Here is a 233,069-nt window from a genome sequence, read left to right as displayed (position 1 = left end):
GAGGTGGCCAGTTCCTAATAATTTGGCGTAAAAAGTGATTTTCATGAATCAAGGATATGTTTTATATATAATGGATAAGACCAATTTCTACTTAATATAAGTAATTGTATTATGGCTACATTTTGGGAGGTTTTTGAATGTGCAAACAATTTGCAATAGTCATACTTTTATTGCCATGCAATAAGATTTTTTTTTTTTTTTTTTCGTAAAATGCGACATTGACAACTGCAAGTATAAACCCTGCAGACTCCTGTATTTTTCTCAGAAACTAAAACAATATGACTATCAAAAAAGCAAAGGAATTGGATTCTTAGTATGAAGAACACTAGTTTTAAAGCTCTGTTTATGGTACAAGTAAACCATAGATTGGTTGAAAAGTGATCTATAAAATGATTACTGTGGTCCATAATTTTAGTTCATTCAAATTATCAATTCCAAGAATAATTTTGTCAAAATGAATGTAAAAATTCCAAGTCATTATTTTCAATGACCAAGATTCATTTTTGTACATTTTCATTGATTTTTTACGATATTATGAAACAAATACTGGTGAGTGCAGAAATGAGCAAAGAATCATCGGACCAAAGCCTCGGTTAATTTGATTTGGTTTATTTTTGTTTTACATCCTATTAATAGCTAGTGTCATTTAAGGATGTTGCCCTGCAGGTAGGGCGTTAGAATTGTACCTGCTGCCCCTATTGCATGATCGTAAGAGGCGACTAATTTAGGATCTTATCTTTTCTTTCTTCCTAAATTACTTCATTCTTCCTAACGTCTTCCTTGACACCACCTCACTTTTGGCCTTTGGTTGAGCGCTTGCCCCTGTGAGGAAGGTTCTGGGTTCTGTCCCCTGGCCGAGACACACCAAAGTCTGTAAAAGTGGTAGTTTCTGCTCCTGCTTAGCGCTCAGCATAACGGGAGTGGGACGACTGGTTTGCTCGTTGTCAGTATAATGTGACCGGGTGGGGTGTGTTGCTTGGTGTCTTCGGCGGCATGCTTCAGTGATATAGCACTATAAAAAGGGCAACAGTTCCACTATACAAGAAGACACAACATTAATATACCACAGTCTCCCAAAACACTCACCTCGCACTACATACACGCATCACACCGCATACATGGGAGGCCGTCCTTACATGACCATAGCTGTTAATAGGACGTTAATAAATCAAACAAACAAAGCCAGGTTTAGGAGGTGAAGGAAAACCAGAGTAACCGGAGAAAAATCCACCAACCTTAAGGTTCAGTATCTGGCAACTGCCCAACATTGGACAAAGGCCAATGTAAGGGGGTCAAACTAAACAAATATTACATATTTATCGAGGCATCGATTGACTAGCATTGACATTGTCAAAATGTTTTAACTTCAAAAAGTACTTATCTAGAAAAAAGTAAAAGACAAAATGTATTGTTTATGTTTTTGAGATATAACTATTACTTGATATGTGCATATCCAACCTCATTGAAAATAGTACACATATTTATAAATTATGATTATGGGGTCACCAGGCAGTTTCTGATCTACAACAGTCGGAGTTGCAAATGTTGTGTAGATTAAAAATAGGTATACTTTTATATAGGTGTTATTTAAGGTTAAAAAGCTGTGCGTACATAATTAAAGCTTGCATTTTATTTTGCTGAATTTTTTATGTCTACTGTACTCTGCTTCCATAACATGTTATCACTTTCGCTTGTGTTAACTTTCATGACACAAGATTTGTTATATAAATGGTATCTGTGGAAAGATTATTTGCTTTTATTAGAACAAACGGAGCTGGGCGATACACCAAAACGAAGATATTAATTTGGGTCTGTCCGTCTGTCCATCTGTCTGTCTGTAACGCTTGGTTTCCATGCAATAACTCACAAAACTTAACCATTTTTTTTTAAATCAGTCGCATGGTTAAATGTGCCAAGGGCTCAGATGAGCTTGCTCGGCATTTTCATTTGACCCTATTTAGCAGAGTTATGGCCCTTTGATTAACGGAAAACAGCATTTTTGGCTGTTTCAGTAACTCTCGCAAATATTACCGTATTTTCTCGAAAGTTGGTATTGTGGTTAAATGTCTCAGGGCCTTGGCCAAGTATGATCGGGACTTTGATTGAACCCTATTTGGCTGTGTTATGGACCTTTGATGAATGAAAGCAAGGGATATTAAATTCTATGAATTTGCTAGTTTAGTTCTGGTTTTACAGTTCGTGCACTAAATAATGAGGATTTACACATATGACTACAAACACAGATGATAAACATCATCACCACGTCCCTAGACCTTGGAATATCCAATATTGCTAAGCAGGCAGTAATTCATGAGCCTGTCATGTGACATGTTATGAGACTAATAAGAAGATGGACACCCTCAACATCTGTGTGATGTATGTGCTTTGGTGTGATTTAGTGGGAGCGACAGCTTCATTTTTAAATCCTTGCTCTAATCCCGTACAGCTGCAGCTTAGAGGTAATTAATACCTGTCATCTTCATTCTTATAGATTAGACAAGGGACAATGTATTAATTAGTGGTTTTTTTTAAATCATGGGCAACAACAACAAAATGATCATCTGAAATCAATTACAGCTCTGTACTACAGTTGTACATGTATTTTGTTATGAACCTAATTTCAAAGCTATTGTTGAAAAATATCAATATTTCTCATTATGATTATGAATGTTTTCATTAGATATTCATTATTCTTCCTTTGTGGTATGTTTCATTGAATTACAAAACTCACTCACCCCTGAAAATTCATACTGAACTGTTCCAATCTTAGAATTAGAGGAGTTCAAATGTAGAGTGAGGGGGCAATTGGTGAATAAAAACTACATGTGTAAGGAACAAACATAGATAGATAAAGATATTATGATGTACAAGAGTTGGTACATTGCTGTTAATTTTGTTTTTATCAATTTTATATGATTTCACAAAAACTGTAAACCTACAGTAGCATTTATTTTACGATTTATATTCCACATAACGGGTTAGTGAATGAGATAACTTTCGTCATTTGGATTAAAACACCATTCAATATAGACATTGACACACAAAGACTTTCGTGGATTAACCCTGATCGCCAAATTCCGGGAAATAGTTTTGTTTTTAGATAATTCAAGTGTTTATATACTACAGGTGTGTATTGAAATAAGGAAAATTATATCATTCTTTGTGATAAATACAAAACTTATTGATGCACATTGACTTCTTTGCACTTATCTAAGGGGAAAAAACCATGCAAGACAATATAAAAATGAACCAGTAGACTACACTTGGACAGAACTATACTTTCATGTTGTCTATATTTCACCTGTTGTGTCACCATTCCTCTTAAAATGGCAATAAACAATGGGGATTTCATTAGGGAGTCTGAATCTGGCACTGATGTGAAATATTTATTGCGACCCCCAACACCTGACTAAGCTTTGTCCTAAACGAGTGGATGATTCATTCAAACACATGTAATTCTTGAAATAGAATAATGACAAAAGGCAAAGCTTTTTACGAAAGGTTGACGTTTATAAATGATATCAAAGGGGACTAAAACATCTGAGTGACCATGATTGATACTGTTATCCGCTGTTGTCATTTGTTACGAGAGGATGATGCAGACTTTTGATGGATAACCTCCTGTCTGTGTAAGCCTGGATGACAGATTATGAGTGGACACAGGTGTCAAGGTCGCGACCTCCACATTTTAGGCGTTATGACCTCAGCGTTTCAGGTGTCGCAGACATCTATACCTACAGCAATTGGACACAACATTTCATCACTTTCGCTCACATCTTGACAAAACCGAGGACATTGTTCTTACCTGAACTTTTATCACTGTCATTCTGCACTGTTATACAAAACAAAGTGAACATCAGTTTTGCCACTTAGATATGATGGAAATGGTTTTAGTTTTGTTTTTATGTTCCTAATTTGAATTGTTAGTTTGCTCTGAACAACCCTTTGAGAAGAGGTCTCCTACATAATGTGTGTCATTTATTATTTCAATAAATTTTACTTGAAAAGTGCAAAGATATGCAAAAGGGCATCGTTTTCTCTGAAAATAATGATGTTATATGCTTACAAATACATGACATCACAATCAATACCTACTTGCAAGGGCAAATAACTGTAATACGCAAATACAGAATTGCTAGAAAATGCAGCATCACATCCTGCTAAATAATATATCAATGTATACTATTCATCCTCTCTGCAGATATTGTCCACTATGCATGAAGGGACGTAACTCTTTCTCAATAAATGTCAAGCTCATCCCAAATAGGACCAAACCTATGGTCAGTTGGAAGGGGTGAGATTGTTTTAACTAAACACGAACAGTCTCTAGGGTAAAAGACTTTGTAGACAAAGGGAGGAATAGAGTCAAATTGGATTGTCTTCAAAGACGAAGGCTTAATTTAAAGATGCTCCATCGCCGACAGAGCATAAACAATACTTATCATTTGAAGAACAACTTTTAATATTGATTATTGAACAAGAGGCCCAGAAGGCCTGTATCGCTCACATGTTTTTGTTTTTAGTAATTATCACAATAACAACTCTTACAATTAGAAAAAAATAACAAAATTTACCCCACAATTTGTTTAATTAATTTTGAATCTCAAACTATATAATGATGCTATAAATACCATACGACTATGAGTGCTATCCAATACATAGTTTCAAAGAGGAAGTAATTTATATGAAAATAGTAGCCTAATTGACCCTTTTGGCCCGGGGGGGGGGGGGGGGGGTTCACTCAAAAACTGACTCACTCCAGCAGCCCCATCATTTGTACAATTTTGAATCATCCTTACCCTATAAGCATGCTACCATTGCATTATTAGTGCTATCCCATGCTTAGTTTTGGAGAAGAATTTGTTTATGTGGAAATTGCCAAAATGACCACTTTTGACCCGAAACTTCAGGCCCCTGGGGGGGTACAATTTTGAATCCCCTCGAGCTCCCTGTAAGTATGCTACCATTGTATAGTGCTATCACATGCCTAGTTTCAGAGAAGAATTAGTCATTCATATGGAAATAGCCGAATTAACCACTTTTGGCCCCATCATTTGTACAATTTGCAGTCACAACCCCATAAAAATGCTATCAATTAAATTTTTTCAAGTTCCGATCAGTGGTTATGGAGAAGAAGTCGATTGTTGACAGACGGACCAGGTGAGCTAACAATAACCAATAACTTTATTTCATAACTAATTAAACTGTACAGAAGGTGATGATAAGTGTGTTAGGAACAGCAAGTTAATAACTTCATTATTACTACATATTTTTTAATCTCGTTCTACATTCATATTTTAAAGATTAAAAGCTGTTTCATAAAGGTACTGGGCCTTTAATAGTGTAATTATGTGTATAACTTTCACAAAAATAACATAAATATTTTAATTTTGCTTCTGGTGCTTGCACAATTATACTTCATATCAGATAGGGCATAGTGCCACAGAGTTTTTTTGGCATGCAATTTATTATTTTTAATATTTTTGTCTTGAAGTAAAAGAAGAAGCTCAAACTGTTCAATAGTGGTTTAAAGTGAGCAGCTTCACCTGCTCCTGTTTTTGATAGAGAAAAATTACAATTGGTTAGTGATATAGCATCTTTAAAGTGAACAGTCGGGCAAGGATGGCTAAAGTTGGTAAAATGGTGTGAATGTATCCAGTATAATTTCTTATGAAATAGAAAAATAAAATCTTTCATCAAAATCTGTTTGCGTACAAAGAAATTAATTTAAAGTATAGGAATCCTAAAACGTCCTCCCAGCTGACTATGTCGGTGGTTACATTTTCACACAGCCTCGCTTTCAATGCTTTCAACTTTTCTTTATTTCAATGGTCAGAATTGGGAAACGTAAGCAGAACTTGACCGTCGTATTAACATGTGAGAACATTTGAAAGGGCAATGAACGCATTTAGACTGGTTTTCTTTGCCCGAATATTCACTTTAATTGTGGGTGGATAGGGAGAAGAGAACAGATTGTCCAATTATTTTAAAAATTAGTTCTTCCTATAGATCTATTTAAGCTGTTATACTTCCTTTGTTTCTTCATTTTACATCTTATTTTTTTCATTCAGTCTTTATTGAAATCTCTGCAACATACAATGTATGCTATATATTTGTAGCATCTAGGAAATTTTATGTACAAAGGGAAGTAACTCTTTTTTTCTACAGGCTAGGCAGAGCCTGGGGATTTGCATCAACCAAAATAAGATGGCTAACGGTAGTATAGACAGGTATAGAAACGTGACAAACAAGTGTTTTTGATGTGTCGTATAGATGACATAGTGAAACTTGTAATGAGATATTTTCACTAATATCTACCTCTTTTCTTTCATAACAATGTGACATACTAGTACATGTATATCATTATTTGCCTTTCGATTGTCATTAACAGACAAGTACTATAGCTCCAATAACCCACCATTAGGATTCATGGGTTGGGCCTTCAGGCTGTCTAGGACCATCTTGTTGATGAAGAACTGATCAATGAATTGGTTACCTTCAGTTTGAAAATTTGTTGAGTTATTGTCAATTACTGTAAACATACTCATTTTAGCAGTAGCTATCATTGAAGCGCTAATTAAAGTACAGTGCTAAACTTTTTAAAACATATTTGTCCATGGAACCGTGCTAACTTATATCCATGCTAATAAATCATAATTCATAGTTATTTGCATTTTCACTTAAAAAATTCTGTGCTAAAATAAGTACGTTAACATTTAAAAACATTTTGCTGATCAAATGTCAATATTCTTGCAGTTTCCTTGGAGAAATACTAACAGTAAAATACTAAATTACTTTCACTAAATACTTACAGGTTTACTGACACACATACTTTTCTTTACTGTTTGCACCATAGGGGCCATGAGTAGTTTATTCTATTACCAGGTATGATAGATAAAATAATAAACAATAAAGGTCTGTAAATGTTTCAGGTCCCTGTGCTTTGGACAGGTGAACTTCAAAGGAAAACAGAAGAATGTCAGTTGCTTTATACAAGACTTTTACTACATAAGAAATACAGTTCACAGAAGCAAACAAATCACAATTCATTTACACTTCATACAGATCTACACACAGTAACAACTGGGCACGCTTGTGTAACAGGTGCTCAACCATAACGGGCCAAGGTCTATAGCACTCAACCAGAACAGGTCAAGATCAATCTCACTCAACCATCATGGGTCAAGGTCAATCTCACTCAACCATCATGGGTCAAGAGCAATGCTCCACCATTTGATTTCAAGGTAGATCTATAACTGATTTTAATTTTCCAATCTAAATTTCTTAACCTGTGATTTGTGCAGGTTACATATAGAAAGGTACAGTTTAAATTGATACTATCAGCAGATTTATGATTTCTTGTGCCATATTCATTGCAACCTACACACACAACTTCATAAGAATACAGTATAATGTCTTTGTATTTTTGTTTTATATATGTACTTGACATAAAATAATCTTTACTGAGTATATCTTTGTCATTGCCTGGATAACTGTTCTTCCCTTGACAACTGATATTGATTGTTGACATTTGGGTGAGTAAACAATATCATTACTTTGTGAGAAAACAAGTTAATTTTCTGTGGTACAACAGTATGATGCAATACGTGTACCTTTACATTCGTAACCTGTTCCCAAAATTACAAACTGACCCAAATATTTGTCATCAAGCCACCTTTTACACGAGCACTGTAGTGTAATGTATACCTAGACACGATATAGCTATAGGCACATATCAATGGCTGATATCACAATATTGTACTCCATCCACATCCAACGACAATAGAAAATACACAAGTTAACCAGTGGTAGTAACACATATTGTACCACAGGGACTTGGCACAAATTTATAACCCAAAGCTACATTATCTGTATAAACAACAAGTACATATACAGCGACCAAGGATTGGAAATTCTACAAAGCCCCTGTGTATTAATGTAGCTGTGAGTTGTTTTAACAAATGGCCATTTTGCACCACATAAAAGCTGTGAACTTCAAAATTAGAATGAAGAAGAAGAAAAAAGAAAATTGCAAGTAAAGAATTAAGAGCAATACAAAAAAGACTTAAACTCTAAATGATATGTGCATAATGTATCAATTAAATGAGATAAATGAAACAAAAGATACAGATATACCAGAAAGTGAAGTTCTACATTACAAACAAACTTAATAAGAAATGTATATTGGTGCAAGAAAGGATGTGTAAAAAATCCATAAAGCTTCAGTACTGACTTGTTTTTATTAATGTAAATATCTATTGTAGTTCTATCTGTTGTACTGATTTGTTTTTTTTATTGTAAATATCTATTCTAGTTCTATCTGTTGTACTGACTCGTTTTTATTAATGTAAATATCTATTCTAGTTCTATCTGTTGTACTGACTCGTTTTTATTACTGTAAATATCTAATCTAGTTCTATCTGTTGTACTGATTTGTTTTTGTTATAAAGTAAATATCTATTCTAGTTCTATCTGTTGTTTTTAACTACATTACTAGCTTAGATGATAACTGCTTTTTACGACAAATATGTCAACTGTTTAACTTTTTATATTCCTCCTTTAATTGAACTTTTTAGTTGTTGCTTTATAGTTTTAATGCCCTCAAATTGAATAATTGCAAAATAGACAAAATTATCTGCTTCAAATTTACTTGTAATTGATGATAAGTGCAAAGTAAGTGCAAACAGTTGCATAAACAAAAACTTCCATGACATATGTGCAATAATAACTATGCATACTTGCTCTTTTTAACTTGTGCATAAACAATTTTTATATTAACTGACCCTGCAATAAATTCATTTACATGGCACACAAATTACTTGATGACTGAATTACAATACAGCAAAAAAATATTTATTACTTCCATGTAATGTATGTTTAATCTGCATCACATTAGCAATACACAATTGATCTTATGTGTTAAATACAAGTTTGTTTACATGGTGAAAATAACAAACATTGTAGAACATGGAATAATTATAACTCATCAAGTGACTGTTTGTTCAAAATAATGAATCTGCCATATTTGAAAGACAATTGCCACATGCACTTTTGTAACTTGATAAAAAATACATATCGATGAACATAATATATCACAGTTTCAAGGTAAACTCATATTTATTAGTCTGATTGAATAAGCTTTCTTTGATCAAATATCATCTGTTTACTTTTGTATTTAATGTTCAGATTATCTTTCAGCGGAATAGTTTCTCAAAGTACTTGCTTAATTTCATTTCGAGATTTAGATGGGAAAACAACCCAAATTTTCATTAAAAAAAAACTACCCCCTATCCATAGATCACATTGATATAAACAATATATGTACACATATTGGAGATTGGATATCATACAGCAATGACATTTACCAAGTATATAAACATCTATATAAATATCTTTAATACATCAATTATCATTCACAGAAAATATAATGTTTATCCATCATTTTTTTTTTAAACTCTAAACTTCATCAAATTGTCATTTTTACATAATCATCTTGTATTAATTAAATATTAATGTCTAAGCAAATCTTAACATTTCCCTCACTTTTACAATTGGATGGAAAACAAACATTAAAATACAATAATGAAAAATAATATATGAATACATAGACATTATACACATACACAGGCACTTAAAAATTCTGTTATTGACATCTATATATATGTTGGGCATATTACAATCAGCTTATCTCTTATGGCCAGTTTGGTAAACCCAGTCACAGAAACTAGTCGGTCAGTTAGATCAAGGAGAAGGATTCAACAAGCTAGACACAAAATATTGAAAAAAATCTGAAACTAAATATCAATGCAAGGCCAGTCACTATAACACTTACTGAAGACACATTTAGGATCTTCTAAATTTAAAGCTAGACCAATTATCGGGGTAAATTTGTTAATTTGGTTTTTATGCACAGATAATTATCTTCTCCTGTAGCGCAAATTGTGTTTCATTCTGTAAAATAGACTAAGCAACAAACATCCACTCACAAGAGGAAATAACTGTTACTAAAAAGACGTCTTATTTCAACTTTATATATGTACCAAGACATAAACAATCATGGCAGGTTTGCTGATTAAATAAACAAAATTGGTCTATACATTATACACCCTTTGTAGTTTGAATGAAACATCAATAATACTGGTAGATTAATTAGCAGGTACAGGGTAATATCACTGAACTTTTTTTCTTAAGGATTTGATGGGAATTTTAAACTTGTTCAACTCTGAGACTAGAAGGGTCCATTTCGATTTTTAGGGGGGAACAAGATAAAACAGTAATTTGATACATTTTATTCAGAATTTTTTATTGGAAATTACAAATGTACAACTTCAACAAAATGTATAAAACTATGCTTCAGTGGAATTAAACATAATTCCTGTCCATGGGTTTACATAACTGACCTTTTTAGCCTGTGATAGGCTGTTTGACCCACCTGGAGAATGTCATCATAGCAACGGTAATACTCTTTGAACATTCTTTGGTTTGTCTGGCCACCAACTCGACAGATTGTCATTGGCACAATACAGGATTCAGACAATACACTCTGTACCTATAGGTAATACATTTACCTGGTAGGTCAGATATTGGCTTTGTGGTATAAAATTTTACAACAGACTTTGGGGAGAGGAATTCCTGCATCAAAACCAACCATTTTTCGCGTGCGCTTAAATTTCGAGTATTCATTTTGTCGGTGGTTAAAATTTGCAAAAAAAAAATAAAAATAAAAATGCAAAAATGTTTCAGGTAAAAAATAAAAACTTTTTCACTGTTAATCGCAAAATAGCATCTCCATGGAGAAGCCATTAAGCATGAAAATGTAAGTCACTGTGAGAAAGTTGTTAGGCATGAAAATGTGAAATTAAGTCGCTGCGAAAATAGGTTGGTGTACAGCAATCGATAGACATTCCCACAAATTGGTATCAACAGTCGATCAACAGTATACTATAATCACATCGCCACTACGCATAATATTATATGTACACCTGATTCCATCACAATCAGGAAAATTAATCAACATCACACCGAGTAATCAATAACATACAATATCTATATATTTAACACCATCCAAAACAAATACACCAAAACATAAGCAGTTCATCGAGCTGCACTAAAAGCATATTTCTAATGTACAAACAACGATTGTACTTCTCCGATAAAAATTTTTTCTCACTTATCTACAAGGGTGTACTGCAGTCATAAACCCACATGATTGACCCATTGCTTGTGTGGAACAAACCAGCAGGTCTAGAGCTTCAAATTTTTTTTATCACTATTGGTGTTTCAAATACATTCTTTTTCCTTTGCGAGAGAACTTCTATGTAAAATTTTGAACCGTAATTCTTCATAATAAGATCACTAAAGATAACTAATTCTCATTCATTAATATTATATTGTCTTCACCACTTCATTTACACCTTTTTGTTGACAGCAGGTTTAAAAGAATTGTCGTGTATTAGAAGTATAATACCATCCATTATGTATACACAAAAGTCTTGTTCGATGTTTATTCTTTATCACACTGTGTATCAGATTTAATATGGTCCATTCAGATTGCTACTATCAGTATCCACTTAACCTAGATATAAATGTCAGTTTATGAAGTGTTAAAGTACTCTGGACTTTGTATACCACTTATCTCCAGCGTTTATGTAACAAGGTATTTCATCATGTGTTTCACGGTCATCAGTATGATTAGGTCAAGGCCAGAATAACCTGTTCATATTTTGTATTATGTTGTTTTTATGTTCAACAGAATTTTTTTGATATATTTTGAACTTGTATAATTTTGTAATGTAAAATTTTTTTTGAAATTTTATATCATTACGTTTTTTTTCTAAAAACTACAATTGTTTTTATGATTTTTATAAAGTTTTGTGGCTGTTGTAGTGCAAATTTTAATTGCAAAGTTTTTTGTTTGCTTTGATTTTGTTATAAATGACAGTGATATTACCAACATTAGTTTTATTTCAGACCTTGATTTACATGTAACATATGATATTGTAAATCAAATGTAGACATGAACTTTATAGATCTTGTTGTTAGTCTAGTATGTTATAATAGAATTATTCTGGACAAAAACCCAATTTTATCATCATATTAAAATACAAATCATGGCTAAATGTAAGTAAAATGGTCCATAGGATTATTTGAGGTAATAGAACTAAAAACAACGGCAAATAAAAGATGTAAAAATGACATTCAGCAACAGTACAAAATGTACCAATGAGTGATGATTATGCAATCTGATAGCAAAAATAAAATGTTCTATAATTTTTTCTGACCGATATAAGCTCATAAATTTTACATTGATGAAAATAGAATGGTGATGAAAATTGTTCTTCCCAACACCACAGATGTATCCAAAAAAAATGTCAGCATTCGATGGTCATAATATCATGTTTGAGACTAATGATTTCATTAAGAAAACAACGGAGGGATATTTTAATGGATGTATATACAAATCGGTGCGCAGAAAACTTTTTTTGATTCTTTTGTATCAGCTATGGTCAGTGAAAGATACATCAGGTTGTGATGGCAGAGGTGGAAACCTGGATTTCTCCAATTAATACCACCCATCCAACCACCAATACCTGGCATGAAAGCCCCCACATCGACTTCAAATACTTGACTGAAAGTGATAGAATGTCAGACACTTTCACCACTCAACCACCACAATTTGGTCTCTTTTAAATTAGAATGTTCGCAAAAAGTGCTAAAACCATTATTCCTGAACTATCTTTCAGATTTCTGAATGTTTCATGTTTGTTTTCATATTTTTTGAAATCTAAAATTGCAAGGGGACGGATAGATATATACGTTTGATTAATTTCATGTCTGAAATTCATAACAGGTGGTTTAGGTTAGTTCTACTTAATCAATTATTATATAACTAGAGGGTAAACAATACAAAAATTAGATATAGGTAAGAATGTATCAATATTTACAAGTTCATTGTATTTACCATGATAAATTCTGTCTATCTGTGATAAAGAGTTATCTGCCCTTGTGAGCCAATATGGACAATATCGTTAATTTACAAGAAAACAGCGCAACTCTCTCATGCAAACTAATGGAGAAGATACTGAATATCATCTCACATGGGCATATAACTCTGCCAACACTAAATACATTGTTAGTGAATAGGAGCACTGATAAAATACATATAAAGCATACTGTTTGGCTATGTTTATATATATAGGGTGGATCTCGAACTCTTTATGATATACATTTGAAATACACTGTATACACATAAAGTATAATAATCTACACGTACATAAATAGCATTATAATCAGATAAATTATACATTATGATATAAATCGTAACAGTTAAACAAATCAAAAAGTTTTAATTAATGAGAATAATGTAATTTTAATCAACCTTCAGTAATGTACCAAATTTTCTGAAAGAAACAGGTCAACATCTAACTCGGATTTTTTCCCTTAATTATCTCTCCTTCCATTAACAGAGCACTAGTTTAATCTACAAATAATAAAGGGAATTCAATTTTGAAAAATGAAAATACAAATATAGTTTTGTTAATCGATTGTAGTTCTAGAAACAACAATGGATTACCTGGGTAATTCTTATTTCAATTATTTCTAAATGTGCAATTTCTTAAACATATAGCACTTTTATTGACATGAATAAGTATTTCTCTGCACTATTATTAACTTTTAGGTTGAGAAAAGGGAAAAAAATCATCACTCATGAAAACCCAGAATATCAGAGTAAGCACTTGAAAATATACGTTTCAGCTTATAAGCACTGATACACATGCATTATTAAACTTTGTAAAACATCAGTGATATTTTATTGAAATGGGTGGAAAATGGTCTAACATATTCCAAACTAGTGATAAAATCAACATAATGCTGAATTGATTGATTAAACACTTGAGATCACAAAGTAATTAGCACAAACAAAACAATAACAAGCAAGTTCTCATAAACCAAAACAATATGTTGTCTTCCAGCGATCATTTTTCAGTTTAACAGAACTAAAAGTTTTCTATCTGTTTAACAAAAAGCTTAACTTAAATTTACACAATCGGTATCGAAGTCGAACAAATATTCTGATTTCTTTTCAAGATACCTAAAAATAGTTCTGTTACTAGATATGTTTTACTTTATCAGAAATCTGTAGTAAAAAGTGATGCTAGGAAATCAGAGCTACAACCAATATTCTATTCTACAAAATGTACGATTGATTTCCTGTTAGGAGTAAATACTTAGGATGTATTTTTCTGAGGTTTCAGTCCCATTGAAGTTTTGTTTCGACAAAGATCAAAGAAGTTATGAGAGTTTCAAATACAATTTATCAATATCTGTAGTAAGGTGCTAGTTATTGACATATTGATATGCAAAATATTGACAAAAGTTTAATACCAGAACGTTTTCTATAAAGGTTTAAAACTGTCAAAAATGGCTGAATATGGTCATTTTGTACCTAAAAATTAAGGGGTAGGGGTAGCATATGTTGTTATTCTGAGAAAAAAGTCTTATTAATCATAACTGGTGTATTTTTAAAGAAGACTACCGGAAAATAAATTCTACAAACATCCATTTATCAAACACCTCATAAGGAAATTATGGCTTTAATTTAACATGTTTATGGTCAAAACGGCAAAATTTCCATAAAACCCAATATTTCATCAACTAAGTATTTTTGAGTGACAACAGCACACAGACATATGTTTTTTTTCTTCCATTTTCTTCTATTGGTATGAAATCCTTTTTCCAAAAATCTACATGAGAAAAAAGATTCTTACAATAAAATTTTGACTTCTCAGGAGTACATTCTTAGAGAAATAAATATTCTCAAAAAGAAAAAGAAAGAAAAAACGACTCAGAAAGTATTTGGATTCCATTAAATAGCTATTTTCATCATTAATAAGCAATTTAGGAATATGTATAAAACAGAGGTTAAATGAGAAAATCATGATAATGTGGAAGCAGAGCATACTTTTTTTATTAAATACATCAATCAAAGGCAACAGTTATCTTTTGTAGGCATCTCGAAATAAAACCTTAAAACATCAGTACCCATGTTATCACATGCAAAATTGGTCAGAAAATAAGTAACAAACAATGAGAAAAAAACATGAGAGATGACAGTGTAAAATTGTGAAATAAAGAATAAAATTATTCTGTTACATGTAAGCCTAAGATATATAATGTATACGCATTTATTATAGAAATTTCCATCATCTTGTTTTCTTGGCCCAGACAAGGTCATCAGCTCTAGGCTTACAGCCTGTGGTCAGTTCTATAAGGTACTCGAATGTACTCCAGAAGCGGAGCTTCTCCAGAGGATAATTAAGCCAGCCCGTCGTTATACAGAAGTACGTTTCGTGAGGTGCCACATGGTGAATGCGGTGGTGTTTCCGTGGCAACACAATGTGGAGGTCCTGAAGGAGCGTGATCCATCGTGGAAGGCCGAAGTAGGTGTGGGACCACTTGTGGCACTGTGGATAGATAAAATAATGATTTAGTTTAGATGGACTGGTGTCATGTATCCGGGTTTGTAGACAATACTCTGTTGTTGTTATAATATAATAAAGTACAAAACCACCGATGGAGCTTCTCATCTGATTGTGTTGTATTATTGTCCTCTCATGGCTGTACTAGCGTAAATGAAAACTGATATCTGTACCTCATAACATCAGAATTACCTATTGGTTTATACATATCTACATTCTTTAGTGGAGCTTTCATACACATTTTGGATACAAAGTTTAGTGTGCAGTCCATAATGTACAAAACAAGAGCTGTTGGAGGACAGCAAAGCTCGCCTATTCAGAAGAAGTTGATGTTCAAGTATTTACTATTTAAACATGGAAATATGACAAATCAACGGACTCAAAAAAACCTAAAGGGCCCCAAATTGGTTGTATTATCACGTTCAGCATCCATACACATTAGGAAAATAAAATCATAATCATTTATGATGACTTATGCTTAAACGCTTAAACAATTGACAAAATAGAAACTTGCTCAAAAACTTTAACATGGAAATATGACAAATTAACAGACTCAAAAACCCCTAAAGGGCCCCAAATTGGTTGTATATCACGTTCAGCATCCATACACATTAGGAAAATGAAATCATAAACATTTATGATGACTTAAGCATAAACAATAGACAAAATAGAAACTTGCTCAAAAACTTTCACATGGAAATATGACAAATTAACATACTCAAAAACCCCCTAAAGGGCCCCAAATTGGTTGTATTATCACGTTCAGCATTCATACACATTAGAAAAATAAAATCATAAACATTTATGATGACTTAAGCTTAAACAATTGACAAAATAGAAATTTGCTCAAAAACTTTAACATGGAAATATGACAAATTAACCCTTTACCACATGCAAACTAGTAGACTGCATCACCAGGCTTCCATGAGGAAAGTATACAATGTTCAACACAAACATTGTTGCAACATCTGTCAAGTGTCTGCACCATCTCAATGGCACTTTTTGAAGTTTTCAGTCTGGATTGATAATACGTTTTTAAAGTTGGATTTATTTACTTTCATGTTTATTTTTGAGAAATATTTTGGTAATAAAGTTGCTTCAAAATGAATCAAACTACACAGTGATGCTATCATTTCCAAATATTATTCGATATGAGGACTTCAAAAAATATTGAAAACGTTTACAGGTCAGAAAATGGTCGATTTTCTCTGTCGGAAATACTCAAAATATTGCCGATTTTTTATAACTTTTAGAAAAAAATTGCACAAATTACTTGAAATATCGTAAACAAACTAATATTTATCTGAATCATGGCTCAGTCAATATATTTGCTCTGAAAAACACTGTTATTTCTGCTTTGTCCGTGCCGGTTCACGACCCGTTCACTGCTACTTTCACTTTCTATCGTTCCGAGTAGTGTGTTTGTTGTGGGATGTTTGTACGTTATATGCCGTTGAAAAATGCACGAAAATTATCTATCAACTATAAATGAAGTATATTAAAGGTTTATTGAAGTTTTGACAACAAGTTTCTAACAAAATTATCAACACTCACGGCTGTAAACTCGCCAGTCCATTCCAACACGGCGTCAGGTAATGGCGATAGTACGGGACCTCGCCGTTCTTCATGACCGTCAGATTTTCGATCGGTCAAATTGAATAAAACATCGTCTAAATCATTGTCAGATTATATGCTTTTAGGCCTGTGATATTTAAATATCGTGACATTGTACTTATAATTATAAATATCTGCCGTAATATCAACAACAGAAGCCATGATGGCGTCCCCGGTAACATGAGTGAAGCAGTGAACACATGTGTGATTTTCTCGGTTAATTTATTCAGAGTTTTATATAGTAACACTGTGCCGTTTTTCGATTGGTTAGAAATTTGGTCACGTCTATAATTAGATTGTAAAGTCTGAACACAGGTGGCGCTTTTATCACGTGATAAGAAGCTAGCAAAACATTGATAGTCAAAATGGCGTCCAGAGTCGCTTGCATTGAGATCGTGTGAGATGGTGCAGGGGCGTCCAAAGTCGCTTACATGGGGCAAGGGGTAAAGGCGTCCAAAGGCGCTTACAGGTGGTAAAGGGTTCAAAAACTCAAAAACCCCATAAAGGGCCCCATATTGGTTGTATTATCACGTTCAGCATCCGTACACATTCGGAAAATAAAATCACAAACATTTATGATGACTTAAGCTTAAACAATTGATGAAACAGAAACTTGCTCAAAAACTTTAACGTGAAATGGGACGCCGACGCCGATGCCAGGGTGACAACATTAGCTCCCTCTATTCTTCGAATAGGTGAGCTAACAACGATAATTCTATTACATTTTGTATATACATATGTATGATACACCTATGTCCTTGTATTGGTGTTCCATAGCAAGTATTGTGCTTAACACACAATGAAACCTGCCTTAGCACCCTCCTCTGTATAAAGACCATGGCCAGCTATTCATAAAGACCAATTCTCTATCGACGCCACTCTTTCATTGCCTTAGCTGGTCTTTTATAGACAAGTTTGAATGGCTTTTTTTCATAAACAGCCACTATTTCATGAGTTTCATTAAAACCTTCACAGACTTACCTGATTAGTAACACTGATAAATATTGTAAGTAGAAAGAGGTAGCACTCAAACGTGTAATCGTCTCGGATCTGTTCGGGGGTGTATGTGAGGAACTTGTAGGCAGAGTAAGCCATCAACGGGATGGTCACAGAGAAGTTGTCACCGTTCGTTTCAATAAAATCATGTCTTGTGATGGAGGTTGGGTCAATGTGGTGCTCTCTGAACGGGCGGATGAATGCCTGTAAAAGAATAATTATCCAACATATCTCATTTAAGCGGGTAAAAATTTTCACCAATTTTAACTAAAAACAAGAATTCAATTTTTGCAGTAAAATTTTGTGATTTGGCCTTCAGAGTATATAAAATACTTCTCAATATATTGCGTATCAAAAATTTCATGACCAAATATCATTACAGCAAAAATAAGGGCTATATGCATGGTATAAAGTAACCATGATAAGTCATGAGATGTAAAACACTCTTTATATATATATATGAAATAAACTTTCTTTGATACTGGTATTCTAATTTAGTCAGCTACTTATATGACATATACAACTATTAAAAATTCATTTTGATCTCTGGTATGAAGACTATGAAGAATTTGTTAAGACAGGTACAAATTACAGAATGCAGTTGTCGAAGATGACATAAAGTTGGGTTTTGTTGTCTCTGTAATATCTTCAAAGGAAATCTCTGCAGGTCTGTGATTGGTCAGTTTTTTCTCCTGAACTGCCCTCAGTTTTTGCATAAAATATTCAAGGGGTGGATGTATGATGAGAGTGATGGTTACCCCTAAAGTTTCGAGGATGACAAGGGCATATCCCAATGAATCAGCACCCCAATGAGTTTACATGTCCACCTACAGCTCTACCTACCTTTCCTACAATGGGCAGTTCCACAGATCCCCACGTATCAGCACCCCAATGGACTAGTCCACTAAGGAAATCTGCTGTCAGGATCCCTAGGACTAGAACAAAACAAAAAATAATAACACAATATTGTCATTATCTTTAATAGTAAATATAGCATTTTCAATTGATCATACCAATTTTACCTAATGATTGCCAATATTGCTAAAAACAACCAAATTAACCCCTTTTTGGTTCTCTGTAACTATCCAGACACCGTATGCTTCTACTAGCAAAGGTATATGTATAGATTGACTCAGAAAAAGTATACATATTTATGCCGATGTTAGTTTCCAACACTAGAACTGTAAGCCAATAGGTAATCTTAACCCTGCTACCCCACATTTCAGATCATGGCAACCAAATGACATGTCTTTTTTTGAAAATAAGACTAAATATATGTACACAAATCATCCATACACCAAATTTTGTTTACATTCATTTCAAAATATTATTTAGGTAACCATGGCAACTAAATGATATTTGATGTCTTGAAAAATATAACCATTGCATTTGACATTCTTTAAATCGGACAATATCTAAATTTTGACCAATCGAAAGCCACCATTGTTTCCATGTAACCATCATTTAACCATCTCTTGACGGAAGTTTTGCGAAAAAGTATAGTTTCATGTAAAGTACTGAAGGAGGAGTATATATATATATCCTGACAAGATTTGTGGATGACATTCAGACATACAGGAGGAGTATATCCTGACAAGATTTGTGGATGACATACAGACATACAGGAGGAATATAGTCTGACAAGATTTGTGGATGACAGACAGACATACAGGAGGAGTATATCCTGACAAGATCTGTGGATGACAGACAGACATACAGGAGGAGTATATCCTGACAAGATTTGTGGATGACAGACAGACATACAGGAGGCATATATCTTGACAAGATTTGTGGATGACATACAGACATACAGGAGGAGTATATCCTGACAAGATCTGTGGATGACAGACAGACATACAGGAGGAGTATATCCTGACAAGATTTGTGGATGACATACAGACATACAGGAGGAATATATCCTGACAAGATTTGTGGATGACATACAGACATACAGGAGGCGTATATCCTGACAAGATCTGTGGATGACAGACAGACATACAGGAGGAGTATATCCTGACAAGATTTGTGGATGACAGACAGACATACAGGAGGCATATATCTTGACAAGATTTGTGGATGACAGACATACAGGAGGAGTATATCCTGACAAGATTTGTGGATGACAGACAGACATACATGATGAGCATATGCTGACAAGATTTGTGGATGACAGACAGACATACATACAGGAGGCATATATCTTGACAAGATTTGTGGATGACAGACATACAGGAGGAGTATATCCTGACAAGATTTGTGGATGGCAGATATACATACAGGAGGAGTATATCCTGACAAGATTTGTAGATGACAGACAGAGATACAGGAGAGTATATCCTTACAAGATTTGTGGATGACAGACAGACATACATGATGAGCATATCCTGACAAGATTTGTGGATGACATACAGACATACAGGATGAGTATATCCTGACAAGATTTGTGGATGACAGGCAGACATACAGGAGGAGTATATCCTGACAAGATTTGTGGATGACAGACAGACATACATGATGAGCATATCCTGACAAGATTTGTGGATGACAGATATACATACAGGAGGAGTATATCCTGACAAGATTTGTGGATGACAGACAGACATACAGGAGGAGTATATCCTGACAAGATTTGTGGATGACAGATATACATTCAGGAGGAGTATATCCTGAAAAGATTTGTGGATGACAGATATACATACAGGAGGAGTATATCCTGACAAGATTTGTGGATGACAGATATACATACAGGAGGAGTATATCCTGACAAAATTTGTGGATGACAGACAGACATACTGGAGGAGTATATCCTGACAAGATTTGTGGATGACAGACAGACATACTGGAGGAGTATATCCTGACAAGATTTGTGGATGACAGACAGACATACAGGAGGAGTATATCCTGACAAGATTTGTGGATGACAGACAGACATACAGGAGGAGTATATCCTGACAAGATTTGTGGATGACAGACAGACATACAGGAGGAGTATATCCTGACAAGATTTGTGGATGACAGATATACATACAGGAGGAGTATATCCTGACAAGATTTGTGGATGACAGACAGACATACAGGAGGAGTATATCCTGACAAGATTTGTGGATGACAGACAGACATACAGGAGGAGTATATTCTGACAAGATTTGTGGATGACAGATATACATACAGGAGGAGTATATCCTGACAAGATTTGTGGATGACAGACAGACATACAGGAGGAGTATATCCTGACAAGATTTGTGGATGACATACAGACATACAGGAGGAATATAGTCTGACAAGATTTGTGGATGACAGATATACATACAGGAGGAGTATATCCTGACAAGTTTTGTGGATGACAGATATACATACAGGAGGAGTATATCCTGACAAGATTTGTGGATGACAGACAGACATACATGATGAGCATATCCTGACAAGATTTGTGGATGACAGACAGACATACAGGAGGAGTATATCCTGACAAGATTTGTGGATGACAGATATACATACAGGAGGAGTATATCCTGACAAGATTTGTGGATGACAGACAGACATACAGGAGGAGTATATCCTGACAAGATTTGTGGATGACAGACAGACATACAGGAGGAGTATATCCTGACAAGATTTGTGGATGACATACAGACATACAGGAGGAATATATCCTGACAAGATTTGTGGATGACATACAGACATACAGGATGAGTATATCCTGACAAGATTTGTGGATGACATATATACATACAGGAGGAGTATATCCTGACAAGATTTGTGGATGACATACAGACATACAGGAGGAGTATATCCTGACAAGATTTGTGGATGACAGATATACATACAGGAGGAGTATATATATCCTGACAAGATTTGTGGATGACAGACAGCCTCTTCTAAGTGCCTCTTTTTCTTTTAAGGATAATGAACAGGGATTCTTATTTAAGTTATACCTGAGAACTGTCTGTGATCCGTGAGTGTATACTTACATGCATATGCTATGATGTAGTACCAGAGGTCAGGCTGGAAGTTCCAACACAACATGACAAAGTTGTAGGCGATCAAGATGATACTGATCACAATGCATATGGTCTCCTGCATACGTTTGCCTGAAATAACAAAAAAAAAACCATAAATTCACTAAACTAACAAGTTTTTGCTTTTCGGAACTTTTTCTTTTTTTCCCTTTTAGCTGATAATCTTGAAAAGTGACATCTGTAAGAAAGGTGGCGCCCCCCCCCCCCCCATAAAATAAGGGGCCATTGCTACTTTTTGGATTTTTATATCTTTTCAAAACCATAACCAAACAGTAATGTTCAATGTCTCCAAAAACATCTGTATACCAATTTTTAATGAAATCGAGCACTTCTTAAAATTTTTGGCCATCTTGGATTTTTCAGGAAAAGTTAAATTCCCTATTGCATACTATCAACTACTACAACATACACTTTCCAAACAATGAGCCATTTGGTTTTTGAGGATGTCTCCTGAAACCAATTGTGGGCGGAGAGACAGACCCATGCAGTTGGCTCCTGCAGGACCTAAGTAAAGGGGTCTTCACACTGGATGAAGACTTTACTACGCTCTCCATGACCTCCACGACCATTAGGATCATAGCAAGATCTTGAAACGTTTTGGAAACCATCTTCAGTGTGACTGTTTTAATGAAACTGATACGATCCTACCGCGCACAAAAATAGCTTTGTGCCACATTCTTTACGTCAACGGCACGTTCATAGTACAATTATACCATGAAAAACCATGCTGACAGTACGATATTTTAAGACTAGGCCCGGATACTGCTTCGCGCTAGAAGATCGCATCAAGCTAATATCCCTCCTCTTCCACGAGTATCACGTTTGCGCTACGTTATTTCCACGAATTTGTCAAGACCGACTGACGTTTACTATATATACAATGTCTTTGAGCTTCCTTTCTCAGTTTCATTCTTGCTTTTGAGGGGGAAACACCTTAAAATGGAAATCAATCTTTGATGCACCTTGCAAGATCAGCAAGGTATATTTCAAGTCAGGATGGCAATAGCCTTTTTGCTGCGAGGAAAGGGAAGAAGCATGAGAAAACGGACTTTCCGCAGTAGGCGCATAGCTTAGACTTCATGATATCGTAGTTAAGATGTAGCCGTTGTAGTGCAAGTGTCAAGCGATCATAGTTCAAACGCCAGACCAGCGTAGAAGGTGTTGCATCATAGTTTTGATGACCAAGCCATGCGAGTCCTAGGTCTCTACTACGCTGCACCCACTCCCACTACACTCCATCTACGACCTTGATACTATGTTACTACGACCCTTAAACACCATGACCTCGCTACGTAAATTTTGAGCATGTTCAAAATAGTCGTAGCTCTACCATGCTCTATCTCGCACAATGACGACCTACCTGTGTTGCTTATGTGCCCCTAAAGACCCCACAATGACTTTGTAATGACCTGCCATGATCTAAATGATTTTTTAGGTCATAGCGCGATCTTCATCCAGTGTGAAGGGGTATAATTAAGGATCATAAATTGAGGACATGTTAGGAATTAGTGGTGGATGTAAGCTTGAGTTCTAGAGAAAAAGCTCAGAGCTGAAGCTTGTATACCGCAAATTCCCTTTTTGTGTCGACCCTGAGAGGTTGACTTGGTTGTTTAATAGCTCATGATCATAACCCCTTAATTACATTAATAATTTGACTATATAAAATTGACCATGAGACACTCTTTGATTATATGAAATAGGTAGAAAATTTCTTTACATAATTGTCTTTTACTGACATTCTATCATTTAACTTTTAACCCTGAAAACTTATAATGAACTTCTCCAGCTTTAGTTTTGGGACATTTCAAATGAGTCTTCAGGGGTGAATGATTCAAATATTGGGAAGGTAAATGTTACAGCACAATAATAATGTCAGATGAAGTAGCCAGATAACACATCAATTAATATTGCAGTTTCTCTGTAAACCGTCCAACTGCACATGATTATATACACCATACTAGCTATATTATATAGTCATCTCATGATTTGTGAACTGTGCAGTACAGTGTGCATGCATGGGTCAAAGATTTTTAAGGAATTTCATAAGCTGGTAGAAATTAATCAGACATCCATATGTTTATAACTTATTCACCCCTTAACACACATTTAGGCTCTTCTAAACCAAAGACTAGACTAGTCTATTATGTAATTTCAGGGATGAATGATTTAACCAATGTGATAAAATATAGCAAATACAGTTATCTCTGTTTTGTTTGCATTTCTCAGTCATAGATTCTCCTTAAAGATAAAATTCATCATTATACATGCATCATTGCATGTACATGTATCTTGTCATGCCATAATAGTCATAACCAAGTCAAAATTAAACACTTATACAGACAACACAGAGGAAGATATGCATAGAGCTGATATTTTTGTATGCATATTTTTCTTTATACCATAATCCATTTTTGGGAAACAGAAAATGGGCAAACATCTCACATAGCTAAGACCTATAAGCTAGCACAGGCACATCACTTAGCATCAAAATTTATTATGCCATCGCCAATGTATGTCACAGTTACACAGCAAATATATATTGATGATTTTACCTAAGTTAGATGAAGAGTTGTCTTTTCCTAGCAACCAGTGAAACTATCTACTAATGAAGGAAGGCATGAGCAGTACACTTCATAATTTAGTCAAAGACCTACTATAGACTCTTCTGCATAGTATATATTAGTTTAAACGTTATATAGATTATAGAGGGAAAATTAAATTGATTCTTACAGTGTGGACAAAATATTGTCGATTTTCGAAACGATCTGCCCCTTTGTCAAGATACAAAAAGAATTACTTCTTTGCCCTATATTTACTACTTTAAATAATTCGAATCATACAGACTGTTTATAAGGATCTAAATTTATATGGTAATTAACAACCGTTGATTTTACTTCCTTGACCCGTAATCGATATAGATCATTATATTAGTCTATATTGTGGTTCTTTGACTTACCAGTGTATTATACTTATGATTTAACAACAGTATTATGATATACTATGTGGTAATCAATTGCAATGACAAATGAAGATTTTTGTTTTTCACAAGTGATTTCTCTAAGTTTATGACACTGTTTAGTATCATCGATCTCCGTATTCAATCCATGTCCCTCTCCCTTTTGATTCCTCAATTTCAAATGGCCGGGCGTATATAAAGACTAAAACTATCAAAGCTATATAGGTTTGCACTTTGCTTTGCAATACTTTCGTCTTACTAAGCATCTTTTCATTTTTTCAATTTTTTTTAAATGCCCTGGGCGCTTATTGGGTCGAATACGTTGTGTCTAAAATACTATTGTAGTATTGATGAGCAGATATATACTGGCCATAACAAAATAGCATGACTCATCACATGTACAGAATACTATTAAATGTGACCAAGGGAAAGAGAGTGTAAATAACAGTGGTGACACAAAATAAATAGATTATCAGGCTAGGCCAACGTTAACACAAACCTATGCTGCAAAGTGCACGTACCTGGTAGAATGATATTTACAGATCAAATTCTTGGTACTTGTCTCTGATAGCTCAGATAACCTGTACGATACTACCTAGGACTTTAGTCAAGATCTTCTATTATCAATATAAATACTGCAAAAATGTTATTATTTATATTTGAGCAAACAAAAAGATTTACATCTAATATGATTAATTTAATGAAATAAATTAACATCTGTATTTATTTAGTTAAGTGTCCTATTATAAGTATTAAGTACTAAAGATGTGGCAGGTTTAGGAGGTAGAGGAAAGCCAGAGTATCCAGTGAAAAACCACTAACCAAGAGTTAGTGCTGTACCTGGCAGCTGCCCTATAACTACATGGGTTTCAAAATCATGACTTTGAACATCATAAAGTTATCAATATAATGTCAGAACACCTTAACCATTCAGCCACCATACATGTGTTTATGGCTGTGATAAAAATATATTTTTTATTGGTAACAAAATTGTATCGATTAGAGTGCAGCTATATATTGCTATACAAGCAGTCTGTGTCATATATCCCATTTCAACAGATGTAATTATGAATATATACTTGAAACATAACTTCATAAGTCCCATCAGCCCTAACCATATATACTGTATCCTATTTATTTCTCCTGAGAGATTACACAGACAAATCTAGTCTAACAGTTAGAGACTAAGAGTACATGTAGTTGTTCAATATGTTACACTGATACAGAATCAGTCCTGATTGACAGCAACACATTAACAAGTGTTATGTCAGCAGGTGGCTTCAGCAGTACCAGCCCATCAAACAACCAAACTAATGAACTCCTGTGAGAAATAAGAGCTCAGAGCTAACATATAGGCTATCTAGTATCTAGTATCTACCATTCTGTTGGTAGCTGCCCACCACCTTATTGATTCTGTTTTCTTTCATTGTAAAGCTATGATAATAAATCACATCTATATATACAAGTATAATGATATATTATCCCTGACAACTAATAAATTAAACAACAATTGCATAAAATTTTCAATAACTATATTGAACCATTACAACCTGCTTCATTATGTTTTTCTACTTTGATCCTAACCCTTATATCTATAATACATTATCTACTTGTAATTCATTTTATAACCCCTTTTTATCGGTACATGTCCCCCTTTCTAATCCTCCTTCCACATAATTACATGTATATATCTCTTGTCCCCACAACACATGCTGCCCTTTCTAATCCTCTGGAATCATACTGAATCTTACGGCCTTGCCTTACCTCCACAACACATATACACCCTACCCTCTTTTCCCCTCCCCTATCTAATCCTCTGGAACCCTTGCCATACCTTCACAACACATGTACACCCTACCCTCTTTTCCCATCCCCTTTCTTATCCTCTGGGATCCTTGCCTTACCTCCACAACACATGTACACCCTACCCTCCTTTACCCTCCCCTATCTTATCCTCTGGAATCCTTGCCTTACCTCCACAACACATGTACACCCTACCCTCCTTTACCCTCCCTATCTAATCCTCTGGGATCCTTGCCTTACCTCCACAACACATGTACACCCTACCCTCCTTTCCCCTCCCCTACCTTATCCTCTGAAATCCTTGCCTTACGTCCACAACACATGTACACCCTACCCTCCTTTCCCCTCCCCTACCTTATCCTCTGGAAGCCTTGCCATACCTCCACAACACATGTACACCCTACCCTCCTTTCCCCTCCCCTATCTTATCCTCTGGAATCCTTGCCATACCTCCACAACACATGTACACCCTACCCTCCTTTCCCCTCCCCTTTATAATCCTCAGGAATCCTTGCCTTACCTCCACAACACATGTACACCCTACCCTCCTTTCCCCTCCCCTATCTTATCCTCTGAAATCCTTGCCATACCTCCACAACACATGTACACCCTACCCTCCTTTCCCCTCCCCTATCTTATCCTCTGGACGCCTTGCCATACCTCCACAACACATGTACACCCTACCCTCCTTTCCCCTCCCCTTTATAATCCTCTGGAATCCTTGCCTTACCTCCACAACACATGTACACCCTACCCTCCTTTACCCTCCCCTTTATAATCCTCTGGACTCCTTGCCTTACCTCCACAACACATGTACACCCTACCCTCCTTTCCCCTCCCCTATCTTATCCTCTGGAATCCTTGCCTTACCTCCACAACACATATACACCCTACCCTCCTTTTCCCTCCCTTTTATAATCCTCAGGAATCCTTGCCTTACCTCCACAACACATGTACACCCTACCCTCCTTTCCCCTCCCCTATCTAATCCTCTGGAATCCTTGCCTTACCTCCACAACACATGTACAAGCTTCCCTCCTTTCCCCTCCCCTTTATAATCCTCAGGAATCCTTGCCTTACCTCCACAACACATGTACACCCTACCCTCCTTTACCCTCCCCTATCTTATCCTCTGGAAGCCTAGCCATACCACCACAACACATGTACACCCTACCCTCCTTTCTCCTCCCCTATCTTATCCTCTGAAATCCTTGCCTTAGGTCCACAACACATGTACACCCTACCCTTCTTTCTCCTCCCCTATCTTATCCTCTGGAATCCTTGCCATACCTCCACAACACATGTACACCCTACCCTCCTTTCCCCTCCCCTTTATAATCCTCAGGAATCCTTGCCATACCTCCACAATACATGTACACCCTACCCTCCTTTTCCCTCCCCTATCTTATCCTCTGGAAGCCTTGCCATACCTCCACAACACATGTACACCCTACCCTCCTTTCCCCTCCCCTTTATAATCCTCTGGAATCCTTTCCTTACCTCCACAACACATGTACACCCTACCCTCCTTTCCCCACCCCTATCTTATCCTCTGGAATCCTTGCCTTACGTCTACAACACATGTACACCCTACCCTCCTTTCCCCTCCCCTATCTCATCCTCTGGAAGCCTTGCCTTACCTCCACAACACATGTACACCCTACCCTCCTTTCCCCACCCCTATCTTATCCTCTGGAATCCTTGCCTTACGTCTACAACACATGTACACCCTACCCTCCTTTCTCCTCCCCTATCTTATCCTCTGGAATCCTTGCCATACCTCCACAACACATGTACACCCTACCCTCCTTTTCCCTCCCCTTTATAATCCTCTGGAATCCTTGCCTTACCACCACAACACATGTACACCCTACCCTCCTTTACCCTCCCCTTTATAATCCTCTGGACTCCTTGCCTTACCTCCACAACACATGTACACCCTACCCTCCTTTCCCCTCCCCTATCTTATCCTCTGGAATCCTTGCCTTACCTCCACAACACATGTACACCCTACCCTCCTTTCCCCACCCAGACAGATAAATATGATAACCATGTACAGTTCACTAGTCATACAAGTTTATACTGCATTGCAGAGGTATAATGCAGAACACAGTGGGTAACCTCGTGCATAAGTGATAGGTATAGAGCTCGATCTACACAGTGGTAGCCTAAAAATACCCAGAGGGCCTGTAATAGGCTTATTGCATTATATATATAATAGATACCGCAGTATGTGAGTAGGTGATGATGCAGTAAGAGGTCAAACAGTCTGTCATAATGACAAAGTGGCACAGAGAGTTGGCCAAATAATCCTATATAGCTAGCAGATAATAATTGCTTGAATTTTAAAATCAATGTGATGTGAGCATGACAGAATTACCTAATTTGTTTGAAATACAAACTCATTAATTTGACTCATGCATGATTAGATAATCTCCTAACCCACAGTCAGTTACCCAAGACAACATAGATACAGTCATGCAGGCATATATTGTGCATTTATATACATAGGTCACCACTTTCAATTATAGCTCCGATCCATATACATGTAATGGCCAGCTAGCTAGTGTTTGGAAGTCCCAGGTCCAAACCCCAGCAGTCTATTTTTTTCGTCTCGCATATTATAGAACAATTAAATGTAAGTGTCTTATTGTGACTCCATCAGTATCATTTGCAAACTGAACAAAATTGGTTGGTGGTTTTTCTCCAGGTACTTTGGCTTTCGTCCACCAACAAACCTGGCACGTCTTTACATGACCCTGGCTGTAAAAAGGACATTAAACTAATAAAATTGAACCGAAATGAAAATAATTATTATAATGAGAGTGTGATCATACAGGTACCAAGTACAGATCTAAAATCATTTATTATACATGTATTTTTTTTTAAAATGGATATAATTTGTCATATGATGACTATATATATGCGTATCTGGCATGCAATCATACTGATCAAGTATATTGTAATTATTAACCCACACCTGTACTCAAATGAATTGTTGAAATATTGTTTGTAAACATAAACACATGTATATATACCTATATTGGTAAGTTCATTGAGCTACATGCACTTTAACACGTACTACATACCAATGTTTCTAGACAAATACAGTGAAGTTTTAAAATATAAAAGATCAATATACTTTCTAACATATTGCTATATTGTTTAATTTAAAGTCCACCATGTAATAAAAACTATGCATGGCTAGCTCAAAGTAACTGGAATTTAGATGCAAGTATAGATAATGTACTTGTGTATATGTATACGCTATATTCACTGCAGGAACACAATCATATTCAAAATACAACATGGGCTGCAGTGGCTGATCATGAGTGATGAAGATGTCTAGAGACATGGATGGGATGTGACATGCTGTTGATTTTTTCTGCAGCTACTCCGGCATCAGTTCACTTTCAAAACCTATAGCTGGTACATTATCAAAAATCCCCATATATAGTTTTTAACATGCTGAATATAAAGGTATAGGAAAAACACAATCAAATCCAGCAAGTCCAGAAATACAATAATCTAACTTTTTTTTCCTTATAATTATGTGTAATGTATCGTTCCTCTCTCTTCTCCTTTATCATTAACACAATAAACACTATTTTTTCCATTTCTAAATTATATATCCTATGATAGACAGGAAGCATCCCAAATTAAACTGAATAAACTATAACAGAATATAGGGAATGATTCACCAACCATGTCCTAATATATCATATGTCAGCATTGCTGTCATGTTGCCAAATGTCCTTTATCATGAAACATTACTAATAAATTATCAATGTATTTTAATTGCATCTACATATGTATATCTACATGACATTGACCTGACTGAGATGTCTATTGTATAACAAGATTATGATTGTATAAAAGCAGGGGGGTAGAGCCAACACTGGTGGTTTGTAGTAGGTGGGTGGGGTGATGGGTTCCTGGGTCCCTAGGCTGGATATCCGGAGATATGCAGGGTAACTGGAGTAAGAGGTACAGCAAAGAAGGTCGACCAATAAATATGAAACATTGAGGTTTCCTTCACATGTTGTGATTGTAATAACCTTCCAAGATATGATTGATTATATATTATATAAACATATATTTCAGGGCTTTTTTTAGCCCGATTTGGGGCCGAATTTCGGCCCATTCTCCAAGGCAAATCCTTTTAATTTTTTCCCAATTCAAGCCTTAAATTTCCCAAAATCAAAGTTTATTGAATACTATCCAAAAACATTACATGTACTTAGTTGGCTAAGGCTTTAAATATTTGTGAATTGGCTTCAGAAAAGTATATAAACTACACCGGTAATAAAAAGTCTTATTTGTTATGCTTTATTTCATATTTCATAATTTTTTTCAAAATCTTGGATTTGTCACACATTTTCCCAAATTCAAAGCCACGGGCCCAATTCCCAAAGGAGTGAGAAAAAGCTCTGTATATACCAAATAGATTAAATGTTTATCAAGTACAAAAATCTCATGAAAGAGCTTACAGGCAAGGGTATCGGTAGCTGTAATATTGTAGCTCAAAAGACTTTTAGACAAACAAGAGGCCCATGGGCCTTAACGTAACGGTCACCTGAGGTAGAATATATTTATATAAGGAAACAAATTAAAGACATATAAACATTATATGCTGGCCATTATGGGCCTTCAAGTTGGTCATTGATTTATAAATTTGACTTTTTAGACTATGAAGAGTATTTGCTTCCATCAAACCTGTGAACTTAGAGGTATTTTTGGAAATTTTTTTGACCCTGTTTGGTCCTGCCCCTCTGGTCCCCAGGGGGTCATCGAGGACGGATATGGATGTTTAAATGCTATATCTTAGGCTAATAATTCTAATCAAGTTTGACTAATTTCCTATAGCTATGAAAACTGGGCAAATAATTTTCACAAATATGTTTTTCCTATATAAACTAAAGTAAACTTGACCCCTCCCCAGGGGGCAACATGAGACCCCAAGGTCATATAATTCACAATTTTTATAAAACAAATTAAAGCCTTTCCATCTATACCGGTAATTATTTGATTTCTAATGTTTCCAGAATTTTAGAAGATTTTTGAAGTTTTAGCCTATTTGACCCGTTTTAGCCCCGCCCCTCTGCCCCAGGGGGTCGGCCAGGACAATGTGGATATGATATTAAAATGCTATCTCAGGCTAATAATTCTTACCAAGTTTGACTTATTTCCTATGAAAATTGAGCAAAAAATATTATTAATGTGTTTTTCATATATAAACTATAGTAAACTTGACCCCCTTCCCAAGGGGAAACATGAGACCCCAGTGTCATATAATTTATGATTTTTATAAAACAAACTTTAAGACCTTTTCATCTATAAAGTGTCTTTGATTCTACCATTTCCAGAATTTCAGAAGAATATTTTTGAAGTTTTAGCCTATTTGACCTTTTTTGGCCCCGCCCCTCTACCCCCAGGGGGTTGGCCTGGATCAATATGAGACCTGGGGGTGGGGATTACATAATTCATAATTTTTATTGGCCTTATGCCTTAGAAGGTTTGTGCAAAATTTCATTGAACTGCTTCTGCAGTTTTGGAGAAGAAGTCGAAAATGTAAATTGTTTATGGACATACAACGCACGACGACGGACAAAAGGCGATTAGAATAGAACACTTGAGACTTCGTCTCTGGTGACCTAATATGGTGTTGTCTTGCTCAACAATATTGGTGCCTATTACTGCTATTGGAGCAAAGTAATGATTATGCAAACCCTTATTAAAACGGTTGTATGCATTTTATCGTACTTGTTGTATATTGCTTACCTACTAGGCAATAAAACTGAACCGTATAAAATATCAAATTTTCAACAAGACTTTTTTTTTTTTACAAATACGTCGATCTAGATCTTGTGAGTGGCCGGTACGGTAGATATTAAGAATGGTAGTTATGTTTATTTTAGACAAAAATAATATATAATCTATGTTTACTTCGATAAATAATATCAGCAATTAACTTTTGCAGTATATAAAGCATTGTGCGAAAGGCTTTGCATAAATTGGTCTTGTGACCAAACAATCCATTTTAATGAATTATACACAGGTAATATATTTAATCAGTCAGTGGTAGTGTGTGCCAGTTATGCTAATTTATAATCACTCATGCATGCATACTGATGTCTTTTGCAAGTATTTTGAAAAGATTATATATAATATTAGCATACATTGAAGGAAGATTTTAATTATAAATTTATAAAAGTTAAATGTCTTTTATGTTTTCCTATTCAGTGGGATTGTGCTATAAATTGGCATTATAGAGCTGACTTTTGGGGTATCACAACAACCCACATCCTCAAAAATCCCAGTTTTCTACATCATTTGGTAACAAGAGGCAAAAGGGCTTTGCAATATAGTCATATAGGAAATTTATTAAATATGGTGTCATGGTAGCCATCTTTGATTTGGGATCAACCAGTAACAATACTTTGTCAAGATCATATCAGGATCATTTCAGGGAAGTTTCAGCCAAATTGCACCGATATAACTTGAGAAGAAGTTCAAAGTGTGGCGGCTGTGGTGGCCATCTTGGATTTCGGGAGGGATCAACCCGAAAAATACCAACACTTGGTTGGGACCATGTCAGGATCATTTCATGCAAGTTTCAGTTAAATCACACTAATAGAGCTTGAGAAGAAGTTGAAAATGTTTTCAAGATGGCGGATGTGGTGGCCATCTTGGATTTCGGATCAACCCAAAAAATAACAACACTTGGTCGGGGCCATGTCAGGATCATTTCATGCAAGTTTCAACTAAATCGCACGCGTAGAACGTATAATAAATTGTTGATCTCCAGATATATCATAGTTGTACTTGTGATGATGTAATGCATTTGAGTGATATGGGTCTGTAGTTTATTGCATTGTAATTATCCCCTTTTTTTTTAAATAGGTGTGACGTGTGCGCGTTTCCAGTCCAGGGGTAGTGTGCCTCTTGATAGTGAGCATGTGAAGATTTTAGTTAAGATGGGTGCTGTGATATCACTGAGTTCTTTAAGAACCGGCCCTGTTGTGTATGTTGTCAGGTCCTGATGCCTTGTGTGGATTTATGTTTTGTAGTAAATTACTGATGCCTTGTTCTGTGATGTGTATGTCTGGCATTTTTGGGTGAGGTGAGGGACCTTTGTCTGGAATCTGTTGATGTTGTTCTGTGGTGAATGCTGCTTTGAATTGCTCGTTTAGGATGTTTGTTTTGTGGTAGTATCTGTGAAGAGATGTCTGTTATATCTAAGTGCTGTGATGTTGGAGTTTTCTTTCTTTATTGTTGTTTTGATGTAAGAGAATAGTTTTTTGGTGGAGTATTTGTTGTTTTGATGTGTGCCGGGTTCGTTTTTGGGTAAGTCTTTTATCATCTGTTCGATGTACTGAAGGTGACATTTCTTGTATGTTTTTGTAGTTGTAATTTCACTGATTTGTATTGGTGTATGAGTTTGTGGGCTGTTCTGGACTTTTTTTGTGGAGGCATCTGCGTTTGTTCTAGAGATTCTGCGTATTTCTTGAGTTATCCATGAGAGTTTGTGTTTGTGAGTGATGATAAAGTTTTTTAGAAATGTTTTTTGATACTGAAGTATCTAGTGTTTGTTTGAAGGTATCCCAAAGATCGTATGCTGTTTTGTCAAGCATGTTTCTAGTTTGTTATTGAGTGTTTCGAGGTCATTTCTAATGTTGTCCCAGTTTCCTTTGTTGTATAAGAATATATATCGTGGTGTTTTGAGTGGGTTTTTTTAAGTCTTACATCTATTTCAGTGTAGATAATGTCATGGTCTGCTTTCCCTATGGGTGGTGCTGTTTCTAGTTTGTTTATTATAGCTAGTCTGTTTGTAAGAAGTAAGTCTAATGTGTGTTTATACCTCTGTTTGGTGTGTTTGTCATTTGAGTTAGTGTGTAGTGTGCCAAGACATATATATCTAAACGCTTTTATAGAGTTATCTAATAGCCACATAGTTTACTATTAATTTGAAACTTGGTGGGTTATTAATTATTTCATTGTGTTATTCAACTGTTATATTGATCTCACACTGAGCTCTTAAATTAGTCAGGTCACAAACTGTCAGTGTCAGTCATCATGACAGACTGGCAGGCATTTGAAAAATCAACAAATAAATGGACAACTTAAACAGGCGTCTTTACCACACACAAGCATCGTTACATAAGCAGACAACGCTCACTAACGGTGAACCTTAACCACTAACAACAAACTTACACAACACGACATTATCAAGCTTTTAGAATGATGCATGGTAGCAACGCAAACTACACCTTTTGTATACTGGCTCGCCAGTTCCTTTGCTCCTGCATGCTGAGGTCCCCATCTTGGCACAGAAACTTCCTCTTTGTTTACAATTTGGGCATTGGAGTTAGGATCCTCCTCAGTCATAGAATATCTAATAATATCCTCATCTTTTAGCACCATCTTCTCCGGTTAATCCTGACAGCCTACTGTGAACTTTCACCTCTATCATACGTGGTAGGACCGCAGTGAATAAAACTTTAAATGAATGAAATAAAAATCACCAGTCAAATGTTTTCTTTAATTTATATCGTATGAATACATTTTGTTCTAATATTTATTTCATTCTGCTGGTAAATATTTTTAATCAATGTTTATGATTTTTGTTTCTTCATCCGACCTTCACCTTTTGACACCGCATGGAACCACTCACGTGTTATTTCCGTGGACATCTCACTGTAATTGTCAGGTATTTTCGACTTTCGCATATGTATTACATAGGGATTAGAGTGCTTGGCATCATATGCATCTAATATTAATTCGTTTATGATTACTATGAACCCAATAAGTCAATGATAACCCATATCATTTTGCTAATGATAGTGGTCATATATCGATATATTATGCATCAAGCTAACCAGCAATATATCATCACTAGTATTTCCACTTAAGGCCAACAAGATTGTATTTGCATTGTCAGCTTCCACCATCGACATGCGGAATTTTACGAAAGAGTCAACACCTCAACGCGACCCAAAACTATTTTATCAATCATATTATCTATATAAATTATAACTACATATTAACTTATTGTTCTTGTCTATACATGTATACACAGTGTACATTTTTATTGTTGCAACTGCACATGCATATACATTTGTACATGTGTACAGTCTGCCACTGGTCTGTAGGGGTGAAGCACCATAAGTCGGACACTTTCCTGGATAACAGATCGAAAATACCGCACTGCTAATGGTACATATTCAAAACCAGTAACTTGTCTCAAGTGTCTTGTTTAGTTACTATTTTAAGACAAATTGTATCAACGATTTTCATTGGCTGGCTAACAAAGTAGTCTAATATTAAAACCAAAGCCGGAAAACACGGGGCATTAAATCTCGGACGATGGCATATTATGTCGGACACATCAGCATATAATGTTGCACGGTTTTCATGACATGACCTTATTTCAGTACTGACGAGTCCACTAAACCTGCCTATATTTTTACACTTGTTTTTCCATTTTTAATGGGTAATGCAAGCTGACTGAATAGAAAGAATACATAAATTAATTGATTAAAGATGCACCACCGCCAAGGATATGTACGTCCTTGACCACCGCCAACAGAGCATAAATGATATTCATCATTTGAACAATAATTGGTGTTTAATCGTGTATATATATGCCTAATTAACACAAAAAATAACATAAAATAATTTATTTTACCTTTGGTGCATGCGCAATCATTACTTCATTCTATATAAGATATAGTGCCACGGAATTTTTTCGGGATGCAATAAATTATTTTTCATATTTTTAACTTGAAGTAAAATTAGAAGCTCAAACTTTTCAATGGTGGTAATGGTGTAAAGAAAGTAACTTTTTTAACTGAAGAAAAATACAAAATCGTCTGCTTCTGTTTTTGATAGTGAAAAAATACCATTTGTCAGCGGTGGAGCATCTTTAACCTAATAATGAATAGCGGGTTTACATTTTTGAGAAATCTATGATATTATAATTAAAAAAACCCAAGGATATATAATTTATGTATATATATATTATATATATATATATATATTAGAGATTAAGATCGTGTATTGATAAGAAACTACATCTGTTCTCGCGATATCATGTGCATGTACCCGTCTATTATAGCAAACGGTAGAACTGTTATGGCGCACTATAGCTTATCCTAGTGCAAGATCTTCATGTAGCATCCTTTCAACTTGACTTTTTTAAGAACTTTACCACTTGTCTACATATTACACAATATTTGCGATTCTTTCATTTGTTTCAATCGATGTGTTACCGTGCAGAAAGGAAACTAACAACAAAAATATCAAATGTACGATGTTTTATGTAAGAACCATTTCATAGCATATTTCGATTTCAATTTACCAGATGTTGATATTCTTTCAATCTGTAAATCAACTGTTGTCAAAGTAAAAATGTTTTTTTTTGTATTGGCAACAAAACAACAGACAAGAACACAGATGTTTGCTCCTTTTGATAATTAGTGTCCTATAATCATACACTACTCATTTCTTTTGCTTGTTTGCAAGTTTCTCTTTCTTAATTTTCTCTCTTTCAGATTTCTTTTCCTCCTTCAGTTCACGTTTTCTGATAGCTTCTCTTTTCTCTTCAATTATTGCCTGTGACGTAAGCAGACGATGGACAGTTTTAGATTTGGTACTCCTGTGTATAATTTCATTCTTTGTTACTGGCAAAAATATGCTATCGATTTCAGTGTTCCAGATTGAGGTTTCCGTTGTGCTTGTCGAGACCGTATCAGGAATGGCGAAATTTGCAACACCATAACTATCGGCACATGCAACCTGTATATCGTTGCTTGCGATCAATGACAAAATAGTCTCGGGCTCCTCGATGGACAGAGGGTTCACACTTAACATTGAAATACCATTGGATGGAGACGGAATAGGTACTGATGCATCTGGAGATGCGCTTAAATGAGAAGATGGACCTTCAAGACCCGTAAATGATGAGACAGACGAAACAGTGGAGGCGGAGGAGGCAAACGGACCAATAAGACTAACCGGGGCTGAAGGAAACGGCATCGAGGAGGTTGACGCAGTCGTGGTAGAAACTCGAGTGTTTGAATCAGATGAAATCGCAGTAGATGAGACAGACGGAACCACATGGACCGAGGAGGCTAACGAACTAACTGTAACTGGAACTGAAGACATCGGCGAGGTAGACGTAGCTGTGGTAGCTATAGGAATACGATTGTCGGATTTGTGTGGCAGATCAGTCGCTACCGACGGCTGATACGCAGCCGCCGGTACCGCCTGTGGATTCAACGGCACAATACCACAAGCCTTAAAGCCACTAACAATGTTGTTTGGCGAGACTCCAACATCCCATGCTTTTTTGAAAAGTTGAGGAAAACTGCCTTTATTCACTACGTGGTAGGCAGATTCAGCCAAAAACTCCGAACAAGCCTGATTGTATGCCCTGTTAAAGGGGCCGAAGACACTTCTGTCCAATGGCTGAAGCATATGTGTGGTGTGCGGTGGTAGGCAGAAGACGTGGATGTGGTTGGCTACAGCCATTTCCAGGATGCCTAATGTCTCATGTGAGGAGTGGCCGTCTAAAAGCAAGAGTTGGGGGCGTTCGGGACCGCATTGTTTCAAAAATACGTCCCGAAACCAACGTTCCCCTAACTCCTCCGTCATCCAGCCACTCTCCTGGTACCCCCAAATCGTCCCCTCAGGCGCTTCTGTTACATTCATCCCATGAAGAGAAGCCGATGTTTTCCCCTTCACGACAACCATTGGGGACATTTTGTCCCCAACACCATTAACGCACGCCATTATAGTGATGTTTGTCCTATTTTCAGATACCCTGCTTACTACATTTCTGGCACCTTTCTGCGAAATAATTTTTACTGGGGTATGTTGAAATTGTTTCCCCGTCTCGTCACAATTCCAGATATTTTGGGGGCTATTCTGTAAGTTGAGATTAGTGATTATTTCTGTAAGGTCATTGAAATATCTCTCTACCACAACGGGATTGAGCATTCTTGCTCGCGAGTTCCCTAGCTTCTCTGGTTTTCTTATCGTTATTTCAGGGTGACGCCGTTTTACACCTTCCCACCATCCTCTGCTTGGGAGCGCCTTCTTGAACGGTGTTGCTTTCATTTTCCGGCAGAGAATGGCGGTACGGGCAAATAACTGACGGCGGGAAATACCCATTCCCCGTTTTGACGCCTCTAGAACGTTCTCCACAATATTTCCCTCTACAGACTCAGGGAGTGCAGGTGGCCTTCCCATCTTTGACTCTACATCACTTCTCCCGGAAACTTTGTCCCCAAGGGTTGATTTTGGCACATTGAATTCTGCGGCTGCTCTCCGGACTGACATAGACCCATTCTTCACTGCGTTTACAGCATTGACGAGATCATTACGATCATATTTTAACAGCGGACCTCTTTTTTTGTCAGCCATTTTATCTGAGAAGAAAATTTTTATTGTCAATAAATTATTTTAACTGTTATTAAGTATATAATTTATAAAATGAGGTGTTTAAATGCATGAAAATACATAATATAAATGAATTGTGATTATATAATTATGTAATAAACCATTTTTTTCTTAGTTATGTTTATTAATATTATCAAAGATATTTCTATAAGCCTTTTAAAAGAGTTTATGGTTTAACTGTCCGACTTAAAGTGACCTTTATACCAATAGGACTTAAAAGTCGGACACTAAATAAATACAGAATATTATTGATTTAAGCTAAAGATAGTACAAAATCAATGTTATTTATGTAAAATATACATATGAAAATTATGAAAATATCTAATTGAATAATTTTTTATATCATACATACCAACAATTCTCTTGTTTAGTGACCACCTTCTTTCGACCTTTAAATTTACCGCCGTGTCAACTTCCGTTGTCCGTAACAAAGAGCTCGCATTCCGGGTCGTATTTTAGTTTGAACGGAAGTCATAATCTATTAGAGGCAGTACCGAACGCGCCCATCTGATAACCGGAAACTCAAAAGGAAGCAAACAACACAACAACAAGGTTTTTATATTTAGTTTTAATCAAATATAACAAAACTGTCCGACTTTTGATTCCTGTCCGACTTATGGTGCTTCACCCCTATCAGTTTTCTTTAAAAAAAAAACCAAAACACTTTAATTATGCCTACATTTGTACATGTGTACAGTCTGCCACTGGTCTGTATCAGTTTTCTTTAAAAAAACCCAAAACACTTTAATTATAGAACTTAATTGAATTCCTAACTATAGAACTTCCTTTTTTCAAAATCAGTTTTAAAATTTAGATGATAAATATTAAATGATGATTTTGAGTCACATGTGCATGTACAATTTAATTTATTTTTTACCATTTATGTACTTTATGACAAGCTACAATGTATACTAATTATAGACTATAATAATTTTTGAAAAAGGAAAAAAAAATCAACTTCAAGTGATATATATTATGGTATGATACTCAAATTATGATTAATTAAGTTAATAAAATGCAAAAACTAAAAGATTTTTTCATGAGCATCCCTACTATGTAATTTTAATAGGCTATATATATAATTATGTAGTTAATTTCATGGTGCTTCGATGGAAATATTGATAATATATATATGCAATATTATAAGACTCTTTCATATGTGGATATGAAGGATAGGGATATTCTACCCGAGGGTCACAAAATGTTGTAAAACTTGAGGCTTGTCGAGGGTTTTGCAACATTTTGTGATCCCGAGGGTAGAATATCCCTATCCTTCATATCCACTTATGAAAGAGTATTTTTCTTTCATACCTCGACGTTTTATTGCAATTTTACAACTATAATATCCCGCCATTTTGAAATAAACTAGAAGAAAATCACGACTGCAAGTCAATTTTCCATTTATGAAAAATTACGTCTTATTTTCAGCACAAATTTCGTGGTTTGCATCTTTTATAGTAAAACCAGTCAAATTTGTGAAAAAAATGTGTAAATTTTACCGAGGAAATATAAATTTTGTTGACGCCACGTCACAAGGCTTTATTGCATGGGTAGCCATGTAATACAGCCTCAGGCAACATGAGTGTATTACCCTAGACCAGCCAGTATTACACCCGTAGGTATGAAAGAAATCACATTATTATATGGCTGTGTGTTTTGCTTGCTCCTAATAGGCTGAAACTACACTTTCTCGCCATGATACAACACCATATCCACCAGAAAATTCCTAACTATATGCATTGTGACGTCTTCCCAGGTTGATATAAGAATCCAGAACCCCCAGGTCATACCCAAATATAGAAATATTGCATTGTGACGTAATGTAAAATGACGTCACAATCACTTCACTGGTTGATATCAGATTCCAATGGCTCCAGGTCGTACCCAAATATAGGGTAAAGGGAATTTCCGTGAGGTCAAAAATCTATTGTGACGTCATCATTCAGCGAGATGTAACGGAGAGCAGCAGGTTTACTGGAATCAATGTGACTCTGCCAATATCTATGTGTGCATTTTTGTCAGATATTTCCAATAATAAGTATGGTGTTTTCTCTATTTTATTGATATTATCAGCCTTCATTTTTCTCTTCGAAATTATTCAACAAGACTATTGAGTATCGGGGAGAGGGGCTACTCAATATCATGAAGAGGAAATACATGTACATACACATACAGTCAAATGGTTTACATCATGTAAATGCCATATAATAAAACAGATATCGACACGTTTTCAGGTGGATATGGTGATTTATCAACCCTCGAAAGTGATATAACCCTCGGCCTATGGCCTCGGGTAATATCACTTCCTCGAGTTGATAAATCACCATATCCACCTGAAAACAAGTCGATATTTGTATAATATTAATCATGATAATAAAATTATATATATATATCATTTATATATTATTACTTAAAATTAATCATTAAATGTTGTTAAAGTAAGATTAAACCTATAATCATTATATTTATAGCCATTTCAATGATTTCTATAAAAGGAAAGAAAGAAGATGGTGATAACACAACGGATGACTTACTGCATGCAGCGATTGTATGTAAAGCAAGGTCTGCATGTTACAATGAAAATGGTGAGGCGGGCTGCATCTAAAGTACCTCAACCTGTATTAGCCACGAAACCTAAGGGTTTCGACAAGGAAGAGGTATGTACAATATACACATAGTCACATACACAACAGGTATCGCCTGATTTAAAAAGACTTCAGAAGTAGTAGGATCAATGTATATGCATGTACATATACCATGTTTATTGTTAAAATGCAATAATATAGAAAAAAAATGTTTTACAGAATATACTGTCTTTGCATATTATATTGTGGGTAGGAATCCTAAATGGATTGACACATCAAATGACATCATTTTGTTAGCGAAACACATCATTTTCTCTGAAAAATATAATGTTACACTTTCAAACACTTCATGACACAATCAATACCTACTCACAAGGGCAGATAACTCTATGACAGGCAAATATAGAAATAAAAATGACAATCAGCTAATAATGATGTGATCTTGTTGACATGACCATGGCCACTCTACCACTAAAACCATTCTTGCATGCCCTAAAATGACCATATCTGTAACCTATTGATCGGACATCTTCAACTCTTTTCAATCTGCGTTTATCATCAGTAACACACATTTATTCAAAATGAATACCAGGTACTTATATATGTTTAAATCAGATAAAATAATCCAGTATTAAATGATTTAACTTTTGAATATATTATTTGCAGCCGACCCATTTTGTTGACACTAAGGTGTGTGTAGTGAGTGGAGGTAATGGGGGAAATGGTGTGGTGTCCTTCGCCAGTACCCGTCATAAACAGTTTGCCGGACCGGACGGCGGCAACGGAGGCTCGGGAGGTCACATTATATTTCAAGGTAATATTACTTGTAAAGTTACTTCATGTCCTGACATATTTATGTATTTTACCTTGTACATAAACAAATGTAATATAAAAATTTAACAGCTTCATACTCTAAATCTATATATATATATATGTACAGTATATCTAGAACTCATTACCTGTGAGCATTTTCTTGATAAGACATGGGTTTGAATTTTGGATCTCCAAACACTAACAAGATTGGGCAGCGGAGTTCAAATCCGATGTGGTGTAATTGCCAGGTACCGACTGTTGGTTGATGGTTTTACTTTGGGTATATATCTATAATTTCCTCCACCATCTGAATTGGGCTCATCATTAAATTAATCTGGTTGTTAATAGGATGCTAAACGTATTAAACCTAACATATAAATAATGGAAAATATCCAGACCTGCTACAAGTTATAATTAAAGCTCAGTTTGTGATTAATATCTTTGATTCTATCTTGTAGTGAATGAAAACGTAAAGTCACTTTCCAAGGTTCCTGGACAAGTTGCAGCAGTGGAAGGAAAGAGTGGTGCCAAGCGTAACTCTGAAGGCAAATGTGGTCAACATACCTTTGTTCCAGTAAGTATCAAACTAAATTTGCTTTAAGTATCAAATTTAACTCTCTTTTCATTTTATGCTACATTTGCATACAATTGTGCATGCACCAAAAGCAAAATTAATTAATTTATATTATTTATTTGTGTTAATGAAATATATACATGGTTAAACACCAATTATTGTTCAAATGATGAGTATATTGTTTATGCTCTCTCAGCGTAAGACAGAGAAGAGCAATGGTTCATTACCAAGGGAGATTCTATATTTACAGGCAATCCTGGGGTGGAACCTGTTTTTAACTATCTGGTAATCCGTTTTTGCATATTACAGAGTTAGCTCCCTTGTGGGTAGGTATCGATTGTTACGTCATTATTTTGTAAGCACAATTCACGTCATTTTCTCTGAAACCAGCAAGGGCAGATAACTCTGTAATATGCAAATACGGAATATCAATGCAAGAAAACTTTGGTTTGATTAGTTTAACGTCCTATTAACAACTAGGGTACTTTAGGATGTACAAGGTTTAGATGGTGGAGGAAAGCTGGAGTACCCAGAGAGAAAAAACACTGACCAGGCATCAGAACATGGCAACTGCCCCACTTAGGATTCAAACTCGCATCCCAGTGGTGGATGGCTTGTGGTAATATGTTGGGATATTTTCAAAACTTACCCACCATGGCCCATGCACGGAAAAACAGCTGGTGACTCCCGCTACTTGTTTGTTATCCCCCGCCCAACGAAGATGGCGGTGGATATACAAATGGGTTCCGTCCGTCCGTCTGTCCGTCCGTCCGTCCGTCCGTCCGTCCGTCTGTCCTTCCTTCCGTTTGTCCGTCCGTACGAATGGTTTCCGGGGTAACTCTAAAACCAGTAGAGATATTTCCACGAAACTTCATACACACATTGGTCTTATGGTCTAGTAGTGCCTTTTGCTATTTTTAGGTTTTTCATTTTTTGCATTTTTTCCGTAATCATGGAAACATTGCTGAAAATATCATATTTTTTGTATCAGGTTCGTTTCTGGAGCATAACTCTAAAACCAGAAGAGATATTTCCACGAAACTTCATAGACACATTAGTCTTATGGTCTAGTAGTGCCTTTTGCTATTTTAAGGTTTTCACTTTTTGTACTTTTTAGCCCACCATCATCAGATGGTGGGCTATTCAAATCGCCTTTCGTCCGTGGTCCGTGGTCCGTCCGTCCTTCCGTCCGTCCGTCCCTCCGTCCGTCCGTCCGTCCGTCCCTCCGTCCGTTAACAATTCTTGTTACCGCTATTTCTCAGAAAGTACAGAAGGGATCTTTCTCAAATTTCACATGTAGGTTCCCCTAGGGCCCTAGTTGTGCATATTGCATTTTGGGACCAATCGGTCAACAAGATGGCCGACTGGCGGCCATCTTGGATTTTGATAGTTAAAGTTTGTTACCGCTATTTCTCAGAAAGTACTTAAGGGATCTGTCTCAAATTTCACATGTAGGTTCCCCTAGGGCCCTAGTTGTGCATATTGCATTTTGGGACAAATCGGTCAACAAGATGGCCGACTGGCGGCCATCTTGGATTTTGATAGTTAAAGTTTGTTACCGCTATTTCTCAGAAAGTTTTGAAGGGATCTTTCTCAAATTTCATATGTTGGTTCTCCTAGGGCCCTAGTTGTGCATATTGCATTTTGGGACCAATCGGTCAACAAGATGGCCGACTGGCGGCCATCTTGGATTTTGATAGTTAAAGTTTGTTACCGCTATTTCTCAGAAAGTACTGAAGGGATCTTTCTCAAATTTCATATGTTGGTTCTCCTAGGGCCCTAGTTGTGCATATTGCATTTTGGGACCAATCGGTCAACAAGATGGCCGACTGGCGGCCATCTTGGATTTTGATAGTTAAAGTTTGTTACCGCTATTTCTCAGAAAGTACAGAAGGGATCTTTCTCAAATTTCACATGTTGGTTCTCCTAGGGCCCTAGTTGTGCATATTGCATTTTGGGACAGATCGGTCAACAAGATGGCCGACTGGCGGCCATCTTGGATTTTGATAGTTAAAGTTTGTTACCGCTATTTCTCAGAAAGTTTTGAAGGGATCTTTCTCAAATTTCATATGTTGGTTCTCCTAGGGCCCTAGTTGTGCATATTGCATTTTGGGACAGATCGGTCAACAAGATGGCCGACTGGCGGCCATCTTGGATTTTGATAGTTAAAGTTTGTTACCGCTATTTCTCAGAAAGTTTTGAAGGGATCTTTCTCAAATTTCATATGTTGGTTCTCCTAGGGCCCTAGTTGTGCATATTGCATTTTGGGACAGATCGGTCAACAAGATGGCCGACTGGCGGCCATCTTGGATTTTGATAGTTAAAGTTTGTTACCGCTATTTCTCAGAAAGTTTTGAAGGGATCTTTCTCAAATTTCATATGTTGGTTCTCCTAGGGCCCTAGTTGTGCATATTGCATTTTGGACAATCGGTCAACAAGATGGCCGACTGGCGCCATCTTGGATTTGATAGTTAGTTCTTCCAGAAAGTAGGGATCTTTTCAAATTTAAGTAGTTCCCTAGGGCCCTAGTTGTGCATATTGCATTTTGGGACAGATCGGTCAACAAGATGGCCGACTGGCGGCCATCTTGGATTTTGATAGTTAAAGTTTGTTACCGCTATTTCTCAGAAAGTACTTAAGGGATCTTTCTCAAATATCATATGTTGGTTCTCCTAGGGCCCTTGTTGTGCATATTGCATTTTGGGACCAATCGGTCAACAATGATGGCCGACCGGCAGCCATCTTGGATTTTGATAGTTAAAGTTTGTTACCGCTATTTCCCAGAAAGTACTGAAGGGATCTTTCTCAAATTTCATATATAGGTTCCCCTAGGGCCCTAGTTGTGCATATTGCATTTTGGGACCAATCAGTCAACAAGATGGCCGACCGACTGATGGCCATCTTGGATTTTGATAGTTAAAGTTTGTTACCGCTATTTCTCAGAAAGTACTGAAGGGATCTCTCTCAAATTTCATATGCATGTTCCCCTTGAACCCTAGTTGTGCATATTGCATTTTGGGAGTGATCGGTCAACAAGATAGCCGACTGGCGGCCATCTTGGATTTTGATAGTTAAAGTTTGTTAACACTATTTCCCAGAAAGTACTGAAGGAATCTTTCTCAAATTTCATATGTAGGTTCCCCTACGACCCTAGTTGTGCATATTGCATTTTGGGACAGATCGGTCAGCAAGATGATCGACAGGTAGCCATCTTGAATTTTGATAATTGAAGTTTGTTACTGCTACATATCTCAGAAAGTACTGAAAGGATCTTTCTCAAGGTTCATATATAGTATGTAGTAAAAGTTTGAAAAGCAGGGAAAAGATCCCTCTTTCTGTTGTCAGACATAGATCATTCTTTGGTGGGCGCCAAGATCCCTCTGGGATCTCTTGTTTCTGTAACCATGGAAACATTGCTGAAAATGGCAGATTTTTGTGTAAGAATCGTTTCCGGAGCACAACTCTAAAACCAGCAGAGATATTTCCATGAAACTTCATAGACACATTGTTCTTATGGTCTAGTAGTGCCTTTTGCTATTTTTAGGTTTTCATTTTTTGCACTTTTTCCGTAACCATGGAAACATTGCTGAAAATATCATATTTTTGTACCAGGTTCGTTTCCGCAGCATAACTGGAAAACCGGTTGAGATATATGCACAGAACTCCATAGGCACATTAGTCTTATGGTCTAGTAGTGCCTTTTGCTCTTTTAAGGTTTTCACTTTTTGTGCTTTTTTTCTTTAACCATAGAAACATTGCTGAAAATATCATATTTTTGTAGCAGGTTCATTTCCGGAGCATAACTCTAAAACCAGCAGAGATATTTCCACGAAACTTCATAGACACATTCTTTTTATGGTTTAGTAGTACCTTTTGCTAATTTTAGGTTTTCATTTTTTGCACTTTTTCCGTTACCATGGAAACATTGCTGAAAATATCATGGTAAATGTTACTTTGCAAAACTCCACCCATCTTTGTGTATATAGTCTAATATAAATGTCAAGGCTGTATACCTGATTCAACAATTGCAGCCCCGCTCTACTTGAATTATACTCCATCTTTCTTTAGCTCAACTTCCTTTTTCCCGGTTTTTTTCATACACATAAGTCTCCACAATAAAACTTACTTCAGCTTTGATATCTCCATTGGCGGGGGATCTGAATGACTATGTCCTTGTTTGTTTATTTTTCAGGTTCCACAAGGTACAATGTTTTACAGTGCTGAAGGAAAACTACTGACGTGCCTGGATGAACCCAACGATTACTATATAGCTGCTCATGGAGGGAAAGGAGGCAGGGGGAACACAGCATTTGCTACTAGTACACTTGTTGCTCCCAAAATCGCAGAAATGGGGGCCAAGGGTGAAAAACACTCTCTACAGTTGGAAATGAGGATCATGGCAGATGCGGGACTAGTGAGTGTCACACTCATTTTATAAATTTGAGGAATGAGTTGTTGCCTTATTATACAGTCAGTCCTTGCTACTTTAAACTTATATAGCCATAGAGACCCTATACTGTAAACCAATTTGGCTACTTATTTTCGTGATTTCCATTCCAAAACAAGTTTACACCATTACAAGTTTATAAGATAAGCTGATCACCATTTGCAGATTTAGAATTGAATGAAGATATTAATTCACAGAGATAAAACTTTCGCAAATATACTTGGATTGTAAAATTTGTGAAAGTAAATCGCTCACAATAGAAATTAAAGTTGGTTTACAGAATTTGAAAAACACAAATACCTGGTAATTTGTTGATGTTTGCTATATTGTCTATAATGTGATGTGATGTGAGTGTATGAAGCTATAGTTTACTGTTATTGTTTACAGGTTGGATTTCCAAATGCTGGTAAATCATCACTCCTACGTGCAATTTCAAGAGCCCGTCCATTGACTTCTGAGAAAGCTTTCACCACACGCAGTGCACACGTCGGGATGGTGCAGTACGACGATTATGAACAAGTTTCAGGTATGTCATACGTCACATATATACCTAGTTCATGGTTAGGTACCAAGGTAGGTATGTTACAAAGCAAATACATTAAAACTATTGTCATCTTTATAGAGGCCACTTGGCTATATAACAGCCATTTTTCTTTTTCCCATTGTCTATAGACAGGTTTGGCTGAACTAGATCTATTGTGATAATGAGCCGCATTTTTAATTGATTTTTTTTTCTAAATTGAAGTCAAATTTGCAGTTTCCAATATCTTCCCTTCTCAAATAGATAAAATGTTTCTATTTTGGTTCTATAGAAGAAAAAAAACCTGTTTCTTATATATTCTTCAAAATAAAGATATTAATTTGAAGTGAATTAGGTGTCTGCTTGTACGATATATATTATACAGTCGCAACAGTTGTGGTCATGTGATATATATCACGAACAATTTTGTTGAGAATACAATGGTTACATTTATGACTTCTCTAAACACGTGTGATTTAAAGACTATATGTAGTTTTCAGTTTAGATTATTTCTCCCTTTATTGACAGTTGCGGATATCCCTGGTTTAGTTAAAGGTTCCCATGAGTCTGAGGGACTTGGGTTCTCGTTTCTTCGACACATAATGAAGTGCACCTGCCTTTTGTACGTCCTTGACCTTGCTAGTGATGACCCATGGCAACAATATATAGACTTACGATATGAACTCCAGCAGTATAACACTGAGTTAATTACACGACCTCATGCTATTGTCGGAAACAAAATTGATCTGCCGCTATCTGAGACAAATTTTAAGGCTATACAAGCCAAAAGTGATGTTCCTGTGTTTGCAATTTCAGCAACTGAAAAGACTGGTATCAAAACGCTGTTAATTCATGTCCGTAAAATGTATGATGATTTAAAATCACACTCACAGCCATTGGAAGCACACGAGTTTTGAATGGTATGATTGATTGTGATTTTGTATGTTTTTCGTGACTAATTTTATGAATAAACATAAATTGTGATTAATACAAAGTTTTTCTCCTTGATCTATCTTATGTTAAATTTTAGCTCACCTGGCCCAAAGGGCCGGTAAGCTTATGTCATGGTGCGGCGTCCATCCGTCCGTCCGTCTGTCAACATTTCCTTTAAATCGCTACTAGTCAAAACTAGGAAATAAGAGTTCTGCATGGATTTTTTGAGGCCACAATTTCACATGCCTTGATTCAAATGCAGGTAAAACTATGAGAGATGTAGGTTTCTCTATTTGAGTTCTTTTGCAAATTTGTTAATGTGCAATAATTTTGTGAAAGGTTAGTCCAAATCTGGTCCTATTACTAGTAAACGCCTCATGAGTTGTTTTGCAATTTTCAAGCACCCTGGGTGTTTATTGGGTTGAATGCAGAACATCAGATTCACAGTTAGTACCCCAGAACACCCCAGAAAGGCTAATTGATTCCTAATATTAGTACCTATAGTACCTGGACCCAGTTTCACGAACATTACTTAACAGAAATTAAATTCCCCATAGGAAAGCATTACAGATTTCAAGGAAGGCTAAATATGTTATTCCCTTAACTTCTCTAATGCTTTCCTTTGTGGAATTTGAAATCAAAAATAAATTAAGAAAAATATAAAGTTAAAGATGCTCCACCGCTGACAAATTGTATTTTTTCTCTATAAAAAACAGGAGCAGACGATTTAGTATTTTCTTCAGTTACAAAAGTTACTTACTTTACACCATTACCACCATTGAAAAGATTGAGCTTCTAATTTTACTTCAAGTTAAAAATATGAAAAATAATTAATTGCATCCCGAAGAAATTCCATGACACTATATTCTATATGGAATGAAATACTGATGGCGCATGCGCCAAAGGCGAAATAAATTATTTCATATTATTTTTTGTGTTAATTAGGCATATATATACACGATTAAACACCAATTATTGTTCAAATGATTAATATCATTTATTCTCTGTCGGCGGTGGAGCACTTTAAGGAAAATAATATTTGTGAAACTGGGCCCTACTACAGTTTAAAAAGAGCAGATCTAGTACAATGTTAACCTTTCTTGTACATTAATGATAACAAAAGATTTTATCATCCTTTTTATTTTATTTTTCTGTATCTATGCACACATCAAGGTTTGAGATTTCTTGAAAAAGAGTGGACATCTTGAATTTGATTTCTTACATTCTCCATTGATATACTGATGTGTGTCTTCACCTCTCAAAAAAAAAATTCTACATGTCTGTACATATCAACATGTTAAAGAGTGGGAGTATTTCAAATAAGTATACATGAATAAGATTGCATGGTTATACACTTGTGCAATTTTATACATACATTTGTACAAACTCGGCCATTACTGTAAGTTTGTATTTAAAAATATTTGAATTAGCTTCCAAAAGACTATGTGATAGGCATTAATATTGGATATCAATAGTATTTACAATACAACACATAGACCTTAATTTCAGAATTCTAACACAAATCTTCTTACAAAGCAAAACAAAAACCACCTGTCTTGTTTTAACGTGGTTTTGATAAGCAATATAAGACATTTTTTGCCAAAGTGGGAAAAGAATTGACATCAGATATAAGCCTTGTGTTTTCATGAATAACAAATATTGTAAATGCTAATAATGATATACAAACTATTTTATAGGTATCGGATACAAAATTTTGAAAGTGTAAAGATTAATTGATGGTATAAAATTAATTCAAACTTCATCTAAAAATATTTAGGTATACAAGTACTTAGATGGAGTGAAGATTTAATTGACACCATAATATTTATTCTTACTTCGCATGAAAATATATGTACCCTCTCTTTTAATGTTAAAATTTCCTCATATTTTCATAACACTGGGATATTTTATCTTGTCAATGGAATAAAAACATCATTTGTTCTAACCTCTGTACAATTTTTTAATGTATACAAAAAATACATTTTTTCAACTTTTCATGTTATTTCATGGCAATATTTCCATGAACAATGATCACTCACAAGATGAGATAACTCTGTATTTACCAAAAAAGAATCATGCAAACAATTTTTAACACATTCTAAGGTGTTTTATGTCCTGAACATACAGCTCCATGAGAAAGAATATAATGTATCAAACCTTGTCATTTGTAAATCTTTCCCCAGCTTATTTCCAATAGATCAACTTCAACTGCAGTCTTACAAAGGGAAATAATCTACATTATATTTATAATACATTACCAAGGGGAGATAATTAAGTCAAAGAATTTTTTACAAAACAAGAATTTATGTTGCCAATCTGCAAATAACGAAGTGAAATTTATAATACAAGTTTTGTTATCAACAAAGACACTAAATATAATGTATTCCTTTACTTTCAGGCTTTATTAAATCTATGGTTGACATCTTCAAAAGTCAAACTATACATACAATGTACAGTGTATATAGAGAGGTTACACAACAACTAACTATTAGATATGGATTTAATTTGACTCTATTTAATTATTTTAACGAGAGATCCCAGAGGGATCATGGCGCCCACCAAAGAATGATCTATGTTTGACAATGGAAAGAGGGATCTTTTCTCTGCTTAGAGACAGATCTCTTCAGTACTTTCTGAGAAATAGCAGTAACAAATTTCAACTATCCAAATCCAAGATGGCCCCTTGGCAGCCATCTTGTTGATCGATCGGTCCCAAATCGAAATATGCACAAGTAAAGGGCCCTAGGGGAACCTACTTATGCAATTTGAGAATGATCCATTCAATACTTTCTGAGAAAAAGCGATAACAAACTTTAACTATTAAAATCCAAGATGGCTGCCTGGCGGCCATTTTGTTGACCGATTGGTCCAAAAACGCAATATGCACAACTAGAGCCCTAGGGTAATCTACATATGAAATTTAAGAAAGATCCCTTCAGCACTTTGTGAGAAATAGTGATAAAAATTTTTAACTATCAAAATCCAAGATCTTGTTGACCGATTGGTCCCAAAATGCAATATGCACAACTAGGGTCCTTGGGGAACCTACATATGAAATTTGCGAAAAAGATCTCTTCAGTACCTTCTGAGAAATAGCGATAACAAACTTTATCTATCAAAATCCAAGATGGCTGCCTGGCGGCCATCTTATTGACTGATTGTTCCAAAAATGCAATATGCACAACTAGGGCCCTCAGGGAACTTAAATATGAAATTTGAGACAGATCCCTTCAGTACTTTCTGAGAAATAGCGATAACAAACTTTAACTATCAAAATCCAAGATGGCTGCCTGGCAGCCATCTTGTTGACCGATTTGTTTCAAAATGCAATATGCACAAATAGGGCCCTAGGGGAACTTGATATGAAATTTGAGACAGATCCCTTCAGTACTTTCTGAGAAATAGAGATAACAAGAATTGTTAAAGGACGGACCACGGACAGAAAGCGATTTAAATAGCCCACCATCTGATGATGGTGGGCTAAAAAGTTACAAAATGTATGAGCTTTAGGGAGTGTATCTTGTAACTTCTGAAAAATAATTAACGAGAGGGAAATAAATTCCATATCCAATAGTTACGAGTTGTGTGATGTGTTTCTAACACAATATTTTTAGTGATGTTAGAATCATTTATTGAGTAGTTGAATGCAAATCTGCTTGCCTTCGTATGCAAAGTAGGTATACTGATATGACCCAATTGCAAAAAAGCTATTTAATATTAATTTTATTATTATCAAATTTATTTTATAAATAACATCGTTATTTGTTTAAATTAATATAAATTTACATCTATGAATCCATAATGAGCCATTGTTATTAAGTCTGAAACAAAATGAATTGCAGACTTTAATATGTCACAAACAAAGTGAAATAGGTCAAAGTTCAATTTCTCCATCCATCAAAATACCGGAAGGTGTTTTTCCACTAGTGGAATATCAATTTATTTGTCCAACAGCCAGTACATTTATACAATGGCCTGAGAGTGGAATAACACGATGTATTGTGGTAGAAATGTATATATCCACATCAAAGTTAATTCTGTAAATTCATTGTCTAATTAGGTTAAGATGTTACACTATTTCAGTTGGAATTTATTACTTACAAAACTAGCTATTCCTACATTATCAAGTTTTCTCCAGATTTATGATTTCACACAACTTCCATTCATAATAAATTGACAAGATTTTATATTACCTTACAAATGGAGTAATGCAATAATGATTTTAAAAAATGGAGGATAAACAACATAAGAAAATTAAGATTAAGATCTACGTGTATGATAATTATATGAAATAATAAATCAAAATAAATATATTATGATGACATAATGAAACACTAGCTTGATAATTTTCATTATCAGTATTATAACAATCACTGTTGTATGTGGTGTCTTTCACATTTTTGTTAATGTAGTTATAACTATAGATGGTTTGGATTGTTCTGCTGTGATCTTACACAATTCAAAAACCTGTCAAGGTCATCAGAATTGGACACTTCAATCGGCAATGAACGTGGACTCATGAAGCTTATCTGTAAAATACAAATGTAAACATGTTGTTTTTTGTATTTTATGGCAAGTATGTTGAAACACTAAACAATCATTTATAAATCACACATTTTTCACCAAAAAAAATTGCAAGCTGTGGTTAATCGTTTACTTAAGCATCAATGTCACTATTTCCATTTTTTGTCATAGAGGTATGAAAAAAATGAATCGGAAATCAGAAAGCCAGATTTAGTATTTTTTGGTGTCTCTTACCTCTAGCTATCTCTGATGAAATAGTACGTTTGACCTTAATGACCTACCTGTGATATTATATTTTTGACCTCTAGCTATCTCTGATGAAATAGTACATTTGACCTTGATGACCTACCTGTGATATTATATCTTTGACCTCTAGCTATCTCTGATGAAATAGTACATTTGACCTTAATGACCTACCTGTGATATTATATCTTTGACCTCTAGCTATCTCTGATGAAATAGTACATTTGACCTTGATGACCTACCTGTGATATTAAATCTTTGACCTCTAGCTATCTCTGATGAAATAGTACATTTGACCTTAATGACCTACCTGTGATATTATATCTTTGACCTCTACCTATCTCTGATGAAACAGTAAATTTGACCTTGATGACCTACCTGTGGTATTGTATCTGTGACCTCTACCTATGATGAATTAGTACATTTGACCTCCATAATCTTCCTGTGATATATTGTATGCATGAAATGTATCTATTATTGTAATCATATGTTCAACCTATATGTCTGTGATAGTACAGTTGACGTTGACCTACCTATGCTGTATTAAAAAAACTTAACCTGCTTGTGATTTAAATCTCTGACCTTGAACTACCTCTGAAAAATTGGATAATGACAAACAACAAAAACTATCGTATGCCTGACTTTGATCTACCTGTGCTATTGCATGTATGACCTTTACCTAACTGTAATATTACATTTCTAACCTTGACCTTACTGTGATTTTACATGTTTGACCTTGTCCTACTTGTGATATTACATATCTGACCTTGACATAAAACCGTGATATAACATGTCTGACCTTGACCTACCTGTGATATTGTATGCCTGGCTTTAGCAGAACCAACAACAGCTGCTATCAACAAGTTACTCAATGGTTGGTCAGTGGGTCGCCAGTTTTGACCGAACCCAAACAGGATTTCTGGAGATGGTTTGCTGGAGAGGTCGCCAAGATATTTCATTATCATAGGTTCAAAGTACTCCTGGTAGCTGAAGATGCAGGTTTTTATATCACGCTGCAGTTTAGTAGGCTTGCCATCATTAACAGAGGGTGAGGAAAAAAATACGACACACCTGGAAATGATAAGATTGATTTTCATGTTAATTTACCTATAGTCAAAGGATAAGAAAAAATTATTGTAGATTTACAAGTACTGGGTACCATTTATGTTTACATACAAAGAACTAGATTGAAGAAAATATCTTTTTCTGTTTCATAACATACAAATGCACAAATATTTACTTGATAAGCAATTACATTCAAATTTACCAAATTTTGACAATATATGAAATATTTTTTCAGTATGCAAAAGTTGCTAAACATCTGTATTTACATGCAACAATTATGGAGGATTATATTAAAACATACTTGCACATCCTGGTGGCATAAATACTGCCACCAATACATTCCAGAATGACACCACGGTCAAGGGCTTTCAACAATTGGTTGGTCAAGGTCACTTGCTTCTGGTGTTTTAGTATCTGTTCACATGGAGGGAAGCATATGTGTTCAAGTCCATCTGGTCCAAACATCTGCAGGTGTAAAAAGTGAAATTAATGTCAAATGGGTAAAAATTTAAATCAACATCTACAGGTGTAAAAAGTTATATCAACATCACAGGTATGAAAAGTGATATCAACATCAATTGTGTAAAAAGTAAAATGTATGTGACCGGTGTAAATAGATATAATGTATCTACATCACAGGTGTGAGAAATGAAATTAACATCACAGGTGCAAAAAGAGAAATCAATGGCACAGGTGTAAAAGTGAAATCAACATCACAGGTAAAAGTGAAATAAACACCACAGGTGTAAAAAGAGAAATCAATGGCACAGGTGTAAAAGTGAAATGAACATCACAGGTAAAAGTGGAAAACACCACAGGTGTAAAAAGAGAAATCAATGGCACAGGAGTAAAAGTGAAACCAACATCACAGGTAAAAGTGAAATAAACACCACAGGTGTAAAAAGTGAAATCAAAATCACAGGTAAAAGTGAAATAAACACCACAGGTGTAAAAAGTGAAATCAACATCACAGGTAAAAGTGAAATAAACACCAAAGGTGTAAAAAGTGAAATCTGTGTCACAGTTGTAAAAATTAACATCATAGACATCAAAAATGATGTCGACTGTGAGATTTTATTCTAATATTTTAAAAATTTACACCTCTGTGACACTAGAGTAGGTCAAGGTTGTAAGTCATTTTAATAAACTTTGTAACCTTGGTACATTCACAGTCCATTATCGTAACTAAGTTTTATCGGGTACCAGGGACTTTTGTGATATATGTACTTACTGCTTGGAGAAGTCCGTCAAGAACAGTAGGGTCTTGTCCATAGAACAAACGACAGCCTGTGGGATTACTACAGGTAGATTGGTGCACATCAAGGTGGCGATACGTCAATTTGATATCCATTTCATAGTCTGAAACAGATAGGATAGCATTGTCAACACAGCAATATTAATGGAATATTTTTGAAGATGAACAGCATAATTTTACAACTGAATATAAAATAATTGATAGTATTCACATGAAAGCTCTGACTGATTTAGTGACTTGGGTTGTTCGGGTAGGGACATTTCCATACCTTTAGGCGTAGGGAACCTTTCTGATGGGCATGACATGTACCAATTCAATTAGCAAGACAGCAGGTACTAAAGTGGTGGAGGCAGGTGTATATTGGGTAGGGATCAGTTACCAAAAGGTGTATGGGACATGTATCTGCATTGTATGGGGTTGAAGCAAGTACATACACCCGAAAGGTGGGAAATATTCCTTATAGTGGGGACATATGATAGAGCAGGAACTGACCATGTAAGTGGACACCATTACCCTGGGGTGTAAACATTTTTCATTATGGACGGGGACTGAAGTAGCACAGGTATATTATGTTGTATCCTGGATTAAAAAAATATACTAAATAGGGTGGGGATAAGTTAGATTGCCTTGGAACACAGACTTGTACCGAATATTATAAGGATAAGTACGCTAAAGAGGTGGGGCCATGGACGCTGAGGTGGCAACAGGACCTAATTCAGATGAGAATAAGTAAACTAGAAGTGGAAAAATGTACCACTGGGGTAGGAATTAATAACTTTAATAGGAGTGACACAAGTACCATTGACTTGGACTTACCAATTGGGATGTGGACACGTACCTTAGGGTGAGGATATAAACCAATAGGGTTTGGGCAATATGTCACCCAGAGTTGATCAAGGCTATGTTCTCTGCATGTTGTGACCATGGATTAAGGGTAGCTGGAGTGGGGTTGTGTATTTGTATTGTTCAGAGAATCCCTTGGGGTGGGGAAATGTGGGGATGGGCAATAGACACCCATGGGTTAAAATCCTGTACTGACCTGGTGGTTCTGGCTGGGGTCCTAGGTCGGCTTGGCTGGGGATAAAGTGTGCGGCTGATTGGGCTGGTACGAGTTCTCCCATGGCAGGGGAAACAGGCGCATCCTCAATGGTGGTCGTAGGAACAACAACATGAGTATGGAATGGATTGGGATGACCTAGAGTTCAACAAATAGTGAGCAATATACTGTAATGATAGATTTTTAGTGATAATTTCATTTTAAAGGCAAAATTGTGTCATTTTAGAGTGATAATTGTTGATGTTTTACTTGACCAACAAAATGAATTGAAGTTATAGGTTCACGGTAAAAATGTTCAAGTGTTGTTATACTTAAAGAAAGAACAAAGAAATATCATAATATATTATACTATAAATCATAATATATTTAAATTCAGGTAACTGCTAAAATTAGAACCCTTGAATTGTAAAGCACTACGCTTTAATCAATATTTTAACCTCTTTTAATTGAAGATTTATTGCAACTTTCTTAAGTGCATACATGTAATAAAAATTAAGTAAAGCATGTTTTCTAAATTTTGACAAATTTGAGTGCAAGATATCATATAATTGTGAGATTAAAGTAGTGTGGTATCTTATAGATACATACGGGTATGTTATATCTTAACTTATTGCCTTTCAAGCTTGTAGATATTATATGTAAAGTCAGAATTGATTAGTCATAGGAATGGATGTCATGCGATCCAGGTCATTGATTAATATTATATTTATGGTGTACAGTTGACTTGTGCTAATACAAACACTGATAGTCCATCAAACTCATAATCCAAACAGATATGCCAGGAAACAGATTTTATTATTGACCAAGTTGACTGAATTTGATAGACCAGAAAACTCACAGTCTGAATGGTTTTAGCTGAGGACACAGGTGTCCGGATTATCAAGGGTCTGCATATCAGACACATTTCATATATGCTTTGTAAGTTACATGTACTGTTCTGTAATTCTGTCATTTAGTAATACAAGAGTTATCTATCCTAGTGAATAGACAATATATACAGTAGATTGTAATTTGTTTTTGGAGAATTATACCATTGATTTGCATGAAAGATATTTGAATAATATTTCAAGAGTATAAATAGTTTTCCATTACAACGATGTGCAACCTAATTACAATAGATTTATAGGTATTCTGTATTTTCATATTACAGAGTTATCTACTCTTGTGGGTTGGTATTGATTGAGACGTCATATCTTTGCGAGCGTAACAACACACTTTTCAGAGAAAATCATATGAATTTTGCTCACAAAATAATGACGTCACAATGGATACCTGCCTGCAAGGGAGCTAACTCTGTAATATGCAAAGACGGAATACCTTAGTACATTAAAACAGCAGATAACAAATGCCATGCTAATCATCTCACCAATTTGTTGATTTTCAGTGTAATTTTCTGTATCCATATTGGTGACTTCATTGAAGAATTCAAGGTCAATTTCATGCAATAGATTATTGTCTGAAAATTAGGAGAAACAATAGTACAAAACATACACATTTTATCCAGGAAAAGATCGAGGAATAGCTTATGGAATTTTACAAGATATGTATAATGCATAATTGAAAAGATAAAGTTTCTGATGGAAATAAAAAGAACAATGCTTGATATAGCAACAGTAAAAAATAATAATGAAGTACTGAGTAATATAGAAGAGTTTTCTTTGCAAAAAATGAAGGGTTATTCAGTGTGTACAAAAGATTCTCAATGTTGTTCCCTTTTTTTAACTTTGAAAATGAAAGATTCTGTTACATGCTACGTAAACCACAATTGTAACACATCTGATCATATCCTAAATGAAGACTGCAAGAGAATGCATGAGGGTATACTGCAAAGGTACTTATTAATTAGCGGTAGTTTTGTTTTAGCGCCTTTTGCGCTGTTTTGAAGTGTTAATCAATGTGCAGTACTTATTTTGTAAAAGTATATTTTTAATATTGGACCAACGAATTGTGCTAACTTATATCCGTGCTAATAATCATTATTTACAGTTTTTATTGGTAATTTTTAATTGAACAAAATTCAGCAAATAAAAATTTTGTTATAAGGTGTTAATCAGAGATATCAAATTTACCTGTGTACTTTTTGGATACCCACAAAAATAACTGGCTATATTGTTGTAAGAAAGTGAAAAGTTTGATAAGAGAATTTCTTTTTAATACATACCATCATGCTGTACAGGTATCCTTAATGGTCTCTCAACCTCGGTGTGGGGCATGTACTGCAAGAAATAGGTTTTACCATAAAATTTTTACTAAAGGGACATGTCATAAGAGCTTTCTTTATTATTAAACATAGAGTCAAACCTTGCTACTTCTATTAAGCTGGTTGGATTGTTGAAATCAAAGGCACATGTACATGTATAAGCTATATGTATATTGACTGTGTGATATCTTACCAATGATGCACTGAAGTACATATACAGTACAGCTACCATATTCAACCATCTTCCTTTGACAGCTATTTAATTTCGCAATTTGCAGTTTCAAGTCAAGTTCATGAACGTTCATTTTCGCGGATTCAATAACAGAATTAAAATATTTTTCAATATACCATTGTAAATAATTGACAGAGATACACTTCGCAAATCAACCTTGAATATTCTAAACCGTGAAAACCACAGAAGTAAATCACACATAAATAAAATTGGTTTACAGTAGTTCAATTTACTACCACTTATTATTTGCAAGATAACAAATTTTCTATTTCTAGTAACAGCGACCTTGACCTTCCAACTCCCTGCCCTTTTGAATGTTGAATAGGCCCAAGGGAAGATGAGTTATATTTCACAGAAGTTGCCTCTATAGACATCTATGATGCTGATTTTGCTCAATATTTACAAAAATGTCTGTAAACTCAGGATGAGGAAGAGAATTGATTTCCTTTACTCATGGTTATATGACCCTATTCATGTCTATTTGTTGATGATAAATGTTTGATAAACTGTACTTACCTGTGTTATAGGTTCGGAAGGTGGGCTTCTTGACTGTCTAGAATCTGTAACAATACATGACACTTACCATTAGCACCTTAGAACTGTCATTAAATTCATTTGTAATATGTCACCCAGTTCTCTAGGTTACCGTGACCATATACAGTCAAACCTGTCTCTAAAAAGCTCCCATTATGGTAAATGGTTGTTATAGCCTGGTGGATTTATACACAAGCTGACTTATACATGTATTGAAATAAACCGTTTGGGGCCCTACAAAAGTGGTCTTATTAAGCAGGTGGTCTTTATACAGAGGTGGTCGCTAAGGCAAGTTTCACTATAGTGTAGCAGGAGTGGAAAAACACATGGCCAGACCAGAGAGTTCCAAGCCCAACCCTACAAACACTAGACGTATCCAAGCCCGACCCTACAAACACTAAACGTATCCAAGCCCAACCCTACAAACACTAGACGTATCCAAGCCCGACCCTACAAACACTAGTCGTATCCAAGCCCGACCCTACAAACAGAAGACGTATCCAAGCCCGACCCTACAAACACTAGACGTATCCAAGCCCGACCCTACAAACACTAGACGTATCCAAGCCCAACCCTACAAACACTAGACGTATCCAAGCCCGACCCTACAAACACTAGACGTATCCAAGCCCGACCCTACAAACACTAGACGTATCCAAGCCCGACCCTACAAACACTAGACGTATCCAAGCCCGACCCTACAAACACTAGACGTATCCAAGCCCGACCCTACAAACACTAGTCATATCCAAGCCCGACCCTACAAACAGAAGATGTATCCAAGCCCAACCCTACAAACACTAGACGTATCCAAGCCCAACCCTACAAACACTAGACGTATCCAAGCCCAACCCTACAAACACTAGACGTATCCAAGCTGATCCTACAAACACTAGTTGTTTCCAAGCCCGACCCTACAAACACTACATGTATGCACTAGAAATTGAGCTGTCCCTTACTATATGAAGACATCTCCTTCGAAATGATATGTACAGAAATGCATATTATGAACTCTGCTCTGTTTGAATTTCAAGGCCCTTAGTTATGTATACCTTTTCTGAGAATTAGTTTTGAGGCCCTGAATTATGTATTCTAAGGTCTTTTATAAATTATTTCATCGTCTAAGAAAAAAAGTTTTAAGGTCTGAAGTTATGAATATTATTCAAAGATTTTTGAAATGAATTTTAGACACTGAGTTATGACTATGGTAAATGTACAAAGATCTCCTCTGAAGTTTTAGACTCTGTGCAATGCTGAATAACTTCTTCTTAGAATGTGTGGGGTCTTTTTGTCCCAATATATGTATACCTACCTTTCCTAGGAATAAATTTGTAGGCCCTGTAAGGTTCTGCTCCATCCAAGGAACTTTTTTCTTTAACTTCTACAATGTCTGGAAGTTTGTTAAGAGCACACCTGAAGCGTGTTTTCCAGGTGGGCCAGTCAGCATTGTCGACTCCCTCTCGATAACGTCCTGTATGGATGGCCCACTCCTGACAATTACAAATTAAGCATTGGTACATTAATGGCCTTAACTTAGCTAGGTTATATGCAGATGCATTGATCAGTGTTTGTGTTGTGGTAGTGGGTTTACTACTGTATTCACTACTTATTTTGGTGAAATCAAATTTTAGTGCAAAATTGATTTAGCACAAGTTAGTGCAAGGATGAATTTGAACATTCACATCTATAGCATAATGAAAAAAATTTAATTATTGGATCATATTTTAACTAAAAGTTTCTAGTGCGAAATATGCTTATATATGATTACTGCTAAAAAATCTAATTTAAAGTATGTTTCAATAGTTATAGTGCAATCTTACTGAAACATACTGAATAATATGCCAATCAGAACATATCCTTGGAACAGATCATAATGATAATATTGAAAACCTGTTATTGAAAGGTTATACACATAGTGTTTCACAGGAGACGAAACTAAATATAGTTTCCGATAAATCTCAGACAGGGGAGATAATTAAATCAAAGTTTCTCACAGGGGTCAAAGTTCAAAGATCAGGCATGATAAGCTGGAATTTTTTAATGGGACTAATTCACGTACCACATGATACTCGATAATGTTTGTGCAGGACTAGTATCTCCTGTGGTGATGGAGCCTAACTATTTTTAATCTTACGGCTGAAACCCGGGATATCATCTATTGACGTCATTCCATCACCGATAGAAACAATAGTCTCGGGTTGTTGAGTATCATGTGGTACGTGAATGCCTGAATGATTCCCATTATTGATTTCTGTTGCTAATAAATATGGAAATATACACCTTTTTGAAGAGGAATTTTACAATTAGGATTTAAATTAATGGACAATGTTAATAAAAAATACATCACCTTACCTTAAAGATCATGGAGTCCTCTTCATGCCAGTCATGCTTACCGCCATGTTTCCATGGTACCCTGAATATCTGTTGGGAGTTGTCTAACCAGTATAGACCAGGAATTGTTTTGGAATTAATCTTGGCCTCCAGCCAGGGTCGTAATCGTTGACGATTTGGCGTCTCCATAACAGCAAAGTCTTCTCTAAAAAAATGAAAAAAAATACAATTCAAAAAGTGGATGAATGCTTTTTTTCTTACCACGTACACCGCTTTGCGTTTCTTATTAATATGTGTCAGCCATGCAAGCAAGTACAATATAAACTGAATGATTGTCATCGCCAATGTTGTGATGTCAGTGCATTGTTGGTGTGACGTCATGCTACTGTTACCACGACATTATGATGCAGTACGTTGCAACATCAAACCATTGCTGAGAATAAGATATCATGTAGCTTGTCCTTACCCTAGGGTGAGATAGAGAAATCTCACACCAGTCAAAGTGGAGTAATACTGTTTGTGATAAATGCATTTGGATAACTGCTTCATCTAACTTGTATAGATTGGTTAATTTTATTAATGAATTATTTTCAGCCATGGTCCTACTGGGTATGAGGTGTGTTGCTGGTGTGCAGTATGTGCATATTTTGGAAGACTGCAGTATGTTTGTGTTGCTATTATCTTTAATACACAAAGGTGGTGAATGTGTACAACATGTATAACTACAATGGTAGTATGGATTGCTGATTTGTCTATTGTGATGTAGACAAATGAAGACAACATCAAAAATAATAAACAATATCTTTTATCTATTCAGCATTGCTTGTGAAATAAGTTACGAAACTTGTTAAAGTAAATATGCCGTAACTGTGAAAATATAATGAAAACCTTTCAATAGCAACCTGTGAAAATCATTCTAGTTCACAGACACACATGTACGATGCCTTATAAACATTAGTTACAATACAGAATTTATTCACCGTAAGAGTTCTTGTTTTTATACTTTATGTATATCACTTTGTAATTCCTAATAACACTGAAAAAATGTGTAATAAAATGTAAACCACAACTTCATGGTCTCACCGTATGTACTAATTTCACTGCAATGTAGACATAAATATAATGATTTTTGGCAGCACTGCTAAAATTCATTTTTTAATAGAGCTTTTATTTGTCTGTGTAGAATTAAAACCTATGCATTATAAGTATTATCATTCTCAAAATTCTCTTGATTTGTTGGTATGAAAATTACTGCACATATAACTTTAATTCATTTTTGATGGCCATGATGAAAGTAGGGGTGGGAGAAAATGGAGAAACTGGAGTACCTGGAGAAAAAACACAGAGAATCAGGAAGGTGACCCCTGACCTTGTCATGTCTGTAGCAGAAATTTAACCTGGTTAAAGGAAATACACCCCTACATTTATAGAAAATTACCCATACTAATATTTTCATACCTATATTTTTATCAAATCAAAGTTAAAATTGTATAATAAAATCTTTCCTATGGTTTTCAAATTATGGACATTTTAAAGCCTGCATATTAATGTTTTATGTTTAAAAATGTAAACATCACATTTCAATATAGCCCTCTGATTTGTCATATTAATGATCTTCATGAAATAATGGATATTTTGGCTAAAACACAGGAAGAAGTATATGAGATCAACCAGTCAGTATTCGATAACTTCATGTCCTTGTCCACATTAGTACCCATAGACAAAATGACTGAAGTTATTTTCAGACCAACATAACAGGAAGAATTTAACATCAATGTTGAATTTCTCTGTGTCTAACAATTTCCCTTATTTTCGGTATTTGTTTCCCTCAATATCATCATAATCCTAATGCTACATGAATTGTGAAGATGTGTACTGTAGGTACAACTAGAGAGACAAACTTCTAACTTTGTGGTATTTATACTTCATAATTACAGAACATAATTTTTACTTAATAAGCCTACACTCCAACATATACAGATGTACATGTAAAATAATTCATATTAGATTTAAAATTCAAATTGCCATCCCATAATGATAATCAGAAACAACTCACCTTAAGTAAGCAGTTGTCACCAGAGAGTTTTTAGTTTCCATGATTAGAGGTTTAATGTTTAGTTTCATTTAAGAGTTCGGCGTCTCCGTCACAGACGATGTGACCCGAATCTCCAGTGCTCTTTGTAATCTAGCCAGGAAGGAATTGGGTTCTTCAGTCTCATAGCAACATTTTTTTATAATATGAATAGTCAAGATCAGACAAGGAAGTTTTACAGAGTGTGTGTCTGAATACAATCAGATGTAATCATGTGTATATTGTTTTAGTGATATTCTGGAATTTAACTATCAGTGAAATCTCGGGATACTATATATTTTTAGTGATATTTTCTGTAATACTACACGTTTAACATGAAGTGTCAGTTTGTCAGTGTCATACAGTGCTTACACAGGCTCTTAATCAGCACCTTCAGATAATTACTCTGACTATAGTTCATTGAATTCATACTAAGGATTTTTAATTTTTTAATTATGGGCAGATGACAGGGTTCTGCACTAACTTCTTTTATAAACCCATACTGATCAAAGCACATATCCTTCTTACTCTGTTACACAATATGTATGGGTGGGTAGGTGGGGGTAGGTAGGTAGGTGGATAGGTGGGGGTAGGTAGGTAGGTGGGTAGGTGGGGGTAGGTAGGTAGGTAGGTAGGTATGTGGGTAGGTGGGGGTAGGTAGGTAGGTAGGAGTAGGTAGGTAGGTGGGTAGGTGGGGGTAGGTAGGTAGGTAGGTGGGTAGGTAGGGGTAGGTAGGTGGGTAGGTAGGTAGGAAGGTATGTGGGTAGGTGGGGGTAAGTAGGTAGGTGGATAGGTAGGTATGTGGGTAGGTGGGGGTAGGTAGGTGGGTAGGTAGGTACGTGGGTAGGTAGGGGTAAGTAGGTAGGTAGGAGTAGGTAGGTATGTGGGTAGGTGGGGGTAGGTAGGTAGGTAGGAGTAGGTGGATAGGTGGGGGTAGGTAGGTAGGTGGGTAGGTGGGTGGGTAGGTGGGTGGATAGGTAGGTATGTGGGTAGGTGGGGGTAGGTAGGTAGGTGGGTGGGTAGGTAGGTATGTGGGTAGGTAGGAGTAGGTAGGTAGGTGGGTAGGTGGGGGTAGGTAGGTAGGTGACAAGGTGGGGGTAGGTGGGTAGGTGGGGGTAGGTAGGTAGGTGGGTAGGTGGGTGGATAGATAGGTAGGTGGGTAGGTGGGGGTAGGTAGGTAGGTAGGTATGTGGGTAGGTGGGGGTAGGTAGGTAGGTAGGTAGGAGTAGGTAGGTAGGTGGGTAGGTGGGGCCAGGTAGGTAGGTGGGTGGGAAGGTGGGGGTAAGTGGGAAGGTGGGGGTAGGTGGGAAGGTGGGGGTAGGTGGGGGTAGGTGGGTAAGTGGGAAGGTGGGGGTAGGTAGGTAGGTGGGAAGGTGGGGGTAGGTGGGTAAGTGGGAAGGTGGGGGTAGGTGGGTAGGTGGGAAGGTGGGGGTAAGTGGGAAGGTGGGGGTAGGTAGGTAGGTGGGAAGGTGGGGGTAGGTGGGTAGGTGGGAAGGTGGGGGTAGGTGGGTAGGTGGGTAGGTGGGGCCAGGTAGGTAGGTGGGAAGGTGGGGGTAGGTGGGAAGGTGGGGGTAGGTGGGTAGGTGGGAAGGTGGGGGTAGGTGGGAAGGTGGGAAGGTGGGGGTAGGTGGGTAAGTGGGAAGGTGGGGGTAGGTGGGTAGGTGGGTAGGTGGACATAACATCCTACTTTAAAACAGATAAAGCTGTTTAAGGATAGCCTCCCCTGTATGCAATGTGTTGCGTGTGTATGTTAAAAGTTAACTGGAATAAAGTACTGAAATGAGGAAGTATCAGGGAAATTTTAACCCATATACCTCTGAATTGCCTAATTTTGTCATGTAGGGTGAAAAAGTTAAATATGCTCTATCGCCGACAGAGCATAAATGATACTTATCATTTGAACAATAAATGCTGTTTATTAGTGTATATGTATGTCTTATTAACACAAAAAATTACATAAAATTATATATTTTGCTTTTGGTGCATGTGCAATCAGTACTTCAATATATGCAATTAATTATTTTCTATATTTTAGCTAGAAGTATAATTAGAAGCTCCAACTTTTCAATGGTGGTAATGGTGTTAAGTAAGTAACTTTTGTAAATGAAGAAAAATACTAAAACAAGTCTGCTCCTGTTTTTTGATAGTGAAAAAATACCATTTGTCAGTGGTGTAGCATCTTTCAGGAAAAAAAGATACCTAACAAATTTTGTTGCCTTTAACAATCATGCAATGCAGGAAACATTTACTATTAGCAGCAGGGCAGATCTGATTAAACAGGTATCGATAAAAATATCTTCTAATTTTTAATCAAACTATAAAATGTACTATCAATGACTTTAGCATTAAAATGTTACTAATCTTGAATATTGTGAAAAAATAAATACACCTTCAAAAAGTATATCAGTTTGTATAATTTCATACCAAATCAAACCAAGTTATTTAGAAGATAGAAATAAAACAGGAAAATAAAGTATAAATAAATCAATAAATTACGGTAACAGTTAAAACTTCATATTTCAACTCTTCTGAAATGCTTACAATTTATAATAATAACTTCTGTTTGTAAACATTAGTTTTCAGTGCTTGAGTTGAGTCACACAAACTTTTACCTGTTGCCTCTATATTCAAATCACAGTCGATACTCATTTATACAAATGACATAGTTAAGTTTTCCTTGTGATGTTACACGGGTGTTGTTTTGAATTTCATTTCTTCGCTATCCCTAATCACCTTAAGATTAAGATCAAAGTGTACTGCCTTGTTTGTCAATATGATTCACGATGTACTTAATGAACTTTTTATGCTTCAGCTTAAATGACACAAGCAATAATAAAGTAAATAGCTGATTAACAGACAATTTAACAAACTAAAGTAATTGCCTGACACTCAGGGCAATACATCCTTGAGCAATATATCAGTCTGTCCTGCCGTGGTTTTGTCCTTATCAGCATGACTGTAAGCAACATTTAGTTTGTCATTTAAAAATAAGTATAATTGCACCTGATTATATTAAGTATGGAATATGGCATACTTAACAGCCAATTTGAAAAGAAGTTGGATACTTGAGGAGAGGACAGATACAAAAACTAATGGTGTTTCCTGGGCCTTATGGTGGATATTAGAGTGGGGGAGGATGGATACTGGGGATGATAATGGAAACTGGAGTTGAGGGTGGATACTGGGGGTGATAGAGGATACAGGAGGTGAGGGTGGATACTGGGAGTGATAGAGGATACAGGAGGTGAGAGTGGATACTGGGGGTGATAGAGGATACAGGAGGTGAGGGTGGATACTGGAGGTGATGGAGGATACAGGAGGTGAGGGTGGATACTGGGGGTGATAGAGGATACAGGAGGTGAGGGTGGATACTAGGGGTGATAGAGGATACAGGAGCTGAGGGTGGATACTGGGGGTGATAGAGGATACAGGAGGTGAGGGTGGATACTGGGAGTGATAGAGGATACAGGAGGTGAGAGTGGATACTGGGGGTGATAGAGGATACATGAGCTGAGGGTGGATACTGGGGGTGATAGAGGATACAGGAGGTGAGGGTGGATACAGGAGGTGATGGAGGATACAGGAGGTGAGGGTGGATACTGGAGGTGATGGAGGATACAGGAGGTGAGGGTGGATACTGGGGGTGATAGAGGATACATGAGCTGAGGGTGGATACTGGAGATGAAGGTGAAGGTTGATGTTGGAGGTGAGGGCGGATATTAGTAGTGAGTATAATGGTGGTGAGGGTGGATACTGGAGGTGAGGCTGGATACTGAAGGTGAGTTTTATTGAGATGTGTGTGGATACTAGAAGTGAGGGTGGATAGTGGAGGTAAAGATTGGTATTGGAGGTGACGGTGGATACTCAAAGTGAGGGTGGATACTGAAGATGAGTGTACATGTGGATGTTGGATGTCAGGGTGGATAATGGAGATGAGTGTAATGGAAATTAGGGTTGTAAACGGAGGGAAGGGTAAATAATTGAGGCAAGGGTGGATAACAGAGGAAAGGGTCGATAATGGAGGTAAGGGAAATGGGGTTGGCTACTAGAGGTGAGGATGGATAATCAAGAGAAGTCAGATTTTAATGGAGGTGAGGATGGATAGTGGAAGTGAAGATATATAATGGAGGTGAGGGTTGATACTGAAGGTGAGTGTAATGGAGGTGAGGCTGGATACTGAAGGTGAGTGTAATGGAGGTGATGATGGATACTGAAGGTGAGTGTAATGGAGGTGAGGGTGGATACTAAAGGTGAGTGTAATGGAGGTGAGGGTGGATACTGAAGGTGAGTGTAATGGAGATGAGGGTGGATACTGAAGGTGAGTGTAATGGAGGTGCGAGTGGATACTGAAGGTGAGTGTAATGGAGGTGAGGGTGGATACTGAAAGTGAGTGTAATGGAGGTGAGGGTGGATACTCAAGGTGAGTGTAATGGAGGTGCAGGTGGATACTCAAGGTGAGTGTAATGGAGGTGAGGGTGGATACTGAAGGTGAGTGTAATGGAGGTGAGGGTGGATAGTGGAGGTAATTGTAATGGAGGTGATGATGGATACTGAAGGTGAGTGTAATGAAGGTGAGGGTGGATACTGAAGGTGAGTGTAATGGAGGTGCGGGTGGATACTCAAGGTGAGTGTAATGGAGGTGCGGGTGGATACTCAAGGTGAGTGTAATGGAGGTGAGGGTGGATAGTGGAGGTAATTGTAATGGAGGTGATGATGGATACTGAAGGTGAGTGTAATGGAGGTGAGGGTGGATACTGAAGGTGAGTGTAATGGAGGTGAGGGTGGATACTGAAGGTGAGTGTAATGGAGGTGAGGGTGGATACTCAAGGTGAGTGTAATGGAGGTACGGGTGGATACTCAAGGTGAGTGTAATGGAGGTGAGGGTGGATAGTGGAGGTAATTGTAATGGAGGTGATGATGGACACTGAAGGTGAGTGTAATGAAGGTGCGGGTGGATACTGAAGGTGAGTGTAATGGAGGTGAGGGTGGATACTGAAGGTGAGTGTAATGGAGGTGAGGGTGGATACTCAAGGTGAGTGTAATTGAGGTACGGGTGGATACTCAAGGTGAGTGTAATGGAGGTGAGGGTGGATACTCAAGGTGAGTGTAATGGAGGTGATGATGGATACTGAAGGTGAGTGTGATGAAGGTGAGGATGGATACTCAAGGTGAGTGTAATGGAGGTGATGATGGATACTGAATGTGAGTGTAATGGAGGTGAGGGTGGATAGTGGAGGTAATTGTAATGGAGGTGATGATGGATACTGAAGGTGAGTGTGATGAAGGTGAGGATGGATACTCAAGGTGAGTGTAATGGAGGTGAGGGTGGATACTGAAGGTGAGTGTAATGGAGGTGAGGGTGGATAGTGGAGGTAATTGTAATGGAGGTGATGATGGATACTGAAGGTGAGTGTAATGGAGGTGAGGGTGGATACTGAAGGTGAGTGTAATGGAGGTGAGGGTGGATACTGAAGGTGAGTGTAATGGAGGTGCGGGTGGATACTGAAGGTGAGTGTAATGGAGGTGAGGGTGGATACTGAAGGTGAGTGTAATGGAGGTGAGGGTGGATACTCAAGGTGAGTGTAATGGAGGTGAGGGTGGATACTCAAGGTGAGTGTAATGGAGGTGCGGGTGGATATTCAAGGTGAGTGTAATGGAGGTGAGGGTGGATACTGAAGGTGAGTGTAATGGAGGTGAGGGTGGATACTGAAGGTGATTGTAATGGAAGTGAGGGTGGATACTGAAGGCGAGTGTAATGGAGGTGAGGGTGGATACTGAAGGTGAGTGTAATGGAGGTGAGGGTGGATACTGAAGGTGAGTGTAATGGAGGTGAGGGTGGATACTGAAGGTGAGTGTAATGGAGGTGAGGGTGGATACTGAAGGTGAGTGTAATGGAGGTGAGGGTGGATACTGAAGGTGATTGTAATGGAGGTGAGGGTGGATAGTGGAGGTAATTGTTATGGAGGTTATGATGGATACTGAAGGTGTGTGAAATGGAGGTGAGGGTGGATACTGAAGGTGAGTGTAATGGAGGTGAGGATGGATACTGAAGGTGAGTATAATGGAGGTGAGGGTGGATACTGAAGGTGAGTGTAAAGGAAGTGAGGGTGGATACTCAAGGTGAGTGTAATGGAGGTGATGATGGATACTGAAGGTGAGTGTAATGGAGGTGAGGGTGGATACTTCAGGTGAGAATGGATAAAGATTTTAATGGAGGTGAGGGTGGATAGTGGAAGTGAAGAAATATACTGGAGGTGAGGGTTGATACTGAAGGTGAGTGTAATGGAGGTTAGGCTGGATAGTGGATACTGAAGGTGAATGTAATGGAGGTGAGGGTGGATACTGAAAGTGAGTGTAATGGAGGTGAGGGTGGATACTGAAGGTGAGTGTAATGGAGGTGAGGGTGGATACTGAAGGTGAGTGTAATGGAGGTGAGGGTGGATACTGAAGGTGAGTGTAATGGAGGTGAGGGTGGGTAGTGGAAGTGAAGAAATATACTGGAGGTGAGGGTTGATACTGAAGGTGAGTGTAATGGAGGTGAGGGTGGATACTGAAGGTGAGTGAAATGGAGGTGAGGGTGGATACTGAAGGTGAGTGTAATGGAGGTGAGGGTGGATACTGAAGGTGAGTGTAATGGAGGTGAGGGTTGATACTGAAGGTGAGTGTAATGGAGGTGAGGGTGGATACTGAAGGTGAGTGTAATGGAGATGAGGGTGGATACTGAAGGTGAGTGTAATGGAGGTGCGAGTGGATACTGAAGGTGAGTGTAATGGAGGTGAGGGTGGATACTGAAAGTGAGTGTAATGGAGGTGAGGGTGGATACTCAAGGTGAGTGTAATGGAGGTGCAGGTGGATACTCAAGGTGAGTGTAATGGAGGTGAGGGTGGATACTGAAGGTGAGTGTAATGGAGGTGAGGGTGGATAGTGGAGGTAATTGTAATGGAGGTGATGATGGATACTGAAGGTGAGTGTAATGAAGGTGAGGGTGGATACTGAAGGTGAGTGTAATGGAGGTGAGGGTGGATAGTGGAGGTAATTGTAATGGAGGTGATGATGGATACTGAAGGTGAGTGTAATGAAGGTGAGGGTGGATACTGAAGGTTAGTGTAATGGAGGTGCGGGTGGATACTCAAGGTGAGTGTAATGGAGGTGCGGGTGGATACTCAAGGTGAGTGTAATGGAGGTGAGGGTGGATACTCAAGGTGAGTGTAATTGAGGTACGGGTGGATACTGAAGGTGAGTGTAATGGAGGTGAGGGTGGATACTGAAGGTGAGTGAAACGGAGGTGAGGGTGGATACTGAAGGTGAGTGTAATGGAGGTGAGGGTGGATACTGAAGGTGAGTGTAATGGAGGTGAGGGTTGATACTGAAGGTGAGTGTAATAGAGGTGAGGGTGGATACTGAAGGTGAGTGTAATGGAGGTGATGATGGATATTGAAGTTGAGTGAAATGGAGGTGAGGGTGGATACTGAAGGTGAGTGTAATGGAGGTGAGGGTGGATACTGAAGGTGAGTGTAATGGAGGTGAGGGTCAATACTGGAGATGAGTGTAATGGAGGTGAGGGTGGATAATGGATGTGAGGGAGGAAACTGGAGGTGAGAATGTATACTGGAGGGTGGATAATGAGGGTGATGGTCAATACCAGAGATGAGTGTAGTGGAGGTTAGGGTGGATAATTGAGGTGAGGGTAGATAATTGAGGTGGTGATCGATACCAGAGATGAGTGTAGTGGAGGTGAGGGTGGATAATGGAGGTGAAGGTAGATAATGGAGGTGAGGGCGGATACTGGAGGTAACAGTGGATACTGGAGGTGAGGGTTGATACTGGAATTGAGGATTGATACTGGAGGTGAGGGAGGATAAAGAAGGTTATTATTGTAGATATTGAATGTTAAGATAGATAGTTGAGGTTAGGATGATACTGGAGGTGATTGCTAGCTATACTGAATTATGGATATGATGATTCAAGATAATGGATTGTACTTAGTATATTTATTAGCATTATGCTCTATTATCATGATGTCATTTCATATCAATGCCAAATAACAGTGTTACTGGAAATAAACTGGAAAACCCCAACTACATCATATGTACAGTTGTACATACCAAATGAAGTACAATTTGTGTTATAACCTTACGTATGATATCTTCACTTGCATTTGTAGTATATATGTGCTATGCAGTTTTCTTTAAAATATTTTGAAATTTTCATCTTGTAAACGGGGTAGGGATATAAGACACAGGTATATATAGGCTATAACATGTGGATGACGCGCTGTCTTAAAATAGACTGTTGACCTGAAAAGGTTGATAGCGTTAGTGCATACGGTATATATTATGCACCAAGGCCTACAAACGATCTAATTTATACAGACAGCATGAAACAGTCCTTTAGAAATAGACAGTGATGTATATGGAATAAGCAACACTTACCTCTTCAAATGTAAGCACCTGTACCGTGCGTGTCAGCTCACCAATAAACTCCAATGTTATGCGCAGCTGACGCCAAATCAAATGACCTCTACCTATCTCTGTTCCTGGAATTCCCCCAATTCACATGAAGTCGGCAACATGGTTTTCCAACTCTTTACGTTTATGCAATAAAAAAACTATAATTAAGAAGCTCATAAAGGAAACTATAAGTCTCACAATAAGAATTAAGATGTTCTTTTGGTACAGTTTTGTCATTATTTGTATTTATAAAATCTGCTTCATATAGTTTCAATATTGAAAACGAAAGTAGATATTAATTCATGAAATACAAATTCTATATTAGGTTAGCTCGGATCGCCACCGAACGTAACCATTAGTTGTAGCTGTGTACAGTTCGTGTACATTGAAATTTTGAGGAAAGGATCTTTTAGTATATTTGATTAAAATTAGAACATTTACAAGTTGTTGTTTTTTTTAACTTATAAATACATTGTATAACTTTTGATCACAATATACTATATCGTTACTCATATATATATATATTCCTTGAGTAACGATATCGCTATATAACTTGTTTCGATTATTGTCTGATCTTTGTTCGCACCAATTAAAAACTCAGTATTAGATACAGTAGAATTACTTGAATTACTGTAGTACATGTATTTTCATGGAAGTTTCTACGCCAGTTTAATTATACAAAGATAGAACTAGATATTTATTTCATTCTGAATGGCTGATCAGCATTTCATTTGACATTTTATTTAAGGATTAACTTTAATAGATTTTTTCATGTTATGGAGATATAACACAAAAATCTGTGTATACTCTAAATAAAACAATGTTGAGAGTACACTCAGATTTTTGTGTTATATCTTCATAACATAAAAAATCTATTCAAATTAATCCTTATAATTTAATTTACTAAAGATAATCTCTTCAATATTCAAAATTCATTTTAGGACTCTTTTGTCTATGAAATCATCACGCCGTCATCTCAGCCAATCAGAAACAACGTTATAAACGGCGACACCATTTTTTCCTTTATGGGCTAATAAAGAAAATTTTTAAGCCAATGAAAATGCTCGTTACAAGCAAAATTGAATTATTACAGCATAAAAATAGTAATCAAACGCTATTAATTTATAACACCAATTTTAATTGGGACCAAAAAGCCTTTGTACATTATTGTAATACGACTAAATAACAATGAACGGGAAATCCAAATCGTCCGTCCTCTCATCTAGATATCAGATACATATGTATAATAAAACTGACGTACTTAACACTCGTTAATATTAAAGTACATCTATACTTTCAGCAAAGGAAATAAACTCAAGAATTATTGTCAAGTGGATTTATTCAACAATACACAACATGTACCTAAACCTATACTGATTTGAAATACTTGTATAAAAGTGTTCTACCAAACATGAAACTATAAATCCCTGCATGAAAATGAAGACTTTTTAAAAGTTGTAAAACCATATAGTTTTAAAAACTAAGAATCTTCAAAGGAAACGTAGAGTTAATATATATCTGTATTGAAACTGTAATGTTAAGTGCACTATAAAGTATATAATATTGTGTGTAGTTTACAATGTAAGAAATATTTGATACATATATATAAGGCCCCAAAAATGTCTCTTTAGGGTTACACTGGCAAAAAAATAGGGTCGGTCGGTCGGAAGGATTTTTTGAAGGTTTTTTTATTTTTTTAGTGTCTTTTACTCTAAAATGATGGCTGGAACCGGAGTCTAAGATCGAAATCCCGACTTTAAAAAAAAATCGTAGAAAAATGGGGGGAAAAATAGGATCGGGAGTAAACAATTAGCGTCGGTCGGGTAACCCTACACATACATATATATTTTTTGGCCTAAGTTACCCGTGTGGATTATTTTCGCAGGAAGGTATTGTTGCGATTTCGCGAGACATTGTTGTGGTCGCAAAAAGATCCGCAAAATATTGAGAATTTGGTGATATATTATACCTTCCTTGAAGTCATTACCCAAACGCTGAGTTCTTCAGGGTGAAGTTCTGTAGCCATCGTTCTTCCTGTAAAAATTAAGGACCTATGTTTGAGATTAATATTGTGTTGTAACGCCTTATGAACCTCAACAAAGGTCCATAATTGATAAATACTTATATACGTATCCCTACAGCCAAATTTAGGAGTTAAAATTGTTGAAATTAAATTTTACGGTATTTAGTCAAACTCGCCGAAAATTTTGACCGCAAAAAATACGCTTTACGGTATTATGACGTTTAAAAAAATTTCATTTTAGGGACCAACTATGCACTCTTGAATATGGGAAAGTTTTCCTGTATTAATTACACATTATCATTCATAATGTTAACTGATAAATCCGAAATGACTGTGAGTATTCCAGCGGATATTATTAAGTGGATAAGTGCTCTCTCTCAGACAGCAGGTTGACGGAGGAAATGATTAAAACGATAAGATAAACACGACGTCAACAGATTCCGATCATAAATACTTCATCAATGTCGTCATCAAAATGTAATTAATATGCACGTATATACCTGTATATATAATATATATAGGAGTAGAGTTTGATTATGAATATGTTTTAAATATACTCTAGCCATGCTTCGTCACTATAATATTGTCTATAGTTTTCGAATAAGCTCTGGTTGGGGGGGGGGGGGGGGGGTATCTACATTTTTGTTTGAATAAAAATTATGTTTATGTTGTGTGCACCCTCTTGTTACTAGACCAATATCCATTTGGTGATTACGTGATTCGGGCCTTTTTATTTGTTTTTCAAATATCTGGCCAATGGTAAAGCTAACATCGAATCAGTAATTATATTTCAATAGAATGTTTGACCTAAGACTGCTTTGTATCGAATATAAATATAGAATTTTCATTAATATGTAATTCGGAAGAAATACATACGAAACCATACGAAACCGAAAAACGAAATTACGAATTAGATGAATTTAGATCGATGCGAATATAGCGAATGGAATCGTATGTATTAATCACAATATCGTTTGTTACAACGTAGTATGCACACGTATACACAAAGAAAAAAGATTGAATGAACAACCCTTGATTTTCACCTTGTCAAAACACATATATATATACGTACGTAGTAGAATCGCTTTGACAAATGTGAAAGTGAAAGTAAAAGTAGATCGTTCTTAGAATTGCAAGAGGCTTTCTGTAACACACTAAATTCCAACTGCATTATCAAATAGTGCAAACAGGGTTATGATTTTACAAGCCAATGACAACATACAGCTGAACAGCTAGCGAATTTTATTTTCTGAAACCGTACATATAATACACGCATTTTTGAGAAACTCTAAAATATTGCATTTTAAAATTTAATGTGCAAATCCGATTATACAAACAGAATATTATTTAAAGCTAAAATATGAATCAAATTTTTTTTTTTATTCCTTACGCAACCATAATTTGAATAAATTATAGGTTTTAGTAAAGTAACAGTAATTAAGACTATCAATTTTGCACCAATTCCCATTTTCATAGACACACTATTGTATCCATGGAAATGTCGATTTGGTTTAGAGTTTTCTGCATACAGTAGCTTTCAAACATTGACAGTCCGGAATACATATCTACACACACACACACACACAAGAGTTCACAAAAGGATTAAGTATTGTCTATAAATTGTCCTTGGCCATGGTTTTCTGCAGAGTGTGTTACACATACATGACCATATTGAAAAACTGTTTTAACAAATTGTTTAGACTGATTTTGATGACTCAGAAGTTACCGCTGTCTTTCTTTACAGACAATAGAGCCGGGCACGAACGTTTATTTTTAGTCATTGTCGATGTAATACGAGTATGTGCCATCATTCCATTTCGTGGAAAATCTTCAATACTCCGAACATTTAAATTATTTTCTAAACTCATTTTGATAAACTTCATCTATTTCAGAGTTTTGCACGTGAATAAATAATCCACACACATAATGAAATTGTATATTTATCATTAACAAGAGGCCCAGAGGGCCTGTATCGCTCACCTGGTTTCTGAATACAGGTTCATTGTTTCCTATCGGAAAAATTCGAATATTTACCTCTAATTCCCATATTGGGCCCCGCCCCTTCTGCCCCGGGGAGTCAGAGCCAAAATTTATACAAGTTCTGTTCCACTTCCCAAAGGATGTTTGTGGTCAAATTTGGTTACAATCCATGCAGAACTCTAGGACAAGTAGCGATTTATAGGATTTACCTCTCTTTCCCCTGTTGGGCCACGACCTTCCTGCCACCAGGGGGTCAGAGCCAAATTTTATACAAGTCTGTTCCCCTTCCCCAAGGATGTTTGTGGCCAAATTAATTTGGTCACAATCCATGCAGAACTCTAGGACAAGTAGCGATTTATAGGATTAACCTCTCTTTCCCCTATTTGGCCATGCCCCTCCTGCCTCCAGGGGGTCAGAGCTAAAATTCATACAAGTTCTAGCTGTTCCCCTTCTCCAAAGGATGTTTGTGGTAAAATTTGGTTACAATCCATGCAGAACTCTAGGACAAGTAGCGATTTGTAGTATTTACCCTTATTTCCCCTATTGGGCAGGGCCCTCCTGCCCCAAGGGGGTCAGAGCCAAATTTTATACAAGTTCTGTTCCCCTTCCTCAAGGATGTTTGTGGCCAAAGGAGAAGGTACGTTAAGACTCGAATATGGCTGCAAAATTAATTCTCCAGTAAAGAACAACATATTTTGCCATATAACAGTTGAATACATTTGCTAACACATTACATCCCGAAAATATCCCGCATGTGCCAATTATGTTCACTATGACGTCATCAACATGTATTTACGCATATCCATGCAAAATATAAAGTTGCTCCAAGGTGGCGGCCAAATACATTTCAAGCCTTTTCTAACCTAAAGATGATGAAATTCTAGCAAAATCTGGCGAGAAGAGGAAAATCATCAATTTGATGACGTCATAGGTGGAGCACATTGTGCACATGGTTATAAAAAGTTGTTTTGATGAATGGCAAGTATGAGAGTATTTATTGATGTGAAATTGATGTGGATCAGAGTTAATATTTTTCGGCCTGAAAAATTAAGGCCAAATACTGGTCCTATCATATCTACTCCTTTGGTCACAATCCATGCAGAACTCTAGGAGAAGTAGCGATTTATAGGATTAACCTCTCTTTCCCCTATTCGGCCATGCCCCTCCTGCCCCCAGGGGGTCAGAGCTAAAAATCATACAAGTTCCGTTCCCCTTCTCCAAAGGATGTTTGTGGCCAAATTTGGTTACAATCCATGCAGAACTCTATGACTAGTAGCGATTCAAAGGAAATGTTGATGGACGGACCGACAGACGGGCTAGGTGAGCTAAAAATATAGAAACAACAGAATACCACAGGGACTTGCATTTAACACTCAAGTTCTTAGTATATATGAATTTAAGTGTATAATCAGTCGTTATTTATCTATTTTATTTTATATTTCATATTTCTATTTTAAACTCTGTTATTTTTTTGCATTTATTTGTTATACATACAATCATCTATTTAGATTTAATTACTCTAATTATCATCTGATTTAATAATTTGTTATAAAGTTTTAATTTTATAGTCAAACAATAGCAATGACAACTAAGTACACAAACCCAGAAAATGTACTAGGTCCAAATGCTATCAATTCTATCTAATTCAGGCCCATGTCCCTGTGATATAGGTAAAGCACACAGACTGTATCTTATTCTCAGATACCTGTGATAAGACTAAGATAGGTCTAAATACACATGGACTATAACTTTCAGGTCCCTGTGATGAGACTAAGACAAGTCTATATACACATGGATTGTGTGTGTGTCAGGTCCCTGTGATGAGACTAAGACAAGTCTATATACACATGGATTGTGTGTGTGTCAGGTCCCTGTGATGAGACTAAGACAAGTCTATATACACATGGATTGTGTGTGTGTCTGGTCCCAGTGAAAAGACTAAGATAAGTCTATATACACATGGATTGTGTATCTCAGGTCCCTGTGATGAGACTAAGACAAGTCTATATACACATGGATCGTGTCTCTCAGGTCCCTGTGATGAGACGAAGACAAGTCTATATACACATGGATTGTGTGTGTCAGGTCCCTGTGATGAGACTAAGACAAGTCTATATACATATGGATTGTGTGTCTCAGGTCCCTGTGATGAGACTAAAATAGATAGAAATGTCAGGCTGTAATTCTCAGGACTGATATAGGTATAAATACATAGACTTATCCAATTCTCAGGTCCCTGTGTTCAAGCAAGATAGACCTAACTACACATGGACTGTATCTTTCAGGTCCCTGTGATAAGACTTAGATAGGTCTGAATACACATGGACTATAACTTTCAGGTCCCTGTGAAGAGACTAAGACAAGTCTATATACACATGGATTGTGTATCTCAGGTCCCTGTGATGAGATTAAATATAAATGTCAGGCTGTATATAATTCTCAGCACTGATATAGGTATAAATACATAGACTTATCTAATTCTCATGTCCCTGTGTTCATACCAATATAGACCTAACTACACACGGACTGTAATTCTCAGGTACCTGTGATGAGATTAAAGTCCCAATATCCGTATCTGTATGATTTTTTTACATGATTTAGAAGAATTTTGAAAATATCCTGTTGTAAATCATGCAGAGATAGAACTAAATCGCAGTTATGAAGGACAGTAAGGATTTGGTAAATTTCGATAAAAATCAAAATAAATATTGAACATGGTTAAGTGGGTCCCACTTTTCAAACAAACATGGGACTATGGTAACTACATCATGTCTTTTTGAAGTCTTCCAAGAACAGGTCATGAACTTTCTGACTTCTGTTCGGCAACGATCATTACTTCTATGAAACCAGTTTAAAATGAATGTATGTTTACAAGTATCAACTTTCAACAACTAATGTACGAAAGTTATTGAGAAATCATTATCAATATTCTTTGAATAGCTTAATTTTAACTACATCTACGAATACTTACAATATCGAGGTTGAATCTAACTTGACGTTTTGCTGCTAGTGTTAGTTACGTAAAGTGTGACTTTATAGATAGGTCTGAATACACATGGACTGTATCTAATTCTCAAGTCCCTGTGATGGGACTAAGATAGGTATACATACACTGACTATCTAGATATAATTCTCAGGTCCCTATGATAAATCTGAAAAGTTTTTTTGTGTCCATCCAAAGCGAAGGATACTTAGCCTCCTTTTTTCATTCTGACGGAACTGAGTGATACGGGTCCATTGCATGGTTATAGATGTTTGATAAAATCAGTACAGATAAAGGAAGGGGCAGCTATTCAGAGAAAACTTCTGGTTATATCTTCAGTGTAAGGATGGTGGAGTCTCTACTGCAATCTCTTCAAGATTCATACAATAGGATTGGGATGTTTTCATTTCTGTGTAAGTATTTCTGGATAACTGATAACTTCAATGACCAGGGAAGACAGGATCAGGACCACAACAGCCACATAGAAAGCCACAATACACTTGTGACGGTATTTTGTGGTAATTGCCACTTTTAGTCAGGACCTATGATTTATAGGACAACATTCTACTAAGTTTGGATAATTCAGCTGGGAGCTAGCCACTAGTATTGGTATCAGAAAGTAAACAAAGACAGTGAATATGAACACATGCTTTACTGAGTAATGTATATTGAAGTTGACATTATTATATTACATGAAATAACATTACATAAATTTATAATAACATTATTAGAGTAAGGGTTTTATAAGTTTAACATCCCTATAACAGCCAGGGTCATGTAAGGACATGCCAAATTTATTGGTGGAGAAAAGCCGGAGTACCCAGTGAAAAACCACAGACCAGTGGTCAGTACCTGGCAACTGGCCCACATGGGATTTGAACTCGCAACCCAGAGGTGGAAGGTTTGTGGTAATTTTTCAGCATCTTAACCACTTGGCCATCGCTGCCCCTTATTATAGTAATGTATAACAACATTAATACATAATAATATTATTAATTATAGTAATATAATCATAATGACATCATTATAGTATTATAATAATATTATTACAGTAACCTATAATTACAATGTAATACATTACATTGTATTACAGAAAAGTAAAATGACAATATTACAGTAGTGTATGATGACATCATTATTATTAAAAAACAACAATAAAATCAGTTATATAGACTAAAACAAATACCTCAACTAATTACCTGTTGGATATAAACATCAACGATGGCCCCAATTTCTAAGACTTACATGTATTTTTTGATAAAACACTCCTTGAATATTTGTTCACTTGAAACCCAAACAATTTATCCCTCTCCTAAATTGTCAACTCCATGCTTCTGCAGCCAGGACTTTAAATCTGCTAAACAGAAATTCATGAAAAACAAAATTGTCAAAAACAATTACAAAGACTGAAATTATGACCATAATCTAAAATTAAACTTTCGATACAAGTATTATTGTTCTGATCTATCACAGTTACTCCTTTCTTTTCACTACGTCGGGACAACCGTAAAATCTCAGAAACTTTTCCGACAATATTCGGAAATGTGATTTCCAAATAGTGATGGAAATTTCTCTGAGATGTTGCGATTGTACATCACTACTGAGTTTTTACTCAGAGGGAAATACATGTAACTCTGATAGATCAAAATGTCAACTTTTTAATTAGTCATATGATATCATGAATCATTATACTTAATTTGTGCTTTATTTTTCTAAGTATCCCCCTTATACGCTCTCTTGATAAGTGAGTCTTCTCGAATCATTGTTATTTGATCATATCTTTATACAAATGATACATTTTTAAAATGAACTGTATCCAATACAATTTTTTTTTATATCAAATAAATAAAACTTCAAATTTTCAAGATCAGTGAGACATACATCGTCGAAAACTCACAGTTGATTGCTCTATACTACCATACATTAATAAGTATGCATTGTAGTTTAGCATTGTGCAATCAACCGTGGGTGTTCGACAATGTATGACACTTTACATAAATAAAATAAATAAATACAAAAAGTTACATTAATGCATAAGTATTTAAGCATTATTATAACTCTTATTTCAATAACGACAATACAATGATCGGTTACACATTAACAACAACGCTTCTCTCTCTATATATATATACACAGGTAAAACAATTCACAACATTTTCCAATACATGTACTTGTGCACTTTCTACACATGTTTTAGAAGCAACATTGTACAAACTGCAGAATCAAATATTTTTTGTGGGTTAAAGTTTTGTTGTTTATTCGGAACATGGATTCTGGGAGAATACCTTCCTGCATGAATTTTCTGTGTTTTTTTTTCCATTTCATTGAATTTTTGTTTTAGAATTTCTGTGTTTTTTTCTGGATCAAGATCCTGAATATATAAAATATGCTAAAATAAGATGCCCACAGAGATTAATGATTTTACAGAATAAGTACCTGCCAAGAACATGTTCTATATCCATCAAGGCAGGCAAGGTGTGATTATACATTTTGCTTTACTGAGTATATGTAGTTATAATATTGCATAGATTGTTAGCCATTTTTACATAACTATCATGTACATAATATTTGGCACAACACAATCATAATATTCAAACATGTGCTATCATCTAACTTCTAAAAGGTGTAACAATCTATTCTAATAATACATGTGATAATTAATAGATTATCGTGGATCATGATATTAGCGATATTCCCAGATTGGAGAACACAATGTTAATTTGTAAATCTGTTCACAGATTTTCATAATCATATGGTTATACTCTAGGGGTGACCTTTATGAACTTGTCATAACCAGGTTATACTCTAGGGGTGACCTTTATGACCTTGTCATAACCAGGTTATACTCTAGGGGTGACCTTTATGACCTTGTCATAATCAGGTTATACTCTAGGGGTGACCTTTATGAACTTGTCATAACCAGGTTATACTCTAGGGGTGACCTTTATGACCTTGTCATAACAAGGTCATACTATTGGGGTGACCTTTATATGACCTTGTCATAACCAGGTTATACTCTAGGGGTGACCTTTATGACCTTGTCATAACCAGTTTATACTCTAGGGGTGACCTTTATGACCTTGTCATAACCAGGTTATACTCTAGGGGTGACCTTTATGACCTTGTCATAACCAGGTTATACTCTAGGGGTGACCTTTATGACCTTGTCATAACCAGGTTATACTCTAGGGGTGACCTTTATGACCTTGTCATAACCAGGTTATACTCTAGGGGTGACCTTTATGACCTTGTCATAACCAGGTTATACTCTAGGGGTGACCTTTATGACCTTCTCATAACCAGGTTATACTCTAGGGGTGATCTTTATGACCTTGTCATAACCTGGTTATACTTCAGGGGTGACATTTATATGACCTTGTCATAACAAGGTCATACTATTGGGGTGACCTTTATATGACCTTGTCATAACAAGGTCATACTATTGGGGTGACCTTTATATGACCTTGTCATAGCCAAGTTATATTTTTGAGTGACCTTTTATGACCTTGTCATAATCAGGTTATACTCTTGGGGTGACATTTATATGACCTTGACACAACTAAATTATAACTTTGAGGTGGCCTTTATATAACATTGGTACTATGACCTTGGAGTGAAATTTAAATAACCTTAAACTGACCTTTAAATGTCCTTGACACATTACCTTAGGTATTGAACATGTAATGAACTTCAAGGGTCTTGACACACCATGGTACAAATATCACTAGGCGAGTATACACAAAGATATTTTAGACAAGAAATTTAAATGAATGTTACAAGGTACTGTGCTAATCACAGTCTACACACCTTATATAATATAAAATTGCTTTAGGGACACAAAATAGATGGTTAGTGAGAAGCTTTCATTCTGTCTTCAGACGGACAGTGGGATAATAGGTTAAAAAACAGACAAAATCTTATTTTTTCATACCTGTATAATTTAAGGTTTTCATGTGCAAATGTCTGGAGCAAAAACTAAAATAAAATGAAGACTTTAAAGCATGATACATGCAAATATTTTCAAGCTTTTGTTGTAAATCAATAAAAGTCTCAATACCATAAACATACTTATTTCAGAGCATTGAAATTTTAGCGCAAATGTGAAAAACTGTAAATTATGAATTTTAGTGAGGATGGAAATTAGTGTAATTCGGTGTTTTGATACCGTAAATACCCTTTCACCCAATTTAGCGCTGTCCATGAAAAAAAGGTTCAAAGACGGTGCAAAAAGCGCTAAAATAAAACTACCACTAAATTAAGTATATTTACAGTAATTATGTAATGTAAGAAGACATTAACTAAATGCAGAACAAATGCACATACGTATAAGGACGGCAATAATTAATGTAAAAGATATTAAAGATGACAGTGAACAGAGGAAGAAAATCAAGAAATCGAGTGGTGTAAAAAAAGATACAAACAAGTGAACAAAAGAGGCTTTAATATGCCATTAATGTTTTTATGAAATAAACTGCACCTTATTGTGTAAATTCCTAACTAATAGCAAATATACATAGATAAAAAAAGTGCTTTATCAAATACAAATATTCTATTATCAAAGAATTTTTTTCTGAATGGAAGCACTCAAAAGTATAAGAGCTTTTCAAAACATAAACATATTCTTTGCATTACCACAGGTACATCGTCGAAGACCACAGTTGGTTGCACTACGCCACGCTTCACTTATCACAGTGTAGCGTAACATAGTGCTATCAACCATGGGTCTCTTAGGATTCTATTTATGATTCTGAAACAGTGACATGTCAACAAACATAAAAATTTTACATATCAAAACTATCTAAAATTAATCTCTAATCTAAAACCCTTAATCAGCTGTGTGAGCCTGTTGGGTTTCAATGAAGTAAATCACTGACATGGTGTCTATACAGAATCACTGTTACACTGATATACTGGATTTTAATTTCATGATTCGATGCTTTCTCAAAAACCTGTAAATCATTTAAAAATACAAAAGAAATATTTACCAAGATACACAAACATAAGTGATTTTATGCACATTTTAACAAAGTTTTTCTGGCCTTTAAGAAAGTGAAGTAGAGTTGAAAATGAGCATAAGAATTACATCTTGAAGAAACAGTCACAACAAGATTTCATGAGCATATTTGAGAAGTTGGTTGAGTGAGCATATTTGAGAAGTTGGTTGCGTGTTTGGTGGACATGCTCTTTATGCAGGTATCAATTGTTGAGTCTTTGAATTGTGTAAGAAAATTACATCCTCTTACAGATTCATGTATACACTATTATTGCAAACCTCTTACAGATTCATGTATACACTATTATTGCAAACCTCTTACAGATTCATGTATACACTATTATTGCAAACCTCTTACAGATTCATGTATACACTATTATTGCAAACCTCTTACAGATTCATGTATACACTATTATTGCAAACCTCTTACAGATTCATGTATACACTATTATTGCAAACCTCTTACAGATTCATGTATACACTATTATTGCAAACCTCTTACAGATTCATGTATACACTATTATTGCAAACCTCTTACAGATTCATGTATACACTATTATTGCAAACCTCTTACAGATTCATGTATACACTATTATTGCAAACCTCTTACAGATTCATGTATACATATATTATTGCAAACCTCTTACAGATTCATGTATACACTATTATTGCAAACCTCTTACAGATTCATGTATACACTATTATTGCAAACCTCTTACAGATTCATGTATACACTATTATTGCAAACCTCTTACAGATTCATGTATACACTATTATTGCAAACCTCTTACAGATTATCATATTATACACTATTATTCGCAAATACACTCTTACAATTCATGTATACACTATTATTGCAAACCTCTTACAGATTCATGTATACACTATTATTGCAAACCTCTTACAGATTCATGTATACACTATTATTGCAAACCTCTTACAGATTCATGTATACACTATTATTGCAAACCTCTTACAGATTCATGTATACACTATTATTGCAAACCTCTTACAGATTCATGTATACACTATTATTGCAAACCTCTTACAGATTCATGTATACACTATTATTGCAAACCTCTTACAGATTCATGTATACACTATTATTGCAAACCTCTTACAGATTCATTATACACTATTATTGCAAACCTCTTACAGATTCATGTATACACTATTATTGCAAACCTCTTACAGATTCATGTATACACTATTATTGCAAACCTCTTACAGATTCATGTATACACTATTATTGCAAACCTCTTACAGATTCATGTATACACTATTATTGCAAACCTCTTACAGATTCATGTATACACTATTATTGCAAACCTCTTACAGATTCATGTATACACTATTATTGCAAACCTCTTACAGATTCATGTATACACTATTATTGCAAACCTCTTACAGATTCATGTATACACTATTATTGCAAACCTCTTACAGATTCATGTATACACTATTATTGCAAACCTCTTACAGATTCATGTATACACTATTATTGCAAACCTCTTACAGATTCATGTATACACTATTATTGCAAACCTCTTACAGATTCATGTATACACTATTATTGCAAACCTCTTACAGATTCATGTATACACTATTATTGCAAACCTCTTACAGATTCATGTATACACTATTATTGCAAACCTCTTAAGATTCATGTATACACTATTATTGCAAACCTCTTACAGATTCATGTATACACTATTATTGCAAACCTCTTACAGATTCATGTATACACTATTATTGCAAACCTCTTACAGATTCATGTATACACTATTATTGCAAACCTCTTACAGATTCATGTATACACTATTATTGCAAACCTCTTACAGATTCATGTATACACTATTATTGCAAACCTCTTACAGATTCATGTATACACTATTATTGCAAACCTCTTACAGATTCATGTATACACTATTATTGCAAACCTCTTACAGATTCATGTATACACTATTATTGCAAACCTCTTACAGATTCATGTATACACTATTATTGCAAACCTCTTACAGATTCATGTATACACTATTATTGCAAACCTCTTACAGATTCATGTATACACTATTATTGCAAACCTCTTACAGATTCATGTAACTACACTATTATTGCAAACCTCTTACAGATTCATGTATACACTATTATTGCAAACCTCTTACAGATTCATGTATACACTATTATTGCAATTGACAAACCTCTTACAGATTCATGTATACACTATTATTGCAAACCTCTTACAGATTCATGTATACACTATTATTGCAAACCTTACAGATTTACAGCAAACTTTACAGATTCATGTATACACTATTATTGCAAACCTCTTACAGATTCATGTATACACTATTATTGCAAACCTCTTACAGATTCATGTATACACTATTATTGCAAACCTCTTACAGATTCATGTATACACTATTATTGCAAACCTCTTACAGATTCATGTATACACTATTATTGCAAACCTCTTACAGATTCATGTATACACTATTATTGCAAACCTTCAGATTCATGATTCACTATTATTGCACACATATTATTGCAAACCTCTTACAGATTCATGTATACACTATTATTGCAAACCTCTTACAGATTCATGTATACACTATTATTGCAAACCTCTTACAGATTCATGTATACACTATTATTGCAAACCTCTTACAGATTCATGTATACACTATTATTGCAAACCTCTTACAGATTCATGTATACACTATTATTGCAAACCTCTTACAGATTCATGTATACACTATTATTGCAAACCTCTTACAGATTCATGTATACACTATTATTGCAAACCTCTTACAGATTCATGTATACACTATTATTGCAAACCTCTTACAGATTCATGTATACACTATTATTGCAAACCTCTTACAGATTCATGTATACACTATTATTGCAAACCTCTTACAGATTCATGTATACACTATTATTGCAAACCTCTTACAGATTCATGTATACACTATTATTGCAAACCTCTTACAGATTCATGTATACACTATTATTGCAAACCTCTTACAGATTCATGTATACACTATTATTGCAAACCTCTTACAGATTCATGTATACACTATTATTGCAAACCTCTTACAGATTCATGTATACACTATTATTGCAAACCTCTTACAGATTCATGTATACACTATTATTGCAAACCTCTTACAGATTCATGTATACACTATTATTGCAAACCTCTTACAGATTCATGTATACACTATTATTGCAAACCTCTTACAGATTCATGTATACACTATTATTGCAAACCTCTTACAGATTCATGTATACACTATTATTGCAAACCTCTTACAGATTCATGTATACACTATTATTGCAAACCTCTTACAGATTCATGTATACACTATTATTGCAAACCTCTTACAGATTCATGTATACACTATTATTGCAAACCTCTTACAGATTCATGTATACACTATTATTGCAAACCTCTTACAGATTCATGTATACACTATTATTGCAAACCTCTTACAGATTCATGTATACACTATTATTGCAAACCTCTTACAGATTCATGTATACACTATTATTGCAAACCTCTTACAGATTCATGTATACACTATTATTGCAACCTCTTACAATACACTATTATTGCAAACCTCTTACAGATTCATGTATACACTATTATTGCAAACCTCTTCGACAGATTCATGTATATACACTATTATTGCAAACCTCTTACAGATTCATGTATACACTATTATTGCAAACCTCTTACAGATTCATGTATACACTATTATTGCAAACCTCTTACAGATTCATGTATACACTATTATTGCAAACCTCTTACAGATTCATGTATACACTATTATTGCAAACCTCTTACAGATTCATGTATACACTATTATTGCAAACCTCTTACAGATTCATGTATACACTATTATTGCAAACCTCTTACAGATTCATGTATACACTATTATTGCAAACCTCTTACAGATTCATGTATACACTATTATTGCAAACCTCTTACAGATTCATGTATACACTATTATTGCAAACCTCTTACAGATTCATGTATACACTATTATTGCAAACCTCTTACAGATTCATGTATACACTATTATTGCAAACCTCTTACAGATTCATGTATACACTATTATTGCAAACCTCTTACAGATTTCATGTATACACTATTATTGCAAACCTCTTACAGATTCATGTATACACTATTATTGCAAACCTCTTACAGATTCATGTATACACTATTATTGCAAACCTCTTACAGATTCATGTATACACTATTATTGCAAACCTCTTACAGATTCATGTATACACTATTATTGCAAACCTCTACAATTCACATGATTCATGTATACACTATTATTGCAAACCTCTTACAGATTCATGTATACACTATTATTGCAAACCTCTTACAGATTCATGTATACACTATTATTGCAAACCTCTTACAGATTCATGTATACACTATTATTGCAAACCTCTTACAGATTCATGTATACACTATTATTGCAAACCTCTTACAGATTCATGTATACACTATTATTGCAAACCTCTTACAGATTCATGTATACACTATTATTGCAAACCTCTTACAGATTCATGTATACACTATTATTGCAAACCTCTTACAGATTCATGTATACACTATTATTGCAAACCTCTTACAGATTCATGTATACACTATTATTGCAAACCTCTTACAGATTCATGTATACACTATTATTGCAAACCTCTTACAGATTCATGTATACACTATTATTGCAAACCTCTTACAGATTCATGTATACACTATTATTGCAAACCTCTTACAGATTCATGTATACACTATTATTGCAAACCTCTTACAGATTCATGTATACACTATTATTGCAAACCTCTTACAGATTCATGTATACACTATTATTTGCAAACCTCTTACAGATTCATGTATACACTATTATTGCAAACCTCTTACAGATTCATGTATACACTATTATTGCAAACCTCTTACAGATTCATGTATACACTATTATTGCAAACCTCTTACAGATTCATGTATACACTATTATTGCAAACCTCTTACAGATTCATGTATACACTATTATTGCAAACCTCTTACAGATTCATGTATACACTATTATTGCAAACCTCTTACAGATTCATGTATACACTATTATTGCAAACCTCTTACAGATTCATGTATACACTATTATTGCAAACCTCTTACAGATTCATGTATACACTATTATTGCAAACCTCTTACAGATTCATGTATACACTATTATTGCAAACCTCTGCAGTATAACATATGCAACCTCTTACAGATTCATGTATACACTACACTATAAATTATTGCAAACCTCTTACAGATTCATGTATACACTATTATTGCAAACCTCTTACAGATTCATGTATACACTATTATTGCAAACCTCTTACAGATTCATGTATACACTATTATTGCAAACCTCTTACAGATTCATGTATACACTATTATTGCAAACCTCTTACAGATTCATGTATACACTATTATTGCAAACCTCTTACAGATTCATGTATACACTATTATTGCAAACCTCTTACAGATTCATGTATACACTATTATTGCAAACCTCTTACAGATTCATGTATACACTATTATTGCAAACCTCTTACAGATTCATGTATACACTATTATTGCAAACCTCTTACAGATTCATGTATACACTATTATTGCAAACCTCTTACAGATTCATGTATACACTATTATTGCAACTCTTACAGATTCATGTATAATTTCAAACCTCTTACAGATTCATGTACACACTATTATTGCAAACCTCTTACAGATTCATGTACACACTATTATTGCAAACCTCTTACAGATTCATGTACACACTATTATTGCAAACCTCTTACAGATTCATGTACACACTATTATTGCAAACCTCTTACAGATTCATGTATACACTATTATTGCAAACCTCTTACAGATTCATGTATACACTATTATATTGCAAACCTCTTACAGATTCATGTATACACTATTATTGCAAACCTCTTACAGATTCATGTATACACTATTATTGCAAACCTCTTACAGATTCATGTATACACTATTATTGCAAACCTCTTACAGATTCATGTATACACTATTATTGCAAACCTCTTACAGATTCATGTATACACTATTATTGCAAACCTCTTACAGATTCATGTATACACTATTATTGCAAACCTCTTACAGATTCATGTATACACTATTATTGCAAACCTCTTACAGATTCATGTATACACTATTATTGCAAACCTCTTACAGATTCATGTATACACTATTATTGCAAACCTCTTACAGATTCATGTATACACTATTATTGCAAACCTCTTACAGATTCATGTATACACTATTATTGCAAACCTCTTACAGATTCATGTATACACTATTATTGCAAACCTCTTACAGATTCATGTATACACTATTATTGCAAACCTCTTACAGATTCATGTACACACTATTATTGCAAACCTCTTACAGATTCATGTATACACTATTATTGCAAACCTCTTACAGATTCATGTATACACTATTATTGCAAACCTCTTACAGATTCATGTATACACTATTATTGCAAACCTCTTACAGATTCATGTATACACTATTATTGCAAACCTCTTACAGATTCATGTATACACTATTATTGCATAACCTCTTACAGATTCATGTATACACTATTATTGCAAACCTCTTACAGATTCATGTATACACTATTATTGCAAACCTCTTACAGATTCATGTATACACTATTATTGCAAACCTCTTACAGATTCATGTATACACTATTATTGCAAACCTCTTACAGATTCATGTATACACTATTATTGCAAACCTCTTACAGATTCATGTATACACTATTATTGCAAACCTCTTACAGATTCATGTATACACTATTATTGCATTTACAGATTCATGTATACACTATTATTGCAAACCTCTTACAGATTCATGTATACACTATTATTGCAAACCTCTTACAGATTCATGTATACACTATTATTGCAAACCTCTTACAGATTCATGTATACACTATTATTGCAAACCTCTTACAGATTCATGTATACACTATTATTGCAAACCTCTTACAGATTCATGTATACACTATTATTGCAAACCTCTTACAGATTCATGTATACACTATTATTGCAAACCTCTTACAGATTCATGTATACACTATTATTGCAAACCTCTTACAGATTCATGTATACACTATTATTGCAAACCTCTTACAGATTCATGTATACACTATTATTGCAAACCTCTTACAGATTCATGTATACACTATTATTGCAAACCTCTTACAGATTCATGTATACACTATTATTGCAAACCTCTTACAGATTCATGTATACACTATTATTGCAAACCTCTTACAGATTCATGTATACACTATTATTGCAAACCTCTTACAGATTCATGTATACACTATTATTGCAAACCTCTTACAGATTCATGTATACACTATTATTGCAAACCTCTTACAGATTCATGTATACACTATTATTGCAAACCTCTTACAGATTCATGTATACACTATTATTGCAAACCTCTTACAGATTCATGTATACACTATTATTGCAAACCTCTTACAGATTCATGTATACACTATTATTGCAAACCTCTTACAGATTCATGTATACACTATTATTGCAAACCTCTTACAGATTCATGTATACACTATTATTGCAAACCTCTTACAGATTCATGTATACACTATTATTGCAAACCTCTTACAGATTCATGTATACACTATTATTGCAAACCTCTTACAGATTCATGTATACACTATTATTGCAAACCTCTTACAGATTCATGTATACACTATTATTGCAAACCTCTTACAGATTCATGTATACACTATTATTGCAAACCTCTTACAGATTCATGTATACACTATTATTGCAAACCTCTTACAGATTCATGTATACACTATTATTGCAAACCTCTTACAGATTCATGTATACACTATTATTGCAAACCTCTTACAGATTCATGTATACACTATTATTGCAAACCTCTTACAGATTCATGTATACACTATTATTGCAAACCTCTTACAGATTCATGTATACACTATTATTGCAAACCTCTTACAGATTCATGTATACACTATTATTGCAAACCTCTTACAGATTCATGTATACACTATTATTGCAAACCTCTTACAGATTCATGTATACACTATTATTGCAAACCTCTTACAGATTCATGTATACACTATTATTGCAAACCTCTTACAGATTCATGTATACACTATTATTGCAAACCTCTTACAGATTCATGTATACACTATTATTGCAAACCTCTTACAGATTCATGTATACACTATTATTGCAAACCTCTTACAGATTCATGTATACACTATTATTGCAAACCTCTTACAGATTCATGTATACACACTATTATTGCAAACCTCTTACAGATTCATGTAACACTATTATTGCAAACCTCTTACAGATTCATGTATACACTATTATTGCAAACCTCTTACAGATTCATGTAACACTATTATTGCAAACCTCTTACAGATTCATGTATACACTATTATTGCAAACCTCTTACAGATTCATGTAACACTATTATTGCAAACCTCTTACAGATTCATGTATACACTATTATTGCAAACCTCTTACAGATTCATGTATACACTATTATTGCAAACCTCTTACAGATTCATGTATACACTATTATTGCAAACCTCTTACAGATTCATGTATACACTATTATTGCAAACCTCTTACAGATTCATGTATACACTATTATTGCAAACCTCTTACAGATTCATGTATACACTATTATTGCAAACCTCTTACAGATTCATGTATACACTATTATTGCAAACCTCTTACAGATTCATGTATACACTATTATTGCAAACCTCTTACAGATTCATGTATACACTATTATTGCAAACCTCTTACAGATTCATGTATACACTATTATTGCAAACCTCTTACAGATTCATGTATACACTATTATTGCAAACCTCTTACAGATTCATGTATACACTATTATTGCAAACCTCTTACAGATTCATGTATACACTATTATTGCAAACCTCTTACAGATTCATGTATACACTATTATTGCAAACCTCTTACAGATTCATGTATACACTATTATTGCAAACCTCTTACAGATTCATGTATACACTATTATTGCAAACCTCTTACAGATTCATGTATACACTATTATTGCAAACCTCTTACAGATTCATGTATACACTATTATTGCAAACCTCTTACAGATTCATGTATACACTATTATTGCAAACAAATGACTCAACAAAAATTACCTACTGACAGGGGCAGATAACTTGTGTATACCAAAATTATGATGGCAATCTCAAAACCAAATGACTTCTCATTGAGGTCGAAAAGCTACAAATAGTTTAAGTGTGTTTTTTTACTGATACAAGGGAGGTAATCCAGCTATAGGTGCTATAGGACTGAAATGAATGTGTACAGCTTATGTATAAAGGATACAATAGTCTGCATTAATAAGTCATATAATGACTGCTTGTCATTACATTTCTCAGGTATAGTGTATGCATAAAGAATACAATATTCTATATAGCTAGGTACTTTAACAAGTTATATTGTTATATTACAATATTTTACTGCTACATAGGCTTTTAGCAAAATCCTTCAAATTTGAATTAATAAATGAATTAAAGGTGATAAAAACAGAAGGGACATGGAAAATGAGATAATACGCTAGAAACATTTGTATGTCCTATTAAAACATATATCAGTTTGATATTTGCTTATATTTTGTCTCTAAATAGTAAAATTAATGAAATCAATCTTCACATCTTTTTGACGACAGATTTTTTTCTATGACTTACCTCCCTTGAGTTCCGATGAGTTGTGACGTCATCTGAGACAATCAACTAGCGGAAGCCGGTGTGCCGATCGCGGAACTGTCAACATGCATGTGGATTTTAGCCACAGGTCTTAGGTCTTACACACGGAGAAAAATATGTTATATTCCGACTTTTTGGGTAGCGTGATTTATCCCATACATAATGACACATTATTGATGTCATAACCTATAAAATGACGTCATTATATGTAAATGATGTCGAGTACATGTATCATCATGTGGAGTATCATGCGAGGGGTTAAATATAAGGTCATTTTTCACGAATGAATAAGTATTACTTTCCTATTCAGTCCACCCTGGAGTAATACGACTGTGCATGTATGTAATTTATAGTTTACACATAAAATTAACCGGGGAATTTTGATATACATACTGGTAATTTTATGTGCAAAATAAGATTGTAGTGAAAATGGACAATCATTGCGGCCCACCTCCTTAGACCTACGTTTTGATGGAAAAAAATCATCTGTTACAAACATACGCGCATGATTAAAAGAAAAAACAAAGTGTCCTCCTGCACAGTTTTCATACTTCCTTTTAGAGATTCTACTGCATGAATTAAAAAAAAAATGTGTATAAGTCTTAGCAAGACCATTAATTCATTATTACATTTCTTTGTACATGTACTTTGAGTTACACAACAATGTGCCGATGGTGTGAAGCCGGTATGTTCAGATCGAGCAGGGTTGCATAATGATATGACGACATTCACAATATTATCATTATATAAATGCAGATAATTTAAAATCGAAAAATTACAATGTTAAGAACGCTTTAAAAGCATCATAATACATCGTAAAACTCGTCACAGCCATTGTAAATAGTATGCTCGCCAATTTCGCCCGCAATTTGCGTACTCATTAATTTCCTGTTATATTCTTCATAGTTCACTTGCGTATATGTAGAATACGATTTTTACCGATTTTTTTTATCTAGACCCCTAAATCGTCTCATAATGGTCAATAGGCAATCTAGCGTGTCCATATTGATACAAACTAATTCTCAAATCCCTGTGGACTGTTCATATACTTTTGAAATTTTCCAAAACTGCGTACGGTTAGATAATACAATGAAGCGGTCTTGTAAATGATTTGTCTTTTATAAGAAATAGGTTGTTTCATGGCCCTGTGTTAGTTGAACTATTAAACGTGCATATCTTGTCCACGAGTACATGTCATGCATATTTGGCCATTGTATCTAGTATCTGTTTTGTCCCGTCTTTTTTTTATATCGGTCGTGCGTGCATTATTACTACTGTACATGTTATTCTATTTTCGTACACGGAAAGCCCCGAAATTTTGTCGAATAAATCCGTAAAACTTATTACAGAACTTTAAAAAATACATAAGCCTAATCCTTTCTGTGCGGTGTTCTGAAGGATTTCAAAATAGGAAATAGAGGTATGTAGTACATTCATACATAAGGCGGGAAAGGGGCACGTTTGTCGCGGTATGATAGGGTTTTAGAAAGGGTATGAAGGATGTCGGGGTCTACTTTTATAAATATGCATTATATGTATGTACATGTAGCATATGTAGTGTCATTTTTGTATTGGTCCATTTTCTTGTTAACTTTTATTTCTTCTTGTTGATATTAACTTTAAAGTGTGTGTTTAGAGTTTTAATTTACAGACAAAAATCAACTGCAACCTCCTCGAACCTGAGTTGACACACGGACACGATGTCAAATGACTTTTGACCTTAAGAACATAACAATTTTATAGCCCAGAATATAACGATTAGAATGAGTAAACGATCGTTTTTATTATATCAGGGTATGTTATAGATTGTATACTATATATACGGATACATTTCCACTTATCAATATAGCAACTACACGTAGCGCGACTGTTTTATATATTTATAATCGCCAATACCGCAACACTGTCCCATTGAATTTCCCGGCTCTTGTCACAGCTGTTGGTCTCAGATGACGTCACGAATCTACGGCCACCTGGTGATATCAGGGGCGATAAGCGATGCGATCGTTCTAGACAAGGGTGTTTATGGACTTCGTTTCAAGCACATTTTATTGAAATTACGTCAAATACAACCTGTATTTTTTGTTGGAAATCATAAAGTGCATCACAATAAACAAATATCAACACAAAAATAGCATATTTAAAATCTGTTTTTATCACCTTTAAGCTCAATTGGGTTTTTTTTATCTTTGTTTTTCTACATGTTTAAAAATGACAAACTGCACTTTATTTGACATCAATTATCATAATATTTAACAAAACTTTAATGCTTTCATATGAAGACTGTATTATTGGCAATATATGAGGTATTTTACATATATAAATGTAGGTGTTCTTCACTAAAAATTTGACGACGTGATTGTAGTCCGCAATAATTATCACATCATCATCATTCTTATATTCTCATCTTCCATACATTTTATCTGTAAGTAAATATGACAATTTGGGTAAAAACTTTTCTGTATAAAGATCCGACTCTGTTTATTTTATTTTATATCTACAGAAACAATTATGCGATATCACTTTCAAGTTTATTGGACATTTAATAAGTTCATTGTTGTGATATCATTAGAATGACTTCCACTAATGTGGACGGAGAGAACGATAAACAGATGCACGCTGATCAAATCTACCATCCACCAATTTTATGTGACCTTGTTAATGCATATTTATCTCGGACATAAACTTTGGATAAAACCCAAACCCTAAACAAAAGAATTCTTTTCTGTAAGCTAGAAATGCTGGTAAGACACATAAATGCCCTTCTACCATTAAAAATATGAACAGAATAGGACATTGCAGGTCAGGACAGGACATGACCAGCATACACTATATACCCCTTTCACGGTGGAGGGCTTAAAACAACAGTTATATAAGTTATAGAAATTTCATCTAATTATGGAAACAATTTATTGCATTTTGAAAATTTCGCTGTCACAATCCTGATATGGATATTAAAATTCATCAAAATGATGTAAAATAGATATTTTATATATTTATTAAATATTTTATATTTTATCCAATATATGCCCTTCCTTTTCCACTTTTTTTGATAACTTAAATTCACAGACCCACCTTTTTGTATGTAATTCAGTACCTTTTCTTATTTGAGAAATCCAAGTGGCATTTATTGGGTCAAATATGGCTTAAAAACATAAAGTAAAACTACCGTTTAAGTCCAACTGGGTGAAATACCTTGTAGTGTACCCAGGTAATTGGTAAATTCCTGCAATATACATTATGTCACATAATTATCAACGGACAAAACAAAAAAAAAATAAAAAAATTTATAGTATTAAGATGCTTTTAGCTACCTGAACAAGTGTTACAATTTTATATGCGTATTTACGGTTGTTGTTTATATATGCTAATATGTATATAAATATCAGGGAATACAATTTTTGACAAAAGGGTGTTTCCAAACAATAAGTTTCTAAATAATGTACAGCTAGGCTGAGTAATATATATCAACACCAATCTGATTAAAACCAGCTCTTCAATACGCTTCATAGCATAAAAGTATTGAAAAGCTGGTTTTAATCAGATTGATATCAACACTACAAACATCAAATCAACATATCTGATTATTTCTCAGAATTTGTTCTCCAAATACTTATTGCTATAGGACTTCTTTAGCTGGTTTCAGAATCTGTATCCCACAGCAAAACTTCAGCAGAGAAATCCTGACAATGGCGTCAGGACAACTTCTTTTGAACAGCAGCTTTTTCGGCGTATTTTCTGTTTTTATCGTCTTTATCTTTCGCTGGCGACTTGTCTCGGGACTTGTAAGCGTTAGGAGGCAGAGGATAGAGACCATCGTCCTTATCTTTAGGATCTCCGTACAGGACAAACTTCTTGAACGCTGTAAGCAACGCCCGACATTCCATTTCATCATTGTAAGGGCTGGGATCATACTTTTCTTTAACTCTCTTTCGCTCCTGCAGGTGAATTCATATTACATTTTAGGAATAAAATACTGATGTTTTTGTCAAGATTTCAGTACTTGGCATATACATGTATATAAGCACCCCATTCCCTTATAAGCACAGTCATGTGTATCCCCCTTTCAAGAGTCAAAGTTACAATCTCTGCTTGAATTCAAATATAGGTTGTATAAGGTTACTTTAAATCTATACCCTAGCTGGTACAAAGCATTTTCATTTGGTAGGGGGGGGGAGCCAAAATTTATACAAGTTCTGTTCACCTTACCCCAAGGATGTTTGTGACCAAATTTGGTTACAATCCATGCAGAACTCTAGGACAAGTAGCGATTTATAGAAATACCTCTATTTCCCCTATTGGGCCCTGTCCCTCCTGGCCCCGGGGGGTCAGAGCCAAAATTTATACAAGATCTGTTCCCCTTCCCCCAAGGATGTTTGTGGCCAAATTTGGTTACAATCCATGCAGAACTCTTGGACAAGTAGCGATTTATAGAATTACCTCTATTTCCCCAATTGGGCCCCGCCCCTCCTGGCCCTGGAGGGTCAGAGCCAAAATTTATACAAGTTCTGTTCCCCTTCCCCCAAGGATGTTTGTGGCCAAATTTGGTTACAATCCATGCAGAACTCTTGGACAAGTAATGATCTATAGAATTACCTCTATTTCCCCAATTGGGCCCCGTCCCTCCTGGCCCTGGAGGGTCAGAGCCAAAATTTATACAAGTTCTATTCCCTTCCCCCAAGGATGTTTGTGGCCAAATTTGGTTACAATCCATGCAGAACTCTAGGACAAGTAACGATTTATAGGATTTACCTCTATTTCCCCTATTGGGCTCCGCCCCTCCTGCCCCGGGGGGGTCAGAGCCAAAATTTATACAAGTTCTGTTCCCCTTCCCCCCAGGATATTTGCAGCCAAATTTGGTTACAATCCATGCAGAACTCTTGGACAAGTAATGATCTATAGAATTACCTCTATTTCCCCAATTAGGCCCCGCCCCTCCTGGCCCCGGAGGGTCAGAGCCAAAATTTATACAAGTTCTGTTCCCCTTCCCCCAAGGATGTTTGTGGCCAAATTTGGTTAAAATCCATACAGAACTCTTGGACAAGTAATGATCTATAGAATTACCTCTATTTCCCCTGTTGGGCCCGGCCCCTCCTGCCCCTGGGGGGTCAGAGCCAAAAATTATACAAGATCTATTCCCTTCCCCTAAGGATGTTTGTGGCCAAATTTGGTTACAATCCATGCAGAACTCTAGGACAAGTAACGATTTATAGGATTTACCTCTATTTCCCCTATTGGGCTCCGCCCCTCCTGCCCCCGGGGGGTCAGAGCCAAAATTTATACAAGTTCTGTTCCCCTTCCCCCAGGATATTTGCAGCCAAATTTGGTTACAATCCATACAGAACTCTAGGACAAGTAGCGATTTATAGAATTACATTTATTTTCCTAATTGGGCCCTGCCCCTCCTGGAACCGGAGGGTCAGAGCCAAAATTTATACAAGTTCTGTTCCCCTTCCCCCAATGATGTTTATGGCCAAATTTGGTTACAATCCATGCAGAACTCTAGGACAAGTAGCTATTTATAGGATTTACTTCTATTTCCCCTATTGGGCCCCGCCCCTCCTGCCCCCGGGAGGTCAGAGCCAAAATTTATACAAGTTCTGTTCCCCCTCCGCCAAGGATGTTTGTGGCCAAATTTGGTTACAATCCATTCAGAACTCTATGACTAGTAGCGATTTAAAGGAAATGTTGACGGACGGATGACGGACGGACGACGGACGGCGCACCATGACATAAGCTCACCAGCCCTTCGGGCCAGGTGAGCTAAAAAATATATCTCTCTCAAAGCTAGAGATTGTGAGGGATTCTACAAGAAGAACCAGACACAAGGAGATATATAGTGTTGACAGAATAACAAGAGGCTAAATATCTCTTTTGAATTTAGACTAACCTTTTCCACCAAGTCAGTTTCAAATTGTTGTAGTTGTCGCTGGAAACCAAAATTTGGATTGGCACAGCTCCTTGCTCCTCGAATGGCGTTTAGGGCATCCCTCCAGCCAAGACTAGTGACCGTCATGAGGTATGCAGCGGTCACTGTCACACTTCTGGACACCCCTGCTATACTGTATAGAAAGACAAGTAACGATCGGTAGATTGCTGGGTTTTGATTCTGATATATAAGTCATTTCCATATATGTGTAACACTGAGTCAAGGTCTATAAGTCTGTTTGGCTTGTTACAATATCCAATTTTAGAAACTTAATTGTAAGCAAACTGTATAAGATTACGGGAATACTGTAAACGTATTTGATCACAGTCAAGTTTAAGCGCACATGGAAAAACAGTAAATAATAGTTAATTAGTGAGGTTATGAATAGCGCAATTTTGTGGTTCAATAACGAAAATATGGAAAAACCCTTTTACAAAATTTAGCACAGTACATAAATTAGCTCTTCAAAAACAGTGTAAAAAGTGCTGATATAAAACTATCGCTAAAATGAGTAAGTTTACAGTTCTAACAATCAATACAAGAACATAATTAACTTGTCTTGGCACAATGTAGCATAATTAAATCATACTATAAAAATGTCACTAGGTGTCTTGAAACATCTGAAAATAGCCAGATTTCAGTACCTCAAACACAGTGACATTGACGTAACAGTTTGGCATGTAAAAATAAAAAATAACTCACCAGTGGACAATAACATTGCCTCCTTTGAGCCGAGCCTCATGGATGAAGTCTATACACTGAGGGAAGAACTTGGTGAGGGTCTGATCAGGTGTGTCACTGGCGACAATACATAGGTATTCCTTGTCCTGTATTATAAAAGTCATCAGTACAATAACAGTCTGTTGACTGAGTTACAGGTAAATATGTCATGTAAGTGTAAGGATGTTGACTCAGTGGAGTAATTGAACTGTCGCCGGACCAGAAGACTATGAGACTTCAACATGGAATCTACAAGTGTGACTGTCTGTTTTAATTAAGTTCATTTTTCAAGGAGGATGGTGCATTATTTAAATTATTTTATTACTTGATCCCTAGCTTCAGCATCCTTACACATGTAAAATGATGTTTTAATGAAAAATAAAGATCTTCAGTTTCTGGATTTCAAATGTGGATTTATGATAGTAAAAGGAAAATGCAATAATTGATACATCTTGGCAGGTTCAAAGACTGTGCAGATTGATTCACATCCTGTATACTTAGTTTTATTCAAATATGAAAAAACAATTTGTATTTCATCATTGATAATTTGGAATTGGATACACAAGAATTTAAATATTTGATTTTGTAATACACACCTCAAGGATCTTCTTAGCATTATCATGTATCGACAAAATGTGAGTTATTTTGTACTTTTCTAATTGCTCTGGATCTTTGGAATCCCTGAAGTTACCTACATAAAGGCCAGGAATAATCTGAAACCAGAATAAAACAGGGGTCATTTAGTGGATTAAATAGTCCCGATATCTATTATGTATAGATTGTATATACATGTACTTACACGAGTAGAGTTTATTGATAGTGTTTTTGTTGGATATAAGATTTCCTTCTATTGTAAAAATCTAGCTATCCTGGTAGTAGATGTAAATTCATCAATGCTCTTTTAACTTTCAGGTAATTCATATTATCTTTTTTCTATGTCAAATCATTAGAATTGAAAATATATTTTCATTTCACTGCATGTGCCCATCTTGTCAGTATATGAGCACTTGCATATGTATACAAATCTCATTTCTATGTTAGATTATACCAAGATATAAATAAAGTAATGTTATTGAAGGCTCTGGTTTAATAATGTCACTTTTCAATATTCTTATTTCCATGAAATTAGAGCAGATATTATTTGTACTTTAAAATGCTTATCATTAAATAATATCAATAATATTAATATTTGATTAACAAATAACCTCATAACAAAGGTTTACTATTACTAAAACATACACTGGATGGAACATAAATATACTGACTTTGATTTTGCAGTGATTACTTGTTACTGCGTGCAACAACAAACAACACAGAATTAATAATACATGTACATTGTATATGTATTTTTTTCATTTGTATATACATTTTACAATCTCAGATAACTAAAGTGATCAAAAATAAAAAAATCAACTATTCAATACAATAACATAATCCCGATACGTTTGAAAACGATCGATCATTTTTTATTATCTCGATTGCATTATAAAATCAGCGGTAACTTTTATTCAAATCAGCTGATCATTTTTGACGCATTGCGCTTTGGCCTAATTTTCTTCCATACGTACCTTATTCATTCCATTGCCCATTTTTATGACAATACCGTGTAACCGGACTTGAAAACTACGCCTCCTTTCTCTAATAATCGAAGCTGTTTGCACTGATTAGATCACAGTTTACAAGACAATGAAAATAGTGGTAAATATTGCTTTTAAAGTTGTCGGGCTGTCAAATACCGGAAGTGATTAACTCAGATTGGGCGAGACTAACGTACGGATTTGTTGATCGCGGCGAAAAAAATCATCGGAAAGAACAAATGACCCAATCATATTACTGATAATAATTTACAAATTCATGACATTTTCCATAAATGGAATAAGAAATTTTATGTATCTTTATACTGGTATGTATTACGGACTATTTTGTGGAAGTCTTTTGACTACTTGGGTAAAAGTGATTTTTCTGCTATGATGGGTTGGGGCAGAAATATATAGTTATGTTTCTGGTTGGGGAGACACACTAATAATAATATTCATTCAAAATGTAATGTTAAATGTTAAAATATTTTGTTGATAATTGTACTATACCAGATTTGTTTAGAGATGGCTAATATAGGCTTTGCCTGTTGCCAAACCATTTGCATAATATTTGCAATAAAATTTGTTGAAATTGAAAGTGAAAGTAGAAATGCATTATAGTTTTCAATGGTAAAGTCTAGAGCATACCGAGTAAGTGTTCCGAATAATCAATTTCCGGTGTTGGACAACCTTGTAGCAGTGGAAAGATGTCATCCTTGGTATCTGAAGCCATACAGACGGAACTTGGTGGTAGAAATTAATTACTTAAAAGCTTATTAGCTTTTTGTTCATTTTCACCTGCTTATTCATGCTTTCGTCAGTAGTGTCTCTCACTTCTTCCCTGAGTTCATTATCACCTGCTACATTCATATCAGACTACTTTGTCAGATTGTTACGTTATGTGTGTTGTTTCTGCAGTTGAGTGGGGTCAACTATTGTTCAATTTGTTGCTTTGTTGTTGGTCAACTTTAGAGAGTTGACACTAATTAAGAAATATGCAGCTTAATTAATATTTAATGATATATATCTAGTACATAATATGACTGAAGGCAAGGCCTTGAAGGGCGCAGCCAGATGTTTTATACGTACCCAGCCTACTATACCTTTCGGCCGGGTACGAATTGGTCCCTATGTGTCGTAGTGGAGCAGCGCCTCCGAAGATCACTCGGGCACAATTTTCTATACTTTATTAATTTATGCATATGCAAGCATTTACATAATGTTGTTATCCTAAACAAACATAACTACCATTCTTGATATCTACCGTACCTATCACAAGACGACAAATTCATATTTTGAAGACTTCCGGTATAAATTCTCTTCAGAAAGGGCTTCATATATATATATATATATATGTATATGTAAAAAACTGATGTCTAGCTGAGAATTTGATATTTTATACGGTTTAGTTTTATTGTCTAGTAGGTAAGCGATATAAAACAAATAAGATAAAATGCATGCAAACGTTTTAATAATGGTTTGCATAACCATTACTTTGCTCCATTAGCAGTAATAAGCACCAATTGTAGCTATAAAGACGACATCAATTCATTATCTGTCTAAAAGTCTTTTGAGCTACAATATTGCAGCTAGTTTTATTATGAATCATGCACGGCATAGGAAGAACGAAGCTCTGCCTGTTTATTTTATTTTCTATTTCATGTAGAAGACATGATTTAGAAATAAAAGGACGCACTTAAAACTATAGAAGTATATGATGTAATAATTGTCCAGCATAAACTCAAAGAAATGAACTCAAAGATTAGGATTTCTGTGTCCATTCAAGGCCGGAGTGCCGCGTATGCAAATCCTATGATTTCAGGGCATTTTGTTGACGTTATGTGACGTCATCATTCCTTGTGCTCATCTTCGCCTTGGTGGATATTTTGACTGCATTCTTTAGCTTTTTATTTTCAAAATGTTATTATTATTAATTAAGAAATAATAAAAAATGTTTAATTACTCCTGTTATGCATTTGCATTAGATAAATATATATTGACTGGGGAGAGCAGTAACGAAGCAACACACAACCACCCCATGTGTATAAAAAATGGCGGCCGCAAACTGAAGCTGTCAGTGTGTAGGATTGAATTTTGAAGATTGCGCTTTTTCTTATATTTTCATGTATCTGTTACCTTAGAAGTGCTTCGCACTTCATGCCTTCGGGCACGAAGGGCTGCGCCCTTATTGAAAACAATATTTCGAAATGACATGGGGGCAGGATTGGGTTCGAACACTCCATTCCTGGCAGAGACAACAATATTACCATCTGTCAGAAATCTTAGGTCCGTTGTCCAGAGCTATTTCATCGTAGTAAGGGGTCTTTGAATAGTAGCCGTATGTTTCTAGCCTCTAATTTACTCCAAACAATGTGAGAGGTACAGCACAAAGAGGCACTTTTGAATCATACGTCGTATCTAACATTGCCTTTCAGAAGCTTCTCAATGTTATGCATCTAATATTATTGGATTAACGTAGGAGCTAGTAGCCATTATTGACCCAATTTACTTCTGATATACTCATACACTGTATGCATGTGTCCCTCCTTTCTCAAAGTCTTTGCCCTCAAAGACAGTCATGAGACCTGGACCTAGCTTACCACTAAATTAGGAAGCATAGAGTAAAAGATGTAGTGGTGAGACCTGAGTTCGAACCTGTGAACATCAAACACTAGCAGGATGACCTACAATGGCAGCTGAGTTACCTGGCTGCCGATGAGCTAACCAGTTCTGTTCTGCTAGAAATGTAAAATAACATACATGTACAGTATCGCCTATGAATAATGGTGATCACATATGAACTCAATTTATAAGAATGCATATTCAGTAGTCTTACTACAGATCAGAAGTAAGTAGTTCAATGTGACATGCTAAGGTGTCTGACCAAAACAAAATTGATTTCCTTTTGATAGGATCATTTTCTTTATCAAGTTTGATTTTTTTTTCATTTAGATGCATACTATTATTGTGGTCTTGCACTATCTTTGGTCTATTATTTCATTTCAAGATCAAAACACCAGATAAAAAAATCATGACTACATGTACTTTAAAATTCATTTCATTTGCAATATCACATTTATGTTGCTGACTGTAATACATTTAATGGCATTTCTAGAACTATTATCTCTGAGTCAAATGATATTAAGTTATTCACCTCGGTGATATTCAAATAAAGCTTTAAATACATGTATATGGAAAACTAAATTCAAGTACATCTTTAAAGATGCAAATTTCAGAGTGAAAATCATGTAAAATGGTTAACTTCATATACAAATACATGTACATTGTATACAAGATAGAATTTGAATTGACCATCTACAAAAGCTCAGTAAATTAATATACAATACAATATACAAACCTGTATCATTTGTTTGAAAGAAAATCATTTCAGACTTATATAAAGAAATCATGTAAGTATAAATTAGTCTTGTATCAAAAATCTAAAACTGAGACGTGTAATTGTAAAATATTTATGTATTGTAGCTATTGAGCGATGGCCAGATGATGTGCAGTTTTTTCAGCAGTACCAAGGTATGTGTTATATACCTCAATTAATGTACTATATGTATACTATAGGCGTTTGGTCTGACAAAATGTATCAAAAACCTTATTTAAAATGATTTAATATGATAACAATGGATGTAGACTGCAAACCTCTATGTCCATTGTCCATATCATATAAATATACAAAATTATGGATTTAAAATAATTTTGAGTGAACATCTGTCATTATGATACATGTATGTGCTGTTATTTTTTCAGTAATCATCTAGCAGTATTTTGAATTGTTTCACACTTTTGGCATTGACAACATCTTGCGTGTTATATGCACACCATATACACAAAATTTACAGACCAAATATTATTCATATTTATTTTGTCATAAATTGAATACATAATAAAACTTTCACATTTGATTTTGAAGATATTGTTAAAAATGACTAGCATGGTTTTTTGAGGTTGTCGATTTTAGTTTCTTTGTACAAAGTGGTAGATCAACACACAGTTGTAGTAATTAATTTTTCCCATTGGGTAAATTTCCTTGACACCACGCAGAGGCTAACTGCAGCTACTTACAGTGGACTAAATACAAAAATTAGAGTTGGTGGACCAGAACATAAAAAAAAAAGTTTTCAGAATTTCATTTGTGAATTCAAACTGGTTCATTTGTAACAGTTCTGTTTCACGGTCATATTTTCAATAGTTGAACAGATCACACTGCCAGACCAAGCAGCCTGCCTAAGTGTTAAAACCTTCCTCCATATGTGTGGACTAAACTACCGGGAGGAACTGAGGACAAATGCTGAAGAAATGTCACCATCAGGTATGTACAAATGTTACTTATATGTAAGTAGGTGTGGAAACAATTGTAGTTAGATGAGAAGGAAAATCCATGTACCAACCAAACCAAGGTTCCAATTCTGTATGACCTTCCAAACTTCCAGAGGTACTTGGTCCACAATGCTGACCCAATCCAGGTCCTAAATACACCCTTTCACCTTTTATAAAATTTCAGGTTCATCTTCAGAAGCATTTGACAATCTGATGCTCGAACAAATATTCATTTTGTACCTTCATTCTGTTACTGGCATGAGGTCTGATGATGACCGTCTGTCAGAAATCTTATGGCTGTTGTCCAGAGGTATCTGATGCCAACTCCTCTGTCCAAAGTGTACATTTAGGAGCATTCTTTTCCTAGAGTAATCAAATACACACATAAATAAAACACACCATTAATTCATGTATAAATCATTAATTTAACCCTTGTTTCTACATAGATGTAAGGTAATATATAATTACATGTACATGTATGTTTCTTATTTTTAGGAAAAGTGCCTTTTATAAAAGTTGGACCATTCTTGACATCTGAGTTTGATCCTATAGTAGCATTTGTTAATCAAAGGGTGAGTGATACTGCTCTAACAACGATTAATTAGATATGATTCAAAATGAAAATAATATGAATTATTGATATTATAAAAAATCAATTGAATTGAAAATAAAACTTTCATTACAGTGTTTAGGAAAAAGCTAGTGTTATGAAAGAGTCAATTTTTAGATTAAAGTAATTCTGATCAATTATAGCAAATGAGACAGATGTAATGTAAGGATGTGTCTTTCCACTTTTAAAATGTCGACATCTTGTAAAACATTCAAAGATACTTTTTCAGTCAATGTTTAAAATGTAACAGAGAAAAAAAGCGCCAAAGAAAAAAAAAAGTTTTATTTTGTTATGAACTGAGTTTTGATAAGGTTATTTAGTGGTTATATATTATACAAAAAAAAACCAAAAAAAAACCAATACATATTTGTTAAAAGAACAGTGGCATAAACTGACTTGTCATGGTTACTTACGAGGTTTAAACATCAACTTTTATATACCTGTATTGTTTCAGGGATTCAGTATAAGTGAACATTTGGATGACGCCCAGCGGTCAGATATGAAAGCCTACATTGCAATGGTGGACAATATATTGGTTAATGCTGAGGTAATGAACATGTAGTGCATACACAGACTAAACAGACACTTTCATACACATGTGTAATACTGAACACATATGACAGTGTCTGTGTATAAGAACAAATATGTGGATAATGTATAAGATCAATTTATTGATGGTGTTTTGCTCTACCATTTCACCTGAATCTGACCGATGACGTTACATAATTTGAAGGTACATAATCAGCTGTTCTTATTTACATGACCAGATGACGTTACATAATTTGAAGATACATAATCAGCTGTTCTTATTTACATGACCAGATGACGTTACATAATTTGAAGTTACATAATCAGCTGTTCTTTTTTTCCAGTTATACCTGAGTTGGGTTATACCTGATGTTTTAAATGAGGTATTTATGGAAATATTTTCATTTGATTTTAAAACTGCAAGATCACGATTAATATGACTACCCGTAATACAATTTTTAAAATAATTACGCTATAACAAATATCTAAAGAATTACTTACCATCAATGTGAAATTTACTATGTAAATAATTGCTTATTTTAATTAGTATAACTTTGCTTTTCAAAATCTACGTCACCTACTAAACAATCTAATTAAAATTAGACTTGTAATTCCACTCTACTAAGATACTCTACGTTACGCTCCAATACAAGATCTAACAATGCTCCGTTCAAGGTCACCTCAGCATGACCTCTGGCCTAGAATCGAAACATCTCGGGACGTATTATTATCAGTTTACACTTCCGAATGAATCAACCACACCGAAGATTCCCTAGGCGACGCGCTGATTGGCTAACCATAGGGGTCATGCTGAGGTGACCCCGAACGGGCATTGTTAGATCTTGTATTGGAGCGTAACGTAGAGTATCGTTGTGGAGCATAATTACAAGTCTGATTTTAATTAGATTGCCTACTAAAGTGCTTATCTATTTGTTATATACCATTTTACAAATATTTGGGCCACATTGACGAAGTGGTGAAGATGTTCAGACATATTACCACAATCCCTCCACCTCTGGGATGCAAGTTTGAATCCCATGTTGGTCTGTTACCAGGTACTGACCGCTGGTTTTTTATCGGAACTCCGCCTTTACTTTACCCATAAACCTGGCAACGTCCTTAAATGGCCCTGGCTGTTAATAGAACGTTAAAGAAAACAAACTTCAGATAACCGGTCCTATTATCTCCTTGTCATGTGTGTATTTGTTGCTATACACCTACTATTGTATTTCTTTGAATTATTATTAAGGTGTGTGTTTACTTCCCTAGGTAACCATTCCTCGTTATGGTATAGCTCAACCTCAGCCTTTATCATGGTTACTACCAAGGCTAAAACAACGAGACATCAAGACGAGATTGAACAGTGTTGGCTGGGCAAAGAAGACATTTGATGAGGTACTGTTTGATAGATAGCTATAAAATTGTAACAATGCAACTTGTAACGGAAAATATCTTCTGGAAAATTCAGGTCAATTTCGGGTGAAATTTTTCAGGTCACCTGAAAAAGACACAAAACAGGTCAATTCTTGTCAAAAACTTGACCTTAAATTTACCTGAAAATGACTTCTAATTGATCTGAATTTCACATGAAGATTTTTTCATGTCTGAAAATAACCTGAAATTAACAGGAATTTTCTGGTTAAGAGTATGACCTGAATTTCACATGAAGATTTATATTGTATGTTATAATTAGAGATAACAAGATTACCAGCATAAAACATATTGGTTTGACAGTCTCCCTTCTCTGGTGTTTGAAGTCAAATCAAATGTCTTCCTAACAGCAGCTAGCCCCTTTACAGCATGTTTCTCATCTGAGATTCCAAATCCACACAGTTGCTGTTGTAACGTGAATAAGTCATTATTATTTTTTTCGCTAATGTCAGAAAGCCAAATTTAGAAAAAAAAAAAAAAAAAAAAAACAACCAAGAGGCCCATAGGCCTTACAGTCATCTGACTATTGGCACAATACAACACCTCAAAGAATATAGTAGTGGCAAACAATTAAGGCAAAAATACAAAGAACTCTTTTAATAGAAGAAGTTCAGGTTCTGATATATTTGATGGATTAGACCAAGAATGAAGGTACCTTGATCCCCACCATGCTACACGTCCAATATCCATTCTCTAGGATTATTAATTATTTATTTTTAAGAAGTTATTTAAAGATTTTAGCCTATTTAACCCTTGTGACCTTGAATGAAGGTCATGTTCATTCACTTGAACAAACTTTGAAGCCATTCATCCCAGCATGCTACAGGCCCAATATCAGGTCTCTAGGCCTATTGTTTATTCATAAGAAATTATTTTAAAGGACGGCATGACAATGGACGGTGCATAATGACAAAGGTCTTTGGGTCAGATGACCTAAAAATTAGACCTCTAAACTGGCAACTGTTGAATCATGGCCCTGAACTTTTGATACAATCTAGAAAGAAATTTGTCGCTTAATGTAACACATTTTACCTTGAATACACTGAATGACTCTAATGCTGGCCGGTCCCTTCGTCACTTTCCACGACGTCCTCCAGAGGTGTGCCGGCTGGGTGGATCAGGCCCAACCAAGGTCAGGTCAGCTATCGCTTCTGCTGTTACCTTGCGACTAGCACTGTTTCTGGTGACCAAACCACTTCTTCTCCAAACCAACTGAAGTTTAAACCTGTTACTGCCAATTGGATGGGACCAATGGGCAAAACTGACATACATATCTGTGTTATAGTGATAGGCCACTTATTTGCTTAGTGCTATATATTGACTCATAATCATTTGATTAAAAGATTTTTATCTACTTCCAGGTGTGTGATGAGGTGGTCACATGCTGTCAAGCCTTGTCTGATAGACTAGGAACAAACCCATATTTCTTTGGAGAAAAGTAAGTCATTTTTGTTTATTACATAAGGTTTTAATGTTTGGTCATATACTCTTCTAACTTGTAGAATGGAACATTTTACTTGAATAGGAAACTTTAGGAATAAATGAGCATATTAAAGGAATCTGAAAGATTGCTATTTGTTTTAAAGTTGAGAGTTTCACATTTTTGAAAAAAATAATTCATTATATAGTATAAACAGAGGTCAGCAGTTCCTGTTAAAGGATATTTAAATAATGTAATTTTCATTTTTATACTTGCAGACCTACAGAACTGGATAGTCTTGTGTTCGGTCATCTTTTTACAATCATAACTACAGAACTGCCTGAAATGAGGATAGCCAACATTATAAGGAGATTTGAGACTCTCACAAAGTTTTGTACAAATGTGGACAAATTATACAGAGACTTTTCAGCAGACTAATTAGTTATTGACTATAACATGACATTATATTATCTTTTAAATTAATATAGAGTCTTTCCATTATACAGAGTTATCTGCGAAAGCTACTGATGTCATTTTTATTTGTGAGAGATGCAACTGTGAATGCTAGTTCACAGGAACGGATAATTTTACATATACATTTTGTAGAAGAGATGGAATTGTGTGATCTGTAAATCAAAGCATAATAAGTAACATTTTGGACTGTAAAGTATAAATGGAGGATGTACAAAGACAAGATGGACAGATTTATTACATTGGACTATATTTCCATTCTACTTTCAGTTTCCCGTTTAATCTATGTTAAACCAGATGGGCAATATCTGGCTATGAACTCCAATCTGGTCAAGCGTATGAATATCTAACGTTTCCGCCGCGTCACTGACAATGTATTCAATGTATACTTACGCCTATACATAACGGTCAAATAATTTCAAAAGTGGTTTTAAAGTTGTGTAGTCTATGAAATCTAATAGTATTATCGTTTTGACAAAATCACTTTTATTAAAAAAACGTCATCGCATAATTTTCATTTGTTCGCTTGTTTCAAACCCTTTTGTGTTGAACTATATTCAGAAGCTGATGCTATTGCTGTTCCGTCTATTGAACTTGGTGACGTCAACACTAGCGCAAGCGGGAAATTTAAAGGATATACGTGTGTAGTTTTGAATTCGAATGATCGTAATGGAAATATAAGTAATAAACTGTTATGAGATTGGACATACATGTGATATGAAGCCCATCCGTCCGAAAGATATATATTCATGGCGCCCTAATGGGCGCCATTCTATTTATCTTCCTTCCGGATGGGCTTCATATTAACTGTATGTCTAATCTGGCAACAGTTTATTGCTTAAATGAACTATATGGATGACAAAATAAATATGAATACATCTCATATGTACTTATACAATGTACTTACCCATGTGAATAGTGGTTTTTTTTAAAACAACTTTGATACATCTTTACATCACATCCGTTACTTGTAAAATAAGAGGATGTGTTACATGTGATTTATCTATTATATTAAACTCTTGTACCTGTATAAAGTAAGCGCATTCTACACAACATACTCTTGTGTGTATTTATGATATATCAGCATTACAAATCAGCACTGTAACATGACACTTTATATTTCTATTGCAGTGTAACATGAAATATATGGTTATAATGATCATAGTACAAAGTGAAAATATTTGGTGCCATTTATATCTGTTCTGTTGTTTTTAATACAATTATATAGCATGCTCCTTAATCAATCACCAGAACTTAAGTTGTTTGATTTACCGGGGTATGAGTTTGTTGAAATGTCAATTTATCAGAACTATGTAGTGGACACAGAGGACGACTGTTTTGTTTGTCCAGTTTAATGTCCTTTACCTTTGTCATCGTGTAAGGACCTGCAGTGCCTTAGAGCTGGGACAAAACTGTACATATAGACTGTTGTAACTGTCCTATATATATAGACCTATAACTTGTGATTTTAACTATGTCAGTTCTGAGTTGCAGGATAGGATTTTGTCATATTAACCGTAAGCAAAGCCATTAAATGTTTGGAACATGTTTTGGAGGTGGTTCGAGAAAAAACAGAGGTGGATCAAGTAATAATAGTCTAAATAATTCTATTAGGCCAAAAAACAATTCTGTTTAGGGTTACCCGACCGACCTTAATTTTTTACCCCCACCTTATTTTTTTCCCCACACTTTTCTATGAAAAAAAATAAAAAGTCGGGATTTTGATCTTAGACTCCGGTTTCGGCCATCATTTTAGAGTGAAAGACACTAACAAAAAATTTGTTTTTAAATCCTCCTGACCGACCCTATCTTTTTTGCCAATGTAACCCTAAACAGACATATTTTTTTGGCCTTAATGTAAATATGCTGTATTCTACTACACGAAATAATGACAAACTCTTCCATTGAAATATACCATGTTGCTTCAAACTGTGAAGTATTTGGAAAACACAAGGTTTTAAAAATGGAACAGTATTATATTTTAGCCCAACATTATCAGATGGTAGGCTATTCAAATCACCTTTCATCCGTGGTCTGTCCTTTAACAATTCTTGTTACCGCTGTTTCTGAGAAAGTACTGATATGAAGGGTCTCAAATTTCATATGTAGGTTCCCCTAGGGCCTTAGTTGTGCATATTGCATTTTGGGACTGGTTGGTCAACAATATGGCAACAAACTGCCATCTTGGATTTTGATAATTGAAGTTTGTTACTGCTATTTCTCAGAAAGCACTAAAGGGATCTTTCTCTTTCTTATGTATGTAACAGGGTGCAGGATTTACAATAACTTTAACACCTGCCTCTGCTAGGGATCAAACTCGTGACCTCTGGATTAATCGCCTGACGCTCAACTGATCGAGCTAAAGGGAAGTTCTCTCTAGCCGAGTGTTATATTGCGGCTAGTATTGACCAGGGTTACATGTACTTTTTTGTAGTTACTAGTATGAAGTCAAAGTTTGAAAAGCAGAGAAATGTTCCCACTTTCCATTGTCAGAGGTAGATCATTTTGTAGTGGTTGCCAAGATAGGCTTGGATCTCTTGTTGAGAAAATAAAGTTTGACATTGAAGAAAGTTCTGTATGCATTGTAATTAAAATGATGCATCTTTAATCCGGAATGCATTGATTGTATGAGTGCAAATCCTGTCAGATGAATAGGACCAAGAAGCAAGTGCAGCTTTTAACTTGTCTTTAACCACTGAAATATCGAACAGAAAATTAATCTATGTTATCATATAATAGTACACACCACAAAGATGTATTCAATTGTTTTATTTAAGGAAATTCCTTAAACATAAATATTTACAAAATATTACACTTCAATAAAACATATCCTAGAATTTTCCGAGGACCTGACTACCACCATGTGCTGATCACTGCAGTATTTACACATTCCTGTCCATCAAATAGTCTTTGTTGAGTACTAACTACAGATCTGATCGGACACCAAACCCAGGCCCTGTCGGGGGTCCTGTGAGTGAGGTAAGGCCTCCTTTAGGCTCGCAGGCAAATCGCTTACTCTGACCACTCCTGTAAACACAGCAAGTATGGTATAAATTATATTTTTATGGACAAATATAAAATATAAACTTCTTACATTAATGATGACAAATCTCTACCAGAACCAAGTCTGACTGAACTTTACAAATAAAGCAAGATACACTCTTTTTTCTAATGAAATTATCAACAAGAGTATTGTAATGTAAAGCAATAAACATCTGCCTTTTGCCACTAGAAAATTCATATAATGCCAAAATTTGCAAGGTGACAATGAAACCTGTACATTTTTGGGGTAAATGAGAGCTCTAAACAAACAAAAGTTTACATATCTTGCCAAAGTAGGTCACAAAGTTTTAATAGGTATACACAATAGAAGTAGATTAACATATGAAAGTACTAACTGGGGTCCTGGTTTGGGCGATTTTCCAGCTTTTATCTCGTTTAAAATTCTGTTCATGTCATCTACAGTTAGGTCCTCCTGGAACATTTAACAGAAAAACAATAAACAAAAGAACTGCAAATGATACTAAACATACTGGATCATCACATTAAACAGAGTCTTCCAATCAAAATTAGATATTCATACGTTTGATCAATATATATGAAGTGGTATCAAAACCAGTTTAATAACTCGTGAGTGATAACCTATTTAGACTCTACTAGTATATCATCAGCTGTAGAGACTACAACAATCTGGATACTTACATAATAGTTGTCGTTGATTTGGACCATGGGAGCATTTACACATGCTCCAAGACATTCTACTTCTATAAGGGTAAATTGTCCGTCAGGTGTCGTCTCTCCAACATTAATTCCTGTGAAACAGTACATATCAAGTCTTATGACATTTTTAAGTCTTCTTACTGGAAATTTATTATTTTGCAATCAATCTAAAATTATCCAATACATCTACAAAGTTGCCTAATAGGTTAAATATGGACATTTAGAATAGAGCAATGATCACTAAGGTTTCAATGATTACACTTTCATCAATATATCCATTATAACAAAGACTTACCTAGATTATCTTTAATAGCTTTAAGGATGACATCAGAACCTACACCTCCAAGAATACACGGTGTTGTCGTACAAATCTGTACAAAATGCTTCCCTACTGGCTCCCTGTTAATACACAATGCAAATTATTTTGAGATATTGGCTCTTTTTCATCGCATAATACAGATTTACTTACCATATTCGACCCAATTACTGCCCAGGGCGTTTAAAAAATTGAAAAAAATAAAAAGGTGCTAATAAGACAAAATTATTGCAAATCTAGACAGTTTTTTTTTGTAGTTTTGGTCTTTATTTATGCGTGGACAATTGAAATTGAGGCCTCAAATCCAACTTGATTTGCAGAAGATCTTCCAACTCACAGATGGGTGAGTTTTCAGGGGAAGATCTTCATATACAGTGATAGGAACATATATTTTAGAAGTAGTAGATGGCAAGTCAAGTTACTAAAATAGAGATATCTCCCATTTATCTCCATGTGCAACATTAACTATCACTATCAATCAGCACTATTGTTTTTGTTCTAGAGAACAGCAAATTTTGTGCTTACCTTAAGATTATTGGAACAATAACTTTGAAGCAACAGGTTGAAGTTGCATATAAGAAGTTAACAAAGTCAATGCAGATTAAATATGTTCTCGTCAATGGATAAATAGAAACCTTGTTGCGTGGCATTTAGTGTGTACCCATTTCAGTACATACAATGTACTATTATTATTTCTATAAGTTCATGATAGACAGTTGAGATAGGTTTTGTAATAGATAAATATTGCTCACCTGTTAAACATAGTATAAAATGTTGCTACTTCATAAACTCTCATCTTTGGCATTTGCAGCATATCAGCAACTTTGTGCATAGCAGATATTGGTAGCCATCCTTTAATGAGGTAAAATACATAAATTTTATTCTTTACATCTCTAAATATTGATTCACTGGAGATGGAATCAATCAACAAAACACATACATGTATATACAGAATTTGAGGTGAAAATGTGTTTTAAAGTTCCGATATTTCTACCTCATAACAGCTAGGTTTTAATGATGGAGATCAGTACATATACCTGGCAATTACTCTATGATGGCCTCAAACTCATGAGTAACCTTTAGAATCTAGGGGGCCAGTGGGAGAATGGTGGATACTGAAATCACTGCACTAAACAGAATATTAGAAGGATTTCAATATTTACATCACATCATAGACAAATGAATATGCCAACACTGATAGTTCAGTCTATACTTTGGCCAGTCCGTAAGGAATACATGTAGTTCTACATTGCACCAATATTCCAAGTCCATACCATGTTGCCGTTGGGCTATGTCCAGGATAGGAATGACAGCTGCTGCTTGGTGACCCTCTGGGTAGTTATTTATAATTAACTCTGCTCTCTGTAATAAAAAGAAATATCATCTGATCAGTGATCACTAACTTTGGTATATCTAAATAAAAATTTATTTGAGACACTTTTAAAAACAAGTGATAAAAACATATCTTTAATCATTTATTACAATTAATTCATTTCAAATTGACATTGTATTCAATGTTATAATTGTGACATACAAAATTTCCACCATAATCTTGAAATCTATAAATATCATTCATTAAAACTAAAAGTAATACCAGGACAGGGAAATGAGTCTTACCTTTTTGTTTTCTGCTGTGAATTCAAATGGTGTATCTGGGTTGTTTTGTGGTGAGTCCCGGTGCTACAATTAATATCACAAAGTTAATGCAAATCTCAGTCTTTTATATGTAAGTTAAAGTATAAAAGACTTTGTTTGTAATTATTTTTTTATCATATCTATCCAAAATACAGGTATTAAAGGGGTTTTTCATAGTAAAGGGATGTGATATTTTCTGTATATTGTTTATATAACTGTTACTGTGATTGCACGAACACTGTCTCATTGAACAAACCATTAGTTAGTGACACGTACCATTTAAAAATTTAAACAATTAAAATCAATTTTAAATCCTTATTCAAGGAGATAGTTGGAAATCAGACAACTGAAAAATATCTTACCACAGGTAGAGGACCTGACCCACATGCAGGTACTGATTTGTGCAGGGTCCTCAACTGGCCCACCTATGATGTAACATAGAAATAAGTAATATTAATACATAAGGCAGTTGTATTCAATATTTATGCCGTGCCCTAGCTACATTAAACATATATATATTATAATACTCTTATGAATCATTTTCATCGAAGACATCAAGCAGTTCCAAGAATTTATTCTGGTAAAGAAACATCACATGCTAGGTCATTCTCTTTGTTAAGAAAACATGACTGAAAAATTGTTTATTTCTGAAATTAACAAAAAAGCAAGGGTGTATGTCTCACTTTTATAGACAATATCTACTTTAAGGAGTGGTTCCTAACATGTTAATAGCGTCTACATCATAGCATTCTGTGCCTTGCTCCTCTTGTGTCCTGACTAATTATTTTGCTATCCTAAGAGTATTTGACAGGATATTTGTGACATAATCACGCTGTTTTTGTTTTTTGTTGTTTTTTATTTTCAGTTAACTCACTTTCTATTGTCTGCTATTCTATCGGTAAATATCGGGGGATTCTAGTAAATTATACACTTTGGTAGGATCGATCTAAACTTAGCGTTACTTATGTTTACAGTTTTATTTCTAGACTTCCACGACAATAAATAAAATACATTTGCCTTCATTTTTTGTGCTGATAAGTTACGTTTGCGTTTGATTAACCTAAACGTTTTATGAGCAAATGCTTTACTGTTTGCTTTAAGATGCCATATAAAATTAGTTTTAAAAAACATATCTTTTTCTGATATGAATGCTGATCATATAATGAAACTTAATAAGTCATACTGTCCATATATTTTTATAGAGAGGCAATGAAGGAATATTCTTTGTGTTTATCCTTTTTGTAGTTATATATCTAGTTTAAGTACAAGCAGCGAAATAAGCAGCAGGCTAAACAAAATAGTCAATTTTCAAACAATATTTTGTGACAGCTGAGAAAAGATTTACATGTCGGATGAGATTATAATATCAGTTTATTTTATTTTCGAATTTAATGTTAATTGTTGGTTAAAATCAATAAGTTCTAATGGTTCGTTAGTTTTTGGTGAATGCTCTGTCAACAGTAAACTATTTATGCGGCATATGAAAATATTCAAGTTGATTACAAAACAATATGATCTCTAACTGAAATGACCTCCATGTATTTAAACAGCAAACACTCGATATGACAGAGTCAGACACTTTTAAATGATTGTAAAAGAATGGAGTGTATTAGAATTACCAAGAGATCACTGAAAAGAGATGCACAAGAAATATATATCAATACATACAGCTAATGTGTGGAGTTTTCTGAGTGACCGCAGCATCTTTCCTTTACCGGAAGTAGACTGTTGAAAGATAGTTTCGGTTAGAATGGTTATAATTTTCATCAAAATCTAAAAGACAAATCCATAATTTTTTATTTAATTATATAGCCTTTCATATATAAATAAATAAAATATAATGAAATGTAAATTTAAATTATGAATAGCTTTAACTATTTATTTTGAACATTACGTGCGGGACTACGAAACTATGGTCACATATGTAAACAATATGGAGGAAGACGTTAAGAAATGAACCGGGAAAGCAGTGAAGATTTTCTTCATGGGGCGTACCGAAACGTTCACATGATTATGCATAAAGTAAATTATTGACATATATGAAGGTATTTGACGTGCAGAAATCGACTGACTTTGTGTTTGTAATGTCGACATGGTAAAAGAAAGTTCGTAGTGAAATTGATACTGTATGTCAATTTTGACAATTTTCTGTTCAATTGCTGACGTTTGACAAAGTGAAAAATGGCTTTAAGAGCCAAGAGCCGCGCACAGACAGGCCGAGAAAGGCATGCTTTCACAATTAACGTGAGACTGTATACAGGTGAAATATTTCCCCTGAAAAGTATAAGTGGTGACATGAAAATATCAGACTTGAAGCAATATATGGAATTTGCAACAGGAATACCAATCCATATGCAAAGGATTAGCTATTTAGATGATGGTAAGTTTAAAAAATCCCTATTGTTTGATTGACTGTTTCAGAAATTTGATCGAACAGATGTGTACATGAATAGATATTCCCACAGCATTGTTTTTATGATGATCATATGAACCGTTACATTGATGTTATCATAACATATGTTGGGCTCATATCTGTCGGAAATCTGTCTTTTGTTAAAGTACTAATTATGGCATTAGATTGAGTGTATTGTATGGTAGTTCTATTGGGATATGTAAATCTGATCTACCTGCTATAAGAAATGATTTATGTTAATTGCCTATCACACTTTGTATTCTATCTTGATTGGTATATAATTTTTGCTAGCTGGCTTGTTTGTTTTTATTTATTTATATTAATTACTGTGTTTGACCCAATAAACACCCATATAAGCATCTCAATCCTTAAGTTAACTAAACTTTAACTTAAATCTATTAAATGCAGGATTTGAAATATTGATACCATTTAGTTTCTTTATTCTATTTCTTTTACAAGTTGATTTGTGACTTACTTTTTCATTTTGCAATAATTTTATGAAATATATAATGTGTTTTTTAGGTGACTTACTTGACAGATCTGACATACGTTCCAATGACATAGTTCCAAATGCAACGTTGAATTTAAATGTTTGGCCCATGTGGAAAGAACTAATAGATGCAGCATCATCAAATGATGCTGATTGGGTAAGAACAGAGAATTAATAACCAACCATTAATTTACATTACTTTGTTGATGAAATAAATAACAGTTCCGTTACATTTAGCTTTATTAGCTTTTATATTATACAAATATGTTTTTTTTTATTTTACTTATTACTGAAAAAAAAATAAAATGGCAGAAAAACAGAATATGTTTTGATTCCACCTTTACACTTAGACATTTGGAGTGCCTACTTGTAAAATTAATTATCGTTTTTTTGTGTCCTGTAATTTTATATATATGAGTATTTGTTTTGATGTGACATGCACTTAAGATTTTACATCACCAAATCAAAACTATATGATATCACACTACCTATTTTTATACACAGGTGTTCAGTTTAGGTGTCACAAATCCAACGACATATAAGACTCCCCAGAGTGACTACATGACCAAACGAGCCAGAAAGATTTGGTTGGAGGAGAGAGCTTTCCTGGCATTGTTCATAGCAGCTCACAGGGGACATGATAAACTAGTTCAACAATTAATTGATTGTGGTGAGTATAAAATATGTCAGATAAAAAGCTTCAATAATTATTGTTGTGAATGAGAATACAGGCTTATAAGAATTTTTAAAAATTTTAAATACAGATCAATGTAATTTTCAGAAACCAAAGCTTCTAATAAGTTAGAATATCTAACAGGAGCTGTATTTTGTATTATTTTGCTTGAAAGGTTAGTCAGTTAAATTACAGGCATTTAAAGACATGTGTCACCAGAATATTATTTTTCCTTGAAATTTATAAGATGAAAAAATCACATCACATGATAAGTGTATCAGGGCAAAGTGTAATTAATCATGGGTCTTCGATGATGCATGCTGAATAACCCTAATCATATTTACTATATAATACTAACTCTAGCTTACTCAAATTTTAGTGAAGTTGAAAATTGTAATGGAAACATGTAATAGCATAAAAAATTACATACTCTTACAAAAAAAAATTCTTGTACAGTAATGTGATTGTTTAATACAGCAGTACTTTGTTACTGTAACATTTGTTGAAGTGGAATGACTAATGTTCCAAGACTTTTCAAGTTTACTATTTTGTTGATTAATTTTTCTGATGAGCTTAATGACCAAGCATTCCTTTAAAGGTGCTGATGTAAATGCCTGCACTCCTCTTGGCAGGACAGCACTCCATGTGGCTGCAGCTCAGGGACGCGGACATATTGTGGATGTTCTTTTAGAAAAAGGTGTCTACAGAAATGTACAACTTTTCAATCATCTCTATTATCATTTAGGTCTTGCATTGTAGCTGTTAGGAATAAATGATATTGTTTCAGAATGTTTCCTGTTGGAAGTTCTGAGAAAAAAAAATAAAAAATCAAGATAATGGTGTTTGTTTTCCTTTAAAAACGAAAGCAAAATACATAGAAACCAATCATTTATTTTTTCACTTTGTTCTGATTAAGTTCATTCTCATTAAATTTAACATATCTATTCCTGAAAAGTAAAGGAGAAAAATCTTTTAAATGTGATTTACTTTAATCATAGATTACCTTATTATACATTGCTGAGACATGCATTCTTTTATCTTAATACAAAGGTGCAGACATTGACGCTGAAGATGAAGATGGTGCGACGGCTTTGTCTATAGCTGCAAAGTTTGGTCATAAAAGTTGTGAACGACATTTGTTCTTATTTCGGTGGCAAGAACGTGCGAAGCGTATTCAGAAAAGTGATGACCCAGATAGGATGGCTCATCAGTATTTTGATTCCGCTTTTCCGGTTTGGCTGAAGGGTGGACAATGTCAGCTCTATTACACAAACATTTTACCACCCGGTGAATTTGAGGGCACCGGTATCTGTTCACCGCTAAAACGCCCCACTAGTTCATCGCCACAAAGGCTCTATAGAAACAACACAGATGATGACTTTGAGATAGATCTTGATGGAGATTATATTCAAAAAGGTAATATTAATTCCCTCCTTAAAATGTATGTATGTAATTGCACTATGTATCGTTTTGATACAATTTGAAATGCATTGCATGGAATTCATTTTCAAGAAGATTTGGGTAAGAATGTTGGCCAAATTTCCTTTATTAAAGTCCCATTTTTTCTTTATGTGAGCCTTATTTTTATGAAACAAGTTATCAAATGTCCACAAGGTGCAACCTTCTATTTTGAATGTTAAGGTTATAAAGTGTGTAGTGATATGACTGGATAGAAATATTTCACCATTATCTACAAGTCACCATTTTGATTGAATTAAGTTATGATACAGTAAAAAAGAAAATAATAATCACTGTTTATCTACATGTTGTTTTACAGGAGGAATGAGACTGCCTGCAATACGTGAGGAGAGAGCCAAAAAGACAGGGTAAGTGGCTTTTGTTTCTATAATGTAATTGTGATGGGTGGTAGACAGGTTCATAAAAGGATGAAATGGCATACTCAAGATAATGTTCTAGAATTAAATTATAAGGACTTTGTACTGATAACATTTTTTTCCATTTTTTCTCCGATTGATGTATTGATTCTTTGAGTTATATATACATAAATATACTTTTTCAAAGTTCTGTAGATGTTTTATACCATCTTCACATATTACAGAGTTGCCTGCACTTGGATTCCGTTGATTTATCAAGGGATTACTTTTCCAAATAAATATGTGAATGTCTCTATTGTAATGTCAAAATCCTCTGGTCTGTTCTCAGTTATTTCCCCGATAGTTACATGAAAAAAAAGAATTCCCTAATCAGAAAGTCAGATTTAGAATGAAATCATTCAAATCAAAGAAAAAAATAATTATCACCTTCTCGCAAGGACAAATAAATCTGTAATATGCAAAAAATAGAAAAATGCTGATGGCAGGATGATAGTTGACGTTGATCACACAGAAGCTGTATCAGCAGAAAATGTGGTTAAGAGACCACAAAATATCGCACATAGAACATCATAAGTAGTGATGATCAAAGATAGTTGTCTGTCTGATATTTCATACCTATAACAGATATATCAAGAATATTGGGCTTTCAAAGTCAGATGAAAGGAAGCAGAATAGCTGATGAATTCCCCAAACTATCATTTTAAACTGAGCAATCAATACAATATGAGAAATAATGTAGAACAGGGATACAGACATTGGTGCTGTATTCAGATAAATGTATATGTACATCTGGTTACATCTGGCAGATCTTAACACTTGGCTGCATGTGCCAGTGCATTTTACCTATGTGGAACCTTGAAATATAGCTTTCTGTTGAAGTTCTGGCAGAACAGCCGCTGGTAGGATTTTAATCATATCAAATGTTGGATATATTTTCCCCATGTGTTTTGTGGTATTGGTGTTTCGTTTTTTCGATCTCATATAACTGGAATTGAATTTCACAAAATTTAGTCTTATTTTTAGGCAGGATTCTGAATATTTATGATCCAAAATAATTCGTCTGAGAAATGTACGCCTGGATATCTGTCATTCAATTAATGATTCTAAACATTCTAAACATGTGACAATATAATAATGGCTAGTTAGTTGGAATCCTTCAGACTACATCGTGCCAATAAACTAATTTGTTTTGGTATACATTCTAGGGGTCAGATTCAACTCTTCCTTATTCAAAATTGCTTATTTGAGATACACGAGGTTTAGTGGCAGATAGCCAGAACCTTTAATTCTGATTGCCTTATGAAAAGAGTCCTTGTCTTTTTGGTACACAAGATTTAGGGATTGGTAGCCCGTACCCTTCAGACTGTCTTATGCAAAAAGGCCATCAAGTTGTCTCTTGGGTACGCATTGCTGAGGAGGTCTAATAGTCAGAACCCTCCACCTTCCATACGCAAAACTGTTTTGTTTCTTGGGAACACAATGTTTAGTTTAGTCAAAAATGCCTTCAAACTACCTAATGCAAAAACACATTGTCTTTGGACACACAATGTATTTGTATTTTGGGTACAAAATGTTTAGAGGATAAGAAAATCAGGATCCTGTGGAATATCTTTAACAAAAAGATATTGACATTGGATTAGAAGACTTATAACTCTTTTGACAACTTTAGTAGGGTGTGAGATAGTCAGAATTCTTCACCCTATGTTTAGGGAATCAGGTGGTCAAAAGCATTTGGATTGCCGCATACAGAAAGGCTTTGTCTTTTAAGTTTACATAATGTTGAAGGAGTTAGGTATGCAGAACCCTTCACATTACCTGACACAAAAAGATTCTTTTTGAATACACAATAGTTTTGGGGTAAACAGTCAAAACGTTTCAGTCCATTTCATTAAAGCAGACATTGACCTTTAGATTAATAATGTTTATCAATTAGATTGACAAAACCCTGCAGAGTATTGAATGCAAAATAATGAAAAAAATCTTTGCCTTGTGAAAAAACAATAAACAACTTTTGAGTGAGGTCCGATAGTCAGAACCCTTGACACTACCTAGATTAAAAGACGTTGGGGTACACAATTTTAGGGGTCAAATAGATCCCTGTGGACTGCTTTTAACTTTATCTTTTGGATATTGGAGTATACACTTTTTAAGTGTTAGGCATGTGTTTGCAATGAAAATTTGATGGATAAATGCTATCTTGAAGGATATTTTAAAAGAGAAAGTCATTGGAACCAACGTGTCTCAGCATGTGTACAGCTAGTGTAATACAATGGTCTTATGATATTGATTCAATGCACAACAGAACTGTGGTTAAACTATAAAATTTATAGAGCATAAACTTATCACTTTCATCTTAAACTTTTATTTTCTTGATAAAACTAGAGACATAGCAAGATTTATAGAATTTAAAAGTTCACATAAAACCAGTTGGGAATCTCTGGAAGAATAATTGTACTCTAATGGTTTTATTTGGCAGCACATAAAATTTAAGTGCGTGCTAAGAAGTACAGAATGGATATTTGTTCAATTGTATTTTCAGGTTTGTTTAGTAAAAGTGTATCAAAAATTTGAAATACCACTTTTGAAAAAAATGATTGTCTAATTTTGAGTGATACTCTCTCTGATGTTTATGTCGTTTTCCTTTTCTTAGTTTATTTTGATAATTTAGACACACATCTTTTGTATGGAATTCTTTTATTTGCACGAATCTTAAATGTAAAAAAGATCAGGTTTGATTCAGATGTCACTTTGTGATTTGGATTCATTTGAAATCCTCCCCTTATCTGACTGAAGTGCTAACCCGTTATAAAACTGAGTTAGACGTGACGTTTAACGACAGTGATCGTATAAATACTGACACACTCATGCCTTTATGGTATTGATATTCAATAGTCCTAGCACTGTCTCTCCAAACGGAATACTGCATAATTTATTTGGCACATTTCCAAGTTTCATGGTGCAAAGATTCCAAGTCTTTTTCATAGTCCTAAATAACACACGATATTAATCAAAAAGTAGAAAAAGGAAAATTTCTTAAAAATTGTACGATTTATTTGTCATCTTTGATTTTGTAAATTTTTCAAAACATATGATAAAGTTAAGAGATTAATCTCCCTAAACTCACGAATAAAAGATTTTATAGGGAAATATATATATGGCTTTATAATAATATCCTTTGTGTTGTAATTATATCAAAACGGCATGCCAAGTGAATTATTGCTATCGTTTTAGACCTACGCAAGAGAGAAATTTACTCTTGAAACAAGAAGACCCTTCTTAAACAAAATACCCCAGGAAGTAATTATTTAGCAGCGTGTGAAATTAATTTTTTTTTTCTGAATAACAGAAAGAAAAACATCACCTTCCGCGAATGGCTTGGCAAAAAGACAGCCGTGGAACAAAAAGTGATAGATGCAAGAAAGAAAGAAGAAGACAAGAAGAGATTAGAGGAAGAAGATCAGTAAGTATAACTATCAAGGTTATGTATATTTTTGTAATTGTAATTTAACATGGGAGATGATTCACTTGTCGGTATTTAGTGCAGAAACATATATTAATGGTTAATTAGGGGTAATATGAGACAAAATAACATACTAGTAATTGGTGGTCAGATGTGGTATGGGATGCTTTCATGGTGGCGAGGAATTAATTATTATTTAGGTTTTAAAGTTAGAGTTGAGATGAGACAAAGCATTAAGATGGAATGGGTGTTTTAAAAGACTTCGTTAATGAACGAATGTAGGAGTGGATAACTAAATCATAGTATATTGAACCCATGTACGCCTTGAAACTCGCGTGTACTCGATGAAATCAACTGCTTGAACAGTTCATCAAATACAGTTTCAGGAGTTTTGAGTTCACATGAAAGCAATAACAATATGACAAGAGATAATCATGCATATCTAATTAGTAAATGGCCTTGTTCATTTGATCTTAAGTCGTACCTGCTTCGTACTTGCTGATCTACCTCCTCAATTTTTCATTTCCCTCTTGATTTGCTTTACAATAACTTAAATTTGACCTAATCGGGTAGCGTTTACAAAGGAGAGGGATGCAGAAATTAGTTACAACGACGTATACATGTATTTGTAATTACATCTGTCGCTTTGATATGTTACCTGTAGCCATGTCTGTCCATTCATTTCTTTATGCTGCGCAAGCGCTGTCTTTTCTTTGCACGAACTCCTTCGAGGGTAGGCATGCCTAAACATAGAGAGAGAGGCTGAAAAAAACACTTTCTATGAACAATTAATGAAGTTGAAGAATGTACTGTATATACAGCATCCCAGTAAACAAAGAGTGCAATAAGCTTTATGAATTTCAAGTATGTTTGAGAAGGAAAAGCATTCGAAACATCAGTAATGATTTGACCATGAATACAACACAAAATAGGCATAAAATCACGATAGTAGGTTTCAGAACATTAACTGGCCTTGACCTCAGTAGAACGCCATGGTTAAATGACACGCTTTATGAACTTTCACTCTTATTTTTCCTAGAAGCCGCATTGAGTAAGTATCATACATATATATAGAAAGCTTGATCTAGAGTGACTTACAAAGCTATATCTATGTTTCTCGCTGTATACCATTGTTTTCTGTGATCCATGGATGATAAGCTGACATCTATACTCTTTTGAGTGGTACATGAAAAGCCATCTAAACAATTGCGGGAGTGTATCATTGTGTTAGCTCTGACGTAACAACCCGAGCAGATCACGGGTTCATATTTACATATGACTGAAATGCTTCAAAACCTAACGGTGAATACCGTGCAAATAACACTGCATATATCAACACAAGTTTCGTATGACCTTGTCGCTCGGCGTTAATTACTTGTATTATCTTGTAGTTGGTTAAATTTAGTAATACGTTCAATTAGAACTTTTGGCGATTCAATTATAATCAGGTATATTGATGCTTCGTTAAATTTTCTAAGTATTTGACTGAATGGTATATTAATAAAAATTCTGCGTAAATTCTGTTGTACTGAATGAATTTTAAGAGAAAACAGATAATGCAACTTTTCAAAATTTTTATGGGTGATAAGATGACAAGATTGCAAAAAAAAAAAAAAAAAAATGGAGCACAAGAACGCGATCTGACCGACTCAGTTAGACATTACGCAATTTGAACATTATTTCTTCCTAAAAAATATAAGAATTATCATTATGCCCAAGATCACAAGTTGAAGCTACTATATTTTATTTTTAAATGATAAAAGAGAATCTTACATTTTTCGAATGGTGCTCTGATAGTTAGTATGGTTCTTTTCTGATATTATTAGGTAGTCCTTTTGTTACAGCTAGCACGTTTTTAGGTCACATGAGACGAAGTCTCAAGTGATCTATTCTAATCGCCTTTTGTCCTGCGTCGTGCAGTGTGCGTCCTGCGACGATAAACAATTTACATTTTCTACTTCTTCTCGAGAGCCACTGAACCAAATGCAATGAAATTTTATAGAAATCTTCCATTTGTTCTAATTAAAGGTCAATCAAAATTATGAATAGTATGCTCCCAGCTCCCTAGGGTCTGAGGGGTGGGGCCGAAAGGGGTCATATAGGATAAAACTTCAAAAATCTTCTGAAATTCCGGAAACGGTAGAATCAAATACTCTTCATAGATGGAAACGTCTTAAGGTCCTTAACAAAATAATATGACCATGGAGTCTCATGTTTCCCTCTGGGGAGGGGGTCAAGTTTACTCAAGTTTATGTAGAGAAAACACATTTTTCAGCATTATTTGGTCATTTGTAACCAGAAATGAGCCAAATATTGCCATAACTATTAGTATGAGATGGCCATTGAATCTTATCAACAAATTTTAAATGACTCACCCCAAGGGGTCTGAATGATGGGTCCAAAAGCGGCTTCTTTTGATTCATACGTTAAATTCTTTTTACAGATTTCAACCGACTTTGTAATGCTCTTTCTGTATCAACACTCAAGTGACCGTCAAGGCCTCTTGGGCCTCTTGTTCTGAGATAATGACAGTAGTATTCTCTCGTATAACCATATAAAGTGTTTTAACTTATGAAACGTCTGTGTTTGCCATTCAGAAAAGATTTGGAGTAAGTATATGATGGAGTGCAGTGTCACACACGGTTATAAAGTCCAATTCAGTCGATAATTAAAATCGATTACAAACCCTTCTTCGCTACGTTTTCTATTATACCGATTTGCAGCTCTGGCTGTTATATAAAATGAACTCATGAGCTGAAATTTTCTATGCAATTTACATTGCGAAGAGTTTTGCATCCAATTGTATTTGGAAGAAAAACAAAAAGTGCAAACGTGTGTAGACGGGAGGGGGATGGTAAACAAAAAAGGGACGTATGCACGACGAAGAAAATGTCGAGAACGACAATTAAAGAAACTAAACTATTTCAAAGTGAAAAATGGAAATATTCTGTAGAACGAACGATGGGAGTTATGTTGGGTAAATTTAAAAATTTAAAATATAAGAATAAAGCAGGAATTAGCAGGATATTTATTTGAGTTAAAACAAATACAAAATGACGTAATATAGAAGAATATGTAATCCGATTTTAATTAAAATTCAATCCAGTGTGTGTACGTAGTTAATGTAGTCGCGAGCATTGCATGATGGGTTTTTTTTTTGTTTTATTTTTAGACTATCTGCAGTTTTGGTAATCTAAAATGATTTATGTGTGTATACTACAATGTACCCACAGGTGTACAGGGAAACTGAGGAAAACTGCTAGTATATATGTATTCTTAGATTCTTGATAATTAGAAAATGGAATTCGTCTGGAATACATTGGATAAAATTATGAATTGTTACAATTTTTGTAGTCAATGTTTTTTCAGAAGTTGACATAACACGTATATTTCCAGCTAGCAAAACGACGTAGGTGAAGTACGATTTACCGTCTTTTACTCTTACCTTTCTGCGGTTATGACATCTTAGTTTGACGCGATTTTTGTGACGTCATAATCACCGCAAAGTGGGACTAATCAAGGGTAAATCCAACTTGACCCACGTCGCCTTTGTTATCTGTAAACCCCCGTATTGATTACATGTCCCTTGTAAAGTTAGCCATTGATGCTCGGGCAACATTGATATTGTCACGTTTAATGTTAGTCACTTGACACCAAGTCCCTTTTACACAGTGTATTCTTTTCACATTGTGTAACCACATATATATAAACTCCCGTATATATAGGAATCACTCCCATATATAACTCTTATCAAACTCTATGTGTTTTCTGCTCTTTTATACAGTATAATAAGTTATTGTCGTGCCAGATTAGTTACCTATGTAACCGCTGTTGTTAAAAGAAAATATGTTTTTGGTGTATCTGTGTGTCTTAGTGTTAGTGTAAATCGTGTGGTAGTCAAATGTTTTTTTGTTGTAGTTTTTTGTGTTTCCTGTCAATTTTTGTGGATGCGATCAGAATAACTGTTGAATTTTCAGGTTTCGACTTTCACATTTGTCATTATCTCGGTTCCCGGGTTTAATTTGTGTGGGATATCTGGTTGATGTACTTGTGAAACTTAATCCGCGACAAATTTAGCAAACTGAAACAGAATAACGCTACGCCAAGGGAATTTTTATGGAATTACATGCAGTCGAATATAGGGGAGCGTGGGCATGCTCGGCAGTTTGCTTGCAGTCTAACGTGCATTCAGCAATTAGATCTTGTGAGAATAGATTGACTTATTCAAATTTTCCAGTTTCCAAATATAAATTACCATGCTCAACAGTAACTCTTAAAGTGAGAATGTGTAGGCTGGATAACTTCTTGAATACTATACAAGCTGTATTTTGGTGAGTGTATTCTAATATATGAAAAAAAGAAATCTTCCAAGAGCTTGACGGAGTTTTGATATATGCAAATACTAATATTTTGGCATTTTTTGTTTTATCTCAACATATATCATGATAAAGCAAGAGCTTTCAGAGTGATGTGTTTCGGCTAACAGCACACTAAGACAGCAATATTAATAACCAATTTTGTTTGTTTACCTTTACAGATTTTATTGCATATGGTATATCCAATTGCTTGAGTCGATGTCGATTAACTGCAGCGTGTCGTGTAAAATAATTACCCTGAAAACTAACCTTATTCAACGAATCGTGAATATGTCATTACATTATTTGATGGATACTTTGACTTAAACGCTATACATTCCTAAGACAAAATTTTTCAGGCAATTTTTATTACGATAGCATTAGGATTAACTAAATGTACAATTTGTATTAAATCGGATGGAGACTTAACGAATTGAAGGACAGGTTAAGATGAATTAAACCATTGAATTTAATTGTTGAGAAGTTGTTGAAGATCCCCTATTTGGTGTGTTAGAGGTATCGACTCTTCCGTCGATCAAACATTATCATACCAAGCGGTTTACTTTATCTTGTTTATGTTGTTTTTTCCATTTCAAATGCAAAGCTTAATTGCTGACATTATATGTGCTTTGGATTGTTTTAACCAATGTACGCACGATTTTGTTGAGGAAAATAAAATAAGAATTTTCTTGTGTCGTCCATATATTGTATTTTCAATGTTTGCTTTTCAAGGAAACGAATGGAGGCTGAAAAGAGTCAGTCATATGAAACCTGGCTTGCACAACGAGAGAAGGAGAAAACTACATCGGACAATCTACCTCCCCGGCCGAATAAAGAACCAACGCCTCCAGTTAATGTAGATAAAGGCCCGGGCTACCTGCGGTCATACCTTAGGTCCCTGGGGAAGACAAAGACAGGTGACACGTACGAGGACTGGCTCAATCTTAAAGAGAAAGAAATAGGACTGGGAAAAAGTACCGGCAGACCGAATTCAAAAATGCCGGTCTCGACATATTAGAGATAACTGTTAAGCGCCATCTCAAGAGCTTAAGGATCAGTTGTTCTATTCATCTTTTTGAGACAGACTTGTCTTAATTCATGAGCTGGAACTAGTTATCATATTTGGTTGTAAGAGTATTGTTTTCTTACAATTTTTAATGACATTGCTCCTAAGATAAAATAGCTGCATTTTCAAAAGGGCCATTACAATGTATTTCTGAGACAAATTTTTCTAGTCAACAAAATAGACGTACGTAACATTTTCGTTTTGTCTTGTTATATATTGACTGTTTTTCAAAATAACTAAATGTCGCTATGAATAACCATTATTTATTGGAACATCGAAATCGTCGGATTATTCTGAAAAAAAAAATGTTACGTTTATTATGTAATAATTCAATTTTGCTTGTTACGAGCATCTTCATTGGTTTAAAAATTTACTTTATCAGCCCATAAAGGAAAAAATGGCGTCGCCGTTTGTGACGTTGCTTCTGATTGGCTGAGATGACGGCGTAATGATTTCATAGTCAAAAGAGTCCCAGAATGAATTTTGAGTATTGAAGAGATCATCTTTAGTAATTTGAATTATAAGGATTAATTTTAATAGATTTTTTTATGTTATGGAGATATAACACAAAAATCTGAGTGTACTCTAAATAAACCGCGAAGCGGTTTATTTAGAGTACACTCAGATTTTTGTGTTATATCTCCATAACATAAAAAATCTATTCAAGTTAATCCTTAATTAGAAGAAAACATGAAATATTCTACATTATCTGGGTTACGATTATTTTATACAATAATTGTTTTTCATCCAGTATGACAATTTGAACATGGGAGCATGCTAGTATAATAGTTTTATAAGAATATCACTAGGCTTCATGCTCGGTATTCATAGGCCTCATCTATTCAACAGATGGAGTATAATTATTTTGACAAACTACGATGTATATGTCATTGAATCTGTCAAAATCAAATGTTAAGCTAATGGGTACTTTGTTTTCAAGTATGGAGCTAATGGGAAATTTATACCATGTCTGGGTCTTTTCTGCACCATATCTATGATAAATTAAAGAAATTATCGTTCATTTCATCTGTGATATTTTTGTCAATATTCACAATATTTTCTTGATTGTTCAAAAATACCTATATTATACTAGTCATACATTTCAATTTCTTTCGTATTTATTCTATATAACTTGTCAACGTCATTTTGTCTTTCTGTGTCAATCTCCATTTTCTAAGATTTTATATCTTTTTAAATAACTGCCAAGCATGACGTGGTCAGTGATACAGTTATCATTGTAGTATGTATTTATTATGTAAATTTTATTCTGATAGCTATGTTACAACATGATACTATATCTCCTGCTAATATGCATTAGGATCTATATCAACTGCTGAAGTGTAGCCTCGTTACTGCTGATGTTTACGAAATAGTCGCGAAAGTGTAGTTTTAAGCTAAATTAGAATGTTGTTTGACATCAATTCGCGTCATAATGTCATGTTTGTCCGGAACAAACTGTTTATTATTAAGCTACAAGATACATCACTATTTTGGACAGCAAAACACCAATTATATTTTTTTGTATAAATATTACAGATTCACGGAACTTTATTCGATATTTTATCGAAAAATTTCAATTACATGTTCATTTAACATATTGCCTCGATTATGCAACATTTAAAACGTTGATTCATGAAACATTTTTGATGAAATGTTAAATATTGAACCATATCTTTACTACCATACATAGTACATGAATTTGAACTTGGAAGAAAATCTTCATAATTTTTAATTTGACTGTAAAAGAAATGATACGTTCTGTTTGTTTTATTTTAGAAATATATATTTATATAGTTACATTATGTGATAGATAAATAAATGTAGATCTGATTGTGAAAGTGTGAAGTTTGTGAAAATGTGTAAGTCTGATGTCTGTATATAAAAACTGACATCGTTTGTAATTGTGTATGTCATTTCGTTATGCAGATTGTCCTGCTCTTGTGAGTATGTATTCAAGATTATGACGTCACGAGAAAGTGACATGGATTTCTCACAAAAACCAATGACGTAACAGACATTTATAAGTAACAAAGTGATTGACGTTGTTATACGGTTGTAAAACTATCGATATTTTGTTCATATATCTAATTACGTTAAGTTCACCATTTTAGGTCTCTCGAAGGTTATATAAACTAGATTGTTATTTATCTTAATTTTATAACAATTTGCTTACTTATTAAATGCATCACAAATCTGACTGTTTTCATTCTTTGTTCTGTAGCTATCAAGATATCACTGCTTTCTAAGTGTTCAAACATATTAGGATACAATCGCCCACTTGTTTAACAATTTTATCAAATGATGATTCGTAATAATGGTGGTATTTTTAGCCCACCATCATCAAATGGTGGGCTATTCAAATCGCTTTTTGTCCGTGGTCCGTCCGTCCGTCCGTTAACAATTCTTGTTATCGCTATTTCTCAGAAAGTACTGAAGGGATTTGTCTCCAAATTCATTTGAAGGTTCCCCTAGGGCCCTAGTTGTGCATATTGCATTTTGGGACGGATCAGTCAACAAGATGGCTGCCTAGTTGTGCATATTGCGTTTTGGGACCGACCGGTCAACAAGATGGCCGCCAGGCAGCCATATTGGATTTTGATATTTAAAGTTTGTTATCGCTATTTCTCAGAAAGTATTGAATAGATCATTCTCAAATTTCACATGTAGGTTCCCCTAGGGCTCTTGATGTGCATATTGCGATTTGGGACCGATCATCAACAAGATGACCGCCAAGGAACCATCTTGGATTTTGATAGTTGAAGTTTGTTACTGCTATTTCTCAGAAAGTACTGAAGCGATCTGTCTCAAATTTTATGTGTAGTATATGTTTGAAAAAGTTTAAAAAGTAGAGAAAAGATCTATCTTTCCATTGTCAGACATAGATCATTCTTTGGTGGGCGCCAAGATCCCTCTGGGATCTCTTGTTAAAATAAATAATTATGCAAAAATACTTCATTTACAGCTTTTTTAGCCCACCATCATTAGATGGTGGGCTATTCAAATCGCCTTTCGTCCGTGGTCCGTCGTCCGTCCGTCCGTCCGTTAACAATTCTTGTTACCGCTATTTCTCAGAAAGTGCTAAAGGGATCTTTTTCAAATTTCATATGTAGGTTCCCCTAGTACCCTAGTTGTGCATATTGCATTTTGAGACGGATCGGTCAACAAGATGGCCGACAGGCGGCCATTTTGGATTTTGGTTGTTAAAGTTTGTTACCGCTATTTCTCAAAAAGTACTGAAGGGATCTTTCTCAAATTTCATATGTAGGTTCCCCTAGGACCCTAGTTGTGCATATTGCAAGTTGGGATCAATTGATCATCAAGATGGCCGACAGACGGCCATCTTTGATTTTGATAGTAAAATTTTGTTACTGCTATTTCTCAGAAAGTACTGAAGGGATTCTTCGAAAGTACTCGAGGGATTCTTATCAAATTTTATATGTAGGTCCCCCTAGGGCCCTAGGTGTGCATATTGCATTTTGTAACTGATAGGTCAACAAGATGCCATCTTGGATTTCATTGTTGAAGTTTGTTACCACTATTTCTTAGAAAGTACTATAGCGATCTGTCTCAAATTTTTTATGTAGTGTGTTTGAAAAAATTTGAAAAGCAGGGAAAAGATCCCTCTTTCCATTGTCAGACATAGATCATTCTTTGGTGGGCGCCAAGATCCCTCTGGGATCTCTTGTTTCAGAACAAATTGCGGTATTAATTTCTCTTTTTACACGTCAATATGCACTTTAAAAATTACATAATTATTATTCGGCTTTAAAACAATATAAATGTAAACAAATTCTTACTGTTTTTGAATAGATCTCGGAAAAATATCAACTTGTTTTTCAAGGCTAACATTCCACCTTTTTATTAGCGTTTAAGCTAACACGTATGTACAGTGTAAATATATATATAACTTTCATGATATGAACTTTTAATAACAGTTCTGAGAAGCTAACAGACGTCTTAAAGCTATTAATTCTGCAATATGTCTGCGAACTAACTAAGGATCTGATTGATACGTTTGTATTAGCAGATCTGGCCCCGATTTCTCGAAACAAAAGTACAAACTTAAGTCAAAACTTAATTTTTTTTACCTTATATAACTTATATGAATATTTTTGACTTAAGTCTGTTTTTGACTTAAGTTTGTTTCGAGAAATCGGGGCCTGCTAAGTTAGTGTGCTTACAGATTTATATAGATCAATCCTCTCAGACCAGTATTAAATTATTCAGAAAGAAATGAATCGGAAAATCTTTAAATTGATTTACATCAAAGAAAAACGACATCGGGAACATTTTAATCCCATTAGAACTTAATGTGAATAATTTATCCGCGGTCTAGGTACATGTTGATAGGAGTAATTCGACTTACAGAATGTAGTGTCTGGATCTGTCACGCTATCCGATCAATCAATGTCCATGGAAGCGATTTCGTGACACCAACCAAATCAGCCTTTACCTCTTCAATCCGACCGGTTCGTCACCTTGCTCTAGAGTCCTCAAAATCCAAACCTTTTTCATCGTTCTGTTGAACGTATTTACTTCAGGCGGGAATATATTCTTTATGATGTATTGGCCTGGTCTTGCATTGGCTTACTACGAAATTCGGACGGCAAGTGATCACGCACTGAAATATCTTTAACCAAGATGACCTTTGGTTAATGTTAAGCAAATGTTAAAACGCATGCAAATCTGCACTTTCATGTAAGAGGGGATTTCAGTACTGAGTAAGACTAGTTTAAGTTTAATCAATGTTACCTGAATAATTGAATATCAAATTGTTACTGAAATGGAACACATTTCGCTTACTGTAAATCAAATTCTATTCGTGAAAGGCGCTCATCTTATTTCTTTCTAGGCTTGACATAGTGTAACCTTGGAAAAGACTGATGTTCAGTACAAAAAAATGTCAAGTAAAAGGAGAATGTATTGAGGTACGTATTACGTATTGATTTGACACAGAATCTTCTGTGTAGGGAAACTAAACAACTGGCGGCTTTCTGCCTGTTCAACTGGCACTGTGATAGGTAATCTAGTTTTCACACACCTGCGTCTCTCCGATTGAAATCACAAGAAGTCGCAATTTTGTGTTATCCCTGACATTTGATAAAGTGTGTGAGATAATAGATACACTACAATGTCAACTCACACCATTTACATACAGACAATTTATTGGTCTTTTCGTGTCTGATGTTTATTCAATGGGGTTTTCGCCCACTAGTCCCAGACTATTTGTTCACAAATGCCATGTTACATTTGCCTATTTCTATAATACTATCTGTTGTGCCAGTTAAAAAATCTTCGATCTTACTATTGGCATGGCACACAATGAGAGATTTTGTGCGTTTTGGGGGTATATATCTGGACTGGGCTTAATTCGTGGAAGATGTCATCCTCGATACTCCAGGAGTTCCGATCACTTACGATCTTCTACACCCCTGGACTATGTCATGGTAAAACTGAAGGCAGCTCAGGGGAACAAATCCGAACCAATCACTGGCCTGCAAAAATCTTGTGAAGGCTACAGAGAGAGCGACTCCTACTCCAAAGCCACACAGTCATTTGATGTACTAAAGATGTATTAAAGGACTATATTATCTGTTCTCTTCTGTTGCCTCCAGTTTTACTAGGAGATAATCCAACGGTGTAGAGATCGTATGTGATCGGAACCCCTGGAGTATCTCGAAGATGGGAAGATGTTAGCAAAGTAGACCAGTTCTGGAGATAGTCACATTATACCCAAACCAGAATCGATTGAAATGTAATGTATACGAGGACTCACGATAAAGTACAAGGATTTTACTAACAAGCATCCCAGAAGATTGAGAGTTATCTACTGAACACTGACAACATCCGCAATAAATTTTGATCCAATCCATTTATAATCTCTGTCCTAAACGAGAAGCTGGCGGTCGATGATATAGTTATTTTGATTTTTTCTCCATTACACTTCGTAAACCGCAACCCATCGCCGTTCTATAGTTCTTTATTCTTTCCCGCTCGTTGTTGGCTCTCAAACAAGGCCTTTTCCATAAAAGAGCATCTTTAGAAACATGCCCAAAGATCTGGCAAGTACGTACGTACGCTTAGTGGATATTGATAAAGATTGTTATAGGAAGATCATACAATGTGACATTCCTTTGCTGGCGCCTTTGTACTTTTAATTTCACACCAGCGTTAGCTCAGCAATGTGATGCATGGTACATTTACAGAATTTAATTTTCTGATTGCCTCTGTTTCAATGCTGAGACGTGTTTTCAAACATCACGATTTCCGTGACAAATACTCTGCTGAAAGAGAAAAAACACTTTAACACGTAAAACTGGCTAGTTATGGCTTTCAGGCGCGTGCAAATATTTGGCGTAAAATAGGGAATTCTCCTAATAGTAATCGCAATCTGGATGATAACTTTTTAGTTCTCTCGGGTAGACTTGTTCGGTCGGTACTCTTTAATATATCCGTATTGTCAAAGTACAGGTTGATCAGATGATAAATATGATTTGCTGGTGTTAAGTTATGTATTACCCAGTTCGACATAATCCATCGACGATTTACTTTGTTGTTATGGTAATTGCAATAAGTGCTCGACCTGTACTCTACTCCTTATTCTCACAGGATAGTTCGGATTATGTGTCGTTTGCAAACATACAAATAAACAAAATCACCTTTTGTTTTATCTCTAAAATTGTGAATACAACCTTTTTCATGAATGAAACTTAGGTCACTGTGCATTTGTGCTACCGGGCTCATTGCTCATGAAAATGACATTTGATGTTATCGGTCACTTTTACCAGTGCGGTACATGTTTGTAGCTTCCCTGTATATACATGCATGTAAATAGAAAAAAACAGACGAAAAACCTTTTAATTGTATTTATCTAAACCTGTATTTCTATATCATTTCCAATGTTTATGAGGCTGTATGTAGGTCATCCAATCACTAAATTGATTTGCACGCGCATATCAATAATATTGAAAGTGACCATAAATGATTCCAGACATCATAAACGACACGCGAAAAAACCCGAAAAAAACTGAACAATGTTGTATTATCGGTTTCCTCATGGATATACTTGAAAGTCACTGCCATTTTTGAGCATGCTCGAGCTCATTGCTACCGTGTTGCATCTTATCACTTTCAGATCAACTTTGAATTTGCTGTGGTAAGCCTTTGAATGATAGATCCTCCTTTCTGTGTAAAAGGATGTGAAATGCTTATATATGGAAGTATTAATGCAATCGATCTTCCTTTCTGTTGTACAAGAAGTCATGACACATGCTTCAGGAAAACGAGAACACCTAATTGGTCCAAGCTATCGTTTCCCAATGTATCTAACTGTGGTGATAGGATACAAAAGAGTTTGTTTTATTATTAGGCATATAATCTCTTCATATCTAAATCATTTGCCGACTTTTCGTCTTCTTGCGCTGTGAAATAAATGAATAAGCATTTTCCATTGACTTTTTAAACAAAAGCGAAAAACTTTCGAAAGTTGCTTTCGTTAAAGAAAAGGAATGACATTGATGAAGATTGAACCTATAACTTCCTTTCAGTATTTTAGGCGCCATGTTCTAGATTAGATCTTTATATATATATCAGTCAAATATATTATGGACAGTGTTTACCATCAAGAATCAGACATGTATTAGAGAAGAAAATAAAGATAATATATTTACTAGTGGAAGAATTTTTCTGCTGCATACGGTTTGTAGTTGTAGTAAGTTTATCAATAAACAAAAAACTACATAATTTATTTTCCTGTGTCATCCAGAAAAAGGTTTATCATACCATTCAAATGCTTACCACAGCGAATTCAACGAAGTTCGGATTCTTCTTTAACAGCAGTGGCGACATCTGAAATCCACACTATGGCTAAGACTATATAAACTTCTAAATTCGATTGTAAATTCACTCTTCTCAATTGACTTTGGAATCAATTTCGTTAAGCAGTAAAGTTTAACCAATCGGATTTTATGCTTTAAACAGTCTTTGAATTAAAATCGATCTAAGAGTAATAACGTTAGAGTTCAATCTCAATATCAATGATAAGGCAGAAATATGTCTGTTTAGGATTACACTGGGAAAAAATAGGGTCGGTAGGTCGGAAGTTTTCTTTATTACTTAATTTTTTAGTGTCTTTCACTCCAAAGTAATGGCCGGAACCGGAGTCTAAGATCGAAATCCTGACTTTCGATTTTTTCGTAGAAAAGTGGAAAAGAAATAGGGTCAGCCTAAACAGACATTTTTTTGCCTAATGGACTGATTTAATTTCTGTCTTTAATAGCTGATTTACTGTTCATTCAGTGTGTGACTCTTAATGCCAAATATAACCTTATGTAACAAAGGACGTCATATGTTGTTTTTTTCTAAAGCTTTACAGTATTTTAGATAACACCTAAACATCATAACATCACTCATCGATTAACAATGAACATCTCACTATATCTATGATTCAGGTAAACAATGTGTGTCCTTAACACAATAACTCGGGATTACCTTTTAAGGGGACAATTAAGTCTAAGAGTGCACTAAAATTTGCACATATATTAGAAACAAATCTGTTCTAATGGAAGTTAGAGTTGTTGGTACCATGGTAGTATATCAGAAAATCCCACTGTGGTAAAATGTGTATAAAATGTTGATACTCGCTAGCTGTCTGCCATGGCGATCCCTGGCAAGTGACAGTGGAGTAAGGAAGCTTTTGTCTAGAACTACTGAAATCGTTTTACAGTAGTGTGCTTACTTTATTAGGTGCATGCTCTTATCTGAAAAACAATGCCATTAACTCTTTGGTAGTTATGTATTGCATTTCTTTAACCTACGTGACATCCCTCGAGTATGGGTATAGCGTATATATAGTACCTGCTTAATCGTATTGCTATACGATTCGGAATTTCAATGTTGTCAATTAAAATACTTAACTATGTCATGAATATTTCAATATTTTTTGTTTTATGTTTCATGGAAATGTAGAGCAATACGCTAATGCCATATTTTGCTTCGTGGTTATGTAACATAATTAGTCTCACTGAATTGTCCGTTAAAAGACTGCAAATCGAATTCGTCAATGTTCTATTTAAGATTCAAGGGACTTAATATTTCTACTACACTTTTATCCACCATTTAAGACTCTTTAGAATTGAAACTTGATATAATATACCCCTGCATTATAAGTCTGATCTTATTATGGAAAATGTCCACGAAACTTTCCATTAGTCTTCTCCAGCGTGAACATTTCTCGAACTAGGGCTTTCTTTGCTAGAACAAATGTTTTGTTCTTCATGTGCTTTTTCTCTCACATGTTTTTTTTACTTGCATAGCATGCAAAGAGCAAAAGCTCAGTTTGTTTCTAACTGCGTTGTTTCTATTTTATGTCTCTTTCTATGTTCTAAATTTAGTGAACAACTTAAAGCAAAGTATTTTAGTACATTTCATGCTTTGAAGCCACAATAGATTGTATGATGTTGAGCGATAAAGTTTTGTGCTGTTTTGAAATCGGAACACACAATCACCCCCTTTTCGTCTATCACGTGATCAACAATTGTCGATCACGTAAGCGATATATCATTGAAATGAGTTCCCCTCCCAGGAAAGGACTTGTTCAAAATCAATAAACGATGTTTAATACTTTTGTCCATGTAACATTGCAGCCTACCAATGAATCGCCCTTCAACATCTTTATGGTTAAACGACATTCTGTGACAGAAGTTACATAACGAAAGGAAAATAACTCGGTTTGATTTCCATCGGGCTTTGACGCCAACTCAAACCACTTATGGTGCATGGTAGTACTGACGAGTCATCGGTGGATGAAACAGTTGTATGACAGATACTAAAAATATTGCGATAATTCAATAAAATGGCGAAAATGAACCAAAATGGTTCTGACTTGTTCTATCAACCGCTGTGGCCAGTGAAGATGTGAAATAAAGTTAAAAAGGAGAGTTATAAAGGTTTCCACTGACGTGTGGCGAGGTTGTGAACTATGTTGTAGAAGTAAAAAACTGCTGATTGAATTAAAACATTTTAGTTAACTCTTGCTAAAATAACCAGAGAAAATAATTGCTATATTGCCAAAACGAATTCATTATGGAGCCACCTCTTGAAAACACAAAATGGGGTAAAAACGCTCAGCGAAGTGAAGATAAAAAGGCATTTATTTTTTTTAAACCCCGCAGTTGATGTTAACGTGTTTTGTACGTGTCCTTGAACACTTCCCGAAACTTAACCTTTGATGAAAATTATACTGGGGCCATACTCACGGAGTTTTATTATTATGCTGGTAGTGAGGGCAAAAAGGACAAAAACAGAAAGAATGGATCGAAATTGTTCTGCTGGGAGAATATCCATGAATTGATTTCTGTAAAAATAAACGACTGTTTTCCGGGGTCCATTAGAGGCGTGTGCTGTCTCCATAGTATCGCCCGGGAAATGTTGATTTACTTTTCTTGTGTTTCATGTTCTCGGGTTACTAAAGACGGTGTCGGGCTTTGGTGGGAGCAAAGAGAAAGTGGAAAAAATCACCACGACCACCATCTGTCATCTTTCTGGAGGAGAGTAGGGTATAAGGGGCTAGTTGTTCGATAGCCCATATCAGACTAGACTGGCCAACAGAACAAAGTTGTTTTATAGATTATCTCCCCCTAGTTTGAAACTTAGAATCAAACATGTAGTAGAAACAAAATTATCAAGCCAAATTTTAGTGATTTTTTTTCTCAATATTCTAGACTGGTGGACAGTCTTATATCAGCCATCAAGTTAGATTTACCTAATGTTTTATATTTTATAACTTTATGAAGCGTACACGACCGTTTACAGCAGACAGGAGCAAAGCATCCTCGTGAGTTCATGGAGACTGCTAACGGTAATTTGAGGATTTAAATTCCAGTATTGAACTTAACTTCTGGATGATATCTAATTGATATATTTAAAAATAAATACCTTTTTAGTAATATCAATAATATCGTTTGAGATGTTTGATTGTCATTGTCATTGTGATGAAGGGGAAGAAGTAATCAGAATTGCCGCGAACCACACAAATGAAGTACGATGTAGCACTCATAGTAAGAGACCAGTTTCTATGTCAACATTTAAAATGAAACATCGTTTTGTGATGTGTGGTTTTATCCGTAACTGCCACAGCGGTGACTCCCAAACGTCATTACAGATCCAAGGAGAACTTGAACAGGCGCATGTTGAAGAGGTCATTGTCACGAATAATTTCACCAGAAGAGTGATATCGTTCGTGTGTACTTAGTCTGATCCATCGCTTGCAAGTTTAAGACAGAATTAGCTCGGTTACTGTAATTCGTCTGTATTTTTGCATGCTATTTTTCGCTCGCAAATTCTATGATCAAAGATTCGAGAACGTTTATTTTGGCGAATAACATATACCATATATTCTATTATATCGAGTGTAACTTTTGTGTTCCACGAAAGTTGTAATTATTTGCGCGTGCGAATAAAATGTCTCTCCTTCGTTATATTGCTACTCCGACAATGGTAATAATTATAAAACCCATTTTTGACAAAGCTAGGCTAACCACATCCATTTGAACTGCAACATCTTTTTCACATCAGTAAGGACAAACGGAAATATATTAAGAAATAAGTGAACGGGTTCTGGGTCTAAAACTATAATTTCAGTGGATATGAGAATGAGTGTTAAACAACTCCAGTTATACTAAACACTTTACATCCATCATTGATTTATTCTCTTTCTTTCTTTTTAGATCCGTATTTCAATCAAAAGACTTATACATTGAAATTAATTTCCTTCGAATGAACCATGAATAGGAATAGTTTCATTTGTTTGTATGCTGTGAGGGTGTTTTTGTTGAAAGTTATAGGAGCGTTTCAGTAATCGATGACCATCATTTTCACAGCATGCCAGCTACGATAGAGTGTAGACCACTGTATATCGTATGTATTGTTCGTTTGATGTGAAGACTATCAGTGTCTGATATCTGAGGACGTGACGGCCGCCAACCATTCCTCATCCTTTATTGGGACGAGCTACGGATGTTAGCCAGTGTGGGGAACAGAAAATCAAATTACAACAGTTTATAGATCTTCAAAGGCCACACATAAATCACACCATTCTGTTCTCCTGTCTACCTCTGTAAACAGCGTTAGTACTCCATAAACCCTGAAAAGCTTGACGCAAAATGTCGATCTCATATACCATAAACTATATATTCTCGCACCTTGCACAGGGACATCTCGCCTGATACCCAGTGCTAGATTTTTCTATCTCGTCCGATCTGTCTGGTACCTTTACGCGATTTTTGGCGGAATTTTACGCCATTCGTGTAGCAGTCCGCGCATGTGACGTCATACTCTCGAATCGGTGACGTCACACACTTCAGACAAATAATATTATTAGAAACGTACATTCAGTCATTTATTATGTGTTGTTGGGCTGTTGTTTTTAATTATTAAAACAGTATGTACCGATTGATCATTGTTTTACTTTATTACATGTATAACCGAATTATAGTTTTTCGCGGAATGACCGCGCAAAAGTCGAAGCGCAAATGAAATGGTCAATCGGCTTTGAACCAGGAGGCCGAAGATGGGATAACTTTACATTGAACAAGTATATAAATGGGTTTTATAATATCTTGGAGGCGCGAGAAAAAAATCGATTACCTTCAAGTGATCGAGATCGGGTATCTCAGTCTCGGGATAAGATTTTGTAACATTCCAACCTCGGCTAACCCCTCGGTTAGGATTATGTTACAAAATTACAGGTAACAGATTTTATTAGTCTTATTTTCTATCCTCCTCTCCTGTTCCGTAAGGTATGCTGCCATTTATTATTTAAGTGACAACTACACTGTGTATATACTAACAATAAACAATGAGTATAGATAAAACAAATATGCTCAACTGTGATATATCTTTGTTTTGGAGAAATTGCTTCATTGGAATGTCCCCCCTCCCTACTTTTGTATTTCAAGAAAATGTAATGTTGTGTGAGCTTGTCAAAGCGACAGGCGACGTTCGTCATATTAGGATATTTCTGTTCGAGTTGAGATGATTCGTATCTAATGAAATGTTAATTAAATGATGGTTTACTTAATCAGAGCTTTGTCAGGCAGTTTAAATTTCCCACAGGATTTCAACTTAATAAGATGGAGTGTAGTAATATTGGTGTCCAAGACATTTATCATGTCTCCTTTGTTTAGTTATTGCAATGACATTATTCTGAACATTTTCCAGCAAATGTCATGTAAACAGGACGCATAACTTCTGTTTACACTGACAATTAACCATAGAACGCCAGTAAATTCTATACATGCTTTTAACAGGATAGTGTGGGTTAAAGTTCCTACATATATATATAATATTGTACATGTGCTCTGCGTTCAGAATTTAATGCATTATCAATACGTTCATCTGATGTATCGTTCCCCAGGGACAATATTTATACCTTAATTGCTCTACAAATTACACACTACATATAACACAGCTTTCCGCCTGGTTTCGAATCTATGACCCGTCCTTAAATGACCCAATTGTGTTGACAAGGTGCCAAACCTGAGGTGAATACAGAGCACTGAGGATTCACAGAGAAATGATCACAGCCAATTACTCATGGTTAGTGACTGTAACATGCCAAATCATCTTAACGGGTGATGTGTTTGACATATCCTAGTTGGCAGCAAGTAACAGAATGGTTTGTGGCCATGGCACAACCCCTGGCCTTGAGGATTACCTGCTATAGTTGGTCATTACATAGCCAAGTTACAGTTAGTTGATGTGACATGTCATTAAAATGAGATTTTATAGATGGACGTGATAAATAACTTTGTCTTCGAGATGCTATTTTACAATTAATCATATAAATAGACAAGGCAAAGAGATAAGTAATTATTGATAATATTTTTTATTTGGCCAATAAATCGTTTCATTTAAACATAATTTCATTGTTGGTTGCACAAAATAGACATTCCATGGAAATATTATTGTACAGTTGGTCGTGATAAATAGTCAGGTCATTGAAATAATTGCAGAATTGGTCACCACAAATAGCCAGGTCATTGAATATGATTGCATAATTGGTCAAGGCAATAGCCAAGCCATTGAAATGCGATTGCACAGTTGGTCATGACAAATAGCCATGTCAATGTAACATGATTGCATAGTTGGTCGTGGCAAATAGCAATTCCATTTAATAGGATTGCATAATTGGTCAAGACAATAGCAAAGTCATTGAAAGGTGATTGCACAATTGGTCATAAAAATAGCCATGTCAATGTAATATGATTTTATAGTTGGTCGTGACAAATATTAATGCCATTGAATATGCTTGCAAAGTATGTCATGACAAATAGCCAAGCCATCGAAATGTGATTGCACATTTGGTCATGACATTAGCCAAGCCATTGAAATGCGATTGCACAGTTGGTCATGACAAATAGCCATGTCAATGTAATATGATTGCATAGTTGGCCGTGGCAAATAGCAATTCCATTTAATAGGGTTGCATAATTGGTCAAGACAATAGCAAAGTCATTGAAATGTGATTGCCAGTTGGTCATGACAAATAGCTGGACAATGAAAAATGATTACATAGTTGGTCGTGACAAATATCCAGGTCAATAATATGATTCCTCATAGTCGGCCGTGATATAGCCTAGTCAGTATGATACACAGTTTGTGATTTATTGCCAACATGAAAAAATATGTCCACATTCAAAATCACCAAACATCAGAAGTTTCCCATTTCCTTTCCCAACTAACCAACAGGAAACCGCTTTGTTAGGCATGGCTGTTACATAGGCAAATTAATGACAAGGGAAGGCAGAGAAATCAACTAGATACCAAAGTGTTTGGTAAGAACAGTACACCGAAATGGTAGAGACAATGACCTATTTACGACAGTCGTGAAATGTCGTAAACCGTCAAAGTTCTAATTGGTGCGACTACACTTTCACGCGTCTAGAACTCGTATGTAATGGTTACATTTTTAGAGGTCCAAGACCACATCAAAGTATATACTAGGCTATTGAAATAACCGCTCAGGAGGAAGCAATGAAAATATGAGTTAGAATTCTATAACCTTTCTCATTTATATGATTAATTTTTTTCTGGCATAGAGATATTGGGCTTGACACGCTGACAGTTGTGAAATATTGCAGTATATAGACTTTATTCACGAGAATGAACTGTTAGTTGATTGGGTATCAATCACATGTTTTCTCTCGTTAACGATGCCTGGCTGAGGTCATCCATCACAGAAGAAATCGATGGTACAGACGGTGGGAGGTAACATGGCGGGTTCTTCTATCTGTACCGGGGAGTCAAAAACGTAATGAGATAACCACAGGGTACACAAAACAATAAGTACTACAATACAGAAATTTACAGACTTTCTTGTTGTTCTAAATAAAAGAGCAAACATGCAAGTAGCTGCAATATTGTAGCTCAAAAGACAGATAAAATGGTGTCGTCTTTAGGCCGGAGAGCATAGTAGGCCGGGTACGTATATTCGTTCTAACAGGCGAGCAATTATCTAATATCAGTATCGTTCTACTAGGTTATTGTTTAAACTCCTTCTTAACATTCAGGTTATGCTTCAGTAAGATAGCACTATAAATAAGGATACACAACATGACCACACTGCAAGATAGGACATTAAGCATGAGGAATCAAATATCCAAAAATATACCCCCTAATAACTAGGATAATACAGATTCGCGAGTTGGATGAAAACTAAGAAAGAATTGCTATGATTGATCTAGATGTAATTGATTGCAGTCAACGACAAAGCTTGAAATGGTTTCCCCGGTTCGTTTGTTTCGAAATAATTTTTTATCCGCAGAGGACAAGACATATTGAAATCGTGACCTGATTTGTGTCTCGGTCTGGCATCGATTTGTTTCTCATCCGATACAGGTCATTAATGTAACATTAGCGGACACGGTACCACTTTGGCGCTATAACCAATCATCCATTCTACACCGCTAATCTAACGAGACAGGGGTTATATATATAGGAATCTCAGGACATCGTAAGGTCAGTTAATCAAAGTACATAATACTCAGACAGAATCTCGTCACGTTAGCCATTCAGGATATAATTAATTGTCTGACCAGTCACCGGACCGAGTTTCTCCGGCTTTCCCACCACCTCCACTTGGCGTTCTTCCATTGTGTAGGAGGTATATTGACATGTCTGGTATCATATGGCCAATCTGTTTCCTCAGGAGTGCTGCACCACTCATCATTCCCGTGTAACTGATATTGCACTACTCAACCAACTAGTCATTTATTTCTCAACCTTATGGCGAATTTGCTGGTATCGTCTTGTTTTAAGATGTTGGTACCATTTCCTTGATGCCAGTTCAGTAGCAGCCATATTATTATCATAACCAACAACAATACCTTATTCAACTTACATGGATTATATTTTATTTGAACATCTTTTCGATGGTTTATGTTCGGTTACACACGCAATATACCTTAGTACAAGAAATAAAATAATAATATGCAATTCATAATTTTAGATAGGTATGTGTTTTTAACAAGCACGGTGAATTGTGAATGTTTTCGGAATCCTAATTTTGAAAATAATGAGAAACAGATTAAAGCCAATTATTCCTATTTCTCTGGGTTGTTAAGATTTTTTGGAAAAGGTTATGCGCAGCATTCATGATGTTTTGAAAACCGACCATATCCGATACCTAACGACAGTAAAAATTAAGGAAAAATGGCTAGTGGCCAAAGATTACAATCTTATTCTAACCTCCGAGTTGTCGCTCTCCACTGATCCTGGCGTCTGCAAGTCTGCTGGTCTTTGTGACACTTGTTTTTAAAAACAACGAGTGTTTGACAGCAATTTTAACACTTGCTGTGCAAAATGACAGGATGTAACACTGGCTGCGATCTTTGTCGTCTGCTCGTTCTCGACCTGTCACCGCGTGTGTCACCAGAATGTGAGACAAACGGCGGTGGCTTCTGGCTTCCTATGAATGTTTGAACGAATTTCAAATAACGTTATTCAGCAGAATTTCACGTTGGATAAAGCATACGAATGAATGGTGAAGTTCGGTTGTTTGTTTGTTTGTTTGGTTTTTTGTGTGTGTTTTTTTTTGTATTTGTTGATGTTGGTTTTATTAGATATTTTGTCAACAGTTTTGATAACACATCATTACTATGGTGAAGAACGCTAGCGCTTCAGTAGGGAAATACAGCCGACAACAATCAGTGGTTGTTCGATTCCGAACTCTCTTCAGTCACATTAGTTGAGGAACCAGTTAAGAATACATCGTATTTTTGTCAGTCATGGGATACCATAAGCCCCAAGCATTAGAAGAGGAAATAACTGTATAGTTCAGCTCATTCTAAAGGTGTTCAAAACATTTTCTGGGCCAAGGTTCAACTTTTCATAAACTGGTCGTGTTTTTTCTCATCCACCTTAAAAGTTAAAAGTGTATCAATTCCATTGATAAAATCATGAACGTATATGGATTCTATTATACTTTTCTGGATTTTGTTTTACATTAAAACGTGTCCACAGGCATAATCCTTGTACTAGGCCGCATATTAAAAGACAGATTTTCAATAAAAGCAGACAAAAACGCCGTGGGTGTTTTACTGTTTTATTCATGGACAACACACATATTTGTAGACAAATATCTGGAATGAAAGACTACTAGATATACATACTGTGTAAAACATTGAGGATGAGCAGAACAGAAATAGAAAAAAAAATTGAGAAAAAAATATATTAAAATAATTCAAATTTGTGTCAGATATGTGAACATTAATCGATGAAGAATAAAAGAATAACGATAATATGTAGAAAACTAAATTGATAAAGCCAAGAAGTCGGCCACAAATATCTAGGAACAAAAGATACACATTCGGTAAAATGAAAGACAAGACATGTGCCTATGTTATACAATTTGTTTATAATTTGGCAATGTCACATGACACAGAATTAAAGTACAAAATTGGTGAATTTTATCATAAGTAAGTAAATAGTCCGATACAGGTTCAAAATTAATCCATTAGGTCTAGTTTCACAATCATTTTATAAGAAATCCATTAACTAAAAGTTTCTCATGGGAAAGCATTAGAGAAGTTAAGGAAAAATCATAAGAACCCCAAAATCTGTAATGCTGTTTTATAGAGAATTGCCAAGTTAAGAGTCCTTGTTCGTGAAACTGGTAGATAAATGGTTTTGAAAGAATAAATATACGAGTTATTATAAGGTATACTTAATGGTATTGTATGGGACGGGTTACTTTTTTGGCCTGGTTACCTCAGGATGTTCTAGGAAATCAAAGAGAAGACAATATAATACATTTTGATATAATGTATCTGAAAGCGATACTACTTTAAAAAAGAAGTTTCCTTATTCCGTTTTGTTGAAAGTCTCAGTATTTTTGGTATTCTATTTTTCACATCTTGACATAACCAGGTCGACTTTGGTTTACCATTATCACAAACGATTGAACGGTTTTTTCCTTCTGTGAACTGTCGTCACAAATTATTGATACTGATAATTATATTTAGGGGGTTATATTCCTTACAATTGAGCAAAGTAAAGTTGGACAGTTATTTGTTATTCGTTATTTGAATAACGAATAACTGTCTTACTTTACTTCTGGCCGTACAATTGCTAAATCTTACCCTTGCATTACCAGAGTTCACTTAATTACAATAAGACATCGTACTATTCAGTCCTCCGGTATTGTGCTTTGTCCTCTATTTCAAGATATTATTTTTAAATAGAGCATTCAGAGTTTGCCCTGAACGATTATAAACTAAATATGCATGGATGTAATAACAAAAGAATGGGAACTAGAAATCTACCCAAGGCTAAAAATGTAGAGATGGGGAAAATTATTCAATGTAACTATCGTATCAAATGTATTGATAACACATTTGAAACTGATATGGTGTCAATCAGAGAACACAAACCATACATGTAATGTATAATATTAATGCTACTATATGACAGTTAGGTTTAAGCTCCCTATACCAAGAATTTTATAGTGACTGCAGTTCAATTCCATTTACAAAATTATATGCAAATCATCTGATAGTTTTACCCTACGCCATCTTCCATCGATCAGAAACATGAAATACGGCAACATTAATATTCATATTGCCAACAAAACGTCCTATTGATGTTTAAGTTTATAGTCCCATAACATAAAAATCGATTTTTAAGAATTTATTTTTGTTACGTGATATGCAGATTGATAAGGCGACATGAATCATATTCCTTGTAGAACGCACCCTTCCAATTTAAATTCAGTCTCCTTTTAATATTTTTCGCAGCCAATCTTCGTAGCCTTTATTGTTTGTATCAATTCCTCTTTTCGTTTGTTCTGGTGAGTTTGTACAGATATTGATTGTTATTATTGAATCCGGATATGCCTGTGCCGTGGCATTTGAATAACAATTTGTTTTGTTAATTTCTTCAATCGATCAATATTGTTAAAACTGTTATTATTCAATTTCTTATCAATTTCATAAAAAAACGAACTAATTAAACTTCTTTCGAATGGCAAAATATTCCTTTATGTCTAAAACTCATGTTACATAATGCAATATATGTAACAGAAAAGACAATAGAAGTTGGCTTATTACATGAAGTCACGCAAATGATTTTAATATATTTTGTCACGATTTAGCTTTCAAAGTACTTCTGTGCGTGTAGACTTTAATATAACACTTATATACAGCAGAATGTCATACTTCCTGACTTCAAGAACATAATTTTAATGTCTGCTCATGCTTTGTATATGTGCCAAATTCTGCAAATTCACATCTAGAAAATCAATACACATGTTCAATTTCCTTCTTTCATGTGATATTTAATATCCGGACAGAGGGTAATATTAGGGATTGGTTCTGTGTCTAAAACACAAAATATTCTAAAACAGGAGTGAACTTCTATTTACACACAAACAAAAAAGAGAGATTCGCTGGAATTTTCTGAAGTGGAGATTTCAATCAAATTTGCTGACAGTGAAAATAGTAATTAAAGAGTGAAGCTTTACATTGAATTGCGCATCCTGCATTGGTTGCTATGTACATTTCACTGCAAACAAATGTCCCGCATTAATTTCATTACATTCTCCAATTAAAAAAGTAACTTTATTGATCAAATAATGAGCCTCACCGATTCATTTTGATGCTATATTTTTTACTGTGTAAAGTATAAATGTTGACCACGTGTTCATCCTTTCCAATGTTCTGCACTTAATCTGTGGGCGCCAGGGATTGCATTTGTCCCCGGAATTCTATTACAGACCTTTAGCCACCTTTCACATTTAGGTCACCCGTTCAACTCTCTCATGGAATAACTGTCAAGCAATGGCCGTTTATCTGTGTGTTTTAAACAAATTTAAACCATCTCAAAGCTTATCTGCCGAATAACTTAATAAATTTCATTAAATTTTATTTCAAAACATATTGATATAAAACAAAGCGTCCGAGTCGATGACGTGGCTCGTATTTCACCATGGCTACTAAACTCCATTTGTAGTACTTAGAACTGAATGAATACCGATGTTTATAAGTTGTCGATTATTTATTTTCACTATTGAATCTATGGTTTTCCATAACAACAAATCTCTGAACATAATTTTGATTTTTTGTAATTTTAGAAATTGAAACATGAAACATAAAACAATGAAAGTACAAAATGAATTAATCCAATGACATCATGCCGGATAAGCATACGCTACAAGCTTTGAAGAATCTTGTAACGTAAACTAATTTTGGGACGATTTCTATTCCACATTCTTTTTATTTCATTTATTTCCCTTTTTACTAATTTCCTAATCCAAGTATCACTTTAACAACATGAAGGCGTTGATAAAAACCCAGCTAATAATTGTCGTGATCACCAAGTCTTCATCTATACGTTAACAGTAGTGCAGTATTCATTACACAAAACACCACAACTGCACATTAACGTCAATCGATTGTTGGTGTGGAGTGGGTAGGCGTCTTGGTTACCCAGATAGCGTCTTACTGCAGTGTGACACCTCGCGGCCTCATCACTTCGATCACATAATGTCGAGGGAAATTAGCTATTTTACATCACTACATCATATTGTGCCCTGTAGGGAAAAACGGTCATACCCCATAAAGTTAGTCGACCGGTACCATTGTACCATATAGGAGGAAACACCGGTCATACTCTCATAAAGGAAGTCGACCCGGCACCATAGGACATTGTAAATCTAATAATAAATATAATCAAATAGGACAGTTCGTGTTTCTAACTCTCATGTGTACAGTAGGGTAATATTAATGTAATAAATAGAATGAGATGCAACCACTAAGTGTTTGTGTGTCTTCAATATCATTTTCAACAAAAGTGATCATTGTTGGTAAAGATGTCAGAATAGATAAATTATTGAATGTTTATATATCAATATAAAAAAAAAAAAATTTGAAAATGTAGAAAAATGCGGAATGAAAGAATGGAAGATAGCTAATACCTTAAACGTACTGGCACAATCGAATTTAACGGAAACTTAATTTCGAAAATGTTCAAATTCGTAATATTTTTACAAGGATATAAATTAATACATATAGCGTACTGTATTTAGCACAAAATGGCGAGAATGCCGCTAAAACATGATCTCCGCTATACATGAACGTTTACAGTGTAAGTTATCTATAATGTATTATTCCGTGTCAAGGGAACAAAATCATCTGTCTCCAAAGTTTATGATAAACACTACAAAAATTAGATACAGGGTTAATTATCGCTCAACAAAATTTTAGTGAGATCATAAAGATTATTAGTTAAGTAACAAAAATGACGCGAATGTCAAATACAATTGAATGAATAAATAAATGTTAGTCATGTACCACTGTACCTTTAATTGTTGGGAAATGGTATATTTAGTTTACATATGAAAAGCAATTTTACTACAAGTATCTACAGAAGACACGGCAAAACTTAAAACTTTCAACACATTAAAATGAGAAAATAAGGTTTGGTATTTATAGATTTATATATTTATAAATAACAGCTATTTTCATCTATTATACTCCAATAAAAACATTTTCTTTATCACACCTTTTGGAGTTCTTTTAAAACAAATAAAAATCATATTGTAACAAAAAAGTGTCTGAGGTCATCCTAATACATGATGGTGATTTTACATACACATATATACAACGGTTTATTATCTATACAATGGACGACATTGGATTCGTCCACATAATCCAATGGTGCTTATTTTCGACTGCGACTAGTTTCACAGAAAGCAGAATTGTGTATCGTCTTCTCAGACTTCACAAGGTGCTTATCAGACACCATCATTGGCTATGTTGTAACGTAGCTCTATGCTGATAGTGGGATATCTGATATTAGTGATATTTCTTCAAAAGTCTAGGTTGTGACCAGTACATGTTTTGGACACCAATACATGTTTATGGATGCGAATGCAGTATACAATAAGTAATAAGTGTCTTTTCTATCTCTTGCAGGTTCGCGATGACTCTTTCATGGACTAAATCACAATAAACTCGGTTAACAATTTAGGTCATGATATTCGTTCACGATTCACGGCTGTCTTGGGAAAATGAAATGGGTTCTTTTTGAAACATTCATCACGTCGTAGCAAATCAATAACAGGGCTGTGTTGCTAAGGACCCAAGAGGTATGCTTACTATTACACATAAATCACTCGTTAATCATATTCTGAATAATCGAGATCTTCGAATACAGCTGAAACGGTGTAGCCTTGCTTTCCAACCTGTTTCCAATTTGCTTTCCAAGTATATCTGTTTAGAGCAAAACTTGCTAGGAACAACGGCAATCATCGATGCAGTTGTCTTACATATGTGTATCTCCTCAGACGTTGAAAGGTCTTGGTTCCATAGGGGTCATTGGGTTGTTGCTGATTTCTAGGATCATATAACCGAGGACACCCATGATAAGAATCCCACAGACTAGACAGAGTTTGTAGAGTAAGGAGAGCCAAATCGACGCCAGGAACACCAGTGTCAGTCCAAAGCCTTGGCAGATCCGAAACCCAATGATGGCAGGTTCTTTTCTCGTCACGTTGGAAACCAGAATGTCTGGAAAATTGGTACGATAGTAAGTTACATTTGGTGTTAAATCAAATCATGATAAATACTGGATAGCTATTGAAATTCTAATCTTCTGTTTCAGATAGTAAGTTTTAAAAAAAATTGACAGTATCCTATCATAAAATATCCGCAATATCAACGATGTGGTAAAATAAATTCCAACTATGACAGTGTATGGATATGAAACAAAACTCACCCGAAGATCCACACAAACTAGCTGTTGGTCTGTGCAGCTGAAATATCCTTACCCAAGAATGGCCACCTACCATACAGATATTTTTTGTGCATTCAACACAGTGGGTGATATTTGACTCTAGCTGTAAGAACAGCATACTGAGGCTATCATGGGCGTAGTTATAATTCAATGCAATACTTTTGGCGTAAACATCGGGAAAATGATACTATCGCTAAAATAACGGTCAAGCAATAAAGCACAAGTCGGGTTTTTGTTCGCTTTATTGATTTTTGGGTCTAAAATAGAACAATGTTATCGATATAGGTAAGATAATACTGCGTCGTCCGTCCTGTTGCTCGGATAAATCATCATCCTTTTAAATTCCCATTTCAATTACTATCGTTATCTGGACCCCCGGGGTTGCCCATCATCACTGATTAATTGCAATGGCGGTTTCGTCATGCAGAACACTCCGCACTATATTTTACCATCTCAGCGGAATTCTAGGAGGCAATGGTTTGAAACAGGTACTATCGTGTTGACAAGATAAGCCAGATTGTATGAACTTGTCTATACACAATGGTTGTGTTAATCCGGACTTGGATACACCACAATCGATATATTGATTATGTTAATCCAACAGGTAACTGCCATACACAATATGTAAATATATGTTCGTGGTGAATACCATTCTACCAGTGTTAACACCTTACGTAAATTATGTACCGAAAACGAGATTCATTATAATTAATAAACATTCATTACAATACTGTTGAAATTTTTTATAGCAAAATTATGTAACTTGAAAGGTTAATAAGTATTTTTTGGACACAAAAGACTAATAAACTCATTCACTCCTATAATTTTATGTTGAACTGGTCAAGTCTTTGATTTGGTTGATTTGGAAGATCCTAAATGCATTTGCAGGGATGACTGAATCAACCTGCTGTTGATTGACTGTTATGTCCCTTGATATTGAGTAATTGTGCCTTATAATATAAAGATTTTGCGCCTTTCAAATCAAATTATCCTGTCTTAAATATAGCTTATATATCTCAGATATTCCCTTTTTTCTAGCAATTGCTTTAAGCAGATTACATATTTAAGTAAATTAACCAATGTGTGCACTTACTTTGAACCTGAGACTGCCAGACAGCGTCCACAGCTCCCCACAGGGCCATGTAGCCAAGGACAGTGTAGACACAATCATCAACAGGCTCCCAGACATACAGAAGGATGATCAGTCCAAGCGAGATCAGAAAACCTGCAACAGAAAGTGAGATCAATTAGCTACAGCGAAAATGAAGACATTGAAGTATGAAAAGTCGAAATAAGAAAACCCGCAACAGAAAGTAAAAGCAATTAAAGTATGAACCGGTGAGATCAGGAAATTTGCAATGGCAATTGAAGGCAATTAATGTATGAACCGGCGAGATTAGGAAATCACCAACAGAAATTACTAAAGGCAATTAAAGTATGAACATGTGAGATAAGAAAACCTGCAAAGGAAAATAAAACAATCAATGGACAGATGAAATCAGCTGAACTGAACTGGCGATATGATAAAATATGCAAGTGTGAACTGATCAGAAATCCTGTATAAGGGAAAGTTAAAGCAATTAAGATAGGAACACCTGCATGAGAAGAAATAAAGATTTCCAAGCTGTTTATCAAACAGATCATCAAAATATAAGCTGGCAGTAAAGTCAAATCAACAGTCTTGGAAACGAATAACGTGTTGATCAGGCCTGGCAGTGAAAAAGGACAATCTTCGAAAAAAAAACCCACAAGAAACATTTATTATGATAAAAATTTATAATACGCTATGCTTGTTCATTCGAAGGACCATCATATGGAATAGCTTACTGGGCCTATTATCATTATTGATTTTATTATGTTGTTGTTTTTTGTTGTTGTTGTTTTGTGTGTGGGGGGGGGGGAGGGGGGAGGGGGTGGAGAGGGGCATTTGTTGAAGTCACAACAGAAAGATAAAAAGAAACGACCTAACAAAGAAAGACTGATTTAACATATGAATCAGTAAAATAAGGATCTCCTACAACTGAATAGGAAAGAATTGATTTCAAAATAAAAACATGCGTCATTCGAAGTAGTAGGTAGATGACAAGTAATCTTCAGCGGTATGTAGAAACCTACATATGTTATGTGGGAGCAAGATATTCTCTATTCATTCCATTTGCTGCAATGTTCCGAAAACAAACTCACATGAAATAAATGCAATAGACCATCAAAATGACATTTTGATTATACTAAGGCAGATTAGTACATATTTCAGTAAAACTAAAAAAAATACTAGCATTCCCTAGCGACATTTATAATTCTGTTTGGTTGTCAATGGTTCTGGTAAATCTATCGGGAAATAACTTATATAATGGCCATTCCACCATTTGTACTCAGTAATCGCCTTCAGTGTCATTTAGGGTTAGAATGAGACGTGCACATGGTGGCTGATATATTTGGTGGTAATCATGGATGACAGTGAATGTCTACGCCCTGGAAATGTCAAAGAGTCTCCATAGAATGATTATTTAGCGCATTGAGAACTTGGGTCTATGTTCGTTACATTGTATCACGTCACGTAACGGGCGGCCTTGTAGGTTTAGTTCTTTACAAAATATTTTGACCAAGAAATCCCGGGATATAAAGTGGTTTTTTTAGTATTAATTCCATCACCTATCTGACCCCATTTTTATGAAAGTTCCTTAGATTTACGGAATTCCTTAACTTAAAGTATTCCCTAGAAGAAGCATTACAAAAGTTAAGGATAAAATCGTAAGTAAAGGAGCTTTCCTTAACTTCTGTTATGTTTCTCTATGTAGAATTATAAGTTAAGGAATTTCCTAAAGTTAAGGAACGTTCATGAAACTGGGCCCTAGTTCCCCGTCAAATGAATCATGTTTGCAATAGACACAAGAAAGCATTTTTAATAAAAATGTTACAGTAGAAGAGAAACAACATTTCAAAGATTTCCGATCAATTGATAATTATATTCTATAAATACTTTTAAAAGAAACGTTAACAAATGGGTATATTCTGAACTGGAAATCGAATTAATTCAGACGTGAAGATGTTGCATGAACGGTATTTATAGTTTCTGAAACGACAACCGTGCATGTACATGTACATCACCTTTTGTTCTAAATGCTATTGTATTTTTTCATGGAAATACTTGTTATGTTGCTTACTTACGGCGGCGTATTAGGGCCACTACAAACTTTTATTTATCTTGTACGTACAAGTTAGTATCTTGTACGTACAAGTTAGTATCTTGTACGTACAAGTTAGTATCTTGTACGTACAAGTTAGTATCTTGTACGTACAACTTAGTATCTTGTACGTACAACTTAGTATCTTGTACGTGAGTTACTGATTGCAAAGACAACAAGATACTAACTTGTACGTACAAGATACTATCTTGTACGTACAAGATACTAAGTTGTACGTACAAGATACTATCTTGTACGTACAAGATACTAACTTGTACGTACAAGATACTAACTTGTACGTACAAGATACTATCTTGTACGTACAAGATACTAACTTGTACGTACAAGATAATAACTTGTACGTACAAGATAAATAAAATTTTGTAGTGGCCCTAATACGCCGCCGTACTTACTGACCGAGCACTAACAAAATAAATAAAATCTTATATTTTATATATCTGTGCGTTTTTAAAACAACATATTGATCAGCTGAATATCGACCTAAAAGCCATGAACTCAAAAGACATCCAATCAATCCGCCATACAAAAATTCTTTTGAATATAATTTGGATAGCGTTTTTCGCTCATTGCGTAATTTCTATTTATTATTCGGATGCCAGAATGAATCTGGATGATGTTATACGAAGGAACACAGCTTTCCACTTAGTTTAATAGGGCATTATTGATAGATCGCCTTTGGTTCCGGACGGTCGGTGAAAACGTAATTATTAACGCGTGGAACATTTTCATTGCTTTACTATTGGTCGTCAGCAAAAAGGGAGTGGGACGACTGGTTCGCCCGTTGTCAGTATAATGTGACCGGATGGGGTGTGTTGCTTGGTGTCCTCGGCGGCATGCTTCAGTGATATAGCACTATGAAAAGGGCAAAAGTTCCACTATACAAGAAGACACAACATGAATATACCGCAGTCTCCCGAAACACGCACCTCGCACAACATACACGCAACACACCGCATACATGGGAGGCCGTCCTTACATGACCATAGCGGTGAAAACGTAATTATTAACGCGTGGAACATTTTTATTGCTTTACTATTGGTCGTAAATTGATTTATCTGTAATTTTACCAGAAATAAAATCATACAGGTCTTGTGGCTGTGACTAATAATCACCCTTAATGACAACTTTTCCCTTAAGTCAAAGAAAGTGTTACCTGTTAATGTTAGAATGGGTAATATGTGGATCAGAAACATGAACATTCCCTGCAACATTTTTGCAATTTTCTCTCGCTGAAGATTTGATAGAGCTTAATCGTTGGTGGTGTTAAAACTTCTGCACTTTAAGGCACACAATTAACGCGTAAGATAGATTTTAACAAGAGATCATTTTTCCTTAATATGTCCAACACAAATTAGGTTACTGTTATCTCAGAAGTCAACAACCTGCAATCTTTAGACGGGATTAAAATCGCCAATATGTGTAGGAAGTTGTGAAATAAGCGAAGGTGCAAGAATTTTTTTTCCAACGATATGTATAAAATATATATTGTAGCTCTAATTTCACTAAATATATTTCCGCATAGTTAAAAGCTAAAAATATCTTAGCATGCAAATCACCATAGCAATTTAATATGTAAAAGAATACAAACTGCAAATGATTAATGAGTTGATACGTATAAGCTCTTACAAGCAAACAAACTTTGGCAATTGTCAACATTGTACAGTTTCGTCAATATTCCTCAGCTTTAAGGAAATACTTAATTATTATTTCTCCATAGGAAAGAATTACAGAAATTAAAGGAAAATATCTAAAGTTAAGAAACTTTCCTTTACTTCTGCAATGCTCTCTTTGAGAGAATTTTAAGTTCATAAATTCCGTAAGGTGAAGGAATTTTGATAAAACTGGACTCGGTTTGAAACACAACGGAATATATTTGAATAAATGGACAATCATTTTAATGAAATTGACTAAAACACTGCATAACTCTTATCGACATATTTACCACACTATATATTGTTAAAGTGAATAGTCGGGCAAAGAAAACCAGTCTAAATGCGTTCATTGGCCTTCCAAAAGTTCTCACATATTAATACGACGGCCAAGTTCTGCTTACTTTCCCAGTTCTGATCATTAAAGTAAAGGAAAGTTGAAAGCATTGAAAGCGAGGCTGCGTGTAAATGTAACCACGGACATAGTCAGCCGGGAGGACGTTTAAGGATTCCTATACTTTAAATTAATTTCTTCGTACGCAGACAGATTTTGGCGAGAGATTTTATTTTTCTATTTCATAAGAAATTATACTGGATACATTCACACCATTTTTACCGACTTTAGCCATCCTTGCCCGACTCTTCACTTTAATAAGACACAGATGAGGTAGTTACCTTGGAGGACGAAGATGATAGGTTTGACTCGCTTCTGAAACCTCTCCAACACCAGTAGGGTAGCCAGTTGACATGTGCCGTAACACATCATGAAGTACCCTACCATTGACAATCCTAATCCATTCGTACCGTACACCTGGACAAACACAACACGTAATAATAGGTTATTAATACTTTGTATTTTGATATAAGTATCTACAGAAATTGTAAGTATAGAGTTTCTATTTGCTAACCTGATTATTCAGATCCCGATTGCTCGAAACAAAAAGCCTCGACTTAAGGCAAAAATAGTTTTTCCTAATGTAACTTATGTGAATTATATTTGACTGAAGTCCGTTTTTAACTTAACATTATCTTGGAATTAGGAACAAATATTTACACAAATCACAAAACTATCTGTCCTAACGCGATGCTTTCTGTTTCGAGCTACCGGGGCCTAATTCGTCAGATTGCTCGAAACAAAAAGCATCGACTTAAGGCAAAAATAGTTTTTCCTAATGTAACTTATGTAAATTATATTTGACTGAAGTCCGTTTTTAACTTAACAATATCTCGGAATTAGGAATAAATATTTACACAAATAACAAAACTATCTGTCCTAACGCGATGCTTTCTGTTTCGAGCTACCGGGGCCTAATTCGTCAGATGAGAAACAAGAGTGAAAACCATTAATATTATAAATCACTTTTTTCCATATGTACAATATTTCTTGTTTTCATGATTTTTATCATAATTACGAATACATTAGTTTTCAATCAAGGACTCGATTGACAATCGTGCGTTTATATTCGCGTTCAAGATATTTCGCGCATTTACGCGAAAATTTGCATCTCGCCAAAAGAAAGTGGATTACAGTATGGTAATATTCAGTAATGTATAGGTTCTAAACCTGTAACCAATCCATCATATCTATTTCTTAACGTAATTATTATATCACATTCAAGTTTAAAAGCGTATCCTCATTATTCATCATAACCCTTATACAACTTTTAAATATTTACTCTTTCTTGTTTTACTTTGGTAACATTGGATGACTTTATACTTTTGATAGCAATAACAAATGTCTGAAACAAATTATTCATGCTGATATGTTGAATTATTCGGCAAACCAAAAATAGATGATATTCATATATCTATAGTACTGCTCCCTGACATATATCATTAGTAATAATTATTTTCTTGGCAGGCATAAAGTTCATGATATGCACTTTTCTTGCAAACCTTGAGAGCTACACAGCACAATAATATACATATCGTTATTGATTCTGACGGCAGATTATCTTTACATTTGTACCTATATCTACATCATTGTGTAAGATCTACAACGTAACTGTTGATTGTGCATGAAAAAACGGGGAAAATATTTCTAATTAAAACAACACGTACGGAAAAGTTTTTTTATTGTTTTTAATCTAATATATTTTCATTTTTCCTCAATTTCAACACTTCGTACTCATGGAAATAAAATCCAACAAAAAGTCACCAAGTTTCGTGAACAAAAGGGTGAGGATTTGATCCTTTATATTATTTTTTTGTCCACTGAAAAGTTTGAAATCACTTTGACCAAAGGTTCATTTTATGACAAGGCATAGCTAACAAAGCTCATTATATTTGGAAACAAATACAAAACATATCTAGCTTAGACACCACAGGTCCCAAACTGCCATTCCTCTTTGAACTTAATCTATAATATTCTTTTTCGTGTGAAAAACTGTTTTATCAATAACCTGGATTCCTTGTAGATTTTCCTTAAACTAGTCTATTTTAAAGAAAGATCATTCATTTGATCATTGATGGAAAACTGTCTCTGGGGAACATTCAACCAGTACACATTCCTATGAGGAGGATGAGACAGGGAACATTGAACCAGTACATTCCTATGAGGAGGATGAGACAAGGAACATTGAACCAGTACATTCCTATGAGGAGGATGAGACAGGGAACATTGAACCAGTACATTTCTATGTGGAGGATGAGACAAGGAACATTGAACCAGTACATTTCTATGTGGAGAATGAGACAAGGAACATTGAACCAGTACATTTCTATGTGGAGGATGAGACAGGGAACATTGAACCAGTACATTTGTATGGGGAGGATGAGACAGGGAACATTGAACCAGTACATTTGTATGTGGAGGATGAGACAGAGAACATTGAACCAGTACATTTGTATGTGGAGGATGAGACAAGGAACATTGAACCAGTACATTTCTATGTGGAGGATGAGACAAGGAACATTGAACCAGTACATTTCTATGTGGAGGATGAGACAGGGAACATTGAACCAGTACATTTCTATGGGGAGAATGAGACAGGGAACATTGAACCAGTACATTTGTATGAGGAGGATGAGACAGGGAACACTGAAACAGTACATTTGTATGAGGAGGATGAGACAGGGAACATTGAACCAGTACATTTGTATGAGGAGGATGAGACAGGGAACACTGAAACAGTACATTTGTATGAGGAGGATGAGACAGGGAACACTGAAACAGTACATTTGTATGGGGAGGATGAGACAGGGAACATTGAACCAGTACATTTGTATGCGAGGATGAGACAAGGAACATTGAACCGGTACATTTCTATGTGGCGGATGAGACAGGGAACATTGAACCAGTACATTTCTATGTGGAGGATGAGACAGGGAACATTGAACCAGTACATTTTTATGTGGAGGATGAGACAAGGAACATTGAACCAGTACATTTCTATGTGGAGAATGAGACAAGGAACATTGAACCAGTACATTTGTATGAGGAGGATGAGACAGGGAACACTGAAACAGTACATTTGTATGAGGAGGATGAGACAGGGAACATTGAACCAGTACATTTGTATGAGGAGGATGAGACAGGGAACACTGAAACAGTACATTTGTATGAGGAGGATGAGACAGGGAACATTGAACCAGTACATTTGTATGGGGAGGATGAGACAGGGAACACTGAAACAGTACATTTGTATGAGGAGGATGAGACAGGGAACATTGAACCAGTACATTTGTATGAGAAGGATGAGACAGGGAACACTGAAACAGTACATTTGTATGAGGAGGATGAGACAGGGAACACTGAAACAGTACATTTGTATGCGGGGGATGAGACAAGGAACACTGAAACAGTACATTTGTATGAGGAGGATGAGACAGGGAACATTGAACCAGTACATTTGTATGGGGAGGATGAGACAGGGAACACTGAAACAGTACATTTGTATGAGGAGGATGAGACAGGGAACATTGAAACAGTACATTTGTATGGGGAGGATGAGACAGGGAACACTGAAACAGTACATTTGTATGAGGAGGATGAGACAGGGAACATTGAACCAGTACATTTGTATGCGGGGGATGAGACAAGGAACATTGAACCAGTACATTTCTATGGGGAGGATGAGACAGGGAACATTGAACCAGTACATTTGTATGCGGAGGATGAGACAAGGAAAATTGAACCGGTACATTTCTATGTGGAGGATGAGACAGGGAACATTGAACCAGTACATTTCTATGGGGAGGATGAGACAGGGAACATTGAACCAGTACATTTCTATGTGGAGGATGAGACAGGGAACATTGAACCAGTACATTTTTATGTAGAGGATGAGACAAGGAACATTGAACCAGTACATTTCTATGGGGGAGGATGAGACAGGGAACATTGAACCAGTACATTTCTATGGGGAGGATGAGACAGGGAACATTGAACCAGTACATTTCTATGAGGAGGATGAGACAGCTCCCTAATACTAATGTCTGTCGGGACAGTAAAGCCGAATGTTGGCAGAAACAAATGATCCTTCTTAAACATAAAAAAACACATTAATGTAATCGCTCTTCACCATGAAATAAAGATTATCGGTGTAATCCCTGTTAATTATAAATTAAAAATATTTATGTAATTTAATTATCTTGTCCTAATAAAACAATTTAAAAACAAAACAGCCACAATCTCAATGTGACAAAATAATCACAAATCCGTCAAATCTGTTGCGGTATCTCAAACGAATTTTAAACTTTATTGGAGTAATTCATCTTAATTTTCAGAATGATAACTTTATGTCTGTGATAAATCATTCATTTCTTCCATTAGCAACATTGCCGGTCTCGATTATTCAAAGTTTGGTTCATATGACTAATTAATGTGAACCAAATGACATGGTGTGTGTTGTTTTCTTCAATTAGTAGTGCGTAACCTTATGGCTATAGCATTGATCGACTAGTGGGTATATATAAGTATAATGCACTGAGTCACCACGTGGTCGATATCGGGAATATTTCCATTGTGTGTTTTTACCGTACGAACTGAAAGTAGACAGGGGTCGTGTGCTCATCACATACTTCATGACACCAGTTATTACTCAACTCAAGTAAATTAGGTTCGTTTATATACATTTGTTATACCAAGGTCATGGTCGTATGTCGAAATCGACTACCCCAAGAGCACCTATGTTGTGAAACATTGAATCGATGGTCAAACATAATGTCCTTCATCTAGAAAAAAATATTTTATCGTATATATTGCGGGTTTTTTGAGTGAGAATCACTAACAAATTCAATTCTTGAAAAACCCAACCCATAGAATTTCAACGCCAGTTTTCTGGTATGATTGCTTTCATAAACAATTTGATTTAGTCCTAAATGAAATCAAGCACAGTTATTTAGATGAATGCTTCAACTCATTTGATAAATCAAAAGCTATGTATCAAAAATACATCCCCAAATCATAAAGCTATTACAAGCCGTTTTTCTTTCTGTAAATGTTTTAATAAGCTCAATCTTTCATAAGTATATAACTCTATAATTACCACGGTTATAATAGACAGGAGGTGATATATTAAACCTCTATAACGGTCACGCGGATTACGACCCGGTCAAGGCATTCACGTGTAAAGAAATGAAAAACCGTGAGGCTAATTAAAAGTCTTCATATCATATAACGCCCGTAGTGAAATTAATTCACAACCGCAAAATCATATTTGAGAGGTCCATGGCGAGGCTAATTAACGTTCAAGATCACGTATCCGCGTCCGTAGCGAAGTTAATTAACACTCCATAGACCCATCGCCTATCATCAATATGTTGTTCTACCTCTAATCAGCAGGACCACAGTCTAGAGAAGGTTATTATACTTACCTGATCATTATAACGGTATTGTACTGCAGAGCGAACGATTTTGCATGCAAAAATGAGCTTTAATATACATTCAAAGAAACGGGAAACAACAAACGATCCGTCTAAAGAGTAACCTGCTTACTGACGTTAAACCGTACATTTTCTCTCAACCATCCTCGATTCTCCAAGATTTACACTCTCTGTCGTTATATCCACCCCTGGACTATGTCATAATCTGAAGGCAACAAAAGACACGGATAATTTCAGCTGAATTTAGTCCTTTGATGTACATCAAAACAATCTAATAGCTGCCAGAGATAGTACAGGGATGGATATAATGTCGGTAATAGTAACCACTAGAGCATCGGATATGTCTCACAATGTAACTTGTGGCAAAAACTTTTGATTCTTTTTTTTTCTTGAAATCAGGGCCAAATGATTAAAAAAATGAATTTGAATTATTTACCTTTGTGACGTCATTGATGACGATTCCCTGTTGCATGCCGGTAAATATCATTAATAATCCAAGCATGAGGAACGTCTTTGTTTTAAAGAAACTTAAACTCTCCTGAACCTTCTCCTTTAAACACATTTTTCTTTTGTTCAGAATGATGTCAGGTTTACGTAAACAAAGTCCCACTAGGGTGACAGACACACATCCAATCGCCAGGAAGATTATTTTTAGAATCTCCACCTGGTGTAGTCTGCCGTCAAGTAACATGGTGTTTGGGAAAATTTCGTACCCAAACACGTGATAGGAGTATTTCATTGGAGTTTGACACGGGGAGGTACAGTTCGTGGTGCGGGCCTCCTCCCGTAAATATTTGGAATAATTCCCATGAAACATTGTATTTGTTGTAGTATCATCCATACCTAACACGAGAGATTCCAAAAGATTTCCAAATATTTGTGCGGAGTGACAAAATATAACGAACACACCCTGAAATTGCTGAATAGACCGTTCCATCCTCATTCCAGTGACAGCCGAATAACTCGTCCCGTAACTTCCTATGAGAAGTTCCTGTACTGACCATAAAGGTGCCTGGAGAAATCCAAACAGACAGGAAGCAGGGATCAGCGTGATGAATGATGGGAACATATTTGCCGCCACAAAGAGCACGTGACTGAAGACGGAAACGAGAATGAGCCCTTTTGGCCGGGCATTCTGAGCGATCCAAGAGGATAGAATACAGCCAATGATAAAACTGCCGTAAATCACTGCTAGAGATAATGTACCTAGATGGTAATCGGTATACAGACTACTTTGAATGTTTCGTAACGGCAGAAAAGATATAAAAGCACACATTAAACTTGTGCATAAGGATATAAAATTCTTCCATATGGATCGTCTGCTTTCCATTCTGTGAGATGGAATGGAAATATTATCCTGACCATCAGGACTACCACGCAGTCTTCGAAGTTCGTTCCATTCATCGCTTAAACGAGTTGGCCGTTTTATAGATGGTGGACGCGCAGTACCGGAAGTAGGTGCCGTCTGCTCTGAAATGGCTGGCGTTTCGTTGGTGACACCCTCTTCCAGGCTTCGTCCAAGTCTGCCCCATAATATTGCTCTGACTTCCGCGGAATCCGACTCCCTAGAGGGCGTGTGGTCCGGGGAGGAATCACAATCGGCCATCATTGTGAGAAGCGCTAATTATCCCGAGGAGACGTCAACACACATACTGGTCAGGGATCTGGCAAAATACAGAGAAAACATAAGCTACATGTCTTACACAAAAACAGCAATTACGAAAAACTGACAAAAACAACATCAAGAAATGTACAATTAAAGATAAAATAAACGATAGCTTTAGCATGTGCATGATAAAATGATATTTTAACGCTGTTTCCTTCCTTATAGAATGTGTTAAGTGATGACAAAAAAAACCAAACCAATAATTAATATCCTGAAAGGAAGTAAAAAGTTTAACAATATATCGCCTGAAGCTAGATCATCCGCAAGCCTTTTTTAAAAGAGATACTTCCATTCCGAGGAGAAAGTGTATCGTACTAAAATTATATAAACTTTGATGTAGACTGTATCAGAAAAAAGTTTAGTACATACACTACAGAAAACGAGACTTCAAGTCCAGCTCAAGTCCAGTCGGTTCTATGTGAGCGTTGCTATCTCAGTACATATCATTGCTAACGGACAAAATATAGCCAAAGAACTGTCTATGTTCAGTGAACGTCAGATCCATTTGTGATCCCAACCGGATAAGTATGCATCACATGCTTCGACAAATACAAGGATACTTCAAAAGGTTGATAACAAACAGTCGATGACAATGGACCATAACCAGTGAGGTAGATAAGATAGATTTGCAACTGTGAGTCATGGTCTAGTGGTTTCTGCTACATAATCAGCCTCTAAATTATATTCATCATTGATCTTTGATTTGATTTATCTGGTTGTTACGTAATTATTATGCATTTATACAACACGAGCCTAGTCATCTATAATTATGGTAATGTTGATGTTTTTTGTATTTGGTTAAGTTTTTTGTTGGTTTGATTTGACTTTTACAAATTGATTCACGTATGCTTGTAACGAGCATTTTTATTGGCTTAAAATAGGTTGTCATTTACGTCATATTTTGTGACGTCGTCTATAATTGACTGTGGTAATTAAATAATGAGATGTAAATGAAAAAAATGAGTGACAAAAGTGGGAATTTGAAGGAATGGATCGAACAATAATTATAAAATTGAATAGATTTCTTACTTTTATATAGGGAGCTTTGGAATAAGAAATATTCAACGTTATCATTAAACATCAGTCAAATGTTTTGCTATTTCTACAGAAGAACATGAAAAGAAAACCAGGAGCTTCGAAAGACAAAGCATTCTGCACTTCGTCGAAGACAATCGCAAAAATGAATGATTAAGTCAGAGTCAGAATCCATTGTTGAAGTCTCGTTTCAACATAGATCAAAGAAGTTATGAGATTTTCAAATATAATTTATCAATATCTGTAGCAAGTTGCCAGACGCAAATTTTGTCAAAAAGTTACATTTCTATTTTTAGTAGATTTTTTTATAAATTGTTGACAGAGCCATAGTCGTGCGTCACCCTCCTCGTCACATCCGTATTACATAGGGAAATAAAATGAAAAGAAATGTTTTATTTACCAGCGACATAAAAGTGTAGCGTTGGCGTGTATTACTAAATATTTCATATTGGACTGATATTACGCTTTGTCTGAAATACATCGTCGCATAAAAACACAACAAAATGACAAGAAATTTAAAAAAAAAAAACAACATTGAAATTACATGAATACAAGATATGTCCGTCATCTTTCGTTATGAGCCCTTCCCAAAATTACTGATTAGTTTTTCGTGACAAACCATATATATGGATATGATTTATTTATTGATAGGATCAATAATAATTTCCTATCTACCCGTTGGGCCTTTAGAGTAGGACCCACGCGGGGTTTTACATTCTATGACCATAAAGAAATGTTATTTACATATAAACAATATATGACAGCTTGTGTAAAGTATTCGTCATGAACATCCTCAAAATCGTAGTACTACTCTTTGTTTGTTTTACAATGGTATCTTTTTGAAAAAAATCCCATAATAAAATATATAAATTACAATTTCTTCCCAGTTATTGTTAATATTTGCAAGGCAACATCACTCGTTGCATGAATAAACGTAACGGGGATGCTATGAAATTAAAATCTGGATGGTTTAGCTTTAAATATAAAAAGTTCATGTCCGACCAAAAATTATGTTTCTTTGTGGGAGTTTACATGAGATTGGTTTCAAGTCAGAGTTCCGAAAGAAACATCAACTACCTAGAGGCGACTCTTATGATGAATGTATCCTATATTCTTTCCTTAACTTATTCACCCCTGAGATTTCATAATGGACTGGTCTTATCTTTTAGAAGAGTCTAAATGTGTCTTTGGGATGGATGAGTTCAGGTCTCAACTAAGACGTATAGGACAAACGTCAGATTTACTACCACAGTCACCTCTGAGTGGTAGAAATAATTAAAATAAATACTTAAACTGTGATACGAATTTTTCTAGAGCATAGGAGAGTATGATTAATAAATGTTTTCGAAGGCAACACAACGGTTGTTTGTGGCGCAAGATTTATCTTAGTGTCTAGAAAATGTCTATTGAGCATGCATTATTTATTATTTCAGATTATATATTGTTAAATTAAGAGCTGTTACGCAGGTCAAGGTCAGGGACTTCATAACACACGGCTTCAAACAGAGACATTTAGATAGGATAATGAATATGATTAATGTTTACATTTTCTAATATCCTTTGGGTTGGTATTGAATATCTCTATCCATGTGCGAGTCTCTCACTGTTTACAATAACTGGGAACAAGGCTCAGAAAGCCTAATCAGTCCACCCACTTACAAAACAAGAACGTATTTTTAAAGTCACCATCCTTAGCCGTTTTGTCCGGAAAAGCAACGTATATATGAACCTATTCACATTCCGCGTTTTGGGTCAGAATAAACAAAGGCCCTAGGCATGTAGCTCTTAAAATTGGACTGGTGCCTCAATTCCCAAAATGATTCGCTTCTAGTACTTGGTATAGCTACGTTCAACGGTTTCACTTTTCCCTCCCAGCGGCCCCATTTCATACATAAAACAATGGATTGAATTGAGGAAAGTCAACATTAACTAAGACTACAAATGCCACAGCAGTACGAATACTTTGTAATCATTTTTGGTATTGCCGGAAAAATAATGTCCACTGCCGAAATCAATAGCCCGTTATCAGCGTTTTGTACGGTTCAGATCTTGGCTCGACGTCATTATGTAAATTGACATGGCTTCTAGTAGCCCTTTAATCCTTCAATGTCCGGACAGTATAAATAAATCTACCCCTAAAACATTTATTTCCAGGTTTAGGAGAATCGTCATGCATTTCTAATACACTAATGAGGCTGGTCCTCCGACAGAAGGTCAAGGAATTCACAATGTGATCCATGAACTGTCCCTCTTGTTTAACTGGTCTTGTTTATTGACGACTCAGCAAAGAAGACACTGCCAACAAAGTAAAAAAAATCCAGAATCGCTGAGCAGACATTTTGTTATCGATCTGAACTAAACTAATAATTTGAAGCCAGAAGAACGATTTGCCACCAACATGAAAGATCGTTTCAACTGAAACTAAATTAAAGAGTTTGAGAAATTTCCATTCGATGATTATCAAACGCCGAAAAGAAAAGGATAATTGCATTTTGTATTTTGCAGAAAAAGATAAGATTTATAACAAGTGTTTAATGAGATTTCTGTAATTGTAATGGCATTCTAATCAGCAAAATGGGGAAAAACATGAAATACCGAAGGCTGAATCCCTTTCCTCAATGCACATTATGTGTATCCATGGTGTTCTTTTTAAGAAAACACTACAGCCTTTTGTATAATCATATGCTTTACCTAAATGGTGTCTTGATAAAACGTGAGCTATTCATGAAGTATAAGCATGACAAATAGATCAAACCATACAGGAAAATCAGGAATTAAACATATCAACCCCTGATTTTTTGATTGATGTTCAAGCACAAACCTCTATCCTGAATCTGTATTTAGAGGCTAGAGGCATTTTGAGACATGTGCCAATATGAATATATATATATATTAAAAATGCTTTCAGACAAATTGTGATTTAAGTGACAATTATTCAATGTTTTGGTTGTCGGAATGTCTACTTATATATAGATTCCGTCCTTTAGAACAGCAGCATGCTATACGCCGACACAAGACTCAATTACCATGGGGAAGTAAGGCGGACATGGTGGCTTATGGGGTTAAAATGTTCGTAAGCTGTAGGGATTTATAGAAGGATATATATAATTTATCAATAAAATATCCCGGAAAATATATGATATAAGCTTGTATTAAAATGTCTATCGAGCAATAATGAAATGTATGTAGGCGTATCAAGCTGAGTATTAGTGAGATAATATTGGAATGAGCCATAAATTACAAATAACTTCTTTCAGACAAGAGTTTGTTTATATCTTAACTAACGGCACATTTTTTCCGTCTTACACGACTTACTCAATTATATTGCTTTTTGTTTTGAACACGATTTTAGATGCATAGGACGAAAAAGAGAGTAATACTGAAAAATAGTTACTTATATTCGTTATTCGTGAGGGTGGGGGGGGGGTTAATTTAATTCGCGGATTCGCCCAAATTTGCGAAATTTGATACGTTGCAAAACATTTCACAAAACACGGTTTTATATTTCAAACTCAGCCAATAAATGACGATTTCAAAGGATATAAAAAGGATTCGCGAAAACATTTACTGGCAAATTATTTCCAAAGAGTAAATCGCGAAAATTTACTCCATGGTAACAAGCAGTAATGACAGCCGTGGGTGTGAGGATTATTAGTCTATATGTCGAACATGTGAGATGAATTGTGGGGTAAATGGATAACGATATAAAGATAATCATATAAGCTACCAAGGTGGATGATTCAATACGAAACTATGGCATCAGGTGACATGTCAAATACAGGCGGGTTACAGGTCGATAGTATCGCGGATTTACTCGCCATCTATCTTATTTCCTGATTATTAACACCCAGTGTCTAGTCCAGTTTATAACACCATTAGTCTTTACCCGGAAATACTTCTACGCGGGAGCTATGACACCAGGTAGATTTGATTTGGTTAGTTTATCGTCCTATAAACAGTCAGGTTTGTTGGTGAAGAAAATTTAGAGTTCCCAGAGTACCAAGATAAAACCACCGACTAGCGGTAGTATCTGGCAATTGCCCCACATGAAATTCGAACTCGGACCCAGAGGTCGAGGGCTTGTGGTAATATTTCGGGACAACATGTTAATTACTCGGCCACCGCTGTATTGTAATATTAAGATAGATATAGTTATGCCCCTCCACACATATCAATAACAACTCAACAACTAAATGAAATTGAAATGGCCACCCCAAAAAGGGTGATATTTAAATTAATTGTTAATGATTTAATGATCCACCATGTGGATTAAAACAAGAAATGACGATTATCAATACAAAATCAAAATCACTACAAATAAAGAATAAAATTTTATTAAAATTATGTTAGCCTAAGTGGGGTTGACCCAAAAACCAAAACCGCCACTGTCAACAAAAACAATAAAATTTTTTATGTAGCTAGTGGTTAAAAACAAACCGCCACTGGGTGGGTTAAGGGTGGGTTGAAAACTTTTCAGATATTCTAGTGCTTGACAGGAAAAATCAAAGATGGCTGCTGATCGAGAATAGGGATGCGTACCCTCAGGCCACACTAACCAATCAAAAGCCTGCGATATCATTCCGTCATCAGCAGCCAATCAGAAAAGATATTGATTCTATTAAAGATTCCTTGTCCAAATTATAAGACAGTATATATCATAGTTTAAAGAGTCAAACTTCAATATTTTTTTTAAATCCAAATAAGACATTCTAAAATAATTACAAAACATAATGATATAGCTTGATATGAGTTACAAGCATAAAATAAGCTAATTTCTTAGCTAGCATTTATGCCCCTCCACACATATCAAGAACAACTCAACAACTAAATGAAACTGAAATGGCCACCCCAAAAAGAGTAACATTTAAATTTATTGTTAATGATCCACCATGTGGATTAAAACAAGAAATGACGACCCCAAAAAGGGTGACATTTAAATTTATTGTTAATGATCCACCATGTGGATTAAAACAAGAAATGACGACCCCAAAAAGGGTGACATTTAAATTTATTGTTAATGATCCACCATGTGGATTAAAACAAGAAATGACGACCCCAAAAAGGGTGACATTTAAATTTATTGTTAATGATCCACCATGTGGATTAAATCAAGAAATGATGATTATCAATACGAAATCAAAATCACTACAACTAAAGAATAAAATTTTATCAAAATTATGTTAGCCTAAGTGGGGTTGACCCCAAAACCGCCTAAGATAGATATATATATATGTATAGTACGAGGCATAAGAAAAAGACCCATAGAAACAGGTACATGTAGATCCGACCGTTATTGATTTCCTCGGTAATTGATGAGGAATTTACTTGACCACCGAGGAAAGACAAATCAGAGCACGTAAATCCGTTATAATGGGTACTTGGTAGTATATAGCCTTAACAGTCTGTAACATGTCAGACACGGGCGATGTACGGGTCGATACTATCGCGGATTTACTCGCCATCTATCTTATTTTCTAATTAATAACACTCAGTGTCTAGTCCAGTTTATATCACTTTTATTTTTATTAAAGAAAGACTTACTACACGATGTTCTAATAAATATACTAAAGTAATTGTACTAGTGTATCGTTGCTGATATTCGCGGGAATTAATACCCCGAGAAACTTTTCACGTGTAAGTAAATGACGCTTTCAAATGCAACAAAAAGGATTCGTGAACCTCATCCCTGGGAATAATGTTCAAGCAGTACATCGTGAAATTCAACAACTATACAGCATTACAAACTTTATTGTACACATTGGCGGGTAGTTGTATTTTCACGATTTAGAAACTAAGTCATGGTATGTGAGCTTTCTATAGTTATAGCAGTAATATATATGCTGAAGATGTGTTAACGTTCGTTGATTAACTTTCCTCTTGTAGTCATAGCATATTTGAAAATACATTAATCCAGGTTTACTTGAAACTCAATTAAATGCAAAGAGATGGTAAAGGTACTAATTAAACTTTGGTCATTGATTTTTGGAGGTTTACGGTTGACGATAATGTAACATTCTTTTCTGTATACTTATGTATATATCCTGCATAATATTTATGTGCGTATTGGCTGTGGCAATTATTTATACGCAGCTTTTCTTCCCATCGAAGGACGGGAAGTTTCTGGACAAAGTCTCCCTGACCACTGTTGTATTGTTATATTATACAAATCATCCCGTCTTTGCATAACGGTCAGACTATCGCTAAAAGACATCACGTTGAATAAATTGCACGCTATATGTACAAACCTCTCTGTATCCGAAGAAAGGTATCTTGGACATGCTTTAAGAAAATTGTACTTTTCACGGAGTTGTCGTTGATACATACGCTGAAATACATTTTAATTACACACTATTGAAGAACTGTCTCTTGCTTGCTCCCTTTCATTCATTTGAAATTTGATCTATTTCTCAAAATTTTGGTTTAAGGTCTACTTTGCATTCATATTATCACTTTCAGAATGACAAAACGGTAGCTCGAGAAAACTGAAAAGAGAAAGCTGCTTCTTACCTGTGTTTTATACAATTCTTGTACAGGTAATGTGAAACTTGAAACTGTCATTGGTAGTATTATATCATAGTGAACTGCTGCTGGGTAGAGACATTTGGGGGAAATAACATTTTAAATTTTACAGATATTTGTGAACTATACATTCACCAAATTCAATGAATGATGCAATGAAAGAGTTTTTGGCCCAAGAAAATTGTTTGTTTGTTATTTTAAGGTACATGTACGGAACAAATATATCGCGAAGGTGCTCTGTACTCTTTGTCCTCAAAACATTAGTGTTTCGAAATATTAAACTTGACATTAAAAGTTATCAAAACAGAATAAGGGTTTATTTAAATGTTGAAACTAGTTGACGTTATTTTGCAGCTGTATCTGGTATTTACGGGGTAATCGTATTGTAATTGTCTGAAGCTGTGTTTTGGATATTGGATATAAGTGTTATCAGGCCCGCACGACACACCACATAATATCTAATACAACAAACTGCTTCCTCCATTTCCCTATAGATACATTCACCGAATGATATAAGATATCCGCAATGATTACCTTAGGGAAACTGTTGTTTAGAAGTAATTTTCAGGCAACGGTAAAATTTGATAATACAAGGTCTCCCTCTCTGAAATTCGATAAGGTAATTTTTCGGATGAGACAAACTTAGCCGAGCTAGACAAGATCCGCGTTAAGTTAGAGCTTGGTTATAGATAAGCCTGTCACGGATGTGGCTCCCGTCTTAATCAATTGACATTCTAAGGTATCCTAAATAATCCAGCTGCAATCTTTCGGGTTCTTTGAAACGGAACCGGCCTTGATGCACGAAGGCGGTAACCGATCGACGATCTTCTTTCATTATATGCTTCTCGGGTTTTTGTGAAGAGTTCCAATTTGTTGCTGATCAGAAGGATGTTAAAACCGGGTTTAAATTATGAAAGACAAATACAGTTGTATCTTGCGTAGGCTTCGAATGTTTATATTTCGTGGAAAAAAGCAAAACACCAGCGGGAATGTATGCATGTTGACAGTTCATGCGACCAAGCTTGGCTCTGAGGAATAGAAATAATAATTCTGTCTCTCTGACGTCACACAAACTATATATGGGACAAGCTTATATATGGCTTACATATATATCTACGTATAATGTTTTAAAGTCGACATGAGAATACAACTGATGATGTTATAATGTGACATATAAGCCTATATCGAAATTAGCACTAATATATGTTAATATTTGCAAGATAAACTAAATTCTCGAGATTTAAAGTACGTGTATGTTAATGAACTTCAGTATGGAAATGTTACTATTTTCATGAATTCGCTGTTATCAAAATGGGTATGACTTTTTTTGTCATTCACAATGAAATGACGTATTGAATGTTCTCACAACAAATCCGCGACACGGTATCATCATAATCGTGACACAGTTCATTGACGATAAATTGACCACGATACATACACTACGTTGGATTTGCCGAATTTTATTAATTGAATTATCCAACTACAGTATAATAGTAAAATTAACTTCTGAAAAACTTGAAAAACTAGTAATGAAACACTTCTTACTAGGATTCATGAAAACCAAACCTCCGATGGGTTATCCTGTAACGGGGTACACAACTTGATGGACTTATATTAAAAATTTGTACTGCATTCTAGATGTGCCAACCCTTGAAGAAAGCTTTGCTTGGAAAAAACAACTGATGTATTTTTTCTTATGGTCGTCTCTGATACTGCAACACTTCTCGTGTTCTATCTGAGCTGTAGTACAAGGATATCGTACAGAAACATTACCATTCTGATAATACCACATTTGTAGCCGGTAACAAGCTTTGATGTCTGGCTATATATATTGTTAATTTTGTTGTCATATGGTATCGGCTAGACTTTCACTGGTATGATCGATTTTCTTCAGACTAATTCTTCTGTTAAAACACACAATGGAACGGATATCGCAGACCGAACTGCTATATAGATATTGTAATATTTGATATATCTGGTTAACGTGTAGTAGTAATGTCAAAAATATGGCTTAGTATTACGTTAACTAATTTTCATCACAAATGGCACCAAACAGATGGACCAGTGTAGACTTGTCTAGGAAATATGAGAATATACATATATGGAACGTCTTTTGGCGGAAAACATGATATAAGTATCCCTAGTCACGCTGCTGCGAAGATTTAGCTTACAACCCTAGCCATTACATTCAGCTCTGAATCATTCTTCGCTGAATAAAAAATGGATAGGTGACTCTTATTTGACACTTTATGACATGCTAACTCCAACGGTAACCGAGGCCAAGTTTCAGGAACATTCCTCAACTTTAAGGAATTTGTTAAATTCAAATTCCCCATATTACCAAAGTTAACAGAAAATATTAAGCCATGGAACTTATCTTAACATCTTCAATTTAACATATGGAAAATATTCAGGTAGCAATTCCTCTAACAGTTCAGGAATGTTCGAGAAGCTGGGGTATGACAGTTCATTATGTTGAATTTTGAATTCATTTTGTTTTTTGTTTTAATTCTGCTTGAATTTGTTCATTTTTCAGTGGCTCCCAATCATCAATACCATTTGTTCTTTAATGGCACTGAAGATTCTCAGAAAGATTTTCCTGCTAAATTGTGAAGTCTTGAATGTTTGGTGTTAATTAAGACTCGATAGAAGAATAATTCGTGTTCTTGAATCAAAAGGCTTAAACAAAACATGTAATTGTGCGTTAAAAGTGGGCGGTGTTTGCAAAGACTTCATTTGTCAATTTTTTCCAAAGTCAATTTAAACATGTTCCCTGAAATTTTGGTACAAGTACCAAATTGAAGAATTTCAGAGACTTGAAATACGTTGCTGTAACAAGCCTGGTAATGCAATTTTATCTCAACAAGTACAGGCGTTAATTAAATTAAATTCAGCCAAAGTCTGAGTTGCACCGCGAGGAGATTTGTTTGATAATGTTTTGAAAGAAATCAATAATTCAGAGCCACAGAATAATTTCCCTATAAAACACATCGTTCTAATTAATCACCACTTTACACAATAGCAGACTTTTTGTTTGCCATGTTTATAAGACCGGGGTTTCGCTATCGCGAAGGAAGGCTCCATCTCTTCGGCAAAATGCATCAAGACAAAGCGAAACCCACTAGTCTTTGAAATTTGGACATTGAAAAGAAAGCGAGAAAGTTCTGCTCAAAACGTTTACTGTACAACATCATACCGAAGAAAGACTGTCTTGTAGGATTGTTCAAAAATGCAATACATGGACGTACAGAAAGACTTTGTCATATAATAGTCAAAAGTATCAAAGCTTTGAACGCGACTACATGTGAAACACCATACACTGTTGCGTATGTGAAGTTGCAGAAACCCATATTCTAATACATATGTATATGCACATAACATAAATAAAGCTTTTATCAATCATAAAATAGTTTTTATATCTTATCCAATTTCTATACATCAGTTCCTGCTCTTTATGACATTTGGATGTTCGAGAAACGTCGGTCTGTTTTGTGAAAACGACGAAAGTTTTCTTTACACAAAGTAAAGTAGTAATACATAGTACAGTTTGTAACACACAAAGTGGTGACGTAATACACAGTACAGTATGTAACACACAAAGAGATGACGCAATACGATATCACACAAAACAAATGGCAGAATGTGTATAGTATATATATAAGTATATAACATTTAAACTCAATGCCTTTTATAGTTATCCAATTCAGTACTATTGGATAGGTAACATGAGAATTATTATTACATTTCACGGATGTTACCATTGTGACCTATATAGGTTATAGTGAGTATTTCGTATTGATTTTTCTCCGGAAGCTTGTGTAGATTTAGCGAGTAAATATCATCTAGATACAGCTGTTGTAATCATGTTGTGTATAACATTATTGATACAACATGAATGGGGGCGACACAAAGAATGTTTTATATGTAAATGGAATGTCATATAATGACCTGATGTGACAAGGGATAGGAATTCTAAATATGGAATGTACCAAACAATACTGAAGAGAGGCTACATAATAAAAACATCAATACCGACAGATTGAGTGATTCAGTGTCCAAACACTTCAAGTATGTTACGACCAATACACAAAGTGATTTTTTGTTTGAATACCTCTCGAATTTATAAAACTGATTCAATGATGTGTTTGTATAAATAAATTCAAAAGATGCAGATCGTTACCACAATATAGTCAAAGCAAATCCTGATTGATTTAGCAAGAGAATGTATGCTTTAATACCTCATTTGATAATTACGTAATATTGATACCAAGATTTTTTTTAAAGTGCCAGGTATCATTTTATTTCCACCTTTTCTCTTGAGGCACGTAATTAGCAATAAACCATTGGCGTTGAAGTGGCAGTTTTTCTTCTATGAATGTTTTAGCATCATTTTAAGTAACGATATACCCATAGATTTTTTTATGAAAATGTTGAACCAATATATATACAATCATATTTGATTTTTTTTACCTTACTCTATAGATTCTACAATTTAAATGGGTAATCAGGCCTTTAAAGACATCATCAGAGTTTTTAAGTTTCAACAAATGAAAGTACCAGATTTAATCTTTAAAGGGACATGCAACGATGTCTATCAATACATGTATCGAACCTGTTTAATACCTTAGTTTAAAATATTTACAAAGTATCTATTCTGAAACCTTCTAGACAATAAATCTTAAGATAAAGACTGAAATCAAATGAACTCACCCCTTTCCAAGGTGACAGAACTATAGTTTGAGACAAAATTTTATCGCATTGCTTGGCACGTATTTTGGTGGGACCACTATTTTCACCCACCTATTACATCTGTCTAGACAGACCACTAGCACACGACACAAACCAGGGAAAGTTTGATTAACACGCAGGGGTCGGCGGTGCTTTTCTACCACATGGGAAATGAAGTCAAGGTGGTAAATATTCCTTTCTTGAAAGACACAGCTAATATGCAAATATGAGCTTCTGTTGAAGAAAACAAAACATGCACACACTACCATTGCCTAACGCAATAGTCGTGGTTTGGTATTCAGGTGTGAGAGCGTATTAAAATGATTTTATATCAATCTAAAAGAAAGTAAAAAAAATAAGCTAAGACGGTCAACAAAAGACATTTTCTGCCGAATCTCGACCAAATCCAAGCCTCTAAACAGATCAAATTAATACTACTGTAAACCCCTTTGTTTTTGAAACACTGTCGAGTAATTACGTGAGCGAGCTCGAATGCTGATTCCAATGTTGAATAATTGTAATACGTATTAAATGAATGCACGACCGCCAGTAAGATCGCCCATTTATACATTCGTGAATTTGCTGAAATAACGAAAACGCGAAATATCGTGTACGTAGGTATGTCCACTTCACATACTAACCGAGTACCAAATGTTACCCATATATCCTAGTGGGGCATTTCCTCCGTGAAACACTCGGGTTCACCCAATTTTGTATGTTTTATGTAGTTGCCAAAATAGACATGACAACCGTTCTTAATATCTACATTAGCGCTCGTTCTTAATATCTACATTAGCGCTCGTTCTTAATATCTACATTAGCGCTCGTTCTTAATATCTACATTAGCGCTCGTTCTTAATATCTACATTAGCGCTCGTTCTTAATATCTACATTAGCGCTCGTTCTTAATATCTACATTAGCGCTCGTTCTTAATATCTACATTAGCGCTCGTTCTTAATATCTACATTAGCGCTCGTTCTTAATATCTACATTAGCGCTCGTTCTTAATATCTACATTAGCGCTCGTTCTTAATATCTACATTAGCGCTCGTTCTTAATATCTACATTAGCGCTCGTTCTTAATATCTACATTAGCGCTCACAAGACATCAATTTCACTATTTGTAAAATTGTTGTGTAGTTTGTTCGTTGAAAATACCGCCATATTTATTTGTGGAACAGATAATAATATATGTATGAGTTTGGTTTGGTTTTATTAGTATTTAAGGCCGTGTCAGGTTTGATGATGGAGAAAAACCGGAGTATCATGAGAAAATCCACCGCCGGAGGTAAGTACCTGGCAACTGCCTCACATGGGTTTCGAACTCGCGACCATAGAAGTAGAGGGCTTGTGGTAATATGTCGGGACATGTTAACCATTCGGCCACCAAGGCCCCATATTATCTGCCTTAAGAAATACAATCTTGCAACTATATAACTGAGCAAAATAAAGTGCATGTGTATGCAAGGCGTACAATGGAAATTAGCAATTGAAACTTTTTTTTATATAATAATCCATTTTATCCTTCGATATTAGAATAGCCTATTGTTGATTGTTATGACAATGTACATGAAATGAGCTCTGACACCGTTAGTCTGACCCCATATGACACAAATAAGATTCAAGATTCAGTGTATATTAGCAACATGTGCATTAATTTACTTTGATGTATTTCATATTGGCATGCCTACGTATTAAATATCCTTTATGTTGTTGGTTTGTGTTATATCATTAAATATTTATAATAAATATCCCGAGTATTAAGTTTTATCGATTTACTGGCTATAAAATCTGTTTAAACAAACCTAATTGGATAACAACCCATTCCCACATCATAACCATACAAGTATTTAGATCCCTATGTTTTACACTCAGATGATAATATTAACGATGCAGTTATTTGATATTACCTGTGCGCTACACCGAAGTATTAATATTACTTTCATTACATCCGTCATTTATTCACTAAAATTTCAAGGCTTATGCATATGTCACCAATTTATATCATCCGAAAGTCGATTATGACACCATGACTTTTTTCCTTAATCCATCACAAAGTAGATATTATGATAAAAACGTTTTTTTTTATTTATTCCCCTGAATTACTAGCAAAAAACACTCATTTTTATAACATATGAAATCATAACTAAATAAATCTATGTAAAAAAAGAATACAGCAAACGCTTGTACTTGTTCTCATTTACACATTTTCTCATTTGTAATACAAAAAGTTTATACTTATGATGTCTTTTGACGAGTAAATGTATTTGTAATACAAAAAGTTTATACTTATGATGTCTTTTGACGAGTAAATGTATTTGTTATACAAAAAGTGTATACTTATGATGTCTTTTGACGAGTAAATGTATTTGCAATGCTTGTAATTAATAGCAAATACATTCAGAATATCAAATAAGTGTAATCGTATTAATGTCCAAATATTACATTTTAATATTATGATTTCATAAAATTTCCATGTATAAGTAAATGTATATTTACGATCTGTGTGTATCATCTGTATAAATGAAGAGTGAGATAGTTATCAACATGGCATAGCTACATCCCTGTACAGTAATGTAGTTCCTGTACAGTAATATAGTTCCGTGCTTGACATTTAAAATAATAACACATGCCACATGCGTCGAAAAATCCCAGCTATTATCAAAACAAATATGTATCAACACATACCAATATCTATTATCTCAACAAAACCATACCGTAAATCATTGCTAGTATGTAGTACATGCGATTTGGTTGGTTGGAAAATGCCTTTCATTAATATCGGGGTATAATTTTCTTAATATGAATTTTACGTTATTTTTCAACGTTATAACCTCATTTATTACGGAAGTTACCTTAATCATAGCAAAATATTGAAATATCGAAAATTAATTATCATTTTAAAATATATGCGTCTTTCAGCAATACCATCACCTTATAAAATAAAAAAAATAAAAATTAAAAAGAATGGTTCATAACAGTGCTTAAACAAAAATGATACAAAAGTTATATCCTTAAAACAATACGAATTTGAGATAGTTCATCACTTAAATTAGTTCAGTACATCTTACTGTCAGGAGGGTCGCATTAACCAAAACGTTAAGACGTCTAGTTTATAGTCTCTATCAATGACTCTCCAAACTTCCTACTTTGAGTCGTGATGGCCAAGTGTTATCTGACATTCTACAACCAGTCTTCTACCCCTGTACCATAATGGCCTAGCAAATTGAGGTGTCTATATTACACCATTAGTGCCGTCGTTTGAACCGTCTTCCAACAGACATCAACATCTGTATCATGGTTCCCCAACTACACCCCCTCCCTCTTACATCCCACCCTCCAACTTTAGATCATTCTACCACTTGACCACCATGGTGCTTTTTGTTTTTTTATGACCAATTGGATAGAGCAACTAATTGCTACACAAAAAAATTAATGAAATGTTCTTTGTAACTGTTTTGCTCAATCAACACCTAAATGCTATAAACGAACAGATTAGATCGAAGAAACAGCCTGTAATTAATTTTCAAAGATAGTACATAACTCCAAACGCCTTCTTTCAGTAAAATAAAGATGATCCATGTTCGATATCAGTTGAACAATAAACAACCATAATCATTTAGTCAAACATTTAACAGATTGGTTCTTACTCTTAAAATTTTATCCTATTGAACCCGGCATCTTTGTAGGACTGGCAGTTTGTTTGTTGTTACATATTATTTACTGCACAGTATAGATAGAACTAGACAATATACCGAAGTGGATAATAAACTCATTTCAAAATCATTGCTATCTGAGCGGCAATAAGGGAAATGTATTTAAAGACGTAAACAAAGGGTACATCTGGGTAAAGCTTGCTATTCAGTCTCAGGGTAATTCCGAACATATGTAGTTAATGTTGTTTATATACCTGCAGGCGTAAAACTTCCCTTATGACGTATGTTCAGATAAAAAAGCGATGAGTAGGTAAATTGCAGAGCTCAACCATGATCTGACAGTAACTTGCAACAATAACCCCTTTGTATAAAACCGACTGCCTTCATAAAACGACCACCACTGTTAAAGAAAAGCCTGGATAATATGATTGCTCTAATTATTTCTTGAGGTAACAAATAGCCAAAATACCACTTGTTAACAAAAATATGTTTCTATCTCTTGTGCGGTCTTTATAGACAGGTTTAACTGTGCATGTAAAATCCAGTGATCCAGGGGATTTTTCATTTAGATTTGTTGTAACATTATTTAATATGTTTGTGTAAAAGCTGTGAATGGTGAACAAAGTGAATAGTTTGTACCCTTTTCGACAGTAGTTGTAGTGTACGTATATGCGTGAGTGCATCGGTATATAAAACTTCGTGCGTACAACATTATATTACATATCATACTTATCTTACGTCAGTAATCCTATTCAATCAAACATTAAGAGGTGAACTAATGATTGGATAATATTTTTGAATTAAGTACCAAGAACATGTGCGTGCCAGTACTATACAACTGAGAATTACTTGCTGCGTATTTCAATACTTACTTCGTTACTATATATTACTGAGCACGAATTCATTATTTAGATTTGTACTATCAGACATGAAGCCTATACTGCAGTGACACACATATATGACCTTTTAAATAACTTTTATACCTCCATGACAAGCAGCATTTAATGAAATACTTTGCCGATATCACGATGAGATGTGATCTACAGTGATGATAGAGAAAAATGAACATGGCGCTTTGATTAGCATGATTTAAGTCCTTTTCTTCATCTATGAGTCAATTTCTTTGTGTAAATACGTGTGTTACAGCGGTAGCAGCTGCTTATCCGATCATTACCACAGCATGGTCAGTCACGTGTTGTCACGGTAACAACTCACCTCACCTCATGACAAACATCACATGGAAATGGACGAAATGTTACTTATGAGAAAAAAAATGAAAAAAGATTTTAGTAAAAAACATGAATTCACCTTTGGTTGTCTGAATGTAGGTCTGCCGCTTGGGGGTTTAATACCATGTGTCGTCTGCTTCCTCTGGAGAATTTCCAGGTGAGAAACACAAGACCGGATGAACGAATAAAGAGCCTCACTTTAGACACAATCTATCCCACCAAGGTCAAACGACGACAGCCAAGTATAAGGAAGGTAGACGGTCCCTTCTCTGAACACTCCAGTTTTATGTCTACACAAGTCGACGTTCGTGTCCACAATGGCGGACGTAACACTCATGTCTGATGCTATATCGATCAGAACGGCAGGCAAGCCTCAGCTGTATAGCCTGCGTACGATTTTCAATCGAACAGAAACACTCGCAGAGTCTACAAGCTGAATGCATGGGAGTATGGTACAAGCTGAATGGCTATATGTTAGCTTCGAATTGTCAGAGTATCGACCCTACCTATCCACGTATCCAATATCAATAATTCAAATGGTTTCATTTCGTAGTTAGCCCCTTGCTACCCGCCATCAAACTGCCAATGCCAGATTATTATAGACACTATTTGTTCATAACGCTCAATTTTGATACACCTAGATGTCTGATTCGATCAGACACCACATACAACATGTATTTATGTTACTTGGTGAAATTCTATATTGCCATGGACGTTGTTTTAATGTATTGATTCAGGCCATATAAACTTATTATCATCAAATGGTATTAAAATACGAAAAACCCCAAACTCCTACATTCACTCGGAATGTTTCTCCGCGGCAAAGGAAAGTAATTAGTTTCTTGATATAACGGGAACAAGTCTTACATATCTAGTTAAGTATGCATGAATTTCCTATACGATAACGAGAAAACGACTGTTACCTTATTGTAGAAATATGCATAAAACATCAGTTTTATCGAGTAGGACACATGACTTTGGAACTTGCTGAAGGACGCACACAGCATACTACAAACCATTGACAGAGCATGGAGATATCGGCTCATATTTGAAGTCTCTAAATATAGGTCGTCTGAAGTTTTTGGTTCCAAATAGGTCATATTTGATATTTAATCTTTTAAGGTTCCGAAAAGGCCATAATTTGGATTTGTTTGGAAGAATTATTATAATGTATAATTTTTTTTTATATTCTGTAGTTCATGGTATATTCTCATACAATATTTCTACTAAAACTAATTGTGAAATTTACTGGAGTTTACATTTAAAGCAATAAAATAAAGAAAGAATGTGACATATTCTATTTATTAGAGTCCATAATGAAACTTTGTTGATTTCCTTAGAATAACTTCCGATAATTGTTCAAATTTCTGAAAACAAATGATAAGCCCACATTGCAATAACACAAAATTAATCCCAACGAAAATAAATGATTTCACAACACATATTATGACATTGGTACTTAAGAGCATACAGCTATTTTATCCTCTATAACTCGTTATTGAAGCCATAAAAAGGTAGTGATGATTGAAGGCGTTTGATGGATAGATTCAGAGTCCTCTTAGTATTCAGAGTCATTTAAGGACGTACTGGAGTACCCGGACAAAAGAAAAAACGACCAGCGTTTAGCATCTGGTACATGCCTCACATCGGATTCGAAGTTGCGACCTAGAGGTGGCGAGTTTGTGGTTTTATGTGGGACATCTCGAACACCACGGTTCCTTCATTGCATAAAACCAAACCTGAAACTTAAATATTTATATATATACATGTATATAAAGAAGCTCAAGTGCATTAGGGTAGTTCGAAACGACCAATAATTCAATATATATAAAATCAATTCATTTATTTTTAATTATGTGACTTATTCTCTTTTATGAGTATTTTGTAAATAAACGACAAAACATTTAACAGGTCTTTTGGCTAAGGGGGATAGAGCCGGTGAAGCACGACAGGCGAAGCTCAGGGAATGTTCCTGTCGTGTGCCCGACAGGAATCGAACCCTGGCCCCCCTGGCGTAACATCTCCGACACTACCACCTGAGCCAAATTACCATGTACTATCAGATGAGTTATAAAATATATTTCACTTACATGTTTATCTTTACTAATTCCATATTAACAATTTCTTTTAAATTTGTTCTTTTTTTAAACATGGGATGTTTTTGTACTTGAGAAAGAAGAGAGAATTGAGGGAAATATCCAAATATTGATTTAAAATTAAACAAATCTCCTATGAATAAACGTTCCTCATTGTGCAACTTCCGGTCGGTTTTATCAGCGGCAGATATTATCAGGTCTATCTATTTGGCTTTGCCGCTGTTTTGTCCTGATTGATAATCTTCGTCATTCATGTATAGGTCATCTTTCAAATTTCGTGTCGTAAACTGTCGAATGCTTAGAAAAATACTTTCTAATGTTGGCTTATTTTAATCGAATTATAATTCATTTAAAGTATTTCCGAGAATATTCTAGGTGGTCATTGTATTGGTTTAATAGAGCGAAGCAATACTATTATTATATATATTTCTCATACTGACAAACGGGCTATTTTGAAATTCCATAATATTAGCTAAAATGAGTAGCTTGAGGAATGAGAAGATAAGTTTGATAGCACCAGAGTATTTCAATTTGATGATTTATAGCCAAATTACACACTGAAAGTATAAATGAAAATGAAAATGAGTGAAAATCTTTATCACTTAGCTTTTAATTTACATTTTCCTTATCCTTATATGTGAATATTTGAAATTGTTAGCTCAAGTATTTTTATAAAGTATTTTACATTTCTAAGGTATTGTTTTATTGTGATGAAATTTTCAATACATGATACCTTAAAGATACATCGACATTTTATAATGACGATATTTTTCAGATACATGTATAGTCAACGATAACCGAATTAACGCATACACTATCACTAAATAATAACTTACAACCCTTAATATTGATAATAAAACCACACATTAAAATGAAATAAAAACAAAGGTAGAAATCCATATTAAGCCATCACGCACGCAACGTTTGTAATTATTTTATCAGTTAGCGTTGATAGTTATCATCAAACCTAGTGATATGGCCTTGTACGATATTTAACATCAACAAACGTGCTTTGTTAAACGTTCATAGCATTCAAGGTTAATCTCAACAACTCAAGCTAAACAAATCAATTATATTTATACTACAGATGTTGTTTGATGAATGAGTGATTTATGTTCAAATGTTACATACATGTACATGTTAATAGAGTATTTAGATGTAGATAATAAATGTGTACAATATGTATGTATGTATGTATGTATGTATGTATGTGTGTGTGTGTGTGTGTGTGTGTGTGTGTGTGTGTGTGTGATGGTGTGTGTGTAGGTATGTAAGGGTGTGTGTGTGTGTGTGTATGTATGTATGTATGTATGTATGTATGTATGTATGTATGTATGTATGTATGTATGTATGTATGTATGTATGTATGTATGTATGTATGTATGTATGTATGTATGTATGTATGTATGTATGTATGTATGTATATGTATATGTATGTATGTGTGTGTGTGCGCGCGCGTGCGTGCGTGCGTGCGTGCGTGCGTGCGTGCGTGAAAGATTAATCTCGGTAATATTTCACCAGCCCTTTGTTATTACTGAAGTTATTTGAATGCTAAAACGATCAATTTTTCAAAAACATTAACTTCTTGAAATGAACACTCATTTAAGATTGTAATAACAATTTAATTATTTTTCGATTTGTTGCGCGAATTATCAACTTTTATGTCTGTATCTCGTTTAAAATAACGTGAAATCTGTATCTGTAATGCTGTTATCAGTATTTATTTCTAAATTTAGCGTATCGTAGGGTACATTATATATGTGCGGACACAAAGGTTACTAAAACCCGACCACGGATTGTGATAACTGTACATATGATGCATTGTCCATTTCACTAGTCAAGACATAACTATGGACAAAATCTCTACAACTCTCGTCCTTCTCGGGATCAGTCTGGCACTGTGTGGAGCAGCTAATCCACCACAGGATGACGATTGTCCGAATTTCGACGAGTGGTTTTTCTCGAACAACGCAACCTTCGAAAATCACCCGATTGAGTTCGAGCATCCTTTACCAAAATGGCTTCGTGGAACGCTGGTAAGAATATAAATTATACAGAGGTTCATTTCAAGAATATTTCAGTATGTTTGTTTATTTCGAGTCCGGAAAAAATCTGCTTCATGTACTGTACTCCATAATGCTTTAGACACATGGTGTTTTTAAAGGTATTTTTGTGAATTACATAACTATTTTCATTTCATTTCACAAACAATACATTTTATGCTTCCAAATCACTTTTGATGTTTATGTTGCAATGAACATTCTAAATACATTTCACATTTACATTGGTTTAGTTTACGTTATATATACTTACACGTTATATTAACTTATATATATAAGTGGAACAGTTCATAATAATAATATTATGAATAAATCGTTTGCCTTTATTTGTTTCGAAAATTGTCAGATATCATTGTACAAAGACAAACTTTGATTGACACATTGATTTTTGGTGAACATGGAAACAATAATGGTTAATAAATAAAACACGGTGTTCCACAATGGGAAGCGTTCTCAGTTTCAACGACAGCTATAGATCAAATCACGGATAAGTTGTCAATTGAAACTAGAACAACTACAGTCAATTTATACCTCAAAGGTTAATCAATGATTCAAGGATACACACCTTTGAGATTTTAGTCCAGTTGAAGTATTTTTTTGACATAGATCAAAGAAGCCATGAGATTTTCAAATACAATTTATCAATATCTATAGCAAGTTGCCAGTGGCAATTATATTAAATTATGTTAAATTAATATATTTCTATCATTTGAAGATTTTACGGATAAGGATACGCAAAAGGATATTTTTTTAGATCACCTTTTGACGTGCAATTTAACATGTAATTTAAAGACTGTCTAAATGGTGTGTTTCGTCTGTGTAATGATAACGTAATATCCGGATGGTTCCGTACCGTACCTGTTTCTAACTATTAGTGTAACCGGATATGTGTATGTAATTGTATGAGCATGCGCAGATATAATAAACAGAAGAATCAAGCATGGTGGTCTCGTCCTGTTGTAAGAATACGTCTACAGGCCTATATCTGTAAGAAATAACACAAATATTACATGGTGTCAGGTAAAAGAGACTTTAAAAACACACAATGGAAAAGTTAGAACCCCCGGCAAGTATGTCAACAACGGGTAATCTCGCTGAAAATTGGAAAAGGTTCAAGCAAAGATTCGCACTCTATCTCGAAGCCAGCGGAATGGCGGGAAAAGAGGATAAAACCAAAGCGTGTTTACTTTTACACGTTATAGGGGAAGAATCGCTTGAAATATACAATAACTTTACATTTGAAGCGGAGGGTGATGAAATGAAATTAGAAAAAATCCAAAAGAAATTCGAGGATTATTTCTCGCCCAAAAGAAATGAAACTTACGAGAGACATAAATTCTTTACTTGTGTGCAAAAACCAGGCGAGACAATCGATCAGTATGTAAACGAACTAAAAACAAAAGCCAAATCGTGTGTATTTGGAGATCTGACTGACTCGTTGATCAAAGACCGAATCGTTTGTGGTATTCCGGACAATAATCTTCGTGAACGGTTACTCAGGGTACAAAAACTTGACCTAGAAGCTGCTATTACAATGTGTCGAGCAGCTGAATCCACAAAAGAACGTATGAAAGATTTGGCCGATGATCATAAAGAAACCCCAGTCCATGCTGTCAAACCAAAAACAAATAAAAAGAACTTTCAGTTCAACAAAGGTGGACATGTACAAAACAAACCAAAACACAAGGGCAGAAAACAAAATCCGAACTGTTTTAGGTGTGGTACAAAACACAAACCAGACTCGTGTCCTGCGATGGGTAAAACCTGTCCAGTCTGTAAAAAGAAAGATCATTTTGGTACAATGTGTTTCTACAAAAACAAAAAGGTACATGACATTAACTCTACGAACACTGACTCCGAAGATGAATTCTTCGTCGATTCGATAAATACCGACAACAAAGAGGAATGGCGTACAAATGTTGAGACAAACGGTGTTAATATATCATTCAAATTAGACACCGGAAGCGCTGTGAACATTATTCCGATGGACAAGTTCAAGAAACTTCACACAAAACCAAAGCTTCACTCGACAAATGTCAAACTCATGTCGTACAGTGGTAATCGAATTCAGGTCGCAGGTGCATGTGTCCTTAGTGTTCGCGTGAAAGACAAAATGATAAAAATGCATTTTTATGTCGCGAATGAAACCCGTACACCGATATTAGGTATCAAAGCTTGCGAAAAGCTCGAGTTGATCAAACGCGTCCTCAATGTCGAAAATGTCGGACCGCAAACTCTGAAAACAGCTCAACAAATAATTGATGATTATAGCGATGTGTTCGAAGGACTTGGTTGTATTCCAGGAGAGCACAAGATCAAAGTCGATCCGAAAGTCGACCCGGTTATTCATCCATGTCGTAAAGTTCCGTTTGCTGTTCAGGACCGTCTGAAAAAAGAACTCGAACGAATGGAGAAACTTGGTGTAATAATTAGAGAAGACCAACCGACAAAATGGGTTAATTCGATGGTAATAGTCGAAAAGAAAAATGGATCGCTCAGAATATGCTTAGATCCGCGAGATCTAAACCGCGCAATTCTTCGAGAACATTTTAAGTTACCTACCCGCGAAGAGATAATGGCTCAGTTTAAAGACGCCGCTTATTTCACAAAGCTCGACGCATCATCTGGATTTTGGCAGATGAAATTAGAGGAAGAATCATCAAAGCTGACATGTTTCAATACTCCTTTAGGTCGATTTAGATTTTTAAGACTACCTTTCGGCATTTCATCAGCTCCTGAAGTCTACCACAAAGCAATCCATATGATATACGAACATATTGAGGGTGCTTCGACAACAATGGATGACATTATTGTTTGGGGTAGAACACTAGAGGAACATAATGAAAGACTCACAAAGGTACTCGAGGCTACAAAACAGGCTAACCTCAAGCTCAACAAGGACAAATGTCAGTGCTGTGTAACTTCTCTAACATTCATCGGCGATGTCATCTCTTCCGAGGGTATGCGCCCTGATCCGATCAAGGTCAAGGCCATTGAGAACTTCAAACGACCCGAGTCGAAAAAAGACATTCAACGATTCCTGGGTATGGTTAATTACCAAGGACGGTTCATATCCGATCTGTCAACGAAAACAACAGTGCTGAGAAACCTGATGGACGACAAAAATGAGTTCATTTGGGGTGACGCGGAAGAAAGCGCATTTCAAAATATCAAAGACATTCTCAGTACAGAACCTCTTTTGAAATTCTACGATCCAGATCGCGAGATCAAGATATCGTCGGATGCTTCGAAATCTGGGTTGGGAGCCGTGTTACTACAAAAACATGATGAATCGTGGGCTGCTGTTGCTTATGCTTCGCGAGCCATGACGTCAGCCGAGACGCGGTACGCGCAAATTGAAAAGGAAATGTTAGCCATCACCTTTGCATGTGAACGATTTCATCAGTACATCCATGGACAAGATGTCGCTGTGGAAACCGACCACAAGCCACTCATCACGCTCTTCAAAAAACCCTTAAATGACTGTCCTATGAGAATACAGAGACTCATGTTAAGACTACAAAAGTACAGTCTTGATGTGTCGTACACGCCAGGAAAATTCATGTATACGTCGGATGCGTTGTCACGAGCGTATGACACCACTACAATTCCGTCTGACAAAACCGGTGAGGAAGAAATCGAGACCTATGTCGACTTCGTCATGTCAAACGTCCAAGTCTCAGACAGAAAACTGGAGGAAATTCAACTCGAAACTCAAAACGACGAGGAGATGAATGTCTTGGCAGAAACCATCTTAAATGGATTTCCCGACAAAAGATCCGATTGTTCACCGAAAATCTATGATTACTGGAATGTACGTAACGAATTAAGTGTCGTGAATGGAATCATCATGCGAAACAACAAAGTCGTGATTCCGAGGAAACTACGGCATGATATGCTCAAGAAAATCCATGTGGGGCATTTAGGCATCGAGAAATGTCGTAAAAGAGCTCGTCAAGTAATGTATTGGCCCGGAATGAATCAAAGCATCTCAAATGTTGTGTCATCGTGTCAAACGTGCTCGAAATATCGACCGAAACAAGCGGCCGAACCGCTTAAACCACACCCTGTATCTACTTATCCATGGGAAAAAATTGGTGCAGATATCTGTTCATACAAGGGAGACAACTACCTTGTTCTGTGTGATTATCATTCAAATTATCCGGAAGTGTGTAGGTTGAAAAGCCTAAGTTCAAATTCTGTGATAAATGCAATGAAATATGTGTTTGCGGGTCAAGGAATTCCAAAAATCATTTTCAGTGACAATGGCCCTCAATTCGCATGTGGTGAATTTGAGAAATTCTCGAAAGAATATGATTTCAGTCACAAAACGTCAAGTCCCAATTTTCCACAATCGAACGGATTAGTGGAAAAATCTGTGAGCATCGTGAAAAATCTCATCAAAAAGTCGAAGGAAGATGGAAGTGATTTCTACCTAGGGTTACTAAGCTATAGGTCAACACCTATTATCAACGGAAAATCTCCCGCCGAGCTTCTATATGGCCGTACGATCCGTTCAAATCTCCCTATCAACGACCAGATGTTGAGAACACCAGTAAAGGTGAATCCTGATGAGTATCTGAAAAACAAAATGCTTGTCAAGGAAAAACAAAAACAATACTATGACAAAACTGTGCGCGAGTTACCTCCCCTACGCCAAGGAGATTCAGTTAGAATCCGTGACGTCAGAGACACTGCCTGGACAACCCCAGCAGTCGTAAAAACTGAGGTTGCTCCAAGATCATACCTCATCAAAACTAAAACTGGTTCCGAACTTCGTCGAAATCGAAAAGACTTGTTAAAATGTGAATCCCCCGTCAATATTAACGAGGAACTTGATCCTGTTGATGATGAACAATTCTACGATTGCGAAGACGAACTGATTCCGCAATCTACTCGGGAAACGTACGTCAACCAGACGAAACCAGTGCCAGTAACCACGAGGTCAGGTCGTGTTGTAACTCCACGCCACAGACTGATTGAGGATATGTGAAAAAACAAATGGTCAATGTTAACTTGAAATATCAACATTTCAAAATGACCCTTAATCTCAAATGACCTTAATTGGTAAACATTTCACTCCTCAATGACTGTATAAAGTGTACATTATGATTATTGACATTTCAGTTTCAAATCAGTCTAGTCAGTTAATAGGTACAAGTTAATTGGTGAATCAAAATATTGACAATTTAAAGACATTTAAAATCATTAAGTTTAATGGACAATGTGATTCATGATTACAATCATACAAAGTAATGAAAGTATTATTTACAACATGCATAACATCATTTGGGTATTTTCTAAAATATAATGCTTAATTCAGTATTAATATCATATAATGATTTATCAAGAAAATTAATTCCCTACAGTCTTTAAGTTTAATTTTCTTTTTAAGAAAGGGAAGATGTAATGATAACGTAATATCCGGATGGTTCCGTACCGTACCTGTTTCTAACTATTAGTGTAACCGGATATGTGTATGTAATTGTATGAGCATGCGCAGATACAATAAACAGAAGAATCAAGCATGGTGGTCTCGTCCTGTTGTAAGAATACGTCCACAGGCCTATATCTGTAAGAAATAACACAAATATTACAGTCTGTAATTCATAATAATATTAATCCTCGTGATTTTTTTCTAGATCAGAAATGGAGCAGGACAGGTTGAAATGGGCAACAGGAAATTCGTCAATTTCTTCGACGGGTATGCCAAACTGAACAGCTGGAGGTTTCCAGGAAACGGTTCAGCGTTCTTTAGCACAAAATTCATCCAATCGAAGGTCTACACCGAATCTGTTGCTAAGGGCGACATCGCACCTTTTCTCACTTTCGAAGGCGTCGTTCCACCGTTTGGAGAGGTTGAGAGATATGAATCATTTCTTCTAAACATGGACAACACTGTCGTTAATGTTTTTAATTACTCGAACAAGATAGTGGCCATGAATGACATCTGGAAGGTGTATGAAATAAACCCTCTAAACCTCGACACCCTCGGAGAGGTGAATCCCCCGACACCACCAACGCAATACTCCAACCTATTCCGACTAAATGTGATGTCAACCGCTCACCCCGTTAAGGAATACGGCACACCTCATACGTTCGACATCCTGAACACTTTCAGCCTTATGCCTGGTACTAAAGAGCGGCTGTCAGTCATTCGGGTCACTTCACTTACTGGACGTGAACTTGTTGCAGAATGGGAGATTGATAGAACATCTTACATGCATTCTTTTTCCGTCACACCTAATTACGTCATCCTACTCGCTGCTCCGTACTACGTCAACATGAACGACATGCTGAAGTATGCCTCCGTTGTGGGCGGGATGGCCTGGAACGCACAAGATAACGCTACTTTCTATGTAGTAGAAATCAAAACAGGAAAGGTCCATACACTCGTCACAGAAAACGTCTTCGTCGTCCACCATATCAATGCTTTTGAACTTCGAGATGGCAAAATCGTTCTAGACGTTCCTGCACAACCCAACCCATACGCCTTCTCATTGTATGACTTGGCATACATTCACAACAAAACCGCTCGTGTTAACTTGATTGCTAAACCAGTTCTGACGCGTTACACTTTGGACTTGCAGACCAAAAATGTTCAGCGACTTTCTTTAGCAAGTGGACCAAAAGCTCCTTGTGTCGGCGCATTGGAAATGCCCGTTTTCAACGAGAACTACCGACATATGAATTACTGTTATATATACGGCCAGGTAATCAACTATAACGGTAAAGGGTTCAGCCATATCGCTCTTGTCAAAAAGAATCTTTGTGACAACGCCGGAGACCTTATGTATACCGCAACCCACCAGTATCTAACAGAGCCCTGGTTCGTCCCTCAGCCCGGGGGTGAGGACGAGGACGATGGTGTGTTAATGGCCTCCGCTTTCGATGGTGACAAGGGAATGAGTTATCTACTTATGCTTGATCCTAAAACAATGACAGAAATAAACCGTTCTTACATGCCGACTAGAATACCTTTCAACTTCCATGGCAGGTTTTTCGACGCTGTCTACTGATTGAAATACTACAAATAATAATTAATTTCTTCGAAATTGTTTCGTTTGCGTTTACATTTAATATGTTTTAGTGTTTAACAAAATTCGGATGAACGAATGATCAAAGAAAATAAAATATGTAATACACGTTGAATAGAATGTTGTATTTCAATAACGAGCGGAGAAAAAATGGAAAAATATTCGTGAAGCATTTTACAAAACAAAATAAAAAGGATCGTTATCTAAGAGTAATTGAAAATAATAAAAACTTGCTGATCGTTCACAAGTTCTATATGTTTCCGCTGAATGTCTTGTTGTTGAAAAAAAAACTGTAACAAAAATGTTGTTAGCAAGAATTGCCTTTTTTGTAGCTGTTGCTCTTTCATATCATATTGTTGAACTGTCACAGACTCGATAGGTTCCGAGTGTGTAACTCGTGTCTTAAGAGTGAACATTGTATGTCACTCAGAAGCGTCATTAGGCGGAAATGTATGCACAGTCGTCGTTGTATAGCTGTAGACTTTCAATGTCATTATGATCGTTACAAGCATTGAATAAAATGTGTGTTCAGTCATATTGTACGGCAGTTTAATATAACGTTTGTGCTACTCAATACTTAATATTCAACAATGAACCAAAACGATGTAAATATAGCATAATATTGAAGAAAAATATGCAATATTATAATTCTAACTTTAAAGCATATGAACATATTTAGACATTATCAGAAGTTTTCATAGTATTCATGTTAATTTTACGGCCGTACATGGATTTGGCTACAAAGAATATAATCAGACGTTCCGGAATTATCAGTGTTTTCTATTATTTTGAAAACAACAAAATATAGCATTATTACAAATCTGGAATAAGGTACAATTGTAGATAAATAAAGATTTGCAACTTGAAGAATAGTATACATGATTTGAAAAAGAAATGTTTTCACAATGGCATTGTATTGTTATATCGTTTAGAATACATCTCAAGGTATTGATCGGTTTACTTTTCACGTACGCATATTTTGTTTGTTTGTATTTTTTCTACTGTCAATAGAGTGATATCTAGATCTGTCATAGAAATACATTGATCAAAGAGAGAACAGTTTAATACGATTGTCATTCCTTGGTTAGGCGGAGGCTAACAACTGACTTGGATATCTTTATTTTCAACCAATATTTCCTATTCTTTTTAAAATGATTAAACGTACATGATAAAGTTTTTTTGGCGATAGATAAGCCTTGCTACTCTCTCCGGTCTCTAAGTTAGGGTTTAAGGAATATACATTTAAAAGTCTTAATTAATCTAAAAAATAAAAGCTCTCATACAATACATTCTCTCATAGCTATGGGCTGGTCTCATGCCATACCCTCATGTCGCCTGATCATGAGACATGGTTACCAATGCAATACAGCCTCCTGTGAAATGGTGTCAACAAAATATTTTTTTTGGAATATCTTAAGCATTTTTTTCAGAACTAGGCTGGATTTTATATAAAAGATGCAAACAACGGAATTTCCGTTGAAAATATCATGCAATTTTCATGTATGGAGACTTGACTTGCAGTCGCGGTTTTTTAAAACATTATTTCAAAATGATGGAATATTATAGTCGTAAAATGCCAATAAAACGTCGAGGTATGAGAGAAAAATATATTCTTTCATATTTGGATATGAAGGATAGGGATAGTCTACGGGAGGGTCACGAAATGTTGTAAACCTTTGTGGCTTTAAAGCATTTTGTGATTTTCGTGTAGAATATCTCCATCATTCATATCCACAAAAGAAAGACTATTATATTATCATGTGTATGCAAGACGCATTGGTTAACACTTCTTATTACCATTTTATTCAAAATAAAACAATTGTCGAAGGAAGTTCATACATCAATTTTAAAAACTCTCATGCTAAGCAGTTGTATTAATTTTGTTTCAGCATTAAAGCAAACAAGTACATGTACTATGAAGTACAATGTCTCATTGGAAGCAACTTATTTTACTCCAGTATCTGGTAGAGGGAAAACAAACTTTTCTTTTGTATCCTGATGTAGTCTAGAGCACCATTCCCTATAGCATTTATGATTTATCAATCTGATTAAAATACAGATCTGTATAACCACTCCGTTCGATAGAGGATCTGGCAACATCCCATAAGGGGTCATGTTCGATCGATGACCATATAAACTAAACAAAATTCTGGCAGCAGCAATTTGATTGGCCATTTCAAAAGGTCACAAGAAAGTGACCCATAATGGGATGTCAGATTCTCTTATCAAACGCAGTGATAACAAGGATCTGTATTTTAATCAGATTGAAGATTTATCTGCATATTAGGACCGGTGTAACGTTGAAAATGGATCTCCATTGAAAATTGACCTCGGGTCATTTTTCGACCCCGAATGCCGTTGAAAACTGAACTTTAAGCGCACGTTTTACAGCAACCCGTTGAAAATGGGTTGGTGTGAAAAGTGTTGGAGTGAACTTGATGATGAATATCATTTTCAACCATAATGTCCATATCATGTAGATTTACGCCAAATCTATATTAAGAAATATCATTACAGAAGACCAGTTTTTTAGTTAAATTGGTAAACGTTAAAAACGTTAAAGGATTACAAAGTTCTGGTAAATTTATTCATTTTGCTTTTAAGAAAAGGTAAGAACAATTTAAGGATGAAAGATATTTCTCTGAAAATCTATGATACATTTACATGGATGAATCATTCCCATCTCTTTTGATTTGTGTGTACTGTTAATATTTAGGGAGAATGCGTGTATAGGCATGTTGCCCAATTACTATTGTCTTTAACATCTGACAATAAAATATTACGGTCATTTTTTAACAGACCATTTGTTTAGAGTTTGCCACGTTCATTTTTCAACGGTCATTTTTCAACAGACCTACCGTTGAGAATTGAACCTCGAAGCTGTCAATTTTCAATGGCATGTTCAATTTTCAACAGCATTCGGGGTCAGTTTTAAACGTTGAAAAATGACCCGAGGTCAATTTTCAACGGAGGTCCATTTTCAACGTTACACCGGCTTTGATCCCACCCCGTAAAAACACTCCTTCATACAGTCATAAGATGTCACAATACTTCCTCCCATGAGTTACATGTAAATACGTCTAGCACATAGAACCAACCATTGTAAGCGAGATAACTCAAAGTTACTCTCATCTCTATTGTTAGGTCTTATGAAAACGAGTTTTAAATTTATCACGAGAAATCATTCAAGTCCACTCTCTAACCTCGATAATTTCTCGCGGTTCTATGGGTGTTTACCAGTAATCACATAATCATCGGCTACAATTGTCTTCATTAACGAAAAAGTTTTCGAAATATAAAATTGATCATTAACTTTCAAAATGTGATTTTGATATTTATCAAACTATTTTCAGTCTCGTTGCAACTTTGGTTAATTATACAGTGTATAAACTAGTTATTTAGATATGAACAGTCGATGATTTTACACCTGGATCCCGCAATGGAAAACATCTTAATGTGACAGAACGATAAATATGTTGAATTGTTGCTTTAAATGAATATCACATATGTTTTTGATATAATGTTATTCATCTTGTAGAACTAAACAAAATAAGAAGTCATTACCGAATAGTTCTATTATAACACTTTTCAATTCTTGTTTTGAAAATATATTTGCGCTTAAAAGTTTGTTTCCTTCTAACACAAACAAACAAAATTAATCTTTTACCAAGGACAATAACTCTTTCAGTCCCTAGCAAGTGGTTCATAAAATGTCAGTCTACTGATTTAAACCTGTCCATTTTCAAAATTCTGCAATTAAAACGGTTTCTATTTAAATTTGAAATTGATAGTTCAACGCCTTGTGTTATTAAAAATAATAAGAAAAACTCAAATTTAAACTATTTTATATTTTAATTTATGTTGAAGGTAAAAGACATTAACAACTTTGGTAATACTTTCTAACTAAAAGATGTGAAATAAAAGTCACTTTTGATATTATTTGGAAAAATAATTTGTAATTTGTTTTACCGATTCAGCATTGGACATAACTTTGAAAATGTTGCAACGACGCATGTATGTACAGACCGTTTTAGTTGTTATCATACAGGGAAAATACTCAGGCAAGCTTGTAATACTAATTTCAAATTTAAAAATAAAAATTACATTCAACTTGTCAATGAGCTGGAAATGGCCGTTTATTATAAGGTTGTAACAAAACATTATGTTTAATCCGGGGTCAAACCAGTCACAGTGATTTCTATGAACACTTCTAATTAACATCAAAGCTAAGAACATGTTGCGGAAAACATCCTCTATTCGAAGGTAGTAAAAAATTGAGTTTAGAGCTGTTTGTCATACATTTAGGTGTTATAACCTTTAACGTTTTTATGTGTGGATCAAGTCAAAGGAAAAGGCAATCCAAAGGAAAATGAATTGTAAACGGATTAACATGTGTATTTATTAAACACTAAACAATTTCCGTTCGACTACTGAAATAAAAAATTCTTTTGAATAAATACTGTGTGAAAATTCGGACTGCAATGAAGTATAAACCGACAGTCTTCGTCCCGGATGAAAAAAAAAATTGTCAATCGTAAAATATATAGGTATTGCCTTTGTTAAAAATGATACGCGTACATTGTACTAAATATTTACAAGGATAATTGAACTACATTTTTAAATTCCACGTCGTTAACTGCATGCTTACAGAACATGATAAAAGACTGACAAAAATAGTGTTATACACATGTATTCTTAACCTGACTTTCAGATTGCCGTATTCTTTTTCCATACCATTATGCAAAATATGAAAAAAATAAACTATGAATGGCGCTAAAACCCAGTAAAATCATGACGTCACAATGGTATAAACATTGGTGGTGTGTATTGATTTGAGAAAAATCAATTAAAACCAATGGAATCGTTCATTAAAACGCATTTTATCAAATAATCTACGAAATAAGCACTGATATCACTTAAAAAGGTTTGCAATGTTAATTTTGACATCCCAACCCATAAAATCAATCTATTTACAAGCAATTCTTCAGTGTTTTACAAATAACATGGTCGTCACTCTTACATAGATAACGCAGGAAATCTTGCATTATTTTGGGTGTAACCACGCCCTAGGTCACTGATATATGTTCGTATGCTATAATTGTTTGAGTGAAACCTTTGATTTTTGTTTCGTAAACGTAGTGGACCTCTAAAGGAAACTTTACTCAGCAAGAAATAAGAAAATGCAATTGCTTATTTTACTACTCAGACAATTTTTGCACCATACGGGGTCGCCAATTTTGTTTACAAATTCTAAATTATTTGCTGTTACATGTCCTTTATTCAGTCGCTGTTGATACTAGATATATTCAAATGTGAAGCATAATGGATATCAACATGGACGTGTTGTTTGTTCTTCGGATTCCTAGTGTATCGCACAGTCTGACCTACATGACAAAGTGAAACACATCTCTGATAAAAGGATTTATATGTACATATAAATATATGACCCCGGATGACAAATCAAAATGTTACAGAAAATGTATTTTTGATAAATACAGAATACCTTGGTGTGCCCTATGATGAAGTTAGATACAAGACATCCCCTAAAGATGATCAAATGGGTCGAATTTTGAATTGTTCATGGACGGATTCCAGTACCCCAATGTTAATGATAAATTTCAACATTTATCTTTCTATTTCGATGTAGAAGTTAGTGTTAAGGAATCTCATCAGCATTAATTGAACCTGATCATGTATGAAGTCCATAGCGATTTGAACAGTTCAACAACCGCAATACAGGTTGATATTTTAACTGCAATCATAGAGAAAAAATGGTATTTTTTTGGAATAATAGAATAGAATTTATGATATTTAATTTGAAATAGTATTTGGAAACAATACCATGAAAATATTGCAAATACATCAATAATATACAAAAATACTTGAAATAAAAAATAATAAAATATTGAACAAAACAAAAATATTTCTGTTTAAGCATTTTTGTATGTTGCATTTTTGTAACAATCACTTCCCAAAGAATAGATCATGTCGAGTAAAATTGGGTAAGGATTTCTTTTATTAATGTTTTTGAAAAGTACATGAATGTTAATTCTATTTAGACTTCGTCATTAGATAACGAGATTTAACTTTTTAACTATACAAATATTTTAAAAAAATAAAATAGAATATAAAAATGAATTAAATATAGTATGTTTAATGTATTAGCCACGGTTTTATATTTTGTATGTCTATGTACCACTTTTTAGGCATTCATGAACATATCTATGTTGATTATTTGTGTATGTATATGACCTTACCTTTGGTATTAATGTTGACTCGGAGATTGTTATGTTGCTTATAAAGTTTGGCAAAATATGAAACAAATCCTACATTTTAGTAGAACAAGACCACAGGATTCAGTACATATTTCTGTAAACAATCCTGCTGTTATGTTTACTAGTGCTTATAATTATAGCAGGTAAAATGATGTGCTCGCTTGTTTAACCCTATTAGACTATACAAAAGCTTACATATTGAGTACTTTTTTTTACTTTGTCATGCAAATGACGGGTGAAGACTATAGTTTACAAAATATTATTAGGTGGTTTTTTTTGCCTAATATATATTAGGAAAAAAATTATAAAAAAAAGCCTAATGATATAGGCAGGTTTAGCGGACTACAAAATAGGTTGGGCGAAACTTCTGAGAACGTAACATGAGATATAGCTACTTTAAACACTTCAGTGGGATAAGACTATAAAAACGGCAAGAGTTAAACCATTACAAAAATATACAACACGAACATATTGTACTCTCCCAAAACACACACAGACGCATACACGTGAGACCGTCCTTAAATGACCCTAACGGTTAATAGGACGTGAACCGCACCATCCAAACAACCAATAATCTATAAATCGCATACTTTAAGTTACGCCTATATTCTCTCTATTTAATTCGAAGTGATTCTAGAATTGTTTATTTTTCAGACAAGATTCAACCGCAAGAATAACCTTTTTATTATTCGATTAAAATGGGGGACGGTCATGAGGTCATAAGGTCACCGTATAACCTTGACCAGTGTTCACCATCTAGATATATACTACGGTATATATATATATATATATATATAGTGTCTTTATCAAGATGACACAACGGACGTAGGTCATTACTTATCGAGAGAAGACATATTCTGACGTAAGCAGTCTGTTTATTTATCTATACTTTGTTTATATATATCACTTTATAAAAACGTCCTATCTATTTCTACAAACATGATAATAGTCAATCGGTTATCAATTTTGCTCAACCTTGGGATACACAGTCAAGCTCCTAATCTGACTTTATAAGCACATCTCAAGATATATCTGATAGAGTATTATGTTTATCAATTATTTACTACAGAAAGAGAAAAGGCTAAATATTGTGTATAGTGATTAATCTGCAACGAATGTATTTTTCTGCATGAGATACATATTTTTTTCTGCTATATGCATTGGGTTTGATGAAAACAAAAACAAAAATGAAAACTTACTTTAAGGAGAATAAAAACAGAATGATAAAATAAATAAATATAAATAAATAAAAATATAAAAATAAATAAATTTTAAAGATGCTCCACCGCTGACAAATGGTGTTTTTTTTTCACTATCAAAAACAGGATCAGACGATTAGATATTTTCTTCAGTTACAAAAGTTACTTACTTTACACCAACACCACCATTGAAAAGTTTGAAGTTCTAATTATGCTTCAAGTTAAAAGTATAAAAAATAATTATTTGCATCCCGAAAAAATTCCGTGGCACTATATCCTATATGGAATGAAGTATTGATTGCGCATGCACCAAAGGCAAAAGAAATTATTTTATATTATTTTTTGTGTTATTAGACATATATATACACGATTTAACACTAATTATTGTTCAAATGAAGAATACCATTTATGCTGTGTCGGCGGTGGAGCATCTTTAAATAAATAAAGCTTAAATGATAGTTATTGTGTTAAATTGGTTTACAAAATGCGTTCAGTACATAATCAAAAACGTCATGGGAAATAGATTTTACCAGAGTGTAATCAGCAAAAATTTTACGAAATTCTCGCCTGTGTGCAATGTGTCGTCGTGTGTGAATGTCTGAATGTTGTGGGAGGCTGCAGTTTAATCGTGTTATATTGACAACGGGTAAACCAGTCGTCCCATGTAAGCAAGATCAGAGACTACTACTTTTAAGACTAATGGGGGAGCAGAATCTATCACTTTTAAAGTCTATGGTGTATCTTTGTCAGGGGACAGAAGCCAGCGTCTTCCTCACAGGGTCGAACGCTCAACTCAATGACTAAACTAAAGTAATGTCAATAACCGGATTTACCTGAGATTTGTACGGGGGGTGTCGTCGATGAAGCTGATGTAGAAAACGCTTGCTCCTCCGGAGCTCATGGTTCTATTGTATCTATGCAATATCAACATGTTTTGTACAACTTTATATATTGTTACCCTTGTCCTTGTTCATTAGACTTCAATCTATAAATCTGTTTCCTTGATTTAAACGGGATCAGAGAAAGTTTAAACGGGATCAGAAAAAGTTTTACTGGGATCAGAGAAAGTTTAAACGGGATCAGAAAAAGTTTTACTGGGATCAGAGACAAGTTTAAACGGGATCAGAGACAAGTTGCAACGGGATCAGAGACAATTTTAAACGGGATCAGAGTCAAGTTTAAAAGGGATCAGAGACAAGTTTAAACGGGATCAGAGACAAGTTTACACGGGATCAGAGATAAGTTTAAACGGGATCAGAGACAAGTTTACACGGGATCAGAGACAAGTATAAACGGGATCATAGACAAGTATAAACGGGATCAAAGATAAGTTTAGAAATATATGGTCCGTCTTCTGTTTTTGTTTCATTGTAACTTACTTATTTCTACTTCTTCTTATAGGCAACAGCATCCCTTCTTGTGCAATAAACCGTCAAGCAGCAACCTCTGATCACTCCAAGAATGAACGCAACAAAGATGTGGCGATAAGTTGGTTCATCTTTATGTATAAAGATACTCGATACATTTTATCATTATAATTATTATAATTCACTTCAAAGTTTCCAATAAAATCAGGTTTTCAAACACTTTGTTTTATTGAAGGTGCAGATCTAAGAATCGCTTTTGTTATACATATACATTGTAATATTCAACAGCCTGTTACCGATTCATAGAAACATTATGTCTGCTAAAAATACCGTGAGCGGTACGGAAAGGCCACATGGTGAACGCATGTTAACCAACGTATTGCGTCAATAGGTGTACATTCACATGGTGAACGCGTGTTAATCAACCTATTGCGTCATTTGGTGTACATTCACAACTGATATTAATATATAGAAGGTATACAAGGTGTAATATCAAAGGCCAAAACTTAACGCTGACCTCACGTTTCACACACGTATAATTGCTGCTAAACTCAATATATGATTATTTACCGTATTGACACTTAAGTACTAAAAGTTTAAGAGGTCAACGTGCACCATTTTTTATGTTAAAACATTCCAAAAATATAAACAATCATGCTAAAAATATGACAACCAACGCTTAATTATACTTGATATAAAGCCATGAACGTGATAGGACAGATTACATAATTATTCGATTAGACAAAATAAATATTCGTATCAACCAAGTTCCACTGTATATATATTTGATGTCAAGAAAGAAGACAAACTTAAACATAACCCCATTGAAAACATACCTATTAAAAATGCACAAAACACATAAAACAATTGCCAAAAACCAAAATACATACAGGAATTTAGTTTAATATGGCATGACTAACAATAAAAGTTTTAACGTTTCGAACAAAATTAATAAATATATCTTCTACAAATAAATACATTCTGTATATAGGATGATAAATATTATATGACTTTTAGATTACTATATTTATATGCTGATTTGTTATTCTCAAGGTTTCAAGGTTTTATTTATTCACTCCGAAACACAACAGTGTGTTACAAGAGGTCACATAACTGTAATACATACATGATACATGTCGTACAGTTATCAAAATATTATAGTTCTTTAAACAATGCACACGTGTACAGCTGAAAAAGATTTAACAAGAAGATTAAAATAAGGTCAGAAACATGACTTGATATAAGATTAATTTCTGATTAATTTACATAATTTTTTCTAGGAACTGCAATTTTTCATATAGGTTTTAGCATTAAATATATTGAACATTCCTTTCATTTTTTCTTGACTCGGTATGGTGGTTGTAATTTGGAATATTTATTTCTTAAAAACGACACTGATTCGTGATCGCATTAAAAAAATAATGAAATTCATCGCCAATATCTAATATATTTCTGCCATCGTGTTATTTTAGGTCGAGTTAACGTAAATCCGCGACTTGTCGACATAAATTATGTCGACAAGTCGAGTTATAACACGACTTGTCGACATAATTATCTCGTCGTGTCGTGTTAGCTTATCACGACCAGCTAATCAAAATATCATGGATCTCGACCTGAATTCCCCTTTTTGCCCAAGTCTGCCACCCAGTTACTTTGGTCGAGTTGTGTTATAAATAGACACGGGCTTTTCGGAACTTCTCATGTCTTAGGCCTGTGCAATGCGCAACCTACATAATATACTGGCGGCGGGCGGCGACGCAGGTCAAACAAACACGTAAGTACAAACCGCATATAGTCTATGATTTAAATTTTAGTTTAAGTAGCACCACGAAGCTTTCCCCTATGTATTGGGACGACTTATTGTGTAAACAATCAAAGAAGCAAAGAGTTTTCTTTGAAAGCTTTTATTTATCTCAAGACTCAGAATCCACAGCCTTGCACAGGGATCCGAGAATTGTTGAAATCTCGTTCCTATAGGCCTATAAGATATCTTATATAGCAACATGATCTCAATTATATAAGATATCTTATATATTATATAAGATATCTTATATAGATAACTTAAATGAAATATCTTATATACGATATAAGATACCTTATATAGGATTAATTAAAAAAATATATATAAGATATCTCATATATCGTATAAGAAATCTCATATATTATATGAGATATCTTATATATTATATGAGATATCTCATAGATATCTTATATATCGCAATCCAGATATCTTATATATATGCATTGAAATTAAGGATCAACATTGCTCTTTGAATAAATGTCATGTTGGCTTCCCATAAGTATCAACTGTAACCGATTCTCAAAGTCCTGCATCAGAATCAAGGAATTCCTGACAGAAACATATTTACAGTTGAGTATATAAGCTATTTAACCTTTACACTAGTCTACATATAGTTTAGCCTCATCTAGATTATATTTGACCTTGCAAAAAGATACCACATACTAGAGTGTTGAGAATTACTTTAAGAAGCTACCTACTTTTTGATACTGCAGATTCTAAAATCAATGAAATGAATACTGTAATTATCTAAAGAAAGTGAATGATTATTTTATAAGTATAAATTATATATGTCCTTGAGAAAGTTAGCAAAAATAAATTTAATCAATAATTAAATAAATAAGCCATATTTTCAAACTTTTCTCTTTGTTCATAAAGTTTTATTATCAGGCTGATTTAATTAATTTAACTTTAATTAATGATTAAGGATGTATTCTTCTGTGGTTTCAGTCCCGTTGAAGTTTCGTTTCCACATAGATCAAAAACGTTATGAGATTTTCAAATACGATTTATCAATATCTGTAGCATTTGGTCTGTAGCAAATTTTGTGAAAAAATTACATTTCCATTTTTAGTAGATTTTTTTACACAGCGATTTTAAGAAATGGCCCATTTGGCGGCCATTTTGAAATTGTGTCTTTTTTGGCTTTGAGTAGAGCCACCGTTTTCCCATTTTTTGCTTAAATTGTTTTTACTTAAATCATCACCGCGTCAACATTTTCAGCTGTATCGAGTTAATTTTTGCTGTAAATCTTCACTGGGTTCATTTTAATTAAAATATTGAACATTAATGTGTGAAATGATACACTTTTGTCACTTTATTTCTACATTTAATGGTAATTTGAGCACTTTTATTTTTTAGTCAAAAATATTGAAAAATAACAAATATTTAAATGGGGCAAAAAAGTAAGCACACGGACCCCCCATTTTTCTGCCTGATTTAGAAAGAACAACCCTTTCCCTATTGATATGCAAACTATTGAGAAAAGTTTAATACCATAACTTTTTCCATAAAGGGTTAAATTTGACAAAAATGGCTGAAAATGGTGCATTTTGGAGCTCAAAATTAAGGGGTAGGGGTAGCAAATGTTGTTATTTTGAGAAAAAATATGACTCTTATTAATCATAACTGGTATATTTTCATTGAAGACTACTTGAAAATAAATTCTACAAACATCCATACATATCAAACACCTCATTAGGGAATTATGGCTTTAAATTCTAGTGTATGTAGTCAAAACGGCTAAATTCCTATAAAATCCACTATTTTGTCATTTTGGTATCTTTGAGTGACAATAGCTCAAAAACGAGCACACGGACATATGTTTTTTCTTTCATTTTCTTTCATGGTATGAACTCCTATTTCCAAAAATCTATATGAGAAAAAAGTTTAATACAAGAAAATTTTGACTTCTCAAAGGAGTACATCCTTAATATATATTTATTTAGCAAAATGTTGGACACAACAAGGAGCTTGACGTCCTGTCAATATTATATACCGGTAGTATAAATATATAAAAAATATGTATGTAGGGACTGGATATAAATTTAACCATAATACATATAATTTAATAAACACCTTTTCATCTCCTAAACAAGACACAAAACATTGTGTATACATTATCTTCATTTTGAGAAAAAAAATATAACAATCATTTTCAATTGAAAGAATAATCTCACTTTGATAACAAATAGGTTTGTTATTACTATTATTATTTGAAATATGAGACATGAGGTCAAGTAGACTGGTAGACTTTACTGTACTAATCAGATTATACAGGTACAGAGGCTGTCACAGCATGCTATCAATTGTATTGAATGTTATACTGGCATGGACTCATTGGGTTAAAGAAAATAAGTATACCTTACCTGTGATGCCTGACTGATCATCATCTCAGATAAGGTGTCACCATATATATATATAGTTGGTGGGGTGGGGAAAGAGGGAGAAGGGAGAAAAGAGCCCTAGGCTAGGCCTGGTGGCCATGACAAAAGATCTAGACCTGTATGCCTAGATTTTACAGTACATGTACATAAGCCATTTATGCAGGAATATCTGTATTCCCATGCAGTATATCAGTATGTGACAGACCTTTGTACCAGTTCAATTTTGTATGTATCCAACTACATGTACATAATATACATACATGTAATAATGGAATGAAGTACATATACCATAATCTAAATTTACTCTTTGAAAATAAAATTAACAATTAATCAATCTGTTTAAGATAAAAATAGTACATTTGGCGTGTGTTAAAGTGTATTTTACACTAAAATAAATCTATGATTAAAATGTCTCTTGACAATGTGCGTCATCACTAAAGCGTATCTTTTGAAATTTGCACACAACTTTTGCTTTATTTCAATATAAACCTAATGTTTATATAATTTATGTTGCACAAACTGACAATACAACGAATAAATCAAAATTAAAATACCAATATCAATCAAAATATTTTTCAAACATGATGTCATACATGTGTAGAAATATACATTTAAACAGGGATCAAGTCTCTGGTTTAAATATCAATAAAATGGTCGTCAACATTTATTTTTAAAGCATAACTTAGTTTGTTCATATAAAGATGATAAATGCTAATCACGTTTAATGATCTTTATTGTCGAAATTTTAGTTGCCATGGTAACCTGGTCACTATATGCAGGTTAATTTTGTCTGAACAACTTCTCTTACACTTCTGGGTCATTTTCAATGAAACTTGGCAATAGTATTGAGGACCATGTCAGGATGTGCATGCAGGTTTCTGTTTGTCGAAATTTTGGTTGCCATGGTAACCAGGTCACTATAAACAGGTTTCAAAATTTGTCTCAACAACTCCACCTAAACTACTAGATCAATTTCAATGAAACTTGACAGTATTGTTTGGGATTATGTTGGGATAGGCATGCAGGTTTCCGTTAGTCAAAATTTTAGTTGCCATAATTTGTCCGGCCAACTTGCAATTTTCCTGTGACCATGATTTTTTTTCAAGAACAAGCCTGCAGACACTTAAGAAGAGGAAGCGTTAGTATTAGTCAGCCATCCTCTTACAGTTCTAGTTCAATTTTATTAGAGCAAGGGTTTATAAGTCACTGATAAATCCTTGATTAAAGTAATTATATCAATTTTAATTAGATTGGCTAATCAGTATACTGTAAGCATTACCATGATCATAGCACATAGATACTATACATATAATAAAAGTCTAAGCCTATACTCTATGTATACAAAATGTAGATGGTGCCTATTATAATCAGAAATACATCACTGGTATGTAACATTGTCTACTCTTTTTGATGTGTTAAAAAGTATATCTCTTTGAATAAATCTTTCATTTTTTTTTGCAGGAAAGATGAATGGAACTCAGTATGTAGGTGCTCATTCCTTTGATAACCTGGTGGTTAATGATGGTGCCATTTTGAATAGGGATGACTTGATAGCAATATACTATCACTCTGGCTATACAATAAAGGAAATTATTGGATTTATGGCTGTTCGTCATGCCACAGCAGTTAGTGAAAGACAGGTCCATCGGATACTTAGGAGGATGAACTTACACAGACGAAATAATGAATCATCATTAGAAGACATAGTTAGAGTAATACTACAAGAGTTGTCCAATACTGGACAGAATATTGGTTATAGGGCAATGAGGAGACGCTTATTAACTGATCATGACATCAACGCTTCATCAGAAACAGTAAGACTTGCTCTATCAGTACTGGATGCTGAAGGTGTTCGTGCCCGCAGTCGTCATGTTTTTCGGCGCCGTCACTATCTCAACAAAGGACCAAACTTTGCTATCCACATTGATGGCTGGGATAAACTGAAACCTTATGGAATTTCCATTCATGCAGCTGTTGATGGATTTTCAAGACGAGTGGTCTGGCTAAAGGCATGCAGTTCAAACAAAAAACCGGAATATATTGCACATTTTTACATGGATTATGTCCGCAAGATAAATGGCGTTCCCTTTATTGTTTATGCCGACAAAGGAACAGAGAACTCAATTGTACGTGATCTGCAGTACGCCCTTCGTTGGAACCACACTGATCCCTTTCAAGGTCTCTCCAGTTTTATGTATGGCTCTTCTCTCAGAAATACACGAATTGAAAGGTTCTGGAGAAATCTTCGTTCAATGTGTGGCCAATCATGGATGGATTTGTTCAAATCTATGACAGAGTATGGTATTTTGGACACAACTGATGAAGTTCACCTTCAATGTGTTCGATATTGTTTCTTACAGCTTGTTAGCAAGGATTTGGAAGATGTAGTGCGTCACTGGAATGAGCATAGAATCAGACCAAGTAGAAATGCAGATGGACCATTTGGAAAGCCAGATGTTCTCTACTACCAACCAGAAGTATTTGCTACGAAAGATTACAAAATGGCGCTACCAGGAAATATTGATGGCATCGTACAAGAGTATTGCCACACTCCAACAGCAAATGGTGTCTGTGATGAATTTCAGGTTGTGGCCAATCAGGGGATTCAAAGACATGGATTGCACTATCCTCCAAGGTCAAGGAATGAAGCACTAGAACTTTTCTGCAACATAATTCTTTTTGTTGATGAAATTGAGTGAAACACATTCCAGATTATACATTTATTGTCCAAATTCTCACAGGAATCCATTCTAAATGACCATGATAATTTTTAAGAATTAAGAGAGAGAGAAAAAAAGAATGTATTTAAATTTATCATAAACAAGATTTAAACGAGAAAGCCACATTGGACCTATGCATGAATGTATAATAATAGCAAGTGCTGTTAAAAAAAATGTCGAAAACTAATCAAGCTGTATTTAACAGATGATTTTTTATAATCTTACAAAAAGGATAGTAAATTTAGTTTTGATCATTTGATAATTGTTGTGTACTTTATAGGTCATCTGACACAAAGGGCCAGGAAGACCTTTATATATACTCATTAGGCTTCATCCTTCATTGTGTACAGTCGGCTGTGTGTTGTCTGCCTATGTGCCGTCCAACGTCTGTAAACATTTCATTAAAACAACTTCTAAATACTGAAAGGCACTGGGTACTGACGGATATTAGGTTTGCAGCTTGCTGGGATAAAAGGCTACCAAGTTTATTTAAATGAATGACCTTGATCTTTCTTCAAAGTCACGTGGGATCAAATAGACAGAACATTATAAACAACTTTTTGTCAATAACCAGAAGACTTTAAAATACCTTTTGTATTGGGACATCTTTTTATAGTTATTGACAATTGACAAAAAGCTGTTCAAAGATTTCACCTTACGTTATGTATAAATTAAGTCAAGATCATTCATTTGAACGAGCTTGGTATAGCCCATCATCTCAGCAAGCTAGAAACATTATATTTGGCCTGTAGCATATGCTGGAAATAAGGGGGAAATGGTGAAAAAATGACTTGAATGACTTCGAGTTATATTTACAATGGCCTGATATGGTATTCATTCCTTTAAGAACTTTTATGAACCCGATGAAAAGGCCTGCAGGTATATTACAGCATTATCTAGTTGTAGTACTTCTCAAAAAGATATTGTACATGCATACTACGGTAATATGCCTTTGTTGTCAAATAAAGATGGGTCATGGTCAGGCATCTCAATTTAAAGTTCTTTAATGTTCTTCAAATCCAAGCCAAAACTAACAGGTATTACCAGAGACCACGTGGAACATATAAATATCAATTTTGTTGAAGAACAAGAGGCCCAGAGGGCCTGTATCGCTCACCTGGTTTGTAATGCCAATTAATGTTCTGAATACATATTCATTGTTTACCTCTAATTCTCCTATTGGGTCGATCTACCCTCCCACTCTTTCTGCTTCAGGGGTTCAAAGCCAAAATTTATACTAACTCTGTTCCCCTTCCCCCAAGGATGTTTCTGGCCAAATTTGGTTACATTCCATGCAGAACTCAGTATGACTAGTAGCGATCTAAAGGAAATGTTGACAGACAACGAATGGACGGACGACGGACGAAGCACCATGACATAAAAACTTACTAAAATGGCCAATATTGACAAAATTTCACATTTTTATTGCAATAGTCTTTTGTCCGTCGTCGTCCGTTGTGCGTCGTTCGTGAACGTTTCCTTGTGAACGCGATAACTTGAGTGAATGTAAACCGAGCTTAATGAAACTTTTTGTGTAGACTAACATTGGAAAGATCTCGAACGAGTTCGAAAATCAGCTTGATTCAACTGTAATTTACGGTGTTATTGCCCTTTGCACTAATAATTAAAATTGGACCTTGTGAACGTGATAACTTTAGTAAATATAAACTGAGCTTAATGAAACTTTGTATGTAGATTAACATTGGATAGATCTTGGACAAGTTCGAAACTTACGGAGTTGTTGTCCTTTGCAATAATAATTATTGAACCTTGTTGACACGATAACTTGAGTAAATATGAACCGAACTGAATGATGTATGTGAACTAACATTAGAAATATCTCAGACGAGTCCGAAAATCAGCTTGATTCGACAATAATTGACGGAGTTATTGCCCTTTGCACTAATAATTATTATTGGACCTTGTGAATACGGTAACTTGAATAAATATGCACACAGCTTCACGAAACTTTGTATTTACACTAAAATTGGAAGATCTCGGATAAGTTTGAAAATTGATTAGATTGTAACTTACAAGTTATTGCCCTTTGCAATTATAATTATTGAATCTTGTGAAAATGATAACTTGAGTAAAAATGTACCAAGCTTAATGAAACTGTGTGTAGACTAACATTGGAAAGATTTCGGACAAGTTAAAAATTAAGCTTGATTCACAACTCCAAATTATTTACAGAGTTATTGCCCTTTGCAATAATAATTATTGAACCTTGTGAACATGGTAATGTTAGTAAATATGCACCAAGCTTAATGAAACTTTGTATGTAGACCTATTAGATGTATGTTCCTATTTCGCAAACAAAAGACATCAGTTGGCTAGTAAATTAATACGTAACTAATTTGTATTAAATATCAGGTGACCGTTAAGGCCAATGGGCCTCTTGTTCATAATTAATGTATTTTAGGATGACCGGTAACCATAGAAACTTTAGCTACAGCTGCAATGATACAAAACTGACATGCCAATTATATCATTACTTGAATTCAACAATTTAAGTTTTAAATATAATTGATTTGAAATTTTGACTTGTTTGGGGAGCCAAAAAGTGCAAAAAAAGGCAAGCATTTTCCTATGTGAAAAGGTTTTATTGAACATAATGAGCATTTACTTAAAGTTATTCAGTGCAAATGGTAACAACTGTGATGTTTAAAGCTGCAAACCTTATTTACAAAGGGTAAGTACCCTGGGAGTGATACTAATTTCAATTTTAAAACTCCTGTGAAATTTGGAATTATGGAAACCAACATCTAGCCAGACAGACGGACAGACAACAACAAACACTATAGTCCGGATATAATTACGAGGTTTCATCGCCAAGGGACTAACAAGCAAACGTTAACCAGGTCAGTTGACTTAAAATACAAGCTAAACTCTGAATAATAGCCAATATCAAAATTTAATTAAATCCAAAATGAGATAAAGATACATGTAGTACATATCATAAAATCAAATTATTTAACAAAAATGTAATGATTATTATGCCTTTGTGTGTTATAAAAAAGACATAACAAAAAAGTAATAACAAACTTCAATTTCCAAATCCAATATGACTGCCGGTCAACAATCTTGTTGTTGGATTGGTCCAAATACTCAATATGCTTAACATGGGCTTAAAGGGAACTTAATATGAAAAGTCATCCCTTCAGTACTTTCTGAGAGACAGTGGTAACAGACTTTAACTACATGTATCTAAATCCAAGATGGCTGTCTGTAAGCCATCAAAATCTTCTTCCAAAAATGCAGTTTGCACAACTAAAGCCCAAAGTGGGCCTATACCTATGAAACTTGAGACCCCTTCATTCTTTTCTGTGAAATAAAGACAATAATTATTTAGGAATAGATGGACAAATGGAAGGACAGACTATGGAGGAAAGACGATTTGAAAAGCCCACCTTCTGATTAGAGTAGTATAGCTATAGGCTTGATACAGTATTAGTACATAGCATCTTAAACATGTATTCGTAAAATGTTCAAGTAATGGAAACATAACAAGCTAAATTGATGAAATTAAATCTCCTGAAGTGTGTCCAATAGAATCATACCAACTTTTTTGAAATTAAGGATTCAGGTCAAATGATAGACAATAGTAACATAGTTTTTGTATTGTTATACACTATATCATCTTACCCCCACCCTCCGTTTCCAACATGGGACTAATTATATACTTTTTTGATAATTAAACACTGCTTAGATAATGCTTAATACTGTGTTACCTACACAAGTATAGTCACTGCAGCATGCACTGATTAAGAAATAAAGAGGAGTATTTCTCAACAAAATAACATAAAAGAAAGGTACTAGTTTTATAGCACAATAATGAAATAGAAAAATTGAGATGAATGGTTATACAAGTAATGTATTATATGTGTACATTGTATATTGCATACGCTGCTTAGCATATTTTATACTTGCAAATAAAAAATATTATCATATTTCAAAAACTAATTAGGGCTGTTCCAGTAAAACATATATGTCTGGAGTGAAGGCACTTTAATAATTATGGCAGCAATTTACACACAATGGCTATGATTATGATACACAGTGGTGTTCCAAATTAAATTCTGCATTTGACCCCATATTAAAGATATCTAATATACAAAATCAAAATTTAAAAATTTAGTTACTCTAAAACAAGGAAATACTCGACAGCCATTCTGAAGAGGAGAAAAGATGCGACTTGTGAAATAAGTAGGCTAGCTTGTCTTCTTAATCATCAAACTGCAAAGGTTTCTACTAAAATTCATGGAGTGATGACTTAAGAAGTTTTTGATTTTACCTTTTTATCTATGTCCCTAACATTCTGTGTCAGCAGCTTTGACCTAGACAACATTTCAATTTATATGTGGAATTAACTTTTTGCTTTGCTGTGTAGAAAAAAGTTGTAGCTTCTAGCTAGGCAATAAACTAGTAACTGAGTATTAATTGTGTCACAAAGAAGTTAATTTAGCAGTGAACTGGACTAGTTGAGAATTGCATGTTTGATTAATTTATTGTAAACTCTGTACATATAGATACAATGTACTTATAATTTTGATCAGAAATGCTTAACAAGAGGAAATATGTTCATTGAATCAAATTTCAAAGACTTCAGAATCTATAGCCCACAAAAAAAGTGAAGACAACAAGATACATGATAAAATGTACATTTTTTGTTCTTAAAAAAAAAAGAAAATTAAAAGAATGAAGGTGGAGCAGCAATTTACAACATTCAACTGCATCAAAAGTCTTACACTTGTAACTGTAAGGTCTTATGCACACTTTTTAGAACCATATGAAAAACATATGAATATTATTTGCATATCTCTCCAGCTACAGAAAAATGTATTTGTTTTATGCTTATATTAAGGGGATATAGCGATACCTAACAGACCCAGGGACTAAAATGGTCACCTGAATCGTGTAATGTTTCTGAAAGCAATATCTTGGGATATAGCTAAATTTAGAAATGATTTTTGAAATTGTGAGAGATAGTGAAGTTTTTTCTTTATGTTTTATTAGACTTTAATTGGAAAAGAACATTTTTTAAAAACCTATTTGATCTTCAATTTCGGTTTAGCCCAGTCATCAGCTAATAGAGGTCCAACAGTGCAAAACACAAAAGTAAAATGTAAACCTTCTTGTTTATGACTAGTGATTATGTATATTTACAAACTGTAAAGCCAAAAAGTTGTGTCTTCCAACTATATCTAATATAAAGCAGCAATATTGACCTCCTATTTAGGAGGAAATGGTAACACATATACATAATTTTGATCAACTATCTAAATACCCTTAAAATCACGAGCAGTATGAGATTCCAAATAACTTTGACTTAGATTAAGTTTTGAAATATCTGTCACTTTAATTTTTGGCCCTGTTCATCCATCCACATTAATTTGTGCCAACTTTGGGTGATTCCCAATTGGAAACTGAAAATGATATTCTCCAAAGTTTAATTTCCTTAATTACTTAACTCGTTCACTGTTGAAGACACATTTAGGCTCTTCTTAATCCATTAAGAAATTTCAGGCAGGAATGAGTTAAACTACATACAATTAACTTCCCCTCCAAAAGGAAAATGCAAAGTCCTCCCCCTCAAATCCATAGTTGAGTCTCTGGTGATTTTTTATTTTCTTGACCATGGCAGCATTAAAGGTCACTGAGCATAATTTCAAAAGTAATTTTTCTTTTTTCAAATTTTGAAGAAGTGGATATAATGTGGTGATATGTTTTTCACAAAAGATATAAATTGAGGTGTTACTACGTATATTGAACTTGGCTTAAATCTATTCTTAATGACATCCATGTTAAACACTTAAACTTCACTTGCGTAATACTTAAGTTGAACTGGAAATACTTTGTGCATCCATGCATAAACAAAGCTGCATCAATGTATACTCATGCATATCTATCAGCTAATTTAGATCTGAAAGACATAATGATGATGGCACATCTAATCCTTCAAACTTCCTGTAGAGAAACAGATTAAAATATTCATTGTCAGAGAACAATCAATAAAAAGCAGGTTTCAGATCCAAATTTGTAGGCAATATTCTTCTTGTTTTCATGGATGATGGAACAGTTTCTCAATGGGTGAATGCTTGGTCGATTAACAATGAAGAACAATACCATTATGATCCAATCTTGGGGGGACCTTCATTTAGTAGTATAATTTGGATATTGTTGTAAATGGATTTCTACAAATATGGCATTTTTTATCTCTTTCATCAAGTTCTATTGCACACACATAGCATATGATGTGTGACCGCAGCTCAAGAATGAATCACAGTATCTGTCGGCACAAATTTGGTAGGTTGGAATCTTTGGCATATTCACAATCTGAAAAATGAATGACAAATTCATGATTATTGTGTACATATTACTATGCAAACCTCTATAATGAATCATTTATTTTCTTTGGGCAAAATTTTCGTGGATTATAAACTTTTACAATTTCATTGGCACTTAAATTCGTGGAGAAGACCTTACAGTACATTAAAGTCAAAATTATAGTTGGCACTGTCACCTATATATATATATATATATTTTTTGTACATATAGGTAGAAAAATAAATATAGTATATATCCTTGTGATGGAATTACAAGAGATCCCAGAGGGATCTTGCATTGGCGCCCACCAAAGAATGATCTATGTCTGAAAATGGAAAGAGGGATATTTTCTCTGCTTTTCAAATTTTAACTGCATACTACATATGCAATTTGGGACAGATCTTTTCAGTACTTTCTGAAATATATAGCAGTAACAAACTTTAAATATTAAAATCCAAGATGGCGTCCGGTCGGCCATCTTGTTGACCGATTGGTCCCAAAATGCAATATGCACAACAAATGTCCTAGGGGAACCTACAAATGAAATTTGAGACAGATACCTTAATTCAGTACTTTCTGAGAAATAGTGGTAACAAACTTTAACTATCAAAATCCAAGATGGCTGACTGGCGGCCAACTTGTTGACCAATCGGTCTTAAAATGCAATATGCACAACTAGGGCTCTAGGGGAACCTATCTATAAAATTTGAAAAAGATTCCTTCAGTACTTTTTGAGAAATAGCGATAACAAGAATTGTTAACGGACAGACGGAAAGACGGACGGACCACGGACCACTTACGAAAGGCGATTTGAATAGCCCACCATCATCAGATTGGGTGCTAAAAATATTAAAAAACAAAAATTAATCGGGTCAGCCGAGACCAATTGTATACTAAAGGTATATTAAAATGTTATCTCAGGATAATAATTATAACCTAGTTTGATTCATTTCCTATGGAAATTGAGCAAATAATGCTAAGCTGCATAGAGTATTTGATTCCAAAGATTGTTTGAACATTTTGTCATTTTGGCCCCTTTTGACCCTGCCCCTCAGACCCATGGGTCCGGCCTGGACATTTTTACTATGATTTTAAAATGCCATCTCTAGCAAATAATTTTAATTAAGTTTGAATCATTTTGTATGGAAATTGAATAAATAATGCTCAAAAATGCTCAATACGATATGAACAAGAGTAAATTTGACCCCCTCCCCAGTGAAAAATCTGATACCCCAGGGCTATGAAATTCACCATTTTGGTAAAGGGCCTTAAAACACCTCTATCTATAAAGAGTATTTGATTCTAGCACATCTGTGAATAAACAAATAATTTCAGTTAATTATATCCTTTTTTGCCCCTCCCGCAACCCCCTGGGGCGTAGGGCACACATAATTCTTAATTTTGATTGGCCTTATGCCTAAGAAGATTTGTGCAAAATTTCATTGAATTTTCTTCAGAGGTTTTTGAGAAGTAAAAAATGTAAATTGTTTACCGACACACGAGACAAATCGCACGACGACGGACAAAAGGCGATCAGAATAGGTTACTTGAGACTTTGTTTCAGGTGACCCAAAATTGCATATTTGGGTACTATGTATTATCACCATAATAAGATAGTTTTAAGGTGAAAATTACTCGTAATTACATGTGCTATCAAAAGCAGACATAGTGTGACAGACTAATAATATAAACTTATAATTACCACTGGTGAACTATGTGGTGAAACATAGGAATGATCTGTATCACAAACAGTGACATCCATTTCGCCAGCAGTAGCATCTGTACCAGCAGTAGCGTTTTTAGCATCTGTACCAGCAGTAGCGTTTGTAGCATCTGTACCAGCAGTAGCGTTTGTAGCATCTGTACCAGCAGTAGCGTTTGTAGCATCTGTACCAGCAGTAGCGTTTGTAGCATCTGTACCAGTAGTAGCATTTGTAGCATCTGTACCAGCAGTAGCGTTTGTAGCATCTGTACCAGCAGTAGCGTTTGTAGCATCTGTACCAGCAGTAGCGTTTGTAGCATCTGTACCAGTAGTAGCATTTGTAGCATCTGTACCAGCAGTAGCGTTTGTAGCATTTGTACCAACAGTAGCATTTGTAGCATTAGTGACAGCTATACCAGCATTGACATTAATATCCCATACATCCACAGGAATCTCTAGATCATCCATGTTTACATGTAACAAATCTGGTAGTTCAGGTGATGATGGTACACTTATCAAGCTTACATTGGGACTTGGGACATTAAGGTCTAGGTCTGGGAGCTCCCAGTCCTCCTCCTCCTCCTGAAAGAAACAAAAGAGTCCAAATCTAAAGAAATTATCATCTCAATGAATCTATCCAGTATGTTATGTTGTGATTACATGTATATAACAAGAATCCCATAGGGGTTGTATTGCTCACCTGCACCAGGTAATACGAAATATCATCAATATTAAGAACTTATTTACATCCATAATTATGATTTGAAACAAAGTTGCATAAGTTGCCTTTTGTAGATTATTCATGACTTAGTTTTTGAAAGAACCTTATGGTTTACTGATATATCAGAAATGCCAAAGACTTCTTTTGAATTATATCAAAATGCTAATTGTTGCTTGTTATTTTAAACATCAAAGACGCAGACAACTTGCGTCAGAGAAATCCCTGCTGGTTTATCAGCCATATTGTTTCCTGATCATTCATAAAAAGCACTTTGCAAACCTTTGATGACCAAGATGATATTTGAGAATGTTTGAGAAATATCTATTTGCAATTTTTGGGCAAGAGCAGTAAAATCAAGATATCACAGAGGGATCTTGGCACCCACCATCAAATTATCTATGTTGGTCAAAGCAAAGAGGGAACTTCTCTTCATTTCCTTCTTTCCCTTCACTGTCAAAATCCAAGATGGTCATATGTCAGCAATCTTGTCTTAAGACAGATCCCTTTGACAATTTCTGAGCAATAGCAGTACTCTTCAACTATCAAAATCCTAAATGAATGAATGTATGTTGGATATCCCACTCAAATCAGTCCCAAAATACAATATGCACCACGAAATACCCAGGGGAACGTATACATGAAGTTAGTTCCCTTTAGCATTTTCTGAGAATTGGCATCAACATAATTGTTTACGAATAGAAGGAATGGCATCAGTTGAATAGAAAAAGAATTAAATGCAGTTTTTCAAGATGCGGACTTTGGCTCCCATCTTGGATTTGAGAAGTAGTCCAAAATGTATTTTCAAGATGGCAGCCATCTTGCCTTTTAATATTTAAAGTTTGTTACATCTATTTATCAGAAAGGATTGAAGGTTGCCCACATCTTGGATTTCAGATCAACCAAAAATATAGCACTTCTTCAGGACCAAGTCAGGATAATTTCAGGTAAGTTTCAGCTAAATTGCACTGGTATAACTTATGAAGTTCAAAATGTGTTTTCAATATGGCGGTCATAGTGGCCATTTTGGTTTTCAGATTGACCAGGTAAGTAGCAACACTTGGTCATGACCATGTCAGATAATTTCTGGCAAGTTTCAGCTATATCGCAAATGTGTAACTTTAGAAGATGTTCAAAATGTGTTTTCAAGATGGCAGCTGTGGTGGCCATCTTGAATTTCTTACTGGGCAACTCGAAAAATAACAACGCTTGGTCAAGATCATGTCAGAATCATTTCAGGCAACTTTCAGCCAAATTGCATTTGCAAAACTTGAGAAGAAGTTCAAAATGTGTTTTTAAGATGGCAGCTGTGGTGGCCATCTTGGATTTCTTACTAACCTAAAAATAACAAATACACATGACTTGGTTGGGATAATGTCAGGTTCATTTTAAGTGAATTTCAGCTTAATCCCACTGGTCTTACTTCATAAGTTTACAGACGACGGATGGCGCATATGACGATTTTCACTGAGTCATGTGAATTTGTTTTAGACATTTGAAATGCATGAATTTACTTGTGAACCAAAAAAAGATTCATAATTAACAGTTACAAACTCACCTTTGGCTTTGACATAAGGTAGAGTCTTGGCTTGGTTGTTAGACAATTCAGCCTTACGTAGTCCTTTAGTAGAAACATGGCTGAAGGTATCAGGTTTTGTTTAAAATCACCCAAGCAATGGGAAAAACTCCCCCACGTGCCTTTCTTGGAAGTACCTATAAAGCAGAAGAATTTTTTTATAGCCAAACAATAAATATATATTGATGGAATCTTATTTATAGCTTATATATAGATGGAAAATTCTTGTGTTGATTATTCAATAATCACATCATAAACAATACCTGGCCCAATGCCTTGCTGAACCCAAAAAGCTTTACAGATTTACAGTAACCTTAACCTTGACTTATCAGTTGCACAGCAATACAACCCCAAATCCTTCGTGCTGAAAGCTGTGAAGAGAACATCAATCAAGAAGTATTGCGTAAAGAAGCATAAACCTAAATAATTTAGTAGTTTAATATCTCGAAATGTGATATTTCATACAGATCTACATGTATGATGTAACAGGAATTTTGGTAGAGGACTACAGCCCAAACAAGGAACATAACAGTTAACTCTTCCATATATAACAAACACACATTTTTGATGTGTGGATATCTATGCTAGCAAATCTTATTGAAATAATTTCACCTTCTATAGGAGTACATTTACTTCACTCCGTTGTATAATTGGTTAAATAAAGAGGCATATCAAAGACAGGTTACTCGCAATCCAATAACAATTCATTTATCAATAAGTTTGTTTTTTAACAAGTGAAAAAGCTTAGTTACCTATCTTCCCAAAACTCAATTCCACTGTGTATTATATGTACCATATATTTCATAACTAACGTTACATAACATTTCATTCAAATCAATCCTTTTTCAGTTTGTCACCGTGAAACCAAACTTCAACTAAAAAAATCCATTTACCTAGATATTTTGATCTTACCATTTGGAAAAAACAATTCTTTAGCTTTTTCCATTATGCTGTTGTAATCAGCAGTGAGGGGGAAATCTACTGTTCTGGTCCCACCTCCTGACATTGCCCGAACTTGGGTGTATCTATTGTTATGAAATGCCATCCATCCAATGTTTATCTTACACGTTCTCTCTTTTGCTTGTGAAATAGTGGTTCTACTCTGTAAATAAAACAAGAGACTCATAGGCCTTAACAGTCACCTGAGTTCGGTTACAGAATTTAAGAAAGTGTAAACGCTATATTGGACCCTTGCACCCATCCGGCTCTTGAAGTTGGTTAGGACTATATGTGAGCAAATCTTTTTATATAGTGCCAAAATGGCCACAAATTGTATTTTTTTTTCTTTCACATATATGCAATAATGCAAATTTAAAGAAGATTTTCAAAATTTCAGTCATTTTGACCCCGTCTAGCCCCATCCCTTAGGCCCCTTGGTGTCAGACAAGACAAATAAGGATATTAATGGTATATTAAAATGCTATCTCTGGGTTATGATTATAACCATGTTTGAATCAATTCCTATGAAAATTGAGCAAATAATGCTCAACAAGTCAGGCCCAGAGGGCCTGTATTGCTCACCTGGTTTTTGGTTCATAATTCCATGCATAACTTTAAGACTAATAGCGATTTAAAGGATTTACCTCTATTTCCCTATTGGGACCCACCCCACCTGCTCCCGGGGGATCACAGCCAAACATTATACAAACTCTATTCCCCTTCCCCCAAGGATGTTTCTGGCCAAATTTGGTTACAATTCATGCAGAACTTTATGACTATTAGCGATTTAAAAGAGTTTATCTCTGTTTTCCCTATTGGGCCCACCCCTCCTGCCCCTCAGGGGTCAGAGCCAAAATTTATACGAACTCGGATTCCCTTCCCCCAAGGATGTTTCTGACCAAATTTGGTTAAAAGCCTTGTAAAACTCTATCATAAATAAGTATGACTAGTAATGATTTAAAGGAAATGTTGACGGACGGACTGACGACGAAAGCCGCACCATGACATAATTGTGTGATAAAATGGTTGTGATATGACAATTTTGTTATTGCACCTTTATCAGATCTTGACCTGATATCAGCCCTTGGGCCTGCGGATCATGGTCTTGACCTGATAAAGGGCGTGTTATCAAAATTGTCATATAAACTCTGAATATTATACATGTATATAATGATTATTTTGAAAGAAATGATCAGATTTTGACTAAAATAATATATTTTTTACCACATTAGACATTACTGGACAGTTTTATGTCAAAGTAAGCAAGTGAAAATAGCATTTGATCATTATAATCCACGTGAAGAAGCAGTAGAACTAATAATAAGAATAAGAATGTACCCATGCAATTACCAGTTTTAACTAATGAATTTTTAATAGTTGGTTGTAAACATTACAATTTTATAACTGATTTAATAGAATGATTTATTGTGATTTTCAAACTATCTGACATCTAACTACCTGCGTATTCAGGCTCGTCCTTTTGTTTCGAATCTTCTTAACTAAATCCAATAGATTTTCATTTGAAGATGGACTGGTACAGGTAGCTGAAAAATAAGGAACATTTATATAAAAGGTATTATGCAATGATAGCTTTTGGATAATATTAGAAATATGCTGATTTTCTACTATTCTCATAGAATAATAATAACACAGAGTCAATATTCCATTTGTGAACTCAATCAATGCCCAAATGTTGAGTTCTTCAGGATGCAGGCTTGCTTTGGTCATTGTTCTTCTTGTAAATTAACATGCTAATCAGATACTCCTTTTGGCAAAATCACATATCCAATATAAAGAATATGGACTTTGATTCAGTCCATATAGTGTTATATTGCCTTGATGGATCTAAAATAATGACATTAAAGGGCATAGGAGGTTTTCTACTAGAGGGTATAACATCATTTGGACCTTAACAAATTGATAATCATTGACCCAAGAAAATAATTTTAACCAAAGACTTAGTCTGAATTCAATTATTGTAATAGGTTAATAAATGGAATGATTGTTTTATTATTTCTTTTAACTACCACATATGCTAACAGTGCATGCTTTAAAAGTTATATTGATCATCACTAGATATGCATCAAACAAGAGATCCCAGAGAGGTCTTGAATCCACAATCATTCCCAAAATACAATATGTACAAATAGGATCCATGGGGAGCCTGCATATAAAATTGCAGCTATATCCTTTCTGAGAAATAGCGGTAACATACTTCAAATGTTATCAAAATCCATGATGGCTGCCTGTCATCTTGTTGACAGATCAGTCCCAAAATACAATATACAGAAGTAAGGCCTACATATTAAGTTGCAGACAGATCCTTTCAGATCTTTCTGAGAAATAGCAGTAACAAAATTCAACTATCAAAATCAAAGATGGGGCCTGTCAGTCATCTTGTTGCCTGATCCGTCCCAAATTGCAATATGCACAACTAAGACCTTTGAGGAACTTACATAATATATTGAAGACAGATCCCTTCAGTACTTTCTGAAAATAGCGGTAACGAATTTCAACTATCAAAATTCAAGATGGCTGTCTGTCGGCCATCTTGAATTTTGATAGTTGAAAAACTAAGTTGCGCAATCTGCACACTTAAGGCCCTTAAAGCTTGGGGACCAATTGATACAGTCTATGAAATTTGAGACAGATTTGTTCAGAAATAGCGGTAAAAAACTTTGACTATCAAAATCCAAGATGGCTGCCTATCATAGATCTTGTTGACTGAATGGTCCCAAAATACAATCTTTAAATATTTTTATGTATAGTCTATTTGTATTAGTTCATGCTCAAATTGATTATTCTGTGACAACTTATAATGGTTGCTTTAGTGAAAACTCAAAATATCTCACCATTTGTTGAGGACGGCAAGTTCAAGCTTTCATTATTTACTAAATAATGCAACTGTGTCATCAATTTCACATCCATCACTGAGGACCACTGTCATGCTTTGATTGTCCATAATTTCAAACTTGGTCCTAACTACAGTAAAGAACCATATAGAAGATTGATATTTTAAAAATACACATGCATTAATGATTATAATAATATGTACTCATAAATAAATTTAATTATAGTAATTACAGTGTTGGTACTCATGCAACTACATATTATGTACTATAAGCCCTAGACTAACTCATTCCTCTTACATGTATGTGGGTTTTATCAAACAAGAGGCCCATGGGCCTTGGCGGTCACCTGAGTTCGGATTCAGAATGAAACAAAGACACAAAAACACTATATATTTGGCCAATCAGGACCTTGAAGTCAGTCAGTGGTTTTATAAATTTGACTTTTTAATCTATGAAGAGTATTTGGTTCCATTAAATCTATGAATTCAAAAGAAGATTTTTTTTAATTCTTAGTCATTTTGACCGCGTTTGGCCCTGCCCCACTGGTCCCTGGGGGTCAACAAGGACATATATGGATATGTTAAAATGCTATATCTCAGGGTAATAATTCTAACCAAGTTTGACTCATTTCCTATGAAAATTGAGCAAATAATGCTCATAAAAAAGTTTATCCTATATAAAACATACTAAATTTGATCCCCTCCCCAGGAGAAAATCTGAGATCCCAGGGCTACGAAATTCACAATTTTTTGTAAAGGGCCTTAAGACCTTTTAACCTATGAAGAGTATCTGGTTCAGTATCTGGTTCCGACCTTTTAACCTATTAAGAGTATCTGGTTCCATCAAATTTGTGAATTCAGAAAAAGATTTTTAAAATGTTAGTCATTTTGACCCCTTTTAGCCCCGTCCCTCTGCCCCTGGGGGTCGGCCAGGACCAAAATGGATATGATTTTAAAATACTACCTCAGGCTGATAATTCTAACAAAGTTTGACTCATTTCCTATGAAAATTGAGCACATAATGCTCATAAATGTGTTTTTTCCTATATAAACTATAGTAAACTTGACCCCCTCCCAAAGCGGGAAACTTGAGACCCCAGGGTCAAATAACTCACAATTTTTTAAAAGATCTTAAGACCTTTCAATCTATGAAGAGTATTTCATTTTACCATTTCTGGAATTTCAGAGAAGATTTTTGAAGTTTTAGCCTATTTGACCCCATTTGGCACCAACTCTCAGGCCCCACGACGACAGACAAAAGGCGATTAGAATAGGTACATATATGTAGGTCACTGAGACTTCGTCTCAGGTGACCTAAAAATTGAATTGAACTACCTTTACTTTGGTTCCTGTAAAGTGTGAAACGAAAAGAAATCAAAGGAAACAAAATAGAACAAAACGAAACCAAGTCAAACAAGAAAATTACCTAAAAGTCAATATAGGTATAGTTTATATGGCATGATTGGCCATTTCAAAAGGTCACAAGAAAGTGACCCATAATGGGATGTCAGATTCTCTTATCAAACGCAGTGATAACAAGGATCTGTATTTTAATCAGATTGAAGATTTATCTGCATATTAGGACCGGTGTAACGTTGAAAATGGATCTCCATTGAAAATTGACCTCGGGTCATTTTTCGACCCCGAATGCCGTTGAAAACTGAACTTTAAGCGCACGTTTTACAGCAACCCGTTGAAAATGGGTTGGTGTGAAAAGTGTTGGAGTGAACTTGATGATGAATATCATTTTCAACCATAATGTCCATATCATGTAGATTTACGCCAAATCTATATTAAGAAATATCATTACAGAAGACCAGTTTTTTAGTTAAATTGGTAAACGTTAAAAACGTTAAAGGATTACAAAGTTCTGGTAAATTTATTCATTTTGCTTTTAAGAAAAGGTAAGAACAATTTAAGGATGAAAGATATTTCTCTGAAAATCTATGATACATTTACATGGATGAATCATTCCCATCTCTTTTGATTTGTGTGTACTGTTAATATTTAGGGAGAATGCGTGTATAGGCATGTTGCCCAATTACTATTGTCTTTAACATCTGACAATAAAATATTACGGTCATTTTTTAACAGACCATTTGTTTAGAGTTTGCCACGTTCATTTTTCAACGGTCATTTTTCAACAGACCTACCGTTGAGAATTGAACCTCGAAGCTGTCAATTTTCAATGGCATGTTCAATTTTCAACAGCATTCGGGGTCAGTTTTAAACGTTGAAAAATGACCCGAGGTCAATTTTCAACGGAGGTCCATTTTCAACGTTACACCGGCTTTGATCCCACCCCGTAAAAACACTCCTTCATACAGTCATAAGATGTCACAATACTTCCTCCCATGAGTTACATGTAAATACGTCTAGCACATAGAACCAACCATTGTAAGCGAGATAACTCAAAGTTACTCTCATCTCTATTGTTAGGTCTTATGAAAACGAGTTTTAAATTTATCACGAGAAATCATTCAAGTCCACTCTCTAACCTCGATAATTTCTCGCGGTTCTATGGGTGTTTACCAGTAATCACATAATCATCGGCTACAATTGTCTTCATTAACGAAAAAGTTTTCGAAATATAAAATTGATCATTAACTTTCAAAATGTGATTTTGATATTTATCAAACTATTTTCAGTCTCGTTGCAACTTTGGTTAATTATACAGTGTATAAACTAGTTATTTAGATATGAACAGTCGATGATTTTACACCTGGATCCCGCAATGGAAAACATCTTAATGTGACAGAACGATAAATATGTTGAATTGTTGCTTTAAATGAATATCACATATGTTTTTGATATAATGTTATTCATCTTGTAGAACTAAACAAAATAAGAAGTCATTACCGAATAGTTCTATTATAACACTTTTCAATTCTTGTTTTGAAAATATATTTGCGCTTAAAAGTTTGTTTCCTTCTAACACAAACAAACAAAATTAATCTTTACCATGACAATAACTCTTTCAAGTCCCCTAGCAAAGTGGTTCATAAAATGTCAGTCTAAACTGATTTAAACCTGTCCATTTTCAAATTCTGCAATTAAAAACGGTTTCTATTAAATTATGAAATTGATAGTACAACGCCCTTGTGTTATTTTAAAAAATTATATAGGATAAAACTCAAATTTAAAACTATTTTTATATTTTATATTTTATTGAGTTGTGATTTGAAGGTTAATATAAAAGACCTTTAACAACTTTGGTAATACTGGTCTAACTAAAAGATGTTTGAAATATAACACAAGTCACTCTTGATATTATTTGGAAAGAAAAAGAGAAAACAAAAAATAATTTGTAATTTGTTATAACCAGATATAATTCAGCAGCATCGGACTTAAACTATTGAAATGGTTGCACGTAACGCGATCGCGCTGCTTGGTTAAATGTATCGCCTCACCCCTCCGCAATCCCCCGCATGTTTTGTCTTTTTGTACAGACCCGTTTTAGTGTGGTATCTTATCAGGGGGAAAAAAAGGAAAATTTCTCATGCCATGATGCTTTCTTTTTTCCCCTCACCCCCCCTCCCTCCTTTGTTTCTTGTCAAGTCTAAAATTTCAAATGTTTTAACAAATAATAAAATTTAAAGTTCAACTTGTCAATGTGCTGGAATAGGGGCCCCCCGTTTGCCCGTTTCCCCTCCGCTTTTCCGTTTATTTTAAGTGTGTTGTAACTAATACTTTATGTGTTAAATCCGGGGGTTCACACCTGAGACGTCATCTAGCTTCATTGTTATTGTCTTGCAAAAGTCTCAGTTGAATTTCTATGAATCATCTTCTATTTAACATTCCAAAGCTAAGAAACAATGTTGGGGAACACATCCTCTATTTCGAAGGTAGATAAAAAAATTAGTTGTAGTAGTTAGTTTTAAGAGCGTGTGCTTGTCTGTTTTGTCATACAGTTAGGTGTTATTACCCTTTTAACGTTTTTTTTTTTTATGTTGTGGATGATTTCAATGGATAAAGTCAACAGGAAAAAAAGAAAAGGGCATCACACAAAATCAAGGAAAACATGAATTTGGATAAACGCGATTCATCTTGTGTATTTTATTAAAAACAACTAAACAAATTTCCGTTCGACTACTGAAAGTAGAAAAATTTCTGTTAGAATTATTTACTGTGGGGAATATTATTCTGTCTGCCAGCATGAAGTAATAATCACGTCAGTCTTCGTCCCGGTAGGCAAATAAATTATTAATAATTATTTTTTTTGACGTCACTTAATCGGGTGGTTATTTGTGGGTTTATGATTATATTATTGGGTGAGTGCCGTTGTGTAATTTATTTGTTGGTTATTTGGTGGGTTTGTGCGGAGTAGCCCGGGTACATGTTGTACTAATAGTATTTTCAAAGTGTTTTTTTGAACTTTCATTGTTTTTGTGAGAAATTCCAAACCGTCGTTTCGTTAGATGGCGGTGCGTTTAACTGCCATGCTTACCAGAAACATGATTAAAAAGACTGACAAACAAAATAGTTTGTTTGTGGTATACACATGGCTTATTCTTAATACATGACTTTCTTTCAGATTTGAGATTATATGACGTACGTCGTTGCGTCGTTCTTTTATATTCTTTTTCACATACCATATTTATGCAAAAATATGAAAAAATAAATAAACGAATGGAATGGCCGCCTACTTCGCGTTTTTAAAAACCTGTAAAAATCTTGTCGAGCGTCCACAATGGTTTTATTATAAATTTTGGTGGTTGGGGGTTGTGTATTGATTTCGAGGAAAAAAATCAATTTAAAAACCAATGGTATCGTTCATTAAAACGCATTTTATTAAATAATCTACGAAATAAAAGCCACTTGATATCACTTAAAATGCGGTTATGTGCAATTTGTTATTTAATTCTTGACATTCCCAACCCATTATTAATATGTCAATCTAATTTACCAAGCAAGTCTTCTGTGTGTTTTGTCTAATAACATGGATCCGTTACACTCCTTACATAGGATTAACGCGAGGATAACCTAGCATTCATTGTTGGTAGTGCTTGTAACTATAACCCCGCTGCCCTTGGATCCAATGATCTATGTTTCGTATGCTATATTTGTTTCGAGTGAAACCTTTGTAGTTTTGTTTCGTAAACGAAGTGGACCTCTAAAGGAAACTGTTACTCAGCAAAGAAATAAGAAAATGCCATATTGCTTATATTACTACTCAGAGTTACAATTGATTTTGTGCACCAAACGGGGGTTCGCCAATTTTGGTTACCAAATTTCTACTTTATTTGCTGTTACTTGTCCATTTATGCTCAGTCCGCTGTTGATACTAGATATATTCAAATGTGATGCATAATGGATATACAACAGGGGACGTGTTTTTTGTTCTACAGATGATTCCTTGAGTTTTCGCACAGTCTGACCTTACAATGGACAAAGGGGAAACAAATCTCTGATAAAAAGGATATATCATGTACATATTATATTATACTGAACCCCGGTTAATGCAAATGGACTAATTCAAAATGTTACAGGAGTTTAGGGTTATAAACTGATATAGGATTTTTGTTAAATATACTGGAAAACTTGTTGGAGTTGCCCTTCCCGCTTGTTGATGTTCAAGTTAGATAACAAGTAACACATCCCATTACAAGATGATCCACAATAGGGCTCGTTTTCGATTTTCGAATTGTGAATTGTTCATAGGACGGATTCCCAGTTCCCCAATGTTTATTATGGATTATATAATTTCAACATTTATACTTCCTATTTTTTCGATTGTTAGATGTTAGTGTTTAAGGAATCTCTTCATCATTAATTGAACCTGATCCTGTTATATGAGTCCATAAGCGGATTCTTGAAAACAGTTTCAACAACCGCGAAAACAGGTTTATATTTTAACTGCAATCTTAGAGAAATAAAAATTGGTATTTTTTTTTTTTGGGAAAACATATAATCAATATTAATACAATAAATATTTTTAATAAATTGAGATAATTAGTAATAGTTTTTAGCCGTGATATATAATTTTGAAATAGTTAATTGGGAGGATATTACACAATTACCTGCGAAATATATTGCAAACTAAAAAAATTACCTTCAAATAATATATCCATAAATTACTTTATGATATTTTGTGTTTTTAATATAATTATACTATTATTGAGGGAACCAAAACAAAAATTATTTCCTGTTTTTTTTTTTGGGTGTTTAAGCCATTTTTGTCTCATGTTGCTGCATTTTTTTGTGAACAATCATCTTCCCAAATGATAGAATTAGATCCGATGTTCGAGGTGTTAAAGGTAAGTAGTTAAAAGTAAAATTGGGGTTATAAGGAATTTCTTTTATTAATGTTTTTTGAAAAGTACAAGAATGGTTAATTCTATTTAGACTCTCTTCATCCTAGATAACAGCGAGATTTAAACCTTTTTTTAATCTAAACAAATATTTTAAAAAAATAACATAGAATTATAAAAATGAAATTAAATATTGTATATTTTAATGTATTAACCAGCGGTTTTATATTTTGTATGTCTATGTACCTAACTTTTTTTTGGCGATTCATGAACATATTCTTTGTTGAGTTTTTGTGTATGTTTAATGACCTTTCCTGATGGTATTTAATGTTTGACCTCGGAGAGTTGTTAGGTTTGCTTATAAAAGCTTTGGCAAAAATATGAAACAAAATCCAACATTTAGTAGAAGAACAAGACCACATGATTCAGTACATATTTCTGTAAACCAATCCTGCTGTTATGTTGTAATAGTGACTTATAATGTCTAGCAGGTAAAATGATGGTGCTCTCTTGTTTAACCTATATTAAGACGTATAATCAAAAGCTTATCATATTGAAGTATTTTTTTTTACTGTGTCATGCCAAATGCCTGGGTGAATGAATGATAGTTTACATAAAGGAATGTCCGCTATTATTAGGTGGTTTTTTTGCCTAATATATTTTAGGAAAAATTATAAAAAAAAGCCTAATGATATAGGCAGGTTTAGCGGGACTACAAAATAGGTTGGGCGAAACTTCTGATGATAAAAAAGTAACATAAGATATAGCTACTTTAAACACTTCAGTTGGGATAAGACTATTTAAAACGGCAAGAGTTTAAAACCATTACAAAAATATACAACACGAACATATTGTACTCTCCCAAAAAACACACAGACGCATACACGTGGAGACCAGTCCTTAAATGACCCTAACGGTTAACTAGGCACGTGAACCGACACCATCCAAACAACCAATAATCTTATAAATCGCATA

The 233,069-nt window shown here is 35.0% G+C and overlaps 13 protein-coding genes, 1 long non-coding RNA gene and 1 pseudogene across 22 annotated transcripts; 5 read left to right on the top strand and 10 right to left on the bottom strand.

Moving 5' to 3' along the window:
• Positions 1-6,982: 6,982 nt before the first annotated feature.
• On the bottom strand, positions 6,983-35,354 carry LOC138315292 (plasmanylethanolamine desaturase 1-like). Its single transcript, XM_069256185.1, has 5 exons — positions 35,138-35,354; positions 22,061-22,180; positions 18,933-19,024; positions 18,075-18,293; positions 6,983-15,464 (listed from the first exon to the last, which is right to left on the bottom strand). Exons 1-5 carry the CDS (start codon positions 35,289-35,291, stop codon positions 15,204-15,206), a joined length of 846 nt encoding a protein of 281 aa, XP_069112286.1. The 5' UTR covers positions 35,292-35,354; the 3' UTR covers positions 6,983-15,203.
• A 109-nt stretch (positions 35,355-35,463) lies between these two features.
• On the top strand, positions 35,464-49,256 carry LOC138315290 (mitochondrial ribosome-associated GTPase 2-like). Of its 2 annotated transcripts, none has more exons than XM_069256183.1 (7): positions 35,464-35,577; positions 41,825-41,986; positions 42,581-42,728; positions 43,186-43,301; positions 47,494-47,715; positions 48,136-48,274; positions 48,797-49,256. In XM_069256183.1, exons 1-7 carry the CDS (start codon positions 35,479-35,481, stop codon positions 49,183-49,185), a joined length of 1,275 nt encoding a protein of 424 aa, XP_069112284.1. In that variant the 5' UTR covers positions 35,464-35,478; the 3' UTR covers positions 49,186-49,256. The 2 variants fall into 2 exon arrangements, with proteins under 2 accessions (XP_069112284.1, XP_069112285.1); XM_069256184.1 differs by having other exon boundaries at positions 35,532-35,566.
• On the bottom strand, positions 36,013-39,911 carry LOC138315289 (tigger transposable element-derived protein 6-like). Its single transcript, XM_069256182.1, has 2 exons — positions 39,682-39,911; positions 36,013-39,298 (listed from the first exon to the last, which is right to left on the bottom strand). The coding sequence occupies exon 2, from the start codon at positions 39,291-39,293 to the stop codon at positions 37,368-37,370; it is 1,926 nt and encodes a 641-aa protein (XP_069112283.1). The 5' UTR covers positions 39,294-39,298; positions 39,682-39,911; the 3' UTR covers positions 36,013-37,367.
• A 603-nt stretch (positions 49,257-49,859) lies between the features above and the next one.
• On the bottom strand, positions 49,860-73,293 carry LOC138315288 (interferon regulatory factor 5-like). 3 transcript variants are annotated; one of them, XM_069256180.1, is made up of 11 exons: positions 73,146-73,293; positions 62,664-62,847; positions 61,624-61,801; positions 60,294-60,337; positions 59,507-59,561; positions 58,712-58,801; positions 57,328-57,483; positions 56,265-56,392; positions 55,335-55,498; positions 54,778-55,039; positions 49,860-53,730 (listed from the first exon to the last, which is right to left on the bottom strand). In XM_069256180.1, the coding sequence occupies exons 2-11, from the start codon at positions 62,829-62,831 to the stop codon at positions 53,620-53,622; spliced, it is 1,356 nt and encodes a 451-aa protein (XP_069112281.1). In that variant the 5' UTR covers positions 62,832-62,847; positions 73,146-73,293; the 3' UTR covers positions 49,860-53,619. The 3 variants fall into 3 exon arrangements, with proteins under 3 accessions (XP_069112281.1, XP_069112280.1, XP_069112282.1); XM_069256179.1 differs by lacking the exon at positions 73,146-73,293 and adding an exon at positions 64,699-64,864; XM_069256181.1 differs by lacking the exons at positions 58,712-58,801; positions 73,146-73,293 and adding an exon at positions 64,699-64,865.
• LOC138316623 (adhesive plaque matrix protein-like) lies at positions 65,246-68,220 on the bottom strand. Its single transcript, XM_069258296.1, has 2 exons — positions 67,779-68,220; positions 65,246-66,396 (listed from the first exon to the last, which is right to left on the bottom strand). Exons 1-2 carry the CDS (start codon positions 68,218-68,220, stop codon positions 65,246-65,248), a joined length of 1,593 nt encoding a protein of 530 aa, XP_069114397.1.
• On the bottom strand, positions 71,877-75,189 carry LOC138316621 (proline-rich protein 36-like). Its single transcript, XM_069258295.1, has 2 exons — positions 75,133-75,189; positions 71,877-72,536 (listed from the first exon to the last, which is right to left on the bottom strand). The coding sequence occupies exons 1-2, from the start codon at positions 75,187-75,189 to the stop codon at positions 71,877-71,879; spliced, it is 717 nt and encodes a 238-aa protein (XP_069114396.1).
• Positions 75,190-80,786: 5,597 nt separating this feature from the next.
• On the bottom strand, positions 80,787-85,527 carry LOC138315287 (uncharacterized). The gene is made up of 2 exons (XR_011207481.1): positions 83,145-85,527; positions 80,787-83,100 (listed from the first exon to the last, which is right to left on the bottom strand). It is a non-coding gene; the product is annotated as an uncharacterized lncRNA (long non-coding RNA).
• An 8,747-nt stretch (positions 85,528-94,274) lies between these two features.
• On the bottom strand, positions 94,275-103,472 carry LOC138315286 (dual specificity protein phosphatase 22-like). The gene is made up of 5 exons (XM_069256178.1): positions 103,223-103,472; positions 102,251-102,367; positions 101,637-101,761; positions 100,896-101,067; positions 94,275-98,943 (listed from the first exon to the last, which is right to left on the bottom strand). The coding sequence occupies exons 1-5, from the start codon at positions 103,241-103,243 to the stop codon at positions 98,701-98,703; spliced, it is 678 nt and encodes a 225-aa protein (XP_069112279.1). The 5' UTR covers positions 103,244-103,472; the 3' UTR covers positions 94,275-98,700.
• A 400-nt stretch (positions 103,473-103,872) lies between these two features.
• Positions 103,873-113,215, top strand: LOC138315285 (metaxin-2-like). 2 transcript variants are annotated; one of them, XM_069256176.1, is made up of 9 exons: positions 103,873-103,978; positions 106,715-106,762; positions 107,436-107,555; positions 108,059-108,135; positions 108,628-108,720; positions 109,046-109,084; positions 109,971-110,096; positions 111,494-111,570; positions 111,831-113,215. In XM_069256176.1, exons 1-9 carry the CDS (start codon positions 103,939-103,941, stop codon positions 111,988-111,990), a joined length of 780 nt encoding a protein of 259 aa, XP_069112277.1. In that variant the 5' UTR covers positions 103,873-103,938; the 3' UTR covers positions 111,991-113,215. The 2 variants fall into 2 exon arrangements, with proteins under 2 accessions (XP_069112277.1, XP_069112276.1); XM_069256175.1 differs by having other exon boundaries at positions 103,874-103,981.
• A 1,561-nt stretch (positions 113,216-114,776) lies between these two features.
• On the bottom strand, positions 114,777-127,728 carry LOC138315284 (NADH dehydrogenase [ubiquinone] flavoprotein 2, mitochondrial-like). Its single transcript, XM_069256174.1, has 11 exons — positions 127,664-127,728; positions 127,224-127,308; positions 119,363-119,419; positions 118,057-118,119; positions 117,677-117,739; positions 117,334-117,421; positions 116,812-116,911; positions 116,039-116,142; positions 115,726-115,835; positions 115,422-115,498; positions 114,777-115,050 (listed from the first exon to the last, which is right to left on the bottom strand). The coding sequence occupies exons 1-11, from the start codon at positions 127,711-127,713 to the stop codon at positions 114,948-114,950; spliced, it is 900 nt and encodes a 299-aa protein (XP_069112275.1). The 5' UTR covers positions 127,714-127,728; the 3' UTR covers positions 114,777-114,947.
• On the top strand, positions 119,599-154,751 carry LOC138315282 (ankyrin repeat domain-containing protein 60-like). 4 transcript variants are annotated; one of them, XR_011207480.1, is made up of 9 exons: positions 119,599-120,074; positions 120,630-120,754; positions 121,102-121,267; positions 121,869-121,967; positions 122,321-122,686; positions 123,048-123,096; positions 126,452-126,565; positions 136,839-136,914; positions 154,456-154,751. XR_011207480.1 is itself a non-coding variant. In XM_069256171.1 (9 exons), exons 1-9 carry the CDS (start codon positions 119,876-119,878, stop codon positions 131,936-131,938), a joined length of 1,416 nt encoding a protein of 471 aa, XP_069112272.1. In that variant the 5' UTR covers positions 119,600-119,875; the 3' UTR covers positions 131,939-134,183. The 4 variants fall into 4 exon arrangements, 3 of the variants coding, with proteins under 3 accessions (XP_069112274.1, XP_069112272.1, XP_069112273.1); XM_069256171.1 differs by lacking the exons at positions 136,839-136,914; positions 154,456-154,751 and adding exons at positions 127,605-127,616; positions 131,653-134,183 and having other exon boundaries at positions 119,600-120,074; XM_069256173.1 differs by lacking the exons at positions 136,839-136,914; positions 154,456-154,751 and adding an exon at positions 129,163-131,663.
• Positions 149,074-185,159, bottom strand: LOC138315281 (protein unc-93 homolog A-like). Of its 2 annotated transcripts, none has more exons than XM_069256169.1 (5): positions 184,870-185,159; positions 166,393-167,620; positions 160,806-160,941; positions 156,369-156,500; positions 149,074-155,049 (listed from the first exon to the last, which is right to left on the bottom strand). In XM_069256169.1, exons 2-5 carry the CDS (start codon positions 167,563-167,565, stop codon positions 154,823-154,825), a joined length of 1,668 nt encoding a protein of 555 aa, XP_069112270.1. In that variant the 5' UTR covers positions 167,566-167,620; positions 184,870-185,159; the 3' UTR covers positions 149,074-154,822. The 2 variants fall into 2 exon arrangements, with proteins under 2 accessions (XP_069112270.1, XP_069112271.1); XM_069256170.1 differs by lacking the exon at positions 184,870-185,159 and adding an exon at positions 167,992-168,232.
• A 3,524-nt stretch (positions 185,160-188,683) lies between these two features.
• Positions 188,684-196,524, top strand: LOC138315280 (beta,beta-carotene 15,15'-dioxygenase-like). The gene is made up of 2 exons (XM_069256168.1): positions 188,684-188,923; positions 194,590-196,524. Exons 1-2 carry the CDS (start codon positions 188,738-188,740, stop codon positions 195,964-195,966), a joined length of 1,563 nt encoding a protein of 520 aa, XP_069112269.1. The 5' UTR covers positions 188,684-188,737; the 3' UTR covers positions 195,967-196,524.
• A 9,843-nt stretch (positions 196,525-206,367) lies between these two features.
• Positions 206,368-211,986, top strand: LOC138315279 (uncharacterized). The gene is made up of 2 exons (XM_069256167.1): positions 206,368-206,599; positions 210,472-211,986. Exon 2 carries the CDS (start codon positions 210,477-210,479, stop codon positions 211,707-211,709), a length of 1,233 nt encoding a protein of 410 aa, XP_069112268.1. The 5' UTR covers positions 206,368-206,599; positions 210,472-210,476; the 3' UTR covers positions 211,710-211,986.
• A 2,639-nt stretch (positions 211,987-214,625) lies between these two features.
• LOC138315278 (uncharacterized) lies at positions 214,626-225,982 on the bottom strand (annotated as a pseudogene).
• Positions 225,983-233,069: the final 7,087 nt, after the last annotated feature.

Source organism: Argopecten irradians, chromosome 2, assembly GCF_041381155.1.
Source record: "Argopecten irradians isolate NY chromosome 2, Ai_NY, whole genome shotgun sequence".
Taxonomy (NCBI): Eukaryota; Metazoa; Mollusca; class Bivalvia; order Pectinida; family Pectinidae; genus Argopecten; species Argopecten irradians.
Note: the sequence above shows the minus strand (reverse complement) of the source record. Positions and strands in the feature narration are given on the sequence as shown.

Bases quoted from the DNA above. Each gene is read 5' to 3' on its own strand.
- LOC138315292 (XM_069256185.1), bottom strand. From the start codon at position 35,291: ATGGTGCTAAAAGATGAGGATATTATTAGATATTCTATGACTGAGGAG. The intron at 22,181-35,137 runs GTGTAGTTTGCG...TTGTTATTTCAG, and splicing joins GGCGAGCCAGTATACAAAAG to GCAAACGTATGCAGGAGACC. The intron at 15,465-18,074 runs GTAAGTCTGTGA...ATCTATCCACAG, and splicing joins TTATCAGTGTTACTAATCAG to TGCCACAAGTGGTCCCACAC.
- LOC138315290 (XM_069256183.1), top strand. From the start codon at position 35,479: ATGTTTATGATTTTTGTTTCTTCATCCGACCTTCACCTTTTGACACCG. The intron at 43,302-47,493 runs GTAAGTATCAAA...TTTATTTTTCAG, and splicing joins GTCAACATACCTTTGTTCCA to GTTCCACAAGGTACAATGTT. The intron at 47,716-48,135 runs GTGAGTGTCACA...TATTGTTTACAG, and splicing joins TCATGGCAGATGCGGGACTA to GTTGGATTTCCAAATGCTGG.
- LOC138315289 (XM_069256182.1), bottom strand. From the start codon at position 39,293: ATGGCTGACAAAAAAAGAGGTCCGCTGTTAAAATATGATCGTAATGAT.
- LOC138315288 (XM_069256179.1), bottom strand. From the start codon at position 64,766: ATGAAACTAAACATTAAACCTCTAATCATGGAAACTAAAAACTCTCTG. The intron at 60,338-61,623 runs GTAGGTATACAT...GTATTGTTACAG, and splicing joins CAAATTTATTCCTAGGAAAG to ATTCTAGACAGTCAAGAAGC. The intron at 55,499-56,264 runs GTAAGTACATAT...TTACACCTGCAG, and splicing joins TTGACGGACTTCTCCAAGCA to ATGTTTGGACCAGATGGACT.
- LOC138316623 (XM_069258296.1), bottom strand. From the start codon at position 68,220: ATGTATCCTCTATCACCCCCAGTATCCACTCTCACCTCCTGTATCCTC. The intron at 66,397-67,778 runs GTATCCAACTTC...GTTTTAAAGTAG, and splicing joins TGTATCTGTCCTCTCCTCAA to GATGTTATGTCCACCTACCC.
- LOC138316621 (XM_069258295.1), bottom strand. From the start codon at position 75,189: ATGGCTACAGAACTTCACCCTGAAGAACTCAGCGTTTGGGTAATGACT. The intron at 72,537-75,132 runs GTATAATATATC...CCTCAATTCCAG, and splicing joins GGGTAATGACTTCAAGGAAG to TATCAACCCTCACCTCCAGT.
- LOC138315286 (XM_069256178.1), bottom strand. From the start codon at position 103,243: ATGGGCAATGGAATGAATAAG. The intron at 102,368-103,222 runs GTACGTATGGAA...TTCTGGTTTCAG, and splicing joins TGGGCAATGGAATGAATAAG to ATTATTCCTGGCCTTTATGT. The intron at 101,762-102,250 runs GTGTGTATTACA...TTTATAATACAG, and splicing joins ATGCTAAGAAGATCCTTGAG to GACAAGGAATACCTATGTAT.
- LOC138315285 (XM_069256175.1), top strand. From the start codon at position 103,939: ATGTCATCCTTGGTATCTGAAGCCATACAGACGGAACTTGGTG. The intron at 106,763-107,435 runs GTATGTGTTATA...TATTTTCAATAG, and splicing joins GTTTTTTCAGCAGTACCAAG to TTGAACAGATCACACTGCCA. The intron at 110,097-111,493 runs GTACTGTTTGAT...ATCTACTTCCAG, and splicing joins CAAAGAAGACATTTGATGAG to GTGTGTGATGAGGTGGTCAC.
- LOC138315282 (XM_069256171.1), top strand. From the start codon at position 119,876: ATGGCTTTAAGAGCCAAGAGCCGCGCACAGACAGGCCGAGAAAGGCAT. The intron at 120,755-121,101 runs GTAAGAACAGAG...TTTTATACACAG, and splicing joins CATCAAATGATGCTGATTGG to GTGTTCAGTTTAGGTGTCAC. The intron at 121,268-121,868 runs GTGAGTATAAAA...ATTCCTTTAAAG, and splicing joins TCAACAATTAATTGATTGTG to GTGCTGATGTAAATGCCTGC.
- LOC138315284 (XM_069256174.1), bottom strand. From the start codon at position 127,713: ATGGATCACAGAAAACAATGGTATACAGCGAGAAACATAGATATAGCT. The intron at 117,740-118,056 runs GTAAGATATTTT...TATTAATTGTAG, and splicing joins GGTCAGGTCCTCTACCTGTG to CACCGGGACTCACCACAAAA. The intron at 115,836-116,038 runs GTAAGTCTTTGT...ACTGTTTCACAG, and splicing joins AGCTATTAAAGATAATCTAG to GAATTAATGTTGGAGAGACG.
- LOC138315281 (XM_069256169.1), bottom strand. From the start codon at position 167,565: ATGATGGCCGATTGTGATTCCTCCCCGGACCACACGCCCTCTAGGGAG. The intron at 156,501-160,805 runs GTAACTACCTCA...TTTCTGTTGCAG, and splicing joins TATCATCTTCGTCCTCCAAG to GTTTTCTGATCTCGCTTGGA. The intron at 155,050-156,368 runs GTAAGTGCACAC...CCAATTTTCCAG, and splicing joins CTGGCAGTCTCAGGTTCAAA to ACATTCTGGTTTCCAACGTG.
- LOC138315280 (XM_069256168.1), top strand. From the start codon at position 188,738: ATGGACAAAATCTCTACAACTCTCGTCCTTCTCGGGATCAGTCTGGCA. The intron at 188,924-194,589 runs GTAAGAATATAA...ATTTTTTTCTAG, and splicing joins AATGGCTTCGTGGAACGCTG to ATCAGAAATGGAGCAGGACA.
- LOC138315279 (XM_069256167.1), top strand. From the start codon at position 210,477: ATGAATGGAACTCAGTATGTAGGTGCTCATTCCTTTGATAACCTGGTG.